Genomic DNA, 288,358 nt, shown 5'->3' on the forward strand with positions numbered 1-288,358 from the left:
AAATAAGACGAAAAGTCTTATATCATTTTTCAAAATTTGCAACCGTTAACGAGATATCAATTAAAATGTAAACGTGTGCGAGCGACAAGGAAGCGCAGACTGAGCGAGCGCGCGATAGACGATGGCGAATATCGCTTAAAGAGAATAGGCGGAACTAGCGCGTAGCGAGCGAGACAAGGAGACAACGCGTGAGCGAGATGATGCGACGACACGCGAGCAAAATAAAGCGACAACGCGCGTTGTCTCTTTGTCTCGCTCGCTACGCGCTAGTTCCGCCTATTCTCTTTAAGCGATACTCGCCGTCGTCTATCGCGCGCTCGCTCAGTCTGCGCTTCCTTGTCGCTCGCACACGTTTACATTTTAATTGATATCTCGTTAACGATTGCAAATTTTGAAAAATGATATAAGACTTTTCGTCTTATTTCGACGAGTTCTACCTACCATTAAAAAAAAGTGACATTGGTCTGGGACACCCTGTATATACACAGGGTGTCCCACCGCTAGTGTGACAACGCTTGTAGGGGGGTAGATCGTTAAACTGAGCATAAAAGCCCTTATCCACTTTGCAATTTTTCAAATCATATTCGAGATATGATATTTTAAAAATTTGTATAATACAGCGTATGAGTTTTACGTTCTATAAGAAAATAGCACGGTCTACTCAATCACGCATGGGCCGACGCTCGGTTATAAAAGTGCCGGCCCGGCTGTCTTGCCGCTATTAATATTACAATTTTGGTTGCTAAGCAACCACCTAACGACTGACTTATTGATTTTTACAAAAAAGATATCTATTTAAGATTATCTATTTTTTAAAAAAAGGATATGCATTAATTAATAAATTAAATAGATTTTTATTGTTCATAGAAATTTTATTTATTTTATGGAAGCGTTGTTGTTTCCACACCACCCTGAGGTAGACAATACTGCGCGTTTTTTTTAGTGGTATCCCCAGTAGGCCTAATCCACTCTCATTATTTAGTACATTAACTGTTCAATATGTTCTTCTCGTTCTTGTACGCAGAGAACAGCTCTTTCCGTTATTTGCCGCGTCGCTCGTTGTGCTATATTTGGTGTAATTGTTTCGAAGGCTCTAATTATTCCTTCGCGAATTTCATTTATATTTGTATCTCTTAAATGTTCTACCTTATTTTTTATGTCTTCAAATAAAAAAATCTAAGACATTTAAGTCGGGCGACCGTGCCGGCCAAACAATAGGCCCACCGCGACCTATCCATTTATCAGGGTATTGTTCGTTTAGTATATTACGAACATTCTGGTAAAAATGCGCGGGAGCTCCATCATGCTGAAAAATCATTATTTCTCGCATACGGAGAGGAACGCTTTCAAGTAATACGGGGAGTTCGTTGTTTAAAAAATTTGCATATGCTTTTCCCGTCAGTCGTGCAAGCAGAAAATACGGTCTAATCTGAAAATTATCCGTAAATAAATTACATATTGCACTTTATAAGAAAAGTTGTTTAAGTCATAAAACAATTATTAATTACCACTTTATTCGCTATTATTCCTGCCCATACGTTGATAGACCAACGATATTGGAATGACCATTGGCCAATGGCGTGTGAATTTTCTTCTGCCCAATAGACAAAGTTTCTTGTATAAAATACTCCATTCGGCGTAAACGTTGACTCATCCGTCCACAAAATATGGTCGAAAAAATCATTATTTTGCCGACATTGTGCTAGAAGTCCTGCTCGTATAATATTGTTATTAATTTAAATAAAAAAATTTTGTAATTATGTTGATTAAGTTAAATTAAAAAAGAAGTACCTTCGCAAAAATTAATTCGTTGAATTTTGTCTTGTGGCAAGAGTTGCTGTACACGTTTAAAATGAAATGGATGTAAGCCATTCAATTTTAATACTTTATGTACAGTGTTCCGCAAAATATTTAACATGTTTGATGCACGGCAAAGACTATTTTGTGGATCGTTATAAAATTCTTGTAAAATGTGCTCTTCATTATTTTGTCACGTGCTGACAAATTTAATATTTAAAATAATAAACTGTAGGAATAAACTTTGGAATGCAACGAAATTTAAAACCAATTCTATTTAAAGAACAATAAGTGACTGACACCGGGTGGGACCGAGCCGGTTACCATCGGGGACCGAGGCGAATAAGCTATATGATTTTATCGATCGAACATCAACGGGTGGAGCTGTTACTAATTAGCTATATGAAATTATCGATCTTAAAGTACCCTTCCTCCTTGATTTTAAAAGAGGTGGTGAACCAAGTTTTTAGCGGGGACAAGGGACTCCACATCCTATAAAAGAGCGTGCGAAGAAGCGCGAGTTAGTTAATTAAGTTGAGTTAAGAGTAATCAAGCTAAGAGTTAAAGTGACAAGTCACATTCATTATCATTTGGTCATTGTGAAACGGTTGATGGTCAGAAAGAGTTTGCTTGACTCCGATTGAGTCTCGAGGAATAATTGAGCGAGAGAATTTGAAAAACTGAGCTAGAGATTTTGAGAGATCGAGACCTGAGATCTTTGAGAAATTGTGAAAGAATTGATATTTTAATTTGGAATTAAGGTAAATATTTTAATTTTAAATAAATTGTTTTTGTTAATTTAATTTCAATATTTTATTTCGATTGAATTTGATTTTGGTGTCGGATTTTTAAATCAAAAGGAAGTTGAGTTTAAATATTATTAGTTATAATTTTGTGATACTCCTTGGAGGTTTTTCTGCAGAACCTCGCGAACAAAAAGTGTTGCGATCGGTTTGGTCGCTTCTTTATGGAGCGCGCGCAGAGAGATTTCCGGAGATTTTCTGCTGCCGTCGCTAAGCAAATGAATTAAAATTTTGGAATTTTGTTAAATGAAGAAACGCGCCGGTAAACGAGTTCAATTAAAACGACTCCGATACCAAGTCAAAAGAGCTCTGGAAACAAAACAAATTCCTTCTTCCTTAATCCAGAAATTAAATCAAATCATTGAGTTTATCAAACCGAAACATAAATTAATTCCGATTGATTTCTAGATCAATTATCCGAATTTTAATAACATTCCTAAAACAGATCCGCGATTTGTGACTTATAGAAATCTCTATCTTTTCGGTCCAGACGAGTAAAAATAAAGAAATAATTTTACAATCCTTGTCCGGTCCCGGGTAAAATTCTTAAATGAATTGACTCAAAAACGGACTAAATTATTACGTTTATTAGGACGTGACAATTTACATTAAAACGTCGTGGCACATCGTGATGCTGTGCCATAACGTGTCCTGTTGCTCTTGCTCGTGCAACACATCTTTGAACTGTCACTCTGGACGCTGATTTTCGATTTGGGAAACGTTCCGCGTAAATACGAGCAGCGGCTCTGCTATTTTCTCCGGCCATCTCATAGCAGATAATCATATCTGTATAGTCACTTGTCGTAAATTTCATTTTTAGTTTTATAACTCTTACAATGCGCGTATTTTACTTTCGTAATACGTGAGTACGACGAAAATCACGAAAACAAAATAAACATGAATTTTAAAAATGAAAAATAAAAACGTTTTGTCATTTTTTTAAAATGAGTTTTTGTGATCTTAATCTAGTCTTCTTGTATTACGAAAGCAATATTACACATCTTGTTACTATTTTTATTTAATGAGTTTTTATGCAACAAAAATACTTACCACTCAGATTCCAATTATACCGGCCCATACGTGCAAGCTCCATCAATATTGAAAATTTGTTGAAACTTTTGTTGAAAACTTTATTTGTGGATAATAAGTATATAAAACAAGGAGAGATGTAAACGTGCTAGTTGCCAAGACGAGACTGACTTGAAGCTGAGCGTATGCGAATAAAGCTTATGCGAATAAAGCGGGATAGTCCCTTGTAGGAAACATGAGCTATGTGATTGTCTTGTCTCAAGGCCCTTGGCGATTTGTTACAGAAAAATATTACTAAGAAACGGTCGATAAAATATACATATAAAATAATAATTGTAACGCAATTTTATTATTTCAACGCTCTCGCCTTTTAAGAGCGTCCAAATTTACCATTCCCATTTTGGAACGTAATTTCTGAAAAGTTTCCTTACTTAAAGTTTTAGTGAAGATATCAGCAGCCTGTTCTTGGGTTGACACATATTGTATGCCAATTTCCTTGCTGGCGTATTTTTCGCGTATGTAGTGATAACGCACGTCGATGTGTTTTGTTCTCTTATGAAATTCTGGGTTTTTAATAAGTTTTATAGTACTTTGATTGTCAACGCAAATAATGGGTGGGTCAGGCCACTGATAACCGTTACAAGTCAATAATAATTTGATCCATAAAGTTTTTTTTACGGCCTCGTATGCCGCAATGTATTCCGCTTCCGTTGTGCTAAGTGACACGGATCTTTGTCTTATCGAGCCCCAAGTTATTGCTCCGTTAGCCAAAATAAACAAGTACCCTGAGGTGGAGCGTCTAGTTTCACAATCACCGACGTAATGTGCATCTGAATATCCGTGTAGATTGTTGTATTTATTCAAACCATTGTACATGTTCATTCGACTATGAATTGCAGCGCGGTTAAATTATATTGTAATTCTCGCGCCTAGTATGTGCTCCAGCGTCGCGATATTTCGAGACCAATCGTCGCGTATTTGTTGATCTTGTCGATATCCTTGGATCGCCGATGGTTCCAAGCGTTTTGTTTTCGGCAGAAGTCAGCCTAATCTAGTTCAAACCGAATATTTCGCTGACTTCGCTTTGTTTTCGTCGCCGGGTTCCGACGATCCTAGGCTCAGTACCGCGAAAAGACGACCAGTTTCGCTCGAACTCCGCACGTGTGCGTCTCGCCCTTGTATCGGCTCGCTCTCGTGCGACGACTTTCGATTAGTTTCTTATAATTTTCATTCTCTCGCGCTCTTAATCGCAATTCAATAAATTCACTTTCCGTGAATTTATTACCTCGGCGCCAATCCATCTACAAGTTATCGTTACCGCTGGAGTGCAGGGATTCGCGCTCGCGGCAATCCCGGCTCGCGCTCTCAAGATCTCCGTCGTCCGCGGCAAGATCTCCGACGGCCGGGTAGATCACTCATCTACCTTCAAGATTTCCGACGGATCAGCCGGGTCAAGAAAATTTCCGCTCGGTTACTAATTTCCTTGCCTTCAGCGGCGCGATTGTATTTTTTTTGTGTTTTTTTTTGTAAATACAGTGAGTTCCCTTTTCTGTCGTTTTAATTCTTCTGGTTCTTTTTGCAATACCTGCGATCGGCTCTCCATCTCATCCCCGCTCAATCGATCACGCGTCGAGCTCATTGCTGAGCAAATCTATTTCTAAACTAACGCGATCGCGCCAGATCGCGTACATAAATTGTTGGTCCTTCGAGCCGGATTCGACGCGTGTGCAAGGATCTCAAAGAGGTGCGCTCCTCCGCTATTATGAACGACGCCGCTAAGCAACTCTTGCTCGCTCAAGGGCAACTCCAACGCAGTATTATTCGAGCGGTGGATAATTTGAAAAAACTCGGCCGCGCTAATGTCACACCCGCGACATTGCGCTCTCGCATCTCGACGATCAAGGACAACTGGGCGCGATTCTTCCTGGATCATTCTGAGCTGTTAAGGCTAGTGGACGAGACTACTCAAGCTACCACTCCCTACTTCAAAAACAACGTCTTCGATGAGGTTGAGGACGCCTACCAAGCTGCATTGGACTACATGAACGAGTCGCTCGAGTCTCTTGAACCCCCGGTCGTGAGTCTTAATCATTCAGGCAGTGACAATGCCTCGCTTCTTTCGCGACCGAATCTCGCGCTTTCTCATTTGCCTCCCATCTCACTCCCTCCGTTCAACGGGAGTCTGGAGCAATGGGAACATTTTCGGGATCGGTTTACAGCTTTAATCATTCAAAATCGAGAGTTGAAGGATTTCGCGCGTATGCACTACTTGCTCTCCTGCCTTACCGGTAGTGCCCTCGAATGTGTGCGTGAATTACCCGTTACGGCGGAGAATTTCGATGTTGCGTGGAAAGCGTTGAGTGCGCGATTTGAGAATAAACGGCGCTTAATTCGCGGTCATTTATCGACGCTTTTGACTCTCCCGTCTATCACTAAAGAATCCGCGAGCGATCTTCAGGGCCTAATCGATAAGGTGAGTGCGTCGCTCACCGCCTTAAAAAATCTGAATCGTCGGTCGCGCGACTTGTGGCATGATATGCTTGTGTACATCATCAGCCAACGATTAGATAATTCTACTCGAAAAGCCTGGAGCATGCGAATAAGCGACTCCGACACGCTTCCGACCACGACAGAGCTGCTGGATTTCTTGCAATCTCGTCAACGCGCTCTCGATGACGTCGTCGTTACCTTGTCGCGTCCGTCGGGAGTAAAGAATGTTCCGCACAAGGTCAATGTTGCGACGGCATCTACGCGCTCCGTGTCCGCTCCTGCTCCTGATACCGCGGTTGCTGCGATTCCGCTTCGCGGACGTTCCGCGCCGTCAAATGTCGGGTCCGTGTCTATCTGTCCGATTTGTCAGTCTCGTCATTTCTTTAGTTCGTGCCCCTCGTTTGTAAAGGGAAATTCGAGCCAGCGGCGTAACCTAGCTCAAGTGCACAAACGCTGTTTTAATTGTCTAAGCGGCAATCACGGAGTTCGCGATTGCAATAGCAAATTCACGTGTCGGAAATGTCATCAGAGACATCACACCATGCTGCACGGTGAAAATTCCGCCGGCTCGAGTTCCGCCTCTCCACCAGAACCATCGAATAGCGATGCAGCGGCACCGCCGTCTCAAAATGCCGAGATCACCGCGCTCGTTGCGTCCCGCGCTTCGCCTCAGAGACCGACCACTGTACTGCTCGCCACTGCATGGATCTCGGTATCCAGCTCTTCAGGCCGCCAATTGCGTGTGCGAGCCCTGATTGATCAAGGCTCCGAAATGACCTTCGTGTCGGAGTCCGTGGCGAGATTGCTTAAATTAAAGCGAATCCGATTTCCGATCTCGGTTGCGGCCGTCGGCGGTTCGAATGTCGGTACATATAATTTCGTCGGTAACATTTCTATTTCACCCGTTGATAGGCAAGTGCCGTCGATCGACCGCCTCGCGGTGATTATGCCTACTCTCACCTCATATGCGCCTCGCGGTAACGCCGATATTCTTTCGCTTCCGCATCTACTAAATATTCAACTCGCCGATCTCAATCCCGCCAGTTCTAAACCGATTGATGTCATCCTCGGTGCTGACATTTATAACGAGATTATTCTTGACGGATTAAAGAAGGGCGCTCCAACTCAGCCGATAGCGCAAAATACTATTTTCGGGTGGATAGTATCGGGCCCAATCGACTCGCGTATCGGTGACGCTGCCGACCAGAAAGAACCCCTCGCGAACGTGACAGTGCATCTCACCGTCACTCACAACAGTGAATCGCTCGACCTCGCGAACGCACTCGAAAGGTTCTGGCAAACGGAAGAACCCCCCGCGCATCGCGACTCATCACGCGAGGACAACGAATGCGAGGCTCATTTTATAAATACTCACTCTCGCCAGACCGACGGCCGATACGTCGTACGCATTCCGTTTAAGACGCCGCCGCCGATTGACATCGGCTCGTCTAAAGCTAAAGCGCTCAGTTGCCTCAAATCGTTATTGCGTCGCTTTCAGAGCAATCCTGCACAAGCTGCAGAGTATCGTGCGTTCATGACCGAATATGAATCTCTCGGTCACATGCGAATCGCCACATCGTCAGGTTCACAGGAAGTATTCATTCCACATCATCCTGTATATCGTCTCGATAGCGCTACGTCTCGAATTCGCGTCGTGTTTAATGCGTCGAGTCTTACGTCGAACGGTTCGAGTCTCAACGAACATATGTACTCCGGGCCGAAATTGCAAAGCGATCTGCCAACTGTTATACTTAGATGGCGACTATTTCGATATGTATGTACGGCGGACATCGCGAAAATGTACCGCCAGATCCTTGTCGCCGAAAGTGATATCGATTATCAGCGGATCCTGTGGTCGCCCGGTTCAACCGACGCAATACGCGAATATCAATTATTGACCGTCACGTACGGTACGGCGTGCGCCCCATTTCTCGCATTGCGCGTTCTTCAGCAGCTCTCGCTGGATGACGGCCACAATTTTCCCCTCGCTCGGGACATCTTGCGTGATCACATCTATGTGGACGACGTCCTTTTCGGCGCTCATAGCGTCGCTCTGCTCGTGGAAAAACGCGATCAACTTATTGAACTTCTAAATCGTGGTCGGTTCACCTTGCGGAAATGGGCCAGTAATTCGTCAAAATTGCTGGCGGACATCAATCCCGCTGACCATGGTCTAGCATGCAATCCGATTCCGTTGTTAGACGAACAATTAAAGATTCTTGGCATTCACTGGCTGCCTCACTCCGATGAATTCCGGTTCCGCGTGTCGCTTGACGGGTCCGCCCCCACGACGAAGCGCGAAATTTTGTCGACGATTGCCAAATTTTATGATCCAATGGGATGGGGTACTCCGACGATCATCTGCGCAAAAATCTTGATCCAGCGTCTCTGGAAACTCAAGGCCGCATGGGATGAGCTTGTTCCTCCGTCAATTTTAACGCGATGGCAAAAAATTTATTCGAGCCTCAGTCAATTAAATTCATTGCATGTTCCTCGGTGGATCGGAGTGGAATCTGACTCAGCTTCTATCGAACTCCACGGATTCGCGGATGCCTCCAGTGATGCGTACGCGGCCGTTGTCTATGCTCGAGTTATATCCTCCTCCGGAACGGTCACAACGTCATTGTTAGTCGGGAAGTCGAAAGTTGCTCCGCTTAAGCTGTTAAGCATTCCGCGTTTGGAGCTCTCCGCAGCCGCGCTGCTGGCTAAATTAATCGAATTCGTTCGCGAAATCCTCCCCAAGGCCATCTCATGCACTTGTTGGACGGATTCGTCAATCGTCCTAGCGTGGCTAAAGCAACCCCCGTCTCATTGGAAAACGTTCGTGGCGAATCGAGTCGCGGACATTCAAAACCGTCTCGCGAATGTTTCTTGGCGTCATGTTGTCACGAAGGATAACCCCGCGGATTGTGCGTCACGCGGACTACTAGGAAGCGACCTGCTGAATCACCCACTTTGGTGGCACGGGCCCCCGTGGCTTAAGCTCTCGTCAGAACAGTGGCCAAGTTCGATCGCGACCGTCCCTCCTACCGCGCCGTTGGAACGTAAGCTCACCGCGTTAACAGCGTCCGTCGCTTCCGAGCATTTTGATTTGGCCGAGCGATTCTCTTCGTGGCCAAAGTTAATTCGCGTCACCGCGTATCTGTTTCGATTTTTCGCGCTGTGTCGTCGCAAATTTAACCTCCGACAACCTGAGCGATGTTCGTCGGTTATTACGGCGGACGAATGTGCCATTGCCAAACTGTTTTGGCTAAAATACATTCAGACAGCTGTATTTTCACACGAGTTGCATGCGCTGTCACAAAATAAGCCGCTGTCCGTTAAAAGTTCGCTTAGTGCGCTTAATGTCTTTCTTGACCGTGACGGACTTATTCGTGTCGGTGGACGCCTTCGCCATGCGCCACTCGCATTTTCAATTCGACATCCGATTGTCTTGGCACCTCACGGGTTGGTGAGACTCATTACGTCGCACGGACATCTCCGTTCGATGCATGCCGGGCTGCAGCTTACCCTGAATACGTTGCGACGCGAATACTGGATTCTTCGCGCGCGAAGTTTGGTTCGCTTTGTGGTACACAAATGCGTAACATGCGTGCGAGAACGCGCCGTATCCCCCTCGCAATTGATGGGCGATCTTCCGCGTTATCGCGTTTCCGCGCCTGCACGATGTTTTTTGCATTGCGGACTGGATTATGCGGGTCCGTTTTTTGTTCGCGCCTCCGGAGGTCGCGGTATCAAATCAACCAAGTGCTATATCTCATTGTTCGTGTGTTTAGCTACTCGCGCCGTGCACTTGGAGCTCGTATCAGATTATTCCACGCCGGCGTTCTTAAATGCATTTTCGCGCTTCTGTGCCCGCCGCGGCTGTCCGAAAAACGTGTACTCCGATAACGGCACGACCTTCGTTGGAGCTGATCGTGAGCTGACCGCCGCCTATCGAAACTCCGTCCGAGATCCGAATTTTCAAAGTCGCAATGCCAGTGATCAAATCTCATGGCATTTTATTCCTCCTTCCGCTCCACATTTCGGTGGTTTGTGGGAGGCAGGGGTTAAAAGCGTAAAATATCATCTGCGTCGCGTCCTCGGTGCGCACACTCTCACATTCGAAGAGTTCTCTACGTTAATTTGCCGCGTGGAAGCTTGCCTAAATTCACGGCCTATCGCCCCTCTGAGCGATTCGTGCGATTCGTTTGACGTAATCACTCCGGGTCATTTTTTAATCGGGTCAGCATTAACCGCCCCCCCCCCGAGGAATCCACGCTAGACTTGGCCGAAAATCGTTTGAGCCGTTGGCAAATGATTCACCATATGACTGAACGATTGTGGTCTCTATGGTATAATGATTATGTTAACACGCTTCAGCAGCGCGCTAAATGGCGTAGAGTGCTACCTGCTCTCCGCGTTGGGCAGCTCGTAATCTTAAAGAATTCCGCGCTGCCTCCTTGTAAATGGGAGCTCGGACGAGTGGTTGAATGCTTTCCCGGCCCTGACGGGCTAACTCGCGTTGCGTCAATCAGAACCGCGCATTCTGAGTATAAACGGCCTCTCTCGAAATTGTGTGTCTTGCCGATCGATGTCGAGACAACAGCTACGTAGAATGCGATCCGTCGATCTCGGTACATCTTATCATTGTATCACTTATCATTGTTAGTCATTGTCTCTTCACGCAACATTTTTTTTTCTTTTGCTTAATTTTCTTGTATGCTCTTTTCTTCGTAGATACTTTAGTTGACTTCACATATTATTGTCTGCGCTGCGCCACCGACCACAATGACATGTCATATCATCGCTGTATTCTTTGCCTTGTATAGATTTAGCTTATTGATACCGGCGACAATTCTGTAAGGTCTGGTGAACCACGACAATTTTGCTGAGACGTAATCCGCCGTTGTAATCTTTCGAAATGCATTATTTCAACGCGGGCGGTATGTTCATTCGACTATGAATTGCAGCGCGGTTAAATTATATTGTAATTCTCGCGCCTAGTATGTGCTCCAGCGTCGCGATATTTCGAGACCAATCGTCGCGTATTTGTTGATCTTGTCGATATCCTTGGATCGCCGATGGTTCCAAGCGTTTTGTTTTCGGCAGAAGTCAGCCTAATCTAGTTCAAACCGAATATTTCGCTGACTTCGCTTTGTTTTCGTCGCCGGGTTCCGACGATCCTAGGCTCAGTACCGCGAAAAGACGACCAGTTTCGCTCGAACTCCGCACGTGTGCGTCTCGCCCTTGTATCGGCTCGCTCTCGTGCGACGACTTTCGATTAGTTTCTTATAATTTTCATTCTCTCGCGCTCTTAATCGCAATTCAATAAATTCACTTTCCGTGAATTTATTACCTCGGCGCCAATCCATCTACAAGTTATCGTTACCGCTGGAGTGCAGGGATTCGCGCTCGCGGCAATCCCGGCTCGCGCTCTCAAGATCTCCGTCGTCCGCGGCAAGATCTCCGACGGCCGGGTAGATCACTCATCTACCTTCAAGATTTCCGACGGATCAGCCGGGTCAAGAAGATTTCCGCTCGGTTACTAATTTCCTTGCCTTCAGCGGCGCGATTGTATTTTTTTTGTGTTTTTTTTTGTAAATACAGTGAGTTCCCTTTTCTGTCGTTTTAATTCTTCTGGTTCTTTTTTCAATACCTGCGATCGGCTCTCCATCTCATCCCCGCTCAATCGATCACGCGTCGAGCTCATTGCTGAGCAAATCTATTTCTAAACTAACGCGATCGCGCCAGATCGCGTACAGTACATGATACCGAAATTAATCGTACCTTTCAGGTAGCGGAATACATTCTTTAAGGCTTGCCAATGTTGTTTATTGTAATTAGAAACAAAGCGACTTAAAAAGTTAACTATAAACGCAATATCTGGGCGCGTGACATTTCCTAAAAATAATAAGCATCCGATCGCTTGTCGGTATGGAATCTTATCGTAAAGTTCACTTTCTTGTGCTGGAATTAAAATCATTCCCAAGTCTGCGGGTGTTTCTTTAGTCTTTGAATCTGACATATTAAATCGTGCAAAAATGCGTTCGATATAGGACCTTTGATGTATGACAATTGTTTTATTATTTCTATCTCTGATTATTTCGATTCCTATGTAGCAGTTTACATTTCCATCAGTTACCTTGAAGCTTGATTTTAATTCTGTTAATATTTTGTTTAATGTTTCTCTGGACGTTGCCATGATTAAACCGTCGTCAACATAAATAGTCACGTAGACCTGGTCAGATTCAAAAACACCAGAATAAACACAAGGGTCCGCCTGATTTTGTATTAAGTAAAAACGCTTGAGGAATTGGTTGAATTTGTTATTCCATTCTCGCGACGCTTGTTTGAGTCCATAAAGTGTCTTTTGAAGTTTGCAAACCATATCCGTTGATGGTGGATTCACTCCTTGGGGTATCTTCATGTAAATTTCTTCGGTGAGATCTCCGTTCAAGAACGCGGTTTTTATGTCGAATTGCGCGATCTCAAGGTCTTCTTTTGCTGCGATTGCCAACATTGTTCGAATCGAGTCATATCTAGCCACCGGTGAGAAGATTTCGTTATAGTCAATTCCTTGTCTTTGCGCATATCCTTTTGCACAAAGTCGGGCTTTAAATCGCCGATCGCCGTCCGGGGTAAATTCCTTTATTTTGAAAACCCATTTGGATTCTATAGTTCTCTTGTTTGATGGTGCCTTTTGAAAAACCCAGGTGCGGTTGGTTTCATGTGCCATTAGTTCTTCTTCGATTGCCTTTTTCCATCCTTCAGCGTTGTTTCTCGTTGTTGCTTCTTCGTATGAAGAGGGCTCGTTGCATTCTAACAAATTTGCTTCATATCGACTTGGTGGCTTGACCGTGTTTCTATCTCTAAGGAGTCGTGCGTGTTGCATAGGGCTGTCTTCCAGAAAATGTTGATCTTCGGGGGTGCCTTTTTGCGGAGTTGTCTTCCTCGGGTCGTCTTCCTTTCTTGGGGTGTAGTAACGCGGGCTGCCTTCTTCTTGAATTCTTGGTTGTTGGTTTTCTTCACTCTGGGTTTGTCATCATCTTCTTGAATGTTCGTTTTCTGTTAGAATGGCAGGCTTATTTCATTGTTTGCTCTTGCAAGATCGTCGTCGTCGTCTGTTTCGTGTATGATTACATCCCTTGAGATTATAATTCGTGAGTTTGCTGAGTCGTATAGTCTGTAGTTTCCTGTATCCGATTGGTAGCCAACGAGGATTAGTTTTTGTGATTTTTGATCCCACTTCCTTTTTAATTCCTTGGGTACGTGAACGTATGCGTCTGATCCGAAAATTCGAATGTGATTCAATCGTGGTTTCTTGTTTTGTCCATAGTTCATATGGCGTTTTTCCTTGATTTAATGAAGTCGGTGTTCGATTTAAAATATAGCAGCTCGTATTAACTGCCTCTGCCCATAAACAAACAGGTAAGTTCTTTGCATGCAGCATAGTGCGTGCAGATTCAACGAGTGTTCTATTGTCTCGTTCAGCTCGTCCGTTCTGTTCTGAAGTATATGGAGCGGTTGTTTCAAGTGTTATTCCCTTCTCACGGAGATAGTGTGACACCTTCTCGTTGCAATATTCTCTTCCATTGTCAGTATGGAGTATTTTCACCTTCCTCTGGAACTTATTTTTGATCAGATTAATATATTCTTTCAGTTTTTCGACTACGTCGGATTTATGTTTAATAAAATATATCATACAATACGCTGACCGATTATCTTTGAAGCTGACGAAATATCTGGATACCCCTATTGAGTCTTGCGACATTGGTCCGCATACATCGCTGTATATGATTTCTCTTAGTTTCGTGTTTCTTCCAGCGGATGACTTAAAAAGCAGACGATGTTGTTTTCCGAACTGGCATGCGTCGCAGAATGCGTCTTCGTTGATGATCTTGTTATTTGGAGTTTCGCTTATAATTCTATTCCTGCAGAGGTCGTTAATATATTTGTAGTTTACGTGACCTAGCCGCTTGTGCCACAACTTTAACTTTGAGCTACTGGCCAGATTTGTGTTTTCCTTTGTTTGAATTTTAATGAACATGCGAAAAAGATTATTAGCCTGCTTTATTCCTTGTGCTTTCAAAATATGATCTTTGTATAGGCTGACATAATTACTTTGAAAAAGAATCTGATAATTTTTATTAGTACATGCTCCGATTGAAAAAAGATTTTTATTTAAATCGGGTACGTAGAGCACATTATCTAATTTACCTTGAATCCAGTTTCCGTTTACGAAAGTTTTAATATAAATTGTACCTTGTCCTGCCACAACGCAGGGTGATCCGTTTCCCAGTGATACCTGATTATTGCCGCTTGATACTTCGTGAAAATCTAGAAACCAGTCGCGACGAAAGGTCATGTGCTTGGATTTCTCGCTATCGAGCAACCAGATGTCTTCCACTGTAGCGTTCATGAACTCGTCCTCTTGAAATTCGGTGACAAACGCGTTCAAACTGCAGGATTCACTTGACGCCTTGTCCGAAGATTTGTTGTTCTTTTCTTCGTGCGTGTTGTATCCATTGTTTCGATGCCTTCCGTAGGAGCTGTTTTTGGTAGCTTCGTCTCGTTTCTTTTTACGACACTCCCTCGCGAAATGTCCAGGCTTTTGACAGTAAAAACAGGTTAAATCTCTCTTTGCGCGTTGTACAAACTTTTCAGGATTCACTCGTTGGCTTTGTTTATTGAATGCACCTGATTTTCCATTTGCAATTGTCAGCGCGTTGTCCGACGAGTCCGTTGCGTTCATCCTGCTCTCTTCCTTGATCAGGCGCTCCGTCAGGTTACTCATGGTGTGTTCCTTGTGTGCTTACGCTGTCCCATGCTGTGACGAATGCGCTGTATTTTGCAAGAAGGCTTCCCAATATTTTGGCCATCATCGTGATATCTGACACGGGTTCACTCACATCTCGCAATTGTCTCGCCATGTTTTCGATTCTTGCAATGTGTTGAGTCACGCTATCGTTCAATACCATTCTGTAATCGTGAAATCTCGTCATCAGCACCAGCTTGTTTGATGCCGTTTTCTGCTCATGAAGTCTACTCAGTCGACTCCACATATCGGCCGCCGTCTCACAAGTCAGTAGAAATTCTAGCTGCGAGGGTTCCATAGTTGACGAGATGATAACCATTGCCTTTGCATTTTTCTTGTCCCATTTCTTTCCATTTTCCGTTGTTCGAATTTTTGAGCCATCCACAATTGGTGTCAGTCCGTTTGCAATGAAGGTGGCATTAATTTGAAATTTCCATGCTTGGAAATTTGTTCCATTAAATTTGGAGATACTCCTCAGATCAATTGAATCCGGCATCTCGTGGTTGTTTGAAGACGAGGAAACTGCACTGAATTCACAAACAACTTGCGAAGATTGTTTCAAAAACTAACACAGTAACGCGCACTTATTTGAAGGGTGGCCTGGGCCCATAACCTGTTAAAACTTTTGTTGAAAACTTTATTTGTGGATAATAAGTATATAAAACAAGGAGAGATGTAAACGTGCTATTTGCCAAGGCGAGACTGACTTGAAGCTGAGCGTATGCGAATAAAGCTTATGCGAATAAAGCGGGATAGTCCCTTGTAGGAAACATGAGCTATGCAATTGTCTTGTCTCAAGGCTTTTGGCGTTTTGTTACAGAAAAATATTACTAAGAAACGCTCGATAAAATATATATATAAAATAATAATTGTAACGCAATTTTATTATTTCAACAAAATTGCACTGCCAAATAACATGTGGATTCTCGTATGGCCTTTTTACTATGTTCTTAGAATTAAATACGCCGTTAGGCGTAAAAATTACCTCAATCGTCCACAGGATTTTGTCGGGAAATCTTGGATTTTGCCGATGTTCACGTGTACACGCGTGAACGTTTCACGTTCTGCGTGCGTGATGACTGCCGGAACGACCAGAAGTGACCGTACACTCGAGGATTTAAATTCGGTAAATTAAAGGAGGCAATCGGTGAACGTAACACAAAAAATTAATGTCTTTATTCTCAACGAAATACAAAAAAGTTAATCGTGCTCGCGCGGTGCACGTGCTCGGTCTCGGCACGGATACGAATCACACGCGTTTCGGGCGGAAATCTTGAATAACTCCCCTTTAATCGGGCTCAATCAACAAAACGCGACGGAAATCTTGAGAAAAGAGAGCGTGGAGTAGCACGCCCACCGAATCGGACGATCTTGCGCGCGGAACGAAATAAAACTAACGGAGGAGCCCCAGGAGTTCGCGATCGCGACCACGTTCGCTTACCGTGTCGAGACCATCACATAACAAGGCTCCTAGCGATGATGAGCTGCACGCACAAAAGAAACAAGATTGAATTGCACTCGCGTCGGGGTGCAATGCGGGCCAGCAGGCCGTAATAAAATACTGAATCCGCGGTAGCGGAGTACCAAAGGAGCGTAACGCACTTAACACTCGCGTAACGTAGTGTCTAGTCGGCTACTAAACTGCTACCGATCTGACGAAACATCCGAACGGAACGGAATAATTCGTCGGCTAAGCTCGCGTAGAATCGAGAGCACATGCAGAAAGCACGTGCTCCCGATACACGGCAAGGAACCATGCGAGCGACACGTGGTATTCGCGAACAACCGACATTGCGCCAGGAAGCCTACATGTGTTTTATAAATAATTATTCTTTTTAGAAAAAGCGTTTTAATTTAAAGAAATAAAAAACAAAGAAATACTTTCACAAAAATTAATCCGTTGTATTACATCACGCGGGAGAAGTTGTTGCACCCGTTGGTAATGAAACGGATGCAATTCTTCCTCCCGAATAATGCAATGCACTATTCCGCGCGATACTCCCAGCGCTTGAGATACGCGGCGCACACTGTGGTTTGGGTTTTTCTCAAAGGCGAGCAAAACGTCTTTTTCGACGTCTACGTCCCGGCGTACCGAATATTCAAAATTTCGGGGCAGCACATCGACACACCCAGTTGCTCTTGCACGTTGCACGCACCTCAAAATTGTCTTATCCGTGGGATGGATACGATGCGGATATCTTTCGCATTAAACGCGTGCTGCGGCCCGCGCGTTTTCTTCCGCCACACCATAACAAATGATCATATCAGTGTACTCACTGTTAGTAAATCTAACCATTTTGTCGTATCTTCTTAACGAGCCACTCGCGCAAAACAATTTGCAACGAATGTTTAATTGCTCGCCGACGTTCCATAGCTTCGAGAAAAAACATCTGAAAATCGAAACCGTCTATCAAATGTTGAACGACGAGCTTCCTTCGACTTCTACAAAGTTTCCTAATTATTTTGAGAAAAGTAAAAATATGAAAGAAACTAACTGTTCTACAGAAAGTATTTTTATCAGATATTAATTTTTAGTGATGAATAAATGTTAATTTCAAGTTTAACATTGATTTTTATTAATAGATTCACAGCCATTGAAATGTACAAGTTGCGGACTTGCTGGTTGTAAGTTTTATATTCAATAGTTTTTTATACAGTTTTTAAGTAATTATTTTCTTCAGTTAATTACTGTAAAGCTATTATTTAATTCATATAATTGTTACGCAGATAAACCTCAAGATCAAGTAATTTTAAATTACATGCAAGAATTGTCTTCGAAAGTAGATTGGCAAAATTTTGGAATTGCTCAAATTTTGCACGAGTTGTTTCCCGATACATACAGCTTTGAACGGCCTGAAGGATTCCCTTCATTGCCACTGGAAACAGAAGAATCGTTTAAAGAATTTAATAATTACCTTGATAATAAATTATTATATAGTCATATGGTAAATATACACAGAAAAAAATGTAGTAAAATGAATTAAAAAAACATATGTTTTAAGTAAACGGTGAGGTTGCGGGCTGCCACTAACATCTGTAGTTCATTCAACAGTAACTGATATTGAGTATAATTTTTACTATACACATTAAGAAAACTATGTGTACAATTTAATCAATAAGATATAATAATATACGAAATGCATATTTAATTGAATCAAGTCTTTAGAATTGAGAATTAGATATTTTTTAGTTTTATAAAAATAGTAATTGTCTTATTTTAACAGTATTCTAATACAAAATGTGTATTAATTATATTTGATTTGATTAAATATATAGTTTAATGTATAAGTTGTACAATTGCATTGTTTAAAAATGTAATTAAATGAACTATTTATTTTTGTCTTTGAAATAAAAAAATGAATGGTTTAAACTCATTTTTACTTCATACGCATGTATTTACATTTAAAACAAGTACAAAATTAATCAGATAAATTATTTACGCAGATGAAGTAACAATACATGTAGTTTGATTTAATCAAATTATATTTAGTTTAAATCAAATATATTATCTAATGTATGTGTTAAAAGATTTGAATATGGTAATTAGAATTGTCACCGCCGCGGGGGCAGCACCTCGTGGCCGATCACCGGCGACAGATCGATATCGATCTGTCGTTCGATATTTTGCCTCCGATTCTCGAAGGCGTTGCCGGCTCGAGTATCTCAGTGTTCACTCAGCTGTGTCTAGCATCGTCTCGTGTGCAACGAAGCTCTTTGTGCAACTCTAGAAGATTCTCATAGATTGACTCATCAGGAAGACTCAAGCCATTGTCTACAGTGCAACTCAGCCAGTGCATCTTCGCCGTGTGCAAAATTCGACGAACTGACTGGCAGACATCATCCTACAGCACGAGGCGTGTTGAACCTCGTGCTCAGTTACTCAAAGGACTTCGCAGCGTCTTAGCTTCAAGATTTATATAATTTTGCTTGCAGTTTAAACTCAGTGCAGACTCTAACAAGACTCTCAACTCAACCGTGAACTCAGTGAAACTCATCATAAACTCAGTGCGGATCTCACCGGGCGAGCACGTGCTCACCGCGTGCCGCCGCGTGGCTCTAAATCGAAGGACTTCCATCCGCCTTTTCGTACAATCTCAAACCGGCCACGACCGCGTAACATCCCCGCGGCGATAGTAAACTCATATAAATTTTGTAATACCTCATTTTTATACAGTATGAAATATAGGTTTGTCTTGACCACAGTACTGACTGAATGAACCACTGATGTTTACTTTTAAAATAAAAATTGTGTTGTTTTAAAACCATTTGTATTTGGTACCATAAAAATATATAAAATTGAAATACAAAAAACATTTAAAATAATTGTAAATATAAATAAAACTGTATAATACATATGATTATTTTAATCAAATTATAATTTTATTCAATTTTATTGCATGTACATATTAAATATATTGTGTAACGGTAGCGACCTTAGGTGTCGCGTAGTTTCTCGGATTGAGGCTCGCCGGAGCCAGGGTTCGTAAGAGCACGATAGGTCGGGCTTCTAGTGCGGTCTAGGCCGACGGGAGCGCCCTTCGGAGAGACCGAGGTTGCTCGGGCTGGCCCGAGGGGCAGCGGTCGGGAGCGCCCGACCGCGGCAGTGCCGGCGACTGGCTGTCGCGCGGCGGATCCGTTGCCGGACGGGAGTGCCCGTTCGGGGGATCGTGTGGCATTAAGTGCCCTGGAATCGGGGGCAGTCGGGAGCGCCCGACCGCGGCGATATCGTCGGCGGCGGGCCGTACGACAGATCCTATAGCCTGGTCGGGAACGACCGTCCAGGGAATCTCGGTGGCCCGGACTAACCGGAGGCTCCGGCGGTATCCGGTCGCCTCGGTGGTGGAGCCTCGGGAGCGCCCGAGGTCTCCAGGAACTTGAGATATATTCTGTCTTGAGAGCGCCCATGACAGCGGAAGACTCTCACCGGGAGCGCCCGGGGACGACTCGGGAGCGCCCGAGTCGGAAAGTACTAGAGAGGGCTTCGGGAGCGCCCGAAGCCTTTAGGATTCTGGAAGAAGTGATCGGTACGGTGATCAGAACCAGACAAGGTACCTGCTCCGCCGCGAGCTCGGCTTATATAGCCGCCGAAATAAGAGTGGGGGAGCTCCCACTCTTACCTCGGCGGCGCGCGCCATCGTCGGGCCGGTGGTCGCCCGACAAACCTCCATGGCGCGACCGGTGCTGCCTGGGCCAGTGTTCGCCCTTTAGTGGTGGGGCCTAAGCCCTCGCCACAATTGTAATCGTAATACATTTTACTTCATGCAAATCTTTTACTTACAAGGAAGGTTAGGCAACCCGGAAATTCAAAAAAATATGAAACTTTGTGTGCATGTAGAGTAGTTCATCCGTAACACAAAACTATTTTTTGTTTGTGTTAAATTTTACTTTAAAGGGGTGAAACCACCGCTTACAAATAGAAGGGTTATTTGCTTTTTTCGATATAACTTGAAAACTATTTAAGATATCAAAAAAAGTTTTATACAAAAGTTTTATAATCAAAAGAACTATATTTTACTGCAGTAACAGAATTAAATAAAAAAAATTTTTTAACAAAATTGTTTATAAAATTACAAAAAAAAAATTTTTTTCTAATGTCACGTCCTGATAAACGTAATTGTTTAGTCCGTTTTTGAGTCAATTCATTTAAGAACTTTACCCGGGACCGGACAAGGATTGCGAAATTATTTTTTTGCTTTTAATCGTCTGGACCGAAAAGATAAAGATTTCTGTAAGTCACAAAACGCGGATCAGTTTTAGGAATTATATTAAAATTCGGATAATTGATCTGGAAATCAATCAAAATTAATTTATATTTTGGTTTATTTAATTCAGTTATTTGATTTAATTTCTGGATTAAGGAGAAAGGATTTTGTTTATTTTCAAGGGCTCTTTTGACCTGGTATCGGAGTCGTTTTATTTGAACTCGTTTACCGGCGCGTTTCTTCATTTAAAAACTTCAAAATCTAAGTTCTTTGTTTAGCGGCGGCAGCAGAAAATCTTCGGAAATCTTTCTGCGCGCGCTCCATAAAGAAGCGACCAAACCCAACGCGACACTCTTCGTCCGCGAGGTTCTACAGAAACACCTCCAAGGAATAAATAATAATCAATAGTATTTTAACTCAACTCTTTTCAATTTAAAATTCCGACACCAAAATCAAGTTAAATCAAAATAAAATATTGAAATTAAATTAACAAATAACAATTTATTCAAATAAAATATTTACCTTAAATTTCCAATTAAATTTTTAAAATCTCTCACAATCTTTCCAAAGATCCTCAACTCTCAATCTCTCAAAGTCTTAGCTCAACTTCCTTGGTCCTCTCGCTCAATTACTCTTTAAACTCGATCGGAATCAAACAACTCTTTCTGACCATCAATCGCTTCGTTCACAATGCTTTATGATAACTCCGTACTCATTTACAACTGATTGGTTAATTAATTAACTGACTACCTGACTGATTAACTGCTCGCGATTCTTCGCACGTTCTTTTATAGGATGTGGATCCCCTTGTCCCCGCTAAAGACTTGGTTCACCACTTCTTCAAAATCAAGGAGGAAGGGTATTTTAGATCGATAATTAAATATAGCTAATTAGTAACTGTTTTCCCCGTCGTTGTTCGATCGATAAAATCAATAGTTCATATGGTTATCCCGGCTCGGTCCCACCCGGTGTCAGTCACTTATTGTTCTTTAAATAGAATTGGTTTTAAATTTCGTTGCATTCCAAAGTTTGTAACACGGTAATTTTATCGGTGGAAAGCTCGCCGGGAACCAAGGTACGAGTAAGAAGTGAGACGTGATTAAACGTGGAAAAACATAAATGATACTTTATTATAAACTAAAAAATAAATGTCAACACAAAAATAAACCTATAATACAAAAGAAATCTAATGCTAAAGTAACGCAGAAAACAACAGAAATTTTCTAGCCGCTCGGTGGAACGGTACACGACCAGCCTCAAACTCTCGGATCGTTCGGTGTTACGCTCTGAGGGTGGCGGTCTACGGCCGCGAGCGGTCTTCGCGTTGATCCAGGGTGGGCCCCGCGTCCGGGGAGTCACGCGGTCGGAAGGCGGCGGCGCAATGGGTGGTGCAAGCCCTCTGAGCTGTATCGTTTTGAGCGGAGCGGCGTGCTCGCGGGTCGGCGACGTGGTGTGTAAGAAGCTCCCCGAATCGTGTCGTTCGGACGGGAATACGCAGTCGCGAGTCGACGGCACGAGGTACAAGAGAGGTCGTTCAGGCCGTGACGGTCGGACAGGTTTCGCGGTCGCGAGTCGGCGGTATGAATACACAAGATGGGCCACTCAGGCCATGACGATCGGACAGGTTTCGCGGTCGCGAGTCGGCGGCGCCGGTTACATGGTAGGCCGTTCGGGCCGTGGCGGTCGTACAATTTCCGCGGCGCGTGAGTTCGCGGCGCAAAGTCCAGGGAAGACCGTTCGGACCGTGGCGAGGGAGATCCGCGAGCGTCCGGACGGAGGAAGGCGGCGGCGCAACGGGTCCTGGGGGAAGGATAGCGGTGTCGAAGGCCGGGTGAGCCCGGTCGAGGACAGGCTCGGGAGCGCCCGAGTCCTGGAGGCAGCGGTATCGAAGGCCGGGTGAGCCCGGTCGAGGACAGGCTCGGGAGCGCCCGAGTCCTGGAGGTAGCGGTATTGAAAGCCGGGTGAGCCCGGTCGAGGAAGTCTTGGAAGCGCCCAAGACCTGGAGGGTCGGATGCTGGAGTGCTCTCCAGCGAGGAAAAAGGTGCCTCGTCTGCGTGCGAGGCAGCTTATATACCCGTGGGCCCGAGAGTGGGGGACCTTCCACTCCCGAGCGGTCGGTGGCGGTGCGCGGTGTGGGCGGTTGGGCGGCCCATGTCACACGTTCCGGTGATCCGCGCTACACGCCGCGGGCGGCTGGTCGGCCCGTGATACTTAATTAATTGGCGGTGGCCGCGCGATTTTCTGGGCGATCGGTGGTGGTCGCGGCGCGGGGTCTGAGTCTGTGGTTTTAGTGGCCTAGGGCCACAAGTTTATTCCCACAGTTTATTATTTAAAATATTAAATTTGTCAGCACGTGACACTAATTCTATTATTGCAGTTAAACGAAAGTGTTTCTACCATATAACTTTTGTATAAAACTTTTTTTGATATCTTCAATAGTGAAACGACCTGTCCGCGTGGTCCTCGAATAACGGGCCAGCGAGCCCGGGACGCTCGTCGGATCACAGGATTCGAGATATTAAGGTCGAGAATACACCGAGACTGGATTAAGTAACAAATTAGAATTTATTTCTTAACAACGACGCTCGCTTAGTCAAGCGACGCCGATCGATAGAGATATGTACAATGAAGATGACAAAGGAATATGTATACGGCGTGCGGATATAATGTGCCGGTGGGCGCGTCGGCCCTTCGATCGCGGATCGATAAAACGCGTGCGCTATACGGATATTCGCGGATGGTCGCGGATGCACCACGTGAGGCGCGGTGGGTGGCGCGAGATCGTGGGCGCGGTGTTCGGCGCGTATCGTTAATTTCGGGATCGGTCTTGACGGAAGGACCGGCGATACGCGGGCCGCGGGCGCGGAATAGTGGGCGCGGTTACGCCGCGGATCGTCGGTGTCGCGATCGATCCTGCCGGGCGGACCGACAGGATGCGGGGTGCGGGCCGCCTGACGGGCGGGGCCCGTCGTGCTATGGATCGCGATACAATGTATTTCGTTCGGTGGTCGAAATTTACCGAGGCGTTGGTGGATCGCGGGGGACGCGATGCGCGTGGTCAAGATGCACCTTGCCAGGTGTCGTTTAGCCAAGAGTCCTTGGCCGAGGCGGAGATCTCTCCACCCCGTGGATCACGACGGTGCGACAGGATCTTTTATTTCGTCCGAGTCTTTCCGTACCGCAGATCTAGGATCGAGAGTCCTCGAAGGAGGCGGAGTTCGCTCCACCCCACGAGCTAGTCGTGCGTTCGGTTAGAGATCGTACGGAGAGGATGCTGAGCGCCAGGATCTCCTGGCCGAGACGAAGTTCGCTTCACCCCGTGGTTCGTGCTCTAGGACGGATGTTCGCTCGAGAGCGAACGGATCAGGACGGTCCCGCTGAGTCCTGGCGTCGACTTTTTATACGTAAAAAGTGACGGCGCAGGGTTGCCGGGGCTCAGCGGGGTGCGTGACGTGTTCCGCCGCGTGGCGCCGAGGCCCCGGGATGCGGCGCGCTCGGAAACGACGGGCCTCGACGTCGACGGCGCGGTTCGGCGGCGCTCGGAGACGCTCGGCTAAGTCCGCGGATGGACTTAGCCGCGGAACGGCTACGCGTTGCCGTACTGTGCCGGCGTGTACAATTTTATAAAGTTTGGGGCGCACCGCGCCCCGGGTCCCCGCCGGACGGTGTTGTGTCCGGCGGCCGGCCGTTGTTGTGGCCGGAACGGTGCATCGCCGGGTGCACCGTTACAATAGTTTCCGAGTTGTATGGAGGAAAGTGAAAAACCTCTACATATGAAAAAACTTTATTTCCGTAAGAATTATTTTTGAGCCCCAACTAAAACTTTTTAATTTATTTGTTACTCTATGTGCGTAAAGCTTCTCATTATAAAAACAAAAATTTAATCAGGGTAATAATAATAATAAGATTTCCATCAAAAAAAGTTAGCGAATCTTTAAATATTCAGCGTTGTGAAACTTTGTGTGCAATAATTCATCTTTAATATAAAACTTTTTTGTTCGAGCTTTAATGCGAGTGACTGATTTTGAAATTGAAAGTAAATGTGAACTTTGCGCGATCTTTCAAATAACGAGAAATAACAACAAAAATGAAACGGAGTCAGGTTATGTCGATAACCTTGTCAAACTTTCCGATTAACTTGATGCGGATGTTTTCACTCTTATTTATCACATAAATAACACTATATTACATTATTGCAAACAAAAATGATATTAAGTTATTTAATAAAAATGAGTTTTATTGCGTTTCTTGATATGTATAAATATGTCGGAAATATTATTCCCAATTTCACTTAAGGCAGCAATCTGATATAATTATATTGAAAAGTTTGTGATCTTTTCTGGATAGAATTTTCTTTAATATGACATCGTTCAATATTGCAAACGTAATTAATATGTTAGCAACGACATTTCAAATTGCAAGTATTACACAAACACCGTTAACTCCATTTGAAATTGAAGTACATAATAAAATTCGTGACATTATACAAAAATATCAAGATACATGTTTAATATCATTATTTGAACATGATTACATGCTTGATTTCGCTGATCCATCAAAACCGCACGATGTACAAGTTGTAGAGTATGTTACATCAGCAGAAAGAGAAGAAGACACATTTAAATTTGAAGAATGCATTATTGATGATGAAGGTAAAACGATCGGTTTTCATTACAAAAGAAAAGCTATTGAATTTTGGAAAAGCGGAAAAAGATCACGTCGAACTTTAAGTAGTGTACAAAACTGTTTTCGCAAAGTTAAATCATCTCAACAGCTATGTTACGTCCACGCCCTTTTAATTTCTTTCTTTCCAGAACATTCTGAATCCACAGAGATGACTAACAATAAATGAAAGGTCAAGTCGATTGTTTTTAAGAAAAGAGTCATAACAACGGAAAATTCGGAAAAGTGAATCAGACTGCCCTACGATAAGCGGTGCGCACGGCACCCGTAAACAACGCTTTTTTGAATCATATAAAAAGCGCGAGCGGGCGGAACAATCATTCATTCTAAAAAGTCTCTTGATACCTGGCATTATTTTAACCGCGATTCGTGAGTGTTCTAAACCGAAGGAAGAACCAACCGATCCGCTAGCCGTTCAAACAGCCGATCCACCAGCTGCTCGAATCCGCCGAACTTCCACCGGAATCACGAATCTACTGCTCCGCCAGAGGAACGTTTGACACTATAAACTTCGCCTGTTTATTAACCCGCCTAAGTAGTAAGTCTGATTTTCACTTTTCTCGAGTTTCCGTAAAACAATTATTAAATCGATTCGCTCATTTATAGTGAGCCGAACTTGTCCACGCGCTTCCGCTGACTCTGATAAGCATACGTCGGAATACGACTTCTTACTCACTGAATTAAAGAGAAAACTTCCCATGCCATGCGGCGGAAGTTACAATTGTAAAGTGTGCTACCCCGAGCTCCGATTGTACGCGGATTATTGCGAGGCCCAAGGCCCATCGTTTTCTCCATCGCCGATCGCGTCACCTCACCGCCTTCCCTCGTTTGTTTCTCATATTCCTCTTCCGGTTTCTCTCCCGAGTTTTTCCCATTCTTTTTCCTCTCCATTCTCTGCTCTACCTAATTCCAGTTACCGACATTTCCTCGACAAGATAGCCGATAAATACCCTCACCCACCTCAAGAAACTCCGGAACCTCAATCCTTCCCTCCTCCAGCTTTTAAAACAGAATATAACCTTTCTGACAACGATCCTGTCATTTTTGTTTATCATCCTGAACATCAAACTCCTTTCATTCTTCCTGAATCACACCTACCAACCTTTTTCTCTCCTCCTGTTCCTTAAAGTCATCTTTGTGGATACTAATTTTAATTAATTAAAATGTTGTATACGGATTATATTGTAACTTTAAGAAATATATTTTGTTTTTGTTTTTTTTTATACTTCTGCCTTCTCAGATTATTTTAGTTATAAGTCGCACCGGCCCCATCCCTGATAATAGGTGATACTTTTATCACCTTATCAAAATTAGCGGCCACCGGTCACGCAGCTTAAATAAGACGTCATATTGTCTCTCGAGGCATTGACTCTTATCGTAGCTTTCGGTGTGAACGGTATCTCGAGTACACTATTTGCTGTGTATCTCGAGATTATAAGGTCAAGTTACCCAGACCTGCCTCATCCTTTCCTCCTATCTTTAATACTCAACGGCCTGGACGTAACAGCTACATAGATGGGAAATAAATAGAAAAAAGTGGGACAAATGCAGACAAATTTGCATTTTTAACGTAATATGTACTGCAAAAGTTGGAAGAAGTTTCTGATAGAAAAACTATTATACATGATATGAATTTAAGATTATGGGCCTTGGAAGCAAAGGATCAAGTGGATTTACCCGAATTTAAGACAAGTAAATGGTGTATTTGAAAATTTAAGAATGTACATAGAATTGTTTCCCGTAAGATAACATTCAAGACGCAAGTTACGCTTGAAAGTATAGAAAATCTACGAGATATCGCAGAATCGTTTGTTTCAAACGTAAAATCTAGCATTCCAGTTATTGGAGTTGAAGAAATTTATAACGCAGATGAAAGTGGCTTCAACCTTGAAATATATTCTGGGCGAACATTGGCTAAAATAGTGTGGCTGAAGGCCACGACATAGAACATTCAGACCCCGCGCCGCGACCACCATCGTTCGCCAGAGATTCCGCGCAGTCCCGACCCGGAAGTGAAGTTACGCGGGCCGACCAACCGCCTGCGGCGCGTAGCGCGGATCTCCGTAACGCGTAACATGGGCCGCCCAACCGCCCACACCGCGCACCGCCACCGACCGCTCGGGAGTGGGGGCCCCCCCACTCTCGGGCCCACGGGTATATAAACCGCCTCGAGCGCAGACGAGGCACCTTTTCCGCGCTGGGGAGCACCCCAGCAACCGATCCTGCAGGACTTGGGCGCTCCCAAGTTTTCCTCGACCGGGCTCACCCGGCTCTCGGAACCGACTTCGCTCCGTAAAACTCGGGCGCTCCCGAGCCTTCCTTGACCGGGCTCTCCCGGTTTACGTCGCCACTACCTCCAAGACTCGGGCGCTCCCGAGCCTTCCTCCGACCGGGCGCTCCCGGATCCCGTTCCGACCGCGTTCTACCCCAACATTCGACTTCGTGAGTGAAGTGCACACCGCGCCGACTATCCGCGTCCGCGATACTCTGTCCGATCGACACGGCCTGGACGGCCGCGCTTGTACATTGCGCCGAATATCCGCGTCCGCGATACTCTGTCCGATCGACACGGTCTGGGCGGCCGAGCTTGTACTTAGCTTGTAAGACACCTAGAAGGACGCCCCTCAGGGGTAATTTGCTCTTTAATTTCTATTCACTTAACAATACTTTCACTTATAATTTTGGTTACTCTTTTGTTTGTATAATATTTTGTTTGATTATTATAATAAATTATCCTATCTTGTACGTTAATCACGTCTCGTTTCTCTGACTCGGACCCCGGTTCCCGACGAGCTTTCCGCCTCCGAAATTACCGTGTTACAATAGGAATAAAAACAGTTGAATCAACGGTTCAATCAGTATCTGCTACGACACACAGTTACACTATAATGCCTATTATTTCAGCAAATGGAAGTCTTCTTTCACCATTATACTTGGTTTAGAAGGAATCTACTGGAACATTTGGTCCAAGAGTGGAAGAATCTCCTTTTCATTCAGTTAACATCTATATTCAAGTATCAAAATCAGGGAAACTTACATCTGAACATTTTAAAACTTGGTTTAAAGAAGTGTACTTATTGAATACTGGTCGTAAAAGCATGCTACTACTTGACTCGTGGAAGGGACACTGCCTAAGCCAGTTACAGCAATTGATTCCAAAAGAGAAAGAAGTACAATTTGCAACCATCCCAAAAAAGACGATGGATATGATTCAACCTTTAGATGTGTTTGGATTACGGATTTGTAAAAATTTTGTACGCACATTTTTAGATAATGTAATTCTCCAAGAGAGAGATGTCAATTTGCATTCCCGTAATGAAATAATAAAATTGCAATCAACAACGCACAATCAGCTTTCTTCACCGTGGTTAAAAAATCTTTTCAAATATGCTTAGTTTAAAAGCGGATATGTAGAAACGCATCCTGGAGAATTTTAGAATCCAGTGGATTTCTGTTACTTTAAAAATGAAAACATATACCTAAATGTACAATTTGTAGAATGGATGCTTTTATACGTTGTGCATGGTGTGGTGAATATTTCTGTTTTAAACATTTTTATGAAGAATTCCATTATTGTACTAATTATGTAGCGAGACCCCCCGGTCTCGCTACTACGAACAACGGCTCACAGGTATAGACCGCGCCGATCGCGCACGACGACGGCCGACCGCCACCGAAGGCCGCGGAGGTAGGGATACCCCTCCGACCAACGGGTATAAAAGCCGCGGCAGCGGCCAAATAGGCACCTTAGTCCGCTCCAGTTTTCGCTGCGACCAGCTCGGCCGCGACGAAGCGATTCCTAGTCTGTCTCGGGGGCATCCCGGACAATCCGCAGTGCCGCGGCTCGGGGGCTTCCCGGCCGCAATCTCGGGGAAACCCGGAGCACTGGCCGTCGACTCGGGGGAGACCCGGTTGACTTCCTGCTGGCAATCCTGCCCGTCTCGGGAGAATCCCGGACAAACCGCGGTGTAGCGACTCGGGGGATTTCCCGGTCGCAATCTCGGGGGTAGCCTGGAACACTGACCGTCGACTCGGGGGAGAAGCCCGGTCGAGTCCCGTGCATAGTAGATGTGTGAGTACACCAGTCTCAGGGCATTGCGACCCGAATTATACGGTACCTCGTCGGGAGGACGCTCCTACAACCGCACCGAGCTTTCCGACGAAGTCACGGCGTCTCGCGCCGGCGACGGCGGGCCCGGGCGACTCCCGCCTAGCGTAACACCGAATACGACTAGCGATCGCGGCGGTCGCTGCCGACCTGTTTGTAACCGCGTTTGCGTTTCCGCCCCTGCGTCCGTGACACCACCCTGTTTGTAACCCCGCTTGCGCTTTAGGCTTAAGATCGACGATCACATCGTTTCCGTCCGTGCGTTCCTTTCCGCTTGGAGTATTCCGCGGCACCGACCTGCTTGTAACCGCGCTTGCGTTTCCATCCGTACGTTCCTTTCCGCTTGGTATATTCCGTGACACCGACCTGCTTGTAACCGCGCCTGCGTTTCCGTCCCTGCGTCCGCGACACCGCCCTGCTTGTAACCCCTCCGCAGCGCCGACCAGCGATAACCAGCGACTAACGCCGAATCATCCTTCCGCCTCGGCGCCGCGGCACCGACCGGCTCATACACGCCTTGGCGATCAACGCCAACCGCGGTCCCTATCCCGCATTTCGGTGTAACCCCGCGGCACTGACTGATTAATAACCACGCCGACGGCTAAGCCGCATGACCCCCGCTCGCAGCATTCTTACCCGGCGCTTATTCCTACGGTGTTATCCAGCTGCACCGACTCACCGGCACACGCGATTGCGACTAGTATCCACCCCATCCACTATGTACATAATGTAAATAAAGTTAAGAAATCTAAGCATAAAACAGTGCACGGCTTGTCTTATACCCTGAAACTCCACTGAGCGACGCCCGGACAGGGGAAGGCTCGAGTATTACAATTATAATCCGTAATTTTTAGCATATCTACCGTTTTACACTTGAACATTTCTTACAATGTATAATTATGAAACGTATGTACAAACAGTGAATGTAAACGTTTCAAGTACGTACAAATAATCTGTTTAAATAAATGAAAAACAATGCAAATTTATAGAAATTATAATTCAAACATTGTTACACTTTTATACAAATTTCCTCATTAATATTTTAAGAGTCAAGAATCAGAAACATCCGCATCAAGCTAATCGGAAAGTTTGACAAGGTTATCTACACAACCTGACTCCGTTTCATTTTTATTGTTATTTCTCGTCATTCGACAGATCGCGCAAAGTTCACATTTACTTTCAATTTCATAATCAGTCACTCGAATTGAAGCTCGAACAAAAAAGTTTTATATTAAAAATGAATTATTGCACACAAAGTTTCACAACGCTGAATATTTAAAGATTCGCTAACTTTTTTTGATGGAAATCTTATTATTATTATTACCCTGATTAAATTTTTGTTTTTATAATGAGAAGCTTTACGCATATAGAGTAACAAATAAATTAAAAAATTTTAGTTGGGGCTCAAAAATAATTCTTACGGAAATAAAGTATTTTTATATGTAGAGGTTTTTCACTTTCCTTCATACAACTCGGAAACTATTGAAGATATCAAAAAAAGTTTTATACAAAAGTTATATGGTAGAAACACCTTCGTTTAACTGCAATAATAGAATTAGAAAAAAAATTTTTTTTTGTAATTTTATAAACAATTTTGTTAAAAAATTTTTTTTATTTAATTCTGTTACTGCAGTAAAATATAGTTCTTTTTATTATAAAACTTTTGTATAAAACTTTTTTTGATATCTTAAATAGTTTTCGAGTTATATCGAAAAAAGCAAATAATCCTTCTATTTGTAAGCGGTGGTTTCACCCCTTTAAAGTGAAATTTAGCACAAACAAAAAATAGTTTTGTGTTACGGATGAACTACTCTACATGCACACAAAGTTTCATATTTTTTTGAATTTCCGGGTTGCCTAACCTTCCTTGTTAGATGTTAGCAGAACGGTGGCCCAAACTATTCGCACCAATGTTAGTAAAATTTAAAAAATTAGTAAAAACCACATTATAATAGAGTTACAAAGTATGGACATAGCTAATAACCTTGTTAAAAATTCTGTCCTGAAGACAGCTAATTTTTATATTTATATCCCTTTATTCAAATTATATAGATTCGAAATAATTAAAAATATTTTCATATTCCATAATTTTGAATCTATTAAAGAAAATATTGATTCTCATCTACACATAGTCAACATCAATAGACTAAACAAGAAGGTCAAGGTAGACAATAAAGTGCAATATTTTCCTTTTGAGTCTATCCGTATAAAATTTAGAGATCAACAGTTGCATAAATATGGTTATCTTTACAAAGCTAAACACGAAATATCACCATTTATCAGTCAAACTCGTATTTGTTATAATTCGTTTAGAGTGGAACATGTAAGCGTTGCATGTAAAAGTAAGGCTAAATGCATTAATTGTGAACAAGCAAAGCATAACGACCCGACTTTATGTTTTTTTAAAAACCTTCCCCCAAGTGTCTATATTGTTCAGATAGTTATCTCACTCTCTCAATGTTCTGCAAAGCTATAATTCTACACAAAGAAGTTTAAGCTCGTGCAGCAGTAAATAACATTCTTTACTCTGATGCTAACAGAACTATTTAAAACTCCAATCCCTCTGTTCACATTAATACCTCTCATGACTTTGTCAACTTCCCATTTATCGAATTTTCTAGTTTACACGATAAGCCAATTTCTGATAACATATACTATTCATATAAAAATAATCCTTTCTTCAATCACTCTTTCAACCAATTCAATCCTACCAATTCTTTCACAAATCCTCATTTATCTCCATTTATGCCTTCCTACAGCAGTATTGTCAGAACATCTAACTCTTATCTCTCTCCATCATTCTCTTTTTGCCTCTCTAATAAATCTATCTAAAACATCACCAAAGCTGATTTCAATTTCAGTTTTAAATTTAATCACTCTTTTTACTTTAATTCTAATTCTCAAACTCACAGTACAACTAAAAACAAATAAGATTCATAAGAGGCCATTACATAGTAGCCTCCTTTTTGAATATCTCGGGAGCTTTTGACAATGTCATCCCACAGATTTAAATCAACGATTTGAAAGATATTGGTATTCCAATTAAAATCCACCACTCTATCTATAATACAAATAGTTCGCGTAATATTTTTGCAGTTAAAACGCTTTCTTTTAAATCTCTTTAAAACATACAAAGATACCCCCAAGGCTTTATTTTAAGTCCTACTCTCTTTAATATTTATTTAAGAGACATCAATAAATGTTTAAAACTCGATGCTCAACTGCTGTAATACGCTGACGATATAGTAGTTTACTAATAAAAATCTAAATGTAGCGTTTAACTCCATCAAATTTTTTTTATTTAAAATCTATTTTTTCCTAAAAAACAGAGGTCTTGACCTCTCTCCAACCAAGTCCCAATGCATCGTTTTTCATAAAAAAAAGAACTCTTTTTGTTAAAATATGAGTAAACTTATATTGTGAATTTATTATTTGATATCTCAATAACAGTTCGGAGAAGCCCAAAAACTCTACGTGAGGATAAAACCGATACTTGTTTACAACCAAGTCAAACAGTCAATAATTATTAGAATAGATAAGGTATTATTGTTACGTCAGGTATGGAACTATTTAAGAAAGATGATTACCGCTTCTCGGAGCTTAGGAAATGGCTTGAGAGCAGGTAGAAAGAAAGAAAAAATTTTAGAAAAGAACACTACAACCGATTCTTGCGTGACACGTGCGTTGGAGTGCCACGTGTAAAACGCGCTAGGGATGGGTTTAAGTTTAATTTGAGTTTAAGTCAACGCGTAATTTTGGTTTTTTTTAGAGAAAGAAATTAAATTCTTATTCTCTGGGATAGAACCGGAGGTGATTTTTTGCAGTAATAGGGAACTTAAAGGTTAATCAAAGTAAGGTTTATTTAATAATATAAAAAAACATTTAATATCTCTGATATCTATTACAATAAAGGTATGAAAAATATATATATAATTGCAAGATTAAATAGGAAAAATACTGATTTTATTAATTAAAATAAAACAAATCATAACTTCAAAACAGGCAACATGTTTATATATATTTATTAATATATATATAATATGTGTATGTGTATTGTGGCATTAGGCCACGAAAAGGTAATTTGGGGCCCCACAACCACGCCGCGATTTTCAAACCAGAGCGCTTTCCCCCTCAGATTACCTACAACAAGTAGCGCGGGCCGACCAGCCGCCCGCAGCCGGTAACACGGGCCGCCCAACCGCCCACACCGTGCACCGCTACCATCGGCTCGGGAGGGGGTTTCCCCCTCCCTCGAGCCAACGAGTATATAAACCGTCTCGAGCGCGAGCTAGGCACCTTTTCCGCGCTGGGGAGCACCCCAGCTACCGATCCTCCAGGACTTGGGCGCTCCCAAGTTTTCCTCGACCGGGCTCACCCGGCTCTCGAAACCGACTTCGCTCCGCAAGACTCGGGCGCTCCCGAGGTCTTCCTTGACCGGGCTCTCCCGGCCTCCGACACCGCTACCTCCAAGACTCGGGCGCTCCCGGCCTTCCTCGATACCGTTGTGTCCACGACTCGGGCGCTCCCGAGCCTTCCCTCGACCGGGCGCTTCCGGCCTTCCTCGATACCGTTGTGTTCACAACTCGGGCGCTCCCGAGCCTTTCTTCGACCGGGCGCTCCCGGCCTTCCTCGATACCGTTGTGTCCACGACTCGGGCGCTCCCGAGCCTGTACCTTCGACCGGGCGCTCCCGGATCTCCTCTCGACCGTTTTTTACCCCGACATCCGGTTTTGTGGGCGAATTGTACTCTGCGCTGAATATCCGCGACCGCGACACTCTGTCCGATCGACACGGCCTGGATGGCCGAGCTTGTACACTGCGCCGAATATCCGCGACCGCGACACTCTGTCCGAATCGACACGGCCTGGACGGCCAAGCTTGTTCACTGCGCCGAATACTCGCGACCGCGACACTCTGTCTGATCAACACGGCCCGACCGACCGATTTGGTACACTGCGTTTAGGAATTCGACCCGCCGGAACGGCTTGGTCGGCCACCCGCCTGTAAATAGTTTTAGGACTCGTAGGAAAACGGGCCCTTTGCGTAATCCCGCTCTTAGCGTACTACTCTAATTAACGTTTAGTTTTCTCTAACCATTTGTACAAATTGCCTACGTCATTTTCTTTTGTTTTCTTCATTTACTCTGTATTATCTTGTCCCCATTATTTTGGGGGTTTTGCAATAAACTACGTTATTTTGTACAATTCATCACGTCTCGGCTCTCTAACTCGTACCCCGGTTCCCGACGAGCTTTCCACCCCCGAAATTACCGTGTTACAGTATGTATATGTTGGAGTGTGTATTTACAAAAAGTGTTAAATAACTATTCTAAGTCTATTTCGATAATCTTAGTAACTCGGGCCGTGGATCGCGGAAAAACCCGATCAATTAGTCTGATTGGCGCGAGGAAGGGGAGTTCCACCCCAGGATAAAATATTAGGAATTTTTCATCAGGAGACGCCCCGCTGTTCTGTCTCCTGATCTCATCGGAATGGAAATGGTCAGAGCCTATGGTAAAGGCCCCTTCTGGGATAGGATCCGTCCACGGAGTGCAAGTCCTCCGGAGAATCTCGAGGAGAGGATCAAAGATCGCTCTCGGTTCCTCTTGCTTCCCGAGGAACTCAACACTTGGGGCGGGGGAAGGGGAAGGTTTCGGGCAGTCAGGTTCTTGCCAAGAAACAGTATCGTTCTCAGCAAGAGAACCGACCTTCTCGGGTTCCCCAAAAAGTGATGATGGCGAAGGGATCGGAGAGGAGCATGCTCTAGGAGCAGCTCCAGGAAGATGATCGTCGGGATTTACGGAATTATCCGGAGAATAAGAAGGAAAAATAGGGTGGAACCGCTCCGAATCAGACTCTACTGGCGAATATGTTCTTGGTCGCGGTAGTGTTGAAAGCCGAGGTGACTAAGCAATAGAATCTTCCTTATCTGAATCTTCGCCATTGTATGGTGAATTAGGAGGAGCAGGTGGAGGAAGCGACCACGGGCGTTCGTATCTTCTTTGGGGGGAATCAACCGTATCCTCCCTAGGCGCCGCTGCGAGCAAGAATTGAACGAAAAAACTCCGCACGAGTTGTCGCAAGATCCTAATTTTCTTATTCCTGCGCACCTAACTTTTCTTAATAGTTCTCAAATTCGCAGATTTCACTAAAAGATAATCAATTTAAAATTTGAATTAGTAAATGAATCGTAGAGAAAAAATGTTAAGGGCATCACGTCGCATTTATTTTTTTGGATCCCTCCATCCGTCCTTCTGAAGATTTTCACGGTTTTTCTGATCGGACAGAGCCTCACTCAAGTTAAGGTTTTAATAGTCACCAATTGTTGGCGGCTTATTGAAACTCCTTACAAAAGGAAGACCGTTAACCGAGTCGATTTACCGGAGAACTTAAAAAACCCTAAAGAGATTTCGAATCTGCGAGATGCGTACGGCACCCTGTCATTTCCCTCATTATCTATTTTAAAGTTATTCAAGATTTTAATTTAGTAGAATCGAGTCGAAGGGAAAAGAAAAATAAAGGATAAATAAATATAGAGACTTACTACTTGCTGATCTTCAAGTTTCCTTAGACGAGTTTTCGGCACTTCTTTATTCTTCTAAATATCTCCTGGTTCACAAACAATTCGCACAATCTTTAAAGTTACTGGTATAAAACTCAGAGGACAATGAGAGCGAGTCCCGCCGAAACGCGCGGTTTTAAAACCTCGGAAAAGGGGAGGACTAGCGCCGGATTTTCATTTTTCAAAAATTGATATTCTTATTTGCCAGCCGTGTTCCTCCATTTTTCCTTTTTTACAATTATTGGTCGCTCGCATCTCATCCCTTCTCTGATTTTCTTAATCTCTAAGTTTTCGCCCTTAGTCTTCTAAATCTTGGTGAAGAGTTCCCGAAATCTATTGGTTTGAAAGAAAATGTTTATACTAAGCTCCGCCCACATGGCTTCGGCCCTTCCAACTTTCCAGAATATTATTAACAATTTGGAAAAATAGTTAAGAGACCCTTTTTGTTATCGGCAGATCATGTTTGTTGCCTGAATTTTACAGTTTCCGACCGCGTATCGTATTCTTACGATTGCAGGACTTTCGCGTCTTTGTTTTTCTTATGTTTCGGATCCACGGTACAACTGCGATCTCAAGAGCTTTTAAAAATCTCCCTTTACTTACCACCAGACATTTGATATTGACTCGAAACATTCCGGAACCCTCTTAGTTTAATGACTTTTTATATTTTGAAAAGTTTTCGGCTTAATTTTCTGATGCTTGCGTGACACGATCGACGGAGTGTCGCGCGTATAACGCGCTAGGGATGGGTTTGAGTCACAAAAGATTTTATTAATTTTTCGCCATAAATAGATTCAAGGGGTTAATAAAAAGAGAAAATTTTATAAGTAAAAATAAAAATTAAAAACAATTTAATTAACTAGGTTGGTACAAAAGTTAAATCTTAATATAAAAATAGTAATTAGTTGATTTAGATTGAATCATGATATATATAATAAAAAAAAGTCTTTATAAATTAAAATATAACAGTTCATATTTAAACTAACAATAAAAATTAATATATTTATACATAATCGGTTTTAATCCAAATTAATATCTATTATTTCCGTAAGTTTCACCGATGACCTCGGGAACGCCAGATCAATCAAACTCACCGGAGCCAAGAACGGGGTTTCCACCCTATAATAATAAATAAAAAATCTGGTATCAGGAGGTGACTGGCTCGCCTGCCTCCTGATTTCGTCAATATTAAAATGGTCAGGGCCTACAGTGTAAGCCCTTTCTGGAACAGGATCCGTCCACGGAGTGCAAGTCCTCCGCAGGAGCTCAAGGAGAGGATCAATGATCACTCTTGGTTCCTCTTGCTCCCCAAGGAACTTGACACTTGGGGCGGGGGAAGGGATAGGATCCGGGAAATGTTGTTCAGGAACAAAAGAAGGAACAGGTGTATAGGACGGAGATATGGGGCGGAATTCCTCCGACTCCAGCTCCGTCGATTCAGTTGACGAATTAAAAGGCGGTGGCGTTTGTGGCCGCGCCGTCTCGTATAAATAGAGATTCTCGGGTTCTCCGAGTATAGGAGAAGACGGAGGAACGGGTGGCTGTGAAGACCATGACCTCCCCTCTCGCTTTGGTGGAGTATCAATCGGAACTTCCCCTGACGGCGCCGAGAACAGAAATTGCACGAAAAAGGTGCATACGAGCTCCCGTAAATCCCTTATCTTCTTATTCCGGTTCGTCCGGCCTTTCTTTATTGTTCTTCTATTCAATGACTCCATTAAAAAAATTTATTTGGTTTGAATATAATTTTCTTAAAAAAGAATTGTTTAAGGGCAACTCATCGTATTCTTTCTTCCGGAACCTTCAATCCGTTCGTTTAAAATTCTCATAGTTCAATTGAATGCATGGAGCCTCACTCGAGTTTTAAGCTACTGATAGTTACTAGGTGTTGGCGGCTTATCGCAACCGTTTATCACGAGGAAGTCAACCACGCAAAGCAAATCACCAAAAAACTCAGAGGACTTCGATGAGATCCCGAAAATCCGACATACACATGGCACCCTCTCACTTTTCTCGAAGTTTAATTTGAGACTAATTGACATATTTTCTTTTAGTGGAATCAAACAAATTTTAATAAGAATGAATGCTGAGTCTTACTACTTGTTGATCTTGATTCTCCTTTCCTTTTTCTCTCAGGCTTTTTTCTAACTCCTTTGATACTTCTCACTCACGACAACGATAACTTGTTTGCGACCAAAAGATATCTATTAATTTGAGAGCAAATGTTTATAAGAGGCCCCGCTCATATGGTTTCAGCCCTTCCAACCTTCCAGAATATTATTAACAAATTGGAAGAACGGTTAAAGACCCTTTTTTTTGTTATCGGCAGATCACATTTGTTGCCTAAATTTTATTGTTTCCGTCTGTGTCTCCAATTGCGAGGCTCTTGCGCCTCTCTTTTGTCTTACTAAAGCTTAGATTCATGCCGCAATTGCGATCTTAAAAGTTATTTTATTTCAGATCCTGCTGCCAGACATTCGATAATTATTTGAAATATTGCCGGGCCCTGAGAGTTTATTGATTTTTTATATCTCGAAAAGTTTCTAAGATTTAGTTTTTTGTTCTAGTTCTTCGTTGAGCCCCTTGCTTTATTATTTGTTGCAAGTTTCTCTTTTTTTTATATATACATCTGGCAATACAGGATGTTTCTGATTGTAAAATTATTTTTCTGGAAGATTAGAAGGGCTCTCTTTCGATTCCAAATAAATATGGAATACTTCCCCTTATCTATTTTATCATGTTAGATTATAAGTAAATTTAAGTGTATGTGAGTGAGTGATGCGATTATGTGAAGGAAAGAAGAACGGCACATAAGGAAATGATCGATAAAGATAGAAATAAAAGGGAGAATAATTAAGATCAGCAAAACACCGCACAAAGCGGAGAGTAAAAACTCCCACTTCACTCATATGTGTTAAGAACTGTTTCAGTCCATAAAAAATTATTATTTGGTAGCTTAATAGCGTAGAAGTACGATCAATTGTAAAAGGTTAATAAAAAAATAAAACATATAAAAAAATAATATTTTAATAATAAAGAAACCTGAATCAATTTTACATAATATAAACCACGCATCTTTACATATCAAACATGTGTCGAAAAAAGGAGATGTGAAGTTTAAAGACGTAACAGTTTTATAAATATAATTTATCTAGAGATTATATTACATGTGATATTTCCCCGTAGCAATTAGTATCCTTTTAGATTAATCTATTAGTCACTTCGTAATACTAAACTGTATCTTCCGACTAGAACCTTGATACATCCGTAATCACTTAGAGTGATAAAACACGCGTGCATGTCTCAGCTGCGCTTCCAGCAAAATGATACCTATTATCTCTGTACGGGTAACAAAGGATGTATCGACGGAAACGCTGCCCTGGACTTGCAAACGGTCCAGAGCTGTCAGTCGCTCTTAAATAAAGCTACAGTGTATATCGGCGCTCTAGTCTCCATTCTTTATTGAAAACCACCTCCCATATTTTTCGTCAAATTACAACATTACACTTACCAATAAATTGCGTAACAACCATTATAATTTAAATTACAGTCTTGCTCGGAAAAATCTTGTTATGTCAAGCTCTTGTCTTTGCAGTTATTTAAAGCAAGATATCAACCATATTTTATTTCATTGTCCACTCACCACTGAGAAATCAACTCATATCATCAAATTTATCACAGAAAAATTCCCTCAACATCTTTTGGATATATTCCCCTTGAATAATAAATCTATTCCTAAACTAATCAAACTTTTTTCCGTTTTTCTTAAATATCTTAACTTGAACATCTGACTTAATTCGATTCAAATATACCGCCTCACACAACATATTACGTGACACGACGACCAAGCCGCCAGTTAATATGGTGCATAATCTCAAAATTCTACAGATGACCGAATCATATCCATACTGGAAGTGAGCGCCACATCTATGGAAGAAGAAGAAGAAGCAGGGCCCTGTTGGCAACTAGCCGATCGGCGCGGGTTTCGGACGCCGATCGCGAATTTTTTTCTAAGCTCATTTTAATGCTACCGGATTCTGATAACGGGGCCTGTTTGTACAGGATGGTTTTCCAACTGCTTTCGTCTGCAGTGCTTTTAAATGGGAAACCTCTCATTTCGGGTACCCTCCGATTCTATTGTCTGCTGGACCGTCCGTCCATCGGCGCGTCTGCTTACTTCTTCGTTCGCCCGGTGTTACGCTCTCGCTTCCTTCGCCCCGGTGAGAAGCCCCCGCAGTGCTCAATGACATACGGTAATGACAAAAAAAATTCATGATAATCAAATGTATAATTAACTGCAAAAAGGACCTCCTGAATTTTTTTCTGCCTTGCGCCTCTCGATAACTGTGCTCCACCTGGCGGCACTGCGTTCTGTAACGGCTGCGGGGAGCTGCGACAAGACAGCGAGAGCCGCCACGTCACAATATACAGGGTGCATCATAATGATTGTATAAACCTTTTACCGTACAAGTGAGTTATCAACTGTAACTTTGGTTAACGCTCCGCTTGATAAATAGCGTTTTGAGAAGTGTTTGCTTTTTTTCAGTTCTTTCCACTTCCAAGCAAGATTGGTCACGTACGCTAATAGAAGTATAAGCACGCATCAACAGATAAAAGCACAGATGTTTAAAATATACAGGGTGTCCCAAAGTCATGTAGACAAACTTTGGAACTAGGTAGATCTCGTTATTTTAAGAAGAACAGTTCTTTACCATTTTTTATTCCGAGTAATATTAAGCGAGATAATAATTATTGAAAATTATGTCTTTTGGGCGGAACTTACTGCCCCCCACACCGCGCGGAGACGCTCTATCCATCGGTAGTCCCCAATCCTTGCGTTCTCGATCATCGATAAGAAAAATGAAGGCGCGCGGGGCAAGACAGGCGGTTACGATCGGCCCGCCTAAATAAACTGGTCTAAACCAGGAATCAAAGAAAGGCGACGACGCGTAACAATACAAAGAAAATTATCGATGATCAAGAAAGCATGGATTGGGGACTACCGACGGATAGAGCGTCTCCGCGTGGTGTGAGGAGCAGTAAGATTGGCCCAAAAAACCTAATTTTCAATAATTTTTATCTCGCTTAATTTTACTCAGAATAAAAAATGATAAAGGACTTTTCGTCTTAAAATAACAAGATCTACCTAGTTCCAAAGTTTGTCTACATGACTTTGGGACACCCTGTATACTAAGTAAGAAAAGACTTTTATAAGGACCATGACCAAAACTCATTGCCTGTTAAAAAGATATTTCTACTTTCTATTTTACGCTAAAAAACACAAATTATCTTAAATAATAATATACATTACCAAAATAATTAACGAAAGTTAATAATAACTTTTTATAAATAAACTTTATAACAATTTTTTATAACAATATTTTATAACTTTATAACAATATTTTAGGTTATGTTCTATTTGATTAGTTTATTTTTATTTAAAATGTAATTGTTAATATAATATATAAAATACATGTTTAACATATAGTTTCTCATATCAATAAACAATAATCTGGAAATGTATCATAAGGTTTTTGTACGTATTACTTACAGAGAAAATTATAAAGATTTTTGTTAAGTGTCTGCAATAACGCAATGATTTTGTGCATCGTCAGGTTGTCTCCATTTAACATTATTTCGTGTGTCTACAATAAAAATAAAGTCCTTTATATTTTTATATTTTAATATACATTGTATATTAAATTTGTTTATTATTTAGTTCCTTACCTGAAATTTTATGTTTTAGATATAAAACGTATAAGACAAAATATATGAATGCAGAAAACAATGCAAATACTGAAAATATTCTCAAAGTTATTAAACCACCAAATTTTTTATACAATATTCCACCAATGAAACTGCCAGCCGAAATTCCTAGAAATATTGTAACATTTTATCGACAGTAAATATGCTGAAAATAAAGCTTAACTTTAATGACTGTCACATATTGTCTATCAAAATTCTAATAACTGACCGTTAGAAGGTTTAATTCATAGAAGTTTTACGAATTATATATCATTTTCGCATTCCGCGTACATTTTACAACATATAAGTTGTAGAATATAAAAAAATATTTTTAACATGTGTATTTACTAATAAGTAGTAAATTGTACGTATGAGCGAAAATGGGGAGAGATTAATAATGCAGTAACTATTTTTTTGTATGCTGAACAAATTCTATTGTACAATTCCACATAGGTTCTCAATTTTCTACGCAAAACGAATTATATCTCTCGCTTCTTTCGGAACAAAGCTAGGTTTATGGTTACACGTTTTGATATGGGATTTTGATTTTTTACGTGAAAAAGTTAAATGGAATACACAACAATATTTCTCGTTTTGCTTAGCAAGCAAAGGGAAAAATGGGGTGGATCTAACTTAGCATGCAAAGTTAAAATTTCACATAAAACCATAGAACATTTTCGTTTATTATTTGAATTATTGTTATGTAGTGTATGAAAAGTGTATTTATAGAGTTGCAGGAATGTATGTGTGTATACAGGATGTCTAAAACAAACTGTCATTTTTGAAAACTGTGGGTAGGTAATGAGAATTCGAGATAAAAAATCATATACCAATTTACTATATTTACTAATATGTAATTAGACAAAGTAGCCGCAATCAAGTAAAAAATATTTTAATGATAGTGTTACGTCTCCGACTCCGCGTCTCTTTTTTTCGACATATATTAAAATTTTAGTTAAGGGGAAGGTAGACCGTAGTCCATTGTAACACAAAAAAAAAAAAATTTCAGAGCCTTTCAGAAGACAATTCATAACACATTAACATATTCCGGGACAATTTGTTGCGTGAAAGCATAAAAAACATGCAACAAATTGTAAACGGGCGCCAACGAAAGTCAGACAAAGAAATTGTCTAGACTGTCATAATACAAATACTTTGTCATAATACAAAAAATCAAAACCTAAGGGGCTCATAAATATTTCAACTTTGATAACTTGTCCGTCACAGGAAAAGAAAAAATAACTTTTTCTTAAAATTGTAATTGCGCATAGATCCTGAGCTTTAGAAAAACCAAGGGTGCGAGAGGCCCTTAATTACCGGAGTATGTGGTGCAGACAAAGGCAATAAAGTCAGGTAACCATATGTCATATGGAAGGTAAAAGTTTCCCCACCATCTCTCGATGGAAATGATAGTAAAATTCTGGAAGGCTCGGAAGGGGTAACTCGTTGAAGCGGGGGTGCTTCGTAGGCATATTATTTTCTTAAAACCAATGGATTTCGGGAACTCCTCACCAAAATTTAGAAACTAAGGGCGAAAACTTAGAAGTTTAAGAAATAGAGAAGGGATAAGGTGCGAATGCCCAATAATTTTAAGATAGGAAAAGTGGAGGAACAAGCTCCGCAAATGAAAGATTAGAATTTCAGAAAAGTGAAAATTCGGGAAGAGTCCTCCCCTTTTCCGAGCTTATAAAATCTTGTGTTTTGGCGGAGCACGCTCTCTTGCATCTCAGCTACAGTCGATATAGTTTATTTGAAATTGACGTGAGTGTCAGAGTGTGCAAGACGAACTATCAAGTACAGAAGAAGCAGTTAGAAGATCGCCTAAAAAGTAAGTCTCAACGTTTCAATATGTATTTCCGCGAAAATCGATTCCACTAAATGTATTATCCAAACCAATTGTTTTCTAAGTGTAATCAAAGAGAGAAGGAAATGTCCGAGTCGAGGTTCCGAGGTTTTAATTCTGTTCGGTTGTTCCTGTGATCCGTTAAATGTGTGAGAATGCCTGCTTCCGAATATCGGCCAGGATACGCTGTCGAATAATCAGCAATTTTCAGTGGTTTACGCCGCGAAATACTGTTGGAAGTTTGGCGACTGTCCACGGCTAAAGAATCGGCAAGCGATTCTCGCCAAAGATAGATTACGTGGATTCACTCATGGACGAGTCAAAGGCTTCGGAAATCGTCGGTGACGAATCTCCTTCGCTCCTTTCTTTGTTAAACCTTGCAAAATTCTGTTGAATCAAATTAAAAATAAATTATAAATTTTAGTGGAATCTTTTAATAAGAAAACCCTCAAGAAGAGCCGGGCGCGAAAGAATAAACAGATCAAGAATCTGAGGGAGCTGGTCCGCCGCTTCTTTATCCAATACTTGCTCGCGGCGGCGCCAAGCGCAGAGGTGTTCGTTTCTCCTGCGCGCAACGAAGAGAGACCGTGGTCTCCTCGTCCGGGCCCTCCGCCACCGTCACCTATCCACGGCGACCCGGAACCGTTGTACGGATATATCCCGCAAGAAGAGATCCTAAGCGTCCTATGCGAAAATTCGGCCTGCGATATCAACCTCTCGAATCAGTCCACGGAGCCGAGATCGGAACAATTCCGCCCCACGACTCCTTCGTATACTCCGAATTCTTCCCTCATCTCCGAACCACGGTTTCCCGGAGGTGAGCCAAGAGCCTGTTCCTCTCCTCTCTCACCGCCTCCTTTTCCGTTCGAACCTGAGGAAGCCGACTCTCTGGGCGAAGATGAATCCATCTCTCTCCCAGAAGTAGACTTCCCCGATCAACCTCCATCTCCCGTCCCGAGTATCGAGGTTCTCGAGGAGCATCCGGAACCGAGAGAGGTTATAGATCCTCTCCTGGAGCTCCTACGCAGGGCCTGTACTCCGTGGACAAATCCTGTTCCGGAAAGGGCCTTCTCCATCGGCCCTGACCACTTTGAGCCGGAAGAGATCAGAAGTCAGGCAGCTCGGTCTGCTCCTGATTCTCATTTCTTTATATATTATCCCGGGGTGGAATTTCCTTTCCTGGCCCCGATGCGACTCATAGATCTAGTATTTCCAAGATCCACAGCGAGGGTGGTGGAGATAGAGAAAATCACTTTAGATTAAATCATATAAACATTTACACACACACACACATATACATATTGTAAATATTCTCTCGTCTTCCGAAATGTTAAATTTATACTTATTCATCCGGTTACAACCATTTTCATATTATTTGACTTTTACTGTAAAAACATTAACGTTATTTTTATATTTAAAACGATCTAATTAAATTTTCTAAATTGTCTCTCTGTCATTTATCGATCAACTTTTATTTTGTAATTTAAATCATTATATTTAGAATTAAAATTGTTAATTTTGCGTTACTGAAATCATGATTTAATTATTTCATTATTACCCTGAATTATCCCACTAAAGCGAACAATCACGCCTGGTTCTATCCCAGAGAATAAGGATTCATTTCCTTTCTCTAAAAAGGAACCACTTACGCGCTTAATCGGAATCCGAGATATTAAAATAAATAATCTGCGCGTAAAATTGTGTGGATTCGAATCTCGAATCTCACGTAAATTCGGTGGTACAGTGACCGGCAATAATGGCCTGTCGCACTGCGGCGACGGCGGCTCCCACGCGTGAGGTGGGGTAGTGTGCGTGAAGCCTCACCGCGGATCGGGTACGTGAGGCAGGGAACGCCGAAAGGAGCGAGAGGACGGGGGAAAATTTGGTGGGAGGTGTTCTCATGCTCTATCCCGCTCGCGATGCGAGAGAAAGCATGAGTGAACGCTAAGAAATTATTATAGGCGTACCTTTGCTCTCTCGCTTGCACGCGTTCGTGTTTATACGGGCGGACAAAAATAGAAGTATATCGCAAGAGTACGCTATTAATTCTAGCGTATACTTTAAGACATTTCGCGACTTTTGACAATCGAAATTAATTACTCATGTTACTTATATTAAAAATATATATTTTTACATTACGTATAATTTAATTTTGGGATAATTTTTGTTTTCTGTCTTGAGATAGACAATTTTAAATGCCGTTTTCTGTCTTGAGAAAGACAATTTTATATTGTCTTTCTCAAGACAGAAAACGAAAATTATCTCAAAATTAAATTATACGTAATGTAAAAATATATATTTATAATATAAGTAACATGAGTAATTAATTTCGATTGTCAAAAGTCGCGAAATGTCTTAAAGTATACGCTAGAATTAATAGCGTACTCTTGCGATATACTTCTATTTTTGTCCGCCCGTATAAACACGAACGCGTGCAAGCGAGAGAGCGAAAATGCGCCTATAATAATTTCTTAGCGTTCACTCATGCTTTCTCTCTCACACGCACGGGTCGCGAGCGGGATAGAGCATGAAAACACCTGCCACCAAATTTTCCCCGTCCTCTCGCTCCTTTCGGCGTTCCCTGCCTCACGTACGCGATCCGCGGTGAGGCCTCACGCACACTACCCCACTTCACGCGCGGGAGCCGCCGTCGCCGCAGTGCGACAGGCCATTATTGCCGGTCACTGTACGTCACTTTCCTACCTTACCCTCAAATTCCATTCCCGAGGACTCCTTCCAATTAATTAATTAAATAAAATTAATCTTCTTGACGTAACAATAGGTATGGTTTGTAGAGACAAATAGATGTCTTACACCATTTTGCAATTTAGGCGTTTACAGTTGAAATATGAATATTTAAAAACTAGAAAAAAGTCGCTTAAAATAAGCAGTGTGTTCCCACTTGTGTAACTTGCTCTACACACAGATTTGGTCAGTGGTTTTAGTGGCAAGGCGAGCAAAGACGTGTGGGCGAGATAAGTCAAACGCTCTTACTCGCTTGCTTACCACGCCTACTGTAACGTAATCTGCATTATCTCGCGGTCTCGGTGTCGGATTACCGACCTCACCATGTACCGACTCGCGAAAATTTGGCGATACCGACACCGTAATAAGCTATTGCGTCGGCGCGGTTGGCCTGGTAACGAACCCGTTTGCGAGCCTTGCAGCAGTCGCCGAAAGACCAAGTCTGAGTATGGAATTCCGCCGACGCACAGTGGGGACATATCAATATTTTTCGTTCAAAAATCGCTACAGACCGTAATTTTTAACCAATTGCGATGTTTTTTTTTTAATTAATCGTTGAACTATCGCTCACAAAACTGTCGTTTTCGATTTAAAAAAAACCCCCAAAAATTTACAAAAAAAAATAGTATTAATAATAATGTGGAAATAATAAAAATTAAATTAAAAGTATTATTTTTAAAGTTTCTTTCGCAATAAGTTATATAAATAAAACTTTTTAGTATCGCTGAAAATAAATTTGATATGAAAAAATATGAAAATTTAACAATAAAAATGGGAAAAGTTAAATATAGGTTTTTTCTTACAAAAAATATTATACACATTCTTTTAATAAATTTTCAGCCTCGGGATCTATAGTTTTTATTTTTTTTATCCAAGATTTTCTAATTGAAGTTATATAAGGATCTGAAGAAATTAAAAGTTTGTGCATAATATCTTTGTTTGTTAATAAACGCGAACATTTCCTAGTATTATACTGGCGAAAACGTTTAAAATCTTTATTTCGAGCTTCTGCAGCTTCTTCCGATAGCTGTCCAATTGCAATGTGTGCGCGATTAAGAAAAAAAGCACACCGTTTTTTGTTTGCTGGTGAAGACAGCTCAGCAACTGAGCTCGACGCGTTGCTTCGCGTAACGGCGACAACCACAAAGAGAACGAACGTCTTAATAATTGTATGAAGTCACACAGAAAATTTAACAGAAAATATATTTACAAAAAAACCAAAAAAAAGAAAGAAAAGAAATACAGAAGTTACAAAGTCAAGATCTGTAATCGCGAGAGCAAGGTTGGAGACGAACGGACATCTTCATGAACCCGGCTTTCCCGTCGGAGATCTTCGTGAGCGGAAGGGTTCCCGCCCGATCGTCGGAAATCTTGAACGCGGGCGTCGGAGATCTTGCACGCGCGCCGGAGAATTACGCGATCGCGTACCTTGCATTGCGATTTCTCGTTTCACAAATCGAAGAAAAGAGAAACGAACCACTTTAAAAGAGTGATCGCGGAGGATCTAATGATCGCGGAGGATCGAATGATCGCAGCCGAGCGAGACTGAAGTCCGACGGTGAGAACGTGAGAACAGCGGACTTACAAGTGAAGCGGTTCGCGCGAAAACAGGTCGCGTTTCGGCCGAAATAAGCCCTTGATCGTCGGAACAGTAAGGATGAAAAACAAAACAGGTGGCGAGATAACCGGTGAAAACCGGACTAATCCAACGTTAACGTAGTTCACCTGTCGAGGTAAACAATGAGCGGTATGCGGCGACCGACTAAATAAGAAATGAAACGAAAAACACGGACGTATCGTGAACGACGATGGAATTCTAGTCGACTTAATAATAAATTTTTAGACGATTAAACACAATGTAAAAGTGACAAATAACATTAGCCCCATGTAAAAGTATTTTATGTACTGTAACAGGCATGTAATACCAAGGGTAAATACTGACATATAATTGTGCAGTTTCAAAAGCAAATGCTTCAAACTTAAATGGGTCTATTGCCCTTTCAGAAGCTAATGCTTGTAAAATAATGCTAAATTTTACAATTAGCTTTTCATCTATTCCGGTTATTGTCGATGTTGTTTGACAATTGGCGAAAAAGCGACGTGCTGTATTACCGTCATTAGATGATCCATGTCCATGTTTTGGTTTGTCAACTATTAATCCCATTTTTTCTTTAAATCCATTAGATACTCTTTTTTTTGCAGCTTTTACTTGTTCCTTTTGTGCTTCAGTAATAGCTGCAGTTTTACAAAAGTCTAATCGATTAAAAATATGAAGAAGACACTCCATAAATCGGATCCATGCATGCAAAGTTGATAGTCCGAACTCGTAATTTGCAACATTTCTGGGATTATTTATAATTATGTTTACTTTATTCATTTTGTTGTAACCCGACTCTGGCAACAGCAAGGCCGCGCCCGCAAAGGCGCAGGCCGGGTTAACAACCAGCGTCGATCGGATCTTCCGATCGCGGAATCCGCTGACCGATCGACGCCTTGCACTTTTCGCATAGGCAATGACCGAACGCGGTCACTGTCCTATGCGCCCGAAATCCGCGGACTGTTGCTTTTCCGCCTTAGCAACAGTCGCGTAAAAAACTCGCGGCCACCGAACGCCCGCGGGTCATTCTAATAATCACTACACCGAGGTAACGCTGCCCGAGGCCTGGGCTAATTGACAGAAGGAAATAAAGACAGCTACATAAAAAGTCTACATTTATTCATTCCTCGCGAATACACAAGTGTTCCGGGAGGACGGACCCCTGCACCGTTACTTGGTGCAACAATTTGGCTTGGTTGAGAACCACATATATAACAAGTTGCAGCGGATGGAGTTTCCGTAATTGCTTGGCATACTTTTCCATCAACCATTGTCAATTTCATATTTGGTTTCACCATATATATATGCCATTTTCGGTTTCGATTTTAACTGGAATCAAATTCTTAATTTTACTTTTCATTTCTTTGACTTCAAGCAAAGTTTTTTCCTTCGTCTCTTTAGCGAATTCAAATTTAATAGGCCTGCAGTATTTAGTAGCAGCAGGTTGAGGATTCTTCCAAATGTCTTCATTTGTAGACGTATCTTTTAAACAGAGCGGCACCATTGATATTGTAAAAATTGCTTCATCAGTTACCTTAGAATCTTCAAACTTCTGTTTATATTTGCTTTGATCGGATGACCCGTCACATCTCCATTTCAGTATTAATTCTAGTCCGATTATTCTATTGCTGATTGGTAGTAGTAAAATATTAGGCTGTTTAATTAATTTTTTGTTGTGTGATTAATAAGTGATTGGAGATCGACGGATGCACCCTTTTCTGTTATTATAATTGATTCCGGATAACATTCTTTTTTCGCAAAACTTAAATTTTTATATAAAGGATAAATATTTGCATTCCTTTGCGCAGCGTTAATTCGAATGCACTCATATTGATATTTTATAAGTTTTGCATCTTCGATCAAAGCTACAGCTTCATCAGCTGTATATGGTATAATGCATGGGTCATTTTCGTTATTTTTTGTCGTATCGTCTTGCCGTAATAATTGGTTTATTACATTAGTTAATTTTCTTTTACCAGCATTTCGCAGCGATTGTAAAAATGCTTCCTCAATCTCTTTTTCACTGTAGTTATTTACTGTTACGTCTCCAACTCCGCGTCTCTTTTTTTCGACGTATATTAAAATTTTAGTTAAGGGGAAGGTAGACCGTAGTCCATTGTAATATAATAAAAAGGAACTTCAGAGCCTTTCAGAAAATAATTCAACAGACGTCCACATATTCCGGGACAATTTGTTGCGTGAAAGCATAAAAAACATGCAACAAATTGCGAACGGGCGCCAACGGATGTCAGACAAAGAATTTGTCTAGACATAACACAAAAAAAATCAAATTTAAGAGCTCATAAACATTTCAACTTTGATAACCTGTCTGTCATAGGAAAAGAAAAATAACTTTTTCTTAAAATTGTAATTGCGTACCGATCCTGAGCTTTAGAAAAACCAAGGGCGCGAGAGACCCGAAATTACCGGAGTATGTGGCGCAGGCAAAGGCAATAAACCCAGGTAACCATATGTCATATGGAAAGTAAGAGTTACCCTACCATCTCTCGATGGAAATGATAGAAAAATTCTGGAAGGCTCGGAAGGGGTAACTCGTTGAAGCTGGGGTGCTTCGTAGGCATATTACTTCCTTAAAACCAATGGATTTCGGGAATTCCTCACCAAAATTTAGAAACTAAGGGCAAAAACTTAAAATAGAGAAGGGATGAAGTGCGAGTGCCCAATAATTTTGAGATAGGAAAAGTGGAGGAAAAAGCTCTGCAAATGAGAGATTAGAATCTCAGAAAAATGAAAATTCGGGAAGAGTCCTCCCCTTTTCCGAGCTTATAAAATCTTGTGCTCAGGCTGAGCACGCTCTCTTGCATCTCAGCTACAACCGCATTAGTTTACTTAAACCTTACGTGAGTGCCTTGAGTGTGCAAGCTAATCCGAATCTATCGAGGAAGCAGTTTGAAGATCTCCTACAAAGTAAGTTCCAACGATTTAATATGTATCTTGGCGAAAAACACGATTCCACTAAATATATATATCTTAATTAATTGTTTTCAAGTGTTGTCTGAGAGAAAAAAATGTCCGAGTCGAGGCTCCGCGGTTTTGATTCTGTTCTGATTGTTCCTGTGATCTGTTAAAATGTGTGAGAATATTTGCTCCCGAACACCGGCTGAGACATGCTGTCGAATAACTAGCGATTTTTTGTGGTTAACGCCGCGAAATATTGCTGGAACTTTGGCGACTGTTCTCGGCTAAAGAATCGGCAAGCAATTCTCGCCAAAGATAGATTACGCGGAATTTCTCATGAGCGGATCGAGACCTTCGGAATTCGTCGGTGACGAATCTCCTTCACTCCATTGTTAATAAACTTTCCAAAAATTCAATTCAGATTTAATTAAAATCAATTAATAATTTTAGTGGAATCTCACAATAAGAAAACTTTGAAGAAGAGTCGGGCGCGGCGAAATAAGCAGATCAAAAATTTGAGGGAGCTAGTCCGCCGCTTCTTCATACAATATCTTCTCGCGGCGGCACCAAGTGAAGAGGTTTTCGTGTCTCCCGCGCGCCACGAAGAAAGACCTTGGTCTCCTCGTCCGGGCCCTTCGTCACCATCTCCTATCCACGGCGATCCGGAACCGTTATTCGGCTATTTCCCGGAAGAAGAGGAGTGCCGAGACAACTCTATTACGAATCCTTCCGACGAGCACAATCTTTCATCTCAGTCCACGGAGCCGGGATCGGAACTATTCCGCCCCACGACTCCTTCTTATACCCCGAATTCTTCCCTCGTCTCCGAGCCACGGTTTCCCGGAGACGAGCCAAGAGCCTGCTCCTCTCCTCTTTCACCACCTCCTTTTCCCGTCGAACCTGAGGAAGCCAACTCGCTGGGCGAAGATGACTTTATCTCTCTCCCAGGAGTAGACTTCCCCGATCAACCTCCATCTCCGGTCCCGAGTATAGAGATCCTCGAGGAGCGTCCAGAGCCGAGAGAGGTTATAGATCCTCTCCTGGAGCTCCTCCGCAGGGCCTGTACTCCGTGGACAGATCCTGTCCCGGAAAGGGCCTTCTCCATCGGCCCTGACCACTTCGAGCCAGAGGAGATCAGGATTCAGGCAGCTCAGTCTGATCCTGATTCTCATTTTTTCATCTACTATCCCGGGGTGGAATTTCCTTTCCTGGCTCCGATGCGATTAATAGACCTGGTTTTCCCGAGATCCACGGCGAGGGTGGTGGAAATCGAGGAGGTCACTCTAGACTAATAATTGTTCACACACACACGCACACCCTTACACTCATGTATATACTGTAAATACTCAACTCCACTATGTTAAGATTATATCTGTTCATTCGCCTACTACCTTTTTCTTATTATTTGATTTGTTCCGTAAAAACTTTCACTTTATTTTTATATTTTAAACGAGCTGTATGAATTTTCTAAATTGTTTATTTGTCTTGTATGGATTACTTTTGATTTTGTAATTAGAGTCATTTGTTTTTAATTAAATTGTTAATTTAGTGTTATTAAAATCGTGACTTAATTATTTTATTATTACCCTAAAATATCCTGTCTAAGCGATCAATCACGCCCGGTTCTATCCCAGAGAATAAGGATTCATTTCCTTTCTCTAAAAAGAACCACTTACGCGCTCAATTGAAATCCGAATAATAATCTGCGCGTAAAATCGTGTAGATTCGAATTTCGAATCACACATAAATTCGGTGGTACGTCACTTTCTTACCCTACCGGCAAAGTCCATCCCGAGGAATTCCTTCCAATTAATTAATTAAACAAAATTAACCTTCCTGACGTAACATTACTATTTCGATTAATTTCCTTTTTTTTGTAGAAATTGAGGAATTTAAAAAGTCGCTATTTGTTGGCCTTCCCCGTTTTTTTTCAGAATCAGTTAGTTTTATTTCAAAATTTCTTTCTAGCCACTTTTTATATTTTTTATCAAACGCTTTTCTTTGATACATGGCATTTTTTAATTTTGCTCTAAAGTTTTTAATATAACCATTATGTAATTTGTTTTCAACTGCTGAATGCAATTTAGGATCTATTTTATAAACATTAATTAAATGCTGTAGTAAGTCTGTTTCTGTAGCATCACTATTGTTAAATAGAAAATCACACAATACCTTATGAGGTATAGTAAAAGAATCCATCGTATCGTATGAAAAAGATTCAATTTGAGACATAATATCGCTTCTCAAAGCAAATTTTGCACTAAGCAGTATTATTATATATACTATTTTAACTGTTTCTTATCAGCGAGTAAGTCAATATTGTTATATCCCTCTAGCGGAAAAAACTTAAATGAAAAATCTTATTTTTATCTTACGTTTGTCCCGCTAAGGAATATAGCAATATTTCTTTATTATATTTTCCCATTTTTATTGTTAAATCTTAATTTTCATATCAAATTTGTTTTCAGCGATACTAAAAAGTTTTATTCATATAACTTATTGCGAAAGAAACTTTAAAAATAATACTTTAAATTTAATTTTTATTATTTCCACATTACTATTAATACTATTTTTTTTTTTTTGTAAATTTTTGGGGTTTTTTTTTTAAATCGAAAACGACAGTTTTGTGAGCGATAGTTCAACGATTAATTAAAAAAAAAAAACATCGCGATTGATTAAAAATTACGGTCTGTAGCGATTTTTGAACGAAAAATATCGATTTGTCCCCATTGTGCGACGGGACCGACGACGACGAAGAGGGTGCAGAAGCTGCCGCCGACAGGGAAGACTTCCCATGGATTTTCCGCCCGCGAGGGAAGGCTTTAGTGATTTTGCCAGTTGAGTCCACCATTAATTTTCCGCCCGGCAAGACTGACGACGACGGGGAAGAGTGACCGGCGAGCTGCCGTACACGCGGTTATCACGTGCTGTACCGTGAATGCCCGTTTCGTGACGGAGGGCCAGGAGTCGCATTGATATCGGAAAATTAATTGCATTTTCACAAACAGATTCCAGCTAGGGGCTAGCAAGTATCAGCCGTGAAATTTTGGAGAATTGCGGCGAGGAGCTGCTGACCACACGTAGATCACGTGACTGGCACGGGGTGCCGGCACGAGCACAGCGTCGGAACGGGTTTGAGGATGGCGACGACGGTTACCGCCGCGCCGTGGGACTATACCGGACATCCTGGTGCGTTCAGCCACCGGGGAAAAAATCTACGATTGGCGGAGTGCCGTGTTCATCACGTCGTGGGACGTCGCGTCGCGGCCATCACGAGAAGACGGCGTGCGGCGAGTATTCACGATCTTCGCGTAGCGTGGAGCCCCGGGGTAAAGGGGGGGTTTCAAGCGGCAATTCGCGTGTGCCGCGGCACGTCCCGCGCGCGTGTACGGAAGATTCTGAATTTGTTCCTTTCTCGTTAGCGTACCGCGAAGTACCTCTTGTATCGCCGTATTTCGGCAGCTCATATTGCGTGCGTACCGTTCACATTTCTTGCGTTCCGTTTACTTTTTCTTGCGTTCCGTTTACTTTTCTTGCGTACCGTTTACTTTTCTTGCGTTCCGTTCTTGCGTTCCGTTTATCTTTTCTTGCGTTTCGTTTATTTTACTTGCGTTCCGTTTACTTTCTTTTGCGTTCAGTTTACTTTTTCTTGCGTTCCGTTTATTTTCCCGCGTTTCGTATCTTTGCGCGCATAGCTTGCGCTCAGGAATTTCCCGTTCCGTAATTTGCGTAGTGATAGGCATGGCGAGCCATCACGTATTGTATTGTTGCGTAGTATAGATCCTACAGCGTCGCACCGTAACCTGTCGGGCAGCTACGGCTGTGGTCTGATACCTTTTCTAAAATATTTTTTTAGGACAATCACTTTGGGCTAAATTATAGCCGGTGTAAATATTCTCTTACGGTTCCGGTTGGTTAACTCTTTGTACTACCTTTACTTTTCTTTTATGGTGCGTTCATGGTAGTAGTCGCGGGTTCATCCCCGACGTCGGTTTCTTCCGATAAAAGTTTCTTGCCTTGTAAGTAAATTTTGAGTTCAAAATATATATTTTTTGTTACAACAAAAATGAATTTAGCACACCACCTAATCCGTGCATCAAAAAATCGCGCGATAGAAAAAGTACCGATTTTCCACCCAAAATCGGTAGTAAAGTGCTTGATTTTTACATGTTTAAATCTCGACTATAAACGCCTAAATTGCCTAAATGGTATAGGTGTTTTGTAATTAATTAATCTGGATCACCCATTTCAATTGTTAGAAATAAAAGCACGTGTTTTTTTACACACAATTGACAGTTTATTCTTGTCAAAATAATGCAATTAGTTCTTGTAGTCACTTACAAATTACGTAACTTAAGTTGAAACAAGAAAGAAATTTAAAGGAAACTTAGTTCCATTTTCAGATGCACAAAAACAAAAGCAACGAGTTGCCAATACAATAGTTCGAGTCGTTTGCTTAGATTTTGATAGCGATGCACCTTGTGGTTGCGAAATTACGACTAATTTACGCCACGAATCCCGGTTGTTTTATACTCTGCGATGCTTCCAGAATATTCTAGCATCATCTAGCGCCGGAAATACATTAATAAAAAAGATTCTGGAAGCATTGAGAAACAATTTTTAACTAAATATAAAATAATCATTAGAAAAAGGTCGAAGCGATCACTGAGTAGAGCGTCCGGCTGGCTTATGCGACAATCACAAAGTTTGAACGTACTCGAACAGCTGATGGTTCATACGACTGCCACATGCCCACCGTACAAATTTTACTGAAAATCTTATTACAAATTAATAAAACTGTTAATTTGGAGGTGAAACGTTGCATTACAATTATCCCACTTGCCTCGCAAGATGACGACACGGAAGGCGCTGGCCAGGATCGACTGACGCTCGATCAAGCAAAAGTAAACACGAATCAATTTTAAGCTATTTAAAGAGTCGTCGCAGGACTCAATAAAGAAGCGCTAATAGATAAATAAAATGACGGAACAACACAATGAGACCATGTTGGCACAATGAATATCAAGGCAGCTATAACATATTATACAAGTTAAATTCAAACAGAATAATCGTAAGCAAAACGCATGACTGGAAATATAAGATACCCTAATTATGTGAAACCGAGACGGTTAGCAAAAACACAATTTTAACAATCGACCGCGTGAAAGTTGACGTAGTAGTGCGCACAGTGACGACGCGAACGTAACCATCACTCCCAGAGTGCACCTCGGTAATACGCGTGAGAGGTCATCGAACCGGTGACTTAACCTCGTTTCGCATCAAATACAGCTGACTGACTTGTGAAAATGGAGTGTTGGTGCACCACTTTGTGTGTGCTAAAAGCTTTTGCATATACTTGTTAAAATAATAAATGTAATCAAAGTAAATTTATAGTCTGAAATGATATAGGATACACCAATATGATACTAATAAACAGTTCTTAAAAGAGTACGTGACTCTAATAGAAGTAGATATTAGATACTAAGGCCCACATTCTGAGCTCACTTTTAGAGGCGCTTTTATAAAGGCGCCTCTAAATGTGTGACCAACTTCAGAGGCGCTGCTATAGTCGCTCGTATTCTACGCACACATTTACAGGCACCTTTAAGATAGAGGTACATTTATGTGTACCAGTTAATTATTTTTTATTTAACGCGATCAAAAAACGCACATATTCTTTAATTAACCAATATTTCTGTCAAACTTTTCATTTATTATAAAGAGTGACGGCAAAAATTCATGTTTTTTTTTATTTTTTTAATAATGGGTCGATTTTTAATCCCTGTAAAAATGTGAAAAGTGAAGAATTATGAGAAAATATCACTTTTACTTCTTTAAAACTTTGGAACCATGCGTATGCTTGTCTTAAAATTTTACTGGGATTAATATCTCATTATAGATTGGTATTTATAGTTACTTCTTATTTCAAAATTATTTTAAACAATGTCTTAAAACGACGATACGATTCTGTAATTGGTTTAAAACCAAATAAAACTGTACTTAAAACAATCTTTAAAATAAGGACGGACTATAAATATTAGCCATATAATATTACTTGGCATGAAAAAAAGTTTTAAATGTTAAGTTTAAAAAAATAAGTCACGTTTGCCGTCACTCTTTCAAACAAGTTTATTTTATTCCGAAAATCTCGCGGATCACAATCACGAACTACATTTACTTCCCGAACTTCAATCGCATAATTAATTTCGTGAATAATATCCACGGTTAACATGTTTAAGGTAATTAAAAAATTTGGTAATTATGCATAAAAGAGTCATCCTCTTCGATTTCGATGACCTTGACATATGTTGTAGAGGTCACCTCCCTAAGTGACGTTGACCACTTTTTAGAGGTCGGCCCCTCCCCGTTTAAAAAATATTCACTACGAAAGTTTCAAAAATATGGCAGGTATTTATGGTATTGTGATCTATAGATGTGGTATATAGTGAGGTATAAATGACTATATGTATGTAGAAGTTGTATGTTTATAAATATAGTTACCTACTTTAGTTTGTTTGGATTACTTTAAAGCAGGAATTTAACGTGAATCATGTTCGTACGTACACGTTTACTCGGCGTGTTCGTGCTGTATTCTATCATCTCTATTCAGTCATCTCTCGTTACTTATCGTTGGAACATCGTTAGAACAACTAGTTAAGATGAAGCTACACGAGTTTTTGACAATGTGCAACGATCAAAATCGACTTTTGGATTTCTTATTTGAACATAAAGTGCTTCCAAGTAAACGAAAATGTCCAGTTTGCAATAACCATATGTTTCTTTTGCGTGAACAACATATTTTCCGATGTAATCGTGAATATTATGTAGTTAATAATAAACGCAAACGGATAAAGAAACAGTGCAATATGAAAATAAGTATTTTAAAAAATACTTGGTTCGAAAATACTCATCTATCTCTTCAAAAGGCATGTCAATTTATTGCCTATTATCTGATGCTGCGACCACCTCGTCAGGAATTTATACAATCCAAACTTGAGATAACAGCTCATACCGCAGTAGATTGGGCTTCTTTTTGCCGAGAAATATGTTCTTTACGGGCCGAGAAAAATTCTGAACAATTAGGTGGAGAAAACGTCATTGTGGAGATAGATAAAGCAAAAATTGGAAAATGTAAATTTAATAAAGGTATTTATTATATTTACAGACACTTGACCGGAACTTTATTAAATTTATAATTTTCTCCATAATAAAAAATGGCAGACAGAAGGTTCGGCCCCCCTGCGGGGGGCCTCACGATTGTTAAAACTAACCTAACCCAACCCATTGTAATTGATGTGTGAATCTTGATACGCTTGGACAGTTATTAACCCACGTAAAACTTAAAATGCAAAAAATGTTTTTTTTTTCTATATCTGCGGCAGTTTGATTTCTTTGCATTTTGAGTTTTACGTGGGTTAATAACTGTCCAAGCATATTCACATCATCAATGGATTGGGTTAGGTTAACGTGCTTGGTCTGCCTATTTATAAATTTAATAAAGTTCCGGTCAAGTGTCTGTGAATATTTATTATACAAAGATCAAACTTATTGTTGAAACAAATGTTTAAGCCTGATATAATGTTCTTTGATTATTAAAGGTCGATTGATAACAGGACAATGAATATTCGGTGGAATCGAACGATCATCGGGGCGATTGTTCATTGAACCTGTTTCTGATCGTTCATCATCGACATTATTAAATGTCATTCAAAAGTGGATTAAGCCAGGCACTACAATTATGTCAGATAGTTGGAGATCGTATAATTGTTTAGATAATTCTCAATTTAAACATTATACCGGTAATCATAAAATAAATTTTGTCAACCCTGATAACGGTGCTCATACTCAAAATATTGAGCGTGCCTGGCGAGAGACACGTGCTAACATTCCACGTTATGGAACACGTGAAAAACATTACGAAGGCTATTTAGCTGAGTTTTTATTTCGTCGAAAATTTAATTTTGACGCTAGAATTATCGCATTCTTTGATGTAATTGCAGAAATATTTGAAGTTGATAATCTCGTATAAAAATTAAAAATAAAAATTTATTTATCTCTTTTCAAAATGTAAATATAGTCATTTATACCGATCACAATACCATAAGTACCTGCCATATTTTTGAAACTTTTGTAGTGAATATTTTTTAAACGGGGAGGGGCCGACCTCTAAAAAGTGGTCAACGTCACTCAGGGAAGTGACCTCTACAACATATGTAAAGGTCATCGAAATCGAAGAGAATGACCCTTTTATGCATAATTACCAAAAATTTATTTTCAGTCGCTACACGCTGTAACTGTTGCAGTAAGTTAGAATAAAACCAATTATATTTGATTTACTCCAACTTATTTCACTAGTGTGCATCAATTCAACAGTGCAGCGACTGAGAACAAACTTAAAATGATTGAAATTAATCTTATGACACTCACGATAGGTTGAAGGCACCTTTTATACATACGCGCATTTTCAAAATTGAAATTTTTTTAAATTGTTTTAATACAATTATTTTACTACATGGAGTTTCGTTTACTCCTAAAAACTTCGCGTATATCGTTTTTTCGTATATATCGTATATCGTATATCGCGTATATCGTATATCGTTTTTTTAAATAAATTTAATTAATTAATTTCACTACTAATTAGTTAAATCGCGATACGGGTCTACCTGTCAAATCGCATGGGTGCCGCCATATTGGATTTTCACTAAATGTGTCGCTAAATGTGCAACAGATTTAGAATGTGCCACATTTAGCGGCACATTCGGCGGAAGCCTATAAATGTGCTATAAAAGTGGGTTCAGAATAGTTTTTCGAGATAAAAGCGCACATTTAGGCTAAAAGTGACTGTCACTTTTAAGGGTGCCTCTAAATGTGAGCTCAGAACATAACCACTTTTATAAAATTACTTTTAGAAGCGCTTTTAACTAAAGGCGCCTCTAAAAGTGAGCTCAGAATGTGGGTCTAAGAATATTGATAAGGTAAAGACCCAGGGAAAGTCCCTTTATCCGACGGATAGAACAATGGCACAGCTAAGGCCTCAGTCTCTGGTGAAACGCGTCCGAATGCAGATGCTCATAAGTACTGTCATTATAAAAAAGTGCGTTGTATGTTACTCAACAAGTTGAATTAATAAAACAATAATCAGTGTTAATCCAAACTGCAAATTTATTAATTCTCTTTCATCAACTAAACCACGTATCTGATTAACTCAACATGGAATAAAGGTAGAAGAAGAAATGAGTAAGGAGTTCTGGACGGGAAGGGGAGTAATACAAGGATATCCATTGAGCCGATATTATTTAATGATTTGATAGCGAACTTGAAAAAAGAAATGAGTAAGGGGGGATGGGGAAGGATAAAGATAAAAATAAGGTATTTTTAATGAGCTATGTAGACGATGTGAGATGAGGAGTATGATAGTGAGTCTGGAAAAGTACGAAGATAGAAAAAGTTTGATAATAAATACGGAGAAATAAAAAATAATGAGATGCAGAATAGGGGGAGAAAAAAAGAGAAAGGTGCAATAAAGATGAAAAGGTAAATAGATGAGAGGTAGGAGTATACAGGTACTTGGGATACATGATAAAAAGGAACGGAGGACAAATAGATGAGAAAACGAATAAAGAAAGCGGCGGCAGTGATAGGAGAGGTATGAAGTATTAGTAAAAGGAAGTTTGGGAAAGATTGGGGGAAGAGATTATGGTTTATTGATGCGGTGGTATGGACGGTGATGAGTTATGGGGTGGAGATATAGAAGTGGAAAGAAAGAGCAAGGATGGAAAAAATACAGAACAGATATTTAAAATAGCTAATTGCAGTAGATAGAAATACGCCAGGATACATAGTGAGAGAGGAGATGCAAAGGAAAAAAATAAGGACTAAAATGGGTATAGGAGAGCATGGGGATGTAACACTTATACTTTGCTAGGCCTGGGGGCCGCTCAGTGGAGCTCAGGGTGAAAAGAAACCGTGCACTGTTTTATGCGTGTTAACAAATAAAGCTTTATTTACACTATTTACAGAAGAAGAAAGCCAGAGATGGCATGCGTTTGTACAAGCGGGACTGAGTGCGATGTTATCGGTAACATACGCTCATATACTCGACACGGTGGGAAACCGGGAACACGTCGATAGTCTCTATCAGAACCGAGTCGGTAGTGCGTAGCGTTGATAAGTATGGCCGCACGTGAATCGAGAGCCGGTCGAATGTTTTACGCGGATATGACAACGGCGACGGTCATACGCGGTTGATATCGCGGGGTCGCATACGATGTGCCCGAAAACGGAAAGGCAAAACGTGTCTGTCGCACGTAGATCGATGTCGCAGGGCCGCATACAATAAGCTAGGGAACGGGAACGCAAGCAGCGTCGGTCGTAAGCAGGTCGGTGTTGCAGGGACGCATGCAACACGTTAGCGAACGGAGACGCAAGCAGCGTCGGTCGTGAGCGAGTCGGTGTCGCAGGGACGCACGCAATACGTTAGGGAACGGGAACGCAAGCAGCGTCGGTCGCAAGCGTGTCGGTGTCACAGGGCCGCATGCCGTACACTAAAAAACGGGAACGCAAGCAGCGTCGGTCGCGAGCGGGTCGGTATCGCAGGGATACATGTAATCCGCGAGAGAGCAAGAAAGCAAACAGGATGTCGCGGTACGCGAGGTTGGCCTAAGCCCGAGGCCAGCGGCGTAGGGAATCGGAGATACACTGGATGATTCTAGACGGACAAATGGGATAACCACCCTGCGCGTGAGGTGAGAGATGGTCCGGGATACTCCCGAGACCGGTAGCTGGTTGTTAGAAAGTTGACCGAGTGCCTTCGAGTCGACTTTCGGTCAGTGCTCCGGGTAACCCCCGAGATTGCAACCGGGAATCCCCCGAATTGCGGCACTGCGAATCGTCCGGAATTTTCCCGAGACTGGTAGAATTGCCAAGAGGAAGACGACCGGGTCTTCAAAAAAGAATGTACTATTTAGATAAAAATTAACTAATATGTCAAGGTTAACTTGTTAACAGGTGTTCAACCTTACGACAACGACATTTTAAATAACAATTTTAACCATAACTTACTGGTGGCGCCAACTTTGATCAAACGGCAAAAACTTATTTGTACACCGAATATTATACAGGGTGTCCCATATTAAAAGGACATAATTTGAGAAGTAGGTAGAACTCGTCTAGACGAATAGAAAAATTCTATATAATTTAATATTTTTTGCAATATTAACTGAGTTAACAACATTTTAATATATCAATCACGCCGCTTGAAATAGGCAAAGTCTTTCCACTGTGTGACTCGGACGATGCACGGCATTGGTTTACTGTTTCGAGGCGAGGCGAGTAAAGACGCTCAAACGAGATGAGTGACGATGCATACCAGGGGCAAAGTGAACGCGTTGAGACATGCTATCATAAAAATTAATTTATTTAGCATGGAAACGCTATCGTTTCCACACCACCTTGCGATGTAAATAGCAAGGCCCCTTTTTTTAATTACTCGAAATGTTTTTCTTTTACTTGAACACAATCACGCACGGTACAAAAACTGCGCACCTGCAAGGTACATTGACGTAGCGGGTTTTTATATCGCAAAATAAAAAAATTTTTAGAATGAAAAAAAGTGTACATACTTTGACAATAGGTATGCACGTTGTATTTCATTGCGCCGACGCATAACAAGATCAAAATTTATCATAGAACGCCGCTGCACACCCAAAACTCTAGTCTCTTTAGAACGTCAAACGCAACTCAAAGTTGTATTTCGCATAGAATGGTCACGATAAGGAAATTTTCAACAGTAGATTAGGTTTAGTGGGGATACCACTTTATGAAAAACGCGCCTTGCTATTTACCTCGCGAGGTGGTGTGGAAACAATAGCGTTTTCATGTTAAATAACTAATTTGTAATTACGTGTTAAATTCAATAAAGCATAGTATGTGTGGCGACCATGCAAATGCGCCACAAGCGACCATGCAAGCACGCCACAAGCACCTGCCGGATAGTGACCCGGCAGGCATGGAAGAACCAAATAGTGTAAAGCTCGCCGCTAGGCGGCGCGGCTCTCTCGGAAGTAAGATCACTTCACAGGTCCTACTTAAGGAGCGAGATAACGATCGGATTTCGCTTCAGCCTGCATTAAGCCGGTCTAGAGCACATCCTAACAGATAGTGCCAAATAAGCATTGCAAGCTAGCCGCTTTTGAAACGTATTCGCAAAGGCTCGATTCCGATCGAACTCTGCATGAACACAGAAGTAGGTAGCCAGGACCCCGGCCTACCCAGGAGGCGGAAGGTGAGGCGAGGGAGACGGAAGCCGCAGCCCAAGGACGCCAGCTCTCCCGACAGCACCACCGGGCCGCTAACACCCAGGGTCATTGCAGTGGAGATCTTTCCGCCGGGGCAGCCGCTGCTAATCGTGAGGCCGAAGCCGGAGCCACCAGCAGCGACCGGACCTCCACCATCGCAACCGGTGCAGCCGCTGCTGCCACGAGGGCTACCACCAGTGGCACTAAGGCCTTGGTACCGTGCCCACTGCGGCTACCACCGCCGCAGCTGACACGTCGGCCCTGGTACACGGCGACATCCGGGCCTACCGCTTGACGAGCCCGCGATACCAGCTCCCGTCGACGCCGAGGCCTCTGCCGACCACTCAGGGGACGCAGACTAGCGGGACCCCTACGGCGATCCAACACGCGCCGCGGACCACGGAAGTCGGTACGCAAACCGATCCGTAGGCGACTACCTCCGCATCGGACTCCGAGCCGATCGCCTATCCGGGGGACGAGAAATGGGGGCCGATTAAAGTAACTTTAACGGCACCCCATATATCCTACCGAGAACGTCGGGTCTAACCCGTCTTCTCAGGTTTTTGTGGAAAGCACCCTAGCGGTGCGATTTGAGCGAACTCTAAAAATAAAAGACTGTACATAAGTGTAAATATAATAAAGATTTAGTTTAAGGCTCGTCTCCAACGCTTCGTTATTTTCCAAGATGGCGCAAGCGCTACAGTATGATAGCATGTCTTAATGCGCTCGCTTTGCCCCTGGTATGCGTCGTTACTCGTCTCGCCCGCGCGTCTTCGCTTGTCTCGCCCCCAAAAAGTAACCGGATGGCGTGCATCGCCTGAGTCACACAGTCGGAAGACTACGCCTATTTCAAGTAGCGTGATTGATGTTTTAAAATGTTGTTTACTCGGTTATTATTGCGAAAAATACAAAATTATATAGGACTTTACTATTTGTCTAGACCAGTTCTACCTATTTCTCAAATTATGTCCGTTTAGTATGGAACACACTATATAATATAATGGAACGTATTACTTCAAATAAAAGTATGGTTGTCAATATATTATTATTATATTTATCATTATTTTTCTCAATTACATTAACGTATACATACTTTCAAGGCATATATTCGTTGCAAAGATAGTGTTCATAAAAAAAGTTGTGTTATTCAAAGCGACTATTTAAACCAAGAACAAGTTATTTTAGCAATATTGTCACAAAGGTCACATTTTACTTTGAATTACGTTTGAAACAGAATTTAACTGGTGTTTTAAATACTGTCGGTCTATTCTGGTCATATCCACTTGTAAACCACGTATATTTAAATAAATTTTAAAATCATGGTAAGGAAAATTGATGGTGTATCAATGATTGCAATTTCAAGATATTATGTATAGCATAAAAATTACTTTCAAAATTTAACAATATAACGATATCAAAAAAATATTTAACAAAAATTTTCCATAATCAAAAACGATATACATCTAATAGTAGTATTTTTTCTGTTGTACCGCCCGAAATAATTAACATAAAAAAATTTGTTAAAGAACCTAATAATATTTAGACAATGTCCGCTGCATGAATCTAATAATAACATTTATTGTGATTCGGTTTTTGGAAAAAATACTTTTTTAACCAAATTTTTACATGGCCTGATGTTAATTTGATAGATTTTAGAGCTGTAACAAAGATGATTTTTGCACTTTTGAACTGAATGTTTCCGTAGTTTTTTTTAATACATTAAAAAGAGGTGATAATAATCTACCATCAACGAAAATAGTCGGTTGTATAGTGTAACTATGCGTGGCTGCTGATACAAACTGTACTATATCTAATTTTTTTTTACACTTTTGTATGTTAAAGTACGATTAGAATGCTATTCTAATTAAAATCAACTTTGATCTTGTTATGCGAATAGGATAAGTTTCATACGCGAATTAGATAAGTTTTATATTACATGCTATCTCGCGATTAGTCATATTGCATGCGGTACGAACTCGCCCTGTATCCGATGTCGGCATTGTTTCATTCGTGCCGTGCGCTTTAAGAGTAGTCAAGTTAGACGTTGCTAAACGTTACGCTAATAAAGTCGGCTCTAGATTAGCAAGCATTCTTTTATTTCATCACTGTCTTCGTACATAACAGATCTAAATTATAAACATTTTCTGCTCTATATTGATGAATGTAATATTTCACATTAACAATAAATGTGTTGCACTTATCTTTCAACTTTTGTTTTTAAGCAATGTTCTTTTTGTTACAATATTTGTAATTTTTCGAGACACAATACCATGTGCACATTTAAATTTTAATATTTACTTTACTGAAGCTCTAAAATATGGGGCAATGTTTTGTTTACGAGAAAGAAGCTCATTGAGCAATATCAATATCGTGAATAATAAGTCTGTTTTCAGTTGCTTCAATGAAATTGTTAAATGTATAATCTGAAATTTTGCGTAATTTATCCAATGTACCAAACCACCTGCTTCAAGGTAATCTTCCCAGCGTCGTAGTTGCCGTATGGATGTCACTTTGTCTGAATCTTGCTTTAACTGCTTCAAGTAACCTTAATTTTGTTTTATCGCTTTTCCAGTATTCAACAGCATTTTTTTATAGTCATTAGGTATTGTTGCTTCAATAGAGCTACATGACCTTTTTTTGAAGGTATTCCTTATTATTTTCTTCTGTTTCAACAGTTTTTGATTCTGGTATTTCATGCTTGTTGTAAAAATTTAAAATCTCTTTTTCTTCTACTTCAAGTTGTTTATCGTTTTGCATTTCAAGTAACATACGTTTGATGGTTCTTTATACTTTTTTTTGGTCTAAAGTTGTTGGACTTTGCAGAAGATTAAAAGCACTAAATGTTTTATAAAATATCATTATTACATTGAATGGATTGAAAAGTGTCATTCTAAAATCAATTAAATTAAAATATTAATTTTCAATTTTGATTTTGTAGCGGTCGCTGCCCGCATGGCGGGTCCTACAGAACGACAACCTGACTTGGCCACGTTACGCCGCGCCACCATCAGAAGACTAATTGGACATAAACGTACCTGCATTCCATAGCTATAAGGACGAGAGTTTTTGGGTCAAATCACAATTTCTGATTCTAGCGATTCGGATTTAATTCTTCCGTAAGTGATTTAAATCGGCCAAGGTGTGCTTTTCGAATGCACCCGAAGCAATGAGCCTGTAATCGACTTGACTGATCCATCTCTAAAAAAGACTTTGGTTCTCCCAAGAAAAAAGCTTCGATAAGGAAAAAGTAAAGTCTCCGATCACCTCTGCCTTTGTCGTTAGTTCGCCGGACAGCATCATACGGACTGGAAGTGCTCATTAACGCCAAGTAAACCATTGGTAAAAGACATCAAGATCTTCCCGCCGGGATCACCTTTAGTCATCTCGCTCAAAGTCAGGTTTTTGGACAAAGAAGAAGAAATGAGACTGTGGGACTTGCAGCCTCTTGAGAAAACACCGTCACGAATTACTCGGCCACTTAAATTGTACCTGTTACCTGGGAACATCAGGATTAAAAAGGATATTAGTCCATCGTGGGACAACAGTTTTCCGCTACCATTGACGCCGATAAAAACTACCTCTGGAACACAGACAAAACTACTTAAATTAATCGACGAAGGGACTCAAGTGGACTTGAGAAATTTTTTCAGCGATGACGAGCCAGTTCTTTACTCTGAGGACAAAAAGTGGGGACCCATAAAGGTCACTTTACGGCTCCTCAGATCTTTTTTAGAGAACGCCGCCAGGAATAAAACTTCGACATTTTTGATAAGTGTACCTACGGGTGCCGTTAATTATTCAAAAAGACAAATTGTAAAAATTATAAAATAAAAAGTTAATAAAAGTTACAAATTTTTTCCTGAATTTACCTTTCTTGTAAATAGAAGAACTAATCCTCCCATAAATTTTATATAAACCAATTTTCCCAATTTATAATTAATGAAATAACTCTTTAATTAAGTTTTGCATAAACATGTTACACATAAGATTAAAAAAAAGTTTTATGCAACTGTTACGTCAAGTTCATAAATAATTTATTTGGTTAGAAATTGGAGGAAGTCCTTAAAAAGGAGATTTGTAGGTAAGGAAGAGAGTTGACTTACCACCGAATTTTGCGTGGGATTCAGGATTCGAAAACCACACAATTTACGCACAAAGAAAATTAAAAGGTATTTTTAATAAGAAAATAAGCGCGTAGATGGATTTTTTTAGAGAAAAGAATTTAATCTTTCTTCTCTGGGACAGAACCAGCAGTGATCTTTCGCAATTAGTGGATAATCAGGTTTTCTTAAAAGAAATAGCCCAAATTTTCAAATATAATTAACAAAGTTTTTTAATTAAACTAAATACATTTAGTAAAAAAAAAATAAATTTAATGATTTAAAAGAAAAAATTATATAATATGAAAACGGAAAAAATCTTAACAATAGGTAAATTTTAAACATTTTTATATATTGGAATGTGTGTATATTACAAGAATGCATGTACTCTTAAAATTAATTAGTCAAGGATGATCTCTTCTATTTCGCACACCCTGACTGTTTTGCGCGGGAGTACTAAATCTATCAGACCCATCGGGGCCAAGAAAGAAGTTTCCACCCCCGGATAATATATAAAAAAGTTTGAGTCAGGAGGAGAGCGACTCGCCTGCCTCCTGATCTCTTTGGGATCGAAATGGTCGGGCCCGATGGTGAAGGTCCCTTCCGGGACAGAATCTATCCACAAAGTACTGGTTCTTCGAAGGAGCTTCAGGAGAAGATCTATGACCTCCCTCGATTCCTGTTGTTCCTTGAGAACCTCGATACTCGAGTTGGGTGACGGGAGAGAGATAGAATCATCCTCACCCAGAGAGTCGACCTCCTCGCAGACGAAAGGAAAAGGAAGCGGAGAGAGAGAAGAGGAACAGACCTTGAACTCACCTTCAGGAAACCGTGAGTCGGAGATGAGGGAAGAGTTAGGTGTGTATAAAGGAGTTGTGGGACGGAATTGTTCCGATCCTGGCTCCGTGGACTGTTCGGAGAAGTTAGTCGCATCGAGTTGGTCAGTCGGCGAATAGTAACAAAATAATGGTTCGGGGTCTCCGTGGATGGCGGAGGAGCGTCCGGTCGCGAGGATCACGGTCTATCTTTTCATTGCGGAGGAGTCAAAAATGCCTCTTCACTCGAGGCCGCCACGCACAAGTACTGAATAAAGAACCGTCGAACTAATTCACGAAGGTTCTTTATTTGTTTATTACGCCGCGCCCGGCTCTTCTTTAAAGTTTTCCTATTTGATGATTTCACTAAAATACATGATTGAATTTTATTTTATATGAAATAAAATTAATTAAGTTAAAATAAAGAAAGAATCAAGGGAGACTCGTCATAGTCATCACTTCAGAATTCTCGGTTCGCCCATGCGTGGATCTTCGCAGTTTATCAAACGCATAGAACGCTACACAATTTTTAAACCTTAGACAGTCGCCCATTTCTTAGCAACATTTCACGGCGTGAACCACGGAAAGTCGCCAATTTATCAACAGCATGTCACAGTCTATATTGGGCAGCAATTAGCTTCGCGAAACGATTCACCACAAAGTCCAGAGACTTAATTGATATCCCGAAATCCCGAAACAAACGATCTCTTCTCATTTTTCTTTGATTTATTAAATGAAGCACTTTGAAATCATTGGATATTTAATAGAATCAAGAATACGCAGAATATGATAATTAACTGTTGAAACTTACTTTTAGGTAAACTTCTGTCGGTTCTTCTTTAAATATTCTTCTGGATTCTCAGGCACACACGATTTTGTTAAAATAAACTTTGCGTCAGAAATCTGGAGAGCAAGAGAGCGTGCTTCGCCGAAACACAAGATTTTATAAGCTCGGAAAAGAGGACTATTGCCGAATTTTCAATTTTAAGAGACTCAGAATTTTTATTTGCCGAACCTGTTCCTCCACTTTTCCTTTTTCACAATTATCGGGCACCCGCATCTCATTTCTTCTCTGTTTCTTAAATTTCTAAGTTTTCGCCCTTAGTTTCTAGATTTTGGTGAGGAGTTCCCGATATCTATTGGTTTTAAAATAAATGTTTATAAGAGGCTCCGCCTTCGCGAGCCATCCCCTCCGAACCTTCCAGAATGTTGTTAATAATTTTAGAAAAAACGGTTAGAGAACTTTTTATTATAAGCACTTCACATTTTGTTGCCTGAATTTTTATGACTTTTGTCCGTACGTCACATTCTTGTAATTGTGGGCCTCTCGCGCCCTTGGTTTTTTTAAAGCTTGGAATCCACGGTGTAATTACAACTTAGAAAGTTACTTTTTCTTCTTGAATCCTTCTACCTACTGTCATACGTTTGATAAAAGTTTAAAATATTTATGGGCCTCTAAGTTTGATTTTTTTGTGTCGCGTCCAGACGAGTTCCTATTGTCTGGTTTTCGTTGGCGCCAAGTTTACAATTTGTTATATGTTTTTCTTTGTTTTTTCCTTTTTTCAAACGTATGGTAATACCGGATATTTCTAGTTATAAAATAGTTTTTCTGGAAAATTCAAAAGTCTTCTCTTTGTGCTTCAATGGAATACGGTATACTTCCTCTTAACTAAATTCTCTAATATGTGTCGAAAAAAAAAGATGTGGAGTTAAAGACGTAACACAACAGTTATTAATAAATACCTACATTAATTACTGACTTTAAGCTGGTATACACTGTTGGTAACACTGATATACAGGGTGTTTGAAATAAGGTTTCCTTCCCGGTAACTGTAGATAGATATCGGGAATACAAATCGAAAAGTCAGATATCATTTAGTGAAATTCGTAACCGTTACCGAGTAAGAAATTACTGAATTTTGACGAATTAGCGCGGAGCACATAATAAGTCGGGCGCGGCAGGTGAAAGCGGGTGGGCCTTAGGGAGAGAACGGGGGTGAAACGCCGCGCGATAATTGTGGGGTGGGGGTGGGAGGAGTCAACGCGTGGTGTGATAGACAATTGTCGCGCGGCGTTTCACCCCCGTTCTCTCCCTAAGGCCCACCCGCTCTCACCTGCCGCGCCCGACTTATTATGTGCTCCGCGCTAATTCGTCAAAATTCAGTAATTTCTTACTCGGTAACGGTTACGAATTTCACTAAATGATATCTGACTTTTCGATTTTTTCCCGATTCTATCTTTATATTTCAAACACCCTGTATATGTAATGTACACATTCTCCTTTATTACACTCACTTGCGAAATAAATTGCCAGTTTCCTGGCATACGCACATTTATATAATCTAATAATCGACTATAATGATTACATAGTGTCGAAGATCAAAATTGTTTGTCAAATCAAAGTGAATGACGTCAAAGTAAATCAACGATCAAAGTACATATTTTGAAAAAGAATATTCTATGTACGTATATCACAGTGAATATCATATGTAAATATATCACAGACCGCTTTTGTTGCGTAACGTGTAGCCAAAATCTGTTTCTTTATGTAAGCATTCTTCATCTCATTCAATTATTATGAAACATAATACGTAGTCACAAACATAATGCATTAATTATTAAACTGAATCAGCGCAATTAAAAATCTATGTGAAAAAAAAAAAAACACTTTTTTCTCTTGCAGGATTTTTGAATTATGACGGGACTGTGGTAATGCCGCGACACATTTGATATTGTTGCAAATACTATTGCAAATTGTGAACTTTGTCAGTTTTTAAAAATTCTATATTTGCTTGCACAGTTCTCTAAAAATTTGGATGCCATATTCACATACGTTAACTAAAGAGCAATAACGTAAGGCCTATCTACAGTATGACACTTATAGCACGATGTTACCCGTATTCTTAAAAAATAAATAATTGGGACATAATATTATAAACAGTACGAGTTAATTAGATATCAAATGCTTTTTAATTTTTGTTGTTATGATATTTTCTAATTTTGCAAAAATAAAGGAGGGAAGGAAAACAATTAAAAAAATTAACATTTTACAAAATATAAATTCATTGTTGCATAGAACATAAAATACTATAAAATTTTTGTCTAAAAGCATTATTTTATATTTCTTATAGTTTTGAAGATATTTGCATAAAACGAAAAAATTCATTATTTTCGAAAGGCGGTTTCAACCGTTAAACGTCGAGATAAGCAGATAGAAAATAATTAGGTACGAGTCTAATATTTTTCGATGTTCTACAACATATCCAAAATTTATCAAAATCGGTAAGGGACAATTGTGATTGTTTCTTTGTTAGTTTACCTTTGTAAAAACAGGTCAATTTTTTTAAACAAATCTCGAAAAGTTATGTTTTAAAGAGAATTAAACGTTCTTGTTATGAGTTTAGTTTTTGATTGTATAATGGATAAATTTATTGTAAAAAAAGAATAAACAAGATAATATAATTATAAAAAAATGTTATTCTAAAATAGATTCGAGCTCGGGTGTTCGCGTATTATGTACAAAATTTTTCGAAGAAAAAATGGAAAATTATTATAGAAAAGAAATTGACTTCCGTTTTCGGTGGCATGGGTGAATGTTGTATGCATGTGGTCAAGAAGGATAAAGTGGGTTAAAGATCGGGAAATATTGAAGTTTTTGGAAAAGTAAAAGGTATTGGGGTGGAAAGTTGTGTGGGAAAAAAGGGTGATTGGAGGGAAAGGTGGGAAGTAGGCAGAAAGGTAAAAAGTGAGATTTAGTAGGGGAAAGTGAATAAAAGTTAGAGTGATTTGCAAATCGGAGTGATTAAGGCATTAAAAAAGTTTGTATAGAAAAGAAAGTGTAAGTAAAGAAGGGTGTGGCGCTGTAGGCGGGGTGGGGAAAGATTGAAAGAAGCTGTAGAGTCGGTAAAAAAGAGGATAAGGGTAAGATAGAGAGTAACGGATTGAAGCAGTAAAGATGAGTGATATTGTAAAACAGGAAAACAGGGGAAGAAAAGGAGAGGATATAGAAATAATAGAAGCAGAAGAAAAAGAAAAAAAGAATCTTGGAACACCGCTGAAAGCAGAAAGCTGGGGAAGGGATTGATCGAATAGTTTACCAATTATTCGGCCCTTCAGAAAAAGGGAGAAAAAAAAAGACAAGCGGGGGATAATGAATCAGATAAAGCGGAAGTGTTTAAGAAAAACATAAAAATAGGAAGATCACCTGTTAAAATGACAGGTTCAGAGAGAAGCTTGGTGGAAGCAGAAAAAGGCAGGGAAAGTGAAAAACAGAAGGAGGTGTAAATGTGCTAGATATTGTACAGTGACCGGCAATAATGGCCTGTCGCACTGCGGCGACGGCGGCTCCCGTGCGTGAGGTGGGGTAGTGTGCGTGAGGCCTCACCGCGGATCGCGTACGTGAAGCGCGGAACGCCGAAAGGAGCGAGAGGACGGGGGAAAAGTTGGTGGGGGGCGTTTTCATGTTCTCTCTCACCCGCGACCCGTGAGTGTGAGAGAGAAAGCATGAGTGAACGCTAAGGAATTATTATAGACGCACCTTCGCTCTCTCGCTTGCACGCGTTCGTGTTTATACGGGTAGACAAAGATAGAAGTATATCGCAAGAGTACGCTATTAATTCTAGCGTATACTTTAAGACATTTCGCGACTTTTAACAATCGAAATTAAATACTCATGTTACTTATATTTTAAATATATATTTTTACATTACGTATAATTTAAATTTAAGATAATTTTCGTTTTCTGTCTTGAGATAGACAATTTTAAATGCCGTTTTCTGTCTTGAGAAAGACAATTTTATATTGTCTTTCTCAAGACAGAAAACGAAAATTATCTCAAAATTAAATTATACGTAATGTAAAAATATATATTATAATATAAGTAACATGAGTATTTAATTTCGATTGTTAAAAGTCGCGAAATGTCTTAAAGTATACGCTAGAATTAATAGCGTACTCTGCGATATACCTTGTCTACCTATATAAACACGAACGCGTGCAAGCGAAAGGTGCGCCTATAATAATTCCTTAACGTTCACTCATGCTTTCTCTCACTCACGAGTCGCGAGAGTGAGCATGAGAACGCCCCGCTTTCGGCGTTCTCGCCTCTCGCCCGCGATCGCGGTGCACCCACCTCGCGCGCCGCCGCAGTGACAGGCTATTGCCGGTCACTGTACGAGAAATGAGGGATGATTTGAGGCGATAAGGAAAAAATTAAGAAAAGTAAATGAAAATAAGAAGGAGATCAAAAAATGGATAGAAGAATTGAGGAAGGGTTGGGAAAAAAAGAATAAAATGTTAGTTAAAAAAATAGAAGGACTAAAGAAAAGAGTGAAGGAAAAAGATGAGATGAAAGCAAAGAAAGATATGGAGGATAATAATGGAATGAATAGGAATGTGGACAAGGATATACAAAGGATAAAAAGAAAAGAGTTGATGCGTTAAGATTCGAAAAGAGAATTAGATTAATGGAGTTGGAAAGAGAAAAAGAAAAAATAGGAATGATAAAGTGCAATGTTATCATAAAAAGAATAAAGATAAAGAAAGGAGAGGTAGAGGGTATGAAAGGACAAGTCGAGGAATTAATAAAAGAGTTATGGCTATAAGCCACAATGACTGAACCAACCTACAGACCCCGCACCGCAACCACCACCGATCGCCCACGAATTCAGCGTGGTCTCGTCCACTCTTTTAATTAACGCGGGCCGACCAACCACCCGCGGCGTGTAGCGCGGACCGCCGTAGCTAGTAACACGGGCCGACCGGCCGCCCGTACTGCGTACCGCCACAGACCGCCCGGGAGAGGGTTTTCCTCACTCTTGGGCCATCGGGTATATAAGCCGGTCCAAACGCGAGAGAAGCACCTTTTCCTCGCTGGAGAGCACTTAGCAACCGATCCTCCAGGACTTGGGCGCTCTCAAGCCTTCCTCGACCGGGCTCACCTGGCTCTCGAAACCGACCCGCTACCTCCAGGACTAGGGCGCTCCCGAGCCTGTCCTCGACCGGGTTCACCCGGCCTTCGTAACCGCTACCCCCAGGACTCGGGCGCTCCCGGCCTCCGACATTTTCACCACCGAGACTCGGGCGCTCCAGAGCCTCTCCTCGATCAAACTACCTCCGGCTCCGAGTACTCGCCGCGCCGCGACCGCGAGATTCCGCCCGTACGTCACGGTCTAAGCGGTCCACCTTGTACTCCGCGCCGCCGACTCGTGACCGCGTACCTTTGTCCGTGCGACACGGCCGGAAAGGCCCACTCTGTACACCGCGCTGCTGACTCGCGACCGCGTATCTCTGTCCGTGCGACACGGCCTAAACGGTCCACTTTGTACCCCGCGCTGCCGACTCGCGACCGCGTACCTCTGTCCGTGCGACACGGCCTAAACGGCCCTCTTTATACACCGCGCTGCCGACTCGCGATCGCGTATTTCTGTCCGTGCGTCACGGCCTGGTCGGCCCAACCTGTACATAGTTCGTAAGACATTTAGAAAGACGACTCTCAGTGGTAATCTCGCTCTTAAATTTCTGTTTACTTTAACCTTTTGTAAAATACTTTAATCTTTGGTTACTCTCTTTTGCTGTATATTATTTTGATTACTTTTATTTTGATTGTTATAATAAATTACTTTATTTTGTACGTTATTCGCGTCTCGGTTCTTTGACTCGTACCCCGGTTCCTGACGAGCTTTCCACCGACAAAATCACCGCGTTACAGAGTTAGGAGTAAATGCAAAGGTAGAGGAGGTTAGAAAAATAGAAAGAATTAACAGAGGGGGTTATGGTATGGTATGGGTAAGATTTGAAAATTTTAAAGAAAAACTAGATGTGATGAAGGAAAAAGGAAAACTGAAGAACAGGAAGGAATGGATAAGTGATGATTTAACGATATATGAAAGAAAGGTAGAATGGAAGATAAACCTGGAAGCAGAGAAATTAAAGAAAGAAGGAAAAAAGTAAAGATTGGTTACATGAAATTATGGGTGGAGAATATACTGTGGATCTGGGATAATGTGAAAGAAGAACTTGTGGAGTTAAAGTTGAGAGGGGTAGAAAAAAATAAAATTAAAGTGGAAAAAGAGGCTGAAGAAAAGAAAAAAAAGGAGGTTTTTTAAATGTGTGCGGGGAAGGGGGGGAGAAAAAGATAATAAAATAAAAAAAGGAGAAGAGAAGAATACCGAAAATAAAGAGTCTAAAAAGATAATTATAGATGATAAGAAGAGTAATTTTAAGAAAAAAAGAAAAGAGAGAAGAATTTTTAAAATAAGATTTTGGAACGTAGCGGAAATTTTGAATAAGGTTGAAGAGTTTTGGAAGGGAATTAAAGAATGGGATGTTGTTTGTTTGATGGAAACGTGGTTACAAGAAAAGGGTTGGGACAGAGTGAAAAAAAAAATGCCAAAAGGATATAAGTGGAAATGTATAAAGGCTTTAAAGAAGAATAAATTGGGGAGAACTATGGGGCGCATGTTGGTGGGTTGTTAATTTGAATTGGAGGAAGATATGGAGATAATAATAAATGAAGAAAAAGGATTAGTTTTATTAATAATTTTTTGGTATGGAGAATAGTAGAATGTAGCGGGAGTGTATACAGGGTGTTTGATTTAAGGTTTCCTTCCCGGTAACTGTAGATAGATATCGGGAATACGAATCGAAAAGTTAGATATCATTTAGTAAAATTCGTAACCGTTACCGAGTAAGAAATTACTGAATTTTGACAAATTGGCACGGAGCATATAATAAGTCGGACGCGGCAGGTAAGAGCGGGTAAGCCTTAGGGAGAAAATGGGGGTAAAACATCGCGCGACAATTGTGGGGTGGGGGTGGGAGAAGTCAACGCGTGGTGTGATAGACAATTGTTGCGCGGCGTTTCACCCCCGTTTTCTCCCTAAGGCCCACCCGCTCTCACCTGCCACGCCCGACTTATTATGTGCTCCGCGCCAATTCGTCAAAATTCAGTAATTTCTTACTCGGTAACGGTTCCAATTTTTACTAAATAATATCTGACTTTTCGATTTGTATTCCCGATATCTATCTACAGTTACTGGGAAGAAAACCTTAATTCAAACACCCTGTATAAATAGAAATTTTGAAAATACAATAGAAAAATTGAAAGTTTGGATGAAGGACAGAAAGGAGAAAGAAGCATTGTGGGGGAATTTTAATGTAAGGACTGGAAAGGAAGGAGCAGGGATAAAGAAAAATTTGACAGAAGAAGTAAAAAAAGATAAAAGATGTTCAAAAGATGTAAAGATAAATGGAGAATGGAGAAAATTATATAGAATTTTAGGAGAAGTAGGATGGGAAATCTTTAACGGAAACATAGAAGGGGATGAAAAAGGAGAATGGACATATAAGGGAAGTAGAGGTAACTCAGTAATAGATTATATAATTGGAAATGAAGAAACAAGAGAGAGAGAATGATAAGTTTATTTGTTGGAGATGAGATGGATTCAGACCATCACCCGCTGATTGTACAGATTGAAGGGGAAAAATAGAGGAAATGGAATTGGAAGAGGAAGAATGACAAAAAAATTTGTAGACTGAAGTGGACAGAGGAGGAAAAAACGAATTTTAAGAAAAAATATGGAGAAAGGAAAAGTGAAGCAGATGGAGAAAAAACAAATTGGATAAAATTAGAAGATAGAATTGACTAAGTGAAAAAGGTTATGAATAAGGAAACAAAGGAAGAGGAAAAAAGTAAAGGGGAACAAGCAATGGAAGCACAGTGGAATAATAAATGTAAAAATTATAAAAAAAAAGTTAAGAAAGTATGAAAACAATGGAGGGAAAAGGAAGGAGAAAATGAGGATTATAGAAAAATTAAAAAGGAATATTAAGAACTGTGTGAGAAAAAAAGAAGAAAGAACAAAAAAGATGGGAAAATGAAATAGAGAAAGTAAGGTCAGAAGGGGATGTATGGAAAATAGTTAATAGAGGAAGAATAAGAAAGAAGGGAATTAATGAAGATATTAAAATAAAAGAATGAGATGAGCATTTTAGGAAATTACTGGGAGGAGTGAAATGGAGAGTGGTGAGAAAAGAAAAATCAAGGAAATCAGAAAAGGAAGAGAAGAAGATTAAATTGAGAAATCTGAGAATCTTGTAATGAGAAATCTGAAAGGAGGAAAGGCATCAGAAAGTGATGGTATAGAGAATGAGGTATGGAAGTGGAGGTATGGAATGAGGGAGGAGATGAAATAAAGAAGGAATTATGGGAGATATGTAAAAAAGTTTGGAAAGAAGAAGAGATACCACAGGAGTGGAGGGAAGGAACGGTTATACCAATTGTTAAAAAAGGAAAGTGAGAGAAAATGGAAGTATACAGGGGAATAACATTAACACAGACAACGTACTAAGTATATGCAGCGGTACTGGCAGAGAAATTAAAAAAAGATATGGAAGAAAAAAGTATTTTGCCAGATAGTCAGGCGGGTTTTAGAAAAGATATGGGAACGATAGATCAAGTGTATATCTTAAATTATCTTAAGAATAAGAAATTAGAAGAAAAGGAGGAAAGATGATAATAACTTTTATAGACATGAAAGCGGTGTTTGATTCGGTAGACAGGGATAAATTAATAAGTGCTATGAGAAAAAGAAGAGTAGAAAAGAGTGAAAAGATGCGAGGAAATTTTAGGGGTAACAATAAGCAAAGTTGAAATTGGTAAAAAGAAGGGCGAAAGATTTTGAACAGCTCCCAAGTTTGTTTACGCTGTTAATTGTGGATTTATATGATGAATTGGAAAAAGGGGCCTGGGGGGGGGGGTAAGAGTCAAAGGAAAAAAATTTTACTCACTGACGTATGCGGACGACATTGCAATAGTTGCGGAAACGAGGTGGGTATGGTTTGAATGTTAAAGAATTTGGAAAAATATACAGATGAAAAGGGATTGGAAGTAAACGTAGATAAAACTAAGATAATGAGGTGTCGGAAAAAAAAGGGAAAGTGGAAAAAAAAATGACATGGATATGGAAATGAAATGAGATAGAAGAGGTAAAAAGTTTCAAGTATTTGGGATACATTATGATGGCAAATGGAGATAAAAAAACAAGTGAGAGATAAATGTAAGAGAGCTGCGGCAGTTATGGGAAAGGTTTGGAGTATTGAAAAAAGAAGATTTGAAAGAGACTGGTCTAGTAGAATTTGGTTGTTTGATAAATTGGTGTGGTCGGTTGCGAGTTATGGGGTAGAGATTTGAGGGTGGAAAGAAAAAAAGGAAATAGAAAGTTTGCAAGAAAGGTTTTTAAGATGGGTGGTTGGAGTTAAAAGATATGTACCGGGTTATATGGTGAGAGACGAATTGCAGAGAGAAAAGTTAAAAGGGATAATGGGAAGAAAAGCATGGGGATATGAGAAAAGACTAAAGAATGACAAAGGAGATGCATTAGCAAGGTGGTATTGGGAAAAAATGAAGGAAAGAGCGAAAACTGGGAAGGTGGAAGAGAGATGGGAATTGGAAAAAAAAAAGTTTTTTGCAGAATTAGGCTGGGAAATAAAGAAAGTAGAAAAAATGAGGAAGAAAGGAGAAATGAGGGGAGAAGAGATGGTGGAGAGAGCAAAAAGTTTGCAAAGAGAGGAAAGATGGGGGATGCAAGATGGAGAATGAAGGATTGAGAAAGATTGGGGAAACAAGATTTAATAAAATATACTAAAGAATAAAAGGGGAAGGAATTCCGGGTTATTTAAAAACGGGTTGGAAGAAAGAAAGATGGCGAAGAATAGCAAAATTTAGACTTGGGAACAATATGAAAGGGAATTTGTATTGGAATAACGAAGAAAATAGGAAATGTAGAATTTGTAAAGAGGAAGATGAGACATGGGAGCACACGTGGTCGAGATGTGCGAGTTGAGGGGATGAAAAGGGATGGGAAGAGGCGGTAGAGGATATCTTAAGTGAAGACGAGAAGGGGGAGTGTTGGTTAAAAATGTTGGAAGAGGTAAGGGAAGGGGCGAGTGTGTCTGAATGTAAAAATGATAGAGATGATTAAAGTATGGATGAAGAAAAAGCGTCGGAAGTGGGGGTTCTGGAATAAATGAAGAATGTTGTGTGTGATAATAGTATGTATAGTACAAGGGTGGTGTCTCTCTCTCTCTCTCTCTCTCTCTCTCTCTCTCTCTCTCTCTCTCTCTCTCTCTCTCTCTCTCTCTCTCTCTCTCTCTCTCTCTCTCTCTCTCTCTCTCTCTCTCTCTCTCTCTCTCTCTCTCTCTCTCTCTCTCTCTCTCTCTCTCTCTCTCTCTCTCTCTCTCTCTCTCTCTCTCTCTCTCTCTCTCTCTCTCTCTCTCTCTCTCTCTCTCTCTCTCTCTCTCTCTCTCTCTCTCTCTCTCTCTCTCTCTCTCTCTCTCTCTCTCTCTCTCTCTCTCTCTCTCTCTCTCTCTCTCTCTCTCTCTCTCTCTCTCTCTCTCTCTCTCTCTCTCTCTCTCTCTCTCTCTCTCTCTCTCTCTCTCTCTCTCTCTCTCTCTCTCTCTCTCTCTCTCTCTCTCTCTCTCTCTCTCTCTCTCTCTCTCTCTCTCTCTCTCTCTCTCTCTCTCTCTCTCTCTCTCTCTCTCTCTCTCTCTCTCTCTCTCTCTCTCTCTCTCTCTCTCTCTCTCTCTCTCTCTCTCTCTCTCTCTCTCTCTCTCTCTCTCTCTCTCTCTCTCTCTCTCTCTCTCTCTCTCTCTCTCTCTCTCTCTCTCTCTCTCTCTCTCTCTCTCTCTCTCTCTCTCTCTCTCTCTCTCTCTCTCTCTCTCTCTCTCTCTCTCTCTCTCTCTCTCTCTCTCTCTCTCTCTCTCTCTCTCTCTCTCTCTCTCTCTCTCTCTCTCTCTCTCTCTCTCTCTCTCTCTCTCTCTCTCTCTCTCTCTCTCTCTCTCTCTCTCTCTCTCTCTCTCTCTCTCTCTCTCTCTCTCTCTCTCTCTCTCTCTCTCTCTCTCTCTCTCTCTCTCTCTCTCTCTCTCTCTCTCTCTCTCTCTCTCTCTCTCTCTCTCTCTCTCTCTCTCTCTCTCTCTCTCTCTCTCTCTCTCTCTCTCTCTCTCTCTCTCTCTCTCTCTCTCTCTCTCTCTCTCTCTCTCTCTCTCTCTCTCTCTCTCTCTCTCTCTCTCTCTCTCTCTCTCTCTCTCTCTCTCTCTCTCTCTCTCTCTCTCTCTCTCTCTCTCTCTCTCTCTCTCTCTCTCTCTCTCTCTCTCTCTCTCTCTCTCTCTCTCTCTCTCTCTCTCTCTCTCTCTCTCTCTCTCTCTCTCTCTCTCTCTCTCTCTCTCTCTCTCTCTCTCTCTCTCTCTCTCTCTCTCTCTCTCTCTCTCTCTCTCTCTCTCTCTCTCTCTCTCGCGTGCAATGAATGTTAAGCTAAATATATGATTGATTGAATTATATGGTTGATGTAGTAATTTTTGTAGAAAACATGGTAATGACTTGTTATATATTATTCGTTATATGGTTTGTAGTATGTTTAGTAGTTCTTCTTTGTAGGAAATTGATATTGATAATTGTTGATTTGATGCTTTGTTTCGATTTTAGTAGTTTATGTAGTACTTATTGTTTTTAATTATAGAATTTATTTTTTGTAACTGGAGCGGAGGTCTGGGTGTACCCCGCAAGGAAATAAACACCATTATATATATAGAAGAAAAATTATGTTGTGTTATCTTACGAGAAACATGTTATTTACTTTAGAAGACAAAATAAAGGTGTTTGTAGAAGTAAGAAGATTTTTTATAGAATTGCTAATGTTTGTTACAATGACTTCCGACGAATGTTTATTCGGGATCCATTTTTTATAAAAAGTTATAATGATTTATTTGACATTTTTGAGTTTGTTCTTGGTGTTTAGTAAATTTCGAAAGAGACAGTCCAAAATGAGTAATTTTTTGAAAGAAGTGTTTTTTCTCTTTATAAATTTTTTGAAAAATTAAAAAATGTTAAAGAAAAAAAAAATTTTAATTTCTTTAAAATTTTAAAAAGGTATTTTCTAATAAAATAATTGCTAATAATTGTGATAGTGTCAAGTATAAAATAAATGTCAAAAAGGTGGAGAAGAAAAAAACTCAGAAACTGGGGTAAGGAGGTCCAAAAAACAGTAAGTGTGGAAACAATTGAACAAACTGAAATCTGAAAGTGAGTAAATGTGTTTGTATTACAGTTGTACAGCGCGTAAAAAAAAATATATGTGAGGTGTCCACGCACGATCCATAGACTAGACCATTCATATCTCCTCGTACATATTCAATGCATCTATGATTAATGGATGGAAAGAGAGTAAAAAGGTGGCAGCTGTTACGTAATGTGCGACGTAACTATGTCTCTCCTATCTTTGCATATCGCACGGTCCGAAAACCGTTTTCCTTGCGAGACACGCAACTTGTAACGGTAGCGTTTTGCCGTGTCGCGGGGTTCGCCGGATGGAGGCTCGCCGGAGCCAGAGTTCGTTGAGACGGCGGTAGGTTGGGCGGCTATTCGTGGTCTGGACCGAGGTTGCTCGGGCTGGCCCGAGGGGCAGCGGTCGGGAGCGCCCGACCGCGGCAGTGCCGGCGACCGGCTGTCGCGCGGCGGATCCGTTACCGGACGGGAGCGCCCGTCCGGGAAATCGGGTGAGGACGCGAAGTGCCCTGGAGGTGGCGGCCGTCGGGAGCGCCCGACGGCGGCGATGCCGGGACCTGATAGTCGTGCGGCAGGCTCTAGACTTGGACGGAAGCACCCGTCCAAGAGAACCAAAGCTTGTCCGGGATAACCCGGAGGGCGGCAGTCGGGAGCGCCCGACCGCGGCGGTGTCGTCGGCGGCGCGCCGTACGACGGATCCTAGGGCCTGGACGGGAGCGCCCGTCCAGGGGATCTCGGTGTGGCACTGAATGCCCTGGAGGCGGCGGCAGTCGGGAGCGCCCGACCGCGGCGGTGTCGTCGGCGGTGTGCCGTACGATAGATCCTACGGCCTGGACGGGAGCGCCCGTCCAGGGGATCTCGGTGGTCCGGACTACCCGGGGGCGCCGGCGGTGTCCGGTCGCCTCGGTGGTGGAGCCTCGGGAGCGCCCGAGGTCTCCAGGAACCTGAAGTTACTCTGCCTTGGGAGCGCCCAAAGCAGCGGAAGACTCTCACCGGGAGCGCCCGGGGACGACTCGGGAGCGCCCGAGTCGGAGAGTACTAGAGAGAGAGCTTCGGGAGCCCGAAGCCTATCGGATCTGGAGGACTAGTGTTCGTGACGAGGATTCGGAACGGACAAGGTACTTGCTCTGCCGCGAGCTCGGCTTATATAGCCGCCGAGATGAGAGTGGGGGAGTTCCCACTCTTACCTCGGCGGCGTGCGCCATCGTCGGGCCGGTGGTCGCCCGCCGAACCTTGCTTGGCGCGTTCGGTCCTGTTCGGGTCGGTGTTTGCCCTCAGGGACGGCGTCTGCTGTCTAGTGGCGGGGCCTAAGCCCTCGCCACAAACTTATGAGTCAGAGGGTCTCGTTTTTCTCCGCGCCGAGCGCGACATAATGCCACAATCGCTATGCCCTACACTCATATGTTCTCATACACGATTAATGCATTTATTGTAACAAGATGCAACCGAGCATCTCGTTTCAGTAAAGATCGATCGGGCTGCCGGACCGACCATCGCTCGGCAAAAAACGGGGTGCGTCTTAAATCTTGTTAATACTTTCAAGCCGTGACAACCGAACAATTGAGCCCCAAGTGGTGAGCGGCTAAGTCCTGCATCAAACTTAGCCATGAATAACCGGAAATGATCGAATGCGTTGGTAGCGTCAAATTTCGATAACGCCGACCCGCACTGCATTGAGTGCTTCGATACCATCGGCTATCGCGTAAGGGAAACAACTCTTCGTCCCGATTACTCCAAATTTTGTTTCTTACAGATAAAAAAGCAGGATCCGGAGGAAATCGACACTTTTGATCCGTCAATCAAAGAGCCGCTATGATACCGTTCTTGGCCCGCTGTCCTGACACACCAGCACTTCCTAAAGCTGCATCAGTATTGGGGTAGTGTTCCAAAATACCCGCCGCTGCCGAAGTGTACTTCATCTCTGTTAGGCGTTTCTGGTTATTGGTCGACTTTCTGGCCCCGAATCTTTTCTGGCAATAGCGCGCGCCATTCATTTGGTCCATTCACCGATTCCTCTTACATGGCACGATTTATCGGAGTGGAGTGTTCTCTATCTTGGTCGATAATTTTCGGCGGTCTGCCACGACGTGTGCGATTCCCCCGTAAAAGTGCATCACAAATCAGGCATCATCGCATAATTTTATGCGGGTAATCGCACCGCGTTCCGCTATTGCCAACGCCGCCAGCTCTGCATTATCGGCACGCGCCGTTCAGTTGTTGCATAAACACATAGAAACACCTTGTGCTCTATGTATAACTATGTAAAACGCAGGTGTTACATTGTATTTACTGTATGGAGAAATCGAGTAAGAGTGATAACTGCCGTGTGATGTTTGGCGCGTTATCCTCCTTTCCCACAATCTGTAAATACGTGAACCCCGTCTCTCCCCACGCAATGCATTACTTCAAGTTGTATACCCTCCACGCACATGAAATTCTCTTTCGATTCTGCGTCCTTTCAGCGTTCCAGGGTTTGGTATTGTTATGTATATATGTAAGTGTTTGTCTTTTAACTTAGAATAGTTCATGATAAATGTAATCATAAATCTCACCAAAACCATCAGTAAATCCTTGCACTAAACCTTGAAAAGTAGCTGAAGCACCGGGTGGTGCTATTACACTTGCGTAAGCTACTATCAATGTTAAGCAGAGCGCACACGTTGGTCCATTTAAGAATTCTATCGAAAGTATCCACCACGGCGTAGGCGACAAAGATATTAATCCTAAGCGAAGCGCAAAACATATCAAGCAGAATATAAAAGTATAATCATATCCAAGCTTTTCCAATATTTTTCCTGAAAAGAGTTAAAAATATAATTACAAAAAATTTAATTATATTTTATATTCTTTGTATTTTATTTTACTTTTATATAACAAATTATAATGAGACGTAACTAATATTACCAGAAAAAAAGAGAAATACTATTTCACCACCGAAAGTTTGTATTGCTATGATTAAACCTTCTATTAATTTAATGTTGCTTATATAACCAGTTTCAACAGCGAGATCTTCTACATACCTATAATAAAGTTATATTACCGTAGATATACTAAGGGAAGGTGGGGCACATAGTGACATGGGCACATAGTGACAAAACATCATCTACAGTTGTTTATTCAATCGTCTTAACAATCCCATGCATGAACATGAAGTTTTAGGCGTGTAATATAATTTGTCAATAAGATAGTGGCTTAGAGACGAAAAATACGTAGCATTGTAGACGTTAAAGTTTTAGTTCGCCGAAATTAGGTTAGATTAACGTTTTAAACAATTGTGAAATACTAAAATTTTCATATTAATTAAAAACATAAATTAAATTGCTGGTTACGATTATTGAATGTTTGGACAAATTAATTAATAAAGGAAATTAAATATTTTAAACTGTAACGAAAGGAATATAATAACACGCGACCTTGTTAAGATGCCGATGATCGCGAAAGTAAGAACATTGTAAAATGAAATAAATACGAGCAAACAAAGGCAATGATAAACAACGGTAATAAACAAAACTAAAAACCGACACTCGCAAACGAATAATAATAAAACGATCTAACAAAAAACGTTTAAATTTAACGGACGAACGGTAACAAATTACCGACGAAAAACACCTTTGTTAACGCGCGTATAAAAGGATGTAATTTTAAGAGCGCGAACAGTTCGCATAGTTTGTCACGAATAAGAACATATAATTATTTTGTCAATCCGACTACGTGAGGACGATCGCTGACCTGTGGCGATCCAAACTGACGGGTCAAGCTCAGAGTATTGGACCGATTGCTCAATTCTAATAAAAATCGGTGTTCCACGAGGACGACGCTGAGGCTATTTAATTGAAATTAACATCCCATCAATTTCCTCGCGAGACCGAGTCGTCAGGTGACAACGAAACATTAAATTTAGATATTTTTTGTGCTTTTACTATGCATAGCAAAATTTTTAGAGTTACAGGATAATTTTTTAAGCTCTTATAATGTTTATTAATGTTTAAGGCAGATAGTGACAGTTCTTGACGGGGTACATAGTGACAGTGGACTACAAAAATAATTTTTAGAAATATGTTAAAAGATTTGAAATGCTAATTAGTTTTGTCACCGTTGCGGGGGCAGCACCTCGTGGCCGATCACCGGCGACAGATCGATATCGATCTGTCGTTCGATATTTTGCCTCCGATTCTCGAAGGCGTTGCCGGCTCGAGTATCTCAGTGTTCACTCAGCTGTGCCTAGCATCGTCTCGTGTGCAACGAAGCTCTTTGTGCAACTCTAGAAGATTCTCATAGAAGGACTCATCAGGAAGACTCAAGCCATTGTCTACAGTGCAACTCAGCCAATGCATCTTCGCCGTGTGCAAAATTCGACGAACTGACTGGCAGACATCATCCTGCAGCACGAGGCGTGTTGAACCTCGTGCTCAGTTACTCAAAGGACTTCGCAGCGTCTTAGCTTCAAGATTTATATAATTTTGCTTGCAGTTTAAACTCAGTGCAGACTCTAACAAGACTCTCAACTCAACCGTGAACTCAGTGAAACTCATCATAAACTCAGTGCGGATCTCACCGGGCGAGCACGTGCTCACCGCGTGCCGCCGCGTGGCTCTAAATCGAAGGACTTCCATCCGCCTTTTCGTACAATCTCAAACCGGCCACGACCGCGTACCATCCCCGCGGCGTTTTTGTATAAATTCATTTCTGTAATTCTCATTTAATTTTTGCAATACTCATTTTAATACAAAATATATTGCTGAATATTTCAATTATGTTTGTTAAATGTTAAAAATTATTAATAAATATTTATATAATATTTATTAATATTGTTTATTAATATTATTATTAATATTAATTACCAAATAATTAAAATTTATTAATAAGAAAATAATTTAAAAAAAATTATTAATTACAACAATATGGTGAGAAATTATAAAAAAAATAGACAGAAAAATAACAAGCCTTGATAAACTTGACGCTGCCGTCGAGCTTTTAAAGGCAGAATGGACTATCAGAAAAATTGTTTTACATCTAGGCATAAACCGTCTAACATTGCATCGTGTTTATTCAAAATTAAAAGAAAATCCTGATTCTCTTGAACCCCTATAATTTAAGTTATCAATCTAGATGTATTTTCACTGAAAAAGGAGAAAAGATTATTGCTCAATATTGCACACAAGTATCTCAAATGGGTTATGGGTTAACAGTTAATATGGCAAGAGAGCTAACTTGGCAAGTTGCAGTACAAAATAACATATCTATACCTAAAAATTGGGAAAAGGAATGTAAAGCCGGAATAAATTGGTTTTTCGGTATTGGTTTTAAATGTTTTTTAATTTTTTTTTATTTTTTGGTTTTTTTAATTTTTTGAGTTTTTTAAGATTGAATTTACGTATTGGTTTTTTGGTTTTTCTGCATTAATATTATAATAGATTTTAAGAAACGTCATCCCATTATTTCAATAAGAATCTCAAAAGCCTGTGATGTTGCAAGGGCAATGGTCTTCAACAAATATAATGTTAAAGAATATTTCAAAAAATTGGAAGAAGTACTTTTAAGAAATAATTCATTCAGAGATGGATTTCGGATTTACAACTTAGATGAAACGTGCACTTCAACTGTTTAAAACCAAAAAAAAATTATTTTACTAAAAGGCACAAAACAAATTCACCAAATAAAAGGTACAGATAGAGGTATATCGGTAACAATATATGTTATTATTGACGCTTATGGTGTTGTTTTGCCTCCTGTACTTACATTTCCCCAAAGGAAACGTATATTAGATAAATGCGTTTCCTAGATCGCTTGGTTTAGGAAATAAAAAAAGATATATGACAAAAGAAACCTTTTTTCACGTTATGGAGCACTTCATTAAATGCACTGACTCTTTGAAACAAAATTCTGCTCTTTTGTTATTGGATAATACGGGAACTTATTTTTCTATAAAAACTTTAAATCTTGCAAGATATAATGACGTGGTAATATTTACATTTCCTCTTCACTGCACTCATAAGCTTCAGCCTTCAGACGTAGGAATCTGCGGCCCATTTAAGACCCAATACAATAATGCAATTAATTCGTATCTTATGAGTAATCCTGATAGTCCTACATTATACCGCATAGCTGATTTTGTCAAAGAGGCACTTTGCAAAGCAGCAATTCCTCATAATATTATAGAAAGTTTTGAAACAACTGAAATATTTCCATTCAACAAAAATATATTTAACGAGAGTGATTTTATTATAGCTAGCGTAACAAAAAAGGCTGATCTTTCCAGAATAAATTCCATTTCCTCTCTTGTAACGACACCTGCTAACATTTGTGTTAATATCACTGAAAAAGAAATTAACACAAATAAACCTAATCTCAAATGTACTATCGATGAACGCTCATTTTCTTTCTTCTCAAGTGAGCTTTCTTTTCGTGGTCCTGCAGATATTCGAGGTTTTTTGAAAGTAAATCAACAAAAAAATAAACGAAAAAATAAAAAACGCAAAGGCAGATGCATGATAGCGATAAATATGGATGAAATAGATAAAATAATGGAACATGAAAAAGAACAAGAACTAAAGAAAAATAAAACCGAAGAGAGAAAAGGACAGAGATAAGAAAAAGCAATAGAGACTAAAGAAAAGCAAAAAAGAAAGAAAAAAACGAAAGTTCCTGTTGTATTAAAATAAATCTTTTATCTTGTCGTGTTAACCATTTTTAATTTGTTTCTATTAAAATAAATCATATTTACAGTTTAAACATTTCGTAATATTCTGCAGTTTCTAATTTTAATAACAAAATAAAAGTTGTCAATATTTGCCTCGCACGATGTTACTATTTATGTACCCCAGTCTGGGGCACATAGTAACAAATATTGAGGTTATTTTGACAGTGTATATTTTTTAAATACGACTTGTGTTATTGACGCAAATAGACAGATTATGTTTAAAAAGGCCAAAAGAAAGTATATCTGTAAAAAATATTTCACTGCCAACTTAAAAACTGGTTCTATCAACGAATTTCCCAAAACAGTCACTTTGTGCCCCACCATCTTTTACTAACATATTTTGAAATATAAATAAAAATTTACCAAAATAAAAAATTACGAATAATACCATTTAGAATGCCAAAAATTGTAACAAAACACAAAAATATCACAACAGATTTTGATTTTATAAGGGTAAATACATCTTTAACTATTGTTGTTGATTTTAATTTAAATGGGACCTGTAACATAAATATAATTCATTATAAATGTTGTGACGTGGCGGCTTCCGCTGCTTCGTCGCAGCTCCCCGCGACCGTCACAAAGGCGTAGCGGCGCCGCGAAAATTTGCAATAAAGAGGAGAGCGAGGAGGGGCTGCGGAAATCTCCGGGGGTTTTATCTTTAATTGGGAAACCAGAACTAACGATCGCGATTTTGCGTGTTATGATTGCTACCGTATGTCGCCGAGACGGTGGGTTGTCCTGGCCGAGGAGGAGCGAGAGGAGCGGACCATAGGCGGAGGCGCACACTTCCACAAAAAGGGGTGACCGGATACGGGCCCGGGATGGGAGGCCACCCATCCCGAGAACCGTGGAGGAGGCTTGCCGCCTACACATTTCGACGCCGAAGACCACCTGCGGGAGAGTGGGTGCGACAACGAACTATCCGAAATCCGCGCCAACCGGCTAGTACCGATAGGGCCCTGTGAGGGCAGCGGCTCTCGCGGGAAATCGGCGGCGTGGCGCGCGGAAAAATCCGCGAGACGCGAGAGTGGGGATACGCCGGGCCTCGTGCCGAAAATTCGCGCGGTCCTCGCTCTCTTCCGTGTCGACCGGCGTTACGGGCGTACGATAGAAAAATATTGGCGAGCGAGCGCGAGAGCGAGGGCCAGAGCGAGAGCGAGAGCGAGAGAGTGCGAGCGTGCCAGAACGAGACTGAGGGGAGATCGCGAGGCGACCCGGCGAAATGTTATCGGTGAGATCTTCCACCCGCACTGCGGAATTATTATATTGTACGGCCCTCCGCCTCCCGGGGAGACCGACGCGGCTTTAGACGACACCCGGCCACATAGAGCGGGCACGTGGTCCTGTTAATTTTCCCCGGTTGATCGTTGTCATGAGACTAGTACTTAACGTTAGAAAGTGGCAATCTACGGGCGTCTGAAGGCCGGTGACGGGACCCCGCGGGAGACACCGACCCGATTTATTTGTGCTAACAATTGTAATAATTTGCGAGACTGTCGTACCCCGCGTCCACACGGAGAGCCCTCGGCAGCGGCCGAGGTCGGGAACTGAAACCCCGCAATTTCGTTGACGACAGGCGAGTTTTCGCGTAAACTCTTTCGCCGCGGTGTCCCGTGGAGGCACGTCGCGTGCAAGGGAGACGCGTGGCCGGCATCACAACATCCAGGGCCGACGCGAGAAGATTTCACTCTCGTGCGCTTATTCTAATTTTTGTTATTTTTTTTTTTGATATAATTGTTTGTTCCGTTGAATCTAATAAACGGATCCTCTGTTTATGGTCGTGTCCGCGTACGTCTTATTTTGTGTCGTCGTTCCCGTTTGTCCGAGAATTCCGCGCGCTATACCCCGCCCCTCTCCGTTCGGATGGGCTAGCCCCCGCGCGTGACGGCGATTCGGATTCGGTAAGAATTGTCGAGGACCGGATAACAAGTACGAGATAAAGATCGGCACGGCGAGGCCCGTGCCTGGCGCCCAAAATTCGTGTTCGTGCAAGATTCCGCCGTCCCGCGCCGGAATACGGCCGAAGTACCGCGACCCCTCCTCCCTCCCTACCCCTCGTGGCACGTCGGTGCACGGATTTTTCGTCCGTGCACGGTCGTCCCTTTTTGTTCACGACTCTCTCTCCTCCGGGAGGAGAGACTAATAATAAGAATTATCGTGACAATGTATAAAATAAAAATTCTTTATATCACATCTTTGATTAATTTCTAAGTTCTTAATGTATACAACCTTTAATTTTATACAGCAAATTATGTCAATACAAGTAAATGTCACTGCAATAAATATTGACGGTATATAAGATTTGTAGGCTTCTTCTTGTGACAACAAATCTACTGTGTACCCAGCTAAAAACGCTGCCGCACCAAAACCAATTGTACCCCAAACTCGCTGTTTACCGTATTTCAACTGATTATTTTCTCCTGAAGAAGTAAATGTTAATTAAAAAAAATATTTTTTTTGTATATTATTATTTAATATTTATTAAAATTACGGAATTAAATATTGATAATAGGTAGTGCTTATGCAAAGTCTTGTGTTACATAAAATATCTAAAGAACACAGTTAATTAAAAGTTAAAATAAATACATTTTAAATAAAAATTATTTTACTCAAGGTATTGTGTTGTGAGCCGTGCACGACCGTAATTTATAAATTTAAGAAGTTGTAACGATCTGTGACTCATTCGGGAAATCTGGTAAAGAACATTTAGCTGCCGTGTACCGTCCACTCGTCCGGCAGAGCTACGTGGCTTAAAGCGCTCCGCACCCTTTCTTAAAACATTCAATTAGCAGAGCCTACGAACGACGAACCGTCGCTACTGCTAAATCCATTTCCACGCCCGCAAAAACGCGTTCGGGGTTAGTCAAAAAGGGTCGACGACGGTTAACAACATATTTTGCTTTAGGTTCGTAGCGAATGTCACGATACTAGTTGTCGCTATCCGGGAGAAAGATCCGTCGCACAGAATCTCTTGCGTACGCAGAAAACACACGCACACGCACACGCACAGGCACACGCACACAGTCGATCACAAAATGATTCAGACACTAGTGAATGTTGACTTTCAATATTTATATTATAAATATATGTACAAGGCACAACGAAAATATATTACATAATGTTATGTTACGCTACAGAGAAATAACCCAGTAAACATTGGATATTTTATATATATACATAGCGTATCCATAATATAAAAAAAATATCATGTATGTATTATGTTCATTTGTATAATATACAGAAATGTATATACATTCATAAATATTCATACGATATCGTATAGACATACGTGAAATGTATATGCGTGTCGGAGAACATCCAAAATATACATAGAATATACGCCATGTATATTCCACATATATACATCGAATTTATATACATACGACGTACATGAATATACATAAATGTATATTCATCCATGTACGTCGTATGTATATAGATTCGATGTATATATGTGGAATATACATGGCGTATATTCTATGTATATTTTGATGTTCTCGACACGCATATACATTTCACGTATGTCCATACGATATTGTATGGATATGCGTGGTATGTATACGCGACTGGTCATCGTAGCATTATATATATATATATATATATATATATATATATATATATATATATATATATATATATATATGTATATAATATATATATATATATTTGCAAAAAAAATGAAAAAATGAAACAAACGTGCCGTTTAAGTCTAGCACGTCATTGCATTGTTCACACATCGCGCGCCACTGTCGCGCACGCAGAAAGTGGCACCTTTATCGATTATGTATTGACCCAAGATCCCTACTCTTTCTTTCACTGCGCAGTCTCTTGTGCAAATCGTGAGCAAGTTTTGACACGTGCTGATTACTCTTGCCACTTCGAGTTTCATACGTATATTGTCTACAAGTTTATTAGCGACTTGTATAATAAGTTGTTTGGAGATACATAAATTTGTATTGCGCTCATTTGGGAGACGGCCAAGCATGGACGCGATTGGTTTCCCTTCCTACAAGCGAGGGATTGGCCGATTGAGAAACTCACACCAAGAACGTATGTATGTGAGAAAATGGTCGCCGAGTCGCCGAGAAGAAACGACGTAGTGAGTGGCAGTGAGTGAGTTTGCGTGCATAAAATAATCAAATATAGTTAAAAAGCCAAAGTACGTACACACGTGGGTGTCGAGTGTGGCAGGTCTCGCAGCCAGCCTTTTTTCATCCCTCTCAAGGAGTGGAACGCGCGGAGGAACAGGCAAAGCCTCGTTCCTTCTGCCTGGCCGCAAGCGCCAACGTGGGCAAGAAGACGAAGGCCACGAGGGGCCTTCGTTCCCCTTGTCTGAGCGCCGCAAGAGCGTAGTGATTGTTCTCACAGTGCAATAGTTATACGAACGCCGTAAGTGCGAATTGTGAATATTAAGGACGCCGTTAGAGCGATATTCGACAGAGCAACCAGTGCGAGAAGGACGCCGCTAGTGCGCATGACGACCGAGCTGTGCGACAAGAACGCCGTTAGAGCGATATTCGACCTTGCCGTCAGGGCGACCTACGAGGAGGCTGTCTGAAAAGGACAGCAAGTGCAAATAAAGCCGAGCCTATTTGATAAAGAAATTTAGTTTGCCGATCAGGTAACGAGGCGTAAAATATTTATCTGCAATATAATAATTCACAAGTTTATTTCCAGCTTTAATCTTGGCTCTTCTTTCAGGAAGGAAAACTTTATTTCTAACCTAACATAAGTTCACTTCTGGAATAAGTGAATGTTTTATCTAGTCGAAGATACGTGTGAAACACAAGCTATTGTGTATCGTGACCAAAAATTTTGATGGGCCTGTAAGTATTATATATATTTTTACGTTTGCGTATGCATTTGTGTGTGATATATTATGTCGTCTTGTTGATATATGTATGTGTGTGCATGTTTGACTCAGGAATTACAGCTTACGTAAAAAAAGATACTCTTTTTATGGTTTACGTGTTTTCTCTAATTTCTGTGAAAGGGAATACTAACGATAAATTTAAGAAACAGTGTAAAACAGAGTCAACTTTTTTCAACGTGAGTTCCATCTTTTTTTAATATGCAGTCAAGATATAATAAATATGTAGTTCTCCCAATTTTTTTATGTGTGTTTCTTTTCAGCGCTCATATGCTTTACATGTTTACAAGCGTTATTTTATTAATAACTTTGAGTGAAGAATGAAACAATTCCGATTAAACTTATTAGCATAACACTTACAGTGTGTGAGCATACAAAAGAAACACCGTCTTTATCTTATTGCTATATTTTTTATTTTAATGTAGCTTATTGAAAAAATAGAATATATAAAATTATTATAGAATGCCCTGGCTCGTAGTTAAATTTTATTTAGAAAATACTGTTGAAGCTGTACCAAGAAACTGGTATTGTGAGGAAACCTAAGCCTGTTATTGGCCACCAAAAACTTACAGTAATGTTTCTATTGAAGAAAAAATAAGAAATCAGGACTCTCCAAATCATTCATTGTGGAAAACCTATCCTGCTGTAATTTTGGGACAATATGGTAAGCTTCTTTTAATTGAAAATGTTTGATTGAAAATATTCATAATTATAATCTATTAAAATTGTTATTTATTTTAGATAATTTAGACATTGCTAACAAAAAAGCTAATAAAGCTAAAACTACTAATGAACTTTCTTCTCATAACGAAAATATTGAAAAGAAATGTAAACGCAAAAAGAAAAGAAATAAGAAACGTCAAACTGTACAAAATTTCGACACTGATACATTATTTAATAATAACTCGAAAGATGGAAATACTTACTCTACTATATCTATACTAACAAGTTCAAGAATAACGAGTGGTAAATATTTTGTGTTGTGTTTTTTGCGTTTTGTAGGCATCTAAATAATATTAGAAATATAACATGTAAGTAATTTTCTTTAGACAACTTTGCTATTTATTTCTTTCTAGGTGTTACAAATGTAATATCAGCTACGAACTCAGAATCAGTTGCAATAAGCGAGGATGCTTTTTCAAAATACCAGTCGTTAAATTCAAGTAAATAAATTATATTTGTATAATAATGTTATTTTTAATATATTGTATAAACTTTAAATAATGTATATACCTGTTACGTTTTTTATTTATATTATATATTAGTAACTAATAGTTGGTTTTTATATTTCAGAATATTTTGAGGAAATGTTGAAGCAAATAAACTTATTACATTTAAAAGTTAACGATATATTAGATAGCATCAATATTATTGTTAAAAGTAGAAGAATAGACACCGAAACTGTTAATAATGATAGATATCAATCAGAAGTTTTAAAGATCATACATTTGTTTCCGATGAATGAAGAATCCTTAACTGAAGTAGAAAATTGGATTAACGCATCAGTAGATAATAAAGCAGCATTGGTATGAATAAAAATCCTATGAATAGAAATCCTAATTTTTATATGTATTTTCATGTGTAATAATAACTAATTTTAAATATTTAAAAATTTAGAATTTTATATTGATTTTTCTGTAATATTTACTTAAAATTTTTTTATATTTAAGACTGAAGAGCTGAGTCGTATAGGAGGATCTAACTTAAAAGAGTTAATTAAAAGAATAATGTATAGAATATTATTGAACGAAGTTGGAATGCTATACTCTTGGGAAGGTGCAAAGAAGAAAAAAACATTAAAAAATTTAAACATTGCTGCTGTTATCTTAGGTAAAGGTTAAATTGAATAAATAGGGTAAAATTTCGAATAATCGCACAAATAAAAAATTCTATGATTATTTTATGATAAAATATATATTATTAATTTTTTGGAAATTTTTTTTAGATGTTGTTCGTAAATCTTTTAAATTTCAAAACGCCACTGAACTTGAGGCCATAAATCATATAAAATCTTGGCTTGTTAGAAGTAAGGATCGATATATTAATTCACAAAAAAAGACTGGCCAAATTCAATTCAATATTCAAGATCAAGATCAAGATCTATCCAACATTCACGACCTAGTGTAACCCAACACTCATGACACGGATACATAGCCATTTGGATTTATATAAAATACTGCTTTAATCATATTGAACGTATGTGTTACTGATTTTCTTTTGAGCAGACTGATAGTCTCAACTTTCAAGTGTAATTTTAATATAATATATATATAAAATTCAATTTTTTTTTTTTGAGAACATTAAATTTTAATTTTAATTTTTTTTAATATGGAAAAATATGATAAAAGTTTCCGTGAAAAACGTTCTCGATATATTAAAAACAAAGTTAAGCAATCTGTAGCAATTATTAATAGTATTCATCAGGGTCATGTTCCAAATCTAATAATTGAAAGTAAAACTGATGAAACTAATTGTTTCACCCACTCAAGTAATACTGTTTATTCTAATTCTGATACTGAGAATATTGATTTCAATTATTTGAACAATAATAATTTTATGATAAACAAAGAATCTAGATCTACTTTTGTTAATATAACGAAAGATACAAGTTTATGTTTGGATTATACCAAAAATAAACATAGTGAACATTTATCCTTAAAAATTGCTAAATGGGCTGTGGAAAATAACATTAATTTTTCTGCATTAAGACAGCTGCTGAATGTTTTGCGCGATGATCCTTTTTGTAGCGTTAGCAATTTACCAACAGACCCTCGCACACTTTTAAAAACGCCTAATAATAAATCTGCGTATAGTCCAGAATTGGAATCTAGTTCATTTCACTATTTTGGGATAGCTAAAACATTAAATTCTTTGTGTAATGTTTACAATGTAAATGTAACTTCCAGTACACAGTTTTCTATTGCAGTTAATGTTGATGGACTACCTTTAAGTAAAAGTTCTGCAACTTCATTTTGGCCAATTTTGTGTTCTGTCAAATCAATCAAAGCTTTCAAAGATAAAGTTTTCTTAGTAGCTCTTTATCATGGAAATGAAAAACCGAATTCTAATTATTTTTTACTGGATTTTGTAAATGAATGTATAGAGTTAACAAAAAATAGCATATTAATTAAGAATATTAGATGTAATTTTAAAATTTTAATGTTAATCTGTGACACACCGGCAAAATCCTTAATTCTATCTCTTAAAAGTCATTCAGGCTACTTTTCTTGTACAAAGTGTAATCAAGAAGGAGAAATGGTCAATAATGTTATTTGCTTTCCTGAAACGAAAAGTTTAATAAAAAGAACAGATCATTTGTTTAGAAATAAACTTCACCCAGAACATCATGTTGGTGAAACTCTTTTCGTTAACATCTCAGACTTTGATATGATTAACAACGTACCTTTGGACTATATGCATATTCTATTATTAGGCGGAACTTAAAGATTACTATGTAATAGACGCTTTGGGTGGATATTTGGTAAACCCCCTCACAAATTATGTGCCAAAGATGTTAATAATATTAATAAGTTGCTTTTTAATTTAAAAAAACATATTCCTTGTGAATTTTCAAGAAAAACAAGATCAATAATAGATTGTAAAAGATACAAAGCTACTGAATTTAGACTTTTTTTTGTTATATACCGGCCCAATAGTTTTAAGACAAGTATTATGTCCTAAAATTTACAATAATTTTATAATTTTAAGTTTAGCGAGTACCATTTTAATCAGTAATTATTATTCCAAATATGAAAATTACATTTCTTACGCTCACGAACTGATGATACATTTTATTACAAATTCCATTAAAATTTATGGTCCAGATTTTATTTCACACAATATACATAATTTTTTACATTTGAGCGAATGCGTAAGATTATTCGGTTCACTCGATAACTTTAGTGCATTCGCGTTTGAAAGTTTCATGCAGAAACTAAAAAAGATGGTACGTAAACCTTCCCAACCTTTGCAACAAATTGTTCGCAGAACCGAGGAAGAAAATAATATTTTTAAATCTACTACAATGAATACTATTAATAGTTTGCCTACACGATTGCTAATGGAACATTTTAATGGATCATTAATTAGTAGTTGTACTTGTCCTCAATATAAAAAACTTAAAACTGCAAAATATTGTATAAATATTAGTAAAATTGCAGACCGATTCGTTGAATTAATTGACAAAACTATAATCGAAGTAAAAAATTTTGTTACTTTTAAAAATTTAGTAGTTCTTTTAGGTTATACCTACAGTGCGCAAAATGATTTATACTCCAAGCCATGTGCTTCATCTCTTTTCGAAATTCAGTTTATAAAAAAAAATAATAATTTACTTGAAATGCGATCTATTAATAAGATAAATAAAAAATTAATTGTTCTACCATGTAACGGTCAAGACGTTGCTTTTCCAATGTTACATTTATAAAATAAAGGTTAATTTGTTTATTTCAGTTCAAAATAATTGTAGAATTAAAATGTAATTCTTGTATAAACCTATCTTTCCTTACCCGTTATTATAATGTAAAAGAAAGCAATCTTTAATTATATACATAGCATATACATTACAAGTACAAAGTATGTATATCACTATGCATATTCGTACGACATGCAGTATATGTATATGTATATGTATATACGTTGGATATTAAATGTCAGTTTAAAGAATATTCAGTACATATTTAATGTATATACAAAGATATTTCTTGTGTATATATGTATATGCATATACATAAAATGTTATATAAATATACATATGTATATTGTATGAATATACATATGTATATTGTATGAATGTCTAATGCACATACAGCGCGTTGCATTCGCATATACCTACAATATGCAATGTACGTCCTTTGCTTATCGCCGTATATACATAAGATATATCATATCTTTTAAGGTATATGCAGTGTATATACACTGTATATTAAAATGTTTACTGGGAAATAGAACAAAAAACTTTTTGTTATTATTTACTGTTTTTACAAAATAAAATAAAAACCAAAAAATGACGAAATATTATATCACAAAATGATTCGGACACCAGATATTCCACGACGAATTTTATTTAGTAAGTCGAGGACAAATACTGTTTATAAACGTTGTTTCTAGGCTGAGCTTTATGTGTTGATTTTACGCTAGTCTTGAGTATATACTTGAGTAAAATGGATCTCAAAGGGAAACAAACAAAGAGTAACTAATGGATTTGAAAACATTAGAGAAAATCCCGAAGTGTTACAAAGAGTACGGGACTCCTTAGAAAGAAGGTTTAGAGTATGCATTAATGCAGAAGGAGGTCATTTTGAACACCTTATATAATTTTGTAACGATGCCCCCGGAATGAGCATCGTTCCCGGCGAAGAACGGACGAGACGACCATCCTCTCGGCCAGGAAAGGGAGCGCGGGGGCTCCCGAAGAAACCGATCATCGAAATACATAATTGTAACGAGTACGGCGGAACGCGCCAAGTCCCGCGGAACGAGCGTATCCGAGCGGCCCCGAACTCATCCGAGCGAGCGCGACGCGCACGGTACCGCGGAATACCGCGGCCGGCGCCACGAACAAGGATACCCCCGGATGTCGCCTTGTTCGAGATAAAAAGACGAACTCGGGGAAGTCGCGCACCGTTCTCGTGCCGTTCGCCTCGCAGCGAACATCCGAACCGAACCGACTCCTGGAGCAAGCAAACCAACGGGGTGGAGCGAACTCCGTCTCGGTCAGGAACTCCTGACGCTTGCACCGCAAAGGAATCTTCCTGCCGAAAGCAAACTTAGACTCGTACGACCGGCTCGTGGGGTGAAGCGCACTTCGCCTCCTTCGAGCGATCTCGATCCCGGATCGACAGTCAGCTTGCCTAGGCGAAAAATATCCATTCGCACCGTTGCACAAAACCGGGGTGGAGAGATCTCCGCCTCGGCCGAGTACTCTCGGCTACTGCAACACCGAACAGGTGCTCCATCCTTCCCGCTGTCCGAATACCGCGTTCGCGCCGCGATCTAAGTGTTAGGTCGATCACCGCGTCTCGCGCCGCGTGCATAGATCAGGCCCCGCCCAGGCCCGCGACTCGGGGAAATATTCGCGCCGCTAGCCCCGCGCTCCGATTAGGGCGTTATCTAGGCGGCTGCCGAAAACCTGTAACGGCCCGCCCGTCATAGATCCGCGTATCGATTACCACCGTACCGATCAGGCGCATACTCGCGCCAATTACCGCGTCATCGTGAATCTATTGTTAAATTCGTGTTCGTCCGGCGACGTCTCAATCACGCGTTCGTCATAATTGGCTTAATGTATTTCTGTTTTATTAATTGAATAAAGTGTCAATTAATTGTTACATAAACCACGTCTCGTGCATTCTCGGACCTCTCAATTCAACTCGCGAATCCTGTCCGCCCGGCGAGCACGTCCGGGCACTCCAGCTTGTACGATATTCGCGGCCAGGAATTACGGTTGTTTCAATTTTTAGATTCATACACACGCGCGGGCGCGCGAGACTTAACCTTTTCGCTACGGCAGTGTTTTCCGTAGGGTCAACACCGCTGTACGGGCCAACGTGCCGCCGAAGTAGCGCCACTGAACGGACCACTGCGCCGGAAAGTATGCATGTTGTGCTTAGGTAAACTGGTGTTCAAACGCATATCTTTCTGTGCAAACTTGTCATTCTCCGGATCGTACGCTTCTTTAAGTGTTACACAACAACATATTTAAAATTTTCCAATTATTATATCAATAAAAATATTTTTAAGAATTTAAAATTACACTTTACAATATCAAATTAAAATTCTCAATAATTTAATTCAGTGTGATAAATCTTGAAGCAAGGGTCGACACACAATCCCACATTACAGTTTTTACATTCATATGCAGTTTCGCGTCTTCTATCGTTCGCATGGCAAACAACACACCTTCTCCTTAGTTTTTTCCCTACTGATTTATAAGCCGACGGAAAATGTCGTTTTATTAATCTCAGTGGATGATTATTCGACACTCGATGTTGATGATTTCTACTATGATGGTATTTCCTTAGTATTTCCCTAATTAATTGCAATTGAAATTTTGCCATAGATATTGATCGTTTCATCTTATGCTTGTACAGACAATAAGCGTTCCAGACGCAAATGTCTATCAAAAAAAAAAAGAATTCCGGTACCACTTCAAAGATTTCCGGTTCGAGTTCACAGTGTTTATGACCATATTAGCTTTATCCACTGCACCCATTTGAATTATTATAATCTAACACGCATACAGGTTTCTGGATAACTCTTTCTCCTCCGTGCCTGATTACCGTCTTAAATTCTGCTGTATGAATTGTAAAAAGCATGTACACCTCTCTCTTATCCATCCACTTTAAAACTAATAAATTATCGGATGATCTAAATGCAGCCTCTCTCCTTTTCAATCGTTTGTCAATTTTGGGCATTTTCTTTCTCCTTTTCATTATAGTCCGGCATGCATTTGTGCCATTATTATGTAAAAACTTAAATAAAGCGGGACTCGCATACCAATTATTTACATAAAGGGTATGGCCCTTTCCCAGATGCGGATTTATAAGGGTTTCCACTATTGCTCCAGATTTTCCATTGTCTCGATTTTCAGTATCCACTAAGGTAGATGATCCGGCATACACAATTAAATCTTGCACGAACTCTGTCTCACAGTCCGCCAGAATAAACGATTTTATACCAAATCTGTTTCTCTTTGATGGTATGTATTGCTTAAAAGAAAGCCGCCCTTTATACAGAAGCAGATTTTCGTCAATGCATAGCCGTTGATAAGGCTAAAATAATTCATTAAATGCTTTCCGTAATATTTCAACGACGTTTCGTATTTTGTATAAACGATCATTAGTTTGGTCAACATCATCGGTAAAATGTAGCATTTGTAGTAATTTAAAATACCGGTTTCTCGTCATTATTTCTCCAAAAATATCGCTACACAGAAGTTTATCTTTACTCCAGTATTCTGCTAATGATAATTTCTTGTTGCGGATCATCAATAATGTCACAGCAAAGAAATAATATAATTCGGCTAATACTGTTCCATCTAACGTTATTATTCTTTCACAGACCAATATTGATTAGATTCTCTTACAATTAACTCTACGAGCTCTTCAGAAACAAGTTGAAAATAATCTAAGATTTTTGCAGATCTATTAATATTTCTTTTAATTCCTGAATTCGCTACCGTAAAATTATGTATTTTGGGGACGAATGTGTTCGACGTCCAGACTTCACAATTACTGTCATGGGCTTCCATCTCTTCTGCTTCTGATTTGGAAGTACTACATATAGCTCTTCTTTTTCTGTGTGATATTACATTAATTTGATTTTTATCATCTGAATCACTGGTTGAATCAATTAATCCATTACAGGATCGAATTCTTTTTGACCTTCTTTGTGCCATTCTAATAAGAGAGGTACAAAAGGTCTTATAAAACAAACTAAACAAAGCGCCAAGTAAAATTTTCAAATAAATGTTGCAAACTTTGGAAACTTAGCAGCTGCTATCCAATTTCTTCTAATAATTCAAGGAACTTGTATTGTACTTTTGTACAATACAGTTTATTTTCGAATAGAATAAAGAAGAAACTTGTTTCGACGTACAGAATGTATATATTTTCAAATATATATATTTCGGTTTCAAAATATACCTATACTTGGATTACTTCAGGATGGTTGAATATTAGCCACTGACAGCTTGAACGAGACTGGAGCGTGATTCTTGCCCCAAATGCTCCAACAAAATTACATGCTTATTATTCACTTGTTTTAAACAAATGCGAATCAACCAGAGAATGAGACAAATGCCATCGATGTGCAGTATGCCTAAAGATAAAAACATCACGGGGTTCATGGTCAAGTGGTATCAAACTGACGTCGTCTATAGGCGACGCTCGTATACACAGGTCGTTGTGCGGATGTCGTCTACAGGCGACGCTCGTACACACAGGTCGTCGCGCAGATGTCGTCTATAGGCAACGCTCGTAGCGAAAGGGTTAAAACTGGCGATAACTTGGAAAAAACGCCTTTTTGTACTTATGTTTATATTAACTTTTTTTCTTGTTTTTGGTTTCTCATTCATCTCCCAAGCGATTGACCTCGACTTACGGAACACCCTGTATATTGTGCATGACTATGGGTGCGTACCACTTAGCGATTTCAACGTTCACAAAGCCTCAAAACCCATTCCACATGACGACCGTGATCGTTATGGTCGTGATTGAAACGTCATAGATGACGTCATTACATCAAGCTCACGACGCTCACGGTTCGTAGGTGGGTCGGCGTGAGCGTTGGCGTTGCAAGCGTTGCAAACATCGAATGGAACACAGGCCATGGTTTATGGTAACGACACAGTATATGTATGTATAGTCTGTGGTAAGATGACCGTTGGACCGTGCAATGCCGTACAATAAAAATTTGCTGAATATAGGTTTTAACTGTAATAAATTTATATTAAATTTTGATTTTGTGTTGTGTTGATTTGTGTGATAGTTTATAATAATGGAAAAAATAACTATACGACGAACAATATAATTGTCACTACGAAGTTATGCTATGTTCAGAAGATGTACGTCGTGCTTTTAACGGTATAGTATTTTATAATACAACCAATAATTAAATGTACATAATTTTTACAAAATATTTTACGATATCTTTTCATAAAATATCAATTTTAGAAAATTATAAATTTTTGCAATTTTTGTCGCCATGTCGTATTGTTAAAAGATTTGAATATGGAAATTAGTTTTGTCACCGCCGCGGGGGCAGCACCTCGTGGCCGATCGCCGGCGACGGATCGATATCGATCTGTCGTTCGATATTTTGCCTCCGATTCTCGAAGGCGTTGCCGGCTCGAGTCTCTCAGTGTTCACTCAGCTGTTCCTAGCATCGTCTCGTGTGCAACGAAGTCCATTGTTCAACTCTAGGAAAATTACTCATCGATCGACTCATCAAAGAACTCAAGTCTTTGTCTACAGTGCAACTCAACCAGCGCATCTTCGCCGTGTGCAAAACACAACGAACCGATTGGAAGACATCATCCTGCAGCACGAGGCGTGTTGAACCTCGTGCTCAGTAGCTCATAAGACTTCGCAGCGTATTGGCTTCATAATTCATATAATTGTGCTTGCAATTTAGACTCAGTGCGAACTCTATAACAATCATAAGACTCTCAACTCAAGAAAGAACTCAGTTAAACTCATCCTAACTTCAGTGCGGATCTCACAAGGCGAACACGTGCTCACCGCGTGCCGCCGCGTGGCTCAAATACGGAGGACTAACACCCGCCTGTTCGCATAATTTCAAACCAGCCACGACCGCGTAACATCCCCGCGGCGTTTCTGTAATTCTCATTTCATTTTTGTAATACTCAAAATTTGTACACGTATCAATCACAATATTCGCAAAATTATTCCACTTGCCTGGCTTTACTACAATGATCCAAGTGGAATGAACAATCATAACGCCGCGAGCGTGAGCATTCGTACTATCAAGTGGAACGCACCCTATGCGAATTAAAAAGGAAAACACCGTCGATAACATTAAAGGGTTTGCTCGTTTAGATGGCATCTATGTTAGCGGCGCGTCGGACGGCTACATAGAGCCTTATCATAAAAGAATCCGAAAAGATCGAGATATCAAAAGTTGCCGATATCCAATCCGAAAGACATCGTTCAACTATAACGTCCAATTAAAAAAAACAACCCGTTTTAAAGTCCACGGATTTTCGAGAGACAAATTTTTTGTCTTTAGTCTTGAGCAAACATCAATTTGGATAATGCGAGCGAGCCCTTTCTAGCAACGTCGCGACCTCGAGTTTTATAGTACCAGCAAGTGTTTTCTTAATATATGTACGTATATATAGATAAAAAATCAGAAAGTCTTTCTCAGACGTATTTGCAGGGTAAGCCCGCGACCCAGGAAGACGTCACCTTGACGGTGATACAAGTCGCCACGACTCAGGAAACTCAGTTTCCCCAGGCGTAGTAGCGCACAAAATTTAATAATTATTGTAAACGTTTAGTCTCTTTCGAGCGCAGGAGGATCGGTCTCGGCAAGGTCCTTTAATGAACACCACGGATTTTTGTAATTTAAGTCCGTAATTTATTTACACTATGTACAAGTTGTTTTGTTTTTCGATTTATCTTGTGCGCCTTGCGGCGCCGGGTTTCTCCCGTTACAAAGGATGTTACAATTTTTCTTTATATGTAATGTAGGGAACCGTCAGGGTGACGGGTATCGGCCCCCACTTTTCGTCGCCGGGATATCGGCTCTTTGTTCTCCGAGGAGGCTGAAGCGGTAGCCCACAGGTCGGTTTGGATCTCTTTCTCGTCCACTGTCGGAGCGTGCTTGAAAAGGTGTTTCTCTGTCTGGGTCGTCACGCTCTCTTTTAGGCCGGTTATTAAGGCCGGCGGTGGCTTCGGCCAACTGTGTGATGTGTCGCGCCAAACCCTCTGATCGTACGGTCCTCTTAAGAACAGCTTCGGCGGTCTCGTTAGCTGCGGCGGGTCCAGATCGATTCTATGCAATGTTGCACCGCGAGGGTGCCGTGGGATTCGTTCTCCGGAGAGAACTGTAGTCTTTTGAAATAAAGTCGCCTTCTCGTTAAATTGATTAATTTCTTTTATTTCCTTCTTCCTTTTTACAGAGTTACACTTGCACTTATTATTCGATTATACATTCCACGCGAGATACTTGTTAGCGACTGACTGTCCGGGCCGCGGCTGCCCCTATATATCTCCTACTGTTGCTATGCCAAAAATCATAGCAATCAGCGGAATCACGGGTGGCAACCGCGACTGTCCTCGGACTTCGCGTCCCGGCCGGAAATGCCGGGTTACCTTGATCGGCGGTATTCTGCCGATCAAGCTAAACGGTCGCGCGCGTGCGACATTCCGGCGTTATTCCCGAGCCTCTGTTGCTAAGGGCTCGGGATATAACAGCAAGATCCAGGTCGGCGTCTAAGTACAAAGCCCGTGATGTGTTTCGCCTTCGTTGATGGTACCGGATGTGTGATGATCCCTATCAGTATCCCCGGAGTTCCCGGTGGGAAAACTGTTTTCTCGAGGATCGTTGGTACGTTGTTGTTTTCGTCCTTAGGTTGTTCTTCCGCTTCTTCCGGGCTCGTCGGCACCCACTTTGGAGTCTTAGGTTGACACCTGCCTCTGCGTATGCGTTTTGGCGGCATCCGTAACGTCTGCTCGTTTCTTCTCGCTACCGCGCGTCTGCTTAGAGCGCAAGTAACGCGTATCAAAAGTGACGAACTCGCTTTTTTTCGTGCCTTTTTTGCAGATCCTGGACCTTTTTATATTGCTCTTTATCCTTTTTTGTTTGCGGGTTTCTAATTATTTATATGCGGCGTCTAGTGGTTGTTTATGTCATTATCGGTAAGATCGCGTTACCGCGGTACACACAGTTGTATGCCAGGCCGCTCGCCGAATTGCCGTCCTCTTGGCGCTCGTCCACCCGTTTTTCTTTGTGTCAGCCTTTAGGCCGCCACAATTATAAAAACCGTGAGTGGTACAAAAAACATAAAACATTAGTGTGCATTTCCTTTTAATCAATAAACTAAAACCGATGTGAATACTATAAAACCGCCCGTTGCTTTACCGCGGTACGAGTCGCGTGTTGAATCAAGGAATGCACTTGATGTCCGACCGCCGAGAACACTCGGCCAAGGAGAGAAACACCTCACCCCAATAAACCGTGCTGTGCGATAGAAATCTGCCGTCGGGATATCCGACGGCTCTAAGTGATGCCCAGGCCGAAAGCCAAGTTTTCGCCGCCGAGAACGCTCGGCGGAGGTAAAAGACGCTTCCGTCTCTGTTTGCGGCATTAAAGGATCGGAGTTTGGGAGACAGCGGATCAGGAAACAGTCATGTTGTCGCGCCGGTATGGATCGGAGTCGTGTCTTAGCCCGGAGGATGGCCCTTTTTATATCGTTTTTTGGCGCTTTTTGGAGGAAAGTTTTTTCCGAGTGGGAGCCATCGCAAGCGCTACGGTTCTGCGTGGCTCGAGACTGAAACCCGTCCGTATTTTGGGGTATGCTCGCGTTTTTCCGCCGTTTGTCTAAATGCGGACTTAACCGGTGGAGCTGTTTCTTTGGGGAGCTTTTGCTAAGTCCGTATGTCTTGAAGTTGTTATAAAAAAGATGGGCGCACCGTGCCTTTTTCGCTCTGCCCGGCGGATGGTCGATCGCGGCAGCCGGTCGGTGGACACCGGAACGGGGTGCACGCGGGTACCCCGTTACAACTAAAACATTGACATTGTATGAAACAGAATCCTTTCCAGGTTCACCTTTTACTAAATAAAAAAGCAGGCACCTAGAACCTGGGACTTATTCCTGATAATCCGCTTCGAGAAACAGTAGCTAGTCAGCGCAATCCGACCAGAAGCTCTTAAACCGAATCTAGAAAAGTATCCGACCGGTTCAACGTTTTTAATTTTTGTGTTGAGGATTCGAGTGATCGTGTCGCTGATCAACGTGTGAATCGCTCGGATCTTTCCGTCTATTCAAGTAAGATCAAGACGTGGCGATCACGTATCAAACACACGAGACCCGCCGTGAGGACTTGTCTTAAAAGGAATTTTCCACGCGAAAACAGGTGCGCTCGCAGATTCGCAACGACAACCTCGCGGTTTCTATCCACGAAAATTCCTAAATTCCGGAGCACGGCAATTGCTCCGCTGGTTTCGTCAGTCCAGTCAAAATTTTCGAGCAGATAACATCTTGCGCGAATACAAGAGTAAGCAAGCTGATTGCCTAAAACGAAAGTAATTGCGTTGCAGTGAAATACGCCGTCATTAAACTGCTGATCGCTCTCGCATTGTTTCACGTTGCGGCGAAACACGCTTCGCGTCAAACGCTCGTCTGGACATTTTCGCAATTGTAAGTCACAGACCGTCCGATTTTAATAAATAAAGAAAATTCACTTAGCAGTAAAATCGACGGTGTATTGAATTATTGAGCACTCCGCTTCTTACGCCTCGACACTCTAATCGGAGCGTGTACCGGATAAATTTATTGTGTATCGGCGAACGAGCCGATCCGAAACATTTTGCCAAAAATTCTTAGTTGCCCTCCGACTTTTTTCGTCGACTGAATCCGAGATTCCAGCACATCTCGAACTTTTTTAACGACGGAGTTTTTTTATTATTAAACGTTACAGCGCAAACTGATCTAAAATAACGGTTTTTCGCTAGAAAGGGGACGGTTTCGAAGTGCGCATACACGAGTATGAGAATGGGGTCCAATAGACCTTGCGCGCGAGTCGGCCAATTACAAAAGTGAGAGAACACTTGGTGTTACACAAATATTCGAAGGTTTTAACCGCAAAATTCAAATTATATAATGGCTTAACAACGCTGACCGCTTAAAAAGACTCCTTTAATATTTAATAAATAACTACTAATTTACAGTTACAAGAAAAAGAGAAATTATTACATTCTCCAACACGCTTGAAGAGGTAACTACAAATTACATAAAAAAAATCTAACTAATAGAAAAGTTGCAATTGGTAATTAACTGAACAGATACGTTGATTAATTAATTCCAAACAAAGCCACTTTAAATGCTACAATAAATTTAGGTTTATACAACATAAAGACGCAAAAAAATAACATATTGTGATGGAGACGGTCTTCCCGTATGGAAATTGATGTCTCTGTATACTGTTTTACAAGTTTTTTTTTATTCGACTATATACAATAAAATATTTACAAATCTTTATGTTTAGTGTAGGTTATGGTGCCTTGCAACGCGCTTACAAAAATACTTGGGTTGATTTCAATCTACCCGGCGTTCCCTACAGGCTATATGCGGAGCTATTAGTGTCATGCTAATCGGTCCCCCCCTTTTCATCGTCCGGGTATATCACGGGTTTGTCGTTTGATAAACTGGTCGTAGTCCACGGATCCGCTTGAGTGCCGCTTTCCGTTGTCTGCGATGTGTTTTGAATTCGGCCTTTTTCTATTTTGGTTTGCATATCTCTAGTCACCGAGATAGGAGATACCGATTCCGATATGATCAAATTCTATCGGAGACTCGTGTAACGCCAGATGCGTAAGTCTTCTAAAGCCAAAAAAATTCTTAGCGGTTTTGTTAGCTGTTGAGGTGGTAGTTGCAACAGCTAGGAGTACCACAAGCGGATGGTGAACGCTGTATGCCGGATGGGCTTCGGGGTTGATGGGGTTGATGTTGGCGCAGTTTTTAAGAGGCCCACCAGCGGTGCAGAGAGTGGAAAGATCTGGATCTCCGTGATTTTTGGTTGCGTTGTTTACGTCACGGTAGTGGTGCTCTATCCAGAGATGATTCGGGCACCACGGTCGGCGTCTTCGGAGGCTTAGCCTTGCGGCGGCTTCTCCTCATCTTTTTACGCGGTCATGTATATGTCGCAATGGTCACTATATTAAGCGACATACGATTTATTTTCTCTTCTGCACTGTGCTCTATTCTTAGCGGTACTAGACGAAAATTCGTACGTCGCTTTTGCAAGCATCAAGAATTTCAAAAGGTAATCCATTCAATTGGATTGAATTGATAAATTAAGTCGTCGCTGGTTTGGCTTACATAGCCTGCTTAAACTGTTCTAACTTTCAAGCAAGCTATTCGGCTTAGGCGACGCTTCGTGGTGCTCGATGCCACACCGGCGTTCGGTAGAGTTGTCATGCTTGGCTGGCACTGTGCTTACACGTGCATGCCTGTGTTTGCGTTTGCTAAGCTACCGCTCGTCAGGTGCCTTCTTCTTGTGGCGGGTTTACAATGTTTATCACACATATAAATAAATTAATAGTATTAACCAGTTTTACATTAACATAAATTGAATTTATGAATTTACATGACAAATAAACTTGAAATTGGCATTATAGCTAATTTTGTGAAATTTTTTATGTAAGCACCATAAGAAGTTCTTGTTCATGCAGATTGCCCCAGACCATCAGGGAACTAATAAATTTCTTGAACATAACCAATAATCTATTTTATAGCCGTCTCTGCTACTTGATCAGAACAAATTAGTCTGGTTTCAATTGCTGTCCTTTATTCTGATAATATTTATGTCAATCTTGCAAAGAAACCAGATATTTCGTGCTTTTCAACTGGAAGTGCTGGCGTATTGCTCAATCACATGCAATCTTGATAATCTGTTTACATTTATATCGCTAATGTTGAATTCAAAAATACTATTCAATAGCGAATCAATCAAAAAATGCCTTGGACTGAGATACAACATTCGGATCTGAGCTTAATGTTAAAATGGGTCGCGAATTTGAAATAATCTCTATTAAACATAATATATTCTGCATTTTCTCGAAAGTTAGATAAGAAGTACCAATTATTTAAATGAGATAAGACCGCAGATTTAACTGCCGCTCGTTCTTTTTTACTTTTTTTCGTTTTCTCTTGTTTTTTTTCGCTCTTTCTTGTTCTTTTTTGTCCTCTTACGCTCTATCTTGTTCTATCACGCGCTCTCTTATTTTTTCTCGTTCTATCCTTGTTATCTTTTTTTTTTGCTTTCTTTCTCTCTTAATCTCTCTTGTTCTTTTTTGTTTTTTCTCGTTCTCTTTCATTCTTTTTCGTTTTCTTTTGTTTTTTTTAATTTTTTCTTGCTCTTTTTTGGTTTTTTATTATTTTATATTTTATATTGACGTTTTCGTTAGTTAACAAATAAATATTTTTGAAACTGATTGTCCAACTTTTATAACTGTTTTTTAACAATAAAGATAATATTCAAAAAAATTATTCTTAACATTTCTAGCGGTTATTCTTAGTTCTTATTTTTGCAGCAATTCTTCACAAATTGATATCTTTTATAAAAACGCTCGTTTTCGAATAACAGTAGTTGCTGTCGACATGGGATTTTAGATACTTTGTTTAGAAGTTAAACAGAAGTCATTTCAATACTTTAAACAATTTTTTTTTAAGTCACTCATCTGATTCGGTCAATTAACGATACTACGAATGACACAGTGTAATCTCTTTTTTTTGGTATTGATATTTTAGTTAGTTAACGAATGGATATTTCTTAGACTCAGTGTCCCATTTTTATAATTTTTTAACATCACGACATTTTTCGACGACTGAATCCAATAAGTGACTATTTTGCAAAAAAAGTGTTTAAACAATTAGAAGAACTTCTTTTCAATCTTAAAAACAAGTATGCCAAACCCCAAGTTAATAGCAACCACCGTTATTTGATAACAAGCGTTTTTATAGAACATGAATTTGTTAACTAAAAATAGCTGCCAAACTTATTAAAAATTATAATATAATAAATACCTAAATAAATTCCAGGTTGAAGTAAAGCAAATTGCGTTTTCTTTTTTATTCTTTTAATACAATTTTTAAATAAAATTAACAAAATAAGTGATATTAATACAAAATTACCTCTCTTAACAAAGAAAATGTAAAAAAAAGTCAATCAAACGCAGAGTGCACAAGTAGGTGTGTATTTAATTTTATAAAAGACTTTTAATAATTTCCATACAATGTTATAGTTATTTATACAATAATCGTAATATCAAATATGTGCGATAAGTTTAAAAAATCTGTTCAAAATTACCCTTTTTAAAAAATGTGTCCTATTAAGAACAGTGGTATCAAATAATTTGGCTAATTATGGTTTAAATCACTTCAGATAAACTCTAAAATTATATATACAGAGTGAATTTCAATGGTAGCTTTAGAAACTCTTGACAAACATTGTTTCTTTTATTATTCAGTCAATACCTCGTTTCGATAATGAGCATTTCGTACTGTGACATTCCCGTAATTTGTAGTCTTTTATAGTCTCATTGTTTAGATAAAGTATTTTATAGTTTTATTGTTTAATAATAATAATATAATATATATATATATATATAGTATATATATATAATATAATAATATAATAATAATAATATTGTTAATAATAATAATAATATTGAAGAAGCTACTTTCTTCTGCTCATCATTTAATTCTGTGGCGAGAACTTAGGCCCCGCCACTAGACGGCAGACTCCGTCCCTGAGGGCAAACACCGACCCGAACAGGACCGAACGCGCCAAGCAAGGTTCGGCGGGCGACCACCGGCCCGACAATGGCGCACGCCGCCGAGGTAAGAGTGGGAACTCCCCCACTCTCATCTCGGCGGCTATATAAGCCGAGCTCGCGGCAGAGCAAGTACCTTGTCCGTTCCGAATCCTAGTCACGAACACTCATCCTCCAGATCCGATAGGCTTCGGGCGCTCCCGAAGCCCTCTCTAGTACTCTCCGACTCGGGCGCTCCCGAGTCGTCCCCGGGCGCTCCCGGTGAGAGTCTTCCGCTGCTTTGGGCGCTCCCAAGGCAGAGTAACATCAGGTTTCTGGAGACCTCGGGCGCTTCCGAGGCTCCACCACCGAGGCGACCGGATACCGCCGGCACCCCCGGCTAGTCCGGGCCACCGAGATCCCCTGGACGGGCGCTCCCGTCCAGGTCGTAGGATCTATCGTACGGCACACCGCCGACGACACCGCCGCGGTCGGGCGCTCCCGACTGCCGCCGCTTCCAGGGCACTCAGTGCCACACCGAGATCCCCTGGACGGGCGCTCCCGTCCAGGCCGTAGGATCCGTCGTACGGCACGCTGCCGACGACACCGCCGCGGTCGGGCGCTCCCGACTGCCGCTCTCCGAGTTATCCCGGACAATCTTCGGTTCTCTTGGACGGGCGCTCCCGTCCAAGTCTAGAGCCTGCCGCACGACTATCAGTCATCGGCATTGCCGCCGTCGGGCGCTCCCGACGGCCGTCACATCCAGGGCACTTCGCGCCCTCACACGATCCCCCGGACAGGCACTTCCGTCCGGTAACGGGTCCGCCGCGCGACAGCCAGTCGCCGGCACTGCCGCGGTCGGGCGCTCCCGACCGCTGCCCCTCGGGCCAGCCCGAGCAACCTCGGTCTCACCGACGGGCGCTCCCGTCGGTCCAGACCACGACTAGCCGCCCAACCTATCGTCGTTTCAGCGAACTTTGGCTCCGGCGAGCCTCAATCCGGCAAACCCCGCGACACGGCAAGACGCTACCGTTACAATTCTTTTAAGCTTTCTTCAAAAAGCTTCTGAGGAAAAGAAGATTTCACCCCGGAAGTCTGTTTGATTCTGGCCACCCTCAAAGAATTCCGACAAGAACTAAAAGCTTCATCAAAGATTTTGGAAAAACCAACCTTCCTCAGAAAATCTGCCCCGAGAAGGCAATCATCCGAAATCTCCGCTACAAACATGCTCATTTCAAGAGCAAACTCCCCTACCTCCATAGAAACTTTAGTTTCTCCTCTAATAGAAACATCTTCCCCTGTAGGATATCGAAATCTTAGCCTCTCTCTAAGCGATCGTAAACCTGAATTCCCCTTTCCGAAAAACCTAGAACTCAAAATGGTAATATCAGAGCACGTGTCAACTCTGAAATTACACTTCCTACCATTAATCTTTCCTGCGAAACAAAAATCGCGTGAAGAATAGCCGATTCTCCTGGAAAATAACTCCTTCGGGGCCCCCTTTCCTTTAGCCGACCCCCCGAAGAGGTCGACTATTCCGAGTTTTCCTTACGGGTAGGGCACTGATTCTGGAAGTGTCCTGGCTTCCCACAAAGCCAACACTCTCCTCGAGCCCCCCTTCGTTTCCCGAGAAAACTTATTACCTTTATACTTTTTAGGATTCGTCGAACTTTCTCCCTTTCCTTCGCTTTCCTTAACGTCCCCCCTGGACTTTTCCGAACGAAAGGAATTAAAATTCCTAAAAGAATTCGCGCGCCCCTGAAAACCTGGCGCTCTCTTATCGAAAGATTCCCCGAAAATCGTTTTAATCACTTTCGATCTCTCGATCGCCTTTTTAAGTGAAGAAATCCCTTCCAGTTGCAGCGTTCTCTTAACCCTGCCATCTAACAACGCAGAAATCAACTGTGCACAAGCGATCTTATCCCGTACTTCGTAGGGACATTCAGGATAAGCTAACTGAGATAACCGCTCTAATTCCGTCCCAAAAGAAGCAAAATCCTCCCCTTCCTTCTGTCTCCAATTAGTAAAAAGAGAATAGTAATTTTGAGAAGACCGCGGTTCTCCGAAACACAACTTGAGCTTTGCTCTAAGCTCCGCGTAGCTCATGCTCTCGGAATCCTGTAAAGTACAGAAAACCGAACGCGCTCTGCCCCGAAGGCAAGAAACAAGGGCAACAGTTCTCGCCTCTTGTCCCCACTGCTTCGCCCGAGCAATCAAATCGAATTGAGAAAAGAACTCCCGTAACGGAACGGAACCGTCATAAGTGTCTAGTTTTAAATTTAACCCGAACACAAAACGCGCGTCACCCTCAACCGGAGGGACATCCGGAACGAAACTCGCGCCCCCCTCCGCCGGAAGAACACCGGAGACGCGCGAAAAATTATTGGAGGGACTTAGCTGCAGGATTCGTCTCTGCATCCTCGTGATTGCATCATCGCGCAGACGAATTTCGGCCCGCAGACTCTCCTTCCTCTGCTCCTGCTCGACCCGCAGCTGACGCATCTCCTGACGGAGCGACTCGAACGCCGCCGCCTCCGACGAAGCAGGATCCTCCTGACGGGATCGCCTCCTCTTCGCCGTATGCGTAGCCATCCCGGACGAGCCCCCAAAATGTTACGCCGGGAACGGGGTCAGCGAACGTCTCCGTGTTCGCGCTTCTCGCTCACTCTTCTCGCACTCTCTCACCCGCGGCACTCGGACTCCGCGAAAGAAAAGAAACGGTTTAAGAAACGGTTTAATCAAACATTAACCAAGTATAGAGTGACATCCGCAACGAATAGAGTCACGGGCAGAACTGTCATTTTAACCATTAATAATAATCTTCGTTCCTCTGGCAACGGGGAACCGAAACCTCGGAGCGAGCCGGCAGCTTCATGCTGCTCCGTATACCGGGCGTAACAATATATATATATATATATATTGTAGCACTTGCGCTATCTTAGAAATAATGAAGCGTTGAGTATGAGCCTTAAACTAAGTCTTTATTTACACGTATGTACAGTTCTTATTTTTGGATTATCTCAAATCGCACCACTAGGGTGCTTTCCACAAAACTCGGAGAAGTCGAGTGTGAGTACTAGACTCGACGTTTTCGGTAAGAGATATGGGGTGCCGTTAAGGTTACTTTAATCGGCCCCCATTTCTCGTCCCCTGGGTAGGTTACGGGCTCGGAATCCGAAGCGGACGTGGTCGCCCACAGGTCGGTTTGAGTTCCGACTTCCGTGGTCCTCGGCGCGTGCTGGAGAAGTCCCGTTAGTCTGGGTTCCTTGCGTGATTGGCAGAGGCCTCGGCATCGAAGGAATCCGGTACCGTGGGCTCGTCAGGCGGTAGGCCCGTATGTCGCCGGGTATTAGGGTCGACAGCGGCGGACGGGTCAACTGCGGAGGTGGTAGCCGCAGTGCACACAGTGCCCAAGGCCTGAGCGCCAACGGAGGTAGCCCCTGTGGTAGCGGAGGCAGAGTAGAGTAGGCTGCGGCTGCGGAGGTCCAGCTGCTACGGGCTGCTCCTGCTTCGGCTTCACTGTCAGCAGCGGCCGTCCCGGCGGGAAAGTCTCCACTGCAATTATCCTCGGTGTGTGTGGCCCCGTGGTACTGTCGAAAGAGCTGGCGTCCTTAGGCTGCGGCTTCCTTCTCCCTCGCTTCACCTTCCTCCTCCTGGTCAGGCCAGGGTCTATACTCCCCGTCTATACGTTCATACAGAGTTCGATCTAGACCGAACTCTGTGGTTACAATTTCAAAAGCGGCTAGCTTGCGATGCTTATCTGGCACTATCTCTCTAGATGTGCTCTAGACCAGCTTACTGCAGACTGAAGCAAAATCCGATCCTTATCTCGCTCCTTAAGTAGGACCTGTCAAGTATTCTTACTTCCGAGAGAACAGTGCCGCCTAGCGGCGAGCTTTGCACTACTCGGCTTTTCTATGCCTGCCGGGTCGCCGTTCGGCAGATGCTTGTGGCGCACTTCCATGGTCGCCACATATATATATATATATAGTGACGTGGCGGCTTCCGCTGCTTCGTAGCAACTCCCCGCGGCCGTCACAAAGGCGTAGCGGCGCCGCCAAAAATTTGCGATAGAGAGGAAAGCGAGGAGGGGCTGCGGAAATCTCCGGGGGTTTCATCTTTAATTGCGAGACAAAAACTAACGATCACGATTTTGCGTATTGTGTTGCTACCGTATATCGCCGAGACTATGGGTTGTCCTTGCCGAGGAGGGAGCAAGCGGAGCGGATTATACGCGGAGGCGAAAGTGTCCGAACTAGAGGATGACCAGATACGGACCCGGGATAGGAGGCCACCCATTCCGAGGGCCTTGGAGGAAACCCGCCGCCTACGCATCTCGGCGCCGGAAGGGACCTGCGAGGAAATTAACACGACCGCGGACGATCCGAAGCTCGCGCCAACCTATTAGTACCGATAGGGCTCTGTGAGGGCAGCGGCTCCCGCGGGAAATCGGCGGCGTGGCGCGCGGAAAAATCCGCGAGACGCGAGAGTGGGGATACGCCGGGTTTCGTGCCGAAAATTCGCGCGGTCCTCACTCTCTTCCGTGTAGGCAGGCAAAGTAGGCGGACTAGAAGACGATAGCTAGGGCGAGCGAGAGAGTGGGCGACAGCGAGATCTCGAGTGAGCGAGCGACGGAGAAAGAGAGCCTGTGGGAGCGAGCGAGGACGGGAGAGAGATCGTTCGAGGCCCAGGCAGCTTTTCATCGGTGAGATCTTCCACCCGCATTGCGGAAATACTATTTTGTGAAACCCTCCGCTTCCCGGGGAGACCGGCAGAGGCTCAGACGAGGCCCGGCCACATAGAGCGGGCACGCGGGCCCGCTAGAGTATTTGGTGAATCCTTGTCGTAAGGCAAGGACTTAACGTTAGAGAGTGGCAGTCGACGGGCGTCTGAAGGCCGGTAGCTGGGCCCCGCGGGAGACGCCGACCTGATTTATTTGCGCTGATTACTGTAATGATTTGAGAGGCTGTCGTACATCGCGTCTGCACGGAGAGCCCTTGGCAGCGGCCGAGGTCGGGAACCGAAATCCCGCGATCTCGTTTATGACGGGCGATCTTACGCGTGAATTCTTGTGTGTCGTTGCGTCCCGCGAAAACACGCCGCGTGGACGGGAGGCGCGTGGCCGCCACCAAAACAGTCAGGGCCGGCGTGAAAGCTACGGGAAAACAAGATCCAAGGGAGATACTCGTGGCGATCTAATAGCGGTTCAATACTCAAGCCACGATCTAGGTAATCGCGCGAAGATCGAGCCCGCTCACGACTACGATAATTTTGTTATTTTCTTGTTACTTGTCGTAATTGTCTCGTTCCGTTGCGTATTAATAAACGGACTGAAAATTGTACTCGCCCTGTTCGCGTACTTATCATTTTGTGCTGTCGTTTCCGTCGGTCCGAGAAATTCCGTCTGTGATACCCAGCCCCTCTCCGTTCGGATGAGCTAGCCCCCGCGCGTGACGGCCGTTTGAGTTTGCCGTGAATTATTAAGAGAACAAAACATTCGTGAATAGAATCGGCACGGCTGGGCCCGTGGCGCCCAAAACTATCGCGTTATCGGCTTACGCCGTCCCGCGCCGGGATACGGCCGAGGTACCGCGACCCCTCCTCCCTTCCTATCCCTCGTGTCACGACGGTGCACGGATTTTTCATCCGTGCACGGCCGTCTCTTTTTGTTCGCGACTCTCGTCCGCGAGGAGGAGAAAAAATATCGTGACATATATATATATATATATATATATATATATATATATATATATATATATATATATATATATATATACAGGGTGTCCCAAACATACGTAAACAAACTTTTAGGGTAGATAGAACGTCTAAAAAGAAAACGAAAAGTTCTATACCGTTTTCTGAAATTCTTACTCGTTTTCAATAAAAAAATTAATTTATATACACGCGAGAACGACAAGAAAGCGTGGGCTGAGTGAGCGCGCGATAGACAGCGGCGAGTATATCTCAAAAGCGATGGGCGGAGTCAGCGCGCTACGAGCGAGACGAGGCGACAACGCTCTTTAAATTAAAACGCTTTTTCTAAAAAAATAATTATTTATGAAACACATGTAGGCTTCCTGGCACAATGTCGGCGAAATCCAAGATTTCCCGACAAAATTCTGTGGACGGATGAGGCGATTTTTACGCCTAACTGCGTATTTAATTCTAAGAACATGGTAAAGGGCATATGAGAATCCACATGCTATTCGCCAGTGCAACTCCCAATATCGGTGGAGCCTTCACGTATGGGCCGGTATAATTGGAAACAGAGTAGTAAGTATTTTTGTTGCATAAAAACTCATTAAATAAAAATAGTAACAAGATGTGTAATATTGTTTAATTTTTTTTTTAGATTGGACCACATTTCCTGCCACCACGACTCGACGGACGACAATACGCTGACTTTTTACGAGACGAACTGCCGGGACTGTTGGAAAATATTCCATTACAAATCAGGCACGAATTAATATTTCAACAAGACGGTGCTCCGGCACATTTTTCACGTCTCGCGCGGGAAGTACTAAATAATATTTTTGCGGATCGTTGGATGGGTCGCGGTGGCCCCATCGCCTGGCTAGCACGTTCCCCGGATATGAACGTGCTGGACTATTTTGTATGGGGCAATATTAAAGCAAAAGTTGAGCACATGCGTGAGCGTACAGTAGAAGAGGTTCGCGATGAAATTATAGCGGCCTTTAATACAATCACACCTGATATGACGGAAAGAGCAACACGACAAATTGTTCGAAGAGCCGAACTTTGCTTACAAGCCAAGGACGGCACTTTGAGCAATTGTTGCGTTGAGCTTTCCACCAAGTGGATTAGGCCTCCTGGGGACACCACTTTAAAAAAAACGCACTGAGCTATCTACCTCACCGCATAAGGTGGTGTGGAAACGATAGCGTTATAATGTCGCAAAAATTTCTTATTAATTCGTTTGCACGTTGTCGCGTTATATCGCTCGCGTATCGCCGCATCGTCTCGTTCGCGCGTCGTCGCATGTTCTCGCCCGCGCGTCGTCGCATCGTCTCGCTCGCGTATCGTCGCATCGTCTCGCTCGCGTATCGCCGCATCGTCTCGCTCGCGCGTCGTCGCATCGTTTCGCTCGCGTAACGTTGCTTGCCACGCCTCCCGTATCGCCGTACCGCTCGCTCGCGCGTCGTCGCATCGTCTCACTCTCGGTCGAATATAATTATTAATATCTCGTAAATAAACGCCCAAATTTAAAAATGGCATGGGAATTTTTTGTTTCCTAATAATTGGATCTACCTATTTCTTCAGGGTGCGTCATGAGGTATGAGACAACCTGTATAGGGGCAACCGCGGCCCGGAGAGTCAGTCGTAATTAAGTGAATCGCGTGAAGTCGACGGCTGTAAGCTACAAGAAGGGAATAAAGAAATTGAAACAGTTTAATAATAAGGGGTCTTTATTTCGAGCCCTGTTCCTGCGCCAGTATACATTCATCTCTCCGGAGAACGGACCCCACAGCACCTTCACGGTGCAACACCGGTCTCGAGCGTGCGGAACACGAAAGCGTCACTAATCGATAAATGGATCGATTGATAATCAAATAATGCTGCTATGCGCCCGCGAGGTGCTGCCGCCATTGAGCGCGGCGCATTTAAGCGCAGTTTTTAACACTTCAATATATCTCGAAAAGTAATTAAGAAAAAAAAATGGTTTTCACAAAAGTTTTATGGTAATAATAGTTCTATTTAACTATAGTAATAAAAAAAAATAATAATTTTATAACAATTATACAAAAAAAAATTTGTTTAATTTTTTTTTTATTTTGTTACTGCAGTTAAATAAAACTATTTTTACCATAAAACTTTTGTGTAAAATATTTTTTAATATTTTAAATAGTTTTTGAGATATATTGAAAAAAAAAGTATAATTTGGTTTTAACTTTGAGATGTGGTTTCACCCTTTAAAACCGAATATTAGCAGCTAATATTATTTTTTTAATTTATCTAATACTAATCCTTAAATGTGTGTAAAGTTTCAGATTTTTTTTAATTTGCCATTTTGCGAGTTTCCTTTGTAGAAAGTGTTTAATGAATATTACATGCTAACTAGTAACACGTTTTCCTAAGGTCAAGAATAAATCAAAGTAACTAAAAGTTATAATTTTAATTTGTCTTGTTATGAAGTAATTTTAACGTCAAAATAACTTTCAACTGTAATGTGTTCTTTGAGTAGGTAAAAAATATATATTTATAAAATTACGTACCTAATATAGCAAAACAAATCGTATCGCTTAAACCGATGAAAACGAAAAATCCAGTTTCTCCAAGACACATTAATAGAACAAAGCTCCAAAATGTGATAGATGAATATAGACATTTGTCATTATCAAATCTATCACAAGTAATATTACAATCATTATTCGTTACATTTCGTTGACACAGTAATGTTTCATTGATATTTAATAAGCATGTAGTATTTAGTGAAATAGTTTGTCTTGTTTGGTTTGCATAAAGAAGCATCCTTATAGAAAAATTGGTATTCTTACAAATCCAATGACACGTTATGTCTTCCGTCTTGTTATTCAATCTAATCGCTGACTCATGCTTCATCAAAAAATTAAAAGACAATTAAAAATGGTAATATAATTAAACAAATGTTTTATAAAAGTATTGCAATTTAATATTGTAATTTGTTATTTAATTTTCACATTGTTTAGAAATCTTAAGAAATATGTTTTGTTACATTCATAAAATATATTTGTAACAAATTTCTATCTCCAGTTTGTAATGAGAGTAACATATGCAATTTTAGAAAAAATAATTTATATGTTTTTAAGGGTATAAAAACAGTGTGAAAAGCAAAGATTGAGTCAAAAGTAAGTAGTGATAGAAGTGAAAGAAGGGAATTGTAAGAAATAAGAAAATATAAGAAGTAGAAAAAAAAAATTTTAAGGCGGAAAGATCTATTGTAGGAAGTGTGGACAATGAGTTTAGGCAGAGAGCAGATAATACATAGAGAGTAGATAGGGGTAGTAGGGAGACCATTAGATGGAAGCAAAAAGTGTAAATTCATTCAAATTACAGACAAAAAAAGGTGAAATGAGAATAAAACCAGAATTTTTTGAGAGCAGAGAAAAAAGGCTTATTTTCTCTTCTTTCTCTCTTGGTTTCTCTCTCTCTCTTCCTTTTCCACGTGTTTCAATAGTTCTAAAACTTCCTGTCCTTTTTCTCCTTACTTTTTTTTTATTAATTCCATTAACATTTTCTTTTATTTTTTTTTATTTAACTTGCTTTTTTTCTTTGAGTTTAACTCACAAGGAAAATAGGCAACCCGGAAATTTAAAAAAATTTAATACTTTGTGTGCATGTAAAGCAGTTCATTCGTAACACAAAACTTGTTTTTGTTTGTGCTAAATTTCACTTTAAGGGGGTGAAACCACCCTTTTACAAATAAAAGGGCTTTTTGCTTTTTTCGATATAACTCAAAAACTATTCAAGATATCAAAAAACGTTTTATACTAAAGTTTTATGGTAAAAACACCTCTATTCAGCTGCAGTAACAGAACTAAAAAAAAAACCTTTTTTTTTAACAAAATTGTTTATGAAATAAAAAAAAATTTTGTTTTCTAATTCTGTTAATACAGTTAAATAGAAGTGCTTTTATGATAAAGCTTTTGTATACAACATTTTCTAATATCTAAAATAGTTTTTAAGATATATAGAGAAAAACGAAATGCCTTTACATATAAAAACAGTTTATTTTCATAAGAATTATTTTCGAAGAGCAACCAAAAATTTCTAAATTTATTTGTTATTCTACATACGTAAAGTTTTTCATTATAAGAACGATTTAATCAAATTACTACACTTATTAATGATGATAAGGTTTCCACTAAAAAAAGTTTGAGAATCTTTAAATATTCAGCATTGTAAAACTTTGTATGCATTAATTCACCTTTAATATACAACTTTTTTGTTCGTGCTTTAATTCAAGTGATTGATTATGAAATTCAAAGTAAATGTGAACTTTTGCGTGATAACTGTCAAATGATGAGAAATAACAACAAAAATGGAACAGAGTCAGGTTGTGTTAATAATTTTGTCAAATTTTCCGATTAACTTAATACGGATGTTTCTGATTCTTGACTCTTAAAATATTAATAGACATGCTAAAAATTACAGATTATAATAGGTACAATAATCGTATTCTTCATAAAAATGTTTAAAACAGAAATATTTGCTACAGCATGCACAGCGTTTAAGAGCATTTATTTTACAAATTTTCTTTTTTTTTTTTTTACTAAATTACAGTATAAAATGTAACTGATCAGAAACTTTTGCACGATACTGCATACGAAAGAAATTTTGAGGTTAGAAGAGATACAATTAAAATTGGCAGGAAAATGTAGGAGAGATTTTAGAAAAAGAACAGAATGGAGATTAATGAATAAGAAGGTTGAAAGACCATAGAAGAAGAGAAGTCGAGTGGAAAAAAGTAGAGATAAGAGAGAGAATTGTTGAGAAATAACTTTATATTAAAACATTATTATTCAAACTGAGTGTGCTATATTGTAATCTAATATTAAGTAAATAAAACGTGCTTTAAAATCAAGAAGAGTGTAATGAACCTTAAGAACAAAAGATAGAGATTCAGATGAATCATAAGTACGTGCTTGAAAGAAATAGTATCCTTAGATTAGAGACAAAGAAACGATAGGGCCAGCGGGCCACTAAATGAACCGGAGCATCGCAGATGCATTGGAAAAGCCACTCAGTGAACATCGTATAAGTTCAGTGTATCTCCTTTGTTAATTATACGTTATATTAAATCAAACAATTAAATCCTTTTTATTGCTCCAATTTATTCATCCAATTGTACAAGAATAAATAAAAACGTAAGAGAGAAAAACGTGGAAAACAAATAAATGAGAAATTTGAATTATAAAAGTTACAACTTATTCATTTATGTATGTAGCTAATACCAGAAAGAAAATATGTATAATGTATATATTTTCATAAACATATTGTACATTTATTTCTTGTGGTATCAACAACATATTTATATAAAATGTTGTAACTGTCATTAAAAAACTGAGTACATGCCTACGCTCTTACCCAATCAGCAGACAATGATTATTAAATGTTTGTTAAACGTTTTCTTTTCATTGATTTTATATTTACAGATTTTTATTGACAAAAAAACATTTATTAAACGTTACGAAAAAATTTATTTTACATTTAAACTTCAATTGTTAAATAAACGTTTTTAACATGTTTATTTTATGTTTAGTTTACGTTTATTTTATATTTTTTACTCATTGGCAACATTTACATGTAACATATTTTTTTTATGTGTATTTAATATTTTTTAGATATATTTAATAAACATTTATTATATACAGGGTGTCCGAAATATGATGTCCAATCTTAAATTTATGGGTAGGGACATAAAAACGATGACGAAAAGTCCTGAACAACTTTTCAAAATTCTTGATCATTTTCGAGAAAAAAATTAAAATATAATACAAGTAAATACACGTAAGAGTGATAAGAAAGACACGATTTGAGCGAGTGCGACAGACGACGGCCCGAATATTATAAACAAAATAGGCGGAGTAAGCACGTGACGATAAGCGAGCGGTATTCTCGCCGTCATCTGTCGCACTCGCTCAAATCGTGTTTTCCTTATCACTCTTACGTGTATTTACGTGTATTGTATTGTAATTTTTTTTTCGAAAATGATCAAGAATTTTAAAAAATTGTTCAGGACTTTTCGTCACCGTTTTTATGTTTCTACCCATAAATTTAAGATTGGACATCATATTTCGGACACCCTGTATATTAAATTATGTTTTTTCATGCATATTTTTTATGCATATTGTAAATTATTCATAAATAAAAAATTATTAAATATAATTATTAAAAAATGTTTCTTAATTATAATAATTTTTAATAAATGACAATTTTAAAACAATTTAGATATACTAAGTGTTATGTTTCTAAGAAATTCATAATTTATAATTAAAAAATGGACATTTAAAAAAAACGTTACTGATAAAATTTAAATTGCAAGTAAATATTAATCGCTTAAAATAAGCTTACGTAACCGCTTGACAACGGGTTGTTTTTTGTTAATAATAACCAAGAGTTTCTTAGTTAAGTTAATTTATTGGGGTTAATGTACATTAACAAATATTATTTCAGAAAAATAAAAAGGATAAACGAAATATATTCAAGAATACCCGTAAGGACAAATATTATTATATTTACCAGGTTATGAAGAGACTGCTCATAAGGACAAGCCCAATTAGCTTGCCTGAGCTTATTTATTTGGATAATCCGTAAGGGCAAATTAATCAAATATTGCCAGGATTTTTATCGAAAGCATTTAGTTGCTAATTATGGAATTTCACAGAAATTTCTTTTAATTTCAAAGACGAACATCCTGAATTTATTCATAAAGTATTTCTATTTTTAATTTATTAATTTACTTTATTCTTTTCAGTTTATATTATATAGAGTTATTTAACTTTAATTATTTCCTGTTAATAATTTTCTTCATTAAAAGTAGAAGCTCAGATATATATTTAATTGTAAATTTATGTTATTAAATTAAAATTTATTACATATATACAAAAGGGTTAAAGAATTATTCTTTATACTGTAAAACATTTTCAAAATACTTTACAAACTATATTTTTTTATCAAACACTAAGTATATTTTAAATTTTTTGCATTTGTTTATTTATGTATATTTATATAATGTTTATATAATATATTATATCTTAATTAATAACATATACAGGGTGTTTGAAATAAGGTTTCCTTCCCGGTAACTGTAGATAGATATCGGGAATACAAATCGAAAAGTCAGATATCATTTAGTAAAATTCGTAACCGTTACCGAGTAAGAAATTACTGAATTTTGACGAATTAGCGCGGAGCACATAATAAGTCGGGCGCGGCAGGTGAGAGCGGGTGGGCCTTAAGGAGAGAACGGGGGTGAAACGCCGCGCGACAATTGTCTATCACACCACGCGTTGACTCCTCCCACCCCCACCCCACAATTGTCGCGCGGCGTTTCACCCCCGTTCTCTACCTAAGGCCCACCCGCTCTCACCTGCCGCGCCCGACTTATTATGTGCTCCGCGCTAATTCGTCAAAATTCAGTAATTTCTTACTCGGTAACGGTTACAAATTTTACTAAATGATATCTGACTTTTCGATTTGTATTCCCGATATCTATCTACAGTTACCGGGAAGGAAACCTTATTTTAAACACCCTGTATGTACGACATTGTTCACGATCCTGCTGGCAGACTTGGATGAGGAATTGGAAAAGGGTGGATGGGGGGGGGGAACTAAGATAAAGGGTAGGAGGGTGTACTCGCTGGCGTACGCGGATGACATTGCACTGATTGCAGAAACGGAAGCAGAAATAAAGAGAATGCTGAAAACATTAGAGGAATACATGGAAAAAAAGGGATTGGAGGTAAATGTGGACAAGACAAAGGTGATGAGGTCAGTGGTCGCAGATTGCAGACGAGCAACATACGCACACTAAGCACAATGCCGTGTCCGTGTGCGCCCGCAGCGCCTGCAACGCCTCGGCGAGCGTCGGCTGCCGACGTCGTGATAAACTCATTTCTCACCGATGAGCAAACCTGTAATTTTTTCTTTTATTGCGCAACAGAACATTATTCAATTAAATTATGTACATACATATATTGATAAATAAAATTTCATTATAAAATTAAATACTGGCTCCATGTTATATTATGTGTACTGCAATTAAATAATCTAAATAAAGTAAAACAAATTAAATAACATTTTACAAAATTTTTTATTACAAAATTTCGTTCTTTAAAATATTTAAAAACTTTTTTAATTCTGTAAAAACAAAAACATTTTGCAAAAATGTATATAATAATAATTATTTTACGTGAATGTTTTACTTCTTTGCGTAAAAAATGCATTTGCTACGATTGTATCAAAATAAACTCCCTCCGATTATTCCGAATACTTTGGCACTGCTATTCGGTGTTACTATCTGTCAAAATGCGAACACATACACATACTGTTATGTGTTGCGCACGTGTATATGTGTTGCAGCTCTTTTATTTCGATGCTTTGATCGCATATCTAGCGCGATGTTTCCGCATTGTCACAAAGCGTCTAGACGTTCTGGTGATCGTTGCGAATTATAGACCTTTCCTTTGCATTTCAAGTCTTCATTCTGGTACTTATTTCTTTCTTATTTCATTTTTATTTCCTATTTCATTTTTTTACTTCTTTTTTTTACAACGTTTATATTTCTGGTTCTTTTTTCTTATTTTTCATACCTTGCTGTTCTTTTATTTAACTTTGTCTTACTTCTTTACTATCTTTTTTTCTATTTTTTTTATTATACATTTCTTTTTATTTTATTTCTTTATTTCTTATCTTAAAATTGAAACGTATGATGAACAAACAATCAAAGCCAAGCGAAAATTTTCTAAAGCATGGCTTGATAATGAAAAATACAAATCTTGGTTACGTGAAGTACCAACAGATTGTACGCTTTTCTATTGCATTAAATGCAACAAAAACTTCTCATGTTCATCGTACGTTTCCAAGCATATGGATTCTGCGTGTCATAAAAAAAATACATTAGAAAGTTCACCATTAGACGAACAACAGGTACAACGCAAAAGTATTTTTCAATATAAATGGCTTTGTCGTCCAGAAACTAAATTATGGTTACGCGAAGTACCAAATGATTTAAATAAATTCTTTTGCAAAATTTGCGAGAAAGAATTTACGGGTGGAAAATCTCAAATTTTAAAACACGCAGAATCCATATTGCACAAAAGTAACAGCGAAAAAAGTGATTTAGAAATAAGCAATTCGAATACCGATTTAGATACACAAACTGAAGAATCTCTTTTGACGTTTGATGATCGGAAAAAATTCGCTGAAATTCGATTTGCAAGATTAATTGCTGAAAAGAATATTCCTCATCAAACAGCAAAAAAGATTCTCAGTCTTTTTCAAGACATAGAAAAAGATCCTAATGTCTTGAAAAGCATGAGCATGGGTTCAACAAAATGCCGAAATATTATTTCTAATGTACTATGTCCAGTTGAAACAGAAAATGTTGTTGATATAGTGAGAAACACTAAATTTTCGATTTTTATTGATGAGATATCCGATATTACTAACAATAAATGGATGACGTTTCTTGTACGGTTCATAGATACCGAATCATTTAATGTCCGAACACAATTAATAAAACTAATCGATATTGATGCAAGAGATTGTAGTGCAGACAAATTATTTAACGCGTTTAAATCCGAAATGTACAAACTACAAATTCCATTTTCTAATATTCTCGCCCTGTCATGCGATAATGTTTCCGTCATGACAGGAAAACATTTATTATTTAAAACAAAATTGGAAGAAAAATGTAAAAATTTACTAACATTTTCATGTCCTTGTCATTTTGCTGCATTGGCTGCAAACGCTGCATGTGCAGGAATACCTCATATTTGCGAAGAATTTTTAAGAAAAATTTCTATTTGTATTAATAATAGCCCAAAACGTTTAGCCGTTTTCAATGAATTTACGGAATGTTTCCAAAATAATACGCATAAAATATTAAAATTGTGCGACACTCGGTGGCTGACACATTATTCTTGTGTCGACAGAGTTTTAGAATCGTGGGATTCAATACAATATTTTTTACATGACATGGTCGTTAATGAAAAATCAAAGTCTGCGGAATATTTATTATCTTTAATGATTAACGTAGAGACAAAAGCATATTTTCAATACTTTTAACGCGTACTTTCAAGCCGCCGAAATAAAAATTTATTTACTACAATCTAAATCTGTCGATTTTCTTGTTCAAGTTTGTACAAATTTCTTAAAATTAGACGTCTTAGATAAAAGTCTTACAAATTTATCATTTAATAAAACGGATAATTATAAACCTCTTTTCGAAATAACTTTAGGATCAGAATGCGACGATTATCTCAGTGAATTAATGGAAGGACATGCAAATGTTGTTACAGTTATACGACAAAACTGTTTACAATTTTATATAACTGCTGCGACAGAAATTAAAAAAAGATTACCAGTTAATAATATATTTTTATATAAACTTCAAGTCTTTTTACCGCAGAAAGCTTTATTTGATAGTAATAGAGATTCAACTTCAATGATGTTTCGTTTATTGCAAAACGTTTATCCGGTTTTGACGAAAATAGTTTAAAGCAAGAATGGCTTGCGTTATATTCATATTTTTCATCTGAAGAAAAACAATCTCTTGCAACAATTAGCTTTGATGAAATGTGGCAAAAAATTTTAAAACGCGAATCAAATCAAAATCCAAAATATCCAGCTTTAATTTCTCTTGTAAACGCGGTAAGGTCATTTCCTTATTCAAACCCTGATTCAGAAAGAACTTTTTCTCTTGTAATACGCATAATTTACTAAAATGATTTAGTTTGGAGTCATAAAATACTGTGAAAGTCACGAACCACGGGGTCCTGATCTCTGGTGTGACACATCTTGATTTTGTAAACCTTCATTATCATTAAAATATTGAATATTTGATTTGTTTATTTTTTTCTTAATTTTTTGGAATAATTTTTCACTCGAAAATTAAAAAAATATAATTATTTAAAATAACGATTATAAATTAAAAATTCTTTCTATGGTTGCCACAAAATGAATGTTATTATAAGAAACAAAATGTCACTATTTGTAATTGACAATATTATCATTATCTTTTGAAGTACCATTTTAATAGTTTCAGTAAAATTTTATTCCAAAAAATTAAAAGATTTTATGCTTTATTTAATACAATATATATACAAGTAATATTCATATATTAATTACAAAACCAAATAGAGAAAAAGATTGTTTTTAATTTTTAATGTGTAGATAAATAAGAAATTGTTTTGTTTTTTTATTGACAAAAATGTATAATTTTATTGAAAGTGTTTGCTTTAAATTTTAACTAATAAAATTAGATTTTTTTGGCAAATTTTATTTACATAATTATCAGAAATTTAACCTTTAATTTTTAAGATTTTTTAAGATTGTTACATAAAAATTATAATATATACTATTTTAAGATAACTCTATAATTTAAAAAAAACAATGAGTACTTGTCATTAAGATTATGATGTGCACAACGAAAATCAATTAAATCAAATGTTTATATCGTTAATGTTGATTTAGAACGTATATTTTGAATTATATGAGAGTTTGAATTAAACTAAAGTTAGTCCTCAACTTCATAATCATCGATATTATATAATACTTAAAAAAAAATTACATATGTTGCACCGGGAAGGTGCCGTGGGGTTCGTTCTCCGGAGGAATTTGTATCTAAGCTGGGCCGGAGAAGGTACCAGTAAATAAAGTCGCTCCGTTATTAAGTTGATCTATTTCTTTTATTTTTCTTTTCCTTTTCCTTGCGGATTACAGGTGGCCACACGCACTTATCACTTGATTATAATTTATACGCGCGAATCTTAATTGCGACTGCCCGTCCGGGCCGCGGCTGCCCCTATATATCTTCTACTGTTGCCATGCCAAAATTCATAGCAATCAGCAGAATCGCGGGTGGCAACCGCGACTGTCCTCGAACGTCGCGTCCCGGCCGGAAATGCCGGGTTACCTTGATCGGCGGTATTCTGCCGATCCAGCTAAACGGTCGCGCGCGTGCGACATTCCATCGTTATTCCCGAGCCTCTGTTGCCAAGGGCTCGGGATATAACATCCCTCCCCCCTAGGAAGAAAAAAAAAGGGTTGAGGGTTTTAATTTGCTCAAGCCTTTTTCTTTTACAAATTCCCTTTCCCTCGGGGAGAAAAAGAAAAACGTTGAGACTTTAAGTGTATGATACGTTTTTCTTTATTTTTTTTTTTTTTGTATGTGCGTGGTTGATTATAGTCTATTTTTATTACAATATTTCTTTCTTATTACAGTAATAGTTATAATAATGATCGTAAGTGCGGTTAATGTTGTACTTAATCCTACGGAATATACTATTATCGTTTTTGTTCTGGACGCAATATTATTATTATCTAATTCGGAACGTAGTTTGTTTAAATCTAGACTTAATTGCAATAGTTCATTTTTATTTCGTACAATCGGCTCTCTCTGTATATTTTTTAATTGTGACGTAATTTTAGCAATGTTGGTTCTATCTTTAATTGGTATCATAGTAATATTATAGGTTGGTATATAGATATTGATGTCGCTTTCTCCTAGCAGGGTTTTAGACTGTATCGTGAGGTCGTTCGTACTTAATTGGCACGCGTCTCTTAGTATTATTTTTCCTGACCTGATTATGTTTATTTTTTTACTTGGCTTATGTTTACATCGTAGTTCAATGGTCTGTGACGCGGTCGAGTATAGCCACGCTTGGGGCTCGTTTAGTGCCGTCCATATGCTAATATTAGATATGATATGGCGGGTTTCGCATTTCTCGGGTTGATGTCCCGGCTCGGCGAGTGCTAAGACTTCGCAAGGTGCGTTATCTGATATGTGGTACGCCGCGAAATTGTTTTCGCATATAAGTTTTTTATTTCCGCGGATACAATTATTAATTTCATCGCGGGTTAAGGTTATGTATTTGTTGTTTTCTTTGTCTAACGCGATATATTCGTGCGCGGTTTCAATTGTTTTGAAAATGTTAGCGTGGTCATACACGGGGAACGGTATGACCGCTTTTAATTCGTATGTCGTATCAATGACGACTGGAAATTTAATAATTATCATAAGAGCGTTGTGATCGCGGTAATGCGCTGTAATCGATATATATTTTTCGATTTGATTCCAGTTTTTAGGATTGGTATCGAACGGGAATTGTGACCCTTCGGGTAATTGAATCGTTGCATGTAGTAGCTCTGTTATGATCTTGTCAATCGGTAATAGCCGTGTGTTAATGATACCTTTTTTAGTCCAGGAGATAAAGTCGATGGTGTCTTGTATGTCAGTCAGTAGGTCAGTCACGAGTATTCTTAGTGTGTTAAGATGTTCCGTCATATCCATTTGCCGCGTTACTCTATCTATCTGCTGACTTAGGAGGATGGTCGCGTTCGTTAAGACGCGGTTGTGTTGCTTGAGTTTAATCTCTAATTCTTGTATATGGCTTAGTGTACCGTTTAATATTTTAAGTTGATTTTTCGCTACGTGTTGAGTCGTTTGCTGGCTTGCAATTAGCAGTTGTAACTGCTCTTGAATAATTTTTTCGTCATTGGCGCCCATTATGCCGAATAAAGTTTTCCCTACTGTGCCTACTAAGTCTATGAGACTTCTTTTAACGTGTTGAATTTCATAGGTCGCGGTTAATCTGTCTAATGCGGTTATTAGTTTATTATTTTGCATTGTAACCAACATTGCTAAATTATGACATTTATCTTTTAATAATTCGTCGTTATATGCTTCATGTAGTTTATTACAGGCATTTTCTGCGTCGTCGACTTGGTTTTGTAATTTCTTAAATCTAATTTTAAAGTCGGCGATGTTTATTATTAATACTAATTTCCATGTAGTGTCGGATAGATGGAGAAGTCCGTGGTCCTCATAATATAATCCGGGTTCGTGGGTGAACTGTGTAATTGTGTAAGGTGCGGTTTCGATTGCGCCCTTCGCGGTGGTGAACGTTAATCTGAAATGTTCACTGGTTAAGTATGTGTGTGTAAAGGTGTTAGCATATCGTGCTGGATAGGTGTGTGAGTTTCGCGGGTCGTCTTCATCGTGGGAATAAAGATGCGGCGTCGGCTAAAGGTACGTACTTTTTATCTTTGGTATAGGGTTTTATGCACGGATAACAATTACTTTCTCGGAGCTTCGGTTTATCAAAATTCGCTCTCGGCTTCAACGTTAAGGTTTTTTGTTTGTCTCATTAGTAAGACGCTAACTGTCGTTATAGTAACGTCGTAATATTGTTTCTAGAGAAAGAAAAAAAAAGGAGAAAAGTAATTGTCATTTCGTGTATAGTTGTAGATATGTATGTGTGTGTGTTCGTGTGGTTTATTGTTATTTTTGTGTTTTTGTTTTTAGTGGAATCGCAGTCCTTTTATTACGTATGCGAGGAATGCTATTTAGCATTTAGGCCTCGCGTGTGTTCCGAATGCGTGGGGTTGCGGAGTCGCCACCGAATTCAATACTTGTGGCACAAATTGGAGCCGAGTTTGCGGATGCAAACAACGCGGGACCTGGAGTGTCGCCGGGTAACTGTGGTCCCTGGTGACTTCCTTGGTGTCGAATTATTTTGTTTTATTATACTGTACATGGTTTTTTGTTGTTGCTATATATATTTTTTTCTTTTTTTTTTGCTTACTGACTAATTTGTTTTTGCTTGTGCTTAATGCTCTATGAACGCTTTTAGTCTATTTGCATGTACTTTTATTATTTTTCTACCTTTTCTTATGCTTAAGTTAACATCGCTATGCTTTTGTACTACTATGTACGGTCTTATCCACAGCGCATCTAATTTCTTGGACCGGCCGCGTCGAACCGTTTCGTCGTAGAGAAGAACGGAATCTCCGACTCTGAACTCGCGTTTTCGGGAATCTTTGTCGTAATTTTCTTTCGCCTTTTCTTTTTCGGTTTTCGCGTGATCGTGTGCGAGAGAGTTGGAAGCCCGTAATCGTTCGCGTAATTCATTCGCATAATCGTCATATGAATACGTTTCTTTCGGCGCGGTCTTCAGTGCTGTCGGTAATGTAGCACGATGTCCGTAGATAAGTTCGAAGGGGGTCAATCCGGTTGCCGTATGCGGGGTTGTGTTATATGTGAACATTGCATATGGCAACCATTCATCCCAATCAGATTGATCTTCGTCGATGTAATGTCGTAGGTACTCGGCCAGTGTTCGATGCGATCGTTCGAGGGCGCCGTTAGTTTGCGGATGATATGCAGTTGTTTGTATTTTTTCCATCCGTAGTAGTTTACAAGTATTTTTGAAAATATTGCTCGTAAAATTCGTTCCTTGATCGGAAAGAACGTATTCCGGTATCCCGTGTTCAAAAATTATTTGAGTCACGAACGCTTTTGCTACGGTCGCGGCTTCTTGGTTCGGGATAGGAATCGCTTTACTAAATTTCGTGAGATTATCTTGAAATGTTAGAATGTATTTATTGTTATTGTTCGTTATCGGTAGCGGTCCTACTGTGTCTAGGGCGCATTTTTCGAACGGTCTAGTAGGCGTGTCTGTGATTATTAGCGGCATTTTTGTCTTCCTTGATAACTTATTTTTCTGGCACTGTTCGCATTTCTTTATGTATTCCTCTATAATCTGATGTAATCTGTGTGTAATCTGATGCGATGTAATGTACGAGTGATGCCTTGGTGTCCGCCTATTGGTGTGTCGTGGTATTCATGTAAGAGCTTCGCTTTTTCTTCTGTTGAGTATGTGTTCTTTTTTTTTAGTACGTGTATTGGGAGCTTTTCTTCTTGCTGCGGGGGGTTTCTGCTAAGCGCGTCCGCGTTCGTGTTCTTCTTTCCGTCTTTATGGACTATTTTGTAATTATACTCTTCGAGTTTCAATCTCCACCTTATCAGGCGGGACCCAGGATCATTTACGTTGAACAGCCAGATCAATGGTTTGTGGTCTGTTACAATCGTAAATGTTGTTCCATAGATATAGGGTCGGAAATGTTTCACCGCCCATACTATCGCGAGTAGCTTTTTCTCTGTCGTGCTATAGTTTCTTTCGGCCTTGTTTAATATACGGCTTGCATATGCAATCGGATGATCCCTTCCTATCTCCCCTTGCGAGAGGATGGCTCCGATTGCATGATCCGAGGCGTCCGTCGTAACGATAAACGGGCGCGTGAAATCGGGGTATTTAAGTATCGGTGCGGTAGTTAAATTCTCTTTTAATATTTCGAACGCGTTCTGTTGGTCCATTTCTCATCGAAATTTTTCGTCCTTTTTCGTGAGCGTCGTCAAGGGTTTCGCGAATTTCGAGAAGTCTTTTATAAATTTTCGATAGTATCCGGCTAGTCCGATAAATGATTGTACGTCTTTTAACTTCTTTGGTACCGGAAAATTTTTTACCGCGGAAATTTTGGAAAGATTGGGTCGAATTCCATTTTCTGTTATTAGATGTCAGAGATATAATACTTCCTTTCGTAAAAACTCGCACTTGTCCGGTTGCAATTTAAAATTATTTTCTCGCAAACGTTTAAAAACGGCTTTGAGTCTCTTATTATGTTCCTTTAGCATCGATCCGTAGATCGCTATATAGTAGATGACTATATCGTCTAGATACACGAGACACTTGATACCGTGCAGGCCCGATAAGACCGAGTTCATCATGCGCTGAAATGTAGCCGGTGCATTTTTAAGACCGAGAGGCATCCAGTTGAACTCATAGTGTCCCTCGGGTGTAGAAAACGCGGTTTTCTGTTTATGTTCTTCCTTCATCTGGATTTGGTGATAACCCGATGCCAAATCCAGGGTCGTGAAATACTTCGCGTGTCCGAGTTGATCGAGTATATCGGTCATGTTTGGAATAGGGAAGGAATCGCCTATTGTGATATCGTTTAATTTCCTGAAATCGTCGACTATTCTCAGTTTCGGTTTTCCGGATGCGTCGGCTTTTTTGGGGACAACTAGTATTGGTGCGTTCTATTGGCTTGCGCTGGTTCTTATAATTCCTTCGTCGAGCATCTTCTTTACCTGCTCCCTTACTTCTGCCTTGTGTTTCTCGGGCAGTCGGTAAGGGCGGCAGCTGATTGGCCTACTTTCCTTTTCCGTAACAATTTCGTGCGCGACGGATTCAGTAAAGGAAAGTGGATCGCCTTGCAATTGGAAAATATCGCAGAAGCTTTCGCAGATTTTTATCAATTCGCTTTTTTCTTCTTTATTTAAGTGGTTGACTCTAAGTTGCATCTTAACGTGTTCTCTTCGTTGCTGTACTGCAACTATATATTTGGCTTATTTTGTAACGCGAGCGCGCTGACTGTGCACAATTGTGGCTCCGCTTCTATGTGTACTGCGGGTGTAAGGAATGGCACGGCTGTGTCTCGCGTGTTTAATACGCTTATTGCACAGGTATTATTTTCAGGAGCAACCAGACAATTGCCTATGAACACGCCCGGTTTGAGTTCATCGGCATAGATTATTCCGATCTGGTTGCTATCGGTCACGGCCTGTACTATCGTTTCGCTTCTCGGTGGTAGCGTCGTGCGAACGTATGGCTGTAACGGGATCGCGGCGCGATTAATTATCAAGAGTCCGTTTTCGACGTCATGTACGGTACGTTGCGCTTTAAGAAAATCCATCCCGAGTATCCCGTCGTACGCAATGGGAAATTCGTCGGGCACTACGTGCATAGTGTGCGAGATCGTGCTGTCTCGCAAGTAAATTAATACACGCGTTGTCCCTATCGTTTGCGCCTTATGTCCGGTCACGCCAGTTAGGGCCATCGATTCGGTGTAAATCGGTGTATCGCCCTTTAGCTTCCCCACCTTAACGATGGTGATAGCTGCACCGGTGTCTAGCAAGAACGTCATCTTCCCGCCCGTGGCTTGCAATACGGGCAGGGTGACTAGATCCAAATGACGATTCTTGTTGTCGTCCGAGATGTGTGACACCCGATAATCCCGCGCGGGCCGTGTCTCGTAACGGCGTGCTTTGTTATCTCCGCGCGTGTCGTCGTGTGTCGGTTGTCTCGTTGGCGCTTTCGCTCTCTCTTCCGGTAAGGTTGAATGCACCGTGATCGTACGTCGGGGTGTTCGCAGGGGAGCTCGGTTATCGCGTCGTGCTCCTTGCGGTGTCTCGCTGTCCCTTTTTAACTTACGGCATTCTTCGCGCGTGTGATATGGCTTGTTGCAGTAATTGCAAAATTTGTCCGTAGTACTAACGCGCGGTATATTTTCGGCTCTGGGCAAACCGTACCTGGGCGCGTATCTGTTGGTGCGGCACAGGAATCCCGGGTGCCCCTGCCTTCCGCAACTATTGCATGTTGGCACGGGGGGGCGGTTTGCCGGGGTGCGCGGGAAGTTTCGCTCGATGTACGCTCGCTCGTTGTATGTGCGTATGGGTGCGCTACGCTGTCTCTCTTCCGCTGCCGCTCTTGCTACCGCTTCTTGTAACGTTTTGTAGTTCCGCGACCGGACGATTGTTTGTAAATGCGGCAACAGACTCGTCTGATAATTGTTTAGTACTTGCTTCTGAAGCGAGTTCCATATTCCGCGTTTTTCGTCCGCCGAGTAGTTGGAGTCTTCGCTCAACGCGTCGTATAGCTCGGTTACTAACGTGTTGGCTCGGGTTCCATACGTTTGCGCGCTTTCCCCCGTGCGCTGACGTAGCTGATTGAATTCTAGCTGGAGGTGTGCTGTACCTCGTCGCTGTACGTAGCCTTCTTTGATTTCACGTATAAATTGCTCGAAATTTAAAATTTGTTTTGATTCGAATCGCGAGAGTGCTCGTCCCGTGAGTTTTGTATAAAGTATAGCCGCCAGTAATTCGTCCACGTCTTCCGGGTCTACTTTTCGCGCTGCATACTCGCATGCTTTGACAAACTTTTTCACGTTGTTTTCGCTCCCGTCAAACGTGGGTATAAAACCGATTGCGTTTTGCAGCGTTAAATTTTGCCGCGGGTTGTTAAGAGAATGTCGTACATCTCTTTGGGGCCGTCGCGGGGGTGGCACGGGGTACTGCAAAGAGTCCGCCGTTCTGTTGAGCCTGCTGCCGTATCTTTGCGCGAGGTATTCATTTTCCAACCTTTCTACTCGTGTTCCGGTAAGCGATATCGCGTCGAGTATCGTCAGCATCGCGTCGTCGCTCGTCGTGCCGCCTTGTCGCGAGATCGGTGAAGAGTGTCGGTACTGCGGCTGTGTTATATTTGTGTTCGCGTTGGGTTCCGGGTTGCCGATGGAGTTTTCGCCGTGTGAGGTTCGCGCTCTCGCGCCTTCCCCGCCTGTAAGCGAGGGCTCGTTCCTTTCGCCGTTATCAGTCATCATGAATACGAATCGCTGGTCTTCGGGCGCAAATATTTCGCTCACTATCGATCCTATTGACGATCGGCGACTTTGATTACCGGGTTCCTCAGCTTCTCGGTAATTCACGAAACTCGCGTTGCCAGAATACATGAGTACAGGGAGGGAGATTCCGTTTGTAAATTCGTATATTGCGCTAACGCGGTCCAAGATTTTGTTGTCTATCGTTATTTCGCGGATAAAACTTCGCGTTTGATTTGTCGATCTATACGGAATTCTTTTAAAGATCGGTTGTAGGTTTTCGGGCTCGGTAATGCCGTTCAACCAAGATAGGCGCGACGTGTGACAATGTAAAAGGAATTCGCCGCGGTACATATAATCTTATTCGCTTTTCGCCTTGCATGCATATATATAACTAACTTACAATAGCACCGGTAACAGCATGCTGCTTGGTTGCTGATGAGTCGCGATGTTTTCAGCTTGGCTGCTCGTACGCTTTTCTGTCTCGTGGTTTGTCTGCTTAGCTGCTTATCTGCGTGGCTGCTTATTCGCGTAACTGCTTATCTGCGTGGCTGCTTATCTGCGTGGTTGCTGCTTCGTAGTTACGCTGGTCAGGGGATGCTCAGGTTTCACGTCCGGCTCTCCTTTGCCTCTGGTATTCTTCTATCTTCTCTTTCATGAATGAGTTTTCATGAATTTTTTATTTGTTTGTTGCAGAGGTCCCGCACTACCAGTCCGACGCCCAATAGGGGGTGAGGGCGACGACGCAAGGGCGACTTAACTTCGGAGGGCGAATCCCACCGTTGCCACCAGTTGTTGCACCGGGAAGGTGCCGTTGGGTTCGTTCTCCGGAGGAACTTGTATCTAAGCTGGGTCGGAGAAGGTACCAGTAAATAAAGTCGCTCCTTTATTAAGTTGATCTATTTCTTTTATTTTTCCTTTTCCTTTTTTTTGCGGATTACAGGTGGCCACACGCACTTATCACTTGATTATAATTTATACGCGCGAATCTTAAGGGGGGTTTCTAGTTTAGATCACGAGTTTTAACCCTATTTTTATGAATTTTTTTTTCCAAAAGTATTAAAGCAATCGATATGAAATTTAAAACGTATATTAATTCAAATCTTATCTATACTGTAGAATTTTTATATACACAAATCCTAATACACATTTTCTTAATTAATTAAAATATATATGTAAGAAAAAAAAACGGCGCTTTATGATTGCCACGATTCTGGACTTTCTGTTTATCTGAAACAAAAAAACAAAAAAGATTATTAATTAGTATGCTTGTGGTTATGGTCCGTACCAGAATTATTGAAAAATATTCATACAAAAAAAATTGACAGCATTTTCAAAATTAAGTTTCGATTTTTACGATTTTTTTTTCAATTTAAAGGGTTGTAAAAAATATTATTTTAATAGATATTAACTTGATCGTGGTAGGGACGATAGCCGCGAATGTGCTGAATATGTATAAAAAATTTCAGATCGATCGATCAAGTGGTTTTCGAGAAATCATGGCAACCAGTACGAAAAACATGGTTTCGAGAAAAAACGCGTTTAAAGTTTTACGGACTAAATTCATAGAGAAACATGTTACTTACCATCAATCAGCTATTCCCGGGCCGTACAAATATCCTTCCTCCTGCTCGTAAAAGCTGTTTAACGTTAATTTTTCCTCTCTGCGATGAATTCTTTTTTCAAATTCCGCCAGTCGTTGCTCCGCGCGAGTTATGCGATGTCGGTTTCTAAGCGTTGCATACGTTTCAGCATGGTGTCCAACTTTTATGCCCATCACATTTAATATTTTTAAAATTGGCATAAAGCCCTCATTAAAAATAGTAACAGCCAAAAAAGTCGAAATTTCAATAATTTTTGGCCCAGAATAAAGATGTTTAGGAGCGAAAGTCCAAATTAAAGAATTTAAAGACTCGTTATTTTGCGTTTCTGCTCCTAAACAGCGTTCCAGCAACTCGTCAGATGATAGTTCTTCGTAAATGGACTTAATTATTTCTAAAACATTATCTCCAAGAGGCGGATTGTCATGGTGAAGATTTTCAAGTGTTGATTCGGCTTCGGCTTTACGCCATTTACACCAACTGTCTGTACCGGCAGGGCAGTTCTGATGCTGAGGCTTTTCATCGGTAGAACTCTTATGATAGTATGTTGCCCATATTTCCTTTTTCATTTTTTCTATAGAGTTTGGGTGTCTACGTATAGCTAAACCATAATAAGTTGATAGTTCGCTTATTATTTTGTCTGTCAGTTTTCCGACACCTTTACCGCCAAGACCCTTGTGATTTTTTTTCGCATTACGAAGTCTCGTGCCCATTCTCTTTTGTACGTGACCGACGCATTCTTTCTTTGTTATAGTAACTTTATTTTCATACGGATTCATATTTAAGATTCCTCTGAAGGTTTTGCTATCTCCGTCTCCTATATAATTCGTGTACATTACTCCATACTTCTGTTTCGATCTTGCAAACATTTCTGTGATAGCGTTTACCTCCATTTTACCTGCACTGCCAATATGATTTATGGAGCACGATTCTTTGTGAGTTGCATACCAATCTTCGTAATCTTCAATATTTTCATTTTTTTATTGTTCCATAAATTGCAAGCTTGGCAAAAACTAGATTTATTAACGGCACCGATTACTTTGTTTGAGTATTTGCCAATTAGAGTCGATACACCAAATAAGGATGAAAAGTTTCTTTTTTTCTACGTACCGTCTCCAGAAACTGTTAAATGAGTTGCAATATTTCCTGCATTTTCATTTTTCTCCTTCTCTTCTTCAACTGCCTGTTGTAAGATGCAGTTGTATATTGCAGATGATGCCACGTAGATATTTTCCAGGCACGCATAATAAGTATTTGTTGCCATTCCTTGGCAAATATCCATTAACCCGCAAAATAAATCCAAACCTTCTAATCCAACACCCAAAAGTCGAAAAACTAATACAATTCGGCGGTTTATTTCAAATGCCTTGTCAATTAACGGCGATGAATCGATATACGTTTCCTTGCAACTGCAACTCACGCAAATCTTGAATCCCAATCCACGATGTGATATCGGAGAGAACTCAATTTTTTTCTTGCAATCTTTACAAATTACAAGAGAGGCTATTGTTGCAAAAACTGAGAAAAAATTTATAATACAATAACCACATTCCTTTGAAACAGGGAAATCGATATTTCTTGAAGTGCTCAGTTTTTCTGCCGATGTACTAGCAAACGTCGAATCCTGCTCAGATGTATGCTGATTGCCTCGAAAGTTTCGTTTTTTTTGACGACTTGCACGAGCCACTTGATTTCTCGAGCCTTTTCGATCCATTTTTAACGATATTTTTTACTTGTATCTGCTCGCTTCAACGGTCAAAACCGAACTGAGAAAGCAAACGCTCTCTTCGTTTTAGATGTTTTGCTCGATAGTACACACATAAAGAACCTTGTTCTACCAGTTGCTTACCTAAGTATAACGTTACCTGACTCAACCGAAATATAATACAACAATAGGCGGCTGCCTCACGCATTACAAGGGTCACGGAGATATGTGCTCCGGGCGCTCCGTTTTGCGCCGCGCCGCAAGGCCAGACGAGGGAATGTTCCGGCGTGCATAGAAGGGCCCCCGAACTTCGGATCGATAAATCCTTTTGCGTATATATTTTCTAAACTATATACTTGCAAAATATGCAAAAAAAAAATCGATTTTTTTGACCCGCTAAACTAGAAACCTCCCTTAATTGCGACTGCCCGTCGGGGTCGCGGCTGCCCCTATATATCTCCTACTGTTGCCATGCTAAAATTCATAGCAATCAGCAGAATCGCGGGTGGCAACCGCGACTGTCCTCGAACGTCGCGTCCCGGCCGGAAATGCCGGGTTACCTTGATCGGCGGTATTCTGCCGATCCAGCTAAACGGTCGCGCGCGTGCGACATTCCATCGTTATTCCCGAGCCTCTGTTGCCAAGGGCTCGGGATATAACACATAACATTAATAATACTGAAGATATACTATATCAACGTAAAATAAAAAAATACGTCAATCTTGAATTTAAAGAATTGAAGAAAATTCAAGGAATTCAAGAAATTGAAGAAAGATAAGAAAGTCTAAAAATTCAAGATAGTCAAGAAATTCAAGACTGTCAAGAAAATCAAGAAGTTTAAGAGAATCAAGACATTCAAAAAAGTTAAGAAATTCAAGAATATCAAAAAAGTCAAAAAGTTCAAGAATTTCAAGTAAGTCAAGAAAATCAAGAAGTTCAAGAGAGTCTAGACATTCTAAAAAGTTAAAAAGTTCAAGAATTTCAAGAAAATCAAGAAAATCAAGATAGTCAAGAAAATCAAGAAGTTTAAGAGAATCAAGACAATCAAAATAGTTAAGAAATTCAAGAATATCAAGAAAGTCAAGAAGTTCAAGAATTTCAAGAAAGTCAAGAAAATCAAGAAGTTCAAGAGAGTCTAGACATTCTAAAAAGTTAAGAAGTTCAAGAATTTCAAGAAAGTCAAGAAGTTCAAGAAAGTCAAAACATTTAAAAAAGTCAAGAAATTCAAGATTGCCAATAATTATCAAAAAATCAAGAAATTTAAGAAGTGACCCAATGTGAAAAAGTACTATTAACATTTTCTGCATCTTTACAACTAAAAAAAATTATGATTTGAAAAAGATTCAAAACTGTTCTCAGTTCAGCAAGACCTTTCTTCTGGTATTTCTAGCTTTGGCTAATATGAAAGTATAGCTATGTATACTTTTTAGCTGGGTATACGAAGATAACACTGTCATATTCTGTGATCATATCAAGTCATATTTGACAGACCTACCTAGCTGAAATCAAGAAATATGCCACAACCCGGAGTAAATAAAAGTACAAAAGGACAAAAAACACTCTTGAAATGGAAATAATTTAAAACAATATTTCATCAAAATTCAGAAGTTTCCACACTCATTTTGAAGAATATGGATGCACTTAGTTAATTCAAACTGAGGATACTTTATTAATATAACTTAATGCAAATTTGCGTTATACAATTTTTCCTTGTGCACATTAAATAATATTAGATATTGTACTCTGTGGACGCTTATTCGATTAAAGAGCGCAGGAGGAGGTTTCGCTGGCGAGGTCTTGAAATTATCTTCGACAAATTCCTTTTTTTAACGATAGTCGGTGGTTTATTATGTACACTATATACAAATTCTTTTTAGTATTGAATTATGCGCCTTGCGGCGCCGGGCTTTGTCCGTACAAAAATCGGCTTTAAAGCCTCTCGCGATATGTGATGTGCGGCGCGGTAATTGTGACGCGTATCGGGCCCCACTTTTCGTCGCCGGGGTATTTAATCGGCTCTTCGATCTCTTCCTCCGACGTGGTAGCCCAAGGGTCGGTCTGCACCTTTTTTTCGTTCGTAGTTGACCCGTGGTCAAAGAGGTGCTTCTCCGTCTGTGTCGCTGCGTTTTCTCCTATGCCGGTTATTAGCTTGGGCGGCGGTTTTGGCCAGCTCGACGAGGTATCCCTCCAGATGCGTTGGTCGTGCGGGCCTCTCAGGAATATTTTTGGTAGCCGCGTTAATCGCGGTGGCTCTAGCTCGATTTCGTGGAGGATCCACGGCCGTAGTACGAAGCCAGTTACGTGTTTGGGCCTCGGTGACGGTGCTGGTCTCGTCGTAACGCCTTTTAATATTCCTGGTGTCCCCGGCGGGAATATCACTTCCTCGCGGATCCGCGGTAAATTATTGTTTTCGTCTTTCTCGTCCGGTTTATTGTTGTCGTCGGGACTCGGCGGGACGTACTTCGGTGTTTTTAGTAGTCGCCGGCCACTCCGTGTTCGTTTCGGCGGCATCCGTTTCTGGAACTCTATTCTTTTTACGTGGCTTCCGCTAATGTGCGTTTTATCTCGCACTAAGAGCGTACTTTTACAAAAAAAGACGAATTCGCTTTTTTCGTATCGCTCTTGTCGATCCTGGCCTTTTTATATTCGCTTTTGTCCTTTTTTACTCGCGGGTTGTTAGTTATTTATCTGCGGCTCCTAGTGGTTGTTATTATCGTTAATCTTCCGCCTTGTTACCGCGGCGTACATAGCCGTATGACGGGTTGCGTTTTCTGTATGCCGCGTTGCCTTCCTCCTGGCGCGTTACTCTTTGTGACGGCCTTACTGGGCCGCCACATACTCCTTTTTCATTTAAAAAATATAATAACAATAAAATGACAAAGTATAGAGTTAACTTTAAATAGATATATAGAAAATAAATATAAGATTATTACTATATAACAAAAATGCAATTTAAAAAGTAACAATAACTTTTGCCAAATAAATTTAGTTTCTTTTATTTTGTTAAAATGTATTAAAACATTATATAAATTAATTATATTTATAAAAAGCAAAATAATTTTTTTTTAGACACAGAATTTTTGGAAAAAGTATAACATGTTATAAATATAACATTAAAACGAAATTTATTCCTTGTTAATGATATTGTTACGTCAGAGGTAGGAAATTTTAAATGGGTTCATTCACCGTTACTCGGATGCTTAGGAAAAAGGCACGTGAGTAGGTAAAGAGGAGGAAATGGCTTGGAGAGCGACGTAACAGCCGATCCTTGCGTGGCGCGTATTTAAAGGGCCACGCGTAAACGCACTAGGAATGGGTTCGAGTCGATTGAGTGGAGGAACTAGTGCGTAATATTCGTTCTTTTTAGGGAAAGAAATTTAATTCTTATTCCCTGGGATAGAACCAGAGGTGGTTTTCGCAACAAGGGTACCAGGGTTAAAAATAAATAACTGATTCAGAAATTTAAATGATGAAATGCGTAAATTTTAATCTTAATTAGAATACAAATTTTGAATAGAAAAATAGATTTAATGAATTTAAAGAGATTATGAGGTAAAAAGAAAGAGGAAGAGGGCTTAATAAGAGATATAATTTAAACATTTTAATATATATATATATATAAAAGAATGAAAGAAAATGAATTAAATAATAAAAAAAACTAACAATAATAATAGCGATTGGTGAACATTATTCTAGATTAATTTCTATGATTTCGGTTATCCTGGCCGTCGACCTCGGGAATACCCTGTCGATCAACCTGATCGGAGCCAGGAAGGGATGTTCTACTCCGGGATAGTAAATGAGGATATTATGGTCAGGAGTCGCCCTCCTGGCCTCCCTCCTGATCTCCTCGGGATCAAAGGAATCAGGGCCTATTGTAAAGGCCCTTTCGGGGACGGGATCCGTCCACGGAGTGCAGGTGCTCCGGAGGAGTTCGAGGAGAGGATCTACGACCTCTCCCTGTTCCTCTAGCTCCTCCACGAACTCTACGCTCGGGACGGGGGAAGGGGAACGTTCCGGGCTGTCAGGCTCATGCCAAGAGACGGTCTCATCTTCAGCAAAAGAGTCGACCTCCTCGGGTTCCCCTGGGTAAGGAGTCGGTGAGCGGACGGGAGAAGAGCATGCCTGAGGAGCAACTCCAGGGGAAGGTCCGGACGAGTTCAAAGAAATGTCCGGAGTATAGGAGGGAGTAGTGGGACGGAACAGCTCCGGCTCAGGTTGAGAGGGCGAGGTCGATCTCGGACGCAACGGCGATGGTGTTCGCCCCGGAGTATTCTCTTCCGTTTCTAAATCTTCGTGGCTAATTGGCGAGTTGGGAGGCACGGAAGGCAGAGGAGACCATGAACGCTCAGTTCTGAGTTTCGAGGGTTCCGGTGCGACCTCCCTTGGCGCTGCCGCGAATAAGAACTGAACAAAGAAGCTTTGAACCAGTTCTCGCAACTCGCGTATTTTTCGATTTCTTCGGGCGCGACTTTTCTTGATGGATCGAAGATTTCTTGATTCCACTAAAAGGTATTAATTTGAGTTTAATTTTAATAAAATGATTAAAGCGGGAAATATGTCAGGGCAACACGCCGCATTCCTCCTTCCGGATCTCTCAATAGATCGCTTCGAAAATTCTCCCGGTAGCTCTGTCCGGATAGGCCATCACTCGAGCTAAGGTTTAGATAGTCACCATTTACTGGCAGCATATCGTAACCTCTGACAGGAGGAGTCCCATTAACCGAACCGAATCAAGGGAGAATCCAAAGGATACTAGAGAGATACCAACTTCGGAAAGCGCAAACGGCACCCTGGCATAACCCACGTCATTCATTTTTCAAGAATAAGAATTTAAGAACTTTAGAATTTTAGTGGAATCATTTAAAAAAAGGGAGAGAGTAATGAGGTTAAATGAAATAATGAGACTTACTTTTCGATGTCTTCGGTTGCTTCTTGGACGAGTCCCTTGCAACTTCTTTTATTAAGCTCGGCTCGGCACAAGTCACACACAGTATCAATGATATAAACGAGGTGAAATTCAGAGACTGAATGAGAGCGAGTCCTGCTGGAACACGCGGTTTAATAACCTCGGAAAAGGGGTGGGCCAGCGCCGGATTTCCATTTTTGGAAAAGTCAGTGCTCTGATTTGGCGGCCATGTCCCTCCACTTTTCCTTTTCCTTAATTATTGGTTACTCCGATCTTATTCCTTCTCTGATTTTCTTAAGCTCTAGTTTTCGTCCTTAGCTTTTTTAATTAGTGGTGTGGAGTTCCCGATATCTATTGGCTCGAGAGAAAAAACTCGGTTGTACGAAACTCCGCCCGCATGGCTTCCCCTTCCAACCTTCCAGAATATTGTCATTAATAGTTGGGGAAAAATTCCTAAGGACCCCCTTTTCGTTATCACCGGGTCGTGTTTGTTTATGGGATCCGGTCGCGTGTCATATTCTTATGACTGTGGAGCTTTCACCCTCTTTATTTACGTTTCGTAGTCGCGGTCTCAAGTGCTTCACTTATCGCCAGATATTTGATATCGATTCCAAATTGTTTTAGGTTCCTTCTAATATTCTTTAAAGAGTCTTCTGTTTATATTTCCCGTTGGTATCTATGCTGTGATTGTTCTAAGTTTCATTTAAGCATCCGGCGATAAGAGTTTCAGAGTGTAAATTATTTCTTCTGAAAGCTTGGAAGTTCTCTCTCGTCACCAAATAGTCACGGTTTACTCCTTTTATCTAATTTATTGAACGCGTGTCGGAAAAAAGGAGATGTGGAGTCCGAGGACGTAACAATATATAAAACACATTTTATTTTTTGTTTTTTCTTTTTGGTCTAAAACTTTTTTCTTTGAAAATTAAAACAAAAAAAAAATATTAAGATGGAAAGTTTTAAAATCGACACCATCAATATATATATGTATATATATTGCAGAATTAAATAAAGCATGTATACGCTTTTTTTAATGTGAGGTACACTTTAGACAATTTATAATAAAAAAACAAGATATTATTCTGTTAATAACTTTGAATATTATTGTATGGATATACAATATTTATAACTTATAATAGTAAACAGTTCATTCATATATGTATACATTTATATATACATATATGTGGGTGCGGATCTGCCTGCACCCCGGCAGATGACGGGACCGGTATTACCTGCGACCGGCCGTCGACGCAAGCAATTGTTAGTGCCGCGCACTATCTTCCTCATAGTCTCCCTTGCCTAGCAACAACCCGGCTTGGCAACGGGAGCTTCTAGAAGCTCTTTCGTCAACTTCCGCTGACGCAGCGTTGCATCATCTCCTGGATGATGCACCGGGAAGTCCCGTCTTAAAGATAAAGGGCTGATAAGCCACAAAAGAACTCCCTTCGTGCTTCCCTGCTGGCGACGCGTCGGAGCGTCAGTCCAGCACCAGAAGTCGTACCTCGCGCACGCGACTAATTTTATATCGAGTCCTACCGTTCTTTATTACTTTGTAATTTTTTTATATTGAGTTTAAAATTATATTTGATTATTTTTATTCTTTGGGTATTTTATTGTGTTCCCTGCGCGCTTCCTAACCCGCGAACTTGTGAGATCCTAAATATATATGTATATGGAATACTGTTTATAATCTTTTTATACATTATAAATTGTATAAAGTGATCTTAATTAACAATCATAACTGTTACTTTTGTTGCTTTTCTATACTTATCTTTTTCTATTTTCTTTACAACTGTTCTATACTATGTTTGTTCTCTATCCTTTAAATCTGTTTACTTTATCTATCCTTTTACTTGTTCTTTTTACCTATCTTTTTATCTATTCTTCTAATCTATTCTTTGTTCTTTTTTTACTTTTTTTTATTTCTAGGAAATATAGAAAATTGTTTTTATTATTTAATTAAAATTTTTTAATTATTTTATTATTTATTTATTTAATTATTTAATTATCTAATTTAATTTTAAATAATAAAAAACAATTTTTTATATTTCCTCCTGATTGAAGAGACCACCACCTTCTCGCGGTTTCCGTTGAGCAACAACGTGTGCGTATGTACAAAAAAAGGTGTACACAGCAAAATTATTAATTCTTTTATACTTTATTATTATATTACATGTAATTGTTTTTTAATATGTGTATTAATAAGTAATTTGTTCGAAAACAATACGTACACGTTGGCCAAGAGTAGATTTTATTAATTTTTTTTATATTTTATTTTTCTTATTATTTTAATTTTTATTTAAATTATTTAATTGCGGTACACATAATATAACATATAACATGGGGCCAGTATTTAATTTTATAATGAAATTTTATTTATCAATATATGTATGTACATAATTTAATTGAATAATGTTCTGTTGCGCAATAAAAAAAAAATTACAGGTTTTCTCATCGGTGAGAAATGAGTTTATCACGACGTCGGCTGCAGTTCTAGAGAGACAGAGTCATATATGGCATACGTCTGCGCTCTTCCAGTAGCCGACGCTGGCCGAGGCGTTGCAGGCGCTGCGGGCGCACACGGACACGGCATTGTGCTTAGTGTGCGTATGTTGCCCGTCTGCAATCTGCGACCACTGGATGAGGTGTCGAAAAGGGGGAGGGAGATGGAAAAGGGTAAAGTGGGTATAGAAGAGTAAAGAAATAGAGGAGCTAAAAAGATTTAATTATTTGGGATATGTGATGACAAGGAATGGAGATCAGAAAGAACACGTGAAGGAAAGAGTAAAGAAAGCAGCAAGGGTGATGGGACAAATATGGAATATTGGCAAAAAGAAATTTGGAAAAGATTAGGGCAGAAGATTATGGTTGTTTGACAGGCTAGTATGGACAGTAATGAGGTATGGGGTGGAGATGTGGGGGTGGAAGGAAAGGAAAGAGATTGAAATGGTTAATGAGAGGTATTTGAGATGGATAATGGGAGTAAGTAGAAGTGTGCCGGGGTATATAATAAAAGAAGAATTTCAGAGAGAAAAGTTGTCTGGGAAAGCGGGAATGAGGGCTTGGAAGTATGAGAAAAGATTAGAAGAAGGAAGAGGGGGGGTTTTAGCAAGAGGATGTTGGAAAGAAATGAAGGAGAGAGCGAGGGAAAGAAAAACGAGTGGGAAATGGGAAAAAGAAAGGGAGGAATTTTTTGAAAGATTAGGGTGGACGCTGAAGAGGATAAAAAAAAGAAGAGAAGAAGAGGGACTGAGAGGTGAAGAGATAGTGGTGAAAGATAAAGAATTGCAAAGAAAGGAGAGATGGGAAAAAATAAGAATGGGGAAATTTAATAGTATTATGGAAAAATAAAGGAGGAAGGAGTACCGGAATATTTAAAGAAGGGATGAAAGGAGGAGAAATGGCAAAGGGTGGCGAGGTTTAGAGTGGGGGATGATATGAGGGGAAATAGATACTAGGAGGGAATAGATAAAAAAAAGTGCAGGATGTGTTTGGATAAAGAGGAAACGTGGAAACATGTTTGGGAAGAGTGTGTAAACTGGGGGGACGGGAGGAGTTGGGAAGAGGCAATTGGAGATGTATTGGGAGGGGAGGGAAATGGGGAGGAGTGGTTAAGAATACTGGAAAGGGTAAGGGAAGGGATAGGAGAGAATGGAAGAATGAATGAGGTAGATTATGAAGATTTAAAAGCGTTAGAAGCGGGGGTCCATGAGAATGAATGAGAAGTAGAGTAAGAGAATGATTTTCGGCGGTGTGAGTGTAAGAACGTATAGGTATCTCTCTCTCTTTCGTGTGCTAAGCGATGTTTAAAGAAAGTAAGAAAAGCGAAAAGTAGGAAGTAAGTTTTTTGCAGGAAAGGACAAGAAAGAAGAGGAATGAAAAGAAGATGGAAGATTGATAAGGAAAAATAAGGTAGAAATAAGAAAACGTTTAGGAGATAAGCCGTGGTTTTTTTTTATTGTATTTGCAGGATAAAAAAAGTAAGAGAAGTTTGTAAAAGAAAACAGAAGAGTGTAAATGTTATAAGGCGAGGATGTAATAGATGGAATGGATAAGAAGCGTAAAATGATGGAAGGAAATAGTGATGATAAAGGTAGTCAGTACTGAAGGGAAGTTAGAGAAGGAAGGAAGAGAAAAAGGATATGTAAAGTAAAAAGAGTTGGTGGTAGTTAAAATGTAAGGAAGAGATGTTATATGTAAAAGAGATGTTTATAAAGAAATGTTATTAGTATGGTTAAGTTAGTAGAGATTTAAAGATTGTAAGGAGATGAAAGTCCGAAATGTACCTCGAATAGAGAATAAAAAATTATTCTATACAGGGTGTTTGAAATAAGGTTTCCTTCCCGGAAACTGTAAATAGATATCGAAAATACAAATCAAAAAGTTAAATACCATTTTGTAAAATTCGTAAGCGTTACCGAGTAAAAAATTATTCAATTTTGACGAATTAGCGCGGAGCATGTAATGAGTCGGGCGCGGCAGATGAGAACGGGTGGGCCTTAGTGGGAAAACCAGGGATTAACGCCGCGCGACATGTGTAGGGTGGGGGTGGGAGGAGTCAACGCGTGGTGTGATAAGAAAAATTACTGCGCGCGTTATGAAAAATACTAATATATTATCCAGCGGTAATTTATTGTTTATAAACAAACAACCTTTCGAGGGCTCGCGTCTGAGAATGCGTTTCACCTAACATTTAGTATGGTCGTTTCTGCTTATTATTTTTTTCAACAATTAATATAAAATTATCTGATTATCGCGAACGTTTTTTTAACACGTTTCCAATGTTAGAAAAATGATGCGCTACCATTTTCTCACCACCTTGCGGTAGATAGCATAGTGCGTTTTAGTTTTAGTGGTATCCCCGGTAGGCCTAATCCACTTGTTGTACTTAATGCAAAAATTGTTCGAAGTGACCTCCTCTCTGTCGTATGCAGAATTCGGCTCTTCGAACAACATCGCGTGATGCATGACTGTGAAAGATTTCCTTGGCATTGGTGGAAAACAGAAATGTAAACAAACAGTATTGCTCCAGGTTTTCCGCGCGTACTGTTTGTTTACATTTCTGTTTTCCACCAATGCCAAGAAAATCTTTCACAGTCGCTAGTTAGCTTATGCTGAACAAAGTGCTCACGCTAAACAAAGTGATAAAAAAGTGATTAAAAATTGTGAAGATGTACGAACCCAGCGAGTATACAGAAATGATAGTGGCGTACGGGCTTGCGGGTGAAAATGCTAATCGCGCAGCTCAAATTTACGCGGAACGTATGCCAGGACGTGCGCGTTATCCGTGTGGTAAAACAATTTTAACGCTGTCTCGTGCACCATCAACGAAAAAGTACACGGCGGCGAATACGTAATGAAGAACAAATTTCAAATTTATTTGAAGATCGCTCAGAAATGAGCATACGTCGCTCAGCGCGCGAATTGAACTTAACAACATATGAAGTGCATCGTACATTGCGGTATAATTCGATATATCCATATCGTTATCAGCGTGTACAGCAACTGTTACCACGAGACTATGAACCACGGATGCACTTCTGTCAAGGTATTTTTATTAACTTTCCATATTAACAGTTTTTTAAAACATAATAATTATTATCATAATTTATGAAGGTTTTCTCGCACAATGTCGTCAAAATACAACGGTTCCGGACAATATTTTATGGTCGGATGAGGCATTATTTACACAAAACGGCATTTTTAATTTGCGGAATATCTTATATTGGTCGGATCACAATCCAAAATTAATTAGAGAAGGGAGTTTCCAGTATCGTTATTCCATAAACGTATGGGCAGGAATACTTGGGAATCAAATAGTAAGTATAAATAAAAAAAAAAGGATTATTTTGTTAACGTAATTAAAATACTTTTAGATTGGTTTGTATTTTTTGCCGGCAAGACTGACAGGGCTAGAGTATCGAAATTTTATTTGGACAAGTTTACCAGTTTTTCTCGAAAATGTGCCGCTCAAAACAAGAAGAAACATAATATTTCAGCACGATGGAGCACCAGCACATTCCTGTCGAGCAGTGCGAGAGGAATTAAACTTGAGATTCCCGGAGAAGTGGATAGGACGCGGAGGACCAATAGCGTGGCCAGCACGAAGCCCAGATTTAACGGTTTGCGACTTTTTTTTATGGGGGTACATCAAAAGTTTAGTTGACACTCAGCGAAATGGTACCGAAAATGAGGTACGTGAATCTATTATTGCGGCCTTTGGAACCGTTTCGCCAGATACAATGCTATGTGCATCACGCGATGTTGTTCGAAGAGCCGAATTCTGCATACGACAGAAAGGAGGTCACTTCGAACAATTTTTGCATTAAGTACAACAAGTGGATTAGGCCTACCGGGGATACCACTAAAACTAAAACGCACTATGCTATCTACCGCAAGGTGGTGAGAAAATGGTAGCGCATCATTTTTCTAACATTGGAAACGTGTTAAAAAAACGTTCGCGATAATCAGATAATTTTATATTAATTGTTGAAAAAAATAATAAGCAGAAACGACCATACTAAATGTTAGGTGAAACGCATTCTCAGACGCGAGCCCTCGAAAGGTTGTTTGTTTATAAACAATAAATTACCGCTGGATAATATATTAGTATTTTTCATAACGCGCGGAGTAATTTTTCTTATCACACCACGCGTTGACTCCTCCCACCCCCACCCTACACATGTCGCGCGGCGTTAATCCCTGGTTCTCCCACTAAGGCCCACCCGCTCTCACCTGCCGCGCCCGACTCATTACATGCTCCGCGCTAATTCGTCAAAATTGAATAATTTTTTACTCGGTAACGCTTACGAATTTTACAAAATGGTATTTAACTTTTTGATTTGTATTTTCGATATCTATTTACAGTTTCCGGGAAGGAAACCTTATTTCAAACACCCTGTATATGTACGACACCGCAATGCAGATATTTATTTGACAATTAAAAGGCGCGCGCTCAGCGAGTTCTTGCATATTGTTCACTGAACGCACCCAATAGCAATTGCTAGTATAATTTCGTCGGCTGGTGCCGACTGCTTTCGCGCTATTTTTATCATTTGTCTTGTGGTTTCTGTGTGGATTATCGTGGTTACGTACCATATTAATGCATTTTATCCGTGTTTCTTTTACAAAAAGCGTTTTATTAAAGATAAAGTCGAATATTAAGAACATCAAAGTGATCGTGTTTCATGTGAGTAAGCGGTTATATACAAGTGAAAATTTAGACACAAAAAATAAGAATTTTCTAACCTCTAATACGTTCACAAAGACGGTAAGAATTGTATATACAGGGTGTCCGAAATATTATTAGCAATATTAAAACTGTGGGTAGGGAATCAGATTTGGAGACGAAAAGTCCTTTACGAATTTGTAAAATTCGTAACCATTATTGAAAAAAAAATTAATTTGTCTAGCGCATGAGCGACAAGGAAGCTACGCGTGAGTGAGCGCGACAGACGACGGCGCCATTTCTAACCATTCGCCTGTCGCGCTCACTCACGCGCAGCTTCCTTGTCGCTCATGCGCTAGACAAATTAATTTTTTTTTCAATAATGGTTACGAATTTTACAAATTCGTAAAGGACTTTTCGTCTCCAAATCTGATTCCCTACCCACAGTTTTAATATTGCTAATAATATTTCGGACACCCTGTATAATATAATAATTAATTGTATCAGAGTTTTAATTAAAATAATATTAACTTTTTACTAATTATTAAAAAAAATTCTTAATTATTATTAGTTTTAGATTGTTGCATGGGGACATTTATATAAGCATTATACCTGATTATAAATTAATATTGTTTTGATAATAATTATGTATGTGGTAGTGGTACTTGTTCCTATATTTTATTGCTTGTATACATTGCATTTATATACTTATTCCAGTTTCTGTGCTTAGGAGATCATGCCCAATGATATCCCATTTTATATGCTATCCAATAAGGCTAAAAGAAAGAGAATTGAACTTGAAGAATGTGATTCAACCGATTCTTTGAATGATAATGCCATCGACAGACGTTATATTATTGAGCAATACAACGAATCTGATAAATATTCTGAACTTTTTAAATATCCTGAGCGTGATAATCTTTCTGATCATTTTGATTAACTTTCTGAACATTCTAATCTTTCTCATGAAGAAGATATTTTATACGAGAATATCAATCTTGATCAGTCCCCCCAAGATTCGCAATTGCCACTTAATTCTTTGAGCTCTTCTCAATCAAGTGAAAAATCTGTTTTCTCAAAATTGATTCTCCAATTTCTTCGTGGTTGGACTTTAAAACATAATGTTACACATGCAGCAATTTCTAACTTGTGAGCAGGTCTAAAAGAAAATCATGAGTGTTTTGCCGATGATAAATCAGAACCCAGATTCCCCACAAGTGCACAAACGTTACTTCAAACAGAAATAAAATTGATGAAGAAGATTGTCGAACCTGGATATTATATACTGTCACGAGTAACTTCCTTTCTTTCTCAAAGAGGACAGTCGCGATCAAAAAGACCGAGCGCGGATAAGAGATCCGTGCGTCGCCGTGACACGAGGGGAAGCAGGGAGGAGGGGTCTCGTTTCCTCGGCCGTATCCCGGCGCGGGACGGCGTGGTCTCACTAAGGTATTGTTTTTGGGCGCCAGGCACGGGCCCTGCCGTGCCGATACTCTCCACGAAACAATAGCTTACAAAAGAAAAAGGTTTATTAATTCAAACTGCCGTCACATGCGGGGACTAGCTCCACCGAACGGAGAGGGGCGGGGTATAACGGACAGAATTCGCGGACGAACGAAAAAGATGGCATAAAATAAACTTTTACGCAAATGAGAGACTAAGGAACAATTCGACCGTTTATTACGGCAAGTACAATTAAAACAACAAAAAAATAATAAAATAATAAGGACGGTCAATCTTCTCCCGTTTGTTTTAACAAAAAGTAATTTTCACTGGGATAAATTGCGGCAAGAGACTCTCGCTAACTCACGTCTTCTCGTAACTCACGCGTCGGCCCTGTTTGTTATGATGCCGGCCATGCGCCTCCCGAACTCGTTGTTTGCCCTCACAGAACGCTGGAACGCGGAGAAATATTACGCGTGACGTCGCCGGTAGCTAACAAGATCGCGTATTCAGGCTCTCCTCAGCCGCTGCCGAGGGCTCTCCATGCGAACGTGTACAATGCAAGATTCGCGAACGTCGCAATTAATTTAAGTAATCGGTTCGAAGCCAAAGTTTCCCGCGGGGTCCCGCCGACGGTATTCGGACGCGCGACGGTAGCCACTCACTAACACAAAGTCCTTGTTCTGTAGCAAGGTTCCGCAAACGATCTATCGGGCCCGAGTGCCCGTGTAACGTGGCCGGGGTTCGTCTGAACACGCGGTCGCCGCCCCCAAAAAGCGAAATTAAATAAAATGTATTTTTGCATTACATTTATATTATATTTAAAATTATAATTAGCTTAACTTATTTGATTGTAATACTTCAAAAATATTGACTCAATGATTATTATATTTCAATAGAATCTTTAAATGACAATGGCGGACTTAGAAAAAGCAGTTCATTAGTTGCTGGTCAAAAAGAAACATCGCCATCTCGCAAAGAGTTTTGCGATGAAATTAAGAAACTGTGGACTGTTATTGAATTTGATGATAACCAAGAAGAAGATTTCGAAGGATTTATGGAAATTGTTCCATCAAGATGGATTACAAAGGGAAAAAAATATATTTGGTACCCCATGGGACGTTATAAATCTGCCATTGAAAAATTAGCAAAGATGTGTGGAGAAGCAGATTCAAAATGGGACTGTTTTGCGATAATGATGCGACAACGCATTAGATTACGACGGCGCGTGAGGAAGAGAGAACAGCGACGCGCGCGCGACACGAGGCGACACAATACGCGTGCGAGGCGATGCGACAACGCATCAGATTACGACGGCGCGTGAGGAAGAGAGAACCGCAACGCGCGAGTAAGTTCCTATCTAATTTTTACGGCACCGAAACGCTATCGTTTTCACGCCACCTTATGAGGTAGATAGCTCGGTGCGTTTTTGGGCTTTAATGTAGCCCCATTCAAAATAATGCAGCACGTTAATACATATGTATACGGGAAACGTGCTGGCCATGCAATCGGCCCCCCTTGCTCTTTATAATATGTATTTAATATTTGCCGCAAGAATTGTAAGGAGCTCTGTCTTGCTGAAAAATTAACTTTTGTCGAACTTAAAGCGGCAGGTCTTTCAAGAAAATAGGAAGTTTGTTTTTTTTTTACTTTTTCTTTTTATTTTACTTTAAGAATGCAGTTTTCACCTGAACTGAAATGAGCACTGGCGGACAGCAGGGGGATTTTCGTGCCCCAATGTTATAAAATTATTTTAATTAAAAATTTCATTTGGAGTACATTATACTTCGTCGCTCTATAATATTTTTACAGGAAATGAAACATTTCTTCGGTTATAAATAATGAAGGAAACCTACAATGTGTTTTATTAATAAATATTCTACAGTAAAAGCAGCGTACTTTAAAGATATACGGAAAGAAAACTCGCAATATCCGTTTTTCGATGATGATGATTTCGATTTGACGTAATCAATGCTCAATATTTTTGTCGCCGCACTTCCATACATCTCGTTTCTCTAGAGCATACACGCAATTTCTTATCGTGAACACCGTAGGATGCTTTTGATTCGGAAATTTTTACACGTATAAACGCATTGCGGTTAAAAAATTTTTTTTTGCCATTCCAAAACAAATTATTATATTAATTACATTTATCTACTTATCGACAGATAAATGTGCAGTTAACGTAGTTTGATTATCGACCGATTTGTATTGAAGCAGCACGGCTAAGATTTTAGATTTTCAATTGTTTTAACTCGATGTTGCCAAGTGCTGTCGAACGTCGACACATTATCGTGTTTTGTGTCGTGCAGTATCGTTCGCAAAAATGTATACGGCTAGCAAGTATACAGACATGATAATTTGTTTCGGGATGGCAGGAGAAAATTTGTTAGCCGCAAAGCGTTTATACGTTGAAAGATTTCCAATCCGAAGGCATCCTACGGCATTTACAATACGAAATTGTGTGCGACGTGCTCGAGAGACGGGATGCGTGGAAGTACGGCGGCACAATATCGAGCGCCCATTACGCCGAAATATTAATGTCGAAGAACGGATACTGGAAAGGTTTGAAGAAACACCAAGAAACAGCATCCGACATGTAGCGCGCAATCTCGGTGTATCAAGGCTTTAATACACCGAATTATTCGAGAAGATGGTTTGCACCCGTATCATTACCAACGGGTGCAACATCTTCTCCCGCGCGATCAAGAGCAACGTGCTGTTTTTTGTCAAGGTAACTTTCTTTCCGTATATCTTTAAAGTACACATACGCCGCTTTTACTGTACAATATTTATTAATAACACATATTGTAGGATTCCTCGCCTAGTGTAGAAGAAATGCTTCATTTTCTCAAAAAATATTATGGACGGACGAAGCGTTATTTACCCCTAATGGGGTATTTAATTCCCAAAATTTTGTTACATGGAGGTACGAAAATCTCCGTATTGTCCGGCAATGCTCTTTTCAATACAGGTGGAAACTACACGTATGGGCAGGAATTATTAATAATAAAGTGGTAAGTGTTCTGTTATACGTGTTAAATTAAAGACGTTAAGATTATTCTAATCATTTTTAGATCGGGCCTTATTTCCTGCCAGCAAATTTAAATGGTGAGCAATATGCTGAATTTTTAGAAAATCAGCTTCCTATTCTTTTGGAAGACCTGCCACTTCAAGTTAGGCAAGAATTAATTTTACAGCAGGACGTGGCCCCTTTTCTCTTCTCTCGTCAGGCGCGGTAGGTATTAAATACGCGTTATAGGGATAGATGGATAAGGCGAGGGGAGCCGATCGCATGGCCAGCACGTTCCCCGGATATGAACGTGCTGGATTATTTTATTTGGGGCTACATTAAAGCCCAAATAGAAAATGTGCGTAATCGTACCGTGCACGAAGTCCGTGATGCAATTGTAGCGGCCTTCAATACGATCACGCCTGACATGGCACACAGGGCAACGAAGCAAATTGTTCGAAGGGCCGAACTTTGCTTACAAGCACAAAATCGGCACTTCGAAAAATTGCTGCATTAAACTTGTGTCGGTGGATTAGGCCTACTGGGGATACCACCTTTTAAAAAAACGCACCGGGCTATTTACCTCATAAGGTGACGTGGAAACGATAGCGTTTCGATGCCGAAAAAATTAGACAAGAATTTACTCGCGCGTCGCCGTTCTCTCTTCCTTACGCGTTATCGCATCGTCCCGCTCGAGCTGTCGCCTCGTCTCACTCACGTGTCGACCAACCCGTGAGTCGAATGGGTAGGGCTAAATCTTTTGTACTGGGACCGCTTCTAACCGCGCGCACTCATTCGCTCTATTCGATAAATTTTTATAAAATTATTTTCTTGGGTATTGGTAAAGATATAGAAAAATTTCATAGGTCATTTTGCCTTATATTCCTGAGACCTACCTACTTCTACTAACTTGTCAATATGGAATAATACACCCAGTATACAGGGTGTCCCATACCTTATGACCCACCCGGGAGACATGGGTAGTTCTAATTATTTCGAACAAAAAAGTTCCATACCATTTTTTAATTTGGGTGTTTATTTACGAGAAATCAACGTTTGAAAATTTATTATATCCAACCGAGAGCGAGACGATGCGACGACGCGCGAGCGAGCGGTTAAAAAGGCAAGTCTATTCGAGAAATATCAAATATGTTAAGAATAGCTAAAAGTACTGTCGGAGATATAATAAAACGATATCGCAAAGAAGAACGCATTTTTTCGAAACCTAATAGTGGCCGCCCAAAAGTTTTAACCAAACGTGATAGACGTTATGTAATTAACATTATTAAAGAAAGACTCAAGAACAAGTGCTCCACAAATTGCAACAATGTTACGAGAAGAACGGGGCATAATTGTCAATCCCGAAACTGTTCGTAGAGTATTGAGATCAGAAGGATATAATAGAAGAACTGCTCGAAGAAAACCATTTCTTAATTCGAAAAATAGAAAAAAAGGCTACAATTTGCCGAAGAACATATTTTAAAAGAAAGTCAATGGTGGGATAATGTTATTTTTTTGGATGAAAGTAAATTTAATATCAACGGAAGCGATGGCAGAGTAAGAGTGTGGCGCAAAGTAAATGGATTAAACCCGAAAAATTTACAAGGAACGATTAAACACGGAGGCAGTTCTGTAATGGTATGGAGATGCATTTCCACCTTCAGTGTGGGCGAATTAGTTTTTATTGACGGAATATTAAATAAAAACAAATATCTAAACATTTTAAAAGAAAATTTAAAAAAGAGCGCTACTAACATGGGGATTGCGGATAATTTTAAATTGTATCAAGACAATGATTCAAAACATAAAGCACCGATTGTGCAGGAATATTTATTGTACAATTGCAAAAAGGTCTTGCATCCACCTCCGCAATCCCCAGATCTCAATCCAATTGAACATGTTTGGGACGAATTAAGTCGCAGCGTTCACACGACTTCCATAACATCTAAAGAAGAACTCAAAAATCGTTTAAAAAAAGAGTGGCACAAAATTATCAATAATTATTTGAAAAAATTAATATCGTCTATACCGACACGGTTACAACATGTTAAAAAACATAAAGGATTTCTTATTAAATATTAAGGTTAGTTTAGTTTATTTTATTAATTTATTTAGTTTTATAAAATAATATTTAAAGAGTCCGAATAATTTTGTGAGGTAAAAATTCGTTATGTTATGTTTTTTTTATTTATAGATAATGTAAAGTAATAAAAGAATAATAACCGTGCTATTATTACAACTATAGTGTAATATTATTGAATATAATTTTTTTTTTTATTGTTCTTTATACACATATTAAAAATACAGATGTTAAATGTCAAATTTTTAAATTGTTCGAATAATTTTGTGAGCGACTATATATATATATATATATTGTGACGTGGCGGCTTTCGCTGCCTAGTCGCAGCTCCCCGCGGCCGTCACAAGGCGCGGCGGCACCGGACGAAACGCCGTAGAATGGAGGGCAAGGTGTCGTAAGAAAACTTCCGGAGTATTGTATTAGTGTCTAAACTATAATATTTAACGGCCACGATTCTTTGTACTTGTTGCTACTGTATATCGCGAGGATGGTGGGTGGTGTTCGGCCGGAAGTAGGACTCGCAGGCTGGGAGAGAAGATGCCCGAGGACAAAACTCCCCAAGATAACGACGGGCCGGGAAAGGTGCCCGGGGTGGAAGGCCATCCGTCCCGAGAACACCGGACGAAATCCATGATAAATGATCACCGAAGGAACGCATCTTACCGTCGGGATTCGTCTGCGGAGGAATCGACGCAGAAGAGGATCCGGCGACGGCACCACTCGCCTGTCGCGCTCACTCACGCGTAGCTTCTTTGTCGTTCTTGCGCTAGACAAATTAATTTTTTTCTCAATAACGGTTGAAAATTTTACAAAATAATATAGAACTTTACTATTTGTCTTGACAAGCTCTACCTACTAGTGCAATTACGATACTTTAGTATGGAACACCTTGTGTATATACAGGGTGTTTCGTAAGTCAAGGTCAATCGCTCGGAAGATGAATGAGGAACCAAAAACAAGAAAGTTAATATAAACATAAGTACAAAAATGCGTTGTTTCCAAGTTATCGCCAGTTTTAAGGGGTAACATCTACTAGGAAATTTTTTTTTCACCATTTATTTTATTAACTTAAATGATGTATTGAAGTGTCAAGAATAATATCTAAAAAGAATTAATGCTCTAATAATTTTCTAAGTTCTCTAAAAAATCGATTCTCTAAAGCGCCGCGCGCCGCTCCGAGCGTCGCTCTGAGCGCGTCAAATCGACAAAATTGATTTTGGAGTACGTTTCATTTTTAAACTCGTTACTGGCAGTGTGTTATAGCAAATTTTTTTTAAGAAGACGTACAGATGTCACTGCTTGAGATCTAATGTGGGGAATGACTAAGCAGGTTTTGAATTTCTACCTGCGTACCCACTTTTTTGTTCGTATTCGAGACGCACGCATCTCGCATCTTGTTTTCAAAAGGACAGTAACCATCGTTTGGATCAGTTGTGAAAGCAAAGTTTTGTGAATTTGTAATCATGTGTGATAAAGTTTACGCAGGCCGTAAAGGAACGAAAAACTACGGCTACAAGTCGGAGTAAAATTAGCAATCGGAAGCCACTTAATCGCCATTCTATGGACAGTATTTCAGACGAGTTTCTGTCTACGTCTGCAAGAAAAATTAAACTTTGATACTGAAAACAGAGCCATTGACGAAGGTTTCGGGTTTCGCCTAATCAATTTTATGACAGTATTTTCAAGCTTTTCGCAAAAGATTGTATGCAAAACCTGCAAGGGTGATAAGCTTTACAGAAACAAACAAGCGCGGACTCGGTTTTAAAATCGTGATGATTTGTAATACATGCGGTGATTTTCATATAAATAACTGTCCGATTATAAATATACATATATACGAACTAAATGTAAGAATGATTTTTGCATTGCTCATCCTGGGAATTGTATTGAATGGCATAAAGAAATTCTGCGCACTTATGGATTTTCCGAAGCCTGTTTTTCAAGCGACGTATAGCATAATAGTAAAAAATATATTAACTGCTACTTCATCTGTATGAGATCTTAGTATGAAGAAAGCTGCAGAAAACGAAATAAAAGAGACCATCAAAAATAGAAATAGTAAGGATATTATCGTTTCGAGCAACGATTTGTGGAGGAAAAAAGACTTCTCTTCACTTTTCGGAGTAGTCACACTTATCAGTTGGTTTACTGGCAAAGTACTAGACGTGTGCGTAAAATCTAAATACTGCAAGTCTTGTGAATTTTGAACGCAGAAAGAAAACACTGCTGAATATGAAAAATGGGCCGAACTTCATGATTCACAATGTAAAATAAATCATAGTGGCTCGGTAGGGAAGATGGAGATCACTGCAGTCATTGAAATGTTTCAACGATCCGAAACTCTATACAACACAAAGTACAGCAGCTACATCGGCAACAGCTATTCTAAAACCTACAAAGGTATTGTTGATGCCAAGCCATACAGTGATTTTAGTATTCAAAAGAAAGAGTGCATCGATCATATCCAAAAAAGAATGGAATCTCGTCTAAAAAATTAAAAAAAAAAAACTAAAAATCTAGGAGGCCGTGGCAAATTGACCGGTCAACTCATAGACGAATTGCCTATTTATCACAGTCTTGCATTAAGAAGAAATCTAAACTCAATTGAAAATATGAGAAATGATATTTATGCTACCTTAAAACATAAAACTTCAATCGACGACAACCCGAAACACGATAATTGCCCGACTGGGATGACATCGTGATGTACTTGGCAACAAGCGCAAGTTTCAGGAACTCTTGATATCTATACACATAAGCCTGCAATGCACAAGGATGTTTTAAATGCTATCACACCAATTTATGACGAACTCAGTTCTGACGATCTTTTATCTCGCTGTTTGGGAGGATTTACACAAAATGCAAATGAATCGTTCAATGCTGTTATTTGGTCGCTCTGAAATCGATTTCAAGCGGAAAAAAAGTATTGGATATTGCTACAAATATTGCAGTTATATTTTACAATGAGGGACTATTTGGCATCATGAAGATCATGGATGTACTCGGCATTACGGTTGGTCGTCAATGTTACGATTTTTGCCTGGAATCCGACGCGCGACGCATTCAGCTATCTGAGCGCTCAACATCAAATGTCACCAGAGCCGCGCACCGTGACTCAAAATCGGCCAGGAAAAATTTCAAGAGAGAAGAAATCGACATTGAAGGGCAGTTATATGTGTGGACGTTGACGGTGTCCAGCCGGCGCTACAAGTCGCGCAGAATAGGGGATCACAATTTAAGACAGAAAGGCAGACACTTGACAAATTCACAAACAATAATCAAATATATTTAACAAATAAGTAAAGAAAATAACAAGCAATGATAAACACAATAAAAAGTAAAATACAAATAATAAAGAAAAGTGATCCTCTCATTTGAGGAAATAAGAGCGGGTCGGTATAGATCGCGTTTCACTTATCTGTGTTCCGCAACGGCGGAAGAATGCTGTCGGCAGCAGACGCAAGGAACTCGCAGTTCGCAGCTTGCGGTTCGCAATTCGTGATTCGTAGTTCGCAGTTCGTGATTCGCAAAAGGCCTGGCCAGGCTTGAGCACGCGGAGTGATTCGCACGTATGCACTCGATGCACAAACTGGAACGCGGTTGAAAGAATAAAGTACTAAAGTATAAAATATAAAGTGTCGTGGAAGACGACAACTCAGCGATGTGCTCGCTCTGAAACTCGGAGGGACTCTGAGGGCTCGACTGACGCAACGAGCCTACAGAGCTATTGTTCAGAGAAAGTAAATCGGGAGAGTCCTGGAAGATTAGCCGGGGAAGTCCCAAGACAAAGTCCGTTCATGGAGTGAGTAATATTAAAAGAAAGGCCGCGGGATTAGAATTTGCTTCCTCTTCCGGACGGCCGGTAATGTGTGAGGTGGCGTCATCCGACGTGTGACGTCGGAGGGATCCGCCACATATGGTCCTGGGATTGCAGAATGTTGGGATTTGACGAAATTTCTAATTTTCGCGCCTCGCCCTAAACGTCACCCTGCTCTTGTATTGGCCGCGAGTGAGACGAGGACGCGGGATTGGCCGCATTCAATATATTCCCTCAGGATTGGCGATTTAGATATCGTTACAACACTGTCTTATGTTTTATCGCATGCCTGTTTTTTTTACTAACAAAGTTTTTCCTTGTCTGTTTTTCGAGACGTTTCGTTAACAAAGATCGACCGCGTGCAAAATCTTACGAAAAGATATTGTGAGGATTATATTCGCGTGCCATTTCGTACATTGAGAAGGTGTAAGGGTGGCGGGTTCTTTGCCGAGCCATTTGCAAAGGACGGACTTAAAAATTTTGTCCTTATTACTTACCAAATTGCCAAACTGTGAATGGTTATGATTGCATGAGGTTAATTGCTATGCTAGAATTCCATGTATGAAGGTAAAACAATGTTAATTTAACTCTTGATTTGAATGCCTTCTTACTAACTGCTGTTCTCATAAGAATTATTATACAAGGTAGAAAAGATTCCTTTTATTGTAGCATTCTGCCAATTTTTATGAATATTGTCGGTGTGCTTATTTTTGGGTGCATTCTATGGTTTCTTATTAAGTGTTATCTCTTTATTAATCTTAGATATAATTTGATTTCTCATTATTCGTTACACAATTTAATTAACTTTCTTTCAGATTTGTTCTTAAGCTAATTATTTTATGGATAGAATCCAGAAGTTCAGAGATTTAATTTGTGTGAAATATCATATTAAGACGCGATGTATCGTATTTAGTGTCCGTGCCGAATGGCACAACAATGATAAGGATGCTCCGAGAGACATGGGGCCTGATTCCTCTCGGGGAGTCAGTCGCTCATGGGTAGCGTCTCCGACCCGGTCACATCTGTATTCCGAAATAAATATATCTCTTTGTTATTACTTACAAGTCCTTTGAGTTATTATTTGTACCATCCGTTAATGGTAGAACATTACAATTTGTAACACCCCCCTTTCTCCCCTCCGTGTGGCCGGACACGGTCAAGCAACTCGCCGCGGTAATCGGTGAGTCGTCGCGCGTATCTAGGACCGGCCGGGGTGTCCGCGGGAAGGAACGAAAGCAATCGGAGTCTCATGTATGTTTCTTTGACTATTTACATTTCTTTTCGGCTCTCTATTTACAAGTTTTCTATACAGGTGTGTTAGGCCGCGGCGCTTGTCGCACGGGCGACGTAAACAGAGTTTCGTCGGTCGCGTGAGTCTAATCGCGGTGTTCTAACGAGGGGCCCCTACTGTGAACCGCGGGTGACAATTGCCGAGAACGCTCGGCAGAGACGAAGGACCCTTCACCTCCGGATTGCGCCGCGCTCGTCAGGAACCGCCTAAGCGGTTTGAGCTGATGCCAGGGCGTCTGCCGCGGGATAAGCCGAGAACGCTCGGCGGAGGCGAAGCACGCTTCACCCCGCTTTATCCGTCGTGACCGGCGACCTGGTAACTCAAAGGAAAGGAGGCGGTGTCGCGGCCAAGAACCCTTGGCGGAGGCCGAGAACGCTCGACCCCCGTTCTTAGCGACTCCTAAGGTTTGCTGGTTGTCTAGGAGGCTACTGAGCAGAGATCCGGCACGAAGCTCAGTAGATCGGAAGACTGCTCTCGATCGCTCGGTATCCGGCCTTTTTATTCGGTCTTTTGCGTGGCCCGGGATGCTCGGGTTCTCGGGGGTTGGCGTCGCAGCGCTCGTTGCGGTCGTTAATAGTATTACTTTTCGCGCGACGCGGGACGGCGGTACGCTCGTTTGTAACGGCTCGCTGCGCGTTAATATTCGCGGTGTTTAAAAGGGTCGGGGCGCACCGCGCCCCTATTCCCGCCGGACGATGTTTGGTCCGACGGGCCGGCCAACGTTTGCCGGGACGAGGTAGGTGCCTACCTCGTTACAAATTTAGCATTATATATTTATTTAGTTTCATTATAATAATGTGATACTCTTGAATCAGAACTGAGTTTATTTCAATTTTTTAATATAAAAAATAAACTTTTTTATTTCATTTAAATCTGTGTTTATTTCCACAATCTTAACTGCCACATGCTCAGCTAAAACATTTATGATCCTTCGTGCCGGATCTGGGTTCTGTTCATTTAATGATTGAATAGGTTACCTTATAATTATGTATATATATATATTATTTATTTTATTTAAACTTATGTGTACCCCCCTGTTTTTTGGTTGAAGCTTCAACCAATACTTTATTCATGTATCTGCTACATATTGCGCATTTGGTAAAAATTCAATTATTTATATTTAATGTCTAACTCAAACATTTTTTTACAGCTTTATTCTTTATTCTTCCCTTTTCTAATTTAAGATATTTGACTTCACAGGTATCACAAATTGTAATTAAGTGATAAGCCTTCACTCTTTACATTACTGATATAGCTCTGCAAACAGGGTATACAACATGTCAAATATTGAATTAAGGACCAGTTTACAACGAAGCCGATTTAGTTTAATAGAAGATGCAGCAGATTTTGACGACATAGAAAACATTTCAAGTCGTCCACTCATCAATACACGTCTGACCATGCTTGACCAAAATTGGGCAAAATTTCAGAAAGAACATGGCAGTTTATGTCACTCTCATGGAGAATTGCTGATTGGACATCCCTATTTAAAAGAAAAAATATATGAGAGATGCCAGGCATTTTATGTCTACTCAAGAGCAAAAATTCTTACACTACTGAAAGACTCAGATACTTTAGCAATGCCATCTAACTCAGAACCATCTGAAAAGGAGATATCCTCATCATTATTACCACGCAGCGCTCTACCAAAAATTAAATTACCTCATTTTTCAGGTGAATACAAGTCCTGGAGAGCATTTCATGATTTATTTAAATCAATGATTTTTTCAAATACCGATCTTAGCAGTGTGGAAAAAATGCATTATTTAAAAACGTGTCTTTCTGGAGAGACAAATCGGTTAATTACCAACTTACCAACGTCGGGAGAAAACTTCTTGGTAGCGTGGACATTATTGACCTCTCGATATGAAAATACACGTTTCCTAATAACTACACAACTAGAACGAGATTTTAATTTGAAACCTTTAAAAACGAAAAGTGCAAAAGGATTAAGGTTCCTACAAACAACAATTATGGAAGCCTTAGGAGCTTTGAATGCCTTAGGTTGCTCAGTTAATCAATGGGGTCCTTTGTTGTTGCACATGTTAACTCGACTTTTAGATCCCGATACTCATAAAGCGTGGGAAGTTCATCTAGGATCTTCCAAAACCTATCCCACGATGGCGCAATTCGAAGAATTTTTGAGTGGTAGAACAAGGGCGCTGGAGCATTTTCAATCACCTTTAGACCAAGGATCGGATAAAGATCAACAACGCTCAACAGCTAACTCGTCTCGACGTCCTAATGCAAAAAATGCAGCTCATGCTTTAACTACGAACTCTGAAACTTCATCATTGAAATGTATTTTGTATAGTGAATCACATTTCTTTCTAAAATATGAACGTTATCGCTATCTCAATGTTAAACAACGTAGAGAATTAATCATCAAACATTGTAAGTGTTTTAACTGCCTTGGAGATCATACTGCAAACAATTGTCGTATAACAAAACGTTGTCTAGTGTGCGGACGGAAGCATTATACTTCTCTTCATGAAAATGAGAAAGGAGTTTCACAGAAAGAGACGAATCAATCTCAAAATCCTGTGCAGACTAATTCCACCTCAGATTGACATAAAACGCTGCCGGATGAAGTTTGTCAACGAAAACCTTCTAATACACTTATCAATCATCCGGGTAAAGAGCACATTTCAAGAACATTTATTCTTTTAGCCACAAGTAGAGTATTGTTGAAAAAATGAATGGAGATTTTCTAGTAGTAAGATTGCTATTGGATCAAGGATCGGAGTTATCCTTTATAGAAGAAAACAGAGTTAAAAATGCACAACTAAGAAGAACGGCAGCCTCAATACCTCTTCTCAGTATTGGAGGTGTTTATTCGAGACGCACAAAAGGAGTTGTTAAAATATATCTCCAATCGATTCATGGTCCAGCTTCGTCGTGTAATATTATAACGTACATTCTACCTAAACTAACGACTAGATTATCGCAATGTCACGCAAACGAAAATATGTGGTCGCATATATTACAACTTCCATTAGCAGATCCTGATTTTACGAGTTCCGGAATAATAAATATTATCGTTGGAGCAGATAACTTTGGATCGATAATCAAAGAAGAACTTATACAAGGTGACGTTTCAGAACCTATTACGCAAAGAACTACAGTGGCTCCAAAACGTATTGACACACCCGGTTTTTTTGGAATATCTTTTAATACAAGCATAATTTATTAATTGAAATTATATTTAATAATTCCTATTACTATACAACACAGATATATTCATTGAAAATTCTGAGACAGTTTGTTATTTGGAAACAAAGTAAAAAAGTTGAAAATTTTGCAGTCAAATAAGTATAGGCACACGTACGATTTTACTATAGGGATTAGCAATGCTGCCTCAAACTCAGTTCCAAGGGCATAAATATAAACACAACTTGTTCTAGTACGTCGTATGTATTCGTTAACTCAATCAGTTTGTGGTTGTATCTCGAACAAAAACCATGGCTAAAAAGAAAAGTGAACTATCATTGAGTGTTCGAAATCTCATTATTTTTGAGCATAAACGTGGTGAAAGTTATCAGAAATTTGGCAAGACTTTAAATTTAAGTTTCTCAACAGTTAGAAATGTTATTTTAAAATATAAAAGAACTGGAAATGTGGAAAATGAGCCACGATCAGGTCGTCCGAAAATACTGACTGTCAGAGAAAAGAGACAAGTAATTAAAAAAGCTGTAAAAAATCTTTTTGTAAGTGCCAAAAGTTTATGCAATGACATTGCAACATGTTCGGGCAAAGTAGTGAGTGCTCAAACAATTAGAAACGTTCTACACTCTGCAAATATTTATGGAAGAACAGCAAGGAAAAAACCATTTATTAATGAGAAAAATGACAAAAACGTCTCGGTTTTGCAAAAACGTATCTAAATAAATCTATAGAATTTTAGAAAACTGTAATTTTTTCTGATGAAAGCAAGTTTAACCTTTTTGGATCTGATGGGAAAAAATATGTATGGAGGAAACCCAATACAGAGTTGAACTCAAAAAATATTATTCCAACGGTGAAACACGGTGGCGGAAGCGTAATGGTTTGGAGTTGTATGTCGTATTATGGAGTCGGAAATTTAGCATTTATTGACAACATAATGAATGCTGACATTTATATTAACGTGTTGCGAGACAATTTATTAGAGAGTGCAAGAAAAATGGGCATCAGTGAAACATTTTATTTTCAACAGGACAATGATCCTAAACATACGGCACGAAAAACAAGAGAATGGTTGCTTTATAATGTACCGAAACAACTTTGTACTCCACCGCAATCACCCGATCTTAACCCTATAGAAAATCTGTGGCGTATATTAGATTTAGAAGTTCGAAAAATTAAAATTAGTAATAAAAATTATTTCAAGGAGACAATTTTAGAAAAATGGATTAAAATTTCTGGTGACATTACGAAAAAACTTATAGAATCGATGCCAAAAAGATTACAGGCTGTAATTGATGCTAAAGGCATGCATACTAAATATTAGGTACGTTTTATGTTGTTACTGTTATGCATTTATTAATCAAATTACACATGTGCCTATACTTTTTTGATTGCAAAATTTTCAATTTTTTTACTTTGTTTCCAGATAAAAAATTGTTTCAGAATTTTCAATGAATATATCTGTGTTTCATAGTAATAGAAATTAATAAATATAATTCATATTAATAAATTATATCTATATTAAAAGATATTTCCAAAAAACTGGGTGTGCCAATACTTTTTGGAGCCACTGTATTTTTGGATGGATCCTCCCAGGGCCGGTTTCAGTGAACGCGGATAATGTTGTAACCTGAGCTGCACTTCAAAGAATGCGCTCTGGTTGCAAACCACCCCGGAAATACCTTGCGTATTTCGACATCGGGCAAGGACCTCGGGATTATCGTCCGATGTCGAAACAAGGAAATGAACATTTAACAATTATTAAAAGGCCGCGCGGTTGACAAACCTCTCCGGTCAACCACCGCGGCCGAAACTCGCTGAGGTTGCAACTTGGCCGAGTATATGAGCGACGGCTCGGAAGCCGTCGCGGGCACTCCTATCAGGAGAAACGTGACGCGTAACAAGTGTATCAACGAAAGAAATAAAACAAGTACAGCACGTTTTTAAAAGACAAGTATTTATTCGCCTACACCCGGCTCCTCTCAACTGGTGGCACACGTTCCGGCGAACGGACCCACACCCGCACCGTACCACGGTGTAACAAATCTGGTGGCAACGGTGGGATCCGCCCTCCGGAACTCAGGCTCGCCCTCAGCCACTCTCTGGGACGACCGGAAAGTGTGGAACGTCTGCAACAAAAGGCAACTGGTAAATACATTCGCCGCTAACATTCGAGGCCATCTTCAAGCAACCCAACCAACGCGGCAGAGTGACACCCAAGCGAGGACACCAGGAAAGCAAGCTACAGCCTACCCTGCGAAAGAAACCATGCGAATCTCTGCGATAGTGTAAGTCATACGACAAACTATATGTAATTTATATTCAGCGTAAATTGTTTGCGATATTATCCGTCTATGTCCGACGAAGACACTTATACGCGTCAAATCTTGTCCCGGCTCGCGTGGCTTCATAATCCTGAAATGTCTGAACCAATGCGTCCGGTATTCACACGCCCCCCGCAATCCGAGGAAACAATCCGGGAAATTTGTCGTGATAGGATGCGGCGCGCTTACGGTAACGGCGGTGCAAGCGACGAGGAACAAACTGAATTTTCTAACGGAGTCTCGTTACCCGTTAGACCAAGGGACGAGGCGGCAAGTTCCTTTCGAGACGATAATTTCCTCCTGCGCAGTCACCTGTCCCCTCTTAATTCATTCGAGAGCGACCTCTTCGCGAGTCAGAGAGACCATTTAATTTATACTCTGACGAACGGTAGAGATAATACCGATGCGAATGTAACTATTAATAGAACGCCCGACGCGTCTAATCCCGTACCAACCGCAACGGTAACCGAGCCACCGACCTTCCGTGACAGCTCCATGGGCGAACCCGGACCGTCGAACCGGGCACAGTCCTCGCCGATTACAAGAACTCGGGTCTCGGCAACAAGGGATGAGGCTATCGAGACTCTACTAGACGCTATGCAACTAATGGTAACGCGTCTAGATCGAATCGAAAACGAGGGACTCGCGGAAAGATACGGTATCCGTAGACCCCGCGACGTATCGGTCCAAAGAGCGAGAAATCGACGGGAAGATGTCCGTTTCTCACTAAATCACCCGCGACATTTCCTAACATTACAACACGCCATAAACTACATTCCTTCGTTCGACGGTAACGAGAACAATGTCAAGAAGTTTGTGAAAGCCTGCGAATTCGTAGCAAAAAAGATCGACCCCGAAGAAGAAGACGAACTGTTAGCCGCAATATTATATACTAAATTAACGGGACGCGCTCTATCGAGATTTGAGTCTAAGAAAATCACCGATTTCGAGCAATTCATTAGGGAAATAGAAGCGAATTACGTACACCGACGCTCTACCTCGTATCTCCAGCTGGATTTCAACCAGCTGCAGCAGCGACCGGGTGAGAGTGCCCAAGCATTCGGCACGCGCGCGGATCAACTCGCGGCCGAACTTTACGACGCGCTCAGCGAAGACGGCCATTATTCAGCCGATAAAAAACAGGGCATATGGGAATCTGTGCAGAAACAAGTCCTGCAGAATTACCAAAACGGCCTATTGCCGCACATCTCTATTATTGTGCGTTCCCGCAACTATACCTCCCTACAAGAAGCCATAGATGGGGCCTCGGCCGAAGAGAGACAAAGCGGTATAATTCCCCGCGGATTTTTGGAAAAGAAGATCCCGTACACTTCGGGGCGCCCACCTGTGCCTCCTTGCAAAAAATGCGGGAAACAAGGGCACCACGGCTTCGAATGTCGATCGAGCCGTTTCGCGCAACGTTTCAGCCTGCCCCGCGCGGATCACTCCCCGCGAAGTTATACGCCCACTAAGCGCTGTTCGTACTGCGACAAGCCGGGCCATATTCGCGAAGAATGTAGAAAATTAAAACGGAACACCGAATCGCGTCCTGCAAACCGACACCACAGCCGGTCGGATTCTCGACAATCACGATCGGCTCCGGTATCATTCACTACCGCGGAGAATTACACGCGTCAAGACACGACGAGCCATGTTTCACACGAGAACGAAACACGCGTCCCAGACATTCGACCGACTAGCGCGTATCAGATTTCCCATCTGACCGGAGGAGACGCGAATCGACACCTCGATTTAGTCACTCTTAACGTGCAAGAGTCGCAGGACGGAAAATATACCTTCCTACTTGACACCGGGGCCGCCGTCACTCTCATCAAAGTCGGTAAACTCAGAGGAGATACTCCAATATATATGGAGTCGACGGCATTAACGGGTGTGACCGGTCACCAACTCCGCACCATAGGAATCGCGAAATTGACAATCCGGTTACGAGAGCGCTACATAAACCATAACGTGCACGTCGTACCCGATGCATTCCCCATAAATTACGAAGGGATCTTAGGAATGGACTTCTTGAAGGCACACCCCACGATATACGACGTAGAGAAAAAGCAATTAATAATTCACAAGGTGCCGATCAAGTTACAGCCGTTCTCGCGAATCACGTTACCACCGCGAAGCGAAACTTTTGTACAAGCCGTTACGAGCCACAATCAAATAGGCATAGTCTACGCGAAAGAACCAAAACCCGGAGTTTTTATCGGCAGCTGCCTGGTAAAACCGGAAGACAATATCTGTAAAATTAGCGTCTTAAATATTACGGAAAAGCCGATAGAATTAGACACTCCGCTCGTGCAGATAGAAGCCGTGCCGTCCGAATGCTTAGTCAGCACGCTCGCGATACCCGACGCGTCGCGAATGAAAAACGTGCTTGGGCGACAGGAAAGCGTACGCAAACAGCTGCGAGTAGCACACCTAAATAAGGAAGAAAAAATGAAGATAACCGAGATATGCCAAAACTTTTGTGACATTTTCTACCTCGAGGGGGAGCCCATTTCCCTTTCAAAATAAACCAAATAAATTGGAATACCATTGAAAAATATTGTTCATTTAAAATATATTATCAAAACTATTATACACTCATAGCAGTGTTAAAATTCCCAATAGTAAACTACGTTAAATACAGCCTAAAAAAGGTTACCACATTTCCTGTACACGACCACTCGAACTTATTTAAGATAATTAAAACCACCGACGAATATATAGCAATAGATAATGATAATAATAAGTATATAATATTAAGCGCAGAAGAAATTAAAACCTGCAAAAATAACCGCGATAACTTCGTATGTGAAAATAGCTACCCAACGTATCAAGTATCAGATAACGCACCATGCGAAATCACCGCGCTAATTAAGCCAGAAATGCGACCAACGTCATGCGAAACACGATATATATTATCAAACGTAAGCCTGTGGATAACATTAAACGAGCCTCAAGCATGGATTTATTCCACAGTAAACACGCAATCAATAGAAATACGCTGTAAAGATAGGCCGGTAAAAAGGGAAAAAATAAGCCACACTGGCATAGTTAAAATAAACGGCGTATGCAAATTAATCACGCCAGACGTCACCATACAGACGCATTCCTCGATGGGGGGAAGGGAAATACGCACGCATATTCCCACCTACAATTTCACACACGCATCAACACGCGCGAATAACACCGCAGTGATTACTAACACACTTAGGCAGATTCAGCGTGAACCTGTCATAAGAAATCAACGTGAATTATTACAATTAAGCGTAGATTTAGACGAAATGAATAAGGACCTAGAAAATAATTACCATGTTACAAACACAAAAATATTAATATATTATACAACAGGAGCAAGCGCAATAATAAGTGTAATTACCATAACTGTATTCGCCGTTGTATTAATTTTAAGAAAAAGCAAAAAACGCGAACTCCCGGCCGAGCTGCAACCATAAAGAAAGGAGTCGGGAAGAATACAAACCCCCGACCCCTTTCTCCCTAAGAGGGGAGGAATGTTGTAACCTGAGCTGCACTTCAAAGAATGCGCTCTGGTTGCAAACCACCCCGGAAATACCTTGCGTATTTCGACATCGGGCAAGGACCTCGGGATTATCGTCCGATGTCGAAACAAGGAAATGAACATTTAACAATTATTAAAAGGCCGCGCGGTTGACGAACCTCTCCGGTCAACCACCGCGGCCGAAACTCGCTGAGGTTGCAACTTGGCCGAGTATATGAGCGACGGCTCGGAAGCCGTCGCGGGCACTCCTATCAGGAGAAACGTGACGCGTAACAAGTGTATCAACGAAAGAAATAAAACAAGTACAGCACGTTTTTAAAAGACAAGTATTTATTCGCCTACACCCGGCTCCTCTCAACTGGTGGCACACGTTCCGGCGAACGGACCCACACCCGCACCGTACCACGGTGTAACAATAATAACATAGCGGGACAAACATACCATTGTAAAGCAAATTTAGAATTGATGGATTTATTGGCCAAGTTTTGGAATCAAGAGGAAGTTCCCAATAATATCGCTTCGATACGTACTCCAGATGAAGAAAGCTGCAAACGTCATTTTTTATCAACGCATAGACGTGATACCACTGGCAGATATACCGTTAAACTCCCTTTGAAAAATGATCCTAATGTTTTGGGAAAATTAAAGGGAAAGGCTCTTTGTTGTCTTAACCGACTGTCACAAAAGTTCTCTACGGATCAAGTTCTTAAAAAACTATACACCGAATTTTTAAATAAATACAAAAACATGGGTCATATGGTACTGAATGCAAATCCGGATTCTAATCTGTCTCCTTCATATTTGTAACACGATAATTTTGTCGCGATAGCTCGTCGGAATCCGGGGTACAAGTTAAAAGATTCGAGACGTGGTTAACATAAGAAAATAAATGATTTATTACAACTTAATTGAGAACAAAAGAAATAGAACAATAGGGTATGAATTTAGCAACAGAGAATACAATAATGAAACGAATAAACAAGTAAATGAACTAAAGGTTAAAGAATTACAAATTGTCTCATCCTATTTTACCGGGAGCTGGATTAACGCGGGGTACAGATCGGGCCGCTCCGGCCGTATCGCACGTACAAATTTCCGCGGTCGCGAGTCGGTGGCGCAGGTTACAGGAGGGGCCGTTTAGGCCGTACCGCACGGATAGAATGACGGGACCGCGAGCCGGCAACGCAGTGTACAAAACAGGCCGTTCAGGTCGTATCGCACGGACAGTTTCCGCGGTCGCGAGTTGACGGCGCGGCAGTGTGATTCGCCCACGATGCCGGCGGCCGGGGTGGGGTCGGTTGGAGAGAGATCCGGGAACGCTCGGTCAAGGAAGGCTCGGGAGCGCCCGAGTCTTGGAAGTAGCGGTGTCGGGGGCCGGGAGAGCCCAGTCAAGAAAGGCTCGGGAGCGCCCGAGTCTTGGAGGTAACGGTGTCGCAGGCCGGGAGAGCCCGGTCAAGGAAGGCTCGGGAGCGCCCAAGTCTCTGCGGAGCGGTGTCGGTTTACGAGATCCGGGTGAGCCCGGTCGAGAAAAAACTTGGGAGCGCCCAAGTCCTGGAGGTTCGGTTGCTGGAGTGCTCTTCAGCGCGGAAAAGGGTACCCAGCATGCGCTCGAGGCGGCTTATATACCCGCTGGCTCGGGAGTGGAGGAAACCCCCTCCCGAGCGGTTTGTGGCGGTGCGCGAAACGGGTGGGGTGGTCAGCCTGTGTTACTGGTTGCGGAGGTCCGTGCTACGCGCCGTGAGCGGATGGTCGGCCCGCGTAGTTTGATTTGACATATGGACGGTTCCGCGCTATGTTGTTCGGCAAACGGTGGTGGTCGCGGCGCGGGGTCTAAACGTGAGAATTAGTGGCTTTTGCCACATATTTTTTGCCGTATCATGGTGTCATACGTGAAGATAGCAAAACTACAAAGCTAAGAGTAGTTTTTAACGGCTCGAATCGTACTGACTCATCATATTCATTAAATGATATTCTTCACGCAGGACCGAAACTTCAAAATGACATTAAGAAAATTCTGTTATGGATTCGCACGCATCGGATTTTATTTTCTACAGACATCGTCAAAATGTTCAGGCAAATAAATATTCACTCAGACGACTGGAATCTACAACAAATATTATGGCGAGATGAAAACGGGCATTTATGTGTATATTATTTAACAACAGTGACTTATGGTTTAAGCTGTGCTCCCTTCTTGGCCTTAAGGACACTGCAACAGCTTGTTGAAGATGAAGGCAAGCAATATTCTTTGGCCGTCATACCCATGACCATAGAAAGATACGTAGATGATATTTTTGGAGGAGCCAAAACCATTGCTGATGCCAAAGCTATTATTGACCAATTAATACATTTATGTAATGCGGGTCAGTTTTCGTTACAAAAGTGGTGTAGTAATTTTCCGAACATCTTACCAGCTTAAAAAAGGGAAATCTCTACTGTAGTTGAAACGGATCAAGCTCATGACAAGATACTAGGTTTTACTTGGGATTCCGAGAAGGATGCCTTTCGTTTTTTAGTTAAAAATCCGACTTCCTCTAAGTATACGAAGAGGATGATAGCTTCAGATATCGCCCGCTTATATGATCCTTTAGGAATTAGCGCACCAGTTCTAATTAAAGCAAAATTAATTCTTCAAGAACTCTGGTGCTTGAAAACAGGTTGGGATGAACCAATACCTATTGAATTATTAGAGCGATGGAATCTATTTCGTACGAAACTCTTAAGTTTAAATGCACTAGCGGTACCAAGGTGGTTAGAAGGTATACGCTCTGAACATTCTCTTCAACTTCATGGATTCTCAGACTCATCTTTTCAAGCAATGGCTGCTGTTATTTATTTAAGGGTCTGTGAGAAAAATGGTAAAGCTAAAACACAATTGATTTGCTCAAAAACCAAGGTTGCTCCCATCAAACGGCTAAGTATACCAAGATTAGAACTCACCGCTGCATCATTATTGGCACGTCTAATCAACGAAACATTGAAGGCGTTTAAGCTTCCTGATATTTTAGTACATTGCCGGACAGATTCTTCTGTGGCGCTCACGTGGATTAATTCTCCACCATCAAGATGGAAGGAGTACGTACATAATCGCGTAGCAACAATCCACGAACTCGTACCAAACAGCTCTTGGAAATTCGTGTCCGGAAAAACAAATCCAGCCGACTGTGCCACTCGAGGAGTCACGGCGAATAAATTTTCTCAGCATAATTTGTGGTGGGATGGACCATCTTGGCTCACCAAACCTCCTGAATTTTGGCCAGTTATAACATGTAAAGTTCAATCTGCATCTACCATCGATCTTGAAAAACGAACAGGTGTGGTTCTGTTAACCGCTGCACCCTTACTCAGTTATTAGAGTCTAATACCTAAATACTCGTCTCTTAAACGGCTGGCAAGAGTTGTTGCTACGTACCGTCGTTTTATTAATAGATTAAAAAGGCAACCGAACACTTCACCACTACATTATCCTTTAACTTCGTCAGAAATTCAAAGCAGCATAAATCTTTTAATCGGACATGTCCAGCGAACATGTTTCTCTTATGAGTTACGTTTTCGTAACTTATTTTTTATCTCTTGATGAACAATTATCTAAATCAAATTCACTAGTTCGCCTTACACCATTTATTGATAAAAGGGGATTATTGAGAGTCGGAGGACGTATTCAGAATGCTTAAATAGAAACAGAGTCAAAACATCCATTAATAATACCAAATAAATCGCTTCTCACCACTTTAATCATTGATGATGCTCATCAAAAAACATTTCACGATGGAACTCAGTTAATTGTGAGTTTTATACGTGAAAAGGATTGGATATTAGGTGAAAGAATATCAATTCGTTCACACATTCTAAAATGTGTTACTTGTGCAAAATATCATGGCTTGCGAGCTCAACAATTAATGGGTCGTCTTCCTGTAGAGCGAGTCACGTCAACTCGCCCCTTTCTCAATTTCGGATTGGATTATGCCGGACCAATTTTACTAAAAACTTGAAGAGAAAAAGCCGCACGCTCATACAAGGGCTATTTAGCAATTTTTGTGCGTTTATCTACATCCGCCATTCACATAAAACTTGTAACCGATTATACCACTGACGCGTTCATGGCCGTTTATAAAAGATTTTCAGGTAGACGAGGCATTTGCGCAACCTTGAGGAGCGATTGTTGCACCAATTTCATCGGAGCGGATGCTGAATTAAGACGCTTGTTTGACTCATCTTCTACTGAGTTGGGAGAACTTGCCAAGCATCTTGCCAATGATGGAACAAAATGGATTTTTAATCCTCCGGCAGCTCCTCACATGGGAGGGAAGTGGGAGGCTGCCGTGAAATCAATAAAATTCCTTTTGCGCAAGGTGTTAAGAGATACTCTCCTAACGTACGAAGAGTTAAATACAATTATTGTACAGGTCGAAGCAATCCTCAATTCCAGACCTTTGTGCTCTTTAACCGAGGATGCTACAGACTTGTCAGCCTTAACACCAGGACACTTCGTTATTGGACAACCGTTAACTACTGTTTTTGAACCTGATCTGACGGAAGTTCCTGTAGCACGCCTCACTTAGTGGTAGCTGCTGTCAAGTAAAGTGAATCAATTTTGGCAACGATGGTCAAAGGAATGCTTGCAACGATACCAAGCCATATCGAACTTGCATCATCCTTCCAACTCCACGCAATAAAGGTAAAAAAATCAGGAAGTCTATATCTTAAAAATTTAATGTCGAAAACACATTGTCAAACTTTAAATGCGTTTTTTTCAAAATCACATTTTTAAGCGAGGCTAGCAGTTGAACTCGAGTAATTTTTGTCCGATTGACTTCAAATTTTAACTGTAGCTTCTTCGATAGATTATCTAGTGAAGTACACACGATTTTTAAAATCGATAAACAATTATGATTTTTATAAACAAATAAAGATAGACTTTTTAGTAAAAAAATTTAATAATTTTTCAAAATTCTATTAAATTTATAAAATTTAATATTTCTTAATATTCATGTCTACTTTACTAGATACACTCTTTTAGATTATAAAACAATTTTTTTGTTCTAAGTGCATTTGTTCCAGAGTTCTACTGCTTGCCGCAGGAGGCGTCCAAAAAAACCGACCCTTCTTCTGGGGGCTGCCAAGCTGCCATTTTGTTTTTGGCCAAAAAAAAAATTTTTTTTACACCTAGAGATATATTTATTAGACCTTCAAAATCCTGCATTGATCCATTCATAAATAGAGTCAAACAAAATTCACAAAAACAGCCTATAATTTTGGCCTTTCTGCTACATGTTACCTCTTAAGTCGCGCGCGCACGCGCGCGCGTGTGTATTTATCTAAAAATTATATAAGTTGCTCGAAATGACCTTCTTCTGCAGTAATGCATGCTCTAAGCCTTCTTTTTAAGGAGTCCCGAACTCTTTGTAGCACTTCGGGATTTTCTCTAATGCTATCAAATCTATTAGTTATTCTTTGTTTAAGTTCATGGACGTTATTAACTGGCCGTTTATAAACAAAAGATTTCAGATAACCCTAAAGATAGAAATCACACGGATTAAAATCGGGTGACCTAGGAGGCCAGCGTACAGGTCCTCTACGCCCTATCCATCGTCGACCGAATTTGCGTTCCAATTCTTGTCTACCAAAATTATTAAACTGAAATGTGCAGGTGCACCATCGTGCATAAACCACATATTATGTCGTATGTTCAAAAGGACGTCTTCAAGAAGTATACCTAATCTGCTTTTAAGAAATTCGACATAAGTTTCTCCATTTAATTTGTTTTCAAAAAAATGTGGTCCAACAAGTGAATTGTTAATTATTCCTCCCCAAACCAAACAATTGAACTGTCGTTGATGTTTTTTTTCAACAATTGTATGGGGATTTGCTTCCATTCATTCATGTGTATTATGACAATTTGTAATACCGTCTCTATCGAATGCTGTTTCATCTGTACAAAGAATTAGTTTACTGAAATTAGGCATTTGTTCTAATTTATTCACGAACCGTTGACAGAAATTTATACGTGGACCATAATCGTTTTTAGTCAATCTTTGAACACGTTACAGACCGCCCAGACGGCGGCCGTGCGTGAGGTGGTGGTGTGAGGCCTCACCGCGGATCGCGTACGTGAAACGCGGAACGCCGAAAGGAGTGAGAGGACGGGGGCTCGCGACCCGTGAGTGAGTGAACGCGATAGCAGGCGCGTGTATACGGGCAGACAGGATAAGATAGCAGCGCTATTAATTCTAGCGTATACTTTAAGACATTTCGCGACTTTTAACAATCGAAATTAAATACTCATGTTACTTACATTTTAAATATATACTTTACATTACGTATAATTTAATTTTGAGATAATTTTCGTTTTCTGTCTTGAGAAAGACAATTTTTTTCTCAAGACAGAAAACAAAAATTATCTCAGAATTAAATTATACGTAATGTAAAAATATATATTTAAAATATAAGTAACATGAGTATTTAATTTCGATTGTTAAAAGTCGCGAAATGTCTTAAAGTATACGCTAGAATTAATAGCGTACTCTCGCGATATACTTTTATCCTTATCTACCCGTATAAACACGAACGCGTGCAAGAGAGAGAGAGCGAAGGTGCGCCTATAATAATTCCTTAGCGTTCACTCATGCTTTCTCTCTCACACTCACGGGTCGCGAGCGAGAGAGAGCATGAGAACGCCCCCCACCAAATTTTCCCCCGTCCTCTCGCTCTTTTTGGCGTTCCGCGCCTCACGTACGCGATCCGCGGTGAGGCCTCACGCACACTACCCCACCTCACGTACGGGAGCCGCCGTCGCCGCAGTGCGACAGGCCATTATTGCCGGTGACTGTACATGATAGGAATACAAGAAATTTCTGTTAAGAGATATTTATTGTAGTTGTTGGCAAACCTAATACTCCTGAGATGCTTCCGATACTAGTAGAAGGGTCAACCCGGAATGCGTTCAAAATTCTTTCTTCCGTGTTAGCGTTGATTCGAGGCCTACCTTCTTTTCGACGCTGTGTTAACTGCCCAGTTTTTTGCAATATTCTATCAATATTTTGAAAAAATCGTCGTTTCGGTGCGTATAGCCGAGGAAATTTTTCGATATACAATCTTCTTGCTTCTGTAGCATTACCTTGAACGAGACCATTCATTAAATGCATGTTAACTAATTTGGTAACCGTTAAACGATCCATTACAGACAATTAAATTTTAATTTTAACAAACTTTTTTTCTCCGTGAACAAACTCTGATTGTGAAGCGATAGAACTTTACTTAAATTTCTTTTTTTGTGGCTGATAAATACAATGTGCTCACGTTTCTAGTCGAACAATTAATATCTAAGCGCTTGTTCGAGTTTACGAGGTATTGTACAAGATTTATTATGATTTCTTGCTCGTACCGCAAGTTTCCTTTGTGCAACCACTGTTGGCTATATTATTTCTCGGCGACCTTGAATTCCACGGCTTTTTGTCTGTGCATAAGGTAAATGAGTTGTAAATGATTATTGTGCGGGTGTTGCTGTTATATTGTATATTTCGAACACCTTATATACATTAAAGATCCATACACACGCGCGCGCACGCGCGCGACTTGAAACTGGCGATAACTTGGAAACAACGCATTTTTGTACCTATGTTTATATTAACTTTTTTTCTTGTTTTTGGTTCCTTATTCATCTTCCGAGCGGTTAACCTCAACTTACGGAACACTCTGTATATGCAATATACAGGGTGTTTGATTTAAGGTTTTTTTCCCGGTAACTGTAGATAGATATCGGGAATACAAATCGAAAAGTCATATTATTTAGTAAAATTCGTAACCGTTATCGAGTAAGAAATTACTGAATTTTGACGAATTGACGCGGAGCACGTAATGAGTCAGGCGCGGCAGGTGAGAGCGGGTAGTCTTAGGAAGAGAACGGGGGTTAAACGCCAAGCGACAATTGTCTATCACACTACTCGTTGACTTCTCCCACCCCCACCCCACAATTGTCGCTTGGCGTTTAACCTCCGTTCTCTCCCTGAGGCTACCCACTCTCACCTGCTGCGGCCGACTCATTACGTGCTCCGCGCCAATTCGTCAAAATTCAGTAATTTCTTACTCGGTAACGGTTACAAATTTTACTAAATGATATCTGACTTTTCGATTTGTATTCCCAATATCTATCTACAGTTACCGGGAAGCAAACCTTAAATCAAACACCCTGTATATTTAAACAGGGTGTCCCAAACATACGTATAGAGCCGGTAAGGGAAGGTAGAACTCGCCAAGACAAAGCGAAAAGTCTTATACTATTTTGCAAAATTCTCAATAGTTATTGAGAAAAAAATTAATTTGTCTAGCGTAAAAGTGACAAGGAAGCTACGCGTGAGTGAGCGCGACAGGCGACAGCACCACTCCAGTCCAACGCGCGGACTTAGCCGAACAGCTTCAAGCGGCTCCAAGCGGGCCGACGGCACCGCGGTTCCCCGTTCCGAAGCACGCCGCTTCGAGAGCCTTGGCGCCGCCAGCGGAAAACGCCATCTTCCCCGTCGCACCGCGAACCCCCGGCATCTTCCCTTTTTCAGTATAAAAAGGCGATGCCGGGGTTGCAAACCACCGTTCCTGATCCGTTTGTCTTGGGGCGACCACCACGATCATCCAAGCAGATTTTCCCAAGGTAGAGAAACTCCTGGCGCTCGCACCAGCCTACTTGCCGTACCGTCGAACTATCCGGCTCGTGGGGTTAAGAACACTCTGCCTCCTCCAACTACTCTCGGTCCCGAGATAACCACGTTACGGAGGTAGCTCCCTACATCTCTCATCGCACCCGTCGTGATTACCGGAGTGGAGTAATCTCCGCCTCGACCGAAGAATCTCGGCTAAACGACACCTTGCAAGTGCCTCTATTCTATCACTCAATTCGTAACCGCGACTGCGTCATTCCGTTTTTAAAACGTTCTGTACATTCCACGTCTATTATTCGGCGATTCAATCCGTGCGTCCCTTTAAATCCGCGTACCGTTCTTATTTTGTCTAATCGCGATTAAAGCTGCGCGTCAGCCGCAATCTGTATACAACACGTTTAGAAACACGCGTCGTTCTCGCTCACTCTATACACCGCCGTATCATATTCGCGGCGCTCTCACTCTGTATCATAGCGTTTAACGCCGCGTGCCGTTCTTGTCGATGTAAACACGCGTTTAATCCGCGTGTTCTCTCAATTGTATATACCAACACCACCGCGCGTAAATATACGTATTCTTTGTGTTCATTTCTTTTTTTTTATCACGCTTTATTTGAACTTCTATTTTTGTTTCTTTTTATAATAAATTAAGTCTGTCAATTTAATCCAATCTCGTTGCATCTAGCGACCTACAACTAAATCCTGGATATCCCGACGAGCGCTCCGGGTCAGCTTGCTAGCCCAATATTTAGTTGCGCGAAAACGGGTCGTTTCAAACGTTATAAATATTTCTTTAAATCTATATTAAAACTACTAATGTAAAATAAAAACTTACATTATCCATATTACAATGCGGTAACGGAAGACAAGATATATTTTGAAAATGATATTCTGATGACATTAAACCTGGAAGTGGAGGTAAAAGGAATATCATAATGTAGCAACTATTTGCTATGACCAGCAAAGACAGAAAAAAAAATTTTCTGCATGTTTGAAAGTAGTCTATAATAAATCCAAATATTGGTTTTGCTACTAGGTGCAAAATAGGTAAAATCGCCCCGATACTACCAATAACAATTGGAGAAATACCAATTTGTTTTCCATAGACATATAGAAATGGAAAAGTAGGACCTGCGCCTAAAATTAAAAAAAAAATTGCATGACAATACATTTTTTTAATACAAAAAAAGTTTATTAACCCTTTTTCTTATACAAGATATTGTAAACAAAGTGTCAAAGCCTAAAACTATATGTAGATTATAGAAATCCAAGACAAAAAATTATGTAATATTTTAAAAAAATTGTAATTATTGAATAAATTACTCGAATGAGATTTATTTGCGTGGATTAAAATGAATGTGGATTGCGAAGGTGTATTAATTAACTTGTATCTAGGCTTTTATAATCGTATCTTTTATTCTTTATTCCTTTGCGTCTATTAATTGAATGAATTTTTAATTGTACCAAAGAAGACTTGAAAGGACGATGAGGCAATAATGATATGTCCCTTTTATACCCAACTCTCGCTGCGCCGGGTTCTTGGTCTCTTTTTTGTGCAGCTATTTATTCTTAGCCACCAGCATCTTAAGAGCGCGTAGCCTCTTACTTACTATTACGTCCTGCAATTTTTTTTTTCTTGAGCTATGAGAAACATTTGACACTTGCCACCACATACAGGAGTTTTCGTACTTTTTTAGTAAACTCGCGTTCTTTTAATTTTAATTCTCACTCGTTTTGAGGCAAGGCTACAGGCTGCAAAAATTTCCAGACACTGCCTCTCAGCAATCGTAAAAGAAATCTATGATCAAAAGAATCTATGAAAAATCTCACGATTCTAGTCAAAGAATCCATCCATCTATGGAGGCACCCCGGGATGACCAAGGGATGACAGACTTGAGATCAGTAACAAATGCGGAAAACTGCGTAATCATAAAAAAAAATTTTACGATTTAAAAAGGCCGTATGCTTTCTTGGCAAATCATCGCCAAAAAGAGAAGCGTTAAAACCAGAATATTAATCAGCACAATATGAATTGAGTATACTGCGTCATGGATGACTATCTATCAGATGACATATCAATCGTTACCAAAAAAGAGATGCGTGGTAGATGGAAAAAACATAAGTTTTCAGTAAAGTTTGTTGGTAAATAGTAAGGAAAGGACGCTAGTGAAAGGACAGAGCCAAAGAATGAAAGTGGAAAGGGCGGAAAAGTAAGGAAATAGAGGAAGGGTGCAAGCTTTAGAGAAAAAACGAAAAGTGAAAGAGTGTGTGAAAAAGTAAAAGTGAGGTTAGAAAAGAAGGAATAAACAAGTGAGTGAAAGGGGAATTGATGAGAGAGTGAGAAAGAGTGATAAAGGAAGAGAGAGAATTAGATTGAAAGGAAATTGTTCACGACTCGGTTGTCAATTGCTCGAGTTCCATTTTGCTGGTTTCGGTCGATCCGGTACGTGGCTGCTGATTTGAACGTGAGATATCAGTGATCACTACGGCGGAGCTTTCCAAAGCTGCTTATCGGCCGTTTTCGGCTTTTTTGGCTCCGTATTCTCGCGAACTTGGTGGTTTTTAAATTTAGTTAGCGCTTTTGATATCGATATCGCAAAGAAGCGAAGGTTTTGTTTCCGCATTTAGCTTATTCAGTGTTTTATTTTTTTCTGTATCGACGATTTTTGATCTATCGGTGACCCACGCTATACGTGATCACTCTCAGCTTTAATTGTATTGCAACCTGGAGCACCGAGCTCAAGAGACAGATTACTGTTGGTCTTGTATCAATTGTTGTTCTCCCGCGTGCACGCCTTGTGATCGCTCCGCGGACGTAATATCTTCGTCCGATCGATTCGTACCGATTCCGTGGTCAAGATTTCTGCTTTGGTAGGGCGTAACCATCATTACCGCTCGGCAAGATCTCCGTCGCGTCGTACAGCCGCATTAACAAAGAATCAAGATTTCTTAACAATTCAGTCTACGATCATGTGATAGAACAATAGCGCTCATGAGCCCGTGTATTAAGTATTTCGTATTTCTACTACAAATCTCTCTACGAGCCTTTGTTTCTGAATAAAACTCGCTACTCGTTTGTGAATCTCTATCGTGTTAATTTTGTTTCACCACCTATCCGATTGATCCTCTGAGTGATTCTCAGTACTTTGGCACGGCAACGATCAGCGTTAATCGATACCGGCAAAGATTACGTTGGCGTGTGATACGCATCTAGTCCGCGCGTGAAGTGTATGTAAGAGAGAGAGGATAGAAAAGAAGGAAAAATGAAAATAGAAAAGTAATGTTGCACCATAGCCGGTGCACGGAGTCCGTCCTCCGGGATCGACTAATTATACGGGCGATGGTTAAATAAGGATGCCTTTTGTTAGTTATAATTACGTGGTTTATTTGCTTCTTTGATTACACTTTTCGTCGCGTGTTCAAATGAACGTCGCGATTATAGTTACGTGCCGTTTGTTGGTTGTTGGTAACTGACTTGCACGAGCTTGGCCGCTCGTGCGTTATATTGACGGCTGGGGTGAATAGTCAGCGAAATTGCAGAAGACGATGACCGGATGCTTACCGCTGATCGCGCAGTGTAGCGAAAGCTCTAACTTGATGTCAGCGTAGGCTCAGCAGATTCTATGAGATTTGGTAATCTGCTAAGCTTCAATTTTTTATCTGGCACACAATGTGCCAACAATCGAACCTAGGGGCTCGGGTTACAATAGTAGGATTAAAAAAAAAAAGAATAGAAGTGTAGGGAAATCAAAGGGGGAGAAGAGTAAGAAGGAAAGAATAAAAAAAGGTAAAGTGTAAAAAATTAAAGTTAGAAAAACGGTGAGTAAAGTGACAGTAAGATAAAAAAACAAAGCAAGTGAGCATAAGCGCAAATATAGACGCAGACAAAAGTAAAAAAGTAACAGCATGATAGAAGACAAAAAAAAGAGAAGCAATGTGAAAAAGAAATAAGATATGGATAAGGAAAGAGAAAAGTTGTTTTTGAAGAAAAGAAAAAGAAGTAGAAGTTTAAGAAAAATCGAGAAATATCTTAAGAGAAATAGAAAAAATGATGAAATGGGAAGAAGGAGGAATTTAGTTTGTTCAACAAGAGCAAGAAAACGGCAAGATTATTGACGGAAAGACAGATACAGATATAGAGGAAGAAAAGGAGGAATAAGTGAAATTAATGAAGGGAATGAGAATGAAAGTGAAAAGAAGCATAGAGGAACTTAAAGAAAATAACAAGAATATGAGAAAGGAATTAGTAGAACTGAGAAAGAGGGGAGAAGAGTGGAGAAAAGAATGAAAAGAAATTAAGGAGAAAATAGAACACTTGAAAAAAAAGATAGAAGAGGTGAGAAAAAAACAAGAAGTAAAGGAAAAAAATGGAAGAATTTAGAGGAAAAAATAGTGTAGCGGAATTTATGAGATTTTTTGTCCCGAGTAGACGGGACAGCGCGGTACTGCTGCGCGAGGTCCGAGTCGACCTCATTGGCAGGAATGTGCTACGTACCAACTAGACGATTGTTCATGCGGAATGCACTTCTAGCAATAAACTACCGTATCACAAAATCAGATACAACGAAATGAGCGGTCCAGGTAAAGAAACGTGTGTGGTGAGCAAAACCTTAGAAAGGAAATGAGCAAGACAATGAGCTTGCGTGAATTACTTATAATGACCGAACGTTCCAGAACGTCTTCGAGCACGTGACAATGCGCGGTCGCAGCGTGCGCCCACCGTGAGGCTGTATCCTTGATGAGCTGATCAAAATATAAACTTAATTGAGCGAAGTTCACGGAACTTCTACATATATTTCAGAGTAATTACCGGTCCAGTGTCTCGAATACCCGTGATAGAATAGCCTAATACGGGAATAAGTTACTTGCTCCTGTAACGTAGAACTGCGTTATCTCGCGGTCTCGGTGTCGGATTACCGACCTGGCTATTTACCGACTCGCGAAAATTGGCGGTACCGACACCGTAATGAGGTATTGCGGTGTCGGTACGGTGTCGGTACGTCGGCGCGGTTGGTCTGGCAACGGGCCCGTTCGCGAGTCTCGCCGTAGTCGCACGGAGACCGAGGTGCCGAACTCCGCCGACGGGACCGACGACGAAGTGGTGCGAAGGCTGTCGCCGACAGGGAAGACTTCTCCCATGGATTTTCCGCCCGTGAAGGGCTTGAGTGATTTCGCCAAGCGAGTCTTCCATGAATTTTCCGCCCGGCAGGACTGACGACGAGGGAGAGCGACCGGCGAGCTGTTGAGCACGCGGTTTTCACGTGCCGTATCGTGAGTGCCATTTCGTGACGAAGGGCTAGGAGTCGCCCGGTATCGTAAGATTAATTACGTTTTAATAAACAGGTTCCGGCCAGGGGCTGGCAATCCTGAGCCAAGGATATTTTGGGAAAAGCGGCGAAGAGCTGCCGATCACCCACCGATCACGTGACCGGCACGGGGTGCCGGCGCGAGTACCGCATCAGAGAGGATTCGAGGACGGCGACGACGGATTCCGCCGCGCCGTGGGACCATACCGGCTCTCCGGGTGTATTCATCCACCGAGGGAAAAAGCTGTAATCGGCGGAGTGCCGTGTTCATCGCAACGTGGGACGTCGAGTCGCAGCCATCACGGGAAGACGGCGTGCGGCGAGTATTTGCGAGCGTGTTGCGTGGAGCCCCGAAATGAAAGGGGGGAAGTTTGAACAGGAATTCGCGAGTGTCACGACACGTCCTGCGCGCGTGTAAGGAAAGTTCGGAAGCCGTTTGGTTCTCGGTGGGGTACCGGGAAGTGGGCATTGTATCGCCGTATGTCGGCAGCCATACTATCTCTCTCGCGTTCCGTTGCGTTGCGTATCTCTTTCGCGTGCCGCTTTGCGTTGCGTTTCCCTTCTTGCGAACCGTATGCGTATTTTCCCTTTTCGTTTCGAATAGACTTTGTGCTAAATTATAGCCGGGGTGAATTTCTTGGTTTCCATTGGTAAATTCTTTAGTATTTTTGGTATAGTCACGAGGTACATTTCGGTCCTCGAATTACCTTTTATTTTCTTTTGTTACTGCATTCCTTGTATGAGTCGCGGGTTCATCCCCGACTTCGGCAACGTTCAATTTATTTTTTTTGTAATTCTTGATTTTTATAATTTTCCTTTGTTTTGAATTGAATAAATTTAGCACACTCCCTTGGAATCACACAGAAACCCTCTATCTTACGTATCATCCTAAGTATTCGACTCTTTACTCACAATGATATCTGGTTAACAGTTGCGAATTTTGAAAAATAATATAGGACTTTTCGTTTTCTTTGGACGAATTCTACTTACCATTAAAAAAAAAGTAACGTTAGTCTGGGACACCCTGTATATACGAACATTTTATAATTTACCTACAGTTATAAACTTTTAATACTTTGCTTGCAACACCATGTAGATTAGTGTACACCTATTTTTTGTTAGCAATTTGTTTATACAAATTAAAATTAAAAATAAGTATTGTTTATTGATTGTATAATTTATTGTAACATATCATATATTTATAAAAATATAACAAAATAAAAACAGAAAAAATTAAATTGTGTTTTTAAAAAGAATATTGTATTAGTTAATTATTGTGCCAATTTTCGAACAAAGAATTGTTCAAAATAAATTAATTATTTACTATTAAATTTTTTTTTATAATTAATAAAGTAATAATAAACTGTATTAATAATAGTAAAAATCAATTAATAAACACGTTTTCTCATCATTTAGTAACAAAAGCCAGATTAATATATTCTTTGTTGTTACTAAATATGTGCTTTTTTCAAAGTTTTGCCACGCTTATGAGGCCACATTTTAACGTAACACTTACACATTTTATTCTGCGATTGCGTAACGTTATGCGAATTTTTATTTATTATCAAATCTGCTTTTACGACGCAGATAATAATGACTGGAATCAAAATAATTTTGTAACTATGATTGGATAAACTCATATTTTCTGTTTTAATTGAATTTTGAAGAAGCAATCAGAGCAAAGAATATGATATTATTTTATAATTTTACCCAATCAGAACTATAGATCAGTTTGATTTAAATTATTTTGATCGACATCGCAAAAGCAGCTTAAATAATCAAGAAACGCGGTAGCGTCTCGTATGAAGTGTACGCGCAGCAAGATCACCACGTATCATTTATGCAAAACCTCGATTTGACGACAACTGAGATTTCAAGATCTCAATAACGGTTGAAATGATCGAGTTTTAAGTAGACTCATTGAAAAGCCTGTGGTCGATTTTAATAACAAATGTAGATTTATTATATTTGCTCTACATATCTATATAGTCTGCTTTTATTAAATAACGTTATTGTCATTATTGTCGACCCGGAAATTGGAGGGGATTTAATGCCTAAATACAATCCAAGCGCGCCAACTTTTTGTATATCAGTTTGGTGTTTAATAAACTTATTATTTTATTAACAATTAGGAATTGTTGTTACTATTTTATTTTACTATTTTTAAAGAAAATACCTATTTTATTTAATAATGGTAATTTTTTAGAGTTGACAACTTTATATTTGATATCACTATTTCTGTAAAGAGGACTTTTTTGTTCAAACATATAAAACAATATATGCATCACGTTCGCTATGCGTATACTTGACGCCTTTTTTCTTACTTTCTTTTTTAAAAAAATTAAATATATTATTCAAAACGTGGTGAAAGATTTCTTAATTGATTTTATTCGCTTTATAATATATCCACAAGAAATTGTATTGTAATTATTAAACACTTTTTATACATACACAAATAAATATATAAAATAGATACTTACTTCCTAAGTAAAAGAAGAAATGTAATTTTATAAGAACTTTAGTATAATTCATTTTTTTCATAATATGTATTGAAGAAATTGTGAGACCTAAACAATTCTATATTTTATTATTTTGCAACCTTTCTTTATTATTGTTCCTTATTAATTATAAACGTGCTAAAATATTCTATAAAAAATTAAATATGTATCAATTATAGAACTATAATAAGAAATCAAAAAAAATTTATAAAAAATTTTACACAAGTGCATGCGCAATGATACCTTAGAATTTGCTAATATAAAATAAAATAAATTCCTATATTGACATTGAAACATATATCAAGAAGTAATTAAATATGTACGATAAAAACTTATAACAACAAATAAACTATACCTTTTATTTAATTGGCTTACGTTTCACAAATGTTTTTAAATTTACTCAGAATTATGTTTTTGTTAGTTGATCCTTTTTTGTATAACGTGGTCCATATGTTATTATGCACATTTCTGGTAGACTTGTGTTTTAAGTGTAACGCTGTTGACACTTGAAATATCGTAGGTATTAAAAATAAAAATGTTAAAACAAATTAAACTGATTCAATATGTCATAATTTATACATATTTACTAAATATTATACACTGAAAAAGTATTTTAACTTTTGTTTACAGTAGAAAATATTAAATGTTCACAGTTTAATCAATATTTTCACAATCCAAATTTATTTAAACGTGTTTTCTACGTCGAATGTTTTCTGACTCATTAGTCAGCATTCCACAACCTTGTATTTCTACTCGACGTGTATAGCTATTAATATACTTTAGTATCGGTAGATATTAGCACTTTGTTTACAAGCTATTACAAGTGGCGATTACGTATCTTTACTACGTGGTCCTACTACATGCTTTTATTGTAGTAAAAAAATAACTAAAGTATAACTTTAATATCAAAATTATACAAGTAAAAATAATTTTCCGTAGACAATTGTTAAAGTATTAATGTGTATAAAATTACTAAAGAGTCAATGTCTAGTGGAAATTATTGGTAACATTTTTGGTAAATATATTGTAGTAATATAACAATAAAATGAACAATATTATCAATATGTGCAATATATAAATAATACGTAGCAATTGGTGGCAATACCTCACAATACATTAGCAATAACTTCGCAATAGATGGCAATATATGAGTAATACGTAGTTAAATATCAGATTAAAATAGTAATGTATTCTTTTAAAGTTAATCAGTGAAAATATCACTGATTGAATCAGTATGTCACAAAAAGTAAGTGGATATTTACTAATTTACAGTAAAAAAAATATTACCTTTATCTTCTATCTACTACATTTTACTGATTTGTCAATGGAAATCTAGAGATACGGTAGTGTCTTGCATCAAGTACGCGCAACGAGTTCAATAATGTATTTTTATACAAGTTCCTTCTGTTAAACTTAATCGAAAGGAGTAAATTCTCTGAATGTGATTTATGCGTTGATTTAGATATAAGTGGTTGCAAAGGAATATGAATTTTTAGGCGACACTTTTTATTACGTTTTTAACTTACTTTATTATATTCTTATTCTTTACTTTTTGCGCCTATTAGCTGAATTTCTAATTGTACTAAAGAAGACTAAAAAAAAAACAAAGCAAAGATATCACAATGCAAAATTCAAACTGTGAAATTTTCAAGAGGCACGGTAATGCCTCGCGTGAAGTATATCCAGGTAGCACAGTGTCGTCATTATAAAGTCATTTTAAGATCATTTTTTGTCATATAATGTCAGTCGACTAAATAATGATATTTTATAGACGTGATGTTTTTAACGGCATATTGTCGTCATAGTAATAACGTTATTTAAACGTTTTTTATGGTTATTTATCTACTATTTATAATAATAAAATAAATATTTTATAATAATATATCCACATTAAATATTAACGTTTTTAAATAGTAAATAATAAATAATGGTGTTTATTAAATATTTGTCAATAAAGTTTATTTTCAAAATTTTTTTAATATAATTTAAATAAAATTTAATTTAAACATTTGATATTTGATAGAAAATTTTACTTTTTTTTATCAACTTTATTGAGTTGTACACTGAGAAAAATATTTTGATCACCGTAACAAAATGCATTTGTTACTTAATGATTTGCTAAAAACACAAATTATTAAGTTCATATTGCAAATCATTTCTTTTGATTTGTTATTTTTACAAATCATATATGGTTTGCAACACAAATCAAATTTGTTAATAATATTTGTTATGGGCTTTAAAAATTTGTTAGTGCAACAGTATGAAACCAGTAACAAAAACGAATGTGACAAATACGGATTACCTAGTAACGCTTGTTTTGGTTACTTGAAATTGTTTAAAAATTTGGTACAGATTATTTGTAATTTGTACAAAAAAATGATTAATGAAGATAATATAAGTGCATCAGACGACGCGGTGACAAAACGTTTAAAAAGTTGGGGCTTGAGTGCGGAAGTTGTTCAAGCATTTAAAGGTTAGTATACAAATCTTTTTTGTAAAAGTATATTAATTTTTATCTTGTTGTTTGCATTAAAGATCAAAAAATTACGGAGGAAGTATTTCCTTACTTAGACAAAAACACAATTGATGTATTAATTCCTTTAATTGGAGAAAGGATTCTTTTTAATTTAAAATATAAAGCGGAAAATTGTGACATTAAAATTATAGCCACTACTGGTAAATATTTGTATTTCTATTTTTATTATATTTAATTATTTATAAAAAAATTATATTATTATAGCTAATCTGTATAATTGCTTTCAATTTCATTCAGACACTAGTGGCGAAGCAATCATTCTTCAAGAACCAGCATTTAATGAAGTAAATCAAAATATAAATGACAATATAATACAACATATTCCAAACAACTTGGAAAAAATAGACAACAAATATGTAAGTAACTAATACAATAACTAATACTAATACATATATATATATATTTATTATGATAATGCTTTCTTTATAGGATCTTGAATCAATTCTTAAAAAATATGATAAAGGCATAATTGTGCTTCATGAATTTAAAAATAACAACAAACTAAATTTTCGAACTAGAAATTATTTATCAGAAATAATAATAAATTATGAATTAAAAGACGATTTAGATAAACGGTATTTATATATTTTTTAAAGTTTATTAGTGTACGATTTATTAAGGTTTTTTCTATCATTATTATTAAAATAATTGTTAAAAATCTTTAAAATTTGTTTAATTTTACAACGCAGCCTCTCACCTGAAAGACTAAATTTAATTGCAAATAAAATAATTGAATTGTTTCCAACTGAAGCAAAGGTGAATTATATTCATATTATTCTAAGTTTTTACATTTAATGTCGACAAAAAAACAATTTTTTTAGCTTTCTTTTATATTAATTATAAAAAAATATGTTAAATAGGAAACATACATTGATATTGATAACACAAATAAAATTTGCATTACCGGAAAGGGAAAATTATATAATAAATGGTACAATAAGAGAAGAGAACTCGCAAAATTAAGTCTTATTCCTTCAGGAAGAAAAGGTAAACAAAAAGGATTAAAAAGAGCAAGGGAAAGTGACGAATGTATGTATAATATACATTAATATATATATTTAATTTACGCGTGATAATTACTTAATATTAAAAAATGTTGCTTTTTATTTTAATAAATTATTTTGATTTTAGTAATAACTGAAAATGAAGAAATAGAAAATAATGACGCCATACTGTGGTTAAAAAATAGTTCCCAACCGTGGTTTAAAGTGTTACAGAATTGGCAAGAAACTTCGGGACAGCGCCGAAACGAATTACTAATTAATAATATCTCTGTAGGCCAGTATATGGCACAGTATCCCGCTTTACTTAATGAAAAGGGCTTACTACTCTAGTAAATATCAAAATTACTTTATAAAATACCGTTTTACAATTTGATAATTTTTATAACTTTTATACTTTCTTACAGTTAGAAATTGATTTTGAAAATAAAAATCCGGATAACACTTTAAAATTATTCGTCAACTGGCCCAAACTGTCCAAATTTCTTTTTGGGAAGTTAAAAAATAAAATAAAAGATTTTGCAGATACTAATATATTACCTGAAGGTATATAAGATAAAAAAAAATTAATTAAATAAATAAAATTAATAAATAAAATAAATTTTAAAAATAAATAACTAAATATATAAATAAATAAAATTAATAAGTTAAATAAATAAAGTAGATAAATAAAATTAAATTAATAAATAAATTTTTATTTTAGATCAAATAACTATAAAAGTTTTATTTTCTATTGCACAATTATTTCCTTCAGTGAATGCGCGGAAGCAAACAAAAGCAATTAAAGAATGGCGCCCTTCTAAAGTAGAAATGCAGGAAGGTTTTATTCTTCATGTAAAGGTAAATGTAAAAATAAATTTGTATTTTGATGATATTCTTTTTAATAAATAATTATTTTTGCTTTAATTACTCCTTTGAATTTTCAGATTATAGGAGACTTAGAAAATCAGCTTTTGTTACGCCAAGAAAAACTTGCTCAATACGGTTGCGATCTTCAACCTTTAGTGGTCCTCGTCGGTCCGGATTTACAAAACATTAGCCAAAATTTTGTCGTTTTGGGGCTTAAAAACTATTATGAGGTAGAGACTCCGCTAAAAGCCATAGACGTATGCTTTAAAGTTTTTCATGCACTTCATCTCCTATACCCGCTTGAATCAGCTCAAATATGGCAATTTATTCAACGCGCTGCGTACGAAATGCCACGTAATCGACAGTACGATCCCCACTACAGTACGGTTGAAATTTTGTTAAAAGAATTTTTATCAGAAAACAGCATTTTATTGTAATAATTTTTTCATTTAATTTGTTGTGTTCACGCGTTGTAAATTTTATTTTGGTTTATATTTTAAAGAAATAGTGTTAATAAAAATGCCAACGTGCTATTTATGTAAAAAAAATGTTCTTTTTATTCGCAGTTTATTTGTTCATTTAACTATTTCACATCCTAATTCCCTTATTTATAAATGTGGAGAAAATCAATGTTTCCGTAATTCCTCATTAAAAAATTCTTATAGAAAACATTAAAAAAATTTTCATAATTTTGTTTTAACACAAACAGAGAAAAAAGAAAAAGAAATAGAACAAAACAAAAAAAAAAAAACAATCAGAGAATTTACAGAGCAATCAGAGGAACAAGTTTTTTTGATGAAAATTTTAACGACGGAGCAACAATCGAAGAGTTGCAATCTATATCTTCTCAAGAATTTGAGTTTTCTATTCAACAATCAGCTGAAATGTTCATTTCAAAATTATTTAGTAATCCTCGTTTTCCACGAAACTTGATTCAAACAATGATAGCTGATGTAAATTCTTTGATTGGCAGTGAATATCTAGCACTTCTTAAACAAAAAATAATGAATATTCTTCAAAATTACGACTGTGCTCAGAACGACATCCAAGAAGTACAAAATATGTTTAATGCTTTAGAAAATCCTTTTAAAAATTTTACGTCGGAATATATGTCTTTTAAACATTTTTCAAAATCGACAAATTATATTGCTCCTGTTCCTTATGAAATTGGCAAAATTTTTTGTAATAAAAGAAAGAACAATATCATGCAAGGAAAATATGATGCTGTATACGGTCAATACGTTCCTTTAGATTCTGTGTTAAAAAAATTTTTTGAGTTGCCTAATATTTTGAAAGACACTTTAGCTTACATGAGTTATTTAAGTAAAGAAAATTCGGGACTTCAAAATTTTATTCAAGGTCGTTTATGGTTTAAAAAGAGAAAACAATATTCAAAGGAAGATATTGTTTTATCTCTTTTTATATATTTTGATGATTTTGAGGTAAATAATCCACTTGGATCTCATTCTGGCAAACTTGGAGCAGTATATGTTTCACTGCCTTGTTTACCTCCAGAATGTCGTTCTCTATTGAAGAATATTTTTTTAGTATTATTATTCGACAGTTGGGCTAGATCTCATTTTAAAAACAAAAAAACGTTTTTTCCTTTAATTAAAGTTTTGAAACTCTTAGAAAACGAAGGTATTTTGGTTCAAAGTAATCTTGGAGTAAAACGAGTTTATTTCGTTCTTGGTTTATTAACAGGTGATAATTTAGGATTACATCAATTATTTGGTTTAGTTGAATCTTTTTCTGCTTCTTATTTCTGCAGATTCTGTAAAATGCACAAAAAAGACACGCAGAAAGCAGTAAAAGAAGATCCTAGTCTTTTAAGGAATTTAATAAATTATAATAATGACATTCAGTTAGACAACACTTCTGAGACTGGTATAAAAGAAGAATGTGTATTTCACGATATTTCCTCTTATCACATTACAGAAAATTATACTGTAGACGAGTTGCATGATGGTCGGGAAGGTCTATGCAATGTTGACATGCTGATCATTTTAAGAAATCTCACTCACGGCAAATATAAATGTTTTAACCTTGAAATTTTAAATAATAGAATGCTTATGTTTGATTATGGACCAAAAGATTCATTAAATAAACCACCACGTATATATATCGATCATTTAAAAAAAAATAAATTAAAATTTACCGGTTCAGAAATGCTGTGTTTTGTTAGACTTTTTGGAATCTTTGTGGGTGATTTAGTCTGCGAAGATAACCCATACTAGCAACTATACTTATTAATGCGTCAAATTCTTGATGTAATCCTTGCAAAAAAATTATCAAAAGGTTCTATTTCTTATTTGAAAGTATTAATCCAAGAACACCATGAACTTTTTATTTCATTAGCAGGCAAATCTCTAACTCCAAAATTGCATTTCTTAATACATTATCCCACAATAATTGAACAAAGTGGCCCAATTTTCCATTTATGAACTATTAGGTGTGAAGCCAAACATCGAAATTTAACTCAAGCTGCTGCATCTAATATGTCTCGTGTTAATATATCTTATTCAATTTCTGTTAAGCACCAAATGTCTTTGTGCCACCGATTTTTAACTAAGGAAGGTTTAATACCCGATTTAGAAATCAGTCCAGGGCACACGATAACTTTAAATGAAACTCTACCATTTATTCAAGTTCTTCCGCCTGAACTTAAAGGTAGTGAGTGCACGAGTTATAAATGGATAAAATATAAAGGAACTACATATAAATTAAACATGGTGGTAATCGTAGGCGCTGAGAATTTATGTCCATTGTTTGGAGAAGTGAATCAAATTATTATAAGTGATAGCAATTGCCCACTTCTCCTTTGTAAGAAACTTGTAAATATCGGGCTGTATGAACATGTTTTAGGGTATGAAGTAGCAACAACAAAAGATTGGATATGTATCAATATAAACGATTTACTTGATCCATATCCAACGTACGCATATGCAATGGCAAATGGGGAAAAATACGTTATACTACATTCCAATTTGTAAAATTTAAATACTTAATTAAATGTAAGAATATTATGTTAATAAAACAAATAATTTGTTAAAAAAGTATTTGCAATTTTTACTAATTTAGTTTGCTATTAAAACTAATTATAAAATTTAAAACGACAAATGATTTGTGAAATTGACGGATGAGCAAATGTTATTACGTGTGGCTATATTAACAAATTAAAAGTTTTAATGACAAAAGATTTGTAAACACAACAAATAACCAAATGTTGTTAAGTGTTGCTACAGTAGCAAATAAAAAGTTAGACGGACAAATGATTTGTAAAATCAACATATCAGTAAATGTTATTATGTATTGCTACTGTAGCAAATCAAAAGTTACAAATCATATTTGTTGTCAGAACAATGTTATTTGCTGTCACTATAGCTACAAAAAAAATTTGTTGTGGATACTTGTGTTTTGTTATAATAACATAACAGCAGTAAAATATTTTTCTCAGTGTAGATCAAAGGGAAATATCATGTCCTTAATTTCTTTATAATGAATTTAGGGACACTTTGTATATTTCGTTATAAAATAATAGCAGCGAATCAGTTGCTAAGTAATTACGCGTGTATACGCAGTAGTTATTTCTGCAAAACGTCGCGGTCGGCATCGACATGTATAATGTTATAGAGTTTGACGAAATACTCAACAAATAAATACATGCATACCGGAAAATCTTCTGGTACAATTACCATTAAACTCAAACAATAAAGTTACAATATTAAAAGAATATTTAAGAAACAAAGACAATTTATCAGCTTTGGTAAGTTTAGCAGATTATACTTTTTATTTCCGTATAATTATGAATTAGTTATTTTCTATAGATATTTATGTAAAATTAGATAATTTATATAGTTACATTTTAATGCAATGTTAATGTATTTTGTAGAGTTTCTATTTAGCATCTGTAGGGGACAATACTATATCTTCTCGAATAAATCGAATGTTAAGAGTTGTAATTACCGATGTTCTCGCATCTCAATATAATTTTTTGGGTTCTAAACAACAAAAATTTGCATTTAGTAAATTGCAGTTGTGTAAATGTATTATAAGTAAGTACTTCATATAAAAAACAACCTATTATTTTTTTAGAAACTTTATTATTTATATTGTGAATAACTTTTACACTGTTCTAAATATTTTCAAATTAATTTTATATTTAATTATAAATCTAATTTTTGCTATACAATAATATTACGATAAAATTAATTGTTGAATATGCAGTTTAATACTAAAACAACATAAAACTTGCGAAAACAATTAAAATACACTTAAACAAAAAAAAATAACAATAACAATAAAATAAAAATAACAATAACAATAAAATAAAAATAACAATAACAATAAAATAAAAATAACAATAACCATATAGAAACTAAACGTTTTTATAACAATTAAAATACACTTTATAACAATGATAAGTTTGTTATATTTTTATAACTTAAAACTTTTATTAGACATATATATTTTCAAATGCTACTAAACTTTGTGATTCAGAATGTTCAGAAAAACAAGTTGAAGATGCAATAAAAATTTGGCTCAATCATGCTTCACAACGAATGAAAAGTAGAAGACAAACTGCTTAAATAATTTGTAAGATTTTCATTTAATTAATTTAAAGCTTATACATATTATTATTATTATTATTATTATTATTATTATTATTATTATTATTATTAGGTGGCGTTAGGAACTCGGAAGTTCATTACCGCAAATACCAAATCTCGCCAACGTTCCCTTTCCTGAGCAAAATCCCTCCATTCGCGCCTCTCGTACCCCATCATGTTAAGATCCATTCTGATATTATCTTCCCACCTACGTCTTGGTCACCCAATGGTCTTTTCCCATTAGGTTTACCAATTAGAATTTTATGCGCGGTTCGGTCCTCATTCATACGCGCCACGTGATCTGCCTATCTCAATCGACGCGATTTTATGACGTTAATAATATCTGGACTATTGTATAATTGATGCAATTCTACGTTATGTAATTTTCTCCATTCGCCCGTTTCCTCATCGCGCTTAGCACCGAAGATTTTTTGAAGTATTTTGTTTTCAAATACTCTAAATTTTTTCTCGTCTTGTAACGTAAGTGACCACGCTTCGCTGCCATAGAGGGCTACCGGTAGAATAATTGTTTTGTAAATTCTAATTTTTATACGCTTAGACAAAATCCGCGAACCAAGTAGTTTATTAACCGAATAAAAGCATGCATTCCCCAAATTTAATCTTTTCTTAAGCTCTTCTCTTATTTCATTAGTTTGGTTAATAATCGAGCCTAAATACCTAAAATTGCTGATCCGCTCAAAAATTTTATCACGAATGATCAGGTTTCCGTTATTATGAATATTTTGAATTCTATCCGTGACCATATATTTAGTTTTTTCAATGCTTATTTGCAATCCTAGTTCATTCGTTTTATCTAATAGAGTTTTGGTGTTATTGATTAGTGTTTCTTTATTATCCCCCAACAGAGCAATATCGTCCGCATATGTTAATAGCTGTGTTCTACCGTTCAACTGCAGACCATCTTCCCTCTTCTGCATTTCTTTAATGGCATATTCCAATACCAAATTAAACAAAAGTGGTGATAATGCATCTCCCTGCTTTAATCCGCTATGCATATTGAATGCTTCCGATATTTGATTCCCTATTCTAACTCTACTTCTAGTATCCTTTAAGCAGACCTGAACTAAGTTAACCAATTTTTTAGCTATCCCTATCCGAATTAAGACTTCAAACATTCTCACCCGATTTATCGAATCATACACTTTTTTGAAATCAATGTAAAGTTGATGTACCGGTTGATCAAATTCCCATTTTTTCTCCAATATTTGCCGCATGGTAAAGATTTGATCTGTAGTCGATCTATTTTTTCTAAAACCGCATTGATGATCTCCACATATCTCATCTACACATGATGTAAGCCTCGCCAGTAGAATATTCGACAGAATTTTATAACATGTAGGTAAAAGTGAGATGCCCCGATAATTATTACAATTTATTTTGTCTCCCTTTTTGAAAATCGGGATAATTGAATCTTTCCATTGTTCCGGCAATACTTCCTTGTTCCAAATTAAATGATTTAATTTCTGAATTTCTTCTATTAACCTACCACCTCCCCATTTAATTAATTCCGCAGGAATCATGTCGATACCCGGCGCTTTATGATTCTTTAATCTTTTAATTGCGCTTTTTATTTCTGAAATTGTGGGTTCATTAATCATAGGTTCCGCTGTGTGAAACTCAAGGTCCTCTGTTTCCCGGTCGCCTTTAAAATCAACATTCAGTAACCGATCAAAATAGTTTTTCCAAGTGTTTAGTACCCCCGATGAATCCGTGATCAAATTATCGTTCTCATCCTTCACCATTTCCGTCGTGGCTTGGAACCCCTTTCTATAATTATTTATCCCCTTGTACATATTACGGGCGTTATTGTTTTGGCAATTTTCATTTATTTCTTCGATTTTACGTTTCAAGTATTGACGCTATTTATTTTTAAACGTATTATGAGCCGTTTGCCTAATATTAATAAACTGATTCCGAGTCTCTTCCGTATTCCTAGTCAGCCATGTTATACGTGCTTCGTTTCGTACTTTAGCAATTTTCACGCAATCTTCGTCAAACCACGGCTTGTTTTTGTGTTTTTTACGAAAACCAACCGTAGCCTCCGCTGATTTTACTATTGCATCGCGTATGTTTTCCTATTGTTTATCAATCGTGTTAACATCCGATTCATTCATTTCCTCTAAGACAGCGAATTTATTTGTTATTTCGACCGCGTACTTTATCCCATTTTTCCTCTCGGTAAGATTTTGCACATTAAAACGTTTAGTTCCAATCAACTGTCTGTTAGTTCTGCTTATTGACAGACGTTCCCTGATCTTAGCAATTACCAAAAGGTGATCTGAGTCGCAATCCGCCCCTCTATACGACCTAACATCGAGTACGTTCGTGTGAAAGTTTATACATATTATAATTCAAAAATTCAGTTAAAATGTTTTAAAAAATGGAAATAGTAGGAAAACGCCAATTTTATCGACGTGTAGCACGTAATGTTCAAGTTGCTTTTAGTGAAATATATAATAAAGCGCAGAATGTTTTAAACAATAAAGAAGCAATTTCATCTAATGATAAAAATTGTGACGTAGATTTTCCAAAATCAAAAAATATTGTGGAAACTGTTTCCCATGATAACAGCGACGTAAATTTATTTTTTGATGATAGACATATGTTAAATGATAATAATGATTGTATGTCTGACAATAATAGCTCAGTGATTATATCATCTGACGAGTCTTCTGTTGATTTAAATATTAATTTGCAATGTGAAACGGAGAATTCAGAATTGGAAAGCACACACGATATAAACTTAAAAACACTATTATCATAATGAGTGTTCAAGTTCTGAATACCTCATGTCGCTGTTAACAATCTTTTACAAATTCTCACGCCATTACATCCTGAATTGCTTTTAGATAGTAGAACTTTATTAAAAACTCCAATTTCTACATGTACTAAAAAATTAGAAAACGGTGAATATAGCCATATCAGTATAAAATCAGGATTAACAAATATTATTCTTTCAACAAAATGCTTTTCAATTGACATAATTGAATTAAGTTTTAATATTGATGGTGTACCTTTATTTTCTAATAATAATTAATATTCAATATAAAAAAGCGCCAAGTATAGGCGCGCGAAAAGCACCCTCGAAAAAATTTAAAGCAAAACCAAGACTTCCCCAAAAATATTTCCCCAAAATCAAGACTCCCCCCAAACTTCTTCTTAAAAATAAACCCCAAAATAGAACATAGAATGTGTACTTTAATATCAAATACTCTCTATAAAAATAATGAGATTAAATAATTGCGCCAAGAACCTAAAGAAACTAGAAAATTATATTTAATCAAAACCAAGAATTCCCCCAAAAAAACTCCCCCAAAATAGAACATAAAACTTGGCGCTGCAAAACCAAATCTTTCCGGAACGGGCCTATACTGTGGGCCCTGATCATTTCCATCCCGAGGAAATCAGGAGACAGACCAGTGTCGCATCTCCTGATGAGCATTTCTTCATTTATTATTGGGGGGTGGAATTCCCGTTTCTCAGTCTGATCAGGTTAGTCGAATGGGTATTTCCGCGATCCACGGTGCAAGTCACGGAAATAATTAAAATGAAAATGAAACACACACACACACACACGCGCGCGCGCACGCACGCACACGCACACGCACACGCGCACACACACACACACACACACACACACACACACACACACACACACACACACACATTTATTAAACTATCCATTCATTCTATTCAATCCATTCATTGCGAAAAATCACCTCCAGTTCTATTCCAGAGAATAAAAAATAATTTTCTTTCCCTAAAAAGAACAAAATACGCGCTTAATTAAATCTTTTGCGACTCAAATCTATCTCTAACGTGTTATACGCGCGACACTCCGTCGATCGTGTCACGCAAGCATCAGTCGTTACGTCTTTCCCTTTCTATTCTCCAAAATCTACCAGCTCTCAGCCCATTTCCTTGGCCTCCCGTGAGCAATGATTATCTTTCCTTAATATTTCCATTCTTGACGTAACAATGTTCTATTTTGGGTTTTTTTTTTAGGAGAGGTTTGGGGGGAGTCTTGATTGTGGAGGAATTTTTTTGGAGACGTGTTTTTGCTTTAAAATTTTTTCGAGAATGCTTTTCACGCGTTTATACTTGACACTTTTTTATATCTTTTTTTTTAAAAAAGGTAATTTTGTAAGGATTTAATTCATTTTGTAGTTATAATAAAAATATTAAAGTTTACATTTTATGTTCTATTTTAGAGGAGTCTAATTTTTGGGAAGTAAAATTTTGGGTTTTTTTTTGGAGGAGTTATTAAAATACACATTCCAAGTTTTATTTTTGAGAGGGTAGTTTTGGGGGGTAATATCATCAATCAAGAGACACATTAGTATTTTGCGTTACGTGTACATGCAGCGCAACCGACCATATAATTATTCTACGTCATTTATTTTTAGCTATTGAGATTTTCGGATTTTAACAACAGTCCAATTAATCGCTTTCTAAATAGGTTCCTTTAAAAACTTGTATATTAAAGTATTGATACTTTTTAAACAAATTTTTGACTTAAATAAAATAGAATGGGCCCCATCTAACGCCCATTCTCGTGAGATGCACCAAATTAATATTTTTCGTCTCTCCGTTGCAATGTTTCATTTGACATCTCATACGTTTTTATAAATATCGATCTCAGGCGCACAGCAGCCTTTTGTTGGCGCACAGCAGCTTTCTATCTGCGCACAGCAACCAATATTCAGAGATATTGAGATTTTCAAATCTCAACACCGATCGCTTTTTATATACAGGGTGTCTCAGCCCATGTGTAAAATCCTGTACAGATAGGTAGGTCTTGGGGAGATAAGTAAAAAAGTTCTTTAACGTTTTGAAAAATTCTCAATACTTGAGAAAAAAATTTTTTGACGCGACGGCACCATTCCTAGCCATTCGCCTGTCGTGCTCACTCGCTCGCAGCTTCCTTGTCGCTCTTACGCCTATACATTTTATACATTTTTATTTTTTTCTCAATAACGATTGCGAATTTTCCAAAATAGCATAGGACTTTTTTACCTATATTTCCAATATCTTTCTAAATCCGCGGTGGCTGACACTTAATGCGGGATACCCTGTATATATTAAAATCAAGTTAGATATCATTGACACTTCATCAATTATTGTTCGGACATAATTAAAACGGTAATAAAACGAAAGAAATAATAAAAAAAAGGAAACTTTGAGAAAACTAAAAGTCGCGACGAATAACAAATACGATATAAACATCGCTAGGTAGGTCCGTAAAAATTAATAACAATATTATTTAGACAGTATTATACGGCCAAGGATAACGGTAGCTGGGGGCCAACAAACTCGCGGTTTAAAACGAAAAGACAAAAGGCTTCGCGAAAATTCCAGGCCCGTTAAGCAACAATATAAAAACGCGATCTCGATCGGTGCGAGTCAGTCGCCACAAAAAGTCTCGCGTGCATTTATTGTCCGAAAATATCAACTACACATTGTCACGCATCGAACTGCTGTACATCGGAGGTCGTGCAGATCTCTCGATAAATTGGAGAGGAATAAATATCGTTATATTTTAACAATTATTATAACGAGTCGAGAGCCTTTAAAAAATCATCCTACTAACATCCTGGATCAACGAAACGTGACGGAGAAATAGTCGAGAAGCCTATACATTTTTTGGTCCTTTGAGCCGGATCCAGCCCGGGAAAAGCAACCAGGGGATGTCCAGCGGATTCGACCACACGGTACGAGACAGAACATAGACGACCGTTGGAGGGTCAGACAAGGAAAACCGCGCAAACCGAGGGATGACGGACTCGACGAGAGTTGCCAGGAGACGAGATTGATGTCAACGAAACGGTGAGCTGTACAGAGTCTGCACCAAATTTTATTGTTCAAAATAATTTCCGGCTGTGTAAGCGTGAGGTAATTCGCAAGTTTAGAATTAATTTGACGAGGCGCGTGTGGCGCGATTCCAAATCATAACTAATAGACGAACTAGTAGAGATAAAAATTACGAAATATGTTGTGGCCCTAGGCCACTAAAGCTAGAAACTCAGACCCCGCGCCGCGACCACCACCGATCGCCCAGAGAAAATCGCGCGGCCACCGTCAATTACTTAGATATCGCGGGCCATCCAACCGCCCGCAGCGTGTAGCGCGAGCCACCGCGGCTAGTAACGTGGGCCGCCCAACCGCCCACACCGCGCACCGCCACCGACCGCTCGGGAGTGGGAGGTCCCCCACTCTCGGGCCCACGGGTATATAAGCTGCCTCGTACGCAGTCGAGGCATCTTTTCCTCGCTGGAGAGCACTCCAGCATCCGACCCTCCAAATCTTGGGCGCTCCCAAGCCTTCCTCGACCGGGCTCACCCGGCCTTTGATACCGCTACCTCCAGGACTCGGGCGCTCCCGAGCCTGTCCTCGACCGGGCTCACCCGGCCTTTGATACCGCTACCTCCAGGACTCGGGCGCTCCCGAGCCTGTCCTCGACCAGGCTCACCCGGCCTTCGATACCGCTACCTCCAGGACTCGGGCGCTCCCGAGCCTGTCCTCGACCGGGCTCACCCGGCCTTTGATACCGCTACCTCCAGGACTCGGGCGCTCCCGAGCCTGTCCTCGACTGGGCTCACCCGGCCTTCGACACCGCTACCCCCCCAGGACTCGGACGCTCCTGAGCCTTCCTTCGTCCGGACGCTCGCGGATCTCCCCCGCCACAGTCCGAACGGTCCTCCCTGGACTTTGCGCCGCGAACTCACGCGCCGCGGTAATTGTACGACCGCCACGGCCCGAACGGCCTACCATGTAACCGGCGCCGCCGACTCGCGACCGCGAAACCTGTCCGACCGTCACGGCCTGAACGGCCTATCTTGTGTATTGTACCGCCGACTCGCGACCGCGGAACCTGTCCGACCGTCACGGCCTGAACGGCCTACCTTGTACATCGTACCGCCGACTCGCGACCACGCAGTTCTGTCCGAACGACGCGACTCAAAGAACTTCTTATACACCACGTCGCCGACCCGCGAGCACGCCGCTCCGCTCGGACGATACGACCCGGAGGGCTCGCACCACACGCTGCGCTACCGCCTCGCGACCGCGTGACCCCGAACACGGGGCCCACCTTGGACCACGCGCAGACGGCTCGCGGCCGTATACCGCTACCCACAGAGCGTAGCACCGATCGATCCGTCAGTTCGAGGCTGGTCGTGTACCGTTCCACCGAGCGACTAAAGTATTTTTGTTGGTTTTCTGCGTAACGTTTAGCATTATCTTTTCTTTGTATTAAAGGTTTATTTTGTGTTACCATTTATTCTTTAAGTCTATAATAAAGTATCGTTTATGTCTTTTTCACGTTTAATCACGTCTCACTTCTTGCTCGTACCCCGGTTCCCGGCGAGCTTTCCACCGATAAAATTACCGCGTTACAATGTTAACCGGAAAAAGATCGACAATCGTTGCGGCCACGTCGGCGGCGAATTCGTTAGCGATTTTGAAACGGCGTAGAGCAACAATCAAAGCTGCGTGCACTAGGATAGAAAGTTTCGCCGTCGGTATAGATATCGTGAGCGAGGCGATTATGGTACAATTGCGCGAGCGGCGAAAGAAGTTAGACACGTATTGAAATGAACACAACTCGATTCAGACGCGACTCGAAGATCTAGACGAGACCAAAGGCCGGGATCACGAAACATTTGAAAACGCATATTATGACCTATGCGTTACCATCTCAGGTTTTTGCGAGCCACGCGTAAAGACATCGCCTGCCCCGAGTGCGGAGGATTTGAGCGGCATCGGAAGCGCGAGCGCACGTAATAATGTGCGTTTGCCAAAGCTGAATATACCCGCGTTCAACGGGAAATACGATAAGTGGCTGTCGTTTCGTGACCTGTTTAGCTCCGCGGTGCATAACAACGTCACTCTCTCAAAAGTAGAGAAGTTACAATATTTAAAGGGGACGTTGGAAGACGAGGCGTTGGGCGTGATAGATGCGTTAGAGATATCCGAGGCGAATTACGACGCCGCCTGGGACTTAATAAACGAACGTTATAATAACGAGACAGCGATTGCATACGCACACATTAAGGCAAATATGTGTTTTCCGCCGATAGTAAAAAAAAGCGCGAGCAAAATTCGAAATATGTGCGACAGCGTGTCGCGACATTTATTGTTATTGAAGGCTTTAAAACGGGATTCCGACAAGTGGGACGATGTCTTAGTATACTGGCTAACATGGAAGGTTAGGCAACCCAAAAATTCAAAAAAATATGAAACTTTGTGTGCATGTAGAGTAGTTCATCCGTAACACAAAACTATTTTTTGTTTGTTCTAAATTTCACTTTATTTCACTTTAAAAGGGTGAAACCACCCCTTACAAATAGAAAGGTTATTTGCTTTTTTCGATATAACTCGAAAACTATTTAAGATATCAAAAAAGGTTTTATATAAAAGTTTTATAGTAAAAACAACTGTATTTTATTGCAGTAACAGAATTAAATAAAAAAAATTTTTTAACAAAATTGTTTATAAAATTACAAAAAAAAAATTTTTTTCTAATTCTATTATAGTAGTTAAACAGAGGTGTTTTTGCCATAAAACTTTTGTATAAATCATTTTTTGATATTTTCAATAGTTTCCGAGTTGTATGGAAGAATTACAGAGAGAAAAGTTAAGAGGTAGAGCAGGAATGAGGGCATGGAAATATGAGATGAGATTAGACAAAGGAAGAGGAGGGCAATTAGCAAGGTGGTGTTGGGAGAAAATTAAAGAAAAAGCAAGGGAGGAAAAGGCAATAGGCAGATGGGAAAAGGAAAGGGAAGAATATTATAGAAAAATGGGTTGGTCAATAAAGGAAGTGGAGGAAAAGAGGATAAAGGGGGATCTGAGAAGGGAAGTATTAGTGGAAAAAGATAAAGAGATACAAAAAAAGGAGAGAAAAGAAAAAATAATAGAGTCAAGATTTAATAAGTTTTATAAAAGAATTAAGAAAGAGAGGGTGTCAAAGTATTTAAAAAATGGATGGAAGAAAGAGAGATGGATGAGAATGGCAAGATTTAGATTAGGAAATGAAATGAAGGGATATAGATATTAAGAAAGTAAAGAGGGAAGAAAATGTAGGATGTGCGGAGAGAAGGAAAAAACATGGGATCATGTATGGACAGAATGTATAGATTGGGGAGAGGGGAGAAATTGGGAGAAAGTAGTAGAAGAAATTTTGGGTGAGGAAGGAAAGGGGGAAGAATGGTTGGAAATATTGGAAAAGACTAGGGAAGGGATGGGTATGAATGAAAGTATGAATGGATAAAAATTTGGAGATAAAGTTAAATGTAGAAAAAGGTAAAAAGAAAAAGCATCGGAAGCGAGGGTCCAAGATGGATGGATGAGAAAAGTGTGGCATAGTTTGTAGGTGTGGGTGAATGCGATCTCTCTTTCTCTCTCTCTCTCGTGCGTTTTGGCGTAGTTTTAAGAAAAGCGTGCGAAAAGGCGGAAAAAAGGCGTTATTTTTTGTAAGGTTTCTTTTTTGTAAAGTTTGTAGGTAAAGAAAGAAAAAAAAGGCTTGAAGAAAGAAGAGAAAATGTACAAAAAAGAAAAAAAATTGTAAAATGTCAAATAGAAATAGTTGTATGGGTGTAGAGATTGTTATAAGTAAAATAAGTTGTATAAAGAAAGTAGAATGAAATGAAAGGTTTTGGGCGTAAAGTGTAAAGGGAATAAGGAAGAATATAAGAAAAATGGAAAAAGGAATGTATGGGTGTGAAAGTAACTATTGAAAAAGTAAAATGTAGTAAAGTATAGTAAAGTAGTAGTAGATGTAGAAGTAGAAAAATGTAAATATATGTAAATAAAACGAAAAGTCAAGTGTACTCCAAAAGGAAAAATAAACACTATTATATATATTCAAAAAAATGCCGAATTGTGCTTTATGTAAAACAACCTTCCCTTTTATACGGAGCTTATTTGCTCATTTGACTATTACACATTCTAATTTATCAGTTTATAAATGTGGAGAAAATAAATGTTTCAGAAAGTTTTTATTTAAAAATTCTTTCAGAAAACATTTACAACAATTCCATAATTTTTCTTTAAAATGTACAGAAAGAGAGGAAAAAATAATAGAAAGACAAACAATTAGAAAAAATATAAAGCTATTAGTAGAAGAAAGTTCTTCTAATAACAATACTGTTAACAATACGAATGTTAACGATACGGAAATCGACGAGTTTAATTCTATATCTCCTGATCAGCTTAAATTATCTCTTTTACAATCAGCTATAATGTTTGTATCTAAATTATTCGATAATCCTCATTTTCCTAGAAACTTAGTCCAGAAAATGATAACCGATGTAACTTTTCTGATTGGCAGTAAACATTTAACACTGCTTAAGCAAAAAGTAATTAACATTGTTGAAAGCCACAACTGTGCTCAAAATGATATTCAAGAATTAAAAACTATGTTTAAAGCTTTAGAAAATTCGTTTACATATCTTACATCCAAATATCTTTATTTAAAAATTTTTTTATTTTACAAAAAAGAAAATGTAATTAAAGGAAAGTATACACTTGTACATGATTAATACATCCCTTTAGATATAATTCTAAAAAATTTTTTTGAGTTGCCTAACGCTTTAGAAGAGACTTTAGCTTATATGAACTTTCTGAATAGAGATAAATCCGGAATACAAAATTTTACTCAAGGCCTTTTACGGGCTAAAAAAAAGAAAAAATATTTAGAGAAGGACATTGTTTTTCTTTTTTTTTTTTGTATATTTTGACGAATTTGAAGTGAATGATCCACTGGGTTCTTATTGTGGTAAACTTGGAGCAGTGTATGTTACATTGCTTTCTTTGCTTCCAGAATGTCGTTCTCAATTAAAAAATATTTTTATGGTTTTGTTATTTAAAAGCTGGATTAAATTCCATTTTAAAAACAAAAAAAAAACGTTTTCTCCACTAATTAAAATTCTAAATAAATTAGAAAGTGAAGGAATCTTGGTCAAAACTAGTCAAGGAATAAAAAGAATTTATTTTGTTCTTGGATTAATAACAGGAGATAACTTAGGTTTAAATTAGCTACTTGGTTTAGTGCAATCTTTTTCTGTTTGCTTTTTTTATAGATTTTGCAAAATGCATAAGAAAGACACGCAGAAAGCAACAACAGAAGATACTACTCTTTTAAGGAATGTCTTAAATTATAATAGTGATATTCAATCAAATAACATTTCCGAAACAGGTCTAAAAAAGAAATGTATATTTAACGATGTATCCTCTTTCCATATGTCAGAAAATTACAGTGTAGATGAGTTACATGATGGTCGAGAAGGTTTATGTAACGTAAATATGATTCATATCTTAAAAAATCTAATTCTTGGTAAATATAAATGTTTTAATCTTAAAATTTTAAATAATAGAATGGTAATGTTTAACTATGGACCTAAAGATTCTGTAAATAAACTACTAAGCATATCTTTCGATCACTTAAAAAGAAATAAATTAAAGTTTACTGGATCAGAGATGTTACGTTTTGTCTAATTTTTTAGAGTTTTTGTGGACGATTTAGTTTATAAAAATAATCCATACTGGCAACTTTATTTACAAATGCGACAAATACTTGATGTCATATTAGCAGAAAAGTTGTCAAATTCTAGTGCTTTCTTTAAAGTTTTAATTCAAGAACATCACAAACTTTTTATTTCTTTAACAGGAAAACCTCTAACACCAAAAATGCATATCTTGACACATTATCCCAAAATTATTGAACAAAGTGGTCCAATTTCTCATTTGTCGACAATTAAATGTGAAGCCAAGCATAGAAGTTTAACACAAGCTGCTGCAGCTAATATGTCATGTGTAAATATAGCATATTTACTTGCTGTTAAACATAAAATGACTATGTGCCACCGTTTTTTATCTAACGAAAGTCTAATACCCGCCATAGAAACCGGTCCAGGAAACATTATAACATTAAACGTCAATTTACAATTAATTCAAGCTCTTCCACTTGAATTTAAAGATACAAAGTGCATAACTTTTAAATGGATAAAATATAAGGAAACTATATACAATTTAAAAATGGTAGTAGTAGTAGTAGGCGCTAAAAATTAATATCCACTATTTGGAGAAATAGTTGAAATTATTGTAAAAAATAGTATTACTTGCCTACTGCTTCTTTGCAATAAGTTATCAAATTTAGGATTATATGAACATGTATTAGGATATGAAGTTGAACCAACAAAAGATTGGATATACATAAAAATAAGTAATTTGCTTGATCCGTATCCAACTTATGCATATACAATGGCTGATGGAGGAAATTTTGTTGTACTTAATTTTAATTTATAAAGTTATAGTTTAGTTTAGTTTGATTTATTTTAGTTTGTTTATTGTCAATTTGTATATTTCAGGTTTAAATATATTAAATTTTATTATAATTACAAAACATTGTTATTTTTTTTAATTTAAGTATAGCAAAAAATATTTTATTGTTAATGCAACAAATAATTATAACATTATTTGAAATCTTTATTAATAAATAAGTTTGTTGTCAAAACCAATCAAATTTAGAATAACAAATCATTAGTTTAATGAACGAATGAGCAAATTTTGTTATGAGTTGTTTTTATAACAAATCAAATTTAGTTTGATAAATCATTAATTACATTAACAAAAAAGCAAATATTGTCATGAGTTGCTATACAAGCAAATCAAAAGATACAAATCAAATTTAACATAACAATTTTTTTGGTGTCACTATATCTACAAACCAAATTTGTTACAGACAATTGTGTCTTGTTGTATTAACTTGAAATTAGTAAAGTATTTCTCTCAATGTATGTAATATAAAAAAACTAGATATATTACATATTCATTCTTCCATTTATTATTGGAGACATAATTTAAAGTTATATATTTTATAATGACTGTCAAATTTTGTACGCTGATTAATGTTGGCAATTTCCTGAAACCTTCGCACGTTACTTAACAAGGATAACCACTGATTATTTATAAGGCCATAACTTTGACCTCAATAATACCTTACATTCTCTCACCTGTATCAATAAGATTTATTTCAATTTGTTGAAAAAATTTTGCTCATGAAACAGCATTTGTCTGTAAAAAAGAAGTAAAGTACATTAAGCAAGATTGTACAAACGCAATAATGCATAAAGTTAATAAATTTAAAACTTTTCTTCAATCTGTGCTAATATATTTTAAACATATGTATATATTTAATTACAAAGTGTTTCTAAATAAAATTGTTCAATATTAAGTTGATATCAATTTAACATAAATTTATTTTATTTGTTAATCAAAATTTGTCTTAATTAAGAGACACAATAGTATTTTGCGTGAAATGTACGTTTAGCTAGACCGACCGTGTGTCTTTATATGAATCCTTTCATTTTAAGCAACTGAGATTATTGGATCTCAACAACGGTTAAACCGATCACTTTCTAAGTAGGTTCATTAGAAAACTTGTTTATTGATTTATATATGAAACGTGTTTTTATTTTTCTTTTACGTACCGTTCAAACGCAGATGCAACGATTTTAACTAAAAGATTTGTTTTCTACAGATCGAAATGTACGTATAATCAAAATTTCGAGAACATCAGAGAATAGACCCGTTTTCTAAATAATTACTATACATTTAAATACTACATACGTGATGTTCGTACAAAATTAATTTTTTTTAAAAAGACAGCCAAAAAAAACATTGAATGTACGCACAGCAAACGTGTTGATATACATTAATTGTTTTAATATGTTGGTACAAAAAAATTTTATATAATGACATCAATTCCTAATTGTTAGTAAAAAAGTATAATTAATAAACATCAAATTGGCATACAAAATGTTGACTCACACGATTATCTAAATACAATTCAAGCACGTCAATATTTTGTATGGTAATTTGGTGTTTATTAATTTAATTTTTTTACTAACAATTTGGAATTGGTTTTGTTATTTTATACTGTTATTTAAAAAAAAAAACTTTTTATAATAATGATAATTTTGTACGGATTTTTTAAAGTTGACGCTTTTATTTTATATCACTGCTTTTATAAAAAGAATTTTTTTGTGCGAATATATTAAAACAATTAATATACACCGACTTATGTACTGTGCGTATACTTAAAACTTTTTTAAATTTTTTTTTTAAGTAAGTTAATTTTGTCCGGAAGCTACATATTAATGATAAGTTATATAAAATATACTACTATATACATATACGGTTTTGTATAATTAAAATTTTTTTTTTAATTAATTTAATATTTTAATTATGTGTATCTTTTTATATCGACTTATATTTATGTATTTTTATAATTAAATATATTAATTTTTTATTTACAAATTAACTTAAAAAAAAAGAAAAAGAATATAAATATTAATTATATACATAAATATTCGATGTAGTATAATAGTAGAAGGAAAACTAATTAAAGTTAAATAAAATTTAATTTGATTTTAACTAAGCTGGGACAAAGACATTGACACGGATAATACGTAAGTTAAAAAACAGTTTTAAGATTAAAAATTCTATTTACATATTCATATGATTAATTAAATTAAAAATGATATATATCAAACAATGCACAGAATTTACAGAGCGTTCAATATATATAATGATATACAGCTATGTAAATATATTTTATATTTTTTACATCTAGTTCCAACGATATAATACTCATTACATTACATAGTTCGTTTGATATCGTATTCGTACAAAAGATAAAATATGAAATCCCGATAGATGCTATATCTTGTGATAGTTATAATCAAAATAGCAGTTAAAAAGATCATTTTTAACCTTGACTCAGTTAATGTAAGAGATTAGCGACCTTGTCTGAAGGTAAACCTGAAGAGAAGGAATCAATGGAACGTCTGGCCTAATGTACGATCAAGAATGTCGGACGTGATATTAACTTGCACCGAACATATCAAACAACCTTGATCAGATGCGTACGTATATAAAGGTTAAGTTGCCATGGATCTTGCGCTCACAGTCAGTTAAATACGCGCGAAGTAAACGCCACTTTTATTGCTTCGTTGTAAGTCTTTATAATACCTGATAGGTAAGTTACAAGTATAATATAAAATCTTTCACTATTTAAGTGATTAAAATATTGTAAAGTAAAGCGTATTAAATATTATATATCAAAAATTGTTGAAAAAAAATTAAACAAAATAAATTGTTATTAAATTGATAAAATTTATTTAACTGACATTTTTATAATATTAAAAAATTTGTTGCTATTACAAATATTTGTAGAATGTCCAAAGATTAAAAATTATCTTAAATTTAAAAAATTATATAAAAATATTTTGAACAAAATATTTTTTACAAGAGGAATAAAAACTATCATTATATTTTTGTCGTAAAATAGCACATTATGTTTTGCGTTATCTATAATTGCCACAATAACAAGATTTATTCTATTTTTCTAATAAGAAAATATAATTAATTTAATACGACAAAAAAAAGAATGTTGTACATACATATAATTAATTATGGCAATCGTATTCTAATCAAGAAATAGATTTACAATATATTTTTAATTCTAATTAAACGCTTTCATTTTTACTTAAAATAAGAAATTTTCAATTTTTTTAAGAAAACATACAAGACAACATAAAATGGTGATAAACTGCAGGAATATTATTTTGTTCGTCGTATTGGCAACTTGTACAGCTACGCCAATTCTTCTTTTAACTTCCGAATCACCACTTGCTCATCCAGCTGTCATAATTAATTCAGCAATGGAAGATAATTTGCCTAATCAGTTACGAAATAATTTCTATAAAAACCCAAGTATTGCTGCTGGTCTCGCTAAGGAATCCTGGTTCATCGATAAGGAAATGCAGGTACATAACTTTCATAATTTATTTAGATAAAATGTAACAAAAAATGAAAAAATCAAAGATAGATATAAAAATAAAAAGACACAGCAGTGTTTCGTGCCAAGTGTACGTATAACAAGACCGACATATCTTTACGCAAGCCACCACGTACCCAGTAAACATTTTAATATACAGTGTATATACACTGCATATACCTTAAAAGATATGATATATCTTATGTATATACGGCGATAAGCAAAGGACGTACATTGCATATTGTAGGTATATGCGAATGCAACGCGCTGTATGTGCATTAGACATTCATACAATATACATATGTATATTCATACAATATACATATGTATATTTATATAACATTTTATGTATATGCATATACATATATACACAAGAAATATCTTTGTATATACATTAAATATGTACTGAATATTCTTTAAACTGACATTTAATATCCAACGTATATACATATACATATACATATACTGCATGTCGTACGAATATGCATAGTGATATACATACTTTGTACTTGTAATGTATATGCTATGTATATAATTAAAGATTGCTTTCTTTTACATTATAATAACGGGTAAGGAAAGATAGGTTTATACAAGAATTACATTTTAATTCTACAATTATTTTGAACTGAAATAAACAAATTAACCTTTATTTTATAAATGTAACATTGGAAAAGCAACGTCTTGACCGTTACATGGTAGAACAATTAATTTTTTATTTATCTTATTAATAGATCGCATTTCAAGTAAATTATTATTTTTTTTTATAAACTGAATTTCGAAAAGAGATGAAGCACATGGCTTGGAGTATAAATCATTTTGCGCACTGTAGGTATAACCTAAAAGAACTACTAAATTTTTAAAAGTAACAAAATTTTTTACTTCGATTATAGTTTTGTCAATTAATTCAACGAATCGGTCTGCAATTTTACTAATATTTATACAATATTTTGCAGTTTTAAGTTTTTTATATTGAGGACAAGTACAACTACTAATTAATGATCCATTAAAATGTTCCATTAGCAATCGTGTAGGCAAACTATTAATAGTATTCATTGTAGTAGATTTAAAAATATTATTTTCTTCCTCGGTTCTGCGAACAATTTGTTGCAAAGGTTGGGAAGGTTTACGTACCATCTTTTTTAGTTTCTGCATGAAACTTTCAAACGCGAATGCACTAAAGTTATCGAGTGAACCGAATAATCTTACGCATTCGCTCAAATGTAAAAAATTATGTATATTGTGTGAAATAAAATCTGGACCATAAATTTTAATGGAATTTGTAATAAAATGTATCATCAGTTCGTGAGCGTAAGAAATGTAATTTTCATATTTGGAATAATAATTACTGATTAAAATGGTACTCGCTAAACTTAAAATTATAAAATTATTGTAAATTTTAGGACATAATACTTGTCTTAAAACTATTGGGCCGGTATATAACAAAAAAAAGTCTAAATTCAGTAGCTTTGTATCTTTTACAATCTATTATTGATCTTGTTTTTCTTGAAAATTCACAAGGAATATGTTTTTTTAAATTAAAAAGCAACTTATTAATATTATTAACATCTTTGGCACATAATTTGTGAGGGGGTTTACCAAATATCCACCCAAAGCGTCTATTACATAGTAATCTTTAAGTTCCGCCTAATAATAGAATATGCATATAGTCCAAAGGTACGTTGTTAATCATATCAAAGTCTGAGATGTTAACGAAAAGAGTTTCACCAACATGATGTTCTGGGTGAAGTTTATTTCTAAACAAATGATCTGTTCTTTTTATTAAACTTTTCGTTTCAGGAAAGCAAATAACATTATTGACCATTTCTCCTTCTTGATTACACTTTGTACAAGAAAAGTAGCCTGAATGACTTTTAAGAGATAGAATTAAGGATTTTGCCGGTGTGTCACAGATTAACATTAAAATTTTAAAATTACATCTAATATTCTTAATTAATATGCTATTTTTTGTTAACTCTATACATTCATTTACAAAATCCAGTAAAAAATAATTAGAATTCGGTTTTTCATTTCCATGATAAAGAGCTACTAAGAAAACTTTATCTTTGAAAGCTTTGATTGATTTGACAGAACACAAAATTGGCCAAAATGAAGTTGCAGAACTTTTACTTAAAGGTAGTCCATCAACATTAACTGCAATAGAAAACTGTGTACTGGAAGTTACATTTACATTGTAAACATTACACAAAGAATTTAATGTTTTAGCTATCCCAAAATAGTGAAATGAACTAGATTCCAATTCTGGACTATACGCAGATTTATTATTAGGCGTTTTTAAAAGTGTGCGAGGGTCTGTTGGTAAATTGCTAACGCTACAAAAAGGATCATCGCGCAAAACATTCAGCAGCTGTCTTAATGCAGAAAAATTAATGTTATTTTCCACAGCCCATTTAGCAATTTTTAAGGATAAATGTTCACTATGTTTATTTTTGGTATAATCCAAACATAAACTTGTATCTTTCGTTATATTAACAAAAGTAGATCTAGATTCTTTGTTTATCATAAAATTATTATTGTTCAAATAATTGAAATCAATATTCTCAGTATCAGAATTAGAATAAACAGTATTACTTGAGTGGGTGAAACAATTAGTTTCATCAGTTTTACTTTCAATTATTAGATTTGGAACATGACCCTGATGAATACTATTAATAATTGCTACAGATTGCTTAACTTTGTTTTTAATATATCGAGAACGTTTTTCACGGAAACTTTTATCATATTTTTCCATATTAAAAAAAATTAAAATTAAAATTTAATGTTCTCAAAAAAAAAAAATTGAATTTTATATATATATTATATTAAAATTACACTTGAAAGTTGAGACTATCAGTCTGCTCAAAAGAAAATCAGTAACACATACGTTCAATATGATTAAAGCAGTATTTTATATAAATCCAAATGGCTATGTATCCGTGTCATGAGTGTTGGGTTACACTAGGTCGTGAATGTTGGATAGATCTTGATCTTGATCTTGAATATTGAATTGAATTTGGCCAGTCTTTTTTTGTGAATTAATATATCGATCCTTACTTCTAACAAGCCAAGATTTTATATGATTTATGGCCTCAAGTTCAGTGGCGTTTTGAAATTTAAAAGATTTACGAACAACATCTAAAAAAAATTTCCAAAAAATTAATAATATATATTTTATCATAAAATAATCATAGAATTTTTATTTGTGCGATTATTCGAAATTTTACCCTATTTATTCAATTTAACCTTTACCTAAGATAACAGCAGCAATGTTTAAATTTTTTAATGTTTTTTTCTTCTTTGCACCTTCCCAAGAGTATAGCATTCCAACTTCGTTCAATAATATTCTATACATTATTCTTTTAATTAACTCTTTTAAGTTAGATCCTCCTATACGACTCAGCTCTTCAGTCTTAAATATAAAAAAATTTTAAGTAAATATTACAGAAAAATCAATATAAAATTCTAAATTTTTAAATATTTAAAATTAGTTATTATTACACATGAAAATACATATAAAAATTAGGATTTCTATTCATAGGATTTTTATTCATACCAATGCTGCTTTATTATCTACTGATGCGTTAATCCAATTTTCTACTTCAGTTAAGGATTCTTCATTCATCGGAAACAAATGTATGATCTTTAAAACTTCTGATTGATATCTATCATTATTAACAGTTTCGGTGTCTATTCTTCTACTTTTAACAATAATATTGATGCTATCTAATATATCGTTAACTTTTAAATGTAATAAGTTTATTTGCTTCAACATTTCCTCAAAATATTCTGAAATATAAAAACCAACTATTAGTTACTAATATATAATATAAATAAAAAACGTAACAGGTATATACATTATTTAAAGTTTATACAATATATTAAAAATAACATTATTATACAAATATAATTTATTTACTTGAATTTAACGACTGGTATTTTGAAAAAGCATCCTCGCTTATTGCAACTGATTCTGAGTTCGTAGCTGATATTACATTTGTAACACCTAGAAAGAAATAAATAGCAAAGTTGTCTAAAGAAAATTACTTACATGTTATATTTCTAATATTATTTAGATGCCTACAAAACGCAAAAAACACAACACAAAATATTTACCACTCGTTATTCTTGAACTTGTTAGTATAGATATAGTAGAGTAAGTATTTCCATCTTTCGAGTTATTATTAAATAATGTATCAGTGTCGAAATTTTGTACAGTTTGACGTTTCTTATTTCTTTTCTTTTTGCGTTTACATTTCTTTTCAATATTTTCGTTATGAGAAGAAAGTTCATTAGTAGTTTTAGCTTTATTAGCTTTTTTGTTAGCAATGTCTAAATTATCTAAAATAAATAACAATTTTAATAGATTATAATTATGAATATTTTCAATCAAACATTTTCAATTAAAAGAAGCTTACCATATTGTCCCAAAATTACAGCAGGATAGGTTTTCCACAATGAATGATTTGGAGAGTCCTGATTTCTTATTTTTTCTTCAATAGAAACATTACTGTAAGTTTTTGGTGGCCAATAACAGGCTTAGGTTTCCTCACAATACCAGTTTCTTGGTACAGCTTCAACAGTATTTTCTAAATAAAATTTAACTACGAGCCAGGGCATTCTATAATAATTTTATATATTCTATTTTTTCAATAAGCTACATTAAAATAAAAAATATAGCAATAAGATAAAGACGGTGTTTCTTTTGTATGCTCACACACTGTAAGTGTTATGCTAATAAGTTTAATCGGAATTGTTTCATTCTTCACTCAAAGTTATTAATAAAATAACGCTTGTAAACATGTAAAGCATATGAGCGCTGAAAAGAAACACACATAAAAAAATTGGGAGAACTACATATTTATTATATCTTGACTGCATATTAAAAAAAGATGGAACTCACGTTGAAAAAAGTTGACTCTGTTTTACACTGTTTCTTAAATTTATCGTTAGTATTCCCTTTCACAGAAATTAGAGAAAACACGTAAACCATAAAAAAAGAGTATCTTTTTTTACGTAAGCTGTAATTCCTGAGTCAAACATGCACACACATACATATATCAACAAGACGACATAATATATCACACACAAATGCATACGCAAACGTAAAAATATATATAATACTTACAGGCCCATCAAAATTTTTGGTCACGATACACAATAGCTTGTGTTTCACACGTATCTTCGACTAGATAAAACATTCACTTATTCCAGAAGTGAACTTATGTTAGGTTAGAAATAAAGTTTTCCTTCCTGAAAGAAGAGCCAAGATTAAAGCTGGAAATAAACTTGTGAATTATTATATTGCAGATAAATATTTTACGCCTCGTTACCTGATCGGCAAACTAAATTTCTTTATCAAATAGGCTCGGCTTTATTTGCACTTGCTGTCCTTTTCAGACAGCCTCCTCGTAGGTCGCCCTGACGGCAAGGTCGAATATCGCTCTAACGGCGTTCTTGTCGCACAGCTCGGTCGTCATGCGCACTAGCGGCGTCCTTCTCGCACTGGTTGCTCTGTCGAATATCGCTCTAACGGCGTCCTTAATATTCACAATTCGCACTTACGGCGTTCGTATAACTATTGCACTGTGAGAACAATCACTACGCTCTTGCGGCGCTCAGACAAGGGGAACGAAGGCCCCTCGTGGCCTTCGTCTTCTTGCCCACGTTGGCGCTTGCGGCCAGGCAGAAGGAACGAGGCTTTGCCTGTTCCTCCGCGCGTTCCACTCCTTGAGAGGGATGAAAAAAGGCTGGCTGCGAGACCTGCCACACTCGACACCCACGTGTGTACGTACTTTGGCTTTTTAACTATATTTGATTATTTTATGCACGCAAACTCACTCACTGCCACTCACTACGTCGTTTCTTCTCGGCGACTCGGCGACCATTTTCTCACATACATACGTTCTTGGTGTGAGTTTCTCAATCGGCCAATCCCCTCGCTTGTAGGAAGGGGAAACCAATCGCGTCCATGCTTGGCCGTCTCCCAAATGAGCGCAATACAAATTTATGTATCTCCAAACAACTTATTATACAAGTCGCTAATAAACTTGTAGACAATATACGTATGAAACTCGAAGTGGCAAGAGTAATCAGCACGTGTCAAAACTTGCTCACGATTTGCACAAGAGACTGCGCAGTGAAAGAAAGAGTAGGGATCTTGGGTCAATACATAATCGATAAAGGTGCCACTTTCTGCGTGCGCGACAGTGGCGCGCGATGTGTGAACAATGCAATGACGTGCTAGACTTAAACGGCACGTTTGTTTAATTTGTACATTAATTGCTATTAACTTACTATCTGGAACGATTTCATTTTTTTTGCAAATATATATATATATATTATATATATATATATATATATATATATATATATATATATATATATATATAATGCTACGATGACCAGTCGCGTATACATACCACGCATATCCATACAATATCGTATGGACATACGTGAAATGTATATGCGTGTCGGAGAACATCCAAAATATACATAGAATATACGCCATGTATATTCCACATATATACATCGAATCTATATACATACGACGTACATGGATGAATATACATTTATGTATATTCATGTACGTCGTATGTATATAAATTCGATGTATATATGTGGAATATACATGGCGTATATTCTATGTATATTTTGGATGTTCTCCGACACGCATATACATTTCACGTATGTCTATACGATATCGTATGAATATTTATGAATGTATATACATTTCTGTATATTATACAAATGAACATAATACATACATGATATTTTTTTTATATTATGGATACGCTATGTATATATATAAAATATCCAATGTTTACTGGGTATTTGAATACTACAAAATGTGTGATATTTGTACAAAATTAATGTTTTTTAACAAAATTGTTTATAAAATTTCTTAAAAATTTTTTTTTCAAATTTTGTTACTGCAGTTAAATAAAGATGTTTTTACTTTTTACATAAAACTTTTATATAAAACTTTTTTTTTTATTTTAAATTAATTTTTGAGATACATATGTGAAGAAAAGCGAAAAGTCTTTACATATGAAAATAGTTTATTTTTATCAGAATTATTCTTGAGCCACAACTAAAAATTTCTAAAACTTTTTATTTCTCAACATGCATAGTCTCTTATTATAGAAACCATTTAATCAGGTTAATATGCTTATTAATAATAATAATAACGTTTTCTCCAAAAAAAATTAGAAAATCTTTAAATATTCAAAAAATTGTGAAACTTTGTATGCAGTAATTCATCTCTAGCGCAAAACTTTTTTATTTGTACTAAATTTCAATTTAAGTGACGATTTGTGAAATTAAAAAGAAAATGTAGACTTTTGCGTAATAACTGTCGAATAATGAAAAATACCGATAAAAATGACACAGAGTCCCGTTGCACTGATAACTTTGTGAAATTTTCCGATCATTGCGGATATTTTCATTATTTTATTTATCACATAAATTACACTGTATCACACTATTGCAATCGAAAATGAAAACAAATTACATAATGGAAATGAGTTTTATTGCGTTTCTTGATTCATATATATATACCCCAGAAAAAATTATCTTATTTTTATTTTTGGCAGCAATCTATTATTATTTTATTGAAAAGTTTGTGATATTTGTTTGATATAATTTTCTTTAATATAACACCACTCAATATTGCAAACGTGATAAACATGTCAGCAACTACATTTCAAATTGCGAGTGTAATACAAACACCTATAACACCATTTAAAATTGAAGTACATAATGAAATTCGTAACATTATACAAAATTATAAAAACATACGTTCATTATCATCATTTGAATATAATTACGTGCTTGATTTTCCTGATATATCAGAATCACATAAAATACAAGTTATAGAGTATATTACTCTTACACTACACATTAAAAAGAAAATGACAAGTTTAAACCTAAAGGATATATTATTGATGATGAAGGTGAAAAAATCAACTTTTATTATAAAAGACATGCTATAGAATTTTGGAAAAGCAGAAAAAACAGCACTTCGAAATTTAACCTTATAGATACGATGCACTACTATAATGATACACAAAAGAAGTGTAATTCTGATCGTGCAATTTCCACACGGGACGACACTTTGGGTAATTCTAATTCCGGCGGTATTGTAACTTTCTAGTCTTTATTATAGTATTTTAAAGAGCTCTCGAGATAAGCTATATTAACATTTAATAAAAGATTAGGATTCCAATAAAAAAAACTGATTATAACCTTTACATGACCTTATCACATTGCTATTCAAGGTCATACTATTAAAGCGATATAATACCGATATAATAATAATATAAAAAGCGATATAATAATAATAAAAGGTTTTAAAACCCTTTAATTTTTATCTGAAACATTTTTCTCTACAGTGTCGCGTTTACGAAAACATTAAGTGAGACGGGTGGTCTTGGACAAAGGACATATTTATTATTTAATATAACTACATTTATTGAATAAAACATTTTCACAATTATCACTTTACATGTATGTTTTGTATAATTAAAACAAAATTGTGAAAATGTTTGAAAGTTGTAATCGATCAATGGCTTATGTTTTATATAACCAGCTTTATATCATGCGTAAATTCTTAAAAATCTAAAACGTGGTGAAGATATTTGTTTCCAAACAAAGTCATTTAATTTAAGAATACCGTTACGAATATATAAATCAAAATTTAACTCATTCACAATGATGATATCTTTAAGTTTTCGTAAATAATTTTTGATTGGTCGAAAAAAAAATACATTTAAATGTTGATAAAATACAGTACATTTTAGAGAGATTTGATAAATAAGCGCTGGAATTTTATCTATTTTGGTACCAGCTATAATAGTGTCTTTATTAATATAAGTTGATCACGATATGACTAATAAAATTGATTTAGTATCAAGCTGTAAATTAGAATAATAATTATTTAAAAATAATACAAGTTTTAATTTTCCCATTTTTTCAGATTTTGTTGCACTGAAATATAAAGCTTTAAGAGAATATAAATTGTTTAAGACTGTCTCACTTAACGGCCAGTTAGGTTTTTAGAAAACTATAAAAATTGGTTTCAAAATATCGCCATTCTTCTTTATGAACGGCATAATCATATAAGAATGAGTCATGAAATGTAAGGACTATGATATAGCTTGAACATCTTTTTCATCCTGAAAAGGTAATAATCTCCCTAAATAAAGTTCTTTTTGAATCTCACAATTAAATTAGCATTATAAATAAATTTTAACAGTAGTTAAGTTTGACCTATGGTTTTGACCTATTTAAATAATATCTATTTTATTTTGTAAAAATTTTGGAGAAACGTATTTGGAATTTTTTGATTTACTATTTATTTTCAAAAGTTAATATCAATGTATCCATGTATCAGATGCTATAAGGTTAGTGCAATTTTTCTAGCTTTATTTAATGCCCATTTTTTAATATCAGAATCGTGAATTATTCTTTTGGCCGTTCTTTGAGTTTCAAACTTTTTAATACAAAATTCCAAATTTTATTAAATTTATCTATCCGTGATTCACATTATTTTATTTGATTTTCTCATCTATACAAAGCATGTTCATTAGGAACATATTTGTATTTGTTAACTACTTAAAAAAACGGCCTGCACTTTTTTATTTCGTGAGATCTTCAAGATGATATTACTTCGACTTTTTTCTTATATTCAATATACACTTTTAGCTTTTAAGAATTCAAAAAATTACTTAACTAATCAACTTCTTCTTTAAAACTGTTCCGCATTTTACAATCAGATTTGATAAACGATAAAATTTTATCAGTATCACAAATTTAAAAAAATTATTCTCAAAATCTGATGTTTTAATCATTATTTCATCGAAACAATCTTCAAATTGAATATTAATATTAAATAAGCATTTAGCAATATATTCTTCTTTTTTATTTGGATCACTCATTATTTTTGGTTTTTTTGATAATTTTATGCTCAAAATTTGAAAAATATTGAATCGATTTACAGAACACATTTTGTAAATTAATATTAGTTTCAAATATATAAAACTTCTACGGATATTAACATCAAACTCCGTGAAATCTGTAATATATGTACCACTGCGTATTGAAATTTGATATCGAGAAACTGAGAAAGTTGCGCCTTCTATCGGATTATTGACAATTAGAAAAAATGGCACAGTAAGATAAATCAAAATATTTTCTCTACCTTTCTAACATTTAAGTTTTTAAGTTTAAACTATTATTTTAATGTTATATACAGGGCATTAGGTAAACTTCCCAATAGCTACGAGTAGGCTATAGGAATACAAATCAAAAATTCATGTACCATTTTGCCAAATTTGTAATTGTTGTCAAGTAAGAAAATAAAATCTCTTGATAAATTAGATCTAAAAATGCTATGAATTGGGCGCTACAAACGACGGCGGGAATATATTTTGAAGGAGTAAGCGGAATCATCGCATGACAATTGCTTAGGAATGATGAGTAGGCGAGATCAGCAAGCGACTATTGCGAGTTTGACGTACACCACGCTAGCTTATGCACACTAGCCGCCGTCGCGTTGCCCTCAGAACAAACACTATTTTAACCGATCAGTGTATAGAATTTTTCAGTGCATTTATTCTTTAGATTTATTCTACAGTTTGTTTCCTGATATATGTTTGCGACTATTTTGATTAATTTCTGATTTTCTCCATACTTTCTCCTTATTTACCATAGTTTTTGTTTGTTTACTTTATCAAAGGTTGTTTTCAAATCCGCAAAAAAAAAACAAATAATTTTTTATTTTCTTTAAATATTTTTTTTACTGTTGTTTTTAGTATATATACGTTGTTAATTCTTCTTTATTTTTTCTTAAATTCTGTTTGTGTTTTTAGTAATATTCCCATTTTTTCTATTTTTCTACTTAGTTTTATCTTCAAAATTATTTCCCTTGAATATTTTTTCTCACTTTAATTTCTTTTTTTGTTTTCCTTGTTTTTTTTTTTTTTTAAGTCTGTTGATACGTATCACATCCTTCTTTTGGCCAGTATTTAATTTTTCTTCTTTTTATTTTAATGTTACACAAGAGCTTTTAGTGAAACTTAAACAAAGGATAGAGTCATGTGCCGCCTCTCTCTTTAAAGTAGAGTAATAGCCAAACTGTTATAGCACCGTCAACTAAACCCGTTATCACATGTAATCTTTTAAGTTAACCGACAAGAGAATTGCCGGTCTGATTCTTTTAAATCGCCGCTGCGATGCGCGAACTTTGATTCACCAAAGCTTTTGTTTGTTCTGCATTTTCCAGAAATATAAAACCAGAATCCTTTTTAACAGTTTAGATTAGCGCACGATTCTAGTGCATGACGGATGGATCAGCACTTTTAAATAAAGTGTCATTCTGTTACATAGTCTCATTGATTAAGTTAAGATTTTTACATTTTTTTTTATATTTACTTTCTATTTTCTTTTTAAGTGTTATCTCAATTGGTCTGTAATCTGATTCTGTTCAGTTTTCTACTTCTATTCTGTACATCTCTTCTTAAGCTTTTGCATTATATTTCACGTATTGTATTACTAAATTTCTATTTTTTTCTATGAATGTCATTTCTCTTTTTTTGTCTCCCAGCATATATCTGTTCATGATATCTAACTTAACCCTACCTCCTCTATTTCTTCTACTAAATACTTATCTTGTCTTTTAATTTCTTTTTTTCTATTTTATTTTTATTTCATGTTATACCTTTTTGTGTAGCTGGTTTTGCATTGAAGGCCTCTTTTTTATTGTAATAGATTAAACTAATTACAATGAGATCCCCCTGATCGTAAGGGCAGCGCGGTAAATTGCCAAAGATCACAGGTGAACCTGATGAACAGAATGGGCCACGTGTCACCAGGATGATTGCGTCCATGCGCGGTGATTGTTCACACGAAATGAGCGGTCTTTAATTAAAATGAATAATGAGCGAACCGGGCGCGGCAATGTACAAGAGAGTGAGCGGTCAGATAAAAATGAGGCGTATTCCGTAAATTGAGCGCGAGTAACAAAAATGCTGTAAACACGTGCACGAGCACACTGCCACAGCGTGCACGGACAGTGAGGCTGTATCCGTTTTCTTTGAGCCGACTGCGTTATACAGGGTGTTTCAGACATAACAAAGGATACTGGGAGGATAGATAGAATTGATTAAGACAAGGAGAAAAGTCCCGTACCATTTTGCAAAATTCTCAACCGTTATTGAGAAAAAAATTAAAATGTATAAATTGTATAGGCGTAAGAGCGACAAGGATGTTGCGCGTAAGTGAGCGCGACAGGCGAATGGCTAGAAATGGCGCCGTCGCTTGTCACGCTTACTCACGCGCAGCATCCTTGTCGCTTTTACGCCTATACAATTTATACATTTTAATTTTTTTCTTAATAACGGTTGAGAATTTTGCAAAATGGTACGGAACTTCTCTACTTGTCTCAATCAATTCTATCTATCCTCCCAGTATCCTTCGTTATGTCTGAAACACCCTGTATGTGGATGAGAGCGATTCTCGCACTTCCTGAGAAATACCGCTTGACCACCGGTCATTTTACAATGAGTTAAAACCAAGAGACAACGAGAAAACTAAGAGAGATTCTAGAGCCGTCTGTGCGTGATAATGTTCAGAACAAGAAGAAGAATTAGAACCGGCAAAAGCCGCACGTGGCGCGGATTATCGCTATATTACCGGTCCGTGACGTGGTGTCATTTATTTTTTTGCGTAATTATGCGTGACACTAAATAAAAGCTCAGTCTCATCGAGCGGGCCCGTTAAATCGCGAACATTTATCATTTATTATTTTTTTGATTCAGAAATTGTCGTATTACATTTGAAGATAAACATGTTTACGTGAATGATGTGCAAATAAGATCATCAAAGACTTTATAAAGACGAGAAATATTACGCATAATTTTAGTATAAAAGTAGATCACAAGCTTAAAGCTCCATTCTAGCTTAAAAGATTGTTAAAGTTTTAATTTTCAAGAAAATTATCTTTAATAAAGTACAACAAAGCAAAATGGTACATATAAATCCTGCGAATGTTATCAATATGTTAATTATTTCATTGAAAATTTCGAATATTCCACCAACATCTGTAAATGATAGAGAAATTGAATTACATGATTCGATAAAAGATATTGTTGAGATTTACCAGTGAATAATGACTTGATAATTTTAATATATGAATAAACTGTGATTAAATTAGAAGATGCTTCCTTATTGACTGATCGTATACGAGTGAGGCAGCAGCCTTTGATGCAGATACACTTGATCGGTGCGTGCCTTATCTTTAAACATCGAGATTCAATGCCTTCTCAGAGCCGCTATACAATAAGAAATAAATCTATAATCAAAATACACGAATCTATTTAATATCCTCAACAGATATTATAAAAAATACAATGAACGATATATCATTTACTACGCAAACAAAAACTACATTAGAATTTGAGTTACTAGGACTGAAATTTACCCGGAATAGAAATCGTTGAATCCAACGAAATAGAAGATATTGAAGAAAGCGATATAACTGAAGAGAATGACAGTTGTACAAATGACATTGTGAATGCTAATTATAACAGAAAAGCAGTTGAATTCTGGAAAAGTTCAAAAAGAGGACGTTTTAATTTATCAACAGTACAAAATCGTTTTCAAAAAGTAAAGACCTTGTCGCAATTCTACAAATGGGAAACTTACATGTAGAAGGGTGGTATCCAGAAAAAAAACTGCTATATATTACTGAATATGTGTTGAATAAGTTTAACGATGCTAATGAAAGAAGCAAAATTATTCATAATTTAGATCTGCGACGATGGGCACTAAAAGCAAAGAAAAATATTAATTTTGCTCAATTTAGGGTTGGAGCAACTCAAATATTAAATTTTAAAAGAAAGTACAGGATTGTTTCAAGAAAAATATCAAAATTTATAAACCGTTCATCAGAGGATAATCAAGAATTGCAAGCAAAGTGTACAGAATTTCTTGCTACTGTAAAATCGTACATAGATCTTTTTGAATTACAAAATATATACAGGGTGTTCCAGATCAGTGGACGATGCCGAAAATGATAGGTAGATTTAATCGAATTAAAACGAAAAGTCCTGTACCATTTTGAAAAATTCTCAATAGTTTTCAAGAAAAAAATTAATTTATGTACGCGTAAGAGCGACGAGGAAGCGTGAGCTAAAGTGAGCGCGACAGACGACGGTGCCATTTCTAGTCATTCGCCTGTCGCTCATCTCTCTCGCGCGCTTTCTTGTCGCTCTTACGCTTATACATTTTATGTTTTAATTTTTTTCTCGAAAACTATTAAGAATTTTTCAAAATGGTAAAGGACTTTTCGTTTTAATTCGATTAAATCTACCTATCATTTACGGCATTGTCCACTGATCTGGGACACCCTGTATAATGCGAATGAGAGTGAATTTAATTTAGATATGCAAATCATTCCTGTTGTTTTTTTTGGTATTGTTAGAATTTGCATATCTCTATCTGTAGATAAATAGATTTCTATTATATACATTACGAAAATATCCCTCTCTATTAGATATGGAGTCAGACGATGTCTCTGCATCCTTCTTCTGGATAATTAAATTAATACAATTTTTATTCTTGAAAAAGTTTGAAAATTTCCCCTTTTATTTGTTTTAATATGGTCCCTATTAAGCAATGTCTTCTCATTCTTCTTCCGTGTAATTAAACAATTTGGTGATTATACAGAAAAGAGTCATCCTTTTCGATTTCAATGATCTTGACATATGTTGTCGAGGTCACTTTTCTGCCGGGCCAAAGACCTGTCCGACGAGGACATTGAGGCTCGAAGTGCCTCAAAACATTTTAAACGTCTGTAACGCTCGTGAGAAGAACGATGGTACGTTGACCGCCGTTCTTGCGCTAAGTCCAACGCGCGGATTTAGCCGATCGGGGCTGAGCAAGACAAAGCGCTTCGGCGGTCCCGAGACCCGAGCAGTACCAATCCGCGCTGCGCCGAGCGCCACGTGCTAGGTTACCCCCGTCGTTGTTTTCTTAGCTGTATAAAAAGTCTATACCGGAACCCATCAAAACCGTCTTGATTTGTTCGCCTTCGAGCGAACATCTGATCTTTCCGAATCCTTCAGCGAGCAAACCAATGGGATAGAGCTCACTCTGCTTTGACCAAGAATTTCTGGTGCTTGATCTATTTTCTCCGATCAGTTGAAAACAGTTGCTCAGGCAGACTTGTAGGATGTAGCGCACTTTGCCTCCACCAAACACTCTCAGTCCTTCATCTCCGACCGGGGTGGAGCGATTCGCTTTGACCTAGCTCTCTCAACTAAACGATGTCTGTCAATTGCACCTCCACGGCAATCCTGACACACCGCGTACTTGAGTAATTCCGCGTTTATTTCCGCGTTCGTCTTTATCTTATCGCCGTAACACAATTGAATCCTAAAGATCCGACAAGTCTCCGCCGGGTAACGCTCGCTAGGTCAACATTCAGCAGGTCTGTTTAGGTCGTTTCACGGTAGGTACCTGAAATTTGGTTTCTTCGTCCAGTGTACTTATTATATTTATATAGATTTTGCCGCTCTTATTTTTTACAGTTGTGGCCCCTATGTAAACACTATGAGCAATTATTATTCTCAGTATATACCCGACTTTTATTTCTTAAGTTTTAATCCAGACAAAAAATAAAGATTTAATTTGCGGCGGCACAGTAATCATTTCGGGTAAAGAAAATGGTACATTAATTCCCAATATTTCTAAATGACCCTATGCATTATTATTCGCGATGATGTTGGTTTAAGAAAATTGTTATCTAATATTCCAGCTCAAGAAATTGGAAAATCGTTAAATACTATTTGAAAAGTTACACGTTTTTTGAAAATTGAAAAGATTATTTTACTGAGAGTGTATACTGGATAATTATTTATTTCGTTTAATTTTAAAATATTATCATAATTATTCTTATATTTTTAGAAATTATTTTTTTTATAATTATGTTGGATCTGAATTCGGTGTTTAACATAAGAATTACATTTTGAACGCGATTTCCAAAATTAATTTGAATTGTAGGTACATGACTATGTTTATTTAAATTTATTGTTACCAGCCAGTATCTCGGGTTCTATTTTTTTATTTATTTTTTTTTTCTTGGGACAATACCTGATGTGAAATCTGACCAGATCCCTATTGCACACTCATCTTCGAGAAGCTGCAGCCGTTTTTCTCATCGTTTTCGTTTTTTCTTTCATTGTTAGCGATCCTTAGTTCACAGTTATCTAGCACGTGTTTGTCTTTTTCACAATGAACACAAAACTCTTAGTTTATAAGGTCGTTCTGCCTCCTGCTTGACCGGCATTCTTTAGCGGAATCTCTGTAATTATTACACATTTGGTATGCAATTTGCGGCTTATTTTCGCTGCCTCTTTGTTCTTACTGTTTTTTGTAGCGATTATTAGCAGTGTGACCTGATTTATTACACCATTGACAGATTAGAGACGGTTCATTCAGATTAATATTCTTTCTGTTATTGTTTGACCGACAAGATTTTGCATTATGTCCCGGTTTATTGCATAATTGACAATTTCAACAATTTTCTTAAATTACATTACAAATCGTCGGTTATTCGATTTTCTTTGTCAACATTTATCGGCGCTGTCTTTTACAAATTTGACAAATTAGAATTTTATTCGATAGATTTAAATTTTCTCCAAATTATAGATTTATTCTTTTTTTTCAATTTGAAGCGACATATTCCTTTTTGTGGCATAACTGGCTAATTTTTCGTAAACAATCCATTGTCACGGGCCTGGACAAGGAATAGCTCCTTCTATAGCATAATTCGGTCATTTCACACAACTCTTTATCTATCTTTAATGCATCAGATACTGTCTCATGTACGCTTAAATCTTGTTTAACTCTTTATTCTATTTCAAGTTTTAGCCCTCGGATAATTGAAGTCCAAACACAACGTAGTTTTACGTTAACGTTAATAAAATTGTTTTAGTGTATCTTTAATTGACAGTTTATTACTTAATAATTAATACTGAATATTACAGATAACTTGCTCAGTTACGAAATATACATGTTGTTGTTAAGAAAGATACCGACAGAATGATTCGAACCTGAGTTGAATTGCCGTCCTCATCGCAAAAATGATCTTATTGGTTACAAGTAAAAACGTCTAGTCTAATCATATTTCGACTTATAACGTGACGCATTTTTACAAAATTAAAGACCGCTCGTCAGGATGTACCACCGATTTTAAGACTCGATACAAAAGCGGCATCACTATTGTTTGACATTTTGACAAAATAATTTTTGACTTTACATGTTGCCACCGATACCCTTCAAATCGAATTTCACCGCGATATTATTTAATAATCAGTTTACATTTATTCGTTCGATTTTCTATTATAACAAAATTTTATCAACGTTTTAAAATAGTATATAAAATTACTTTCTTAACGCAAGCTTTGTCGCGTTTATCTCTTCGTCGTTACAGATGAAGCATTTACACATGTCTTGTTTTCATGAAGTTTTAATATCTGCTATCAGTTGATTGTCTATTGTTATTTTTTTATGCTTCGAGTATTCTATTTTCTAGTAATTTTAATTTGTTGGCGTATATAATTTTTTTTTGTTTTTTTGGTAAATTCGGATTAATTTTTCTTGAAGTTAATAAACATTTTTCTTTTGACTGTATATTTTTCAAAATATTTAGTTAAGTCTGCTATGGTATAAAAATCTCGACCCTTAATTATTTGACGAACTTCGCCTACTATTCGGATCCCAAGAATCTTTGTAAATTGTTCTTTGGTTATGAGAGGCAACATATTTTTTGCCTCTTCGCATCACTCTATAAAATACGTAATTAAAATATTTTTGCCTTCAAAGAAGAACACAGCCTCAACCGCATATTTGAGAGTGGCAACGCATTTGAATCTATTATTCTGTTTTGTGACTGCATTTTAAATTTAGTTTTAGACTGTTCCACTAAATCTCCAAATGGATTAATTTATTTATCGTTAAAGTTCTGAATTCGCTTGTATGCCTTGGTTATTTCAGAAGATTCTTCGTGTTTTATGACAATTCGTTCTGTAGTCCCTAATATTCCTATCGGTTTCTCGGTCTGTTTTGGCGTCTCAACTTATACTTCAATTGTTTTGACAAAATCTAACCGTTTAATCGCATTTCTGGCAATGCTTGAAGCAAATGTGGATGCGTAATATATGTATTTTGGATTTCTTAATTTGTTTTGTATTTCTAATACGGCTTTGTAAACTTTGTAAATTGCAGCTTAATCAGCCTTTGACTTTGTTGTGTTTATTTGTAAGAAATTATGCTTAAAAGATCTCGCATGAGCCTTTAAAATTTGGTAACATGTTGATTATGTCAGATGCTAGATAATTTTTAAATAAGGAAAGGAAACAACTCATGGATAGTCAAGAAAAGGACTTGGAGCAGGTATTTAAAAACTAAGCGGGGTGTAGAAAATCGTAACAACCAAAATTATAGGCGTGCGTCGGAAGCGTGCCATGCTTAGGCGTACTCAAACGGGAAGTTTTTATGAAGAAAGGAAAAGCACGCGTATCCGTGGTTCACTTTTGATGAAAGAAATTTATCCTATTCATCGGGACTGAACTAAACGCGAATTCTTACAAATACCAATAAAGGTCACGTGTTTAAATAAATTGATATATGAGTTAAAATTCAAAATTACTTACATTTATTTTTAATAAAATAATTAAAAAAATTTAACATTATAATTTTATTACAATTTAGTTTATAAGATTAAAATTAGAGTTATAAAAATTAAAATTAAAATTAAATGTATACGTGTTTGAGACATTGGTATGTGTAAGTGTAAGTATGATTTGTTAAACTTAGATCTGAATTAAGAGTTTTAGATAAATCTAATCTAAAATTTCACGGGTTTCCAATTTTTCACAAAGTTCAGTAGGAGGCAGGGTATACAAAAGGAAAGTAGTGTGGACCTCTTCGGCAGAATCTTCGCTAATAAGGGGATTCGTGTGAGAGTTCAGAGAGGACCCCGACTTCACTGGGGAGTTGGGTCCGGCGTGGTAATCGAAATCTCTTGCTGTTTAACAATTGGTTTTTTTAAGGAGGTCTTGGGACTTGTTACCTCGGCGTTTAATATTTGTCTTGCTAACTCTTTTCTATTTTTCCTTGCATTTTTAAGTATGCGGCTGATAAGGAGTGTTTCCAAAATAACTCTCTGAAAGAGGCATAGTTTGCAGATTTTTGATAAGTTATTTGATCACACTGATAAAAAAAAGTAAAAAAAAAATATTAAGTAAAATGACTTACTATTGAAGATTTGATATTCAGATGGGTTTTCTCTGAACTACTGTTCTTTTTTCTCAAGATTTTGATAGAGGTTGAGTCTTCAGCACTTTAGATGCGGTGAGATGTACTAATATAAGATGCGTATGACTGATTGATATAAATTGCAAAGCAAAACAAAGCGCTTGGTTTTGCAAAGTTTTGGCTTAAATAGCTCTTTGAAAAAAGGAAGACATCACTAAGTTTCCTGCTTTTTAGGAAACTTAGATTTTTATTTGTTACTCTGGTTCCTCTACCTTTCTGTATTTTCTTAAAATTATATTTATCTATTGGTAGGTGAAAAGGTTACCATTATCCATTGGCGTTTACAATTAACATTTCCGTGGCTCCGTCCTCAAAGATAGTTTTATTCGATCTCTTTAAGATGTTTAAAACAAAATAAAATTTTACCTTTGGTCGTTCCAGTTTGGCTTTCATATACAAGATTTTTTATTTTATCGCTTTATTATTTGTAATTTTTAACCTTTGTAATCGCAAAACGTCCGATCCGCGGTTTTCATAAAATTTTGAAGGTGTGTTAGAATTGTGAGTCAAAAGGATTTTATTAGTCCTTTAATTTTTCTATCTTTTTCTTGTTGATATTCGATCGTGTATTAAAATGTCACGTAGACTTTATTTCTATTGTTTCTGCTTTACGGCTCCATTTTGTTACATTTAATTTTCCTACATCTAACTGTCAGTGGCTGTATCAATTTTGTTATGATTCATGAATTTAGCCTTCTGGAATAATTTTAATTTCACTTTTTTATTGTTTGTTTGTAAATATTTTTCCGCCAATAAATCATGATTTGTTTTTTTATTGGATATATATTTTAATTGTGTATCAAAGAAAGAAATGGTAAAATTCAAAATGTAACAAAGTGATAGTCTATTTTTCTACAAAAGTCTCCTGTTTATTTGTGTGGCACACTAGATAAATAGATAATTATTGATTCCACTTAGAGTGACAATTCTTTAAAATATGTGTATCAACTTATACTACGCACGCATTTACGAAATCTCCTTACACTATAAAATTTCTTCCACTCCTCCTATCACACACACACACCCACCCCATCCCCACTTCCTATTTCTTAATGCTTCCTTTCGTCTGGACTTCTGCTTCTGAATCAATTGCGTTTTATTTTTTCTTTTTCTACCCTCCTTGCCAGCAATCCCTACTCTTACTGCTTAATTCTGCCACATTTCAAAATGTCACCCTTAATTCCCTATCCATTCTCCTGTTATCCCTCTTCTCCTTTCTCTTTTCTCTTCTACGATTCCTCTTTCTTCTTTCCATTCTTTTATCTCTTTTTTTTTTCATCTTTTTTCCCCTCCTTCCTTTGCTCTTGCCTTCCACTTTTTCTTCTATTTCCTCTTCCATCCACTACATCTTTCTTTTTTTTATTTCACCACCACTAGTTCCCTTCTACATTACTCTTTATTTTACTCTTTATTTTACATTACTACTATCCTTTTCTATCCATTCGTTTTCTTTTCCATTCTTTTTCCCTTTTTCTTAATTTCACTATTTCCTTTGTTGTAACCCGACCTCAGCAACAAGAAGTCACTGAATTTTAGGCGTGGGCCGGTTTAACAACCGATGCTTAGCAGATCATCCGACTTTCGGAAATCTGCTGAGGATTTAACGTCTTGCATTTTTAATAAAGCAATGACCAAAAACAGTCATTTACTGAAGGTACCGGAAAACTGCTGACTGTTGCATTTCACCGTAGCAACAGTCGCGTATATAACCCGCTACCGGTCGACGTCCGTGGGTTAGTTGCAAGATCATAATTGACGTGTCACTCTGCCCGTCGCACACCCGATTTATACTAAGTGTGGTGGAAATAAAGGAAGAATTTAATTTATAAAAAAGTGTCTTTATTACGGATTCTCTTACACCTTCGCGGGTAATTCCTACAGTTCGGGAAGACAGACCCCTTGCACCGACCACGGTACAACACCTTTTTCATTCCCTTGTTGTCTTCTCTAATCTCTTCTATTCCTGTAATCTTATCTTCTTATTTCTTTCAACAATTTCATTATTTTTCATTTTTTGCCTCTTTTCCTTTCTTTTTCTTTTTAACCAATGACCTGGCCGTTTTCTTACTTCTACTAACCAAACTACATTCTCCCTTTTTTTTTCATAACTCGTCTTTTTCTTCGTAAAATATTTTTTTATTCCACCTACACTTTCGCACTTTTCTCTTCTCTTCCTTATCTACTTTTTTTTTTAATCATACTTATCTAATTTTGTCTTTCGTTCTCTTTATTTGTTTGTCTTCTATCTTTCTAATAATACTGTGTCTACGCGTATATTTTCGTACTTTGTTCTCTTATCTTTCTATACTTTTACAAACCGTTTTTTTAATTTTACTTTTACACTCCCACGCTTACTTCTTTCTATTAATTTTCTTTTTTTTCACTCTTTCTCCCTTTCTAACCTTTTCCTTATTTTTCTTTTTCCACTCACTTACTCACTCACTCATTCAATCTTACACTCTTCTTTTTTCATTTCACTATTTTTCTTTCCAAAATTTTCCTTGACTTTTTGCTTTCCACCCAAATCCTGCACTGTTCTCTTTACTCCCACTTTTTCCACTCCTTTTCTATTACCTCTTCAAAGTATTTCTCTCCCGTTTATCTTTTCTATAAAATTCTATTTTTGATTTTTTTTTCATTTGCTAAGCCTCTACAACGCAGCACTTCGGAAACAAAAGTCTTTGTGCGGCACATTATTGATATCATTTTTTCTTTGACAACATTGTTTCCAACGTTTTTTATCTACTCTTTCGTCAGACAATTTTTTGCTTTGTAACCCAACTGGAAGCATTTAAAGCATACTTTTTTTTCTTTCTTCGACATTGCACGCCTGATTGCTACATCGACTTTTGCATTACAATTATGCACCGCACCTCTAATTTTACATTTATTTTTTACTTTTTTACTTTTTACTTTTACTCTTCTTAATTACAACCACTGTTTTGCTTGTAAATTTAAGTGTCGTGATCTTTTCTCTCAGCGAGATGTCTTCTATTGTTTATTGTATCATTTCCTTATTGTAAAATTGTTGCTTCTAAAATATTGTGTTGTTTTAAACATTAAGTTAAATTTAATTATATTAAACATTTATTCGTATTGACAATAATTAGCTTTAGCGTAACTTTTTGATATGGTTAAATTTAATGTTACAGGTAATTAATCGAGAAACCGACAGAATACCAAGAGAAAAAATTTACACTATGTTACATCAGGCTGGACTGATTCGTAAATAATACCAACATAAATAAAAATACTGCGTATAATATCTTGAATTTATGTAGAAGTTATGTATAATACATATCTTAAATATATCAGTTTGCATATATTACTGCATATGTACTATATTTATTTGTTTGGTTTTTGCTTATTTGCTTGTTTGTTTTTACTCTGTCATTCAAATTTATTACAAGTAAGATAATAAAACAAAAAAAATGTCAAATCGCACAGCGGAGAAATTTGTTTTAATGTGTTCGTACAAAAAATAATTCTTTCTCCAAAGTAGTAATATCAAATAAAAATGTCAACGCTAAATACTTTGTTCAAAATTATTTTTGTTGCACCGTAGCTGAGTGCACAGGATCCGTTCTCCGGGACCGTCCAAAAATATAGGGTAGTAGAGAATAAAGAGACCGTTTTCCGTAGAAAGCTTCGTTTATTTCTTGATTCTTGTTCACTCTCGTTTGGATGATGCGTTAAAATTATACGTCGCATTATAGATCTACGTCGCAATACCGTGGTTGTTGCGTCAATACGTGCCGCGTGTCTGATGGTAAAACTTATCAGCACGAGATGTCAGCTCGCGCATTATATTGACAGCTGTTGTTGGGGCAAATCTTAGTATTCAGCCGAATTTGTGGGTGAAAAGCAATGACCGATGACCGGGCGCCTTCCGCTGACTACGCGCAACTTACGAAAAAACGCGAAAGTATCTTTAGCGTAGCCTCAGTAGATTCTATAAATTTTACAATCTATTGGGTCTCGGTCATTCGCTCGGCACATTTGGAATGTGCCAGTATTCGACTTAGAGTTACAACGCTCTTATTAAAAAAAGTTTTTTTTCTTACAAGTAGTATAAATAGTATTAGTTTTCTACTTCACCAATTCTTTCTTCAACGCGGAATTGATAGAAAAATAATTAAGAATAGAGTAGATCATAATTTATTAGGACATAAAGAAATGAACATCAAATCTTCTAGAGAGAATTTTTTATATAACAGGCTTTATATTGTCAGACGTTTAAAAATAAAACAGAACTATAAAACCGGTGCTAGCAAAAACGAACAATGAAAATCTGTCGGAACATTGTGTGTTACAAGAAATAACCGAACAAGCCTAAGACAACATAACAACGAAAATCGAAACGTGGAAAATATTTAAGTATACTACTAATCGCCTGACAATAAATAAAAGTGATTAACAAAAAATATTTTTTCAAACTTAAAATTGTTCCGCGGATTCGATGTCTCAGAAAAACCAAGAGGTCGGTTGTGCCGCAATTGTAAGGGTAATATACCCGAGTACAAAGCAATTAAATGAAATCGCAGTCTATGAAACGTGACCCTCCGTAAATTAAACTTTTTCATATCATTTTTTTCTATTTGTTAATAACAAATTAAAAAATTTGAGTAATCTAGGCTCTTGAAGGCGGAGCCATGTATAAGTATTTATTTTGAACATCAATGGATATTAAGAACTCCTCACAAAAATTTAGAACTAAGAGCGAGATTTAGAAAATTTTAAAAAACAATGAAAGGAGGAAGTACGATTGCTCAAATGCCGTGAAAAGGAAAAGTAAAAAAACGAAAACGACAAATAAAAAATATGAATTTTTTAAAATCGGAAACTCAGCAACGATCTTTTCATTTTCCGAGCTTATAAAATGCACGCTCTCTTGCTCTCCAGAATCACCCAGTGACAAAAAATATTTTTAGTATCAGTGATCACCAATGCCTAAAAACGATCTCTGCAATCAAACCTCCGAAACAAGACTTCAGAAAAGTAAGTCTATTTTTTAATTGTTGTAACCCGAACCCCATTACAACACCAAAAGTAAAACGGAATAGGACCTCACAACATAATTCCAATAAAGCTGCATCAGCAGCCTTTATTTGACAAAAGATAATAAAACAGATAACAATTAAGAAAAATTAAGAAGAGGAGGTTGCGAAATCCTATTGCCGAAACAGCTGAGGTTGCATTGGCCCGGTAACCGAGTGACGGCCATGCAACCTGCTGACTAAAGAAAAATAAGAGAACCTTTAAATACCTGCGGGCGACTGGCCGCGAGCAGTTATTTCTAAAGAAAAAGACGTGCAGTGACCGTCGCACGTAACGTAACTCCGGACGCGTGCCGACAACCGATACCTCGCAGAGACGAAGACGCAAATAGTTCAGCGCAGTGTAAACCGTAGTAAAGTTAAATAAAAAGCAAGTTTATAAAAGCAACAAAAAAACCCTTTATTAAATATTAATTGAGTGTATCATTACATCTATCACGCCCTTCCTCCTTTCCGACGGTCCCGAAAAACGGACCCCGAGCACCGGTCACGGTGCAACATAATCAATAAAAATAACATCAATTCCACAATTCCATATTTCAATAACTTTTGCTATTTAAAATAACGCCGTAATCGGGTGAGATTTTTAATGGGTGGCATTCGTTTCTGCCTTTTTCGTCCCTCGTTCTGATTCCTCGGGTTTCTGCAAGTTCTTGTCTCTCGTTGCATTTATCGTGGATTTGAGTTTGATAAACCGGTAATTATTTGACGGCTATTAACTGCGTAACTTTTGCGTGACTTGTGCCAAATAGTTGTGGATCGTGGGAATCTCTGCGGACGGATGTAGAAGATCGGGAGTGCGGATTTACAGTCACCCTTGAGTGTCATTCTTATTCACGACGTTTGTGCGCGACGTATACGCGAGCCGCGTATTTTGCACTTTACGCAAAGTAAGGTACCAGATTTCGTCCCGGAAGGACGCGACGGGATACAGAGATCGTGCGGGCAAAATCGAGGAAAGAAAGAAAAGATAATAAGCGCAAGCAAAGTCCACTCAAACATACATAACATTTAATTATACAGAGTGTCTTAGACATAACGAAGGATACTGGGAGGATAGATAGAATTGATTGAGACAAGTAGAAAAGTCCCGTACCATTTTGCAAAATTCTCAACCGTTATTGAGAAAAAAATTAAAATGTATAAATTGTATAGGCGTAAGAGCGACAAGGAAGCTGTGCGTGAGTGAGCGTGACAGGCGACTTTTCTACTTGTCTCACAATCAATCAATTCTATCTATCCTCCCATGTTCGCAATCGAGCGTTGCGGATCGGCGTTGCGAAGCCCGGTCGCGATCAGCCGGCTTGCTTCGCTGTATATTATGATTTTTTCTGCGGTTTCTATTGTGTCGATTACCTGCGAGCGTTTCAGGGCCAACGTTATTTTGGCAACACGAATCGCTCGATCCGTTTCGCTCGATCCGCGAGCCGATTCCGGGAGGTGGTCGGTGGGATCCTCGAGTCGGCGAGCGATTTCGAGGAACCTGGGGATCCAGGCGTCAGTCGGTTTTTCGGAGAGCTCCGAGCAAACGAACGAAAAAAAGTCTGAGTGCCTCGGCAATAGAAAGCGGGCGTCGCTTTATAGCGAAATTAAACGGTAGCAAGTCGCGTTTCGCCGTGCAAGCGATTATCGGCACATTTGTACATTTTGTAAATATCTTGTAAATATATTCTTGTCTGTTTATTTGTCAAGTGCGCGTTTTACATATTTCGTTCCCGTTTCGTTACATTTTCGCAACATCCCAGTATTCTTTGTTATGTCTGGGACACCCTGTATATAAGCGTACAGGTTTTCTGACAAAACGGTCAAAGGTTGGAAATCTTGATTCGCCCGTGGTAGCTGTCGTAACGGACCAACGGAGATCTTGAAGAGCGGTGCGGTTGACCACTCTCGCGACGGAAATCTTGAAATAAGAGACGCGAGACAGCCGGGCAATACGTGCACCGTTTCGGCGGAACCGAATATTATAATAGTATCTTGCGAAGCGGATAATATATATTTAACGTATTCGAAATCTCGCGAAAACGAGAGCTATTGAATTGATATTAAGCGACCACGTTAGCTGAGTTGCGACTGACTCGGCATTCGTCACCGTAGCAAGCGGGCGAGAATTTTAACGACACCGGCTCGAGTTGATTGGTCGGGTCGAAATTAACACGCGAAAAGCCGTTAATTTCGGGCTGTTTGCGACTCGAGCCCACATCGTGTAAGCACGTGTACACAGGCAAGCGGATGCGTGAACGTTTCTCATTCGATTTTTGTTTTAAATTAAATATTAATTGCGTAAACTTTTAGTGGAATGGAAGAATCGAAACATTTTTAAGAAAAGCCGGAACAGGAGAAACTGACAGATACGAAATCTCCGGAATATTGTTCACCAATTTTTCATCCCCTTTTTGTTCGAGGAGGCGCCAAGTGAAGAAGTATCTCCAGTCGTCGCAAGTAGGGAAGAAAAGTAGGTGTTATATAGGCCGGTTCTGGATCACTACGTGTTAGTGTGTCCGTGTGACCTAGGGCGAGGGATAATAACGTCACGTGGGGAGGAGTGTTTTTTCAGGAATCGCCCCTGTGTCGGCGATTCTCGGAACGGATTGTTTATAAAAATAATAACAACATCGAAATTATGATATTCGATATTTTTTGAAAATAATAAGCGCGTCATCGCGCAGCGGTATTTTCATGCGGCATCGCGAGTTTCAAAAAAGTCGCGATTTTTTGTTGTCTTGGCATTGAAATAAATTGTGACAATACAGTACACGCCGCAAGATTATACCAATATGGTGATAGCATATGGATTAGCGAGTGAATGCACATTACGTGCAAAAAAAATTTACGTGGAGCGTCATCCATGACGTCGTCATCCGTCGAGACGCACGATTCAACGAGTTGTTCATAAATTACGTGAAACAGACTGCCTTGATCATTTAAATAAAGATATACCTGCACGTCGTCAAGTTCGCAAAGAAAAGCGAACTTTAGAACTGTTTGGTAATGAACCAAATACAAGTATTTGTCGTGCGGCGCACGAATTAAACATGTCGCGATATGAAGTGCATCGCACTTTACGAGAAAATCTGTTGCACCCGTACCATTACTAGCGATTGCAACAATTTTTACCCCAAGATTTTGAGCGACGGATTTATTTTTGCCAAGGTCGGTATTAGTATTAACTTTTTATATTTGGGATAATTTAATAATAAGGCCATAATTAATAAGCACAATTTTTTCCAGGATTCCTTGCGCAATGTCGGCGAAATGCTACGTTCCTGGACATTATTTTATGGACGGACGAATGTACATTTACGCAAAACGGCATGTTCAATTCAAGAAACCGAATATATTGGTTGGACGAGAACCCGCACGTAGTTCGACAAGGGGCCTTCCAATATCGATGGTCTATTAACGTATGGATAGAAGTTATTGGAAATCAAATAGTAAGTACAAATTAAAAAAAAACATTTTTATATTATTAAAATATTTTATTATTTGTAGGTCGGTTCATACTTTTTGCCTCCACGTCTAACAGAAGCCATCTACAGACGATTTATCAAAAATAAACTGCCTATTTTATTAGACGATGTGCCGCTTGCGATAAGACAGCAAACAATTTATCAACACGATGGAGCACCGGCACACTCGTCTCGGGCAGTGCGTGAAATTTTAAATACAAGATTTTCAGACCGTTAGATAAATCGTGGTGGCCCGATCGCTTGGCCAGCACGGTCAACGGACTTGACCGTCTTCGATTATTATACAGGGTGTCCCACCGTTAGTGTGACAACACTCGTAGGGGGGTAGATCTCGTCAAGCTGAGCATAAAAGTCCTTATCCACTTTGCGTTTTTTCAAATCATATTCGAGATATGAATTTTTAAAAATTTGTATAATACAGCGTATGAGTTTTACGTTCTATAAGAAAATAGCACGGCCTACTCAATCACGCATGGGCCGACGCTCGGTTGTAAAAGTGCCGGCTCGGCTGTCTTGCCGCTAATTAATATTACAATTGGGTGATTGCTTAGCAACCAAAATTGTAATATTATTATGAGCGGCGAGACAGCCGAGCGGGCACTTTTACACTTTCGTTAAACTTTCAGGTGTTTTTGTTTCTCTTTATCCGTTTTGTTTCAGTAATTAAGATGTACATATTCAAAGTCGCGTAATCAGAATAAAAGTGTGTGAGTGCGTATGTAAAGGCATCTCGGTTTTCTTTTCTTTTTTTCTTTGTGTTTTGTGTCTATATCCACTCGACCATCATAGCGTAGCAACGGTCACTTCTGGCCGATCCCGGCAGTTCTTAGCCACGTGCACAAGGCGTACGCGCTCACGCGCTCCGGTCGTGCACAAACATTTTAATTTTAAAAGGTAGATTAAATAATTAATTGGTAAATAAATATAGAATATATATATAAGTAGGGAATAAACACGGGTTCTAACTCAAGAGCGTTGAGGGAGGCGAGGGGTCGGGGGAAAAAAATCCAAGATGAGAGGAGCGCGGGGAGAGGTAGCCGTAGGTGGAAGAGACCGAGGGGGTATGAATGGGTAACAGATACCCCCGGGTCACCTACGGCTACCTCTTCCCGCTCTCATCATGGATTTTCCCGACCTCCTTCCTCAACGCTCCTGGAATAGAACCCGTGTTTATTCCCTACTTATATATATATATATATATATATATAGGACTTTCGTTTCCGATTGCAGAGCGAACGGTTGTGTGTCTGAGCGAGTGCATGTAGAAAAAGGTTTTGTGGGAGTAAAATAGTTTTTCAGAGGTAAAGGGTTGGTTTGAGGGAAAGAGGGAAGGGTTTTTAAGGAGGGCAAGTGAGGGTAAAGAGCAAAGGTAAGAATAAAGGGAAAAATCGGGGAAGGTATAAAGAGGAGTTCATTTTGAGGTTAGGTTGGCGGTGACGGGAAAAAACCGTGGGTAAGACAAAGGAAACGAGGAAGGCAAGGGGGTAAAGGAGAGAGTTAGAGGTATCAAAGACAAAGGGAAAAGAGATAAAGAAGATTGGAAAATGAGTGAACAGGAAAAAGAAAATGTGGAGAGTGGAAGTGAGGAAAGAAAAGAGGAAAAAGGAGAAGAGAAAATAAAAAAGAAAATGGGAAGACCTGCAAAGGGAGAGCTGCTAAGAAGGGAAAGAGCCAACAGCTTGCCAATTATGGAAGCGTGGAAGCAAGGGGAGAAAAAGAAGGAAAGGCAGGAGGAAAAAGGCAAAATAGAGGGTTTGGAAGGATTTAGGAAAAACGTAAAAGTGTATAGATCACCGGTGAAAGCAACAGAAGAGGGAGGTGAAGGGGGAATAAGCAAGGAAGGTTTTGAAAAGGTGATAAAGGAGATGAGAAGTGGATTCGCAAGGATCCAAGCGCAGATGGAGGAAGTAAGGGAAATAAAGGTACAAATCAGAAAGGAAATAGAAGATCTAAAGAAAATATGGAAAAAAGAGAAGATAGAATTAGAGAAAAAAATAGATGGGATGGAAAAGAGAATCGGGGAAAAAAAATATGAGGGAGGTAAATTGGAAATACCAGAAGAGATACAGAGAAAGGTTTTAAGTTCAGAAGAAAGAACGAGAACGTTGGAAATGGCAAAAGAAAGAGAAAAGAAAGAATGGAGGAAAAACAATTTAATAATAAGAGGTATAAAGATAAAAAGTGAGGAAAAAAAGGCGTTGAAAGAACAAGTGGGAGAAATAATAGAAGCAACAGGAGTGAAAGCAAAGATAGAGGATGTAAATAAGATAGGAGGAGTAAATAAAGGAGGTTATGGAATGGTGTGGGTAAAGATGGAAAACTTTAAAGAAAAACTGGAAATATTAAGATGCAAGGGAAAATTAAAGGACAGGACGGAATGGATAGGAGACGATCTGACAGAATACGAAAGGAAAGTGGAATGGCTCATAAAGAGAGAAGCGGATAGATTGAAAAGAGAAGGAAAACAGGTAAAAATAGGATACAAGAAGATATGGGTAAATAAAGAAATGTGGATATGGGATGATTTGAAGGAAGAATTGAGAAAATGGGATGGTGCGAAAGAGTTTGAAAAAGAAGGAAATAAAAGGAAGAAGGTGATAGATAGATTAAATGCAAGTTTTTGAAAAGAAGCGGAAGAAGAGAAGGAAATGAGTTGGAAAAAGTGGAGAGAAAAGATGAGGAAGGAGGAAAAGAAAAGGATGAAGAAAAAAACGAAAAAAGGAAAGATAAAAGGAAAAAAGAAAAAGAAAAAGAGAAAAAGGAGACAGGAAAGGAAAAGGCGGAGATAAAAGACAGAAACGTGAGAATAGTTTTTTGGAACGTAGCAGGACTAGAAAACAAGGATGAAGATTTTTGGAAGAACATGGAGAAATGGGAGGTGATATATATGTGTGAAACTTGGTTGGAAGAAAAAAAATGGAAGGGGTTAAGAAGCAAACTGCCAAAGGGCTACAAATGGATAAATAAAGGGGCAGAAAAGAAAAATAAGAAGGGGAGGGCAATGGGGGGAATGGTGATGGAATGGAGGGAGAAATTGGAAGGAGAAGAAGAATTAGAATTTGAAGATAGGAAAGGAATGATAGGAATAAAGATAAAAAGTGGAAAAGTATGGTGGAAAATAGCAGGGGTATATGTAAATGAGGATTTAGAAGACATAACAGAGAATATGAGATAATGGATGGATGAAAAAGAGGAAGGAACGAGATATCTGATAGGGGGAGACTTTAATGTGAGGACGGGAGAAGAGGGCGGGCTATGGGATGAGGAAAAAGAAGAAGAAGATAAGGAAGAGAGAAAAAGGAAAACAAAGGATAAAAAAATTACAGGAAAAGGAAAAAAATTTTGTAAAGCTTTGGAAGAAGCAGTATGGGAAATAGTCAATGGTTGTACAAGAGGAGATGAAGAGGGTGAATGGACATATGTAGGGGGAAGAGGAAAAACAGTGATAGATTATGTGATCAGTAATGTGGAATCAAAAGGAGAAATAGTAGAAATGAAGGTGGAGGAGGAAGTGGACTCAGACCACTTACCCTTAATAGTGACGATAAAAAGGGAGGGAGGAAAGAGGAGAAGATGTAAATATGGTATAAAAAAGAGCACGAGACTGGCTTGGAGTGAGAAGGAGAGGAAAATTTTCAGGGAAAAATATAAAGAAAAAAGAGAGAAAGAAAACAATACAGAGGAAAATTGGAGAAGTTTTAGTAAGGAACTGGAAAAAACAAAGAAAGTAGTTAAAAAGGAAATGAAAAAAGAGGAGGGGGAAAAACCAAAAGAAAGATGGTGGAATGAGGATTGTAAAAGGAAAAAAGATGAAGTAATAGAAGAAATGTTAAAATGGAGGAAGGGAGTGAGGAGAATTATAAAAAGAAGAAAAGAAAATATAAAAAGCTATGTAAGAAGAAAAAATTGCAAGAAAAGGTGAGATGGGAGAAAGAAATAGAAAAGATTAGAACAGAGGGAGAAGTATGGAAAGTAGTAAACAAGGGAAGAAAAAAAAGGAAAGAAGTGGAGGAAAAAATAAAGATTGAAGAATGGGATGGATATTTTAAGGAAATGTTAGGAGGAGTGGAATGGAGAGTAAGAGAAGAAATAGGAGGAAAGAGAATAGAAGACAATGAGGAAGATATAAATAGAGAAGAATTTGAAAATGTAATAAGAAGGTTGAAAAAAGGAAAAGCAGCAGGAAGTGATGGTTTAGAAAATGAAATATGGAAATGGGGAGGGGGGGAAGTAAAAGAGAAATTATGGTGTTGCACCAGGTAACGGTGCAAGAAGTCCGTCCTCCCGGAACACTTATGTACCCGCGAGGAATAAATAAATGGAGATCTTTTTAATGTAGATGTCTTTTATTTCCTTCCGTTAAATCGCCCAGACCTCGGGCAGCGTTACCACGGCGTAGTGTTTATTAGAATAACCCGCGGACGTTCGGTGGCCGCGGGTTTTATACGCGACTGTTGCTAAGGCGGAAAAGCAACAGTCCGCGGATTTTGGGCGCATAGGACAGTGACCGCGTTCGGTCATTGCCTATGCGAAAAGTGCAAGGCGTCGATCGGTCAGCGGATTCCGCGATCGGAAGATCCGATCGACGCTGGTTGTTAACCCGGCCTGCGCCTTCGCGGGCGCGGCCTTGCTGTTGCCGGGGTCGGGTTACAACAATGGAAAATGTGCAAAAGGGTATGGAGGGGGGAGGGGATGCCGGAGGAATGAAGAGAAGGCGTGATAGTTCCGGTGTTAAAAAGAGGAAAAGATGAAAAAGTAGAAGAGTATAGAGGGATAACGTTGACACAGACGGCGTACAAAGTGTATGCATCTGTGTTAGTAGAAAGATTAAGAAAGGAAATAGAAGAAAAAGGAATATTATCGCAGAGTCAAGCCGGTTTTAGAAGAGACATGGGGACAGTGGATCAAATATATGTGTTAAATTATTTGCTAAATAAGAAGATAGAAGAAAAGGAAGGAAAAATGGTAATTGTGTTTATAGATATGAGAGCGGCGTTTGACTCTGTAGACAGGAGAAAATTGGTGGAAACAATGAAGAAAAGAGGGGTAAGGGAGGGATTGATAAGAAGGTGTGAAGAAATATTAGAAGAAACGGTGAATAAAGTAAAGGTGAAGGATAAAAAAGGGAAAAGTTTCTGGACGACAAAAGGAGTAAGACAGGGTTGTCCGTTTAGTCCTACCCTGTTCACGCTCTTGTTGGCAGACATAGATGAAGAATTAGAAAAAGGAGGATGGGGGGGTATAAGAATAAATGACAGGAGAGTTTACTCGCTGGCGTACGCGGATGACGTTGCGCTACTGGCAGAAAATGAAGCAGGCATGAAAGGAATGATTAAAAACATGGAAGAATATGTAAAGGAAAAGGGATTGGAAGTGAATGTAAAGAAAACAAAGATAATGAGGTGTAGAAAGGGGGGAGGAAGATGGAAAAAAACTAAATGGGTATGGAAAGGGGTAGAAATAGAGGAAGTAAAAAGTTTCAAGTATTTGGGATACATAATTATGAGAAATGGAGAGCAGAAAGAGCATGTAAAGGACAGAGTAAAAAGAGCGGCAAGAATAATGGGGCAGGTGTGGAGTATAGGTAAAAGAAAATTCGGAAAAGACTGGAGTAAAAGAATATGGCTATTTGATAAACTGGTATGGTCGGTTATTAATTATGGCGTAGAAATATGGGGATGGAAGGAAAGAGAAGAGATGGAGATATTACAGGAAAAATACTTGAGATGGGTGCTGGGAGTAAGAAGATATGTACCAGGATATATGGTATATAGGTGAGAGAAGAACTACAGAGGGATAAATTGAAAAGTAGAGCAGGGATGAAAGCATGGAAATATGAAAAACGGTTAGAAGAAGGGAAAGGAGGGGTTCTAGCAAAATGGTGCTGGGAAGAAATGAAGGGAAGAGCAAGGGAGGGAAGAAGCAAAGGAAAATGGGAAAAAAAAAGAGAGGAATTTTTTGAAAAATTTGGGTGGTCGGGAAAAGAGATGGAAGATCTAAGAGAAAGAGGGGAAATAAGGGGGAAATATTTGGTGGAAAAGGATAAAGAATGGCAAAGAGAGGAAAGATGGAAAAAAATAAGAGAGTCAAGATTTAATAAGTATTATAAAAAAGTGAAAGAGGAAGGGATACCAGGATATTTGAAATTGGGGTGGAAAGAAGAAAAATGGCAAAGAATGGCAAAATTTAGATTAGGGGAGGAAATGAGAGGAAATAAATATTGGGAGGGAGAGGAGAAAAGAAAATGTAGAATATGTTTGGAGAAGGAAGAAACGTGGGAACATATATGGGAGAAATGTATAGATTGGGGAAACGAGAATAGTTGGGAGGAAATGGTGGAGGAAATTCTGGGAGGGGAAGGAAGGGGGATTGATTGGTTGGAAAATTTGGAAAGAACAAGGGAAAAAAATAGGAGTGATTGAAAGTATGAAAGAAAAAAGCGTCGGAAGCGGGGGTCCAAAGATAGAATTTAAGGTAGAATTAAGGCAAAATAATGTAAAGAATGAATGGAGGTGTGATCTCTCTCTCTCTCTCTCTCGATGCGTAGGTAATAGAATAGGAAAAAAGCGTAGGATATAAGTTTTTACTTTCAGGAAACGGCTGTAAAAAGAAAGAAGACTACAAAAGTAGAAATAGTTTAGAGATAAGAATGAAGTTTTAAGATATATTTTATGAAATTGTAAGCAGAAAATTGGGGAAGCGAAAGTCCCGGTGTACCTCTGAGGAGAAAATAAACACCTTATATATATATATATAAGTAAGTAGAAAATTGAAATCTAAGACGAAAAGTCAAATGCAATTTTTAAAAATTCTCAATAGTTTTCGAGCATTGATAGCATTAGTATACGCACTGTCGTCAAAACTGTCCGTACATAAAAGAAGTCGTCAAAACTGCTATTTTGTATTTTACTTAATTCGAAAGCTTCAAAAAAGTAAAAAATATTCTTGGGCTGCATTTTATAATAACGTTACCACAAGCTAATAATGAATAAAAGTGAAAACGGTACATTTTCCGACATTAAACCGTTAAAAAAACTAAAGTAAATGTAATTTTAAGCAAAACCAAGACTCCCCCAAAAAAAGACTCTTAAAATTATACTCCCCAAAAATAGAATATAAAATGTGCACTTTAATAACAAATACTCTTTATAAAACTAATGAAATCAAATAAATGCGCCAAGAACCTGAAGAAAATAGAAAATTATATTTAAGCAAATCCAAGACTCCCCCCAAAAAAGACTTCTCTCAAAAAAAGACTCCCTTAAAATTATACTTGCCCAAAATAGAATATAAAATGTGTACTTTAATATAATATAATAATAAATACTTTTTACAAAACTAATGAGATCAAATAAATGCGCCAAAAATCTGAAGAATAGAGAAAATTATATTTAAGCAAAACAAGATTCCCCCCAAAAAAGACCCCTAAAATAGAACATGAAATATGTACTTTAATATTAAATACTTTTTATAGAACTAATAAGTTCAAATAATTGCGCCAAAAACTTGAAAGAGCTAGAATATTTTTAAACATTACAAACTTATGTGAAACCATACAAACGTAGACCTAGGTTTGCCTCAATAATATAACGTGGTTAACATTACAAACATAAATTAAACGTCTAATATATCTCACTTTTAAAAAATGCGGTGATAATAATTGAACTAGGATAAATATAGCTTTACAAAGGTTTAAATTAATGTAACAGCTATGTGCGTGACCCTTTTTAGCATTTTCTAAATTCTTATCAAAAATTGTTGTAGTGCATTCGTGAATTTTTTGCATTAATTCTGGAATCTTTCTCAAAGTACTTTTATTCATAGTTTTTAACAATTTTTGATATTGTTCGATTAAAAGCGGATCATTAACTTTACATAAAGTGCTGCATGACCACGATTTTTTGCTCGAGCTTCTATCAAAGATAATGTATTAACAATTTGCCTTTTTGTATTTAATATTAAAGGTTCCGTTACATTAACTTTGAATGAATTAATATTATTGTGGCGACCGCTCGCGCTCGTCGCCCACACGTTAACGCCAGTAAAATGGCAACTCGGCACACGGCGCCCCAGCGCTTCGCGGCACTAGGTGGCCACAAGGGCGTGGGTGTCACCCACATTCAAAATAAGTTTGACCCCTGGATATAAGAACACGCTCCACAGGGGGTCCATACGATCAATTCAGCTGAGGTGAAGAATCTGTTAAGATAGCTTCTAAAGCACTTTTGTGGGTTTGTAAAATCGTATTCTTTATGGAAGCTCGGTCTTCTTCACCGGAAGAAATTACTCAGCCGCCGAAGAAGAAGACTCGCCGCAGCCGAAGGAAAAAGGTGCCTCTCACGCCGGCCATCGTATCAAGTAGCTCGCCAGACAGCACCACAGACCCGCCGCTCTTGCCACACTGCCACCAGCTTTACTGTCGCCGCCTGACTCGCTTTTTGGAAAGAAGCCTGCCGAAGAAAAGCTTACCAGGACACCACAAGGACCACATTAGACTCTAAAATTTTTATTAAATGCGGACGCATTTTACTACAATCATATTTTACTTTTTCGGGTTTTATATTAAATAATAACGACACAACAAAAGCTATAGCAAAAACACCGCAATCGTTGCAGTTTGGCTATTGTTGAACACTAGGAAATGTAATTAAATTCTTTTTTTTTTAAATTATATGTTGGGAATAACTTTGTCAACATTGTTAAATGATTTTCATGAACGCTTTTAGAATTAAACAAATCGTAGATAAATATACGTTTTGTATCGTAATAACTACATACCCAATGTTGTGGACTATATAATATTTGTATACGTTTTTTATTTGGCGGAACAGCATTTATTGTCTCTGGTAATTGTATCCGCTATGTCAAAACAGGTTTATAATCTGAATAATTTTCTAATAGATTGTTAAAATGATCCATGTGGACATCACTTAACCATTCTCCTTGAACGATTTCATCTTTTTCTTTAAGCTGTAAAATGACTTTTTGCAATTTTGAATTCAGGTTATCTAAATTATTAATTAGTATTTAAATACAGGTGCACAACGACCTATGTCTTTAAACGCAGGAGCTGTCTATTTTCTTTGGCGCTTTGCAGTCTATGTTTTTTGGTACAAAAGCAGTCTATGTTTTTTGGCACAGGAGTAACCTATGTTGTTTGGCACAGAAGCAGTCTATATTGTTTGGCGCAGGAGCAGCCTATTTTATTTGGTGAAGGAGCAGCCTATGTTTTTAGCGTTTTTCGGCCTATGTTCTTTTACATTACTTTGAAGAAAAAGAAGAAGAAGCCTATGTTTTTTAGCGCACAGCCGCTTATATTCTATAACGCACAGCCGCTTATGATCCTTAGCGCACAACCGCTTATGTTCTTTGGCGCACAGCAGCCTATTTTGGGTGCGTTCGGGGAGTCACTACCAACGCTACCAACGCAAACGCTATCAATTGCGTTCACAGAGCCAACAGCGCAACAGTGCTAGCGTTCTCTGCGAACAGTTGATAGCGTTTGCGTTGGTAGCGTTGGTAGTGACTCCCCAAACGCACCTCAAGTGGAAGAGTACGGACGGTATTAGAAAATGAGAAAATAATAATAATTACAAATCAAATGTTATATTAATTAGATTATATTTGTACATTTTATGTTACAATACACATTTAAATCCAGTTCAACTAAATAAGTATTTTATATAAATGTAATATAAATTTATTTAATTTATGTAATATAATGTAATATAAAAGTATTTAATATAAATGAAACAAAAATTCTTTTACCGAACGTATAGTCTTGTAAGTATTCTATTCTTTGCTTGTTTTTTTTCTGTTGTAACCCAAACCCCGTTACAACACGAAACATGACGCAGGGCATTTCGGCATAAGTATCTCGTAATTAAATAACCTCGGAGGATGCAAGATCAGCAAACCTCCTTAAGAAATTAAATAATAAGAAACAAAAGAGAAACACGTGCGAGAACTTATTGCCGAAATCGCTGAGGTTGCATTCGCTGAACTACCGAAGTTCGGCATTGCAACCCGATGACGCCAAGGCCCTGCGTCACTATTAAATAACCGCGAACCGTCACGGACGGGTAGTCGCATCTGAGTCCGTGCCGTAAACTGAGAGCGTGAGATAATCAAAGTTCGGTCGCGTGCCATGTAAGAGGAGACCTCGCGGAGCCGAGGACGCGTGACAACGCGAGGACGTGCGCCGAACCGATCAAAAGGGAAACATAGGACGATAGAAAAAGTGTAACATCGCAACTTAATAAAAATACTACGTCTTTATTAAAAAACTACTATTTTCGCCCTCCCTCACGGATCCCGAAGGACGGACCCCGTGCACCGGCCCCGGTGCAACATTTCATATATTTGTATAAATTTATCCAAAGTTTCTATTAATTTTTGTTGAATATCTATACGTTCTCTATGCCTTTTATTTTTAGCTTCTTCACGAATGCTGTCCATTTCTTCAGCTTTACGTTTTTTATCTGAAAGTACAAATATTACATTAGTATTATATTCCATACTATATCAAATTCAATACAATAATAAATAACAATTACTTACAAGATACTTCAAATTGTGAGCTATTGTTGGAATAGCTACTGGATAGAGATGATACATTTTGAATGATTTTATTTGCATTTCAAGCTCTGTTACTTGAAGATACAGTCACCAACGGTGTCATGTACGGTTTTTTCCCCAGAAAGTCGTCCATTATCTAAAAGATCAAATAATAATATTAAAATAATGAAATAATATAAAGATAATGTGAAAAAAAACAATAAAAATTAATATACATACATCAAAATACTGCAACGTACGCCTGTTGTTACCGGACTTGCAATTGTGATTTTCAATATTTTTGTATGTGCGCTTCATAGTATTCATTCGCGTCATACATTGCTTATCTGTAACGTTATATCCTTTGGTTATTAAATGTGCAGCAATTTCCAGCCACGCTTTTTTCTGACTAAGTTTTCCAGTTGTTAAAAGAGGTTCTCGCAATGTGTACGCTTCAAATAAAAGTAATATCGCCTCATGAGATCATTTAAAATCTGAAAATTAATAACAATATTTTTAAAAACATTATAAAATATAGGCAAACTATAATGAGTTACTTACTTTCTTGGTTTTCTATGTGTTCATTTGATTCCATTCTAGTTTCCTATACATCTTCAATAAGTACATTTTTATCTAAAAAATAAATGTAATAAAAGTATAAATAATTAATCCTACAAAAACAAAAAAAAATTATATTAAACAAATACTTGTTCCATAATTAGTTTTATTTCTTGTTTGCGCATTATAGAACAATTTTGTTGCAAACATCGCATCTGAAACACCGATAAGTAACTTTAGTTAATACAAAAATTCTCTAATCAATATGTTTTGTATCTATAAATAATATCAATTTGAATAAAATAAACTTACCATTATTGGCTCTCTCTGCAGACGTCGGTGACAATTGTAAAATTAAAGTTTTATCGGTCTCTTCATTCTTAAAAGTAACAGATACTAATTCTTCCATTGAAATGCTGAAACAACGATAAAATGTAAATAAAGTTAAATAAAAGTAGCATTGTAGTATTGCTAATAATATAATAATATTATATTTCTAATAACAAAAATTTATTACCTCTTACTTCTTTTCCTAAAACAAGTATGTACACTAAGCTGCTCGGCGACAGTTTCAGAAAAACTGAACGCTTTAATTCCGAGGCTCATTTTCAGACATCTACTGACACGCGATTGTTACAGTGACGTAAGAACTGAAACAAAATCAGGAGATTGCACTTGAAGCACTTTTCCGGCACTCGAATCCTCTTAACCACCTACAGTGATTATTATCATGATAACGGTAATAGTGATCACAGGTAATCTTGTAAAGGTCCACCTTGTCGTCTATCCGAACTTCCTTATTCATTTAAATTACGATTTCCACCAAAACCATTACCTCTCAGTCCAGCTCTGCCTCCCATATTATTTCAACCATCGTCTCTCCTCTAAAAATAAATATTGATTTTGTTATTAGCTTGTAAGCATTTATGTATTCTAACAGATTTATAATTAAGATAATACCGTAACACTATGAATCAATTCTTAAATTCTTTGACGGGCCTGTTCAACAGCTTGATGCTTTCCTGACAACAAACATTTTCTATCGCCAGGATCATCTTCTCTTCCTTGTTGAATATAATAGATAATACTGTAAAAGAATTGATATAAAAAACTATGTAAGTCTTTAAACATTTATGAATATTTAAAAATTACATACAGTATGTCCTGTGTTACATACTAGGAAACAACCACTTCTATACGTATTTTTTGCTTGGCCCTTTTTATGGTTTCCCCTACTTTGCCAATGATTTATATACAACTTATATACAAAATTAAATTCTTTTTTTCTCTTTCTCCATAATAAACATTGCTAGAATACAATTTTAAAAGAAATGTAGTTTAAAATACAGCAATAACGAACATTTTATTAATTAAAAACCATTGAAACAGTTAAATACTTACGTTTTTTACACTTAACAACCATCTTAGCTCCTGACTTTTCTTGAAGTTGTTTTATGGTTTCCCCTCCTTTGCCAATGATTTATATACAACTTATATACAAAATTAAACTCTTTTTTTCTCTTTTTCCATAATAAACATTGCTAGAATACAATTTTAAAAGAAATGTAGTTTAAAATACAGCAATAACGAACATTTTAATAATTGAAAACCATTGAAACAGTTAAATACTTACGTTTTTTATACTTGTCTTAGTCTCAAGCTTTCGCATATTGCATCTCTTTTCGTAGTGGCAGCAAGATGATCACAGATATTTTCTGCACAATTATTGGTAACGTAAACGTCTTCTCCATCGATGTCAATTTCAAATTCGAGTTCGTCTGCCTTTATAATGCAAATATTATGTAAAATGCAACACGCGAGAATGTGGGATGGAATTAGGTCTGTTCTATCCATGGCAAAAGTCGTTAGAAGACTTCGAAATCGGCATTTTAATAACCCAAATGCTCTCTCAATGCTCATTCTCGCAGAGGCGTGACAAAAGTTATAATTTTTTTGCTGGTGGGTCAAATGACCGTTATCTTTATAAGGCGTTAATAGATTTACATATAATTTGTAAGCAGCATCTCCAAGTAAATGAGTATTGTTTACCGAAATGAATCTGGAGTGCCTAGTCTCTATAACGTCAATAGAAAATGAGTCTGCGCTGGTATCATAGGCGTTCCACTGTGGTCCTTTGCAACTTGTGCTCAATTTTTTGCAGAACATATTCAAAAGTTTCAGGAGACATTCTAAATCATACAATATGAGTAATGACATTAGTATTAAATTACAAATAAGAACTTCGTTAAAAGGTTTGTAAAAAATAAGTATTATATTTAAATAAATAATAACACAAATTATATGTAAATAATATAAATTTTACCTGAAATGAGTTTTAAATTGCTGTGTCGAAAACACTGGAATTATATCTGACACATAATTATTTATTCTTGGAACGGGTCTTCTTGGATTTCTTTTCTTTTTTTTTCAAAATAATCATCGTCGTTTTCCGACGATGAAGAAAAGTCTGTGAAGCAATTGACTGTACATTTCACTGCAAGTATTGATATATGGTGTTCCATTATCTTTAATCTAGAACAAATATTAAATTACAAAAACTTTAATCAATCAAGTTGACAAAAAAAAACATGTATTTAAGTTACAAACATCACAAATTACTTCTTTAAAAATGTATTATACTCTAAAATAGAATTAGAATGATTACCTTGGATTTCTTTCAGCTTCTTTTAATATCTTTGAGCACACCACATACACGAAGTAAACGAAAGTAACGATGTCTGCGCCTTGTCGTTTCAGAAAATACTCTTTATATATACCGGCTAAGCAACAACATGTTGTCTGTATAGCAAACGGTGTTTTGAGAGTACAGATCGTCTTGGCATATAAATAATGATATATAAATAGATGACTCACCTGTACAAGAATTGATAGTAAAAAAAAAAAACGTGGAATTCCGAGCTAAGGACATGAGCATCGAAATGCTTTACCATGCAGCCAACCGTCAAGATCACCAGAAAAATCCACTGTTTCGCAGACAACTTTTTGTCAAATACAACCTAAAAAAAAAATCAGTTTCGTTACATTATCTATTTCTCTGTAAAAGCAATATTATACCTGAAAAATAATTCCTGTAAGTACAACGCGGAGTTGTAGCAAAATTAACAAATGCTAGGTTGTTGAAACGGTACCTCAGGTGCGTTCGGGGAGTCACTACCAACGCTATCAACGCAAATGCTATCGACACGCTGGGTGCGTTCGGGGAGATACTATTTGCACCATGTAGCGCTAAAAGTTGTTCGGGGAGACGCTTTTTGGTACTATGAAATTGTAGATGACGTCACTCTAAAACTAATGTGACGTCATTATTGGTGCTATTTCTCGCTATGATTTTCGAGATAGAGCAGGAGATGCTAATAATCTATTGGCGCCACTTTTTAAATTATACAACAGTTAAGCGAAAAAATAGATAGTCAGAAGTCAGTTGAAAGAGGTGAAATAAAAGAGAATTATCAGAGGTTATAAGACAGAAAAAAGTATTAATACTCATAAATACGGAAACATGTCTGAAAAAAAAATTGAAATTGAACTTGTGGATGAAGAAAATAATAAACATTATAAAATAAAAGTATCATCAAATGATGTGGAACGTGCAAAAAATGGTAAGAGTAATAGAGGTTTCATAGATTATGAAAGTTTTGTTTAAAAATTAATAGAAAGGATTAAAACAATAATGTAGTTAATTTGTAACTTTTTTGATTTGTATTATGTTTTCAGATGTTATGTTTGCCACTAAACTTTTAGAGATAACAAAATTGCAATCTAATGCAGAATCAAATATGTCAACTGATGCAATTTGTAATGAAAATATTAATATTGAGTCATCATTTAAATGGTCCTACGAAGCAACTCTTTTACTAATAGAGGAATATCGCCTTCAAGAAAAAAATATGACATCGGGTAAAATATGTCATTAGAAAGCATGGAACAATATTGCATCTGCATTATTTGTTAAAGGTTATAATGTTACTGGCGGTCAGTGTTTATCAAAATTTAATGGAATGAAGAGAACCTACAAGTCTATAAAAGACCATAATAGTAAGACAGGAAATAATTCAAGAACATGGGTTTATATGAATATCATGGAATCTTTGCTTGGTGAGCGACCTTTCATGTCGCCACTAGCAACAATCTCTTCAAGCAATAATTTTGCTACTTTTGATAACTCCAGTTCATCCAATGCAGATGTCTTTAGCGATGTGGATTTTAGTAATCGAAATCCTCGAAAGCGCAAAGCACAGGAAAGCACGTCAAAAATTGCTGAAGCAATTATGCAAAGTCGAAATTTAGCAGAAAAAAACAAAAATCAAAGACATAAGGAAAAAATGGATTTTCGAAAAGATATGTTAAATTTGTTGCAAAAGATGATGGACAAATCTTAAAATCTCACAAATTTATTTTAAATATATATATAAGATAAAAATAGGACAAGAAAAGAATGAATAAGTTGTAATATTGTTTTTTAGTATGTGCTGATCATTTATCTTATATTCTTTGTATGCAATTTTTAATATGTTTCTTTAATATTTAGTTATAACATATAAAGTTAATATATTTTTTTGTTAGTGAGATTTCTGACGTATTGTGATATTTGTATAAGGCTAAAAGAAATGTAAAATGTTACATTTTAAATAAAATTCATTAAAAAAAACACTTTAATATTATAAATGTATTGATTTACATATTGACTTATGTAGGGAGCAAACGAGGAATTATGTTAATGATTTGATAGTTTTATTGAGATAATGGTTTTTTATATAATTATCCTTAACATAATACATTATACATTTATTATTAATATCTCATTGGAAGCCTTTCGCATATTAAGTCTCGCTTGATCGCACCTACTTGTAAATTATCAATAACTTGCTGATGGACATTATCGTTTCTTTCAATATTTAGTGGAAGGAAGTCTAATTCATCATTTTTTAGTACACATACATTATGCAAGACACAACAAGCAAGTATATAACGAGCAATTAAATCAGTTCGAGTCATAGAAAGAACATGCAATAAACTTCGAAATCTTCCTTTTAAAAGGCCAAATGTTTTTTCAATAATTACTCGCGTCGAAGAATGACAATAATTATAATTTTTTTACCGTAGCGTTAAATGACCGTTATCACGATAGGAAACTAAGAGGTTATCATGAAGCTTATATGCTGAATCACCAATTAGGTGACAGTCATTGGGAAATTTTTCTGGATTTCCCAATGCGTTTTGAATTTCAGATAGACGAAACACTCGCTGGTCATGCACGGATCCCACATGTCCAATATAGCAATGCGTAAAACGTAGTTTGTGATTACAAATCCCCTGTAAAAATATATGTATATATGTTACGTTTTAGTTAAAAAATTATGTTTTTAAATACAGCAATAATTATAATAGTTCGATAATAAAAATACAAAATTACAAACCTGTAGCTGAATGGAATGATAACCTTTTCGATTTATATAAGCTTGTGGGTTTATACGAGGTAATGGTATATTGATATGGGTACCATCTATAGCTCCTATTACTTTTGGGAAACCACTGATATTTTCAAAACCTTCCCATATTTCTTGAATCATATTTTCTGTTGGCCATTTAATAAATATTGGTGCTAAATCTGAAAGTGCCTTAGTAACCCGTCGAGTTGCCAACAAAGCTGTTAATCGACTAATATCAAATTTTTCGCATATTGATCTAAAATAGAAAAAATCTAAATATGAAAAATAATTATATTATTATTAAGTTTTTATTAAATAATATACTAACCTATAAGAATCTGGTGTAGCCATTCTCCAAATAGCGATAAGAAATTGTTTTTCTGGAGAAATCATTTGTAGTCCAGGATAATGTCTCTTCAATTTTGAAGCAATCAATGAGAGAGTAAACTCAAACGTATTTCTGGACATTCTATTAAAAAAAAAAATTAGTATAAACAAAAATGGCTAATCTTTTTTCTTTTTTCCTGCTGAAGCCAAACATGCTCTAAAATAGTGTTACGCCCGGTATACGGAGCAGCATGAAGCTGCCGGCTCGCTCCGAGGTTTCGGTTCCCCGTTGCCAGGGGAACGAAGATTATTTATTATGGTTAAGAAATGACAGTTCTGCCCGTGACTTTATTCGGTGCGGATGTCTCTGTATTTGGTTAAAGTTTGATTAAACCTTTATCGTTCCTTTTTCTTAAACCGTCTCTTTTCTTTCGCGGAGTCCGAGTGCCGCGGGTGAGAGAGTGCGAGAAGAGTGAGCGTGAAGCGCGACCGCGGAGACGTTTGCTGACCCCGTTCCCGGCGTAACAATAGTATCTTTGGAGACAGCTTTAAATATATTGTAATAGTACAAATTAAACATAAATTATTCATAATTACCTAAAATGTGATTTAAATTCATTATTTTTCCATGTAGGTATTATTGTTTCTACATAATTTTGTAGCCGGGGAATTTTTCTTTGTTGTACTTCTAAATTATGTAATAAATTTTCGTTGACATCACTGTCAGACGACGAAGACGTCTCTATTAGTTCTTGTAATACAAGTTGTATTATTAATTGTTTTTTCGATCTTTGCATTGTTTTGTATTTGCAGATGTAACAAGAGATATTTGTAACCATGAGCCTCAGTTGTATCACCTAACTATCAATTAATAAAAAAAATAATTTATAACTTTCACAAATCTTATATATAACATTTTATTTTTTATAGTTCCACATATCATTTCTAATGAAATATCGATAATACAAACTTACCTCAATCTGATGCTATTCGAAACTCAACTACCCAAGCAATTGTAGGAAATATACACGTGTTGATACGTTGATAGTGCTAGGTTAGATAGCGCTAACAGAACTGTTTGAGCAGTCCAATAGCGTAAGCGCTATATAATCTCTCCGAACGCATTTATAAGCATTGGTACTGATAGCACTTATAGCGTCTCTCCAAACGCACTCGCTATCTCGTAAGAAATAGCGTTAATAGCGCCGAATGATGACGTCGCACGCTACCATCAATGACGTCACGATTGCATTTGGTAGCACTTTACCTAGCTCCGCGAACATCCAATAGCACTAAATTGCACGAATAGCAACTCCCGAACGCACCAAGAGACAGAGAGAGACAGGGAGAGACAGAGAGAGAGAAAGAGAGAGAGAGAGAGAAGGGGGGAGGGAGAGAGACAGAGGGAGAGAAAGAGAGAGAGAGAGGGGGGAGGGAGAGAGACAGAGAGAGACAGAGAGAGAGAAAGAGAGAGAGGGGGGAGAGAGAGAAAGGGGGAGGGAGGGAGGGAGAGAGAGAGAGAGAGAGAGGCGGAGAAAAATTTCTCACAAAGTAGAAACCTGTAAAAAATGTAGATCTTACAGATATACAGTGACGTTGCTACCATCACTGTAACTACAGCTAACATACTATATGCAGTGATGCCAGGCTGTGGGTTTTTGCAGCACGCCGGTGGAGGGGATGAGCTCCCGCACACCAAGCCAGAGGCACGTCCGTGTACTGTCTACCGTACACGGACGTGCTTCTGACTTGGTGTGCGGGAGCTCATCCCCACCACCGGCGTGCTGCAAAAACCCACATCATGACACAGCCTGACATCACTGACTATATGTCAGTTTCTCTCACCGGATTGGAGGATCAAGGCCCGATAGCGACAACCAACCAAACGCGGCAGCCAATGTCTCCGCACGAGCAGTAGTGTATTAATGGCAAATATTAGCAATACTAGGTGTTTGCACCTATTGTAGTTTGCAAGTGTAATAGCATTACAAAATTGTAAACTCGCCTTTATGCGATTAATAACAACCGACATCTATATTAGCAATTTGAAAAATTCGTTTACTCTGTTTTTAACAATTTTCAACAGTTCCCAGTGAACATTATGACGTCTTAAGGATGTCTTAAAGACGTCTTAAATTTTACAAGATTTAATTGCAATAAAAAATACAGAAAAATATATCGTTTTTATATTTGTTTTATTACTTAAAAAATACATTACTTTAAAATTAAATGTAAAAAAATACAATAATTAAAAAATATAAATGTATTTACACATGTATTTTTTAATTAATGTATTTTTATGTTGTACATGTATTTTTTAAGTAATGTATTTTTATATATGTATTTTTTAAGTAATATATTTTAAAATACATTACTTGAAAAATACATGTATAAAAAAACATTAATTAAAAAATAAAAATATAAAAATACATTAATTAAAAAATATATGTATAAAAATATAATAATTGTAAAATACATATGTATAAAAATATATTTTTATACATATGTATTTTACAATTATTATATTTTTATACATATAAAACAATTTATACATATATATTTTACAATTATTATATTTTTATAAATATTTCGGTTCTTATAGTATTTGTACGTAGTAAAAATAATTCGTTCTTTATTTTTCGTTATTAAAATAGAAAATAAATTACTGACAAATATTTTGTGAATATGTAAGGGACCTTCAATTTTTTTAAAATATTCATTACAAAATTGTATTAATAATGAAAATAGTCATCTCGTGGAAGCAAAATTCAAATACAAAAAGATGCTCGAGGGGATTGCAATATACGTGATTAAAAAAAAATATAGTCTTGACATTAAAAAAAAGATCTAATTTGCAAATTCTAAAACCGAATATGAAATTTATATCTGTATAAAATTACTTAGAGACTATTTGCGCTGTGATGTTCTTGAGTTGTTGTTTATATATTTCTACTTTTTTCTCTTTTTCTTGCAATTGCTTACGATACTCTGCGGCTTGTCTTCGCGCTTCTGCTAATTGTTTATTTAGTACTACTATATCCATTACTGGTTCGTTGCTTTCCGTATTTTCTTTTGTAATTTCTTCTATATCGTTATTAAATTATAAAATTATTGATTCCACAATTTTTGCTGGAGAACTCGCAACTTTCTGAAATATCAAAATTGTATATTTATTTATATTTTTTGTCTGCTGTTAATTAATATTTTCTATCTAAAATAGAGGTAATTTTACTTCTTTTATCGAAACGGAATTCTTGATTTCTGCAACAGTAGATATTGTTGAAGTGTTGGAAACCAATAATTTTGCTGCTTTGTCTACGGCAGATTTTTTCAAAATATTTGTACTCCGTGATGTGATGTTGTTTGAATTTGGATTCGATAGTTTCGATTGAAGTTGATCTGTTCTAATTGTTATAACTTTTCTCGAAGCTCCTTTCCGCGAAGCAACTTGAAGACGTTTAATTGATGAACCACCTTTTGTCAAATTCAAAGCAATTTTTCCAGCTTCTATAAATAACATAAATTATTTTATAATAATGTGTAAATTGTGATATTAATAATTTTTTAATTATTTTAAATGTATGTACGAAAAAGAACCATTTTTAATCATTAATTCATATGTATACATATAAATTAACCCTTCAAATTCTGAACCTGAAATCTGAAAACAAAATAATTAAAAATGTGTGAATCAAAAACATATACATATAATAAAAGTCATTTAATATCATTTCTCTGTTTAATTGTTCCCGATGACGAAGAGATTTGTTCATATTTATTTCACAATCTGGTAGTGTCGCACTGTCTACAGCTTCATCCAATATGTTTGTTAACTCTGAAAAATATATAACGGATTAAAAATAATTCATTTATTATAAAAAATAAAAATATAAAAAAACAATTCAGATCTACATGCGTTTTATTACACTTGAAACGACCGTAATTCTCGGCCGCGAATATCGGGCCAGCAGAGTTGTCCGGATGTGCTCGCCGGGATTACAGGATTCGCGATAGAATGATTAGGTCCGTAAATACAACGAGACGTGGATAAACAATTAACTGATTGTTTATTCAATTAAAAGAATTAAAAAAGAATTGACAATACAGATAAATATGACGAACGCGTGGTTAAGACGTCGCCGGAAGGAACAATCGTATATTAGAAGTCCAACGGTAACGCGGTAATTGGAGCGTGTATGCGCTGGATCGGTACGTCGGTGATCGATACGCGGATCTTTGACGGGCGGGCCGTTACAAGCTTTTCGGCAACCGCCTAGATAACGCCTTAACGGATCGCGGGGCTAGCGGCGCGAATATTCCCAGTCGGCGCGGGCCCGGGGCGGGGCCTGAACAATGTACGCGGCGCGAGACGCGGTAGCCGTAATAGATCGTAGATCGCAACGCGAATGCGGTTTTTAGACTTAGCTGAGGAAGGAGCATCTATCCGGTGTTGCAGTAGCCGAGAGTGCTCGGCCGAGGCGGAGATCTCTCAACCCCGGGCTTGTGCAATGGTGCGAAAGGAGATGCGCCTTGGCAATATGATCGTAGATCCGGGATCGAGATCACTCGAAGGAGGCGAAGTACGCTTCACCCCACGAGCCGGTCTTACGAATCGAATATTGCTTTTGGCTTGAGGAAGACTGCTATGCTGGCAAGCGTCAGGAGTGCCTGACCGAGGCGGAGTTTGCTCCACCCCGTTGTTCTGCTTGCACTAGGAGTCAGTCGGTTCGGATGTTTGCTGTGAGGCCAACGGAACGAGAACGGTGCGCGGTTTTCCCGACTTCGCCTTTTTATCTAGAAAAGACGACGGCCGGGTGTATCCTGGTACGTGGCGCCTGCCGCGGTATTCCGCGGTACCGTACGCGGAGTGTTCGCTCGGACGCGCTCGGGGCCGCTCGTGTAAGTCCGTTCCGCGGGACTTTGCGCGTACTCGTTACTTGTGATAATTATCGCGCCGATGATCGGTTTCTTCGGGAGCACTCTGCGCTCCCCCTCCTGTCCGAGAGGATGGTCGTCTCGGCCTCCGGCGGTTCTTGTCCAGGAACGATGCTTTTCCCGGGGACATCGTTACACACTTACAGCATCTCCAGCATTTGTTACAGGATGACAAATACATGTTGGTTGTGGATTTAAAAGAGCAGATATTCCATCAATTTTCTATTTTTTCTTCTCATATTTTCTCCTCCTTTATTTTGTCTTTTTTGTATTTTTTGTGACCTAAAATATAAAATTTTTTAGTGCATAAACAAATCATTTACCTAATGTATGTAGTGATACTGTAAAACTTATAATTATACAGGGTGTCCCAGACATAACGAAGGATACAGGAAGGATAGATAGTATTGATTGAGACAAGTAGAAAAGTCCCGTACCATTTTGCAAAATTCTCAACCGTTATTGAGAAAAAAATTAAAATGTATAAATTGTATAGGCGTAAGAGCGACAAGGAAGCTGCGCGTGAGTGAGCGCGACAGGCGAATGGCTAGAAATGGCGCCGTCGCCTGTCGCGCTCACTCACGCGCAGCTTCCTTGTCGCTCTTACGCCTATACAATTTATACATTTTAATTTTTTTCTCAATAACGGTTGAGAATTTTGCAAAATGGTACGGAACTTTTCTACTTGTCTCAATCAATTCTATCTATCCTCCCAGTATCCTTCGTTATGTCTGGGACACCCTGTATATAATATATAATAAGAGAAATCAGACTTTCGATCTGGAGAGCGTTCATCATCTTTCTCTTTCTACACTACAATCTACACTCTAATAATACTAAACAGTAATTTATCGAAATAAAATTTACTAATACTCTTCTTTTGTTTTTTTCTCCTTTCTTTTCTCTTCTGCTGTTACTGCTGCTCCTTCTTTTCCCGCTCCTCTAGGTTATTATCTTACTCATCTTCTTTGAAATATGTAATTGAAAGCTGAAACAAGAAAATTTAATTAATACATAAATATAATAGTAATATATGTTCTGTTTAAAATATACTCTCCTTTTAACAATAATTATTTCTTCTTTTCTTCTAGTCTTTCTTCTTCTCTTCATTGCACCTACGTTTCTTTTTTCATATTTTGTTTTCTTTTTTTCTTTTCTTTATGTTAAATATTTTTTATCATAATGTATTTCCGTTTCTTTTCTTTTTTCTACTACTTTTGCATTGCTCCCGTTTCGTCTTTAATTTATCATTTATATCAGCTCCCGCGGGGACCGTGGTGGAACACCGGAGGATCCTCACGCATACGCGAGCTATTGGAACCCCAGTCCGACCACTCTGGGCCCATGGAAACACAATAAAAATTTACATTTTTTTTGCAGGTACTTGACCCGGTCTCCAGCGTGACGTAAAAACTCCTGTATTACTTTTTGTACGTTATTCAATGTGCATCGATCTGTGCAAGTAATGTAATCTGAAATAATAATTAAAAATTTAGCTGTAATAAAAAAATATATTCGTTTAAAATTAACAACATATATACCTAAAATTATGGCCCTAAATGCCGTGTCTTTCACGGATGTTGTATGCTTCCAACCTGTCCATGACAGTTTAATACATAATTCGTCGGTCAATGTGAATCGTAATATGTTTTGTATTTTGTGGCAATACGTATTTCCTCCAATCATGGCAATTTTCTTTTTCTGAAAACAAAAATAAAATATGTAGGCACATTGTATTGCAATTGATAAAAAAAGGTGTATTTGTTTACGCAATGGCTAGCACGTATTATAGATACTATTCACTACTTTAGAATATAAATATCTTTTTTCCTTTGTGTACAGTCACCGGCAATAATGGCCTGTCGCACTGCGGCGACGGCGGCTCCCGTGCGTGAGGTGGGGTAGTGTGCGTGAGGCCTCACCGCGGATCGCGTACGTGAAACGCGGAACGCCGAAAGGAGTGAGAGGACGGGGGAAAATTTGGTGGGGGGGCGTTCTCATGCTCTCTCTCGCTCGCGACCCGTGAGTGTGAGAGAGAAAGCATGAGTGAACGCTAAGGAATTATTATAGGCGCACCTTCGCTCTCTCGCTTGCACGCGTTTGTGTTTATACGGGTAGACAAGGATAGAAGTATATCGCAAGAGTACGCTATTAATTCTAGCGTATACTTTAAGACATTTCGTGACTTTTAACAATCGAAATTAAATACTCATGTTACTTATATTTTAAATATATATTTTTACATTACGTATAATTTAATTTTGAGATAATTTTCGTTTTTTGTTTTGAGAAAAAAATTGTCTTTCTCAAAACAAAAAACGAAAATTATCTCAAAATTAAATTATACGTAATGTAAAAATATATATTTAAAATATAAGTAACATGAGTATTTAATTTCGATTGTTAAAAGTCGCGAAATGTCTTAAAGTATACGCTAGAATTAATAGCGTACTCTTGCGATATACTTCTATCCTTGTCTACCCGTATAAACACAAACGCGTGCAAGCGAGAGAGCGAAGGTGCGCCTATAATAATTCCTTAGCGTTCACTCATGCTTTCTCTCTCACACTCACGGGTCGCGAGCGAGAGAGAGCATGAGAACGCCCCCCCACCAAATTTTCCCCCGTCCTCTCACTCCTTTCGGCGTTCCGCGTTTCACGTACGCGATCCGCGGTGAGGCCTCACGCACACTACCCCACCTCACGCACGGGAGCCGCCGTCGCCGCAGTGCGACAGGCCATTATTGCCGGTGACTGTACACGAAGAAATATTTATATATAAAAAGTATAACTTACGAATTGTTTTCTTATTTGAACATCTCTGTTCATATCATTTTCAAATTCCAAAAATGCATCCACACTGGTTAAAGGGAATGGTGGTAATAACAAATAGTCGTTATTATTTTCATTAATTGGCACCTGTTGATAATTCCCTTCGTTATTATTTAATAAATGTATTATAGTGTTCAACTTTCTGCGCAGAACATCTAGGGTTGTACGGCATGCTTCTATAAAGATCAAGAGATTATTTAAAAATATTTTGTTACATTTCGTTACGTTTTTCGTTACAAGCACGTAAAAAGATTAAAATATAAATATAAAGTATTTCATAATACTTACTGCAACAAGTATGATTCAGGGGTTGTTGCATGTCCTCCAATATTGCATTAGTATTATTACTTATGTCTTCTGCATTTCCGTGTGCATCTTCTACATTTGTGATGTCTCTGTTCTCATTCATAGTAAATAGGTTTTCGACATCACTGAAATGCAAATTGTTGTCAACGTCAGACTCAATATTATCATTTTCCTCTAAGCCTGAAGTTGATTGTGAACTTTTTTCTGAAAAAATAATTACATTAAATGAAATACTGAAAAAATAATATACAGTATATTAATAATTTGCGTTGACAAATTTTTTTCCTTATTCAACTTGATAATTGTTATACATACCGTAATTCAAATTGGAAGATTTATTATACAGGGTGTCCCAGATCAGTGGACAATGCCGTAAATGATAGGTAGATGTAATCAAATTAAAACGAAAAGTCCTTTACCATTTTAAAAAATTCTCAATAGTTTTCGAGAAAAAAATTAAAATATATAAAATGTATAAGCGTAAGAGCGACAAGAAAGCTGCGCGTGAGTGAGTGCGACAGGCGAATGATTAGAAATGGCACCGTCGTCTGTCGCGCTTACTCAGTCCACGCTTCCTCGTCGCTCTTACGCGTACATAAATTAATTTTTTTCTTGAAAACTATTGAGAATTTTTCAAAATGGTACAGGACTTTTCGTTTTAATTCGATTAAATCTACCTATCATTTTCGGCATCGTCTACTGATCTGAGACACCGTGTATAAACTGCTTTCAGTTTTGTACGTACATGGCGGTTTTTCTAATACATACATCTTCTTTTGTTTCTTTTTAGGTCCTGTTAAACATATATATTATGTACACAATTTTTATCTTTAAAACAATACTACAGGTATGCATGTCACATGATGTTAAAAAATATTACATAGACATAACATTATTACTCACTCATATTTTCATCGTCATCTTCTATTTTATCATGAAATAAAAGTTTTTTTATTGACCTTTTTTCCGTTATTGGCGTAACATTGCACATTTTTTCCATTCTTACTTCATCTTCAGATGTAGTAATATAAATCGCCTTTTTTCCGCTTCGCGGGCCATCTTGTATGTTTCTGTTGGAAAAGTAATTACATTAATAGCAATATACAGTAATATTTATTACTCTTTTCATATATTTTGACATATAATATTATTCATAATTTTTGTGATATTTACCATAAGGTCCTGTAATGCGGCGATATTGTAAAGTGGACCATTTTTTATCGGGAGCAATTCCTTTTGCTATTGCCACTGTAGCGTTAATTTCCTTAGGAGGCCAACAAAACATTTTATTTATTTTATCCACCCACATACTGGGGACAACTGAGCACCAGTCTTTATAAAAAATAATATTATACATCTGAAACAAAATTTGTAATAACAATTTAAAACTGAGAATGTACATTGATATGTTACAACATTTAAGAATTGTAATATTTTTGCTTCGGTACGTACTTTATTGTACATAATACAAATCTTTGTAATGCCATTATTAATGTAATAAAGGCATTACAAAATGTGCTTCATCAAACAAAATATGAACTCCTTTTGTCTTTATATCACTCACAGGTATTACCTCTAAATCTGAAACCTGACTGTTACTGGTATGTATGTCCATGTGTTGCGAGTTACATGGATATCCTGAAATGAGCTGTAAATCTGTGTATTTATTGCCCAAAATAACTGGACTGTCGTTGTGGAACCCAATATATTTAATGCAAACGACGGATCTATCTTTCAGGTAGCAACAGTTATTTGGAGACTTGGTTTTTAATATATAGTTTTTAAATTGTATTGTTTTGCATGATCGTTCACAATTTAGAGGTAAACTTTTTCCGTTTGGTTTTAACAGGAGTGGTTCCTTTATGATCTCACTTTTTTTTTTAGAACGTAATTTATATTCATGTATTCTGTTTTTTAGTTGAGAAAGATGTTTTTCAGACTTACGTAACTTCTTCTTTAATGATTGTAAGTAATTTTCAAATGGGAATGCACTGAATGTGTCTAAGCATCCGTACGTTTTAACATCTTGAGAGAGATGTAACAAGTTATACACATTATACACCGTTGCGCTGTCACCATATAATATTGTAAAGTTTTTAACAAAATATGTTAATAACTCGTTTACATAAGTATTATTATACAAACAATTCTCTGGGTGACTCAATATTCTAATTGCAGTATGTAACACGCAAAAGTGTATGTAATAATTCTTGTTTAAATATTTTTTTTTAATTATAGGCCCAAGATACAAGAGAAACAATCTAAATTCTGTTGCTTTCCACCGGTCCATTTCATTAATTCCACGTGCGTATCGCACAAATTCTACTGGAATGTACTTGTTGAATGTTATCATGTCAATGGATAGTGCATCTATATCCATCGCACATAAGCGGAAGACTATTTTCCCCTTCGTCCATAATTGTATTAATTTTTTCATTACCCCTAGACATACAAGATGCATGTAGTTTAAGGGAAAATTATTAATCATATCCAATCCAGTTAATTTCTCAAAAAGCGAAACGGTAATATGATGCTGTTAGGATGCGATAGCTAGAATAAGATATTATAATATTAATTACACTAAGTAACATAAGCCGTTCCTAAGAAGAATCGTGCGTCATTAAGCTTTGTCAGCTTCAATTAAGTTCTTTGAAAGAACAACAGATTTGCGCACGACTTGTGCACACGACTTTTGCACACGAGCTCAGGAGTGGGCACCCGCGCATTACTGACGCCCCGAGAGAACGTTCATTCTCATCCGTACTCTCCCTGTAATAGCATAGTGAGAATCCGAGTAGAAAAATAAATAGACATAGTTATCTTTTGATTCGTTCTGTTCTTATTTAAAAATACACAAACTTAACAATTGGCGACGAGGATGGGATCCTGGGCTAATTACAAATTCTAGAAGAAGTTTGAAGAACGAACATTCCAGTCAAGTATTTGATTACATACATAGTGATTACACATACAAGTGATTACACACAAATTGGTGGATCGTTAAGATGTCGAAGACTTTGGATTCAAAAGAGGCAGTGTCACGCCCAGCCTCTCCGGCGATACCGGGAAGTTCAAGGACACCGGCGGTACAAGCAGGAGTAGTCCCCAATTCACTAACCATTGAAGCTTTTGATCCGGAAAAGACATCGTGGTGTCGATGGTTACAACGACTACAAGGGGCCTTCTTGATTTTTAATATTCGCGAGGACGGGAGAGTACCATACCTCTTACATTATGTGGGGTCCTCGGCTTTTGATATTCTCTGCAATCGTTTGGATCCGGAGGATCCTTTTCAACAACGGTTTGAAAGATTGACAAGTCTTTTGGAAAATTTTTACGATCCTCCACCTTTGGAAATAGCGGAGAATTTCCGTTTTCATCAACGCCGCCAGGAAAACGGAGAAAATGTGCAGCAGTTTGCATCCGCGCTGCACAAATTAAGTATTCATTGCAAATTTGGGGACTATCTGAAAACGGCATTGAGAAATCAACTGGTGTTCGGATTGGCCAGCAAGAAAATTCAAACCCGACTATTGGAAAAAAAGGACTTAACATACGAAGAAGCCCTCAAGGTGGCCACCACAATGGAATTATCAGAAAAAGGATCATCTTCGCTCCAAGTGGCACATACGGGGGCGCCTGTTCAGGTGGATACGGTATTGACAGGAAAAAGGAACCCGCGGCGACAGCAGACTTCGTTCACTAAGGCAACACTTAAGGGGAAACCAACCCAGGGACGTACCAATAATTTTAATTCTAGTCCTACTCCGCGTTATCAAACTTTTAATTCGCGTGCGCAGACAGGTAATTTTAAATTCAAGAGGGAACCTCTCTCTAAAACCGTTACATGTTACAGATGCGGCAAAGGCCATTTGGCCTCACAATGCGATTTGGATAGGAATCTTAAATGTTCGGGCTGTGGCGAAAAAGGGCATTTGAGAAAGGTGTGCTTCAAATCCAGGGAGCAGGCAAATCAACTGGAGGATATTTTACATTTAGAACATCCCCAATTTCGAGACAAATTTTTCTGCGCATTGGAAATTAACAACAAACCTGTCAGCTTTGAAGTGGATAGCGGTTCGGCCGTCACTATCATGAATAAAAACGATGCGAGTCGTTTGTTTCCAGGTTCGATCATAAATCATACCGATCTGAATTTACTTGCGTTTTGTAAAACTATTATTAAGGTCGTAGGATATATTACCGTTAAAGTTAAACATACAAATACGTTGCGTGTACTAAACATTTATTTAACTAATATTAAAAGGAAACCGTTATTAGGCAGGGAGTAGATTCGCCAACTATTCAGTTGTGTAGATTTTCCAAAGATTTTATCTTGTGATGCAATGGATAATATTACAACCGGCAGTTCCAAAAACTTGAGCTTACAAAATATTTTACATAAATACCAGGAAGTTCGTTCGAATGACTGGTCTAAAATTGCGGGAGTACAAGCTAAATTACATTTAATTCCGAATCCAAAACCAGTATTCTTAAAAGCTCGATCCGTGCCATTCAAAATTAAAGAACTTCTTGAGAAAGAACTGGATGAGTTACTCCAAGCCGGGGTGCTGGAGAAAACTGAAACTTCGGAATGGGCTACACCTATTGTTCCGATCTTAAAACCCAACGGCCGTTTACGAATATGCGGCGATTATAAAGCTACATTGAATACACAACTGAAAGTGGATGAACACCCCCTTCCTAACATTAATGAAATTTTTACCCGATTAGCGGGCGGTTCCAAATTTTCAAAAATTGACTTACGTCAGGCCTATCTACAATTAGAAGTCGATGCCGAAAGTAGTAAATTGCTTACACTTAACACACATAAAGGCCTATACAAAGTAAACCGTTTAATGTACGGAATCGCTTCGGCCCCGGCCATATGGCAAAGAACTATCGAAAATATATTACAAGACATTCCCGGTACCGCGGTTTTTCTAGATGATATCGTAATTACAGGTGAAAACGAACAAGTACACTTACAAAGACTACAATCTGTTATGCAAAAATTACATTCACACAACATAAGAATTAATATGGACAAATCCAAATTTTTAATGGACGAAATTCAGTATTGCGGATATACTTTGCGAAAAGAAGGTATAATAAAACAAAAATCAAAAATGGAAGCTATTAAAGACATGCCGCATCCACGGAACCCCCAGGAACTTAGGGCTTTTCTTGGAATGATTAATTATTACGGTAGATTTATCCCAAATTTAAGTACAATTCTTTATCCATTAAATACCTTGCTTCATTTAAATTCAAAATTTGTATGGACAAATAAGCAAGAACAGGCATTTCTCCAAGCTAAAAAGGCATTTTTAAGCAATAAAATTCTTGCACATTACAATCCAAAACTCCCTTTAATACTAGCCACAGATGCCAGTCCGTACGGCGTCGGAGCAGTTCTATCTCAGTTACACCCTGATGGTACCGAAAAAGTAATACAATACGCCTCGCAAACTCTCACCAAAACACAACAAAACTATTCACAAATTGATAAAGAAGCTTACAGCATAATTTTTGGTATTAAAAAGTTCCATCAATACTTATTCGGAAATCACTTTACATTACTTACAGATCACAAGCCCCTAATACAAATTTTTGCTCCGAATAAAAGTTTACCTGTATACAGTGCAATGAGAATGCAACATTACGCAATTTTCTTACAAGGATTCCAATACAAAATTAAATACAGAAAATCAATTGAACATAGCAATGCGGATTGCCTCTCAAGATTGCCGGTATCTAATAATAATACAATTATGGATGTAGTAGAAGCCTATCAATTAGAAGAATTACAAGATTTTCCAATCAATGCATTAATAATTGAAAAAGAAACAAAACGCGATCCTGAATTAATACATTTAGTACATGCCTTGCAATCCGGAAAACAAGTACAAAATAAAGAGAGATTTAATCTAAATCAAGAAGAATTTACAATCCAAAATAATATACTTTTTAGAGGCTTTCGCATTGTTATACCGAAATCACTACAATCAAAAATTCTAAATCAATTACACACCGGACATTTTGGTATAAATAAAATGAAAGCTATTGCCCGTAGTTTTTGTTGGTGGTCCGGTATTGATACAGATATACAAAAATTAGTTTACAACTGTGCTGCCTGTAATGCGACAAGAAATAATCTACCAAAAATTGAAAAACATATATGGGAACCAGCATCTGCTCCAATGCACCGAATACATGCGGACTTTGCGGGACCATTCTTAGGAAAATGGTTCTTAGTAATTATAGATGCATATTCGAAATGGCCAGAAGTTAAAATAATGAAAAATATTACAGCAAAATCTACAATTACAGAATTCAAAAATTTCTTTGCATCTTTTGGTTTTCCAAAAATTATAGTTACAGATAATGGCACAAATTTTGTATCTGAGGAATTTCAAAGATTTCTCAAACTTCATGGCATTACACATAAACGCACTTCACCATACAATCCCGCTACTAATGGTCAAGCCGAGCGTTTTATTCAAACTCTCAAAAACGCGTTAAAGCGAGCAAATGCTACTGAAACAAATGTAAACTCTAATCTAGAAAAATTTTTGTTACATTATCGAGCGGCTCCTCACGCGAGCACAAATGTATCTCCGGCGGAATTATTTTTAGGTCATAAAATTCGCACTAAATTAAATTTAATCTTTCCTTCACAAAAGGAAGAGGCTACGGCAAATTCTGCGATAAAAGTTAAGCAATTACAATTAGGCCAGCGAGTAGCGTGTAGAAATTATATAGGAAATGTTAAATGGAAATACGGATACGTTAAGAAATTGATTGGTAAACTACACTATGAAATTACGCTTGATGATGATCGAATTTGGAAACGTCATATTAACCAACTGCGCGCTATCGGAGCTTATACACCGGCATCCGATGGTCATGAAAGCTACGGACCCGTCGAAGATATTTTACAAGATCAAAATCCCCCTATTCTTTATAATTCTCCAAAAAGTTTCTCCAGATCACCTCCAACACCAACAGATGCATTGATTGTTTTTGTTAATGATCCATTTTTTTTTTCGCTAATGGAATAGAAATAAATGGATGTTCTTACATTATTGTTGAGAGGACGCATCGTCCAACTACAATTTATAAATATGTAGGAAGCTATGTTCTTGAATCCAATGCTTAAGTTTATTAGCTAAGATTCATGTTTTATTTTATTCATTATGTTTATTATATTAATCATTAGTTTTCTAGGTTTAAAAGTACGATTGAGATCCTTTTAAATCTATGCTACGTTTATTTCAATGCGATTATCATGTAAGATCCAGATCACCTACAAAACCCCCATCACCACACCGCCCAGAACAAATTGTAAAAAGTCCACAAATTACACCGGATATACGACGATTTTTTAGAAAACAGCAGCCGCCTTCTCGTTTCGGTGAAACATTATAATATTGATTTTTTTTTCTTACAAGGAAAGGTGTTAGGATGCGATAGCTAGAATAAGATATTATAATATTAATTACACTAAGTAACATAAGCCGTTCCTAAGAAGAATCGTGCGTCATTAAGCTTTGTCAGCTTCAATTAAGTTCTTTGAAAGAACAATAGATTTGCGCACGACTTGTGCACACGACTTTTGCACACGAGCTCAGGAGTGGGCACCCGCGCATTACTGACGCCCCGAGAGAACGTTTATTCTCATCCGTACTCTCCCTGTAATAGCATAGTGAGAATCCGAGTAGAAAAATAAATAGACATAGTTATCTTTTGATTCGTTCTGTTCTTATTTGAAAATACACAAACTTAACAGATGCTCTTCATTAGCTCTATTGCGGAAGTTGCCGTTTGTTCTTAATATGGCATCATGTTCGTCAAAGACCATTCTAAGATTAATGTAACTTCCTTCACAAAAACATTTTCTGCAACCAAAGTAAGCATTATGACCTCTCGTGCCAGTTACGAAAGATTTAGCTGGAGCATCGCAAATTACTGCTCTTATTGTTACACGGTATGTTTTGTTATTAAACACAAAGCCATTTTTGTGTAAATTATGATACTCGTCACAAAATCGTTGTAAGAATGTTGACGCATTTGTAGGTTTTTTATTGCCATGATAGGCACCAATGAGAAATGGATCTGTGTCATTAATATTAAAAATTACACCGAGTATTGGCCATAGCTGGCTTTGTGAACTTTTTGCTAGAGGAAGTCCATCAATATTAATATTGATCTGAATTTCATTAATATCGCTCAAATTTGTACATTGCAATTTATCTTGCAATGCGTTTTCTAAACCGTAATGGTAATAATGTCCATTATCACATTCCATTACAATAGTTTGTTTGGGCGTTTGTAACAGCGTTCTGGCATCACCAGGCAATTCATGATGGCCTCCTTCTTTCAATATTTTCAACAATGAAGTTAATCATCTGTGAGTGACATTATACTCAATTGCCCATAATTGTAAATTTTCTTTTAATCCAGACTTTGCTGTACTTAAATTATTATTAAACGTTGACTCCTGTGTACATTCGTCTGTACCGCTAAAATATGTATTTTCTTCATTAACCGTTTTTGTGTTACTTCCAACACATTCATAAACCACATTATTCATTTTTTCTTCAATATTATATTCTGTAAGTGACTCTGGCACGGCAGTACGATTGATGTTAACAGATGCCACAGCATCTTCTCTTTGTCTCATAAGACATAACCGACGATTTTGTTGCCTGCGCGATAAATATCTAAATTTCTTTATTTTAGGCATTGTTCTTTATGTCCTTTGCGCTTAGCGTTGAACAGTACATCAGAAAGCAGAAATCATAAGAAAAAATTGTAAAATGTTGCAGAGCAAACACAGAGCAAGATATATACATAGAAATCTAATCAGCAAAATAGAAATAAGAAATACTCTTTAAAATGATTAAAAAATGCTAGTAATTGTATTTGCAGACAACATATTATTTGAAATAAAACTTTTTTAATGTGTAAAAACGAAATAATTGATATTTAATAATATCTTAAACGTTAAATTAAATATTTTACTTTGCCTATCAATAAATAAATGAAATATAATGTTACACATTTAATTTTTCAGCCAAAAAACCGAGAAAGTAAAGGTATAACAGTTTCATAATGTGAAAGAGAACGCAGATACATAATATATGAAGCCAGATATGTCTGCAAGTATGTGTATAACCGGAGCAATAATAAGAACCGAGCGATTAAACATTTCTTATTGCAGAGCAAACACGGAGCAGGAAAATTAGACAAAATTTGTCTTACCTTTAACGCTCTAAATATTCTATTCTCTTAACTACAGCTCTTCAAACGCTCAATATCGCCAATCGCTCAATAACTCCGTGTGCTTCCAATGATGGAGTTACGAGGAGTAAACTAGTAACAGTTGTGATATCGGAAAAACTGAGCAGAGTAACAAAAACGTTAAGACAATTGAGCAACGAGGGCATACTCCCTCGCATTCTATCACGAGTAAAAGCGTGCGCGTAATATACACTGAGTTAAATATAATGTATCAATAAAATTACAATTTTTGAGATTTAAATGTAAAATTATTTACTGTAAAAAGTTGTTCATACATTTCTATACATTATATAAATATATAATTTACAATAACTTTTTTCGTAATAACATTACTTTAAAATAATAATAATTATTCGCAAGCGTAGCTTAAATTAACATTTCCCTTATACGCCGTTACAGAAAATATCGTGGCATCTTCTAGTCATATTATCAATTCTCCTTGTTGTCCGGGTATAACATTGCGTAAAGAATTACGAACAGGAGTGTACATGGAAAGCAAACCTTGATTGATGCTCCAAGTCATTGCCCACTTGCTTTGTGCTTTTTTTGAGGACATTCCTGACTCTTTGTAAGTTTTATCGTTCGTCGTAAAACGGAATATACCCTCCTCATCCGAGTCGGAATTATACTGAATTCCACTTTTGCACATGCTGAACCTGTAAATTATACCAAATTAATACCTTAAAACTTTTCATTCTAAATTCTAAATATTTTAAAATATTGTTTAGGGAAAGTAGATTCCTGTAAGAGAGTGGACGCCAAATCGAGGCCAATATGACTCTCCATATGATTAGTGTATTTCGGCCTTGACGCCGATGGTTCCCAGAAAAATTAATCAGTATTAAACCGATTATATAGTTGTTCATAAATGCGTTTAGACGGTATCTGGACGGAAGCACAAGGTAAATTGATTTCCAGTTGTAGTGTAGAACTGTGTGTGCCTTTTTCCATAAATTCCTATCATTTCTTGTCAATTCCCAGGTGTAATCAAGTTTCCACCATTACTAATTAAACATTAAAAAATTGTTTAATTAACATATTAATAAATATTTATTTAAGAATATTTAAAATGTGCTAACCTTTGTTCATTCTTCTAACCATGCTCATGACATTTTGAGTGGAGTGTATCGGATTCGCGCATGATTCGTCTATAAGTGAACGAAAATGGTGCATGTTTTGGAATTTTCTCTAAGATTAAATCCAAAATCCGTTTATCACTTTCTATTTCTTCTTCAGAACTATCTTCTAATGGAGCACTGAGACGTTCTGGATAAACTGCAATGATCACTACTCTTGCCCAACCAATATTATCATTGACTTGTTGATACATTGTAGTGCCATTCTTCCCGTCGGTTGTAGCTCATCGTATTTCGATTGGAAAGCTAAGAAATAAAATAAAGGCATATTGACACTGAGAGATTGAATCCATTCTCTGTATTGATTATTTCCAAAACATGTCTAGTAAAATGAAATATTTACCTGAAGTAATAATTTTTGACCAATTCAATAGCTGCTTTCTATTAACATTAGCAATCAAAAAATTCTCACCTGTAACATAATAAATTTTTACATTTATATATATATATATATATATATATATATATATATATATATATATATATATATATATATACACACTAGTGGAAAAAATTAAGGGATCAAAAAAAAATTTGAAATTTTTTAACATTTTTCAAGTGGTTGTATTTTCCTTAAAAATAGTCGTAATAGAATTTTAAAAAAAGCATTTTAAAGCTTGAAGTTTCTAGTTTTGAGATCTCACGATCAAAAAATTTTTCACGCAACGTGTTTTGCTCAATCCTCACGAATTCCGAAAAAAATTTTTTTTTGAAATTTTTTCGGTTCTTTCTATTGGTCTACGACCTTGGAAAAAATTTTTCTAACTTAACCACTATATGGGTCGGATAACTTGTTTACTCAGCTTTAATTTGCTTTTTTGAAAAGTTCAATACGACCATTTCTCGCTGAGATATCGAACTTTGAATAGAAAAGGATCTTTTTGTCTTTAACCATCAATATCTCAGCAACCGCTGATTGCACAAAAAAATGAAGGAGGGTTTTGAAATCTTGAACAAATTTCCCACAAAAATCAACTACGCTTTTTTGAAAAAAAAATTTTTTTTTATTCTTTACATTAATTTGAAAAATCAAGAAGAAAAGGACTTTTGGTGGCTTTTGGGATAATTAAGTGCTAAGTTGAAAATATCGAGAAAACCAGAAATGTTCAGTGTGCCTTTTACAGTTCAATATGCCCACAAAAACCCCACAAAGTTTCGATTCAATCGATCAAACCGTTTTTTTGTTTTATTCGATTGAATTTTTGAAAACAATTAAAGGATCACGATTTTGACTTTAAATAATCATAATCTTGAAAAAAAAGCAAAGAAAATGTTTTTTCAGTTTTTCTAAGCTTTTTTAATGATAAAAATGTTTAAATTTTTTATGGGAAAAAAAAATTTCCCAAAAAAAATTTCAAAAAATTTTTTTTTTTGAAAAATTTTGAAAATTTTTTTTTTAATGATGTAATGCGCGCGCGCGCACACACACACACAAGAAGTGTAAATTCGACCGGGCAACCTCCACGTGGTACACTTTGGATAATGCTGATGCCGGCGGTAGTTTCTGTTCTACATTTTTTGGAGTCATTAAAAAAAAATTTCCAAAACTTTTCAAAAAAAAATTTTTTTGAAATTTTTTTTGGGACATTTTTTTTTTCCCATAAAAAATTTAAACATTTTTATCATTAAAAAAGCTTAGAAAAACTAAAAAAACATTTTCTTTGCCTTTTTTTCAAGATTATGATCATTTAAAGTCAAAATCGTGATCCTTTAATTGTTTTCAAAAATTCAATCGAATAAAACAAAAACGGCTTGATCGATTGAATCGAAACTTTGTGGGGTTTTTGTGGGCATATTGAACTGTAAAAGGCACACTGAACATTTCTGGTTTTCTCGATATTTTCAACTTAGCACTTAATTATCCCAAAAGCCACCAAAAGTCCTTTTCTTCTTGATTTTTCAAATTAATGTAAAGAATAAAAAAATTTTTTTCAAAAAAGTTGATTTTGTGGGAAATTTGTTCAAGATTTCAAAACCCTCCTTCATTTTCTTGTGCAATCAGCGGTTGCTGAGATAATGATGGTTAAAGACAAAAAGATCCTTTTCTATTCAAAGTTCGATATCTTAGCGAGAAATGGTCGTATTGAACTTTTCAAAAAAGCAAAGTAAAGCTGAGTAAACAAGTTATCCGACCCATATAGTGGTTAAGTTAGAAAAATTTTTTCCAAGGTCGTAGACCAATAGAAAGAACCGAAAAAATTTCAAAAAAAAATTTTTTTCGGAATTCGTGAGATTGAGCAAACACGTTGCGTGAAAAATTTGATCGTGAGATCTCAAAACTAGAAACTTCAAGCTTTAAAATGCTTTTTTTAAAATTCTATTACGATCATTTTTAAGGAAAATACAACCACTTGAAAAATGTCAAAAAATTTCAAATTTTTTTTTGATCCCTTAATTTTTTCCACTAGTGTATATACAGGGTGTCTCACCCCATGTGTCGAATCCGTTAGGAATAGATAGAACTCGGGTAGACAAATAAGAAAGTCCCACACCATTTTGCAAAATTCTCAATGGTTATTGAGAAAAAAATTAATTTGTCTAGCGCAAGAGCGATAAGGAAGCCACGCGTGAGTGAGCGCGACAGGCGACGGCGCCATTCCTAGCCATTCGCCTGTCACGTTCACTCGCCCGCAGCTTCCTTGTTGCTCTTGCGCTAGACAAATTAATTTTTTTCTCAATAACCATTGAGAATTTTGCAAAATGGTGTGGGACTTTCTTATTTGTCTACCCGAGTTCTGTCTATTCCTAACGGATTCGACACGTGGGGTGAGACACACTGTATATATGTATATATTTTTCCTTACCTCAGACATGATAGTTTGCACGAACGATCGTGATAACTTTTTGAGGTTATAGGACTTACAAATCGCGCGGATTTTTCAAATGTCTTAAAGTCGTCTTAATGTTGTCTTACAGACGTGTCGTTAAGACGTCTTTAAGACGTCTTCACGACATGTCTAAAAATTGTCTTAAAGATGTCTTTCGGTTAAGTCTTAAAGATGTCTTTCAGTTAAGTCTTAAAGACGTCTCAAAAATGACGTCTTTAAGACATGCATGTTCACTGAGTTTTCAGTGAGATGGCAAGAAGTAACAACAAAACATTGAACAATCTCAACGAATCATTAGACGATACATTAAACGACGAAAATTTTATTTTTACGTAAGTAATTATATAATTATTTTATAAGTATTCTATCTTTTATTTTATATCTTATATTTTACATTCTATATACTACAGATTATTTGGCAGAATGGATTTTGAAGATGTACAGGCTAGACCATCAAAACAGCTTCCTCGCGACGATATGGCGGTTGCCCAAAGGCAATCGTCTCCTCGCCGTGAGGAGCGTTTAGCCTCCACTCAAAACACTAATCGGAACGGAGCCGGAGCCGCGGCGCATGCAGTAGAAGCCGCGAACCTTGCTCAGGAAAATGCAGACCTCAAAAAACGAATAGAAATTTTTGAACAAAAATTAACTAGACGTAAGTACATTTGGCATGAGGTACTACCGTACTTTTTGATTTTTTATTGACGCGAAATACCATGACTCTTAAAAACATATATATTCATTTTTTTAGCTCCTTGCTGGAAACGAGTTGAGCGTAATATGCGCACTCGCGGTGGCGGACGAGGTCGCGGTGGCAGAAGAGGTCGCGGCAACCCCTTCAAACAATACAATTTTTATTAAATATTTTTTTAAACATTTGTTTTTTATTTTTTATTTACTTTATTTTATAGTTTAGTTTTTTATTTTATATATATATACATATTTACGCATTTTTTATTTTTTATTTTGATTTTTTATGACTGCGTATTTTTAATTTTATGACAAGTTATTATTACTATTTTATGACATTTATTTTAGTTTGTTAATTAAATACATTGTTTAAATTTTTGCAGTTAATTACATATTAGTAGATTAAAAAAAAGAAAGATTAACCGATTCATATCGGATTAAATATGTTGTTTAAATTTTTTATAATTATGTTGCACCGTAGCCGGTGCACGGGGTCCGTTCTTCGGAATCCGTGAGAAAGGGCGATAAATTTAAGATAGGCGAATAAATACTTTGTTTTTAATTGGTTCGGTGTTACAGTTCTTTCGCTTCTTCTAATTTTCCCTTGTTTGGTTCGGTGCGCGTTTCGGCGTTATCACGCGTCCTCGGCTCCGCGAGGTCTCCTTTTTCACGGCACGCGACCAAACTTGAACTACTACGCGGTATCGTTTTACTACACGGACTCTTCCTCTTTTGGCTCTGACGTGACTGCTCGCCCGTGACGGTCCGCGGTTATTTAATAGTGACGCTGGGCCTTGGCGTCATCGGGTTGCAATGCCGAACTTCGGTTGTTCGGCGAATGCAACCTTAACGTATTCGGCAATAAGTTCTCGCAATTGTTTCTCTCTTTTATTTCTTATTATTTAATTGCTTAAGGCGGCTTGCTGATATCGCATCCTCCGATGTTATTTTATTACGAGATTTTATGCCGAAATGCTTTACGTCATGCTACGTGTTGTAACGGGGTTCGGGTTACAACAGTTAATTACATATTAGTAGATTAAAAAAAAAAGATTAACCGATTCATATTGGAAATATTTAAATATTCATATGTTTATTAGCATTTAAATTAAAAACATTATTTATATTTTTTATATTAATTACATGTTTGTATACTATACTACATTAATTACATGTTAATGTTAAGTAAAATATAATGTTAAGTAAAATAAAATCATTTCTTTTTATACTTCTAATCAGTGTAAGATTTCATTTTATGACATTTTTTATTTCAGTTACTTTATTAAATACATTGTTTAAATTTTTTATATACATAGTTAATTACATATTAGTAGATTAAAAACAAAAAAAAGATTAATCGATTCATATCGTATATATTTTAATATTTATAAATTAAATAAATTGTTTAAATTTTTTATAGTTAATTACATATTAGTAAATTAAAAACAAAAAAAGATTAACCTGTAACGATACACCCCGACGGTGCATCATTCCCGGCCGACGACCCGCCGTTGCCGCCGAACCAACCAGCCGTCCGGTGAAGATCTTAGGGCGCGGGGCGCCCTAACACGCGCGGAAATAATCGAACGAACCCGAGTGAGCCGACGGCACCGCGGCTCCTCGTTCCGGATCACGCCGCGACGAAAACCTAGCGCCGCGAGCGATAAGCACCCTACCGCGAACCCCCGGCGCCTACCCTTTTTACGTATAAAAAGGCGACGTCGGAGCTGTAGAACACCGTTCCTGTCCGTTCGCTTCCAAGCGAACACCGACTCCGACTCCGAGCAGAAATCGTCACGGGGTAGAGCGAGCTCTGCCTCGACCAGGCACTCCTGGTGCTCACTCCAGTCCGTACCGTAAATACGTACTCTCTAGGCTCGAGGGGTAGAGATCACTCTGCCTCCACCGAGTACTCTCGGTCCCGGGAGCAGTCGTAGTATCGTACGGCATCCTCACGCTACTTTCGCGCCGTCGAGAACACCGGGGTAGAGATATCTCTGCCTCGACCGAGCTATCTCGGTTGATCGACGCTTGACAGGCGCTACCCTCCTATCTGTCTCTCGTTATCACGCGTTCGCGTTCGCGGAAATCTTCCGCGTCCGTCAAATTGTTCCGCGACGCCGCTTTAAATTTCGGGTAACGCTCTGCGTATAAACACCGCGCTCCATCTCGCTCCCGCCGCTCGCGCCGACGACGCTCTCACTCGGCGGGGTGAGCGACCGACAGCTCGGCCCCGTGTAAATAATAAATGTAAACTCGATTTCGTCAAACGCGTCAAGCGAACCTTGGCCATCGTACTCAAATTATTGCAGCGTAATAGTTCTCACATTTGTACATATTTTGACACTTATAATAAATCTAATTCAAGTATTTAATTCAATCTCGAGTGTTTCTAGCGACCCTACCCACCGAATCCTGGGATCCCGACGAGCGCTCCGGGGCCAGCTCGCTAGAGCGATATTCGGTTTCTGCGACAAAACGGGTCGTTTCAAACCGATTCATATCAGATATATTTAAATATTTATATGTTTTGTTATGTCTGGAGCCGTTTCTTGCACAGTCGTTCCCTCAGTGAGCACAATTTTAATAACTCTAACCAGAAACTAAGGTTTACGTGCACGGAGACGATTAGTAAGCGAATGCGTCACCAATCAAAAATTTGGGGGGAACACATCTATTCCCATACTCCGTGAGATAACCCGTACAGTAGCCGGAAACGTACAGCTCATTTCGGCTAATAATACAGTCGTAAAACCTAAATTGGTCTTAGCATGCTATCGCCTTGAGCAGCATGGTTTTGACTAATCAACGGAAAGTCGTAAAACGAGACAAAAGCTCCCGCAGCCGTTAACACTTAGAAAAGCCCTCCTGCATAGTAAAGATACGAACACTATGACCTCCGTTTTCAGTTTTATTACCTAGATAAAATAGAGACGCCGGTTTATAATAGAAAATATTAAGATGTACGATGGACAGATGCGCCGAAACAAACAAGCGTTTCGCAACGATCATCAAAGGAAATAATATGTATAATCGCGCCTGGCAACAGCTAAGGAGCTTCAAGGCAACCGGTGTAATAAAAACTCCGAAGAATGATTCAGAATTGGAGCACAATCCGGAAATAGGGAGATGAGACAATACTCCCTCCCTTCGACTTTTTCTGCTATATAAGACCCGCAAATTTAGGACGAAGACACTACCGAAATTAGATCCAAAGTATACATATCGTTACCCTGCCCGATTTCCTCGCGAACGAACAAGTGGTCCATGCAAAACCTCTGGGTCAGAGACTCGACGCCTTCACCAACCTATTCAAACAGAAAATACGAAGTCATCGTCAAGCCTACTCCGCTCACCCCCGAAGAAGCAGCAACTAAGACCACTAGACTGCAGGCTGCAACCAGTAGAAGTGAGTTGGAGATTTAATCTTAAAGATCAAAAACACTTAATAAAATCGTAAATTATAGTGTCATATCCCATGAATCTGACGCGACAGCAAACTACTGAGATCCTGCGACCTCCTCCATCCGGGCCATCAATACATCTCAATTCGACCCCTTCGCGTTTATTAACAAATTCGATCACTTATACTACACCCATCACTCAATCGGCATCACGTTGCGAATCCGGTTCTTTCACCTTCTCAATCCAGTGAAAGAACACTAATATACCCCCAGTTTGAAATAGATTCGCATCTATTCCCGTCAAATTCCCAACCTCCTTCGAAGCCCGAAACATACCACCCGTTCTCAGATTTAGATTTTCCTACTTCAATATCCCGTCCACCTACTGTTGTTCCTCACCCCAAAGAAAACTCCGCTTCCTACGTTCCAGATAATAATCCATCGACTTCCCGTTTTTGCGAATCTGAAAATTACAAATATCCCTCCAATCGAAAACCCGTCAAATTTCACAATTACGAATCTTATTTACCACACTATGGCTATCATATATGTGGTTATCAAAGCGGAAGGAATTCCAAATTTCGTTCATCAATTCCTTGCTCGTCATGCTCATTTCCAATCAAGCAGCCTGAAAGAAATTGTTTTTGGACAGGCTCTCACCATATTCAATATAACAGAGCAGAGATAAGCAATTGTCCCTTCGGGTCAACACGTCCTCCGCCCTTCTTTCCTAGAACTTCCCATTATTCTCATTTTTCCCCGCCCTGTCGACACTCTTACGCACACTGCCATTCACACATTTATCAAGAGAACCACATGTAAAGATACTCATATACCGAAAAATTGTACACCCGCGAACATTCCCCACCACTTGCAATAATTAACTTAAAACAAAGAAGAAATTTAATTGTAACAACCGCGCACCACCGCCGCTTGTGCTAAATAAAATGACAATCGCCGAGTGAAACAAACAGTCACAATAGTTGCACTGCTCTGTGTAACAGGTGAGAGAATCGTGTGTAACGATTTGTGATTGTAAACACGCGAATTAGCTTAGATTATAGTTTCTATTGTGGTATTTTTGTACGTTTTCGTGTAGATATTATCGTGATAAAAACACATGGATTGACATATCAAGAAGAAGACATTGCGTTCATCCTATCATTGATATTCAAGAAAGAAAAAATGGATGAAAAAGTGAGTAACATAAATGGTTTTTGTAATATAATTCGTACACATTTTAGTTTGAACAGCGATTTTTTACGGCATCGGCGGCTAACATATGTGAGGTTTCGTTGGTGTGCGTGAAACGTAATACACGAAATACGTACATGTGTCGGTAGATGTCAACCATGTTTCGTGTATTATGTTGCACACATACATCAACGCTATCTCATGTACGCTAGCCGTCGTTGTCGTAAAAAGTCGCTATTATAAACAGGGCTTATTAAAACATGATATAAATATATATAAATAGTGAAAAAAAAATTTTTTTAATAATAACGGATATGTAAATAAATATTTTATATAGTTTATGATATACAAAAGTCAGATGCATCCCACGGGATAGTACTGGCGTTGTAAAAGTCAGATGCATCCCACGGGATGGTACTGACGTTGTAAAAGTCAGATGCGCCGATTTCGATGGTACTGACGATAAAATAAGCAAAAACAATTATTCATTATTATTAATAATATTAAAAACTGTAATTTAATTTATTAATATTATTACACACACACGCACACGCGCACGCACACGCATACGCACACGCACACATTAATAATATTTTTTTAATTTTTTTTAATTAAAAATATTGATTATTTTCTTACAGACGACAGTTACTAAAAGAACAAAGCCAACCCGACGTGAAAAACGAAGAAAATATTCAAAGATGTTTACTAGGGACTTTGGAAAAAAACTGTCCAAAACAAATAAGTAATGAAAAAGGTACTGTAAAAAATGTCTTACATTAAGAAAATGACAATAATCTTGTCATTGACAATATAGGCGTGGATATTGATTACATCAAAAACCACGAAGCTGAAGGTCGCCGCATTATAGATGTGCCGTACTTTTTAAAAGAAATGCACAGAACTTTTGGTAACCATGCGCGCGGAATCGAGTGCCAATTTAAAGATTGGATACTCGTAAATTTCCAACACCATGGATTGTTGACGAAATTCTTTTTCAAATGTCAAATGTGCCATTTTGAAACAAATATCTGGTCTGAACTAAAGAGACCAGATATGCTAGACATAAATAGAGCAAATGTAGCTGGAACTATTACAGTTAGAATTGGCTATGCTCCATTACAAGAACTGTATGCAGCCCAGAATATCTCTATAATGTCTGAACCGACCTATATACAGTATAGGGAAAATATAATAGAAAACTTTCAAGACACAGCCATGACAAATATGATAATGGCTGGGAAAGCTGAAAAGCAACTCGCTATTGAAAAGAACGACGTAATAGACGGTATTCCGTATATAACCGTTATTGCAGACGGTAGCTGGATGAAGAAGAGATCGTATGGTATTAATTACGATTCTCTTTCCGGCGTTGGAGCCATAATTGGTTACCACACCAAAAAAGTTCTATTTGTGGGAGTGCGCAATAAATATTGCTCAATATGCAACATGACAGAGCGTAAAGGTATAGATGCAAAAGCTCACAAATGTTATAAAAATTTTGATCGCAACGCAAACTCTACAAGAATGGAAAGCGATGCTATTGCTGAAGGTTTTAATTGTAGCCTGGAAATGCATGGTTTAATATATAAAACTGTTATTGCTGACGGTGACAGTTGTGTATATCAAACCATTCTCAATAACGCATCTTACGAAAAGCAAATGTTGACAGTAAAAAAAAATAGATTGCGTTAATCACTTGTTCCGTAAATAATTTGTGCAAAAAATTAAAGGCTGTGTCAGAAATAACTCAGACAAAAACAAACAGGCAGCGTGGCTTTGTACAAATGCAAAATATTGTAAAAATCAATATTTTAAATATGCGAAAGCAAGTACAAAGCCTAGCAGAATTACGGCGAAAGGAATCAAAACCTCATCATTGCAAAGCTAGAGTGTTGCAAAAAGATATATTAAACATTTCAAGTCACGTTTTCGGTGAACATAAGCGTTGCAAAGCACTTAGTCGAATGTGCGAAAGCAACGAAACAGAAAAAAATTATGTTCCGTATTTGAAACTGTTTGGTTTATATGAAAAAATAGAAAATGCGTTCATACGTCTCAGTGGTTATTCTGACAGTTTGTTAATAAACTGTACCAATAATCCTGCAAAATCGTTCAATTCAATAATCTACAAAGAGATTAGCGGAAAACGCATAAACTAAGTGGACAAGGCGCTTATAATGCCAGAATAGCGGGAGCAGTTGTGCAATATAATACACAACAAGTTCTTACTGAACTGCATAAAAATATGTGTGACAGTGTTCCGCCTGTTATAAAGAAGCTGGAAACACGTCGCCAAATAAAAGTTGCGAGAAGTAGCGAATATCGCCAAACAAAACCAAAATCAAAGAAATTTAAAAAACAGGCAGGCACAGATTGTGATTACAGTCCGCAATGGCAAAAGCCAGACTTTCCGTCTGATGTTGTCGAACAACTACGTCAATATCATGTAGAACAGTTATTGGAAAATGCCAATAATAGCGATGTAATAGAAATGTTAACAAAAAAACAAAGTGAATCCGAATTATGGTTATCACTAAGACAAAAAATGTTAATGGCATCAAATTTTGGAACTGTATGTCGCATGAGACCGACGACGTCTTGTGCAGCGACAGTAAAAGCCATTTTGTATCCTTTATTTGTTGACACTGCCGCCGTTACATATGGTCTTGAAAACGAAAAAATAGCGAGAAAAGAATTGGCCGTAAAACTAAATAAGAAAATAAAACTTTGCAGATTATTTATAGACAATGAAAATCCATGCTTGAGTGCTTCTCCTGATGGACTTATTGATGAAGACGGTATCGTAAAAATCAAATGTCCTATGTGAGCTGAAAATTTAACAGCTGAATTAGCCATACAAACATTACCTGCCTTGAAAGGTATTTTTGACAAAACAAACAAAAATGAAATAAGGAGAAACCATTGTTTTTTTATCAAATTCAAGGTCAATTAAACCATAACGCAACAAAAGTATTGCGTTTTTGCGATATGAACGCCGAAAAGCATTAAGGTAATATTTGTTAATAGAGACCATGCTTTTTGGAAAAATAAAATGGTCCCTTCCTTAACGCGGTTCTATTATAATTGCATGCTTCCGGAAATTTTAGATAGTCGTTATAACAGACATATATCTATTAAAGAACCAGAATATATTATAAAAGCCAAAAAGGAAGCGGCTACAAAGGATAGTCAAAAGAGCACTCAACAATGTGCACGATAAGTTAAAAATGTTGACGAACAAGATACATTTAAAATGTCGTGTACAGAATTAGAAATGGATACAATTGCTGAAAATATAGAGCAAGATGACGATTGTACATATATTGATACAACGTACAAAGACATTATAACCGAAGAAAATAAGAAAAGACGAAAATTCAATTTAGATAAAATCGTTATTCCTCTGTCCTTAGTAAGACAGAATGTCTTGTCTAACGACATGTTAAATGATGATTCACTAGATTCATTTTTACGTGTTGTAAGAAAAAGCTCTCCCTTTGAAACACATAGCGTACAATATCAGTCATATCCTGATATTATTGAAGCTAGTAAGGGTGACCTGAGCTTACAAATTATCGGTGGAAAAAGCAGCTATTCTAAACTGTTTGATGCTTTACAAGAAATTATGTACTGGAGGTGCATATTTTTTGATGGTATCAAACTTCGTATTTATGACAGTATGTCTAATAATACATATGACAGTTTGGCTGCTAAGGAGAAAAACTACATACGTCTCCAATATCCCACAGTCAAGCAATGCGACATCATTTTTGAAAAAGTTGATGTTGCGACGTCTCGGCTTATGAATTTAGGGATTTCTAGGGGAAATACTGAAAGGGACCAGAGCGTCGATATTTATTTCTCCACTCTAGGTATCCTAAGGTCTAGGTTGGAGTTGCTCTTCTTTAGTTTAAGGGCAATCTGCATGCACCGATTATACCCCGGGATGGCAAGAGCCGTTTCTGCCTTATCATGGGAAGTTAAAAGAATA

General features: G+C 38.0%; 8 protein-coding genes and 11 pseudogenes across 8 annotated transcripts; 11 read left to right on the plus strand and 8 right to left on the minus strand.

Moving 5' to 3' along the window:
- The first annotated feature begins 5,391 nt into the window (after positions 1 to 5,391).
- On the plus strand, positions 5,392 to 10,536 carry LOC139105602 (uncharacterized). The gene is made up of 2 exons (XM_070661794.1): positions 5,392 to 9,239; positions 10,482 to 10,536. The coding sequence occupies exons 1-2, from the start codon at positions 5,392 to 5,394 to the stop codon at positions 10,534 to 10,536; spliced, it is 3,903 nt and encodes a 1,300-aa protein (XP_070517895.1).
- A 14,383-nt stretch (positions 10,537 to 24,919) lies between these two features.
- Positions 24,920 to 29,090, plus strand: LOC139105421 (uncharacterized; annotated as a pseudogene).
- Positions 29,091 to 41,325: 12,235 nt separating this feature from the next.
- LOC139105754 (major facilitator superfamily domain-containing protein 6-A-like) lies at positions 41,326 to 189,910 on the minus strand. The gene is made up of 9 exons (XM_070662025.1): positions 188,069 to 189,910; positions 181,118 to 181,419; positions 118,898 to 119,237; positions 90,023 to 90,213; positions 88,154 to 88,290; positions 83,995 to 84,110; positions 83,643 to 83,885; positions 41,698 to 41,844; positions 41,326 to 41,615 (listed from the first exon to the last, which is right to left on the minus strand). The coding sequence occupies exons 1-9, from the start codon at positions 188,127 to 188,129 to the stop codon at positions 41,545 to 41,547; spliced, it is 1,608 nt and encodes a 535-aa protein (XP_070518126.1). The 5' UTR covers positions 188,130 to 189,910; the 3' UTR covers positions 41,326 to 41,544.
- Positions 57,278 to 58,900, plus strand: LOC139105583 (uncharacterized; annotated as a pseudogene).
- Positions 65,450 to 67,015, minus strand: LOC139105422 (uncharacterized; annotated as a pseudogene).
- LOC139105752 (uncharacterized) lies at positions 86,643 to 87,697 on the plus strand. Its single transcript, XM_070662024.1, has one exon. The coding sequence runs from the start codon at positions 86,904 to 86,906 to the stop codon at positions 87,678 to 87,680; it is 777 nt and encodes a 258-aa protein (XP_070518125.1). The 5' UTR covers positions 86,643 to 86,903; the 3' UTR covers positions 87,681 to 87,697.
- Positions 91,840 to 94,804, plus strand: LOC139105535 (uncharacterized; annotated as a pseudogene).
- Positions 94,960 to 97,049, plus strand: LOC139105534 (uncharacterized). Its single transcript, XM_070661701.1, has one exon. It carries the CDS (start codon positions 94,992 to 94,994, stop codon positions 96,105 to 96,107), a length of 1,116 nt encoding a protein of 371 aa, XP_070517802.1. The 5' UTR covers positions 94,960 to 94,991; the 3' UTR covers positions 96,108 to 97,049.
- LOC139105751 (uncharacterized) lies at positions 136,505 to 139,673 on the minus strand (annotated as a pseudogene).
- On the plus strand, positions 156,270 to 163,033 carry LOC139105753 (uncharacterized; annotated as a pseudogene).
- A 3,503-nt stretch (positions 189,911 to 193,413) lies between the features above and the next one.
- On the plus strand, positions 193,414 to 194,709 carry LOC139105603 (uncharacterized). Its single transcript, XM_070661795.1, has one exon. The coding sequence runs from the start codon at positions 193,414 to 193,416 to the stop codon at positions 194,707 to 194,709; it is 1,296 nt and encodes a 431-aa protein (XP_070517896.1).
- Positions 194,710 to 215,880: 21,171 nt separating this feature from the next.
- LOC139105523 (uncharacterized) lies at positions 215,881 to 219,277 on the minus strand (annotated as a pseudogene).
- Positions 219,278 to 242,389: 23,112 nt separating this feature from the next.
- On the plus strand, positions 242,390 to 244,020 carry LOC139105604 (uncharacterized). Its single transcript, XM_070661797.1, has 4 exons — positions 242,390 to 242,920; positions 243,041 to 243,151; positions 243,278 to 243,461; positions 243,671 to 244,020. The coding sequence occupies exons 1-4, from the start codon at positions 242,390 to 242,392 to the stop codon at positions 244,018 to 244,020; spliced, it is 1,176 nt and encodes a 391-aa protein (XP_070517898.1).
- Positions 244,021 to 251,140: 7,120 nt separating this feature from the next.
- LOC139105605 (uncharacterized) lies at positions 251,141 to 251,997 on the minus strand (annotated as a pseudogene).
- Positions 251,998 to 255,480: 3,483 nt separating this feature from the next.
- On the plus strand, positions 255,481 to 256,695 carry LOC139105425 (uncharacterized; annotated as a pseudogene).
- On the minus strand, positions 256,692 to 259,074 carry LOC139105424 (uncharacterized; annotated as a pseudogene).
- A 4,439-nt stretch (positions 259,075 to 263,513) lies between these two features.
- On the minus strand, positions 263,514 to 266,053 carry LOC139105498 (uncharacterized). The gene is made up of 4 exons (XM_070661635.1): positions 265,792 to 266,053; positions 265,468 to 265,679; positions 264,214 to 264,373; positions 263,514 to 264,144 (listed from the first exon to the last, which is right to left on the minus strand). Exons 1-4 carry the CDS (start codon positions 265,910 to 265,912, stop codon positions 263,984 to 263,986), a joined length of 654 nt encoding a protein of 217 aa, XP_070517736.1. The 5' UTR covers positions 265,913 to 266,053; the 3' UTR covers positions 263,514 to 263,983.
- Positions 266,054 to 268,814: 2,761 nt separating this feature from the next.
- On the plus strand, positions 268,815 to 270,101 carry LOC139105606 (uncharacterized). The gene has a single exon (XM_070661798.1). The coding sequence runs from the start codon at positions 268,815 to 268,817 to the stop codon at positions 270,099 to 270,101; it is 1,287 nt and encodes a 428-aa protein (XP_070517899.1).
- Positions 270,102 to 273,574: 3,473 nt separating this feature from the next.
- Positions 273,575 to 276,692, minus strand: LOC139105607 (uncharacterized; annotated as a pseudogene).
- Positions 276,693 to 288,358: the final 11,666 nt, after the last annotated feature.

The sequence above is a fragment of the Cardiocondyla obscurior genome, linkage group LG09, assembly GCF_019399895.1.
Source record: "Cardiocondyla obscurior isolate alpha-2009 linkage group LG09, Cobs3.1, whole genome shotgun sequence".
Lineage (NCBI taxonomy): Eukaryota > Metazoa > Arthropoda > Insecta > Hymenoptera > Formicidae > Cardiocondyla > Cardiocondyla obscurior.

Excerpts from the sequence above, each read along its gene's own strand:
- LOC139105602 (XM_070661794.1), top strand. The coding sequence starts at position 5,392 with ATGAACGACGCCGCTAAGCAACTCTTGCTCGCTCAAGGGCAACTCCAA. Across the intron at positions 9,240-10,481 it reads CGATTCTCTTCGTGGCCAAA|CAGCGCGCTAAATGGCGTAG; the intron begins GTTAATTCGCGT and ends AACACGCTTCAG.
- LOC139105752 (XM_070662024.1), top strand. The coding sequence starts at position 86,904 with ATGACAAAAGAAACCTTTTTTCACGTTATGGAGCACTTCATTAAATGC.
- LOC139105604 (XM_070661797.1), top strand. The coding sequence starts at position 242,390 with ATGAGTGAACAGGAAAAAGAAAATGTGGAGAGTGGAAGTGAGGAAAGA. Across the intron at positions 243,152-243,277 it reads GAGGTTATGGAATGGTGTGG|AGAGAAGCGGATAGATTGAA; the intron begins GTAAAGATGGAA and ends TGGCTCATAAAG. Across the intron at positions 243,462-243,670 it reads GATAGATAGATTAAATGCAA|CAGGACTAGAAAACAAGGAT; the intron begins GTTTTTGAAAAG and ends TTTGGAACGTAG.
- LOC139105606 (XM_070661798.1), top strand. The coding sequence starts at position 268,815 with ATGTCGAAGACTTTGGATTCAAAAGAGGCAGTGTCACGCCCAGCCTCT.
- LOC139105603 (XM_070661795.1), top strand. The coding sequence starts at position 193,414 with ATGATAGCTGATGTAAATTCTTTGATTGGCAGTGAATATCTAGCACTT.
- LOC139105754 (XM_070662025.1), bottom strand. The coding sequence starts at position 188,129 with ATGAAAAAAATGAATTATACTAAAGTTCTTATAAAATTACATTTCTTC. Across the intron at positions 83,886-83,994 it reads AGTATTTCTCTTTTTTTCTG|GAAAAATATTGGAAAAGCTT; the intron begins GTAATATTAGTT and ends AACTCTTTTCAG. Across the intron at positions 41,845-83,642 it reads AGGATTTACTGATGGTTTTG|GAATTTCGGCTGGCAGTTTC; the intron begins GTGAGATTTATG and ends CAATATTTCTAG.
- LOC139105534 (XM_070661701.1), top strand. The coding sequence starts at position 94,992 with ATGGAAAAATATGATAAAAGTTTCCGTGAAAAACGTTCTCGATATATT.
- LOC139105498 (XM_070661635.1), bottom strand. The coding sequence starts at position 265,912 with ATGAATGAGAACAGAGACATCACAAATGTAGAAGATGCACACGGAAAT. Across the intron at positions 265,680-265,791 it reads CCTGAATCATACTTGTTGCA|AAGCATGCCGTACAACCCTA; the intron begins GTAAGTATTATG and ends TGATCTTTATAG. Across the intron at positions 264,374-265,467 it reads TTCAAATAAGAAAACAATTC|AAAAAGAAAATTGCCATGAT; the intron begins GTAAGTTATACT and ends TTTTGTTTTCAG.